We start from the raw sequence: 288,358 nt of genomic DNA on the forward strand, positions 1-288,358 counted from the left end.
CTTTTGTATTAGAGAAATTAAAACCCTTTAAAAAACGGTTCAGGTTTCTTGCTAGAAACAAATATCCTAACTTGTGAAATAACACCAGTTCTGTAGTCAGAATCATCAGAAGGGTAAACGTTTCTTACATGCTGATTGAGAAGGACCTGCCACTCATTTGGATCTTGCTCCAGATTCCACTGAAGCAGATAATGGTCTTTCAATTAACCTCCACAATGTGAACACCTGACTCAAATGCAGGTAACAGTAGAGACTGCAGGAGGTAATATCACTGCTGAATGACTTTCACCAGGATCAGAAGCAGAGCTGTATCTCTTAGCAAAAAGAAAGCTCTGTGTGAGCAGAACAATACTCTGAACCTGACCCTATACTCTTCACAAAGCCAAGTTTCCCACTCTGATCCAGTAAAGAACAGGGCAGACATGATCAGTTATTTCCTTTAAAAATGCCTACCTCTTCACAGTACAGCTGACTTTCAGAAATATGATGATTTTTATTTCCCTATGGAATAGCAAAGTCTTCATATATCATTGTAGTTGGAGCATGGACTCACTACTTCTTTCCCAGGACTCTGAAAATATTAAGGATCTATAGTAAAACAAGCAAACAAACCAAACTGTTGTTGGCACCCCACCTTGAACTGCTTTTCTGTGAGTTACAGGAATGGAGGCAGAGAGCGTTCCATGTCTTTGCTGCAACTGCTACTATGCATGGATTTCTCCACTGCTGAATAATAAATACATAGCAGAAAAATAGCATGCAATAATGATACCATAACAGAGGCCTTTTCATGTAAAAATGTGTAAAAGAAAGCAGCGCTGCTTACAAATGAAAGAATATCTTAAAGTTCTGGCTGTCAGGAGAAGACCCTGTTGACTGGAAAAAAGGAAACATCACTGCAATTTTTAAGAAAGATAGGAAGGAAGACCTGCAAAACTATGGGCCAGTGAACCTCAGGTCTGTGCCTGAGAAGATCATGGAACAGATTCTCCTGTAACTTATGCCAAGGCACATGTGAGATGAGGAGGTGATCCAAAACAGCCAGCACGGCTTCACTGTAGGCAGACTGTGCCTAATCAGTCTGGTAGCTTTCTACGATGGAGTGATGGCATCAAGTAGATAAAATAAGACTAACTGATGTCATCTACCTGGACTTCGGCAAGGTTTTTCATATGGTTCCACACCACATTCTTATCTCTAAATTTTCAGGCTTGTCCAGGTCTCTTTGGGTGCTATCCCTTTCTTCTCTTGCATCAAATGTACTGGTCAACTTGTCAGCAGCAAACTTGCTGAGAATGCAGTAAATCACAGAATTGCTGAGGTTGAAAGGCACCTCAGGAAGTCCTTCAGTCTAATCCCCCTGCTAAAGGAGGTCCCCCAGAACAGGTTGCACAGGAAAGTGTCCAGGAGAGTTCTGAGTATCTCCAGAGAAGGAGACTCACAACCTCTCTAGGCAGCTTTTTCCAGTGTTCGGTCACCTAAAAGTAAACTTATTTCTAATGCTCAGATGGAACTTCCAGTCTTCTAGTTTGTGTCCCCTTGTCCAGTATCCGGGCACCACCAATAAGAGTCTGGAACCATCCACTTGATACCTGCCCTTCAGACATTTTTAAGTCTTGCTAAGATCCCCCTCTCAGCCTTCTCCGCAGCAGAGTCACAGGCCTTTCAGCCGTTTACGAAGGTGCTCTGGGCACTGATCATTTTGTAGCCTTCAGCTGTGCTGTCCCTAATGCTTCACTAACTTACTTGAAATGGGGAGCACAAAACTGGAGACAGTACTCCAGATGAGGCCTCACCAGAGCAGAGTTGGTGGGTGGGATAATCTCAGAGAAATCTCCATTGGTTTTTAATGACAATTTTGGTTAACTTAATTTCCTGTGAAGAGGGAGTTTGTGTTTATATAAGCAGCAACTTTTGGACAACCTCTTAGAGAACTTAAACGCTTTGGGTTTCAGATGGCAACCTCCAGCTTCCCTCATATATTCTCACAACCAGACATTTATCTTTAATTACAGAGTCATAAAAAATTGTTGCACAGTTATAGCATCATAGTATCACCAGGGTTGGAAAAGACCTCCAAGATCATTTAATCCAACTGTCCGCATACCACCAATATTTCCCACTAAACCGTTTCTCTTAGTTTCACATCTACATGGTTGTTGAACACCTCCAGGGGTGGTGACTCAGCCACCTCCCATAGCAGCCCAGTTATAATCCTTGTTATGGCCTTTCCCCAGAAACAAGGTGAAGTCTGATAGCATTTATGCTTGAAGCTGATATGCTGCAATTCCTGAAGCATTCTTTGCAGCATCTACTTAAATCCAATTTTAAATTTATAGTGGGAGAACATCTGCAGCAGTGTTGTTTGTAGATCTTACTCTTATTTTAACTGTACTTCTCTGTTCTAAGACAGGAGGAGAAAAGGGTTGGCAACCTGCATTTTAAAGGTTTTAAATTCACAAAAGAAAAACTGGAATGACATCATCATTTACTTGTGGGTATTCCAGAAATAAGAAAGATGCCAAATGAATTTATAAGTCATTAACCATGGAATACACAGTCCATATAGACAAAATAAAGTTCACTCACTCATCCACGACCTAGCCTTGATGATTTCAGCTGTTGCTTTCTCAGTGAAATGATATTTCATTAACAAAAGCAAATGAGAAGATATTAGGTGAATTCTTACTGTCTGTATGAACTGGAGCAATGCCATCTGTTTAGATCAAACACTAGGAGGTAAACAAGAACCTCAAACATAGGCTAGGGAAGTTCGCAGTACTGAGGCAGGGATTCAACTGTAAAAAAATACTGCTTTTTTGCCAATACTACAGGATGGGTAGCAAGATTAGTATAGAATTATTGGGACTTCTAATAGATCGTTCTGTTCCCAGGATGTTCATTCTGTAGGATGCAGATTATTAATGTTCCAGTTAAAACAGTCATACTTCATTCACAAACAGATCATACTAACCTCACTTCACCTGATCACTATCTAAGCTCACTTGTGGATTAAAATAGGTTTCCAGTAGGGTGAGTTGATGGTGTAAATTATTTTGGAAAGAGCACTATGAAATAACTAAAACAGTAGGATATTAATGCCTGCAGATACAGAGCTTGGGATTTGGCCAGAATTCTTTCACACTTGATGCACATTAACTTGCACACTTAAGGGTACAAGATCCGTTCCTGAAGTATACCTGTACTCGGAATTTACAGAGGATGTGTTTTCATTAAAGATGGCTGGGTATTATGATGAAGACAAAGGCAATGATGGTGAACAAAAAAAGTATACAACCAGTGACTGCTGACTGTATATTTGTCAAAAGGTTTGGCATAAATATGGTTCTGGTGGAGGCTTTCAGCTGTTTTATGTCTCAGCAACAGTTTAAACAATAACATTCATATCACATAATGGTGCAGATAATATCTGCAATAAAACTGGGTCTTTCATGTTCAGAAGCAGACAAAGCCAGGAAACCGTACTGATAAATGAAGCTGAACCTTTTTATTTCGTTGTGGTGGAGCTCCCTCTAGCTCACGGCATTAATCCTGTATCTGTAAATCATATTTCCTTAAACTATCCTTCCATTTTCAAGCAGGAAAAACTTCCAATTATGCATTCTTGGGAGCATTTATGACATTTATGATCCGTCCAGAAAAAAAAGAAAAGTCCTAGAAGCTGTTGGCTAGTTGAATGGCATTAAGAGGTTTGAAGACAATAAATTTCATACTTTTAAAAACAAAAGTATAGGGAAACATTTTCTGACATCAAGGGATCTGACTGTCTTTCGTAGCACTCTCTCCCTCTTTTAACTTTGCTCTCTTCTATTAATATTTAAAAAATAACATATGTTTGCCCAATTTGCTGAATTACCCATTCCGAAATGTGAATGAGCACATTAAATAGAATCTGCAAGGTACATTTATTTGCTAAATGCACAATACTGAATTAAATGTTAGTCTGAATGATTTCAATTCATTCAAAAACTTGCTAATCACCTTAATTTATTGAGTGAAACAGTTAAAATGCATAAAAGATATAAAATAAAAATAAACAAATCTGTAAAATGTTACAAAAAAGGATCTTTGTCTGATTAAAGATGGAAAAGTAATCACAGTGAATTCTCTGGTTCAGAATATTTATTTGTTTTGGTTGCAGAATTCATATAAGTTCCCCTTTTTAAGATTTCTCTAATATTGAAGGCTTTATTAATGGCTGTAAATACAAACTGTACCTTTAAAAAAAAAAGTGGAAAAAATGGTGCTCTATGGAAACCTTATTTTGCTGAAATGCTAATTTGGAGAGATAAAAAGGCATTTCTGAGGAACAATATCCAAAAACTGATGTGAAGATTAAATACCTACTGAAATGATAAGCAGGCAGGGAGAAAAGTTAATTAAAAATCTCCAGGGCAACTTATATTCCTTTGTCACAGAAGAAATGCTTTACTACTGATATTGTACCTGCAAGCTGAAGAATCATCAGCTGCTGCAGCTAACCAGAGAAAAGAATCTACTGATTAGCAATGTCCTGAGTATGCTGCATTTTATGTGTGTTTGGCCGTTCTCTTGGTAAATATTACTCCCTGTGTGTCCTGTTTAACATCACCTCTACTTATAAGTTTCTTTGTACACTGAAAAATTAAGTTTGCCATTGTTAAAATTAACATTAAAAAATCAGCTCAACATAGACTTTGAAGAATTTAATTCAATGGGAATAAATATTCAGACTGAAGAATGAGAGACAAAAGCAGCACTTTACATGTCACATTTGAGAAAATAAAGCACGGTGAAAAATGTAGCTGCAAAATCCTTGAAGCAGAAATTTCAGCTGATTGTGGGTTTTTTCCACCAGTAATTTAACATATGAGCTTCTTCCTAACTTTGGAAATGAAATATGCCATTTAGATGTTTCAGAATGCTGAGATTTTAGAAACTGAGCGCTCTGAAGATTGTATAATCAGAATGGTAATTTGCCTACTTTTAGGAGTTAAGCTACACATTAATAAGGAGATGACATTTCAAAAGTACATTATCTGCCAAAGTTCACTTTACTGTTAGATAATCAGGAATAGTAAGCAATAATCAACAACAGAACCTACTTTAATTCAAATTACATTTGATTGTATCTTAAAGAGATGATTCAGTATTGAAGGGGAAAACATTTTGAACATAAAAATAGCGTATTTCATTCAACTGTATTTCAACTGTTACTGCTCTTCTGATCATGTTTTTCATTTGTACAGTATTTCAGAATGCGTGTGATTTAATCAAATGAATATTCTCAGAGCTTATAGTCTATGGATAAATGCAGTGCAACTCAAGGCGAGTCATCCAGCCAGAAGCATACAGTCCCAGCAGTGTGCTGATGGAAAGCTAAAAGGAAGTGTTTTTTAAAATGCTGTACACTACAATGTATACAGTTCTGTCCCCTGCAGTGAGAGTTTTCCTGTTTGGAGTATTAGCATGACAAGAACTCATGACAAAATTCCTTGATTTATTGCTCTAATATTATGTTAGGGATTCTTGCTCTTGAATTACTTTGGTGTCAAAATTATATATCTAGTTTCATAGGTTATTGGAATTAATTTTCCCAGCTGCATTCCTGTTACATTCTGAAGTCAGACTCTATCACCTAAAGGCAGGACAGGGAGAGCCCTACATCTCCAAAAATTTAGGGGAATTATTCTGCATTTGATCTAAAAAAAGATTCTTGCCACCTCTTTGCTATAAAATGTGTCATACAATAAGCAAAACTTAGAGCTGAGTACCAAAATCTTTTGAAATTCTTCAGTATTAAACTTGAAAGTAGAATCTTAACTGCAAATTTTTTGAGTCACGCGGTAAGAATCCAGAGGCTATTTTTATTAAGCATGTTAATAATAGGACTTACGTTCCTTAAATCACATTCAATGCAATTAGTAGGGAATAAATTCCTAACTACTAAACTTTTTAAAATTCTTCATTAGAACAGACATTTCTTAAATGATTTAAAGTTTGAAAATTTGTTGGTCTTTTTTTTTTTTTATTGAATATAAATGTCACTGTACAAGAAGTACTGTCAGGGTATGATATCTCATACCTTTGTCAGACTGCAGCAATACGACGTACTATGATGCTTTGCTTCTATGAAAATAAAGTACTTTCTAATTAGCACTGCAATAAGAATGTTTTGCTGTGAGATAATAGTGGCATGAACATCAGAAGATAAACAGAAATCATGAAAATGTTGCAGCTTAACAGACTTGAATTGGAACACTATAATGCCATCCAAGTTTTTTCCAGTGAATATTCTCAGACTGTAAACAAATTTCATTCTTTAAGCTTTGGTATATATTTTAGGTGTGCAAATGTCATTATGTACAAAACTCATGAAGGTCTTCCAAATTTAAATTTTAAGAGACGGTTGCCATTAATCTTATTGTTTTATTTAGAATATTCATGGTAAGGGTTTTGGTTTTTTTATTTTCTATTTTTTTTAATATTCTATCTTTTTAATATTCTGTTAACACTAGACCTGCAACTTTATGTTTTTTGCAATGTATTTCAGTACTAGAAGTAAGGTGTTCCTTTGGGTAAGAAACTTCAGAGACATGATCACTTTCTCCTATATGGCGTATTTCACTTATTTGCTACAATTACTTTGTATCTTCCATAGTGAATTTCTGAGCTGTCCATAACACTGAGAAATTTGCCCAGGAGAAGACACAAATCAGGCCAGGATGCCTCTGAGGAAAGAGAATGCACACACGCCCACCAAGGATATCATTCATTAATCAAGATACAGTAAACCTGTATACAAATAAATGTGAAAATGTGGAAGGAGGGTGGGGAGAAAGAAGCAGCAGAAAAGACAGACCCAAGACTCCATGGGCAGGCAGGGCTTTGGGTTATTGATCACAAGTACTTTTCATATTGTCTGTTGAAAATAAGGTTGCCTTGTAACAGGAGAATGTAACTAACACAAATTGTTCCTTAGTGCCACAAGTAATAGGAAGGTGTTTTTATCCGTGGCAAACCTGCGAGGTAAGATGGGATCGGAGCCATCTTCCTTCCAGTCTGGACATCACAGCCAGTAAGATGACTCTCCCTGATCACTGTTTCACAGAGAAGCCCTGCTCACGTCCTAGTTCTGCCCTAGGGAGGTCTGTATTTCATCCTACATTCTGAATGTTCTGGTTATCCACATACATTTTAGATGTCCTTCTGATTCCCAAAACATTTCCTGCCCCAGCGTCTTCCAGTAAATGGGTTCACAGGCTATTGGCGTATCTGAATTAAAGAGATTACATTTTATTTGAATGTTTCTTTTTGATGCAGACATGCAGCTGCTGCATTTTAACTTTCAATGGCATTCTGTGTGTTATAATATTCAGAAGAATTCTTTAAAGACAATTGTCAAAACCATATCCTTCACTACTTTGCTTACAGTGATTTACCTGTGACCCACAGAGAGATTAGAGAGATCTTACAGCTGTAAACCACTTCATAGCAGCACACCTCCAGTGACTCTCTGAATGGGAGAGCACAGGGTAAGCGGAACTTTCTCCACTTTTATTCTGTAAGATCACATGCAATCCATTTTGTGGCTTAGGTGCAGGTGTGGTAATTGCTCAACTGAAAGATTACTTCTGGATCAAGATAGGGACTGTCATTTTCCTAACAACTCTGATATTTTTGAAGTTTATTAGCAGGTATAATAGCATCACTGTCAGGTATTCTTCTTTTGCTACTGTAATGCTATGGAAACCTATCAGTGACAGCAGAGTAGCAAAGTGCTAGGCTGCAGCAAGTGAGAATATGCTCAAATGTAACTGCCGTGGGCACAGAAACAAATGAAAGACTCTGCTTACCCTTAGAAAGCCTCAGGTACACAAGGATCTCCAGTGAGAGCCCCTCGCCTCCACCACCAACACTTAAATGAGGTCTGGGCAGGGGTGGATCCTGGCTCCATCCCTTCCAGTCACTCAAGTACATTGCACACACCTGAGCTCCCCTGGGCTGGCCCTGCCTTCAGGTGCTTAGTCACTGTTTCTAAGCCGTGATTTAGCATTTCTGCTTCATTTATTAAACTTGATATTAAATGAATGAAATGAAAATTAATTTATGCTGCAAATTTGGCTTTGGCTGTAACAGACTGTTTTACACTCAGTTACAAAGAGTGCACTGATGCTTTACTCAGTGAGAGAATGAACTTTATAGCAGGAGTGCTAATCAAAGTAATTGCCCCATTTAAAGCAAACCGATGTTCTTTTTGCTGTGTGTCTAACTACAACAAGGTGACAAGCAGTTGGAATTCTTCTGTGCTGGGTGCCATAATGAGCCCTAACATTGTGTCTTTTACTATATGAGAAAAAAGTGGATTTACGAAATCAAATGTGGGAAACAAGTGTATGGAAAGTGGTTTTTCCAGTAACATGTAGATTGGTCCAAATCTACTATTAAACAGCATGACGGTGAAGCCACGTGGAACAGCAGGAAATTGTCTCTCTGGAAAATGGTGAATTAGCAAGGAGCATAAGGGAAAATGCTCCAGTTTTCATAAAGCTATGCTTTCCCTTAGGAAAATGATCAACAACTTACTTCTCAAGAATATCACTAAAATAAATAATTTCTATTTCAAAATGTGGTTTGAAATTGAGGAGAAGGTTTAATACCAACTATAATATATTCTGTCCTTTATACTCAAGGACATTTTTTGTTAAAAATGTCCTTGAGTATAAAGTTGGAAGGTCTTGTTATTATAAAGAGTACAGATTTAATTAATGTGCAAGCTATAGTATTAGTAAATTTTGATATATCTTTAATAAATAAGTTGCCAGCACACTGGATTAAACCTCCTGAAAAACAAGAGTCAAAACCCAAGATAAAAAACACTGACACTGAGTTGGAAAGCTTGGAAAGGGTTTACCTCTTTTCCCCAGCAATTCTATTTAAGCTGATGAACAGGAAAGAGAAACCTTTGAGTACTCTCTCTCTGTGCCTTGCTGGGAGTTTGACACACTGGAAAAGAAAGTTGACCTGAGCTGCAAAGTGTTGTAGCTTTGCAGAAAGATCAGAATTCTTTGGTACATCCTTAAAGTCATACCTCAATGTTAAATTTTAAAGAATAAAGTCAAGAAGAATCAGCACAAATTCAGAGTTTAGTATGACTGAAGCTGAGATACTGCGATGTGTGATTTAAAGAGCTCATAAAAGCAGACAGCTGGCTTTAGAATCTATGGAAAGCAATAAAACAGCTGAAAATTCTCCCAGTTGCAAGATCTATAGATTTCCTTATCTTAAATTCTTTGCCTAAACCCCTGGAGCAAATCACAGGGTGCATGACAGGAGTTTTGTCTTTCAGCCTGAGAGCTCCGGGGGCAGTTTCCTGGCCCCTCTCTCTGACCCCCTTCAGTGCTCACTGTCTCCACCATAGGGGAGCTTGTCTTGGCTGCTGAGTCTAGACATTCCCAGCTACTATCCCTCCTGATGGTCTCATGCCAGTGGTAATTTAAAAATTGTTTTGGATAGGCTGTGCCTCATAGACACAGGGAGCCAATAACAACCCCCAGTTCACTGACCCTGGTCAGAGCATCAAAAAGACAGTACAGGCAGCCTCAGTTCAGCACTGGGTCAGGAATCGTAACCTCCTCCGACCTTTCTTGTAGATTTAAAATTGTTTTGAGAAAGGGAAGAATAAAAAAGATACAACTCCAAGCGGTTCTGAAAAGCACTCCAGCTTCCTGTATGGTGTACACGCATATAAGTAATATGTTTAAACAGATGTAGCCTTGGCTGGCCTGAAAAATTAGGATTTACATACTTTTTGTGGGATGCACATTGGTCCTACTTAAATCTGACAACTTTGAATTTGAAAGTGCATGAAAACATCATCTTCAATGTATTTAATAGCAAAGACAAAAAAGAAGAGCAGGTGAGTTTGTTTACTAAATGGAGACTGACCTCAGTCAAAAGAAAACAAACAAATATAAACAAACAACAAAAAAAAGGAGAAAATGCCACCACTGCCACTTACATGAATTTTTAGGTGTAATACCAAAACCACAGTCTATTGGATCAGCTGTGAATACCAGATGAAAAATGTTAACACTGAGATTACTAGACAAATTACCTTGTAAGAGTGAAATGCACACAATTGTAGGCTGGTTGGTTTTCAAAGGTTTCCTTTGTGTACAAAGTATTTGCAGTCACAGCCAATAAAAGAAAGTATACTAGTACTTTAATTGTGGTTTTGGTTTCGGAATCGCATAATGATGACTAACATTTTCTCAAAACCTACTTTGCAGTGTTTACACAGCAGAATTTTCGTGCACTATACCTGGAAAGTATGAAATGTACTTTGTGTGCTTACGCAGGGTTGTGAAGTCTCAGGAAAAGGTTTAGCAGCTTATGGAAAGAGAGTGGAGAGAGTTTCTCCTCTCTGAGTTTTTACATAGGCTGGTACAGATCAGAAACACATTAGTCAGGAGAAGGAAGGAAAGAGTAAAGTAACACGAACTCTCAAAAAAAACCCCATAAAGGTACAGAGCAGGCAGATGAACTGCAAATTCCAGAAGAACTACATACAAATTTTACAGAGTAAGCTCAATTTGACAAGTCCAAGGAAATCAATCCTGTTTCTGTTTACAGAAGAAAAACATAAATTTCTGTTATAGAAATTAGACTGTTGGCAGTGCTCAGTGCTCATCCCAAGTTCTGTGCAATTCCCAGGTGCAGAAGAATGGTTCAGCACTCCCACTAAGGAGGCAACTGCTTTCTGATGACAACTATGCCATCAGCTATTTTCTGATCATGAGGAAGCCATCAGCACCCTTTCCAATGGACATGCACAGCTTCATCCTAGAGAGATGCTGGTTTTCAACAGTTGTCTTTCAACTAAACACTTACTGGAAATACGTCAGGTGTCCTTGCTATGTCAAAGTCATTGCTTATGGTTCTCCTCCAACAGAGGCATCTGTTTCTACACTTTGAGGCAACTGATTATGTTCCATTTATATTCAAAAACTGTCTCCTAAATCTTTAGAGATACATATTTTTTTTATTGAAAGGCTACAGCCTGATCTCATCATGGGAGCAGAGGAGATGGGCCCTACAGTTACGTCTGTAATTTCCTAATCCAATCTTGGCAAGACTATGCTTTTGCAGCCTAAACCATTATTAGAGGGATATTCTTTCCTGAATTGAATTTATTTAACTGGATATATGTTTGTCAGTGTTCTCACTGCAAGGAACTACTGCTCTGGAGTTAAAGAAAATTCTTTAAAAGCCAACTCTCAGGTAAAATTCCTGAAGACTTCCTATTTCCATAGACCAGGACACGAGAGGGATTGGAAGGTTTAACGTCATCTCTGAGTGAGTTGAAATACCATCTTTTCTTGACAGAAGATATCATATTGCAAATGCTGAATTTTTTTTTCCTTAAGCTTTCCCAGGCAGCAACATTTACAGTATAACCAATGGAAGCTAGCAACTCTGATGTACTACCTTTGTTAGTACAGAAGTTGCCATGGACTGTATCTATCTGCTCACATCATAATGATGCATCAAGCAGAGATCTTTGTTTTTCCTTTGTAACTAGTAATGGAAATTTAAAGCAATAGCTGTATGGGTTTTTTTCTGCCCTGTTCTGAGATATCCCAGCACCAGCCTGCTCTTTAATGCCAGAGTAAAAAAGATTCAAACATCACCGCTCGCAAGGACTGAACATAACAGAAAACTCTGGTTCCCATGGATTCCTTGAAACTGCTAATTATTAGATTACCTGAAATTGCACTTCTCTAAGTACTAAATTATAAAGTCACGTTCCTGAGACAAGAGCCATTAGAACAGCACTCCCCAGCACTTTTATCATAAAGATCCTTTCTTTCACTGATGACCTGTAGATGTTGCCGTGGTTAAATGGGATTAAGTGAATAAAATAACAGAATAATGCAGACTAAAGTGATCATTAAATTGTGGCAAGGAGCTGGTGAAGGGCCTGCATCAGACTGCAGTCCTTGGCATAGTGAGAACTCACCCAGAAAGTTTCCAAAATTGTTAGTAATTAGGGGAAAAACAGCCCCTCCATAGAAAAGGCCATAGTACTGTGTGCTAAACGAAGGTTGTAGGGGGCTGGGAAGCAATTACGACTAGCATCTGCAAAAGCAAGAAATGTGATTCAGTGTAATAGAGTCAAGTAGGCACTACTGAGCTGGGCCCCTGGCTGAGGCACATTCCTGTGCAGGATTCATGAGCCTCTCAGTCACTGAAGGCCTCGCTCAGGTTTCTCCGGATTCATATCTCCCATATTATGCTGCAAGTTTCCCTCCATGGCTACAGAATTAGGTGGCTGAAATAAGAATACCATTAGTCTTTGAAGCAAACAAACAAGAAAAAATAATAATAGGGGTAGTACTAGGAGTAATGATGGCTCTGGTAACTACCGGGTTATTGGTGTTAAGAGTTAGTTGCTGTAATTCTAATATTTTATTAGTAGTGTAAATAATTAAATCAGCATGAGAATATCCAGCAGGAAACCCAGGCAACCAAAAGAAAAAGTTTACATCACATTGATTAATTTTTAAGGCGTGAATTTCTTCTTCCCATGGGGGCTGAAATGGGAGAGAGAGAGGTTAGACCCAACTAGATGCTATTGTGTTTCTATGGCAACGTGGTGCTTCAAGTGGCCTCTGCCATTACCTATGATTGGTAAAATCACCAGACAGCGTACAAAGTGGCCAAGAGAAGCAGCAAACAATAAATGCAGAAAATCCTTAAATCAAAGAGACACAGAAATAAGAGATGGAAGCAACCTGTTAGATCATCTTACTCATTCCCCAAGGCTCTGTGCAATACTATTAACAATCTCAAGAACATTGAAAAATCCTAAAAATTCTATCCTAGGTACTTGTAAAAGCTTACTGAAGGGGAGAGAATTTTCTCAGGAAGTTATAAAAAACTTCCAAATCTGCTTTCTGTAAGTCTGAACTTGCTGCACATGCGTAATCTGTCATCATAAGTCTGAACTGGCACATGCATAAGCATCATGTTTTCCAGCATATGAAAAATGGGTTGCAAGAGAGCAATTTCAGGGATTTACCCTAACACTTGTGCTTTCCCCAATGATAACACCTTCTACATTGTCAACTATGTTCCATAGAATTCTTCCAGCAGGAACAGCTTTCTGTACCCTGAAAATAGAAAAACATTTGAAAGATCCTACAAGAACTTCTGGTAATTGATGTCCATTTAACCTGGAATGTTTCCAGATGTCACACTGAGGAGTTGCAGAACAAATTTCAGAGAGAAAGATGATGTTTTAGACAGGTATTTGTTTCACAATTATAACTCCATGTCTGTTTCCTTAGTAAAAGGGAAGAGAGGGATTAGACTACCTCAAAAATTGAGAGGCACGTGCTTGTCCTTCCTTAGAGCAAATGAAGGCTATGTCTGATAGATTTTGATTGCCTCAGTAGTACTGATAGAGAATACAGAAACTATATTGATTTCTAAAAGGAAGTGTGAAGTACAAGGTATCCATTTAAGTCTTTAATTTTTGGGATCATCTTACACATAAATGGGGATGGAAAAAAACCTTGGGGTCATGTCTTCCACTAAACACATGTAAGCAAGCAGGCAAAGACAGAAGGATAAATTCTGCTCTTAGATAAAACTGCTGCTACAGAAGAATTCACTAAGCCTACAGGATTCATGTACATTGGCTCAGGTTAAGGGAAGATATGTCTTCTCCAAAGGTATTACTCTCTTAATACACAGCTATAATAATAAGTATGATTTCATCACTGGCACATACATATCCTAAATGAGTGCTGCCTTTATCTTCGTATCAAGTTATCATCGTTTTACACAGTTACACAGATAGCCACATTTACGGTATCTACAGCTATATACCTACAGCAGCAGAGTAGCTTTCACAGAACATTTGAGAACGGGCTGCATATTGGCAACATGAGGTAGGAGGAAGATGATGTCTGCTTCTCATGCTCATATGCTTCTCCCTCACCCTCCATGGATGTGAGAGCTCAGTGATATGCCAGAGCAGTGCAAGACTCTTCAGTTTCCAGTAGTCTGCGCCTCATCAGTTATGCTGCCTGGGTACAATTCATTCCTTCCTAGTGGGGCTAGCAAGGAAGAGGCCACTCTTCTCTGCATAGAAAGCTGCCAGGATAGTTCTCTTGTAGCTGATGATCCAAGCTATTAAATCCATTCACAATTCTTACTTGGAATAGTGGCAAAGGAATAATGCTCATCCTCTGACACAGAAGTGCTGGCATCTCTGAAAGCACTTTGTTTTTCTTGAAACCACCTATTGATCACACTTGGCCTCTCAAGAAAAGAAAATATTACACTTCATCCCCTATTTTTATTCCAGTGTTTTATCCCATGGGCTTCTCTTTCCAAGTGTGGGACTCTGATCAGGTTTATATTCAGAACTGACTCTCTTCTGATAAACAAATGTGAACTTTGAAGCCAGCCCAGGATGGGATCTCACTACCAAGACAGTTGCATTTCCAGTGGAAAAAAGCCTTATTTTATTTACAGATAAAAAAATAAAAAAGTAGTATCATCTATTATCCCAAGGGCATTGTTTACATTAATTTAGCAACTGCTTCCAAGGAGCTACAGAGTTCAAGAGCATTGCTAAACAGTGACAGCCTATCCTGGATTGAGTTACTGACAGAATTACAGCTGACACTAAGAACTGCCTGAAATGTCTTTAGGCGAACTGCAGACAATGGGCTGCATTATTAAGCAGAATAAAGGTGAAGTTAGGGAGGATACTTGACACTAAGAAAGGCAGAGTCAGTGAGTCTGCCATAAGCACTGGCTGTGGTTGTATCAGCAGCTAGCAGGGATCCCAGTCCAAAGAAGGGAGGAGTTGTGCAGAAAAGTCAAGTAAACTGATCTGCTGGAACTTCAGTAATTCCTATTCTTCTTCCAATGTGGATCCTCACATTGGACCATCAGACATACTCTTTCCATATTGTTCTTTTCTATCAGTACTTTCCTTTTGCATGAAGTTTCCTTTGAAGAGAATCTCCTCCATTCCAAAGCTGAATAACTTTCCCCAGTCTGTGTGGCTCAGAAGTGGTCTACAACTTTTTTCATTCTTATATTCACTGTGTAAGGCATTGAAAAGAACAACGCTGTCAAGAATTGGTGTCAAAATGAATAAAAGGATTTATCTGTACATATACTTCAGGCTGTTGCTTAAGGAGTGAAAAAGCACTGAATTCATGAAAATATTGTTTGGACAATTTTTGTAACCTCAACACTACTTTTTCAAAATGCAGACAATAAAAAAAAAGACTATTTTAGACTGCATTTTCATCTCTGCACTCAAGACAACTCCTTCACAAAAAATGAGAGTTTGCCTGGGACTACAGTGTGAGCAGAGACCTTTCTACCATAACAAAGAGGTAGCTGGGAAATGCCTTGTCATCAGACACGGAGCTGCTTCTGCTGGCATCTTGTCCAGATCATGCTTTAACCTCATGGTGATTAAATCACACACAAGTATTATCCTCACTTAGAAATGTGAAGGATGTTTTACCTGGTGATGCACTAAGTATGACAGTGTAAAGGACTAGAGGGTGTGAGTGTCACCACGACATGAGTGTGGCAGACCCATCATGCTGCACTAGCATCTGGGGTTGGTTGGCAGCTAACAAGATCTTAGCACTCCAAGGTCAGATAGCACTGAACCAGGTTTTGTCAGGAGGAGTATTGTGAACACCACCACTCTCACAAGCCTGATGTGGTCCATTATGCAGTGCCGAACTGCAAGGCTGCTGACACTTCTTGTGCTCAAGAAGGCAGAGAACTCATTGCAAAGCCATTCTTCCATCTTCTAAGCCTATGTGCCATAAGCATATGTGTTCATGTTCAATGAACAGTTAAACAAGCACAAATATTTCTGATAAAGGAACTCCAAACTACACACAAGTGAACTTCACTGCTCATATGCTATAAGCCTTTGCACAAGATTTCTTAACTTGACCTGTGTGAGGAAAAAAGAATAAAATAAAGCACCACAGAAGCTGTCTGACCATTCTCTGGAAAGCAGGATAGCTTGAATTCTGAGTTTTAGTAACAGTGTAAAAATGGAACAGCATTACAGTTATTCTTTAAAAAACCATGATATATTCATGGTATTTCACAGACAGAAAACAAGAATAAATTTGTCAAATAACTATTTGCTGCAAATTACTCTCTAGAGTTCTCATATTAGCTAAAGAAACCAGACACAAAATGAAAATATTTAGTTTAGGTTCTGATATCAAAGCCTCTTTATCATGGGGATACTTCACAATTCTCTCATTTCAGTGGATGTGGTAAAATTCCTTTCCAAGTCAGGTGTGATATTTTCATGACAAGTACCAAGTGAAGGTAGCAGTGTGTTATCACTAGTGTTGAATGAATCTCCTGTCAGTAATTAGCTATTAAAGCATGAAGGTCTTGTGCTTTGCTAGTGGGAGAGGTTTATTGCATTGTGGGTAGAGACAGTGGTCAGATTTTTCCCATTTCACACATACATGTGTAGCTCTCAACTACACATGGCCATTTTGTGGAGCTCTATATGAAATCTAGTCAGATGAGTTTCTTCTACTGCCCCCATGTCAGGGCAGTTTTCAGCATCTTTAGAAAAATCTGCAGAGTAGTAAAGCCCAGTTGTCCAACCAAGCTCAGCAACTGTGTCAAAGCACTATCAGGGGGTTCAAAACAATTTCTCACTTTGTGTTTCTCTTAATTGCTTCTCTCTACTTTAAAATTCTTCCCCTTTACTGGAAAAGTGCATCATCCTTTTTCTAGAGCTGTTCAAGAATCCTGAGAAGACAAAAAACACCTCAATGATTATTCAATTGCTTACTTCAGCTGGGGCATGAACTACAAATAATTAACAAGAAATAGCAACCAGTCAGAAGTAAGTACCTGTCCCACAACACTTTTCAGCCATAGCAGGTAATGCTATCCCATTACAAATTACTTCATTCTAACTTCCAACAAGGAAGCCATTAAAAAGTCTTAATACTGCATCCTTTTTCTTCTGCATGAGAGAGCATTAAAAAAAAATGCATAGAGAGAGTTAAGATTGAATTGCAGAGGTGTCAGAATCAAATAGCAAGCTGTCTACTGTGGCAGCATTGCTCTATGAACAGGTCTGTCACATAACAGCTTCTTACAGTAATCCACAAAGGAATAAATTTGTACTAACAACCTTAAGGGTTCACATTCCACCCACATAAGTCATAATGCTTATAGCTAACACTGCAGGTTTCTTTAGAATTCTTGGCCCTAAACTTCTTATCTGTAATTGAAGCAAAATCCAAGCCAAACAGAGCAGTCTAGGGATAGATAGGGCTGAAGGAATCTCCAAATCTATGCTGTTTGCCCCAGGTCTGGCTTTTCTCCTTACTGAAATATCTTTGTCAACAGTGGCTTCCGTATTAAAGACAGCAGAATAGCAATCTTCAGTCTCGTATTTGCAAACACAAACCATAGCTGCTCTTCTGTACTGCGCCTTCACCTGCTTTAGCAGTACCTCAGCCTCAATTGTCAGGTGGACAGATACGAAGGAGATTTTTTGAGTTTACTCTGTGGTATCTGAAATTCAGAGATTGTGCTTCAGAAGTTGTACACCGGTGAATGCAAAATCTGCATTTTTGAGGTGACATTTCAATATGAAACTTCAGTCCTGGGTTGTTCTGCACTATGTTTTTTTGTCACTGTAAACATCCCAAAATCCATGAGAAGCAAGTAAAAGCATCCCTGCCCCTGCCCAGCAGTACCTTGCCAACCAGCAGTGCACTGTGCTTGTGCTTTGCACAGCTGCTGGGCCTGGAGGTGAGACCCATCTTCCTTGGTGGCATACAAGAGGTATGGGTGTCCCCACTCTGAGCTGGTGACATATGTTTCTAGTGGTCTTTCCTAGGAAACTTGGGCTGAATTTCATCTCTTTTTAGAAGCCATGAGAACTGTGGGCCAATCTCCTCCTGTTTGCTGCACTAAACACTTGTAGGAGATCGAAACAGGGACAAGTTGCCCAGATGACACCTGACTGCATCCACTGTAGCCTCTGGCAATTGGATTGGGTTGTGATCATGGATCATCTGCTACTAGTATGGTACAGACATAGAGGCACAGAGCCACCTGGCTTAAATCCTCTGCCTGCTTCACCTGCCAGTGTCTGCAAATAGGCAAAAAACTGCACTTTCAAGCATTCAGATTGCAGTCGGAAAGTCCATCCTCACCCACTTCAGCAGCGCAGATAATTGCAAGTAGTCACTAAAGTGTTATCCTTCTAACTACTGAAACGTCGGGTTCCATAATGTGGGAATGGGCCACTCCCTTCAGAAATAGTTTTCTGCAGTTGCACTGAACATTTCTTTTTGTAGATCACCACCCCTCAATTGGATTCCCCCCCTTCCTTTCTCCTCTCTCCTTCCTTTTTCTTTCTGGGCTTCCTATGGCAGGAGTCACCCCTGACAGGTCTCTGCAGGAAGGCACGAAGGAATCCCTCCCCCACTCCATCAGCTATGAGAGATCATTCCTCACATATTTTATTCCATGTTATTTTGACATTCTTAAGTTAAAACAAGATCTCTTGGCACTTGGGCCAGCGGAGGAACTTCTCCCTTTGATTCCAGGTCACCGCACAGCCCCTGCTGTTTTGCCTCACAGTTTGTGTTCAGTAGCTGTATAGGGAGTGCTTTGAAAACAACTTTGATTCCAGGCAGCACATGATACAGAAGGGTCCTTTGTGGAAAACATGCACAGCAATGAAAATCAAAGAGAAAGAACAGAAACAACCACAAAAAATCTCAGAGCCACACAGAGTGAAAGACTGTTGAGACTGACTTTATATTTCTGCAATAAAACAAAAAGTCGCAGAATGTTTTGCCTCTCTGAGAACTCCCAGACCCAGGCCATGCCAAGCGTAGCACTGTCCAATTGTAACAGTCTTACATAGAAACTGGCAAAACGGAAACTGATGTGAACGTATGCACATCACATCAGTTACAAAACTCTGTGAGTTACACTGAAGAGCTTTCCCTCTGCTTTCAGGTAATTAATAGAATCATAGAACAGCCAGGGTTGAAAAGGACCACGGTGATGATCTAGTTTCAATCCCCTCACTATGTGCAGGGTTGCCAACTGCCAGACCAGGCTGCCCCATTCGAAGTAGGATTTTACATTTTTATATGGAAATAATGTTCTGGATGTTCAGCAAGTTTCAGAATTGGGGGAAATATTTTTGAGAGCTCAGAAGCACCGTGAGCTGCAGTCCTGGCAGGGCAGGCAGAGGCTCCTCTGCATTGATGCAGATTATGTCTATGCACACTTTTGGCAACTGTGATCAGGTCTGGGCACAAGTCCTGAGGGCCAGGTAGCCTCAGTCCTTGGAGAGCATCGTGAAAATTCAGACTCCCTCAGCCTTCCTGCCAGATTGCAGTCAGTACAACCAGTGAGAAGAACTCAAGACCTGAGCTTCCATGGCCAATGGAGCAAAAGGTTTTGGGGACATGTGTTGGAAAACGCTCAGAAGACCATGATGTTGAAAAACAGGTGCAGAAGGCCAACTTCCTGAGATCAGTCTCTCATTTACTGGGATGACCTGCCTATTCAATTCATCTCACTGAAGTGAGTGGGCTGGTTACTGCCAATCTGCTGCTATTGTGGTATACACTACCCCTTCCACACCAGCAAAGAAACCTTCCCAGTTTAGCACGTGTTCTGGCATGCCATCTGATCTAAATTAGAGCAAATCTTTGCTGGGTTCCCTTGCTCAGCACTGAATTCCAGCTGTGGTAAGCCACTAACGCTGTCACACCTACTTTCTAATTTGAATGCATTTTACATTTCAATATATTGTCTGAATGTTTAAAAATTCCACAAGAGGTGGATTTGTTCCTATTCTGTCACTTTTTATATATCTCATGGAACGGTCTTACTGCCCACCAGCACCAAAATGCCTGAGTACACAGTGGATGTACGCAGGCCATCTTTCCTGGAACCCTGAGGCCCCAGGGGACACCACTGGCAGAAAGCCTTCTCAGTTCCTGCACCTCCAAACCACCAAGACACAGTGGATCACAAGTCAGAGTCTCTGCAGTGTGTACCAACCCTTTGAATAGTGAAAGGCTGAAAGCTTTGAGGCTAGACAAGGTTGATTCATGGATGCTTCCATCATATTCTATGTACCAGTACATACGCTTGGTATGACAGTCATAGCTTAGATTTTAATAACTAAATACTGAAGAAGTGCTCCAGGCAAAACTCTGGACACCAAGGTGAGATGCTCAGAGCTTAACTAACATGGTAGGAGAGGTATCACCAGCATTCTCCTTTGCAAGGCTCTCTTTGTCCAAGTCGCAACAGCTGATATAGTGCAGATTAGTGTCTGCTTAAATAACTCCACAATATGCCTTCACAAGATGAAATAAGGATGAAAAGGCAATCTCTGCGTGTTCAGTTTTTTTCACACACACCAAGGAAATATTAATGAGGAAGAAAGGTTAAGAATAAAAAATTAAAAATTATGAATGGGAGAAATAAATGCCACCTTCACAGAAGGTCAGTGCAACTTTTGCTTACAAAATTAAGAATCTGCCTTTCATGGCAGTTAGGCTTAACAAAATGAAACAGTGAACTTGAAAGGAACTTTCTTGATGTTAGTTGTACCATACGTATCAAAAAGTTTTTTGTTTTCCTTTCAGACATCTCCTGCACACTTCTTTATTCCAGAAAAGGAAAATACCTCTTGAGTTGTATCTTTCCCCATCCGCAGCAAGGAACTCTATTCTGGCTGCAGTTAGATATGAAGCTGAGAGTCACACTGATGTTAAATTCACAGAGTTCTCCTGTCCTGGGACCTTCCTCATCTCACTCAGCCTCAGGGTGGATTGACATCCTCCTGGTAAGGACGTGCAGTAACAACACAACTTCTTCTGTCTTCAGAACATGCTTTTGCCTCAGAGAATGTTCTTGTTCACCTGCAGATGGAGTAACACACAGATAGCAATTTTGGAAAAAGTTCAAGAAACTAAATCCTACACCAGTGACTAGAGCTTCTGTTCTTTTTTCTTTTAATTTTTCTTTTTTTTTGGATGTTTGACACAGCCTAAAAGTTCATCTCCAAATACAACATGCAAGAAAGGAAGCAGGTGCAAACCACATTTCTTATGATTGTTTCCAAAATAATCAAGGAACAAAGAAGCAGTCTTAGCAGGCTACTGAGGCACAGTCAGCCACCCACCATCGCATAGGCACAGCAACTTTCCTGAGGCAAAAAGCTGCATTAGGATCACCAAGAATCTCCCCCCAAAAAGGAGAAAGTGTCACCTGAAAATATCAAATTTAGTTTCTAGAAGTGAAGAGGAGCTTGTTTAAAAATAACCTTGCACATTTAGGAGATAGAGAGAATATCAGCAGTGGAGTACAAAGCAAGCATATTTTGGAGAGAACACAACATGAACTGGAAAAGTAGCAAGTATGAATGGAGGCAAAGGGCAACTGCTCGCCCAGTGACAGAGCTGAGCATGATGACACAGCTGGCACTGAGACTCCCAGTCAGCCAGGGATCCATCAGGACCCACATGAGGCAAGGCAGTAGGATAAGACAGACATGACAGCCAGTGTCAGCTGAGAGTCCAGGTCATCAGATAAGTCTTACATGGTGAGGCAGGTCTGTGGTCAGGCCCAGAAGTTAATCTACAGGTCAGGGTCAGGTCTAAACATAGAAGTAATGACATCTCGGAGTGGGTAAATCTTCCATCTTGCCCTCATAGGTGTTTGCAAACATCAGCTTTACTGGAATTTGGGAGTACTGAAATGATGCGTTTCCACTGTGACTTAACTGAGCACTGTATCTCAGCATTCTGCTGCAGTGACTGGATGCAAGCCATGCTCATCTGGTCTTTCTGATCCTCAGACTACCACAACTCAGACCACCTACAGTGTGCCCCAAGCAGTCGCACAAAGACTAGGTGCTCCATCTCCCTGCCCAGTTCCCTTCACAAAGCCAGTGCAAAAGCCCCTGGACCTGCTGACCAAGAAGGTTCAAGGCACACAGATGCTGCCCATTCCCACAGGTAACTGTCTCCAACAAACTGCTAAGTGGAGAAAGCACTAATTTGCAATGATGGCTTCCTCAAGTCAGCACACGATAGGATCTCACTTCCTAAAAGGGAAACGATACTTGTTTTGTTCCCTCATTGCACTCAAATACTACAGCTTTATGCTCAGCAGGCACGCAAAATGAAGAGAAGGATAGTAGATTCTGTTGTAGTTTTTAAAATCATTTTTTATTTTTTAAATGAAAGACAGGGGCACCACCTAATGGTGAGTTGGAGCGCTTGGCTTTTTCTTTCTGCAGGAAAGTACAGACAGCAGAGAAAGTTTTGAAATGTTTTGAAAGTTTGAAATGTCAGTTACTAACATGAATCATCATATCAGTAAATTTGATTAGGGTACTTAACATTATACTTGGATATGCAACCCAATGCCCTCAGCTTCTGCACATACCTATCTTAAGAAAGAAAATAAAGCAAAGAGGATTCTGGGCAAACTGTATGTTAAATTAAACGTATTTAGTTATTTAGTTACTAAGAAACTAAATTATTCAAGTGAAGGAGAAGAAAGAGCCCCAATTATAGATCAGAATTTGTAGTGACATTCCATCCTCTCTCTTCTGAGCAATATTTCAGCTGGAAATCTGCGAAGGGAACAGATGTTGTGTCACTTTAAAATTTTCAAATTAATTTTGAAACGGTTGTTTAGTAGACAGTTCTCTGTTATTTTTTTGTATTGATGATATTATGTTCCTATTGCTACTACAGAACAGTGGAATCTAGAGGAAACTAATACATCCACTTTTTTAATCTAAAAAACTGATGAGCAGATTATCCAAGGTTACTGTACCTGCTTCAGAGATTAAACATCATTTGGAAGTCAAAGGGCAAGTATTTATTGGCTGCAATGTATTTGATTCACAGCCTTGAGAAGGATTGTATTTCTCATGGGTATTTGTGTTAATTTCAAAAGCTAGACTGACAGATAGCGTCTGAAAACAAAAATATAGAGGAATGGATTTAAGCTGAATGCTTTTCTTTCCAGAATCGAAAGTGGCCTTGTTTCTCAATTGTTGGACCAAAAAATACTTCCATGTCCTTGAAGGAACGAGGGCTATCAAAACAGACAAAAGGAAGATCTGTGGTTTAATGTCATCACAGTTCACATGGTTCATATTTCTACTAAGCTCACTGTGCTGTTTCACAGACTGTGTGGCTTGGGATTGCTTTCAGACACACAAATATGCACGGAAGTACAGATTTAGATACAACCCAAGATACATCCACAGACACTTGGTGCTTCTGAACAATCTGTATTGAATCAAACCCACTTATATTAAAGTATTAAGCACATGTTGTTGTTAGAATTTTTCAAAGGCATCTTAGGGAAGTTGTTATGTGGAAAATTTGAGTAATAGATTTCAACCAAAAGGACAGCGTGCCATCTGAACAAACAAAGTCTGTACAGTACTTTTAAGGTGAAGGACTACTTCATTTGTTAATACCATAATGATATCATCGTATTCTAGCACATTCTGTAAATTAAACACATTTTTTTCAGTCTCTTTTTCATTAAAACAAATACTTTTGCATTAATTCAGAGCTCCTGATGCAGTGTTGGGGTCTGAGATGACTTCAGAAACTAGAAAGGGTCTAAAATCTTGAAAGAGATCTGCAGTTTTTAACTCAACAAATTATATGAGCTGAGTTGGTCTCAATCACTATGGCATGTAAAGTAGTTGTAAAACTTTTTGGCTGATCATATGCAGTCATTCACGCAGATGAGTACAGACAAGGCAGTGACCGGAATGGACTAGAAGAAAATCCTGAACACAATGGACAAATAGTAACTTAGAGGTTAAACTATCAATGTCAGCAGAGGACAGTAGCAAAGAGAACTACTGTTGCACTGCAGCAGCTCTGGCAAATTATAGCACGTCCTCTGGGAAGATGGACAGGTGGGCTAAAATGTATCTCCTTGTGGGTCTTGCTTTAGGTGATGGCTCTTGTACAATGCAAAGTACTGAATTTGTATTGCAAAGGATTGCACTAATAATCAGTGTTGTGGGCACTGCTTGCAAATCAATGATTAGGTAAAAAGTCCGCTTGGAACATGTATTGCAGCAAGTTCTTAAATCCCTAAATCCTTGAGTCAAGGCAATACTTTCAAGATTTCCATTATGTTTAAAAATAAAGCTTGTACCGCTCTTCCACAGTGTCCCCTGACAACAAAGGCGGAGCTAATAGATACATGTGTTACTGACACAGGTCTCCTTCCCAGTTAATTACTCAGGTCATGCCATTTCCAAAAGCTCTCATGGACAATGTCTGACTTGCTCCACTGCCAAAATCCTGGCCAGAAAGAGCTTGTCATTCCTTCTTTCAGCACTCATTACCTACAAAGAAGTCACATGATAGCACTGGATCAAATGGATAGTAAGCACATTGCTCTAGCACCTTGCTGCCTCTCAATATGCTTCATACAATTTTTATCTAGACTGGGACAAATCTGGAGTTGCAACTTCTGCACAAGTGGAGGAGGCTGGATTCAAGCACGAGAGTTATTAAGATTTTAACTCCACACTTTAAAAATTTTCAGTGTTTTCCAGTCTCTTGCAGATTGCAGGATTCTCAAATCTGAGTCAATAACTCATTCTTCTTAAAGCAGAAAATGGAGTATGGACTTCATCTGTTTTGCACAGGAATCTCCAAATGTGATTAGTCAAAGCCAAGAGCACATCTATGCGAATCCCAGTTCAGGGTGCTGGGATGGAAGGTATTTACTTCCAAACTGCTACTGCCTGATCACAGTTCCAGCATTAAAATATCTTGGAGGATGCTAGCCCACAGACTATTTACATTTGGAATGCTATCAGCATCACTCTGGATCTGTTCTTTGTTCTCCACAGGAGGCTGTTAGCTACCCTGAGAGTGTGCCAAGTACAGCCATACACCTATGACCTGTACAAAATCAAGTCAAAGCAACAGGGAATGGAATTAGTGAAAAACAAGGAACAGCACTTTTCAAGGAAAAGGTTATCCTAGAATTCATTGGCATTACCTGTAGGGCCTCCGTTTTCTGTTTCCTTAACTATAGTGTCACCCATCTCAAGAGAATTCTCTGCAATGCATTCTTCCAGTACTTCTGAAGTGATGGCCCTGGAGAACTGCAAAATGATTCAGATCACTCTAAAGCCCACTCAGTGGTTAATGCTGTGGGACATTAGTTCTGGGTGACTAATTATTTGGTTTAAAAACAGGTCTTTTGTTTCTTGGGCTATAAAGACAACATGACCACTTTCTGTACTTTTGACCCCAGGGAAAGAAAAGCCACAGATAATAGAATTAAACCCTCATTTCACTTGAGATAATATTTGTGTAAGCTCCCTTAGTAAAATGTCATGTACACTGCCAAGTCTGCAGGTTATCACTTCCACAGTTTGAGTGTTTGGAGACAGAGCTTGAAAGTAGGAGGTATTTGGGAGAAAGCTCTCAGAATTATAAGAACTGTAACCGTAGAACCTTTTTCCTACTCAGTCCAATGTCCCCTTCAAGACTTGAGCTCAGACAAAATAACAGTTAGGATATATCTTATTGTCCCAACACAGAAGCATTATATAAGGTTTCAAGGCCACACAGATGATTTCCCCCCTTTTATAAAGTTTCTCTGTAGAATTTGCAGGGAGAAAAATCAACAATTTCAACTCTGATTCCAATTGTGCTCTTTTTCAAGGGATTATTTTTAAATTCTAAGCACCATGAAGCAAGAGTGCAAGTCCTCCCCATCAGCACTTAGAGCCCTTTCCTTATAACTCTGAAATCACACCAACAATAATAAAGCTTCTTGGCCAAATGTTAGTCTGAGACATCATTCCACTCCAGGGAAGAAATGAACACTCCCTCCCTTTTCCTGCTGCAGTCCTGTTGTGTTTGGTTTCAGGTAACTGAGATCAGACTCTTCCATAACTTGGGAGCCAATCTTTCCATTGTCTTCCCCCTTTCACACCATGAAATTCCTCAAAACAGTATTGCTCTGTAAATTGCAGTGCATATTTGGGAAAAACAAAACAGAACAAAAACACCAGTAAAGAGACAATTTCAAACTCTCTTGGACACAGGTAGTACTCTCTAAGCAAGTTGTGTGATCTGGTAACATACAGATTTTAAGAATGGTTTGACTACTCCACAAGGAAATGGAGATCAAGAAACTTCGCTTCAAAAATACAATCCCATTCTTTAAAAACTCGCATAGTTAGTATTTAATAAATGCAGAACACTGCTCCAGATTTTTCTGCAAAGGTATGTAAGCTACCAGTTATATATATAGATTCAACATCACTTCTGTTAATCCAGTTTATACCTCACACACAGTCTTGCACTGCACTCCAGAAGTCCTCAGTAGATAATAGAGGCTGCAATTTGAAATGGCAAATATAGAGTTTGGACATAAGAATGCTTCTAAGGACATAAGAAGACTTCTGTTCTTACTTAGTGTACTGTGCTGTAACACCAAGCAAAACAAAAATATCTTAATGAAATGATAAGCACTGAGGATTGTTTTATAAGATATCTTTAAAAAAAATCTTAAAAAATACTTTCTATAGCAACTTAGGTATATTATTTTAAAAATCATACTGTTAGTAAAGCCTTTAAAGTTCTGTATGAAGAGGAATACAAAGTCAAATCCCAGAGAACAGTTGCAAATAATTTCTAGATTTCTTACTGTATGATTGGGTTTCCAAGTATTTCCACTACCAATCATTTGTTCCCTCCCAAGCACTACCTCACAGAAATAAAGGAATAATAGGTCTTCAGTTTTCCTAATATGCCAGGAACCTCATCTTGAGCAATACACAGGATCCAAAAAAAAAAAAAAAAAAAAGAAAGAAATCTTCTAAATCATTTTTTCTGTCTGTAAAAATGCTACAAAGGATACAAACACTATTTCCTCTCCTTTGTAGGCCACTTACAATAGACAAGTTGCTTCTGATGCATCCCATGCTGGGATCAGTTGTAAGCCATACATCTGCCGATTTTAAGAATAAAAGATCTAGTCTAGAAAACGTGGAATCAGAGGAGCAGTCTCAGGGGCATATTGATGCCCCTTACATCTATGATACAGTGTTTCACTAAAAGATATATATTGTTATAGGAAAAAGGGCTTCCATACTTCTTGATTCTATCATTATTTATTGTTTGCATTGTTCACCCTGTTATTCTTGACACACAACGGGGGTTAACCTGAAATAAGGACGTGCATCTTGCTATGGAACTTGTATAATTTGCCACTGTAAAAGAAACTTTTTCTATTCGGTAACTTGTGTGAAAAAAAACTTTTCAGTTGCTGCTTATCCAAGAATGTTCGGCCTCCCATCAAGTGATAAAAACACTCAGCTTAGGAATAACCTTTCCCACAGTAATATTTTCCTCTGCATCCTTTTCTCTCCTTTTCTCTAGAAAGTCTCAAGAAAGATTCACAGAAAACAAAGTGTCTACAAGCACCACAGTTGTTAATTATCCTAGAAAATGTATCTTACAAAGAAAAAGATTAAAATATCTTTTCTTCCACAGCAGCTACCATGACCATAATCTGTAATTAATTATTTGAATCACTACTTTTCTAACTGAAGAATTGTTTAAAGCAAATGCCAAAACAACTTGCTTTGCATGGTCAAGAGAGGATAGCTGCAAGAGACAAAGGAAAATGAGGAATATCCAAGAAGTCCCCTGTTTAGCCTCTTACAAGTATTATGTTCAGTTGAAAAATATCAGGGAAGTTCTCTTCATTGTTGAAGTAGCTGCAGTGAGATTCTACTTCTGTGGAGCTCAGCGGAAGGATTGGCCCTGAGGCTACAGGAGCCTGCCAGGAGAGAAGCACACCTGCTGGGCAGCTGTGGCACTGAGAGCACTGCTATTTTGACAGAAATTTAAAACATTTATCAGAATATTTTCACACTTTCTATGCCTCAGTTATTTTCTCTGACACTCTTTTGCTGTATCCACTCCTTGAGCTTAGACACAAGAATAAAGTATCCAGCCTAAGCTACAATGCCAAGCACAGAGGAAAAAAAATTACTGATTTCCACTCCAGATGATGTTTGAGATCTCTCAGATTGGGCATGTTTATCACATTCTGTTTTCCTGAAAAAAATGACAGATGGTACCAAACCAAACAACACACCTAAGTGTTCTGCCCAACTCGTTACCTTATTCACACAGAATATAGTAACCATTATAGCAGAACAATAAGGCTCCTCCTGCTCTAGTATCTCCTGCCTTGCCCTTAGCAACTGGTTAAGGTTAACATACAGACTAGACTTCCCCAGAATAAAAACCCATTTCACACTAACCATCAGGAATACCCACATTTTCTCATAAAGAAATCTGAGATAGTTGACAGCGCGTTTCTTGTAATCCAGGGGATCAGCATTAATAACAAATTTGCCCTTTACCTTATCACTGACTGTATCTCATATTAGTTTGTTGTGGTTATCTCTAGATCTATCTGACAGGGACATCAGGCCCACCAGCCCATAAACATTGGGGGGAAAGAGAATAGAGGGAGAAATTATTTAAAAAAAAAGAAAACAAAACAACAAACAACCACAATGGCAATGATCTGAAGAGGAAAATTAATTTACTAGTTGTAACAGCAAAACACAAGTTAATTGGGATTAAAACTTTTAAATCAAATAAACGAGAGTTTCTGAAAACTGAGTTTCTTTGATCTACGAGGGAGCAAAAAGAGATTGTCTCATGACATCCAGTCTGTTTTATCCTTCCCACCAACCAGAAAATGGAAACCAAATAACAAAGCTTTTTGGAAGCTGTATACATCTCTTCTGAGACTCCCTGTGCACTACATGACGTGATGATGTAGAATACCAATAACAAAAATCATAAAACCATGATCTGGTTACTGTAATTCATTCATGTGAGCAGTACCAGGATACTCTCATTTGTTCCTCTCTTCCCATACTAGTGTAGTACTTGTTTCTCCTTACTTGCAGGTTTTTCCCTACAGTGCTTACTCAGCTGTTCAGTCAACACTACTTCTTTGCTTAGCATTTACGTTGAGTATTTAATGCACAATCTTCCTGGTAAATCCACAGAGAGATCTCCTTCTTTCCAGCTCTTTGTTAAATGGCTTGATGGAAACAGCCAGGAAGAAGAGGATGGAATGATGACTAGAACACAAAGTCACTTTGCCATACACACAACCTAATTTAGCCTTACATCCAGATGCAATTTCAGATCTCATCCCACTTAATATCAACCATGCTCAGATCTTAAATACTGGAACTTGGGCTCTGGGGGAACTATTAATCATCGGACATTTATCATCCTTAATTATTTACTAGATACACCTGAAAACTTAGATATTTATAAAGCAATAGCCAATGACTACTTCTCTTTTCCTATGTGATTAACTGTGGATGAGTTTCTTAACTTTTAATTCTGTAAACTTCTCTCTGTTGCATAATCTTACAAGCATATTGTTCCTTAGTTTTGTCAGATTAAAAAATATAAATTAGAAGAAACTTGTATTAATTATTAATTTAAGCATCTCATGGGATTTATGTCAAGGAGTAGAAATATGTCTCTAGACTGAGGTATCTGTATATATTCCTGCAGCCTGATTTGCAGATTGCTGCTAAGTGCCATTTAGTCTTTTGCATGCTCTTTGAATTGGTGTAATACCTGCCTTTCTGAAGCTGGCTCTAATCATCAGGCTTGGCAATATGTTTTTGCTTAATAACTTCACACATACAAGCAGCCTTGTCCAAAAGGCAGAGTAGCACTGAGTGACAAGCAGAGATGGATTCCACATGTTTGAGGGTGTCCCTTTTACTAGGCAAATCAATACCACATTTCTCTTCTTATCTTGAAAGCTATAGGAGGACAAATTACATTAGCATGGATCTCTGCTTTGGCTCCTGCCATACTCCTGCAGAACTGCAGGCTACAGTTTTATGAACCTTCACCCTTGTATGCTGTCGGTCATCTATAGAAAAGCCTGTGGCAGGCTTGAACATGCTTAGCTAGAACAGGTTTAGGGTGTTTTTTATGGCTGTAACACGGAGGTAGTGGCTGCATGCGCAACTGCGTGAGGAGCAACTGGGAATCTTAAGACTGGTGCCTGATCTCTGTTGGTTTTAGCTGGCTAATGGCAGATGGCAATAGTGTCATCTGCAGATGATATGACTAGATACACTAGCTCTGTTGTATCTCTGCTATTTTTTGATCCTCACAAAGTCCATTCATAGGTCAAGGTGGAATTTCTGAATATAAATTCATCATTTTTCTCATTGTTGAACTGGCAGAAAATGCATGGAATGAGACTACAAGAAAATAGCTAAATCTAATCTTCTTTTTCTTTTTTTTTCTTTAGTTGGAGGAGGATATACCAGATAAATCTGTCAGCTTTAGCTAGAATATGTGTGACAAGATGATTCTGAGAGTAAACTTGGTTTTTCAAGATGATTTCACCAGAAAATGCAGAACAGACAAAGATTGTTCTTGGGGGATCAATTAGCCAGTTATATAGGAAACAAAGGTCCTAAATGGTCAGCTATCACAAAGATGTGGGGAAGGAGCAGTGCTGCTGAATATACCTGTAACTGATCAGAATACTGGGAAAAGTGACCATCATCTGTTGAGAATGCCTGCTGTGAGAGCCCTGCCTGAGCAGGTGTTGGATAAATGGCCCCACAGTTCCCTTCCAATCTCAACCGTCCTGTGATTCTGAATCAAATTATTGTAGAGCATGCTAATGCTTTCCCAGCCTGGTACCTGGCCTGTGACAATACACCAAGCCAGACAGACTTCTGTTCTTGCACACTTCTGGCAATACTTGGAATTTTCATAGTAAATTTGGTTGATCATGTGCTTTCTGGTGGTGCCTGACATGAAATCAACTGAACAAGGGCCCATGTGAGCTGGAGTAAATATGCTAGACAGGAAAATCATTCATGCATCAGCAAAACAACAGTGACACTGGTGCTGAGGACAGCTGGCACAGTGTGTTTTTTCATACTAGGCTGCAGAAATGTTGGCCACATGGAAAATACATAGTGGGAAAGGTTCCCAATCAGATGAAGTCTGGGAATTAGATGGAGAATGCTATCTGTCCTAAGACAGAATTGGGTTTAGGACTATGCTAATTATTCAACAGTAGACACAAATGAATTTCAGTGCACAGAAGTGTTTAATTACCAGTAAAAATGTGACATATATAAAGACTTTCAATCTCCTGTTATTTCTCTTGGAAACCGGGACCCTGATGCATCAGGCTGCTCAGCAGTGACCTCCCTCCAGAGGCAGCTGTAGTACCTCCTGCAAGCACTGCTTTCTGTCATTGACATTACTCTCAGCCACATCACAGCTGATGTAGTTGTGGCCAGTAATATCTTCCATGAAGTAAGTTTGCCTTTAGTAAGTCTAAAAGATGAGTGTGATTCTTGGTATCTGTGGATGTGTCGTGGAGTGGAACTGTTTCAGGTTGAAAATTATTGTTGAAGACAGCATGTGGAGTTAGAGGTTGAATAAAAGTTTAAATTTTATAGAACAGCTTCTGCTGCACTAACTTGTTAAATGTTGACCTCTGGGTCCTATATTACCCATATTCAATTGACAATCTCATATATTCTGCAAAATTTATGGATTTTCAATGCTGGTTTAAGTGGCTGTGATATCACTAAGAAAATTACAGGAAATACTAACCTGAAGTCCTGGCAAAAAGATAATGGTATTTAAATCTGTGTTTTATCTTAAATGACTGATAGGTAAAAAAACACCCGAGATCTTCTACTGGATTTTTTGTGTGATTATTCTAGAATTTTATAAGCCACATTTGAAGGCATTAGTTTTTCCCAGAACAAAGTTGGATGCATGAATATATAACTATGGATTTCATTGAGGTAATTTATTAATATTCTGTAAAGACAGTAGGTTAATCTTAATAGGTAAGTTGTCTTTTTTAATACAAATGCTGTGTAAGATTTAAAGACTGCATATATATGCTTGATATTATGTTGGACACTCAAGAAACTAGTGCAAAATTATAATTGTCTGTACATCACCCATTGGGACATATCATATCTAGCAGCCCTAATCCATTCCAGAAATCATTGCTGAAAAAGCCAAATCCCTTCTGGGATTTAAATAAAGAAATTAGATGGAGAAATAGAACTACATCCATTTTGCAAGAGTGAGTATCAGCTCATTGGTCTTTATACTTTTGTAAAGAAAATCTTCCAGCAATGGTTATTCTCATGAGCAGCCAAAACAGACGTCCTTTGGACAATATAATTTGAAACTCCAGAAATGTAGTTCAGAACCAATCCCCTGTTCACATGCAATCTTTATTTACTTTGGTTTGAGGGTTGGGGGGCAAGGTTTGTTTTCTGCTGTTTTTTCTTAGATCGAATTTTACAGTACTACTAGAAAAAAAAAAAAGACTCAGTATTGATCCTTAAAGGTTAAGAACTTGGTGCACTTAAATTATTCTAACCCAGAGAGTTTGAAATTTATAGTCCCTCTTGAACCTCACTGCCTCACCAGCTTCCTTGGGAGGACCCTGCTGCAGGCTGCACGCCAACTGCAGTAAAATTTAAAGAGGTGAGAGAGAAACTTCCCAGAAAATATAAACATTTCATGGAAATGAAATAAGTCTTCCCTTATAGGAACTCACCTCAGCAAGCTTTAGATAAATGGAAAGGTATTCAGAATTGTAAGTGGATATAAACTGTGGTGTTTCAGATACGTTTGTTTATGAGTAATGTAGAAATGAGTATTGTCTAAAGACAACAGTCACAGAGTGAAGGGCTGTCAGTCCCCTTCCCCCTCCTTGTCCAGAGGTCAGCTGTGAGCACTAAAGCACACACTGCAGAGTGAACCCGCTCTGGTTTATGCCTCCCTCTAGGATGGATGGCAGCCGCACACACCTCTGCCCCCCCCACCCCCCCCACCCACAGGAACAAATCCCCACTTGCTGCAGTCACAGCACTTGAACTCATGACATCAGTACACCCTGTAAGGGATCTGAAATATTCCCCAAGTTCAGAGATAGGAAATTCTGAATAATAGCAATGAACAAGGCACTGGCAAGTATTTTCCTCTGTGTCCAAAGTATCTGGTTAACACAACACAGAAGGCTCACATGACTGCACAGCAACAGCAACAACGGAGAGAAATAAAGTGTGAGCAATCCAAAGGCTGTAAATTCCTCAGCCTCGCTAGCTGGGTACTGAGCATGGAGGCCTGCTCATCTTTCAACTTCCCGTGACCCACATTTCCTCAGAAATCTCTGTGTTCATGGAGGGTCTGGGACACTGCTAGGAAAACAATTGGCTGAAAGCAGGAATGGGATTTCAGATGTTTTTTTTTGCTTGGGATGATACTTAAAAATTCGAGGCCAGCAGGGCTCAGAAATTCAAGGGTGAGGGTTGATGTACATCTTGTGCTGCTCTCTTTCTGAAAACTGAAGCAGACTGCTAGACAGAAGTAAACATGTTTTATTTTGGCCATCCTTCTCACATGGCCTATTATTCATTCAACAGACATTTATGCAAAGATGATGGGTAAATATAACACAGGTGTGTCCAGCCTGGCCTTGTGGACTTGTTGCCCAGTGGTGGGGTGTTTGCTCACATGGAATTCTACAACAATCAGCAAAATTTCCTTGTAATGGTTAACTGACTGCTAAGTGTACCCACAAGAAACCATATGTTCACTTCTGATATATACAGAATAAATCATAGACAAGATTATACCTTTATCAGACTTGTCACATTCTGTGGCTTCATAGGAAACAAAGGAAGGGAAAGCTGATGCACAGGATAAATCATGTAATTTTTACCAACTGTTCCCAAGTTCTTCAAAAGATTTAGCAAACCCTCTGTGGTTTAATCCTTCTGAGGTTTACTTTGTTAACCAGTAAATTTAAACTTTATGCTGCTGCTGCAGACAGACACATCTTCTGTGGATATATTTCTGTGGGAATGAACATCAGCAGAGGCAGAGAAGTGACAGTGCACTGCCAGACGCTGTGGATGTCGGGGAACAGGTGCTAGGCATGTTTCTAACTCATAAAGCAAGGTAATTGCTGTCCTTCAGATACCAAACAGGGATATCAAATAAGGAAGAAAGAAGGAAGAGGCATCTGAAATATAGATCAAGCCAATGAGCCAATTTGGAGATGCCTACTACTGAGATTTTGGAAGATTCTCTCAAGGAGGGCGGCATGTGAGAGTCTGTCTTTGAAATCAAGATGGAAATAGTCTCCTTATTTCTTCTCTGGTTGGGAAAGCTCTAACTGCTATCCAGTGAACATATATACAACATGTACAGACTGTGGTTGAAGCTCTGTGGCTAAAGCTCTGAACTAGGGAGATAATCGTAAATTTTGCTGCAGGACACTCTCATAGATCCCAGTTAAGTACTTGGATCCTTACCCATATTTGAAAGAAGTTATTTGGATTGATCTAGGTTTCAGCTGACTTTGGCTCAATCCTACTGTTTCTCTGATCCTTGATTCCTGTTCAGTCCAGCTCCACCTGCTGCACTTTAACTCCTCATCTCATGCATTTTGTTGTACACCTCAGAACAAGGGACCTCCTTTTATTCCTGTGTGACAAATATCCAAGGATCCCTTCATCTTGGCTGGGTTTTGAACTCCATATCTACTACCTTTTCCACTTGAACATCATGAGAGGCGATTAGATCACAAACACTATGGTAACTATGTGAAATAAAAAGAAGCAAAAAGTCAAAAAGACCAGCATTTCCACAGGCTGCCACTGGAATGGTTTCCGAGGTTAGAGTTGTTTCTACCAAGGCATAAAAACCCAATTCATATCATAATTCATATAATTCAAGCACAGATCTGTGCACAGGCTCATAACATTTTCTTGGCATTCATTTTGTTTCCTTTCTATTTGTTTCTTACAAACCAGCCAACCTCAGGTGAGTCCTTGATCAGCCATTGAAAGCTGGCTTCATGTTTGCTGATACCACAAAGAGTTTTAAGAAAGTTATTTTTAAAGGTATTTTAAGAGACAATAAGTAGCAGGGTTAATGTAAAGTTGTCAGAATATGTATATGGAGAGTAGACAGTGTCACTCCACAGTGTCACTCCACTCTTCCTGAATGACCCAAGGAGAAGCATCATAGGCTATAAATCTTTACTGTAGTTTTATAGCTAAAAGATATACCTTTCTAGTCAGTTAAAAGCATTTTGATGGGATTTGGAGAAGAACGATGAAAGTAAGAGATAATGCAGGAAGATTCAGCAGTTTAGAGGCAAAATTGTTGACACCAATGACTTTGAAATGCGATCACGGGCAGCGTACACTGCTGTCTCAGAAGATCTTCCTTGCTCAAAATTCCTTTTAGAAATGTTATGAGTGAAGTTACAGATCAAAGATGTCCTTTACTCAGAAGCATACAGGGTACAGACACAGGTGTTTGTGAAGTCCCCATGCCCTACTCCTTTCCTAGCACTTTAAGAAATCAGTCTTCAGTGTTCTTGTATCCACATTGCTGTTTCTCACCTTCAGCACTTTTTCACAGTCACTCCCACCAGCACTCACCTCCCATTAGTTTTTAACCTGACCCACCTCCAGCTCTGCCATTCCCTGCACCCCAGTGGCACAGCCAGCCTCCCTGCAGTAGCACGGCCCACACCTACAGATCTACATAAGATAAGGCACCCGATTTCCTTACTTCTCTGGCTTGAATACCTGTGCAAGTATTGGTACAGTTCAGCTGAGACTGGTGTTGGATGTCTCCTCAGCCCTGCTGGTGTCACCTTCCCAAACAAAGGCACTCTTCAGCTCCAGAAGTTGCAGGGAAGGGGATGTTGATACCCAAATAAACAGCCATCTAGGGTTTATTAAAGAATAGTCTTAGCACTGCACAGATTCATGGATGGAGCAATACTTTTTCTCAAAGCCAGTCAGACTTCTGTTTCTCTAAGATTCAGTCCATACACATCAAAAAAGCCTTGTGCTTGGTCATTCTCTTCACATCTCTGCTAATGAGAGGGAATAACTAGCTACCTTTGTGGGTCTTGCCATACTCCTGGAGGAGTTTCCTGTGAGCACAGAAGACTAGACATGTTTGGGTCTTCAGAAACATGTTTCAGCATTTCTGAGAAGTCATTGCTTACAGATTCTACCGTGAAGACTCTGACAACCTGAATCTGAGCACTGAACAGGAGGGGGAAGAAGCCAGAGCTTGCTGTCACTGCTTAATGTATCTGCAGTATCCTGAAGGCATGCATGGAAGAGGAAAAGTGATAGGAGCAATGTTGTATCCTCACTTGTTTGTGACTTATTACATCCAGGAGAGTAAGAATTGCCTTTTAGGGAGCATAAATCAGGGGCTGCTTTCAACTTTTAAAAGAAGTTAAAGTTTGTATGATTATAATTATACCCTCTGATGCAAGTAAAACAAGATGTGACAGATAGAGAAAGCTGCCACTACTAAGCTAATGCTATAAAACTTCAGGAAGTGACTAGCAGTTGGCAGAAAGTTCAAAGATGATTTTACTCTCCCCTAGCACTGATACTGTGTCAAAGATATCTCTTTTTAAAGCTGAATTTCATATACTTAAAAAACCAGAGTTGATTCAAACAACATCATTTAAACCACATTTTTTGGTATGAGACCATGCAAATATTATGCAGTTCAGCATAATGCCAAGTGCAGTGTCCTGCAGCAAGGCTTGGGCAATCCCAAACAGGAACGCAGTCTGGGCAATGAGTGTATATAGAAAAGCACTGTGGAGAAGGACCTGGTGGTACTGGTGGATGAAAAGCTGAACGTGAGACATCAGTTGGTGCTTACAGCCTAGAAAGTGTGGGGAAAACATCTTTATTTGAAAGGCTTTTTGAATATTGGGTAAGCATGGATAGTGACTGAAGGTAGCTTTGGAACCCAAATAATGAGGTATGGCAATAAGGTGCTACAAACTGTGAAAAAGACACAAAATGCTTGCATTTTAGGCAGAAAAGTCAGCCAGCAGGATGAATAGGGATCTCAGATGTAAATGATCTTTAATGTTCTGACAGGGGGAGGAAGTCTAGAAAAGCAGACTGCAGTATTGGAGCAGAAAATTATGAGAGCTTTAGAGGGAATTTTTAAATAATACCTCAAACTGAATCTAATTGAAATGATAAGAGAATTCCTATCTTTCCACGTACTTGGAAATACAACTGTTAGGGCAACACCTTGTGTCTGCTTTTTACAGTACAAAGTAAATGCTTTTCTATCAAAATATTCATCAGTATCAGGGCTATAAACTGGGTGCAGGAGGAAAACAAACTGGATGTTGTGGGACTGTTCTCATTCCACAAATATTCTATATACCATACGCATCTGCTGTGTTTTCAAGTGGTGATAGTAAAGTTCACTGCTGCCAAATTTTGGTTGGATAACCACAAACTTGTTAAATTAACCTTATTCCACTTCCACTTCTTTTCTCTTCTCAAGATATTCATATAATTTCAGATCAAATAGATTATCTTGATATTTGATCCAAAGCTTTAGGGAAAGCACCTGGCTCTGGTCTTCCTGACATTTTATAACAAGCAAGACCTTAGAGATCACTGAAGGTTGATAAAAAGCTAAATCTCAGAGTTAGTCCAGATCTTAAAGGGCATTTACCAGCAAATTCATAGAACGGAGAATAAGTACTAGCTGAACGTCCAAGGCATAAGAAAGGCTCTCCCATCAGTGCTAACAGAGACACACACAAAATAGAGAAAGAAATGAGGCATTTGTCACCTGCTGATTTTTCACCATTATGTTTATGGGAATAGGAATGTCCTGCTTTGCTCCATTGGCCTTGATCTGCAGTCTCCTGATTGCTTGTCTGAAGTTGATTAGAAACATGGAGAAATGCTGCTCTAGAACAAATGAGCACAGCTCTTCATGATCCTTGGATCAGAAAAATACGTTTGCACAGGACCTGTGGGGATGCTGATGAAACACCAGAAACTCGAAAGTGAACAGTGTTGCCAGACTTGTACCAGTCAAGGAGCATGTCCACACTGCAATGAGCAGCACACGATGTTGCAAATGTTAGGAAGGGGCAGGGACTGGAAGACCTGTATGTCCACAATAGTAAGAGTCAGATTAAAAATCAAGCAAAGTTGACTCCTCATAAAATCCCTTTGGTGGAAAATCGCTTTTTAAACAATTAATGTCATGAAAAAACATAAATTATTCATAGTTCTTTACCTTTCTTACTGCAGAAAAGATTTCAGGTAATGCTGATGTTGTGAGAATGTAAAAATAGAGGTATGTATCCAACATACATCTAAAATAGCATATTTTTCCTCACAAGTATGAAGGGTGCATTGAGTGACCTTCCTTTCCAATAGGATAAGAAATCTAATGTTGGCTTAAGAAACTTAAAAGTTTTTAGTATTTATATATTACTGGTAACATATTTTACACTAGTCAGCTATGAAAAAAAGTAATAAAAAATGCAATTACATGTCTGAACTGTTGCTATTTTGGAGATTAAACCAACACAGAGCATCCTTGCTGCAGCTTATATTACTTACTTATAACTTGTGCACAGTTATTTTCACCAGTTTAACCATGCTTCTTTCCATAAAAGTCTGCTGTTAATAGGTCCTTTGGGAACCTTGAAAATAACAAGATCTGTAATAAAAAAATTAATAACACTGGGAGAAAACTCACATTAGGAAGGCTTTTTAGAGCATATTAAAGGATGTATAAAAAAAAAAGAAAAAAAAAAGAAGGAAGAAAGAAAAGAAAGGGATAAAAAGAAAGAAAAAAGGAAGAAAAGAAAAAATAAAAAGAAATATTTGCAGAGAAATTCCCCAGTGCTCTGTAGCAGGTAAATCTGCACTACCTACCATTGCTGAGAATGAAAAGAAGTCCAGTCTCCAAGCAATGATGCACAACTTCATTACATACATGATTTCACAGTTATTAAGAATATTACTAGACTGTCTGATGTTGCACTAAGTAGTTTTATTCTTTTGATAAAATCAAACACAGTAGTAGATATTATGTGCCCTTACTAAGATGAACTCTAATTCCGATGTAATGACTTTCAGGATGTCCCATGTTTTGTGTTATATGGGAGGTTGGAGCGGCTGATAACTGTGTTTCCCTATCACTGTTGTAAATCAGTGACCAAGACAGACAACTCACTTAACCAGCATCATCACTGCCAGCCACGTTCTTTTTGCTTCACTGTTATGGCTGTGGACAGACATTTGATTGTACAGTGGCCCTTATTCACTGTAGAGCAAGTATCAAGGGTGTGTTCACATCTGAGGTTCGTGCATTGGAGTTCAGAACATTCCCACAATGGTGCTGTCCAATTACTAGCATCTGAAGATAAACTCGCAAACTGCAGCTTCCTCGCTATCGGCTGTGCTTGAGAAGTTTCTCATATGCTCTCTGTCATGCTCTGTCATTGCTTCATCCTCGTTTGTTCCCATATAACTGTCTCTGAAACTGCACTATAACCTGAATTTTTTGAGTGATCTGGGTTAAAAAATCACTCTTCAAAAAACATCAATGAAACAAACACACCATCAGTAAACAGAGCTAAATTAAGACTGCAACTGAACTGAGTAATTCCAACCTGTGTACTTCCCAAGGGCTACCCAAAAGATGCTATCCAAAAGGTGGATTACTTCCACCACTTCTACCTTGACAAAAACTGCTCCTATAACTGGTAGGTAGGGGCTACCTAAGGACTAAAAATCTAAAAACAGTTGTATTTGAGAAAAAAAAACCAAACAACCAAACACACAGGTGAACAGATGTTTTAATTTCACATTACTAATAAGCTTGACCGACATTTATTTGGGAAACTATGATGGCTCTGGTGTATCAACAATGGCTTTCTCACAGACTACTGCTGCTTAGCTCTTCTTCCTACTTGCTGCTGATTCTAACCTAAGATTTTTGGATCTTACTGAGGTGACGTCAAGGGTCAGTGGAAGCAAGTTGAATTATTTTGGCTGTAAATAAAATTTATGACAGTAGGCATTCTGAATTCTTATGAAATATTAATTGTATATGATGTGCCTAGGAAAACACTTGGTTTTATGGTTTTAAACCAAACATTATTGCCAATGTTTATATAGTCCTTCAGCAGCAGCATCCAAGATCTGGGTCTCTAACAGCTGTCATTTTGTGTGGATTCAGAACAGAATGCTGGTATAAAATTAAAAGATTAAATGATCAAAATTCATTGAAATATTCTCTTGCTCATTCTCTCTGAAGAATGTTTGTATGGTTGAAAACAGTCTTATTACGTGAAGAAGCAAAATGGTTAACTAGTGAACTAACACCTGCTGCTCTGATAGAGCCGAGAATGTTACTGCAGAGATCACCAGGTGAGTGGCATTGTCCCCAAATGAAATGAATCAGAAGATTCCACATACAGAGTATCACATTTCGAAGCATATTCTTGACATATAACCACATATGGATATGAATGTTTAACTTTAGATGTAAAAAATTGTTGATACACATGGCATTCTGGGGTGCATTAAAAAGAGCATGGCCAGCAGGTTCAAGGAAGGTGATCCTCCCCCTTTGCTCTGCCCTGGTAAGGCCTCATCTGGAGCACTGCGTCCAGATCTGGGCTCCCCAGTACAAAAAAAGACAGGGATCTCTTGGAAAGAGTCCAGCGGAGGGCCACGAAGATGGTGAAGGGCCTGGAGCATCTCTCTATGAAGAAAGGCTGATTGACCTGGGTCTGTTTAGCCTTGAAGAAAGGAGACTGAGAGGGGACCTGATCCAGGTCTATAAATGTCTGAGGTGTGGGGAGCAGAGTGGTGAGGCCAGATTCTTTTCAGCAGTGTGTGGAGACAGGACAAGGGGAAACGGCCGGAAACTCGGATAGGAAGTTCCTCACCAATGTGCGCAAGAACTTCTTTACGGTGAGGTGACGGAGCACTGGAACAGGCTGCCCAGGGAGGTTGTGGAGTCTCCTTTTCTGGAGATGTTCAAGACCCACCTGGACACCAACTTGAGTGAGCTGGTGTAGGAAACTGCTTTGGCAGGGGGGCTGGACTCCATGATCTCTGGAGGTCCCTTCCAACCCCTACTATTCTGTGATTCTGTGATTCTGTCATTCTCCCACCTGGCAAAACTGGCAGTAAGAGGAAAACATCATGGAAATTATTTTTTAAATGATCAAGATGCAAGATTTTGTTAGAGCTCTTAATGGTGTCTAAATAAGAGAAATATACTCAGTGTGCTGCAAAGCTGCAGCAAGCAAAGAGAGAACAGGCATGGCTTGGTCTGAAGAGCTTGGCTGACATGAGCAGCTGACAATGATGCTGCTCCTTCCCCTACCCTGCACCTTCCTGTGCTCCACAGCTGTCTCACTTTGTCCAAAAGCAATGTCTGTGCCTCCATTAATAACAGCCCAGGTAGTGAAGTACGACCAGCACTAATGGCACAAATACAATGTGATATGTATTATGTTTTTTCTCATAGGGGAAATTAAAATTAATGTCTTTGTTCTTGCATTTGCAATGCATTGAGCGTGAAGAGTTAGTTCTGCTAGTTCTGTTGTTACACAGTAATTACTTCAACTTTGATAACAACTATGACTTAGCAGTTTGTCTTACTCAGTACAGCTATACAGATGCTAAGCTATTTATAAACTAACTGCTGAAGGCAATAATCAAAAATCATCCAATGTCACCTTTTATTTTATGACTAATTCCTGTGCAATCACAGCTGACATTCATGAAGAAATGCTAAAAATATAAATAAACCTTTTATACCCTGCTGATGAGATGACTGAAAAACTTTCATTGTGTGAAAAGGAGGAAGAGAAGAGAGCATTTTTCTCTGGACAGAACAATGAAATCAAAAACAAATCTTGTATTGAGAAATTATCTACTTTACTATACAATGCATGATACAATAGGAACAGACAAGATTTAGGGGATACAGGCCTTCTTCATGTCTGAAATAGCAGCATGTGACAGACTGTGATACAAGAGAGAAATTCAGATTAGAGAGGAGAGTCGAAGCAAGGCCCAATCTGCACCTCTGCACCCTTCCAACAGCAGCGCATTCCACGTGTCTAACCTACTCTCCTTTGCAATGCCAGTTTCCCACTAAACACACTGCTTAGTGCTTGTATTACCAGAAGCAACAATATTTAATACCTCTATAAAGATGTAGAAGAATCGGTGGCTGTTATTTCTTTCACTTCTTTAACTTGCTAAGCATCTATTTCAGTGATGCCCTGTGACTGTGAAATCCACAAGATGATTGTGAGAGAAGTGTTTCTGGCCCTCAGCTGTATTTGTTCTTACATTATTTGGAAGGATAAATTTGAGAGCATGATTTTCTGTTGACTTTTTTGAGATGTCATTTTTATGTTCTTTCTTTTTCCATCTCCTCTTTCAACAGAATTAAGTTATCTACAGTAAAATCAAATTCTTTTGTTTCCTGCCTCTGGAATCACTGCACTTTCCTATTGTATCATTTTAAGATTGAGGAGAGAAGTTGAAACAGTAGTCCTATATCTTGTATCTAAGTAATGAAATTATAACAGTTTTTGTTTGGTGTACCTAATTTTTGTACATAACATACACATAAAACATTTTTGCTCCAACTAATGGCTCCAGTGTCTCCCTAGAGACAAAAAATGCTGAGGAGGAGCATCACAGTTATAAGCATCTATCACAGAGGTAGGTTGGTGTACTGGTTGACAATGGCTGTGGCTCGGCAGCTACTTGTTTGCTTAATGCAGAAACTATCCTGATGGCAGAATAAACACAGCAAAATGTGACAGGACCATATAGTGCCAAGAATAAGCTTTAAATTGGAAAATGACTATTTTGCAGGCTTATGACAAGGGAGGCAAGTTAGAATTTTATTCTGCTAACCCTGACTTTCTTCCCTGTGATGCCAGCAATGAATCACTGAAGTTAAACTACACAGGGCAGCCTCCAAACCACAGGTATGAGGAAAATGTAATCGAGACACCATTGAGGATTATAGATCTGACTCTTCCACAGTGCATCCCCTATTACTGGCATATCCAATGTTAAGCAAGAGCTTTATTTTTCAAGCTTACCAGCTGTCTCATTATTGCAAAATCATTTCCAACAGTCTACACAGAAAATTTATGTTGCTCAGTAGAAACAAGAGCCAGGAAAGAAAACTGTGTTTCTAAACATAATGCAACAGAAATCCTTTTGTTTGTATCTGTAATTTTAGCCAAGGTGAAATGTTTAGTTAAGGAGGATGTGTGCCTGTTTTTTCACCACAGTACAATTTGTTTCCAATCCTCTTGTTCTAAAATCTAAGAGTCCTAAGATCTCTGCCAGTGTTTTGGGTTTGTATTGGGATCTGGATTTTCATCACTACTGCCTTTTGAGTATCTATTGTCAACGTTAACAAATGTGTAGATCTGCCTTCAAACAAGTACTGGAAATATTACCAGGATTATTCTTCATGTCAGTGTCACTAGCCATTCACTTAACAATCACTCAAAGAAATGATATAAAATATCACTTTTTTACATAGATGAATAATAGAGTGTTTGTCAGTCACTTCTAGGCTGACTAAGCCCCTTTAACTCTCTGAAATTAGAGTCCTTTTTTTTTTTTATAAACCTCCCTAGAAAATGTTGACAAAACAGGCAATTTTCTACAATTTCTTTGTGAGCTTCTGTCAGCACGAGAGGTAGTAAGAGCCCACTCATTTCAGATAACACCACTGGGTAACCTTTGACATCCACCCCCTCGCTGACTTCGGAGGCTCCTCTAAGTGTAACAGTTGTGTCTTTCAGGTTGCAGGATGCAGGACCACAATTTGGGCTCTTGTTCACTGAAGGCAGCCTTTGTTTCCCAGCTGACTAAGAAGCTCTTATAAAAAGGGATAAGAAATGTAGTTAATAGCTCAAGAGTGGTCTAATCATCGGCTGCTATTACCCATCCAATATTAGGGAGGATGACAGACCTATCAATAACAGAGCCCCAGGTGAGGTACAGGAGCTGATAATGTGAACTTTGGCTTGATCTTTGCTCTACAGAGCGTAGCACTTATTCGAAAGAGGAGCCAGCATCTGATTTATTCTTCATTTTGTGCCAAATATAATTCAGCTGAGCAGCTTTTGTGTTTCTGACTTAAGCTATAATAATTTGACCAATTTCACTTATAAGCAGAGATGAAAATTTAAGAATTCTCCTATCAGACCATGTAGCTGGAAATACACATCTATGTACTTGTGTCCCCTTACTTGATACTAAAATGTGGCAAAATGAGAAAGTAGGTGTTCACATGCTGCTTGTCTTTATACCTGTAAATGAAGTCTCTTGTGTACACAGCTTTGTACACATGTGCATAATCTGTACTGCTTTTCAAGTATTTAGTGTTTCCTTGAGGAAACAAGATACAGAAGTTAAACAGATAGCAAAGGCATCACTATCTTATGGCTACAATAAACTAAATTGGAGTAAAAAGCTACAGGATAGGGCAATTGGATATATTTGTATCATATAAGCTCTGTGGCTTGCACTGCCTTACTTTGGAGGAAGTACAAAAGCTCTGTTTTAAAAGAGAGCAGAGACATCATTTTTGTCTTGATCCATATTAAGTCTCCTGTAGCTAAAGGCATGATTTCCACAAACATTTTTATAAAGAATGTACACATTCTTTAAAATGTACACATTGTTAAAATCCTGATATCTGTACGTGTTTTCATTCATGGTGAGACTTCCCGTTTTGCTGTAACAGCACAACCAAACCATGTTCTCATAGAGATATTACCTCACCTGCATGTTCTTATTCTTGGAAAGTCTAGATCACAGCACTATGTAGTCTGTAAGTAATCCTCAAAACAGAGCTCTGAATAGTGCTCGGAGTACACTGCACTAAAGCTGGAACTGAGACTTCCTGAGGAAATCATTCAGAGTCTTCAGACTGACTGCAGTGTCTGTGGTCTGCAGCTGCACACAGCTGCCCTTCATGTAGTTGGTATGAAGACTGATTCCTTTTTTGCATGGCACTGAGAAACCCAGAATGCCACCCGCAAAGTCCTTAGCAGGCAGCTGCACGCTCCCATTACAATACACTGAAGGAAGCCTAGTATTTAAACAGATTTTCTTCTTTGTCAGACTATGTTTAATTTGGTTTGTGTTTTGGTGACTTTTTTAATAGATTTTTTGTTTAATCCTTTTATTTTGAAAAAAGGGAACCCTTAATACAGCCAAAGTAATGCTGTTTTTAATCTGAACTATCCTTTTAAGAATGTCTCTGTTTACTTCAGGTATTTAACTGGAATTTTGTTACTAGTGATAGAATTACAGTAGTTAAAGCCTTTCCCAAAATACTGCCCTGAACTGCTTAGACTAATATTTCCAAAGCTAGAATTTTTTGAAAAGCTCACAGTCATAAATGGCTTGGAGCCACATACCACTGTCTGACACTAAAGCTTTTCTCATTCTAGGTAGGCTCTATATTGTTAAGCTTTTACAGCACTTACTGCATCAAATTCTGCAATAGCAGCCTTTTCATCAGCATTGGCCCTGTCAGTTTGAAAAGCATATGTAATCCTAAAACTCCTAAGAGGATGCAGTGATCAGATTGGGATCTAAGCCCAGGGAAAGGTGAGCCCAAGAAGAAGTAATCCCCTTGACTGCTAGCTGCATCCAAGGCAAAGGAACCACCTGCACTTGAGAGGCTCTCCGTTGTTTCCTGATTCAGTGGATTAAGCAGTTCTCTGTGAAGAGACTAATTCATCCACCTACTGCTGCTTTTGTCCAAGAGCACAGGGAAGAGCAGTTTTGATTCAGACGCAGCAGCAGTTCTAGATGTTAAAGTGCTTTAGTCTCCACCCCTTTGCACAGAGCAAGCGTGAAGTCCCACCAACAGAACCAGCCCTGCCTCCAGTCCTCTGAACCAGCACTTGAGCAGGGTGTATAAAGCAGGCATTCTTTCTCTTCTTAAACAGGTCAAAATCCTGACAGCTCCAGAAAGACCAAGTATGTGTTCCTACTGCACTGCAGCAGCTGTGCATCCCAGCCCCCTGCTGTTGCCCTTACAAATGCAGAAGGATTGTAGTGGTGTCAGGTACATGGCATAGCAATACATCAACAAGGTCTGGAGGAATGCACTGGTGTTCATGAGCCAAGGAGAACCAAGATTCTGGCTTGGCTGCACTTTTCACACACTGTCCAATCAACATTCATCCTGCCTGCTGCCTCATTTTGTCTTATGTAGACTGTGCATTTGGACCATTCTCCTTTGACGGCTGAACTCAATCTGTTTTCTAGGCACGAGGCAGGTTTAATGTTTCCATTGTGCTGCAGTGATACCACTCATTATACTAACTAGCCTCCACTCAGAAATGACAATGTAGCATATCTCCAAATTAGCATTTTTATTGAAATCAATAAAGAAGAAAACACGTAACACTAAACTGTTTAGTGGCAGCTTTGTTAGAAACTCATTACTGGAAAAACAGACCTTTAAACACCGTCATTGATTCCAGCACAGGAAGAGTGATCTATTGAGTTAATTTAGCAGTTAGCAGTGCCTATAAGCTGCCCTGCTTAGAACTCAATCAGATGCTCAGAATTCTGTATGTGCAGGCTACTTATGGTCTATGTACAAGATCTGCTCCCTGCCCCCAGAGTGATTTTAAAGGAGTACTTCATATTGTAGGACCAAAATTAAATTAATAACTGGTTTTAATGCCCGTGTCTGAGTGGCTGGCAACACTCATTTTGGGCTTCTCCAGCAGTTCAGCCCCACAGACAACCTCCTTGTGTCTTGGCCTAGCACCACCAGAAGGCAACCCATACCACTCATGCCTGGGCATACAGCTGATGTCCATGAGGCTCAGGAAGACAGCAAATGAGTGCAAAGAGCAGGCCCTGCATAAGCATTTCCCAGCATACTTCGCAGTCTATGCAGCTCTGCAGAGAAGTGCTTTTTTTTTCACCTCCAGAGAAGCTGGACATGAGCCAGCAGTGTGCGCTTGCAGCCTGGAAAACCAGCTATATCCTGGGCTGCATCAAAAAAGGGGTGGAGCACCTCCTCTATGAAGAAAAGTTGAGGGAACTGGGCTTTTTTTTTATCTTGGAGAAGAGAAGACTCCAGAGATACCTCATTGTGGCCTTCTAATACTTGAAGGGTGCATATAAACAGGAGGGAGAATAGCTGTTTATGAGAGTGGGTAGGACAAGGACAAGGGGAATGGTTTTGAACTGTGACAGGGGAGGCTTAGCTTGGATATTAGGAGGAAGTTTTCCACTCAGAGGGTGGTGATGCACTGGAACAAGTTGCCCAAGGAGGCTGTGGACGCCCCATCCCTGGAGGCATTCAAGGCCAGGCTGGATGCGGCTCTGGGCAGCCTGGGTCTGGTGGTTAACAACCCTGCACATAGCAGAGGGTTGAAACTAGATGATCATTTTTGTCCTTTTGCAAACCAGGCCATTCTATGGTTCTATGATTTTACAAACGGGGCAGAAGTTCCAGAGGATGCACTATTATAGACAATTCTTGCTGCCAGTGCCATCAAAAGTTTCAACCCCCGGAACAGTGGTAACTCTCAAGGCTGGGTATGTAAGGAAAAATTGACGTTACATTTCTCCCCACAATGACTGGAGTTTTAAATTCTCTCCGTGTTCCTCTGAATTCATTTTTCATCAAAGTTGCTGAAAGAAAAGAGACGGCATCAGTGTTAATACAATGCTCTATTCTCATTCCTGGCTTCATGTTGGAATTTAGACAGTAGGACACTTAAAATGAGATTTGTTTGACATGAAAGAATTAATTGAATTTTTGCAGGTATCATGTATCTAAGAGCTTTAAAGACCCAGTATCTGATAAATTATTCTTGTAGGATCCTGGCATCAGTTTATCCCTAAATACATATTTACTTGCAGACTTTTGGCTTCAAGCTGTGCCTTGATGATACCAGGATACAGTATGCTATGCAAAATCATTTTTAGCATTCTTTTTGGCCATGGTGCCCCCAGATAAGTGACTTCTCACAAGCATCCATGCAGTTTGAAAAACACAACAAAAGAAATTCAGATAGGATGCAAATCTTTTGAGTAAAGAACTGTCAGAATAAGACACATTTTTTGATGTATGACACAGAACTCTACTTTTTTTCCTATATAATAACAACCACAGCTTAGAACTGAATTTCAAAGTATTTCCAGGCAATGACAGTTTGTACACAGCTGTCTTGCATGTGCTGTAAGAACAGAGTGGAACGGCAAAGTCTATCTATCCCCAGTTTCTCAGCGCAGCCTTGGCCACCTTGCTAGTTCCCATTGCTGCCCTACAGGATGCAAGTTCTATTCACCACCGCTGACAGGAATGACAGTGATATATTTGCCAAAGACAATGTCTTGACAATAAGGATGCATGCTTCCCCTCAACTGATGTACTAAAGCAGAACTAAGATGTTTTTTGTTTTATAGAATCTTTTTAATGGGATTTTCCCATACAGACACTTACCTCTTCTGACAGGTTTTTGTGAGAATGCTCAAATTCACTCTAGGGAGAATTTATCCCATTCTTTTTACTGAAATGAAAAGCTATTATTTTCTAAGGGAAAAAAAATCACTTTTTTTTTTTTTTTTTTTTTTTTTTTTAACATGAAAGTATAGTTAACTTGGTTGCCAAGTTGCTGCTTTTGTTGTATGTGTGTGTATTTTTTTAAAACAAAGCCAAAAAAAAAACAAAAAACCTACAGCAGTCAAAGTGAAGTAAATGTGAAAATATGTATAAAATTTTCTGTTGACCCAAACATGTCAACTTTCTTTTAGAGTAATAGATATAACCACAGAATCTTCCTCTGATTGAGGAGCCCCTTTGCAAAGACATAGAAATCAAAGCAAGACAATGAATTAGATCAAAATTCTCCAGAAAGATTTTATCTACTTCACAGCCTAACAAAGCAAAAACTAACTTCTTAATAATACCACTTTTCCTCTCCGTAGACAAAAAAAGTGCCAATAGCCTCCAAAGGAAGACAAAAATACTTTAACAGAATTCTCATTACTTTTCCATACCTGAAATTTCTCACTTAATTGAAAAGACACATCCCTACATTAGTTGTTACGGCAAACCAGCACACGGTTATCTTTATGCTGCCATAAAAAAGTACCTCCAAAAAGAAACAAAAGTTGACACAGGTAGTAAAACACACAATTCTGAAAGCACAGCAATTTTCAACTTTAGTTATTTAGGTAAGTAGAAGTTCATGCAAAAGAACCTGACTAATGATCATCCCTTGCTTATCAAGACCCACTGCCAAACTCAGGTAAATTTGATAAGCTCAGCAGTGCCACAGCCAGCCTGCACACCTGTGGAAGAGCAACAGTAATTTCACCTACAAACAGGCAAAACTCATGAGATTTGCAAATTGTTCTGGTACATACTTCTTGTTAGATATCAAATAAACTTATTCAGAACAACCACCATTTATGAGAGGGCTTTGTAGACTCATTCTGTAGACCATTTGAGCTGCCTTAACTTCCCTGCAGTAGGACACAGTAACAGGAGCCCATCACAAAAACTGAACTAGTTTTCAGCTCTTCAGAACCATTTCAGAAGCCAATCTTTCAGCATCAGTAATTCAGTCCAAAGCACAGAGTGTTGGTCTTCAAGTGCTCCACTAAAATCTGTTCACAATCACCACATAATGTAAAATCTGTAGATGGACAATGACAGCTCATACAAATGGAAAGGGAGCTGCTTTTTTTAAAGTGCATTTTAGCACACTCATTCGTCTGCTCCATTTTAACAAGAGCACATGCCAGTTGTCAGGAGAAAGCTTCAAACTGCTAAGAGAAAACTGTCCAGCTACCCTGGCCATGTGCATTCCCTACAACTTTAACAAACTCTCTGCGGAAGACACAAAGTTTACTAGATCCTATTCCAAAATACAGAACAAGTGCTGACCTGGAAGTACATTAAAATTCTGTTTCACTGGTTAAATTAATCTGATTTTTTTCAATGTTTCAGATTGCAAACATTTAGATTTGAAAGGCTTCCCTTTATCTTATAGAGCAGCATCTTTCTGCCATGTGAGATTTCTATGATATTATTCCTCTGTAAAATTCAAATTTCAATGGCATTTGCAAACAGGTCAGGTCTTATTATGACTGGAAGACTTTACAGTTTACAACGCAGAAATCGTACAGTAATTGCTCCAGTGCCATTCTGTACTTCATTGCAACCTGGAGAGATGCAGTTATTTTCAGGTAGTGACAGCATGGAGGAGACAGTCTCTTACTCATATGTTCTGTGCTAAGCAGATCTATCTTTTTCTTAGTTATCTGTGTCTCATACTGCTTTCTTCATTGTTCAGTGGGATTATTGTTTCTTCTTCACTCCCCATCATGAAAATTTGATAATTTAACAATTTGATTGTGTGCATCCTCATTTCTCAGGGATCAACTTAGGACTGATCTATATCAAATGCTTAAACTGTGAATTTTTGGGGGAACTTCCAGAATGGGAGCCAATAGTACAAATATAATAGTATCAACTACATATATAATAGCATCAACTTCAGAATATTTTTTCCCTACTGAAACTCAGAAACCATACAATGGAAAACGAATGTTTTCTTCCATGTTTTCCCTCACACTGTTAAACTGATTGCATTTCTGAGCTTTGTTGTATTTGGAGAATAGGAGGAGAAATATTTTTTTTCTTTGACTTTTGTTTCACTTGTGAAAGGATGTGACAAAAAACATAATGGTCCAGCAATCTTCTCTTGATATTCAGGAAATTTTTGAAAGACTCAGAGGGTTCCCAAGATTGGAAACAAAGACAACAGTAGCATACTGTACATCTTGTCAGAAGGTTTGTAAGCTATTCATTTTACTTTAGAATTATAGACTGGTTTTCAAGTTCCAGGCTACTGGCTTCATTGGGGAGAGTTTGGGGGTTTTATCCTCTGATTCTTCACTTGGGTTAGAGGAAACAAAAGAGAGAGAAAGTATCTTGTTAAATGGCCAAGTCCTACTAATTCCCATCATATTAAAGAGCCAACTATATCCCATTTCAAAGTAAACAGATGTAAAGTGCACAGAATGAAACCCTGATTTAATAATGGAACAGGTTAATGTGCTTATCATGAGAAACATGTAAATAGAAAGCTTAAAATAGTTCAATGTGTAATACACTGAAATGAGAAATATGCTCAGATATAAATATATATTAAAAAAAAAAGAAGATATTTTGAAAATACTGATGAGAAGAACACATACACAGGCACTGTGTATTCCAAAACTTCTAAATTTTGGTCATCACAGGATTCTTTATTATCAATCCTATATCCAGTAATTTTAGATTTACTGTCCTTGCTTCTTATAAAATTACACAGAGACTGCTGCTTTATTCCTCTCCAGGACAGTAAAAAGCAATAAAATTCTTGCAGATTTCAACAGCAGGCAATTCAATAAAAGGCTATGTATATTTTATAAGTACAATAAAGACAGGTCTATAGCTGAATCATAAATGTTTTTTTTTTTGTTTGGTTGGTTGTTTTCTGCAAGCATCTTTTTTGGAGTCTGTTTTCAACACATGGTCTTCCCAATATACAGTTTTCCTTTTTCGGAGAAGCAGAACAAAATTTATATATCTGCAATGCATAATTTAAGTTTTGCTCAAGGGATTTTGCAGCATGCATGTATTTAAAATTTAAAGGTGTATTGGAACTCAATACTTTCCTATTCTTGGTTAGCACTATAAAGCTGCATGTCATTTTTTCTTGCGTTGTAAAGCATACCTATCTCAACTATCTCTACCATGTGGCATTCTCATCCTTCTGAGCAAACAATAAATATTTGATACAGTCATAATTATTTTCTGGAATATCAATGCTCAGATTTTTTTTAATTCTGCAGTAATGTCAGATAACATGGACATAAATGGGTTGGTGTGTTTCTGAACAATAGTGCTATCACGGATTCAGTGACAGTGCCTGTCTGCTAAAATATACAGCTTTATACAAATGTGAAACACAAATTTAGTGATGTGTAAATCAGCTATCCTTTACAATTACAGATGTGTAATTTTTTGTTCAAACTTGAAGGAAACATTGAAAAACTATGAACTGGAGTCAGATTAAAGAAAAATTGAGCACCCTTCTTGCAATATCTGAGGCAAGTTCTGCAGCACGGAAAATCAGAATTTTATCTGAGCAGGGAGTGTGACATCAGAAATCAAGCTTTCTAAACCAGAAAACTTTACTGTGTGACTAAGAAGAGTTCCAGGTACCAGAGGTTGCCCATTAGTTTGATAGGTAAGCCTGGCTTTGCACGTCAAGGTACTGTTGTCATCATATTAGATCAAATGAAGATAACAACTTTCAGGGTATCTGAACACTATGGGACAGACATGAATACACTTTTTGTCTGTCTGTGCAGGTAAAGCTGTTATAAGAATTATAAGATTTTATTTTTTTTACCAACAGAAATATCTGAAGTATCTCTGTCACAAAATCAAAATAAGCATGCTTTGAAAAGACACCTATGTCAGCCCATTGAACATCAAGAAAGAACTTCCTTTCAGTTGACTTATTAGAATATTAACTTCATAACAGGAAAAATGTAAATCCATCCACCTTAAAAACAAATCATTTAAATGAATCACAGCAGGGACTACAGAGGAAAAAAAAAAAACACAACACTGATATGAAAAAAAGCACTAAAGTCAAGGGAGAACAATGATGATCAGCAAGCTTAGAAGGATTAGGGCATGAACAGAAAACAAGCAAAATGAGAGTTAAGAACCATCTCAGCTTTCAGTTTCTACATTGTTACTGATTTGACGCCTTAGATACCATCCATTTTTAGTCCTCATCTGGCATTGTCATTTTGCTATTTGAAGATGTCTAATATGGTGACCATAGATTTCTGTACTTTGGTGGTTAAATATTAATGGGAATTACATCAGGCACATTAGTCCTAATTGCTTTTCTCCTTTTCAAAGCATTTTTTTTCAAAGCACAAATTTCTGGGACAGTGCAGTTAAAACTCCAGGAACTGCACCATCTGTGTCTTATAGCTGACCATGAGAGACCAAGCATTCTTTAAAACAAATGAAAATAAACAAATAAACAAACAAACGAAAAACCTGAAGAGAGATAAACTAATGAAGCTCCTGCAGCCTCCATGCATTCGGTATACAAGCGTTAATCAAGGACATGCTGTTGGCCTAGCCTTCAGCACCATCTGCTGGGTCAGAAAGAGATCGAACATTCTTGAGGCTTGCTGAGCTCTTTCCTTTGCACTGTGCCGTCTCACCCGTCTCACGCAGCCCGGGATCTTTAATCAAAGTTAAGTATAAAACATTCAAACAGCAATCAAGCGTATTTGTATTTTATTTATGCCAGAATTAACAGAAAGAGTCTAGAAACAATGCCTTCTGCATAACCTCCTGATTATTGCCTTTCCCTCCTTAGTGAAACACTACTATCTAAAGGGTAGTTGGTGGACAGACAGAAATTTCAGTAAACAAAGTTCACTGACACATAGCTTTAATAGATAAATATAATCATCTATTTTTCTTGAAAACCATTTCATAACGAGAGCCAAGGATTATGCATCCAGCTAACATTGAATTCATCACTATTTCTAGGTAAATTCAGAAAATCTAAACAGGGAAAGACTAAGAAAAGTATACCAGTTACTGCTTATGCCAGATAGCTCCAATTATTTTGCTGGACTTTCATACATACAGATATCTCAGTCGGGTTTTCTTTCTAACAAAACTGAACTGAATGAAAAACTTCCGAAACAAAATTAAATAGGCACTACTCTTGCTTACATCAAAAGTGTCTTTTAGAGAAAAAAAAAAAAAAAAAAAAAACAACAACAAAAAACACACACAAAAAACCCCACAAGTACTGCTGCTTCTTTAACAACTGTGGGAAAATGATATGGCACCTAACAGTAACACAGGCTTAATTTGAACTCCCTTTCCTTTTTTTAGAAAAGAGTCCCAAAGTTTCAGAAGTTAATCTTCCCCAGAAATAGAAATGCCTAGTAATCTGTTGTCTTAGCTACAGTACTGTCAAAAACTTACCAACTTTTTGTTTGGAGGCTCAATGTCTTACAGAAATAGAACTAGCTGTAGACTTATGAACTCCATTAGTCTTGTGGCACAATAACACTATCATGAATGCCACTGGTTTGTTTGGAGAGTTCAGAGTAACTTTTGATCTATTTTTATGCTGGAAGTTGTCCTTACTTGGAAACTTTGTGTATGTACTTGTTGCACAGCCAATTGAGTGGTCCAACTGTAGAGTAATTCTTGTTATGTAGCAGGGCTGCTACATCTGCTGGTAGCATGTGTAGAGCACGACTAAGCAGCCAGAAAACTGCTGGTTTGGTTCAATCACATGTTGGTCTCTGGTTGTCTCCTCCTGGAATTGTCTACATTAGAGATGAGCAGCAATTACAATTGCAAGGGAGAGTAGCGATGAAATAAAGAAAAATGAGGACTCTTTGGGGAAACCTTGTGGTGACAATACTACACATCCATTTCAAAATCAAACCACAGAAAGAAAGTAATATTTAAAGCAATTGTGCATTATCACAAAACCCTTAAGATAAGCGACAAACTAATCTTTTTAAAGATAGTGCCTTGATGTTGGTGACTTTCCAGTTGTTCACCTGCAGACATGACATAACATATTAGTAATTCTGTCTTGTCATTTATTTGCCTCTGCAGGGGATTCAAGAATGCCCAGTCCCTCCTGGATTTCTCAGCAGCATACAGGTTCCCAACGACTGGCATTTTTTCTCCCTTTTTATTGCTACTTATAACAATACCCATTTTTGCCACTTGACTAATTTTTTAGGCAAGTTCAAATTTCACTAAAAAAATTCCAACAGAGCTCACTGTTTCAGAGGTCTGCCTTGCTGAGACGCCCCTCGGGTTGGCGATCACCACCTTTCATTTTCAAAGACTTGGGAAAAAACCAGGGAAGAAGTACTGAGGAGATCCTAAGGAGGTGCACACAAAGCGACCGAGGAATTTCGCGGAGCGGAGCAGAGGGTCCTTTAATCAGATACCACCGCGGCCCAGCGGCGCGCACCACACTCGAGCCACACACTGCCGGCATTCGGCCGCCCGCGGCGCTCAGTCGGGCGGGACCGAAACGGATCGGATCGGATCGGATCCGCCCCGCCCCGCCCCGCCCCGCCCCGCCCCGCCCCGCCCCGCCCCGCCCCGCCCCGCCCCGCCCCGCCCCGCCCCGCCCCGCCGCCTTGCGGGCCGGAAGCGGAAGAGCCGTTCTCGGGCCGTCAGGTGACCGGGATGCGGAAGTCTTTCACGGGGAAGCGTTGTTTCCGGGGCTGTCCAGGCTGGTTGAGCTGTGTCGGCCGCATTGAGCGCTGAAGCTGAGGTCGTGGCCCACTATGAGAGAGACTCTGCGGCCCGCAGGTGAGAGGCTGCCCGAGCATAGGCCGCAGGAAGCCGCGAGGCTGAGGGCTCAGGCGGTGCGTGAGGCCTTCTCCGCCCTGCGGCCCCCCCCCCTCCGCCTCCCGCCGCTGCTGCCGCCTCGCGCGGCTTCTGCGTTTCTTTCTGCCGGGGGGCGCTCCCTCAGAGAGCCATGAGGCGGCTCCTGAGCCCGCCCCGCTCCCGGCCCTTTTCTCGGCGGCGATGAGCTGCCGTTGGGTTGTGGCTGTGTCGTGACGCCTCCGCGTGGCTCCCCGCGGCGTCCCTGCGGGGTCCCTGCGGGTGCTTCGGTGGGCGTAGGGAACGAAAGGGATTCCTTCGAAAGCTTGACGGAGGGCTGAAGTTGCCGTACGCTAGTTGTTTACGAAATTACTTTTAAGCAGATAATACGTGCCCTGTGTTTCAGTATCGCAGCGTGGAAGTGAAGCGTTTTCTGTGAGCTGCGCTAGAAAAACTTTTTTTTAATGAGCAAGAATAAAGAAAAAATGCAGCAATAGAGCAGGCTGTAGAAGAAGAAATTGAAACTTCTGGGGAAAAGAAAAGCATTTTTGAATGGCTTTACTAACAAAAAATTTCACTTATCTTTTGATAGCTTTGGTATTGTTTTTTTTTTTTTTTTTTAATGAAAATTTAAAACTTATAAAAGAAAGGCTGCTCCCACCCATAACTGTTTCTCTGGTGAATAACTATGCTAGGTACTTGCTGATATCTGGCAGCTTAGACAAGCAGGAATTATAGCAATTGCTCTTAAAGAGCAATTGAGGCGATATATTTCCTAAATAGTTAATTTTGCTTTTTTTTTTTTTTTTTTAGGTGAGTAGGAAAAAATAGAATCTTAAATCTGAGAATACTTTGAAAAGATGTGAATAAATAATGTGCCTACATTTTTTAAAAGTAATTTTAAAAATATGCATTTCATGACATGCACTGTATATAAGTGTCTGAAGTACTGCCGTAATGTTGTCAAGTGTTTTAAGCAAAGTTGAAGCACAGTTGAACTTGCAGACATTATCATTTGCATGTTTTAGGCTTCTTTTCACTTAATACGACATGGTAATTGTCTCAGAAGAGTGTTTATGTGAGGCAGTCACTGCAGGAAAGGAGCTCTCTAAACTAATTTTCATATTTTAGCTGAGAATTTTGAGATAGTGGGTAAACAACTCTTCAGCTGAATCATTGCTTCAACCGGTAAAGCAGTGACAATTCATGAAGATGTTAATGTTGCTGAATACAGGCAGTTTCAGTGCTGAGTTACAGAATTCTTACTCATTTGGTTGTCTTTCTTCTTAGTGGAAGCTCGTTTTTTTTCAGTCTTTACTGTCCCTCCTGCTATCCAGCAGGGGGAAATTTGTGTAAGGTTTTGAGAAAGAAGGAAACTGGTTAAAAACAGTGCCTTTTTACTTTTGAATGTATTGCTATCATTATTTACTGTTACAAGTGATTTCCATAATAAGAAGCTATTCCTTCCAATCTGTTTTCTTCAGAGATTCTACGTGAGGGAATCACATTGGTGCCGTACTTCTAATTTAAAAAAAAAAAAAAAAAAAAAAAAAAAAAGGCATTTGAAAGTATAATCTTTACTGTTCTGTAGGCAATGCTCACCTCAGTGTTTGAGGAGTTTCAGCATGTATTTCTTGAAAGTTTTGGTATCTTTCTGAGCCCGTGCTCTCTCTTCTATGTTAATCTTATTCATCTTGATCTAAGTTAATGGGAAATTATCTGTTTTCACCTGTGCTCTGTATGTTGTCATCCTTTTCTAGCTTTGGAACTTTAAAGAACGAACAGTGTGGCTTTGGGAGAGTGGAGGAAAGATGTCAACAGTATGAGCTGGAAACCATCTGATCAGTCAGGAAGGAATTATGTAACGATTGACTGTTGATTAAATGTTGTTGATTTACATAATCACTCCTGTGTAGACAGTATTTTGTAAGTACGCACTGCTGTTTTTCTTCCACTCAGTAGTCATACCATTGTGCCAATGAGCCAGCACTTGAATGCAGTGCATCTATTGAATTTTTCTATAGCTTGTTGCGCAGATATATACATTATACATTTATTATATACAAATTATATGAATTATTATATACAGTATATAATTATAGGTACTACAGTTACTTTACCGACTCTGTAGCAGAGTTTTATAATCGCGTCCTCTCAATTCCATGTTTCCATGGAATCAGTTAATTTCAGAGTACTGCTTGTAATGCGTGTTCTATTTTTGTACCAAGTACATGCACTTTTAAATCCTGTATATGTGTGCTCTTTGCTTATTAATTAGTATTCTTTCTATCTGTTAAAACTTTCTCCTACTTACCAGAAGCATCTTTATGGGAAAAACTGCTTTCTACTTCATAGCTCTTTTGGAATTTTGTTATGTTCAATTTACACCTCAAATTGAAAAGTTGCATGAACTTAGTTTATTCAGATAGTTAATGTTGGTCTTTCATTGTTACACTTCAATTTCTGGTTATTATTTCTGGTGATAACAATATGCACATTCGTATTAAACTTCAACATAAGATGTAACGCAGGTATTTTAATGAATGTTACTATTAAATAATTGTCAACTTTGTGATTGACATCTGAGTCATGGAAGCGTAAACATTAATATCTGAATTGCTAGCTGAGCTTCTGGTGTACGGTTGCTGAATTATTACAGGTATACAAGGTGTATCTCTCTGTAGCTCCTGCTGTAGTGGGCAAGTCTTCTTAAATAGAAGCAGCACAGCTAAATATGCTGGCATAGCAATTTGTTCCTCAGTACTACTTTCCGGAAAGAGAAAGTTGAAATCAAGGAGGAAGGGGAGGGGGGGGGGAGGGGGGGGCAGGGATAGAAATATAGCAGTGACGCAGGTTCTGGAAAATGTTGGAGTGACTTTCATATGAGTTTATAAGGAAACTGAGAGATTAATACTTTACTAAGCAGAATTTCTGATCTTTTGTCGTTTGCTTTCTTTCAGCACAACACTAAATTTGTAATGAAATGGAGTCTGGATCAAGCTCTTTCCGAGTGGAATTTCCAGATTTTTCAAGCACCATTTTGCAGAAGTTAAATCAGCAGCGCCAGCAAGGACAATTATGTGATGTGTCCATTGTAGTTCAGGGCCATCTCTTCAGAGCCCATAAAGCTGTTCTTGCAGCTAGCTCACCTTACTTCTGTGATCAGGTTCTCCTAAAAAATAGTAGGCGAATAGTCCTACCTGATGTGATGAATCCAAGAGTATTTGAAAACATTCTTCTGTCTACCTACACAGGTCGACTGGTAATGCCTGCTCCAGAGATTGTTAGTTACTTGACAGCAGCAAGTTTCCTTCAGATGTGGCATGTAGTAGATAAATGCACTGAAGTGCTAGAGGGAAACCCAACAGTTCTTTGTCAGAAGATGAATCATAGCAGTGACCATCAGTCCCCAAGCAGTAGTAGTTACAATGGCCTTGCTGAAACCTTTGAACTTGGATCTGGAGGGCAGACAGAATTCCACAAAGTGCAGGAACTGAGGGATGGTGAAAATGAAGAAGAGAGTTCTAAAGATGAGCTATCGTGTCAACTGACAGAACATGAGTACCTCCCCAGTAATTCTTCAACAGAGCACGACAGACTTAGTACAGGAATGACAAGTCAGGATGGTGAAGAAGGAACCAGTGATAGTGCTGAATATCAATATACCAGACCTATATATAGCAAACCCAGCATCATGTCTCACAAGCGGTGGATCCATGTGAAACCAGAAAGATTTGAACAAGACTGTGAAGGTGTTGATAATCCTTATGATGAACATCAGGTTTCTGAATCCATGAATGCCATTCAGGCAGATCATTCAATCCAGTCTTCAGGTGTTGAAGACTTTCATATAGCTGACAAAAAGATGGAAGCAGAATTTGATGAACAGGCAGATGAAAGTAATTATGATGAGCAAGTTGACTTCTATGGCTCTTCTATGGAAGAATTTTCTGGTGAAAGGGCAGATGGAAATTTAAGTGCTCACAGACAAGATCTTATGATAGCAACAGGCTACGGTGAAGGCATTGAAATGGCTGCAGGAATTAAAGAAGAAACGTCCCTCACTGGATTCTCGCATGCTGATAAGCTTTATCCTTGTCAGTGTGGTAAGAGCTTTACACACAAAAGTCAGAGAGATCGACATATGAGTATGCACCTTGGTCTTCGACCTTATGGGTGTGGTGTCTGTGGTAAGAAATTCAAAATGAAACACCATCTTGTTGGCCATATGAAAATTCATACAGGCATAAAACCATATGAATGTAACATCTGTGGGAAAAGATTTATGTGGCGGGACAGTTTTCATCGGCATGTGACGTCTTGTACCAAGTCATATCAAGCTTCTAAAGCTGAACAGAGTACTACTGAGATGAACTGAGACATTAGAGCTTACATTTGTTCAGTACAGTAATAAAAATAAACGAATTATTCAAATAGTGTCTGGTACTTGCTATTGTGAAACTCAAATTCTCAAAAAACAAGTTTTAATGATTACGGTGGTGTGAGCAGACCAAATGTTTTATTTTCCACAATACTATTCCAGGCGGTGGATGTGCAGTGGAAGTGGTTAATCTGAAAGGTGCTTACAAAATGTGTTCTGTAAGGTCGTCGTGACGTTAATTGCTATTACAACAGTATTTAGAAGCCCTGTTGTTTTCTGAGTCTTATAAATTGACAGTAAAACCTAGCTCTAAATTGACCCAAATTGTACAAGTATTTACATGAAGCAGGAATTCAAATAGCCTTATGGGGGAGGGAAGGGGGAAATAATATTAAAGAGAACTAGGATAAATGTACTAGGCTATGTGGATTGTCTGTTAATAAAATTTCTGTGATTCATGTTTTAAGGGAAAAAAAGTAGAATTTTACTTAAGGCCAGAGACTGCCAACGTAATCAATGTGCATCATTAAATAGCCTGCATTATTAACTATCCCTTATTGCAGTGCTTAATGAAAGACTGTGTTAAAGGTGGTTTGGCTTTCCTTTATCTGTCTTCCACTTTTTTTTTTAAATCTGTCTCCAGTAAGACAAGTTGCTTAATTTTGTGCTGGTTTCTCTTTAAAGAGTCTGCAAAGCACTTAAGTATAGTTGAGCACTATATGAACTTTAAATTATATTTAATGCAAATTTGTTTGTTCTTCCAGGGCCTAATGCTATATGAGTCTTGGCTTGATTTTAATTGTTACATAATGAGGGCTATTGAAGTGTGTATAATAAGTATATCTTATTTTTTTTAAAAGTAATATTTGGAACTTACCCAAAATGCGAAAAAATCTAAGATCTAACTGTATATTCACCTTTTTTGTGACTTACTACAGTAGCAAGTACCAAACTCTGTAGTTTCATAAATTGACTTGACGTTTATTGGTACAAAATCTTGTTTGAGAACTTTTATTTAGTTTTAGAAACATGCTTTAGGAAAATGATTTAGGCATTGATGATTCTTAGTTCTTTACTTGTTGAATAGTAAGAAGTAAGAACTATGATACAGATTCTTGGTACTGAACTACTGTGACTGGTTACATATGATCCTAAGTAGCCAGATCTGTTTACCTCTTCAAGTGAGGTTGCTTGTGGGGGGAGAAGGGAAGATGTAGAAATACAGTGTTTGGATCTGGTAATCGTGCTGCAGATCATGGTACCGTGCCCATGTCCAAGGTCTGGATTTTCACAGGGAAAGTGACACTTTTTCATTAGGATGAGGATCTCATTCTTGGAGCTAGATGGAGGAATGTTTGTAGTTTTGAGAGATGCTGCCAGCTCTGCAGGTAGAGTGAGTGCATCACTTACAAAGGTGGCAACAGGATTTTAGGGTTGAAAGCATAGTGCATTCCTATGCAAAAGCAATAACCCTTCTCTGTACTTTACTAAAATATAAAAAGAGTCTTTAGAGTATGCCTAGAATAGAAAGAAGTGATATCCAAGCATGGTGTTTGTGACGTGAGGAAAAAAGTTAACAAGTATCAAAAGCCTTCTAAACCTGTCTGGCCCCAGTTAATTCATTAAATCTGCAATGTGCAGGATAAAATACTTAAACAGGTGACCCTGTATGCTGAAGCAAAATCATGAAGGTAATGCCAATTTGGATTCTTTTTTAAACTCCTAATTACAACTTGTCTTGAGATGCAACCAAACAGTATCCTGAACATCAGTGTCTTGTGCAAGCTGGGATTTATTACTTGGCAGGTTGTAATTGCTGTCACTTCTTTTCTGGCATTCTACTTACAAACTTCAGTTTTTTTAAAGAGGCTCTAAATCTTCTAACAATTCAGATATTTTTTCACACAGAATGTTCTTAAAACAGATACTCCCAAATATCATGAATCCATTGCTGGCAATGGGCATGAGTGGTCAGCATCAAGGAGTTCCTATTCTTAGCACTTAATTGAACTCTAATATACCATGGTGGCCATATATATAACCCTTGTAATCAAGGTAACTAAACAGGGATTTGCTCATTAACACTGTAACCTGCTTTACGTATAGAAGCACTTTGTATTTAAAAAGTATAAAAAATATATATATAAAATTATGTTTTTTAAACTTTTAAATGACATTCCCTTTATGATTTATTTCCACACTGCTAACACTGTCTTTTTTTAATACTAAGAAAATTATGATGCTTGCCTGTTTACATAAGTATAGAGGAAAGGGTTCTTGCAGTCACTGGCCCGATTTTTCCATTCTTCAAGGCCTTACTCTGCATCCAGGGCGTCATTTCTGCAAGTACCATCATCACATTTTTGAGGAAGTCATATTCATGCTCATTTGAAGAATGATCTTATATATTGCATTGGTTTTCATACCCTTTCAAATTGTTATTTCAGCGTTGCATAAAAAGATGAAGGATGTCACTTCCCACTTAACCAATAAAAGGCTGGTCAGAAGCACCAGGATGAGAACCATGGTCAAGCAAAAAATTATAACCATTAAATCCAGACCACCTTACAGAGCTGCCAGCAAAACTGTTTCTTTTTACCAGTTTGGAATGACTTTTATATGGAATGTTTTGAAGTTGAAATTTGCTCCTATTTGCAGTTAGATTACTTTAAAATAAAGCTTTAAAATGTACCGAGAGAGACACTTTAAATGTTTTTATAACAGGTCCAGTAGATCATATTATAGAACCATATCCTCCTTTAGTGATTCAGCATGAATACTATTTTTTAAATATTTGCCTGTTACTGTTTTACTCTATAATATGACATCATCTGGAACTCCAGCAAAAGTTGCTGCACTGATTTTTTTTTTTTTTATTTTTTTGTTAACACTTGACTTTCTGATGTTAATTCACATGAAACCATCTGATGGAAGGAAAATATTGATAAGGTTATTACGAGAGTTAATTGAGAGTGTTGAGTGTTTAAGTGAAGCTTGAGGTACTTTTGTAAAAATGTTACTTTTGTCTACCACAGGCAAAAAGTTGACTTGGAATGCTTTTACAGAGCTTAACTTACTGTGTTTCAACAGACTTCTAAACACTGATGGAGGTATTGAGAAAAGAAAAACAAAAAATTAAACGCTTTCCCTTCCTTAGCTCACCTTAACTGATGCCTCTCTTCCTCTGGCTCTCTGGCTTCCTAATCTTATTTCTGCTTGTTTTCACTGGGAGTTCCTCTAAATCACTTCATTTCAATTCTCTTGGTGAGGTGAAAGTTTGCATAGGAGGTTGGGGTTATATATATCCTTGTTTCTTAGTGGGTGGCCCCTCCTGTGCCAGGCTTGTTAGTGTCACTGACCCTTGGTGTGGTTTATCCATGGGCTGTCGTTGTTCCTGGAGTATGCTTGTTCTTGGTTGGGTCACCCCTGGGGCTCATTTATTGCAGAGGTGTACCCGCTCTAGCAGAGCTTATCCATTGGTTGAAGTCCCATGGAACTTATCTAGCAGTTTTTCCTAGAGCACCATATGAACTTCTGAGGGTGGATCTTCACATGTGTCCTCAGTATCTCCTTTGCACATCTTCCCATGAGCATCTCCTCAGTTTCTCCTCATGTGTTTCTAGCTTTGTTTCCTCAAGAGTATCTCCTTTTTTAATTCTCTGCACCTCTTGCTAGCATTTATTGCTTGTTCTTAAATGCATTTCAGCAGAGGTGCTGTGCTGGTTCAAGATTTGGCATATAATGGACTGTTTATATCAGTTTCAGTGCTAGCTAGTAACTGTTTTGACAGGCACAGGGCAGTTTGTGACTATTGCCGTGTGTGCCACCTTTGCAGCCCACTGAAACCCAGCAGTTTAGGCCCAGGACAGCTTTACACAGTAAAGAAAGGAATGCAAATGCAGCTTCTCCTGAGCTGTTAGTCACTGCTGGGGCAGTGGCTTTGTTCAAGAGACTTTTTTTTTCCTGTCTGTGAGCAGGAGGGAAGTGATCAATGAGTATCCAAACGCATATCTGGTAAATTTCGTTCATCTGCCCATAAGCTTCTTTAATGATACAATCTTGAAACTTCTGGGTATTTTTATATTGCTCACTTCTGCCGTTGACAGAAGTAATGTGAATATCTTCTGAAAACCAGAATTATTGTACACACAGGAGGCTATCAAAATTTTCTATTATTGTGAAGCAATTCATTGTCCTGTCAGTGGAAGAACATCATCTGCTATGACAGCTGCATTCATTTGTATTTCATTCCAGTACTAAGCTGTTAATTACCATGTAATCTATGTAACTGACATTCCAAAAAAATATACAAAAACTCTTGGCAGGGTTAGGATGTCCTTTACGTATATATCTGACCCTTTTGAGGGAGAAGTTTTAATATTTCACACACCACTGTTGTAGATTTGTTGCTGTTTTTTAAGTTCACCTTCAAAGTTGCATGCAGCAACTATCTTCATTTAATGGATGAGCAGGTAGACTCTAGAAGGTACTGTCCATTACATTTTTGCTTTTACCTTTTCTTCATCTGAGATGTTTGTGTTTAAGAAACTTTGTCGTGTATCAAAAGCAAGGGAGGGTGATCAAAGCTAATAACACTGAAGTCCCTGTGCTGTTGAGTCTGAAAGAATGGAGTCACTTCTTGTAATTTCAGCACTTTTGTGCTGAAAGGTGAGGTGACCTTTCGCTGAATCCTGAGAGCCCCTAGCAGTATACTGAGTATTTTGCTTTAATAGAATTAGAACATTTCTCAAAACAGATGAAAGTTGCTTTTATTTTTTATCATTTACATGCTTCATTGGATAGCTAGAGCTCTTCAGCTATAAGCTGTAAGCTGACAATGCCCTAGGGGAAGATGCTGGAAAACAAAATGGTGTATTTTTAATGTGATTAAATGGTAAGTTCTAATTTTGCTTGAAGCCTGTGTCTGTTGATTGCTGCTTTTTTTTTTTTTGTTGTTGTTGTTGTTTTGCTTTGTTCTTCATGGGATTCCATATTTCTTCCAGAAATATAAGCGCTTATGCAAGTCAAGTGAATCTTCCTTAATGAGCTATATGTTTTTATTCTAAAAAGTCATTTATAATAGTAAAACTGCATATCTTGATATTTTGTGAGATGTTACGCTTGTATTGCAGAGGTTGGATAGATTTGTCTATAAATATTGCTGTCTTAATTGTACAGCATGGTTTTAATTTAATGTTACTGTTCAATATTTTCTTCTTATAGAAGAGTCTCATGCCCCCTTTTTGTATAACGTTTTAATAAATGTTATCTGTCAACTTTGTAATGTTTTCTTAAGCCTGAATGAAAGGAATGCATGTCTAGTACTAGTACTTAATATTTCACTTTTACCAAATTAAGTACTCAAACAATACTTCAGATCCAAAATTTGTTCATATATAACTTTATTAAATATGTGAAGAAAAAGTTGTAATGTGTTTTCTTGAAATACCGAGCATGCCACCCTAGCCTAAGAAAACAATAAAGAAAAAAACTGATTTTAAAAACTGTTTTTTAAAACAAAGGTAGTTGATAACTTTCTGGAATTGATGCCAGTTTTATTTGCAGCTTAGATAATTAGTTGTCACGTGAGTCTGAATTATAATAAGTACAAACTTACAAAAACTCCAAAACACTCACCTAACAGTAGCAGCAAGCGCGCATTTAGTTACACTTTCTGTATACACAAAAGAAAAAGCCCAGAGTATTGTGCCTGTTCAGCAGTAGTTATTTGATTTTCAGTAATAGGTGTTTTATTTAAGTTTGCTGTTTATGTCCTGGTCAGCTTACTCAAGCAACTTTGCCACGTTACAGTGGAGCACCTGATTTCTGAAGATCATCTTCCACATGCTTTACAGGGAGAGAAAGGCTTGCCTTCAGAAGATAAATTGTGATGTCTGAGTTGCAGGTGATTATCATAGCAGTAGTTGTCCTCCATGCAGTGTTATGGCAAGCCATGAGTTTAGAAGTGAACTGTTGCCTTATGTATGCTATGAGCATGTGCAGGGGTGTGAGGGAAAAGGACAGCGTACCGCAGGTGATCTTAATTCCTAATTTATGACGCTGAATAGAGGCAGTTCACACCTGGGGTACGGAGGAGTCCCCACCCAACCTGTCCCAAAGATTTGCTTGCTGCCTCTCCGTGTGCTGGAAATGGATTTGTCATCGACATTGTGCCTGGCAGCCAGGGTGGTTGTTTTTTGGGTTTTGGTTGGTTTTTTGTTTTCTAAGAAGCTCTCAAAATACATCCGATCATATATTTCCAAAAATAAGTATTTTTGGAGCGATGCTAAGCCGTTCATAGTTTTTGTTTTCTCTTTTCCAAATTCCTCGCCGCTGTTAATTTTTGAAGGCGTGTTATGAAGCCAAAGACAGACTTTTAGGACTGTACGTGCTCGTGTTACCCAGAGGCTTCGACCACGGCTTTGCTCCTTCCTATGGCAATTTTACTGCGCAGCACCCTGCGCACCTTCCAAGCTCCGCCAGCCGCGCTCCGCCCGCGCTCAGCGGCGCCCTCGGGGGGAGCGGGGCGGTGCCGGCGCACGTCACCAGGAAGCGGAAGCAACGCCAGCGGAATAATTTCCGGGTGCGAAGAGCTGTGGGAGCGGGCGGGAAGCGACGGTGGGAGCGGGCAGGAGAGGGGCCGGGGACCCGCCATGTGAGACACCCTGACAGCCCCAGGTGAGCGGCGAGCGGGCCGGGCCCCGGGGCTGCGGCGGTTCTCCCGTGGGGGCGGAGGCCGCTCTCGGAGCGGGGGGTTCCGGCCCCTGACAGGCCCCGTAGGGGCGGCGGCCCCGCGGGACAGCCGCGCGGAGCTCCCGGTTTGCCGCCTCGCGGCTGCCGCTATCGCTGCCCCGCGCTGGGCCGTGCGGGCGGCGGCTGCGCTGCCGCTACCGACCCCTGCGCCGCCGAGTTCGCTCTCCTCTCAGCTGCATCTCACAGGGAAACTGTCGCCGCGTAACCTGAGTCTGTGACTTACGTGGTTCCGATTTGCAATTAGACAGGACGAATGCGAGTGCGCCTGGGCCTTTTCTTAGTCTGAACGGGGCATGGCATAACGGGCGCCCCGGGCCCGGCTGGCTGCAGTGCTCCTGGACCGGCATCGTCTGAGCAGCTGCTGCCAGAAGTTGGTACGCCTTTCGACTGCCGCCGCTCCACTTGAGGAGTTGGAAGTTCTTGATAGGACTCGGTCTGTGCAGTTATAAGGGCCACGCAGAAGCTTTGAGGTGCATGGCATGCACGATTAGGTTCATTTCAAAATAAAGCAGAGTTTAAGGTGAACCTGGAATAAATTGAAACTGCCCCATAAACATGGATGTGGGAAATTCCAGACGCAAGGAGGGAGAGGAGGAAAAAGTGGTATAGATACATGCACAGTATGTACACACTATGTTAGCCAATTATGTCTGTGATAATTAATGATTTTTCATTATAATATATAAAAGCTCAGTCTTTTTGCATTTCATAAAGCCCTGGATGTGCATATATTGCACATCTGATCATGCAATCAGTTGTTCATTTGATTTTAATAATAACTTCTCAGGATGTATCTGAGAGTTGTCAGACATTTAGGAAATAATAGGAAGTGTGGGATATAACTATTCAGGATTAAATTAACAGTATTCTGATGCTTCCATATTAGGAAGTTGGTGCACAGAAGAAAAGTTTGTGGTTCTTACTTTTAAGTTCTTACAGATTTGAGGCATATTATCATGAATGTGCCTTTGTTTTACTTATCTGACAATACTTATGCTGATTTTTACTTATAGTTTGCCTTCTGGTATTTTTTCCCCATTTTTAGGATTTGTAATCGCTCCTATAGTTTAAAAAACAAAACAAAACAAACAAACAAAAAAAAAAAAAACAAAAAAAAAAAGAGAGAGAGAACTAATTGCTTTCATAGCCATTTATTTTTGTGAGACTGTAGCAGAAATGCTAAGTCATTGCCTGAAACAGTGATTGAGCACCTGGTGGGAAGGCAGGGCCTAGGGGAGCTCAGGTGCATGCAGTGCACTGAGTGACCAGAAGGGATGGAGCCAGGATCCACCCCTGCACCTCATTTAAAGGTTGGCAGAAGAGGCCTGACTGTCTCCATGATCATAGCTGATACGGATTCATGGATTAAAAATACTTTTGAATGATAATGTGTTTCTGCAATAATGTCTTAAGTTCTCACAGATGGTGTAGTAGATACTGAAATCTACAAAGTATAAGGAAGGATAATTTGAATCATTCACCTCTCAAAGAGAAAGCGAATTGTATATCAGGGCATGAATGATGTTAAACAGGTGCAGACTTAGAAGCAGAAATTAATACCATACTGGCAAATGCACAGCTTCATGTTGTTACAGGATGTTTCACTGATGTTACTGTATGATGTCAGTAAAATGAAATACCGACTGTGTTTTGTCACTATCTATTCTTGCTGGCTTTTTGAAAGCGTAATTAGAGCTTCTGTAGAACATAGTTTTAAAAGTAAGTTGTGTTTTTGAAATCTAATGAGGAATGTTTAATGCATATCATTCTCATGTTCACAGGTTACTTCGATCAACACTTAAGACGTAGGGCAGCGATCCACTGCTAGCAATTCATACTATGACTTCTGTTCACTGTATAAAACTCCAATGAATAAATATAATGCCAATGCAAAGAGATTTATATTCTTTTGTGTGTGACTGGATGATCTCTCACAGAAATAAGCAGAGAATTCAACATAGCACTGCTGAAACTTAGTCAACTCAGTGTGCAAATCTGAGTTGCACTCTGATGAAATGTGAAAGCCCTCAGATAATTTGTTGTACGTGTGCCTATGAAAATGTTAAACAGTTTGATCCGTTTATACAGGTTAGCAAAAGATGTAGACAGGTGCCTAGAGCGTGACTGAATTTTTACAGCACTTTATCTGGTGTTAAACTGTCGAATAGTCAGAGATGGAAACTGTCCAGACTGGTGTTTGTCATGACTGTATTTTAATGTTCTTTTCAACCAAGCTCTTTTCAGTTTTACCAAATAAGAATCTTTAAGGAAGTATGAGATAAGGAGGAATGCCGCTGGCATTCCCATATGACAAATTATTTCTGCACAGTCTACATAAATAATGAGTATCTTCTGATAGAGTTAGGCTAAAGCTTGACCAGGTTCTTGAGATGAAGTATCTGCAAAGATGCAGGATTGCGAAGTGTTGGTGGAGACTGATCTTAGGGTTTGTACATAGTCCTCAATCCAGGTAACACATCTGCCCATGTCACTTCAGGTCATCAAAAGCCCTTCAGTTTAGCTAAGAAGTGTTCAGTCAGGAATGTTGCATTTGCTTGTAGTACTTAAGCCCCACAAATAAAGATAGAACCAATGTTTGGTTAGTAAGTAAACCTAATGCCTTGCCAAATGAGAGTGGTGTTGATGGGTATGCATCCTAACTCATGAAAATTCAATCTTCCCCATGGTGTGGGCAAGCTAGAGACTTGAATGATGATTCTCTGCACAGTATTGAGGGATGCTTAGAATACCTAGGTTTATCTTCCTGTTTAACCATTCACTTGTGTTTTATGTTTGTTTTTATGTTTGTTTTCTGCTCTGTCTGGCTTACTCTCAAGCACAGAATCTGTGAAAGTGATTCAGTGACTGAAAGAATTGTCCTGCCAAAGCTGTCTTTGCATGGATGGCTGTGGTCATATAATTTCTGGAAACCTAATCCTTATTTCTATCAAATGTAAAATCATGTAAAACATCTCTTGTCCTGGTTTTAAATACCAGTTACTAAAACTCCAATGAAGCACAGTTTACTGAAGTTTTCTCAGTAATGCTCATCAGGTCAGGAAGGTGGCTATCTTGTTTCTTGCCTATTTGTAAAGACAGCGAACCTTAGTTTTAGTGACAGTGATACAGCTCCAGTTCTTACTTGTAAGCTTTTTATAATATTCATATTGATTTTTGCTTTTAGAATGCGTGAATTTTCATAATTCAAGTTGTTCATGTGCCTTATTACAGCATGTAACATAAGACAAAAATGGGAAAAAAAAATCCACTAGTATGCTGTGATACATTGACCGTGCTTCCTGCATCAGGAGTCAGTGAGTGACATTGAAATCAGATTAGATGTTGGTCCAATTGAAAGAGCAGATATGGTGGCTCTATTGTGTGTTTATACTACTGTATTAGTAGGAACAAGAATGACAATGAAAGTCTGAAGATTCTTGGGTACTTAATTAAGGGCATATAATGTAAAGTGATATCTGCTACTTACACTCTCAAGGGAAAAATGTTTTTTAATTCTTTTACAATAATACAGAGTGTCTTTCTTTAGATTTTATTTTGAAATTTATACGTTTATTTAAAACCTCTCGGAATGCCCTTTCCTGTTGCATCAGGAAAATGAGTACTAATGCGATTAAGTATGTGTGAGACTTTAAATTGTAAATTATCCTAGCTAGGAAGTGATTGCTGTGTTAGATAAGCTTCAGAGACCTGATCACGGTTTATTTAGTGAGAGGAAAGGAGGAATAAATGAAAATCACAAAAAGAGGCTTAAAAAAATCGAATGTTCACTGGTGATTCCCTCACTTTTCCTTCAAATAGTGCTTTGCATATTGACTCATTCTTTATCAGGAAACCTGACACAGTGAGTAAACAGTTTAGAATTGAGTCCACCTTAACTGTTTCCTTCAGATAGGATTTCTTTATTTGGGATGTAAATATTGAATGATGGATTTAATTAATAATTATTGAGATTATTTTATAAGGAGGTAGATGATTTTTCTAGACAGAAATGCAACTGATGACAAATTTATTTCAGAGATGAATACGCTACATATCTAGACCTAAGGAGTATAGTCTTTAAAAATATCTGTGTATGTGTGTGTATACATCCAGACATGCTTCTCTTACTTTTCCTTAGTAAGTTTTCAAAATTGCATGAAATACCTTCCAAAAGTAATTCCTGGACAATTTAGATGTACAGTTCCCTGCAAGTAGCAGTGTAGTCTCCTGCTTCAAGACAGAGTGAATACTGTGATGTTTTTGACCTGCTTGGTGACTGATATTCTTTTGCGAGTGTGGGATGATTATTCTGTAGTCTTTACCAGGGAGTGAAATTATCAAGTTCCTTTTAGCTTTGATATAGACTGTCCAATGGACCCTGTCATGTGTTGTAAGCAGTTGAGTTCTGAATCCTACGTAGGGATAATCTGAGTGAAAGCAGTGCAAGAAATTGGTAGATTGAGACTCTACTTCTCATGTTACATCAAATTTTAATACTGACAGTTTTGTTGTAACACGCCTTGAACAGATCAAAGTGGTAATTTAACTTCAACATGCAGAAGTGTTTATTTTTAAAATGGAAAACTGTATTCATTCTCAGTTTTAAATGTTATTGTTTTTCTTTCAGATTCCTCTTTACATCAGTAGAAATGGACAGCAGCAGTTTCATTCAGTTTGATGTGCCTGAGTACAGCAACACTGTTCTGAGCCAGTTAAATGAACTCCGCTTGCAAGGAAAGCTGTGTGACATAATTGTGCATATTCAGGGTCAGCCATTTCGAGCCCATAAAGCTGTCTTAGCGGCCAGTTCGCCATATTTTCGTGACCATTCAGCATTAAGCACCATGAGTGGCTTATCAATATCAGTTATTAAAAATCCCAATGTTTTTGAACAGTTGCTTTCATTCTGTTACACTGGAAGGATGTCCTTACAACTGAAGGATGTTGTTAGTTTTCTAACTGCAGCTAGCTTTCTACAGATGCAGTGTGTCATTGATAAATGCACACAGATACTGGAGAGTATTCATTCAAAGATTAATGTTGGTGATGTTGACTCTGTTACTGTCGGTGCTGAAGAAAATTCAGAAAATCGCAATGGAGTTAAAGACAGCAGCTACTTTGCCAACCCTATTGAGATATCTCCCCCCTATTGCTCTCAGGTGCGACAGTCAACAACAAGCAGTGATCTTAGGATGGAAGCTACTCCAGGTAAAAGTCTACGTAGTCGACTGCAAGAAGAAGGGCATTCAGATCGAGGAAGCAGTGGGAGTATCTCTGAATATGAGGTTCAAATTGAGGGTGATCATGAGCAAGGAGACTTGATAGTAAGAGAAAGTCAGATTGCAGAGGTGAAAGTTAAAATGGAGAAGTCTGACAGGCCAAGTTGTTCTGATAGCTCTTCCCTTGGTGATGATGGATATCATACTGAAATGGTGGATGGAGAGCAAGTAGTAGCAGTGAATGTTGGCTCCTATGGGTCTGTTCTACAACATGTTTATTCATTTACGCATGCCTCATCACAGGCTACGGGTGTGTCTGAAACTTTTGGAAACCTTAGCAATTCAAGTCCTTCAAGGTCAATGCTGAGCTGTTTCAGAGGGGGTCGTGCACGCCAAAAGCGGATATCCACTGGTCATTTACACAGTGATGTTCAAGGCTTGCTGCAAGGGACTGATGGTGATTCCATGGTGAGTAATACAGGATATGAAAATAATCCACGGGAAAGAAATGCAAGAAGTCACTGGTATCCATACAATGAGAGGCTGATTTGTATTTACTGCGGGAAGTCTTTCAACCAGAAAGGGAGCCTCGATCGACACATGCGGTTGCATATGGGAATAACTCCTTTTGTGTGCAAATTCTGTGGGAAGAAATATACCCGCAAGGACCAACTTGAGTATCATATTCGCGGTCACACAGATGATAAGCCCTTCCGCTGTGAGATCTGTGGCAAATGTTTTCCTTTCCAGGGTACACTAAACCAGCACTTGCGAAAAAATCACCCTGGGGTAACAGAAGTGAGAAGCAGGATGGAGTCTCCAGACAGAACAGAAGCGTTTGTGGAGCAGAAAGTAGATAATGATGCTTCAGCTTCTGAAGCCATGGATTCTAGTATGGAAGTTCATGCAATGTCTAACACATCAGATTAAAATATTACACTGTAAAGTGCAAAACAAACAAGCACATTAATGATGTATTTTAAAAATCTCTTATTCTTTTTAGTAGTCTTCATTACAAATATAAGAGCCTTTTAATTTTCCTGACCTTCTGGAACTTTTTTTGAAATTGTTTCTGGAAAAGACTACATAAATATTCTTTGTTTCTATAGGAGGCTGGGTTGATGGGTTTTTTTCCACTTTTGAAAATGCTTAAAATATAAAAGACTGTGCTAGGGAACAGATGGGAAGAGTCTGATAAAGTGTCCCTGCTGGTTGATCTGGTAAGACATAAATTCCAGTGGAGAAAGATATTAGAATATGATTTACCTCTCTGCTGGGTACACAAAGAAGCTGTAGTCTTTATTTTATTTTATTTTACTTAATTTCATAAATCCTATTGCTGATAATGAGGGTTACATAGCAGTGGGGAAAGAGAATATTACATATTTGATTTCTTCATTTGTACCATTGATTTTTTTTTTTCTCTCTAACTGTTTTTGATAGTCTGTTTATATATATAAATCTACTTTATATATATAAAATGCTTTCACTTTTCCTATTCTGGTTAAAGTGAATGTAAAAAATATGTGAAGGTTTATATCATGTACCATTCTTTCAACTGCTAGATCTCCTCTGTTGAGGATTTAGGACTTCAGATTTTGGGAGAATCTTTTTGGTTTTAGAAGAATGTTTGGTTTTCCTTTTATTAAACTATTACTTTGTGTGCAAATGAGAGCAAAGAGTTTTACCTTGTTTTAATAGCTTTGCTCTGTAACATTTGTAAACCAAATGCCATAAATCTATTAAATTATGGTTAAATTGTTTAGGGGTTTTGTTAGTTGTCTAGAACATGAACTGGACAACCTGTGGTGCTGACCTTTTTATATATATAGAGATAGATATATATCTATATATATATATATATATATATTTAAAAAAAAAAAAAAAAGAAAAAGAAAAAAAGAAAACTAATAGCAAACCCAAAAGTAGCATTGTGGTTTTTACTGGCCTCAGAATCTACCTTCATTTCGTACTGTAAAAGCATACCAGGTAATTAAATTTAACTTCATCGTTCTTCTTGGTTGGTTAATGCTAACCTGAGAGATATTTTGTAGTTTAAACTATAGTATTTCCAAGCAGTATTTAATAGGTCTCTTCATAGAGAGCTGTTTTCAGGTGCACAATGACTTCCTACTTGCAGCTCCGAGTGACGTCAGCACTTGGAATTTGTACTTTTTTGTATTAAAAAAATAAAACAACAAACAAATACGCTATGGGAACTTCAAGCAATATGTCTGTTATTTCACATGCAAGTATTACAGAGTTGCTGTGGCTTCCCTCATATCTTCAGTGGTTGTTTGCTGCATAAATGAATTACCAACAACTTTTAAAATACTCTTTGTTTCACCAAATGTTTTTGTTGTGTTGTTTTTTTTAATATGGTGCTAACTTTGTCGTTTAGGTCAGTATGATATATTAAAATGTGAAATGTAATGGTAACAATTAAGGAAAATTAAAAAAAATAAATCACAAAATAGTGCTGAAGAGACCTCAAAAGCATGAGCTGGCAAACACTACTGTGGAGATTCTACCTTATAAGCAAAATGAAATGAATCACATACTTCTTTGAAATACATGTTTTATATGGCTGGGCCTTATTGTTTAGCAAATAATGAAAAGATAGCTGTGAACTATGTCTATCTGTTGTCTAAGTCCTGAAATTTAGAAAATACAGGCTCATTCATAAATTGGAGAAAAGCAAAGAGGTAGGTTTGCTATCTTGTGATGCTTTTTGGGCTCCTCTGAAGTTGGGGCATATTTGTGCAGTAGCTTTATTGAATACACTAGTTCTTAATATTGTGACAGTCTGCAATAAGAATTCTGTTAAATACCTATTTTCAGTATAAATCCACTGGCTCCCTGGGGGTAGTGTTAATTAAATGCAGTACTTAATTTGCCTGTTTGTCCTGAAACTGCCTAAAAAAAAGAGGTACAGGGAGATGGGACATTGTTTCTCTCCCTGAATCAACAATAGAACTATTGTTTCCAGTAAGGGAAATTGTATGTCTGTGTCTAGGGGAGGGGAGGTAGTCTGTATGTCTACCCACTTTAAAACATGTTCGTGTTTCTGATACTGTTTTTTTTCTTACATGCTTATGTAATTAAATGGAGAAAAAAAAAAAAAACACAAAAAAACACAAAAAAAAAAAAAACAAAAAACAAAAAACCCAACAACCTGATAAATTAAGTTTGAGACATGCAAAATTTAAGAAATGTACAGTTATTCTTAACCCTTATCTTGGATCTGTGCTGTGGTGCCTTTGGTGTGACTTTTTCCATGGAAGTATGAGTTGAGGATAGCAGGATATGGGTATTGATTTTATATTTCTTGAATTTCTCTGTGTCGCAATCTTAAAGCTATTTAAATCTAGTTCTTTGTATTTGTAAATTTATTGAACTGGTTTGAGTTTACCAAAGAGTGACTTATCCAAAATTGTCTCTGACAAAAGCAAACAAACAAACAAACAAAGCATAAACACAAAATCACTTTGATTGTACAGGTTCAGGTTCAAAACATTGTAACAAGACTGTTAAGAAGCAGGAAGTGATCTCTCTCTTTCTACAAAATCATGATTCAGCAATTTGCAAGTTTTACTTGCTCCTATTCATGTTGATACGCCATTTACCTTTTCCACTGCTAGCAGTGTTAAGAATTACCAAGCCATAACACAGTACTGTAAATTTCAACAGTGCTTCAAAAGATGCATACATAGGCAAGTATAAAATATCACTCAGCATTACGTTTACACTTGCACAGTGTGTGACTCTGGTAGAAAACAAACTTCAAACCTGGCAGCAGCAAATAAATTGTGCCTTGTCACATAATGGTATGCCAGGATTACATTGTCATGAAACATGAAGCATTGTCTAATTGAAGTTAATTTCACTAGTTCGCCAAAAAAGAAAATGCTGTGTTATTTTAAGCAGATGATGGAAGTACTGTACAGCGTCTCATTTCTGTACAGATTTAATTTAGCACGGAACTGTTACACATTTCATTTACAATAAATGCAGAAGTCAAAATCTGTGAATGAGTATTTGACAGCAAAATAAATCATGAAATTATGTAGGCTGGTTCATAATTGAGTCTCTTCTTAATCTACCTTTTTAAATATAGACAAATGTGAAAGCAGCGGCAGTGTCCTTTCCTCTATATGTTTAAACAACTATGTCAAACTGTGAAAATAAAGGATTTTATATCTTTGCTAATGTTTGTGGTTTTAAACAGTTATTTTAGTTTACTTAATCAGTTATCTTCCATATTATTTTCAAACTTGTAAATACATTTAGAAAATAGCTTTGTGAATACAGTATATTAGCAGTTCAGTATGGTCAATAAGTCTCCAAGATTGGCTCTGCTCTTTTTAGTGTGAAATCTTTCAGTAGCACAAAGGATGCTGTCGATTCACTGTTCAGCAGAATATACTGTAGGCGTAAAATGATAGTTTTTAATGCAGTCTTCCCAAGTATAAATCAATGTTTTATGCTCAAGTCTTTGGTTTACCTTTAGACAAAACAATGGGGCCTCTTATATATTAAGTTTGAATTTTGGGAAGAACAGCAGGAATAAAATCAAGGGCTGGGAAATGATTGAATGAGCTTTACCTTTAAAAATATATTATTTGAATTTTTGTATTAGTTTACTGTGATTCTTTTATTGTCATTTTTCTAAACAGGTTTCAGATGAAACTATTGAAAGGGACTCAAATATGCAACACCTAATCTATTTTCCAAGGGAGTTTAACCCTTGAATGGTGCTTTTTGACTGGTCAGGGTTATTTATTAAATTTTATATTTGAAAGTATTTGCGTAACTGTGTAAATTCTTTATACGGATCTGTTTAGTTCATTAATTGTAAACCTCATAATACTCAGTGATTGAATCTGAAATTTAGTAAAGTCATTCAAAATGTTCAAAGTTTAAACTGTGTGCATTTCACATATCTTTTAACAAGTGCCAGAGTAGTTGTATTAAATATTGTAGTTTCAGTATATTTGCAAAACCCTGTGACAGCATGAATTTAGTTGTATAAGTTTACATTTAAAAAGAAAAAAGAAAAAGAAAAAAAAAAAAAGGCGAAAGAAACCTGGAATATGTTCCTGTATTTATTTCTTCAGGGGATGTGAAGCTAATTATCAGTAACTGAACAGGTTTGCTTCTAGTTTACATAAGTAATTCCTACTATGGTAGATACAATGCACTGCTGTCTCTCCAATTTATGTATGCTATGAATTCAGCCTTTGGACTTGTATTGCAAGCCTCTGGTTGTGTATCTGATTAGAGGTAGAGCTCTTGCACGATTTTAACAGTGTTTCTGACAAAAAAAATTGTATTTTTAAGTAACTTTTTATTTGTATGGTTATTTTTCAAGATTAATATTTGAACAGTTTGAATGACTTGACTGGGTGTCATGATCTTGCAATATAAACTGGTAACCTCACAACTGCACACTTCATCACCACATGAAGTAAATGAAGCTAGCTAAGCTGATGCTGTAACAATAACTTGCCGTTAAGAATTATTTTATAGCATGAATTTTAAAATATTTATTCAAATGATATTTTACTCTTGTATTCACTTTGGTTTTAGATTTGTGACATGAATATTTCAGTGCTGCTTTATTTTGTTCTGATGAATTTGTTTCTTGCTTGTAAATCGCCTTTTTTTATGGTATAAAGTCAATGGGAATTGCTGTTTGTAAATTAAAATGCTTCTAGAGCAAACCTCTGTGGTGTTGGTGTCTACATTTAGATATTAGTAGTGGGCTTCAGGAAAAGGAGCTACAAAAAGTTGCAGCTTTATACATGTGCATCTACTAGGAATCAAAAAGCTTTAGAGACAAAGCATTCTTGAAGTTTCTGTCTTTTTGCCAGCCTACCTTATTCAGTTCTGAACAGACTCCAGTGTTGCGCTTCAAAAGCTTGTCCAGCAGAACAGTGAAAAAAAAACAGCCTTGCAAACGGTCTGACGGCAAGCCAGAGGTAACGCGTTTGGGCAGGGAGGTGTATTTCCTTTCTAGAGCAATATTTTGCTGTGCCATATACAACAGTAGAGCTAATACTGTTCACATGTAGGGTACAGCTCCTAACACACAAGCTTGAATTTAACACGAGTAGCCAACAACTGATAGCTATTTTCTGCTGGTAGCCAAGCCTTAGCTTCTTTCATGGTAGCTGACTCTTTCAGTACCTTTCTAACAGGAAACTTCCAGGAGTAATTAATACATCCAAAACCAAGTGTATGCTATCACTGATTTGCTGAGAAAGATAAAGATAGCTGATGCTATTAAATTTTGTTTTAAATTTCCTAGCACTGTTCCCAATTTTCCATTGTATGTGAGGTGTTTGATAGTAAAGACTTTTGTTCTATAATTAAAGCTGAATTAAATTTTTACAAGCTACAAAGTTAGCAGGCACCAAAGAGTGCATCTGTATCAGTGGAAGGATCTTGACTGGTTCAGGGGTTGGAGGAGGGCAGGGTTTTATTTCCTTTTATCCTCTAAAGACAGTCAGAATAAAGCATTTGTTCCATTGCCTTTGCTTATAGGTTCTGAAAACTCAAGTAGTGTGGAGTAGGGTAAGCAGGGACTGAAGAATGAAATAAAGGTAACATTGCTTCTGCCTGAGGAAGGAGAGCAGAGAAACAATGTAGCATACTGGAGTTTGGTTTCTTTAAGAAGGTAAATCGTTTCTTCTTTTCAGGTGGCTGTAGGGTTGGCAGGACTGTGTGGGTGCAACTCGATGCAGCTCACTTCTGCAGCCAAGCCGCTCAGAAGTTCCCTCAGAAAATAGTTGCTGTTTTCCTCGTTATAAATGTAAGCAGCTTTGGCTGTTTCCTGTGCACACTTTCCTGTCATACTACAGTACCTGTCTGTACTGTCATACTGCTATAAGTCAGGTTCATATTTAAGACAGACATGATCCCATCTTGCTTCCCTGGGAAGCTCATGCTATATAAAACAAAAAAAAAATAATAATAATAAATAAACAATTAATTGTAGGCATGAAATAAGAAAACAAGGATTTTGGTCAGAGAGGCAAGTTGCAGTCACCCACACTCCACATTTGCTACTCTTGAAACAGAAGGCTTTTGACACAGTTTTCTGGTAAATTTGCAAGGTTGATAGAGAATTCTGCAGTATGAAGCAGAAGTGTTGGAGAAAGTATAAAGGTGCTTGTTTGAAAACAAGAAGGCAAAGGACAGTGATGCTAAGTATAAGTAAAACATGATAAAAGTAAAATAGATAATATAATTTGTGGATTTTTAGAGTGAAAATTTAAAAGTGAAGAAATACAATTGTTTTTGGAGGAGAAAACTCAAGAAAATAGTGAGGGCAAGGATCTAAAATGGGAGATGACAAAAAAAAAAAAAAAATAGAAAACTATAGGTTAAAACTATAGGTTTAAAAAACTTACTGAGTTATTCAAAGCTGAAATGATAAGGTCAGTCAAACTTTCACACCATGTAAAACAGTGTCTATCAATTCCAGGGCTGTTCATAATATATCAGAAGTCTGAAAACGTCCTGAGACAAAGGTGAGGTGTTCTGCTGAGCTGTATGTGAGGTGATATGGGTAAATTGTGTAATATGGCTGGTAGCTGAAGTTTGTTAATAGCACATGAAGATGTGAAATTAGGAGGAATTATTGCAGTGCGTCAGATTATTTTAAGATTTTAAAAATATCTCTAGGTTTAACAGAATTATTCAGATATTCTTTGGCTTCAACACTTGGAAATTATTCAGCTTTTTCTCTAATTCCATTTTTCTCTAGCTATGTTTTTGCTACATAGGATCCTAATTTCATCCAGTTTTATCTAGGGATACACCAGTGACCTTGAATAGTTGAGATTTGTTTGAAGCTGCAATCCATGGCAATAATTACAGTACCATAGTACAGTATGTATGGTTAAACTTCAACTTGCTTGTTTAAAATTTGCTCCTAATAACTTGGAGAATAGACTATTTCAGCTGAAATATCTGGTAAAATAATTGTATTGTATAGGGCGAAGTGACTTATTTCAATTGCACTAATTTTGTATAGACTGAAAAAAGTATTTTCTAAAACAATTTCAATTAATGCTGACAGACAAACACACAGCAAAAAGGCTGCTGAAACTACTTAACATTTCCTCATTTCAGTAGCAAACAGCACTTGATCCAAATAATGCAGCCTGCCTGAACTGCTTATCAGAACTACGTTTGATTCTTTTTTTTCCTGAAAAATGGAAATTTCAGTAGAATAAATACTGAACACACTTATCATTAGTTATGTGTTTATTTTTGTGGGTACCCACCATCATTTACTTTAGATTTTACGTACAGATGTGCTTGTAACACAGAGTTACAGGATGTTGACTGGCACTGCTGTACATCTCTTGCTGGAAGTTATCATTTGTGTAACTTAATCAGCAGAAGGAAAGATGTGACCATTTCCATGTGCAGCCGGAGTGAGGGTAGGATAATCAGCAGAGTTGGGTAACAGGAGGTAGCAACAGTAAAAATATTCAGATATTTTCTCAAAACCTTTTAAGAGACGCAAATTTCTGTTACCCTAAATGGAATGTTAACTCTGAAATTAATTAGTGCTAATTTCAGTCAATTCATACTTGACTGCCCAGTGCAAGTATTTATTTGATGCATTTTTAGAGTTTGGTATTTATAATATTCTGAAATACTTCAACTTTTCTCAGCTGGCACATCTGAATTCAGTAATATGAAAAACAGACTCTGAGATGGAATACTCATTGAAAGGGAGCTGTAAAAGCACTTAGCAAGTCAGGAGTCAGACGACAAATATCATGTAAAGAAGTTAAATTAAGAAGGAGAAGGAGAGAATTTGATTTAGGTTACAAAAAAGTTACATTCTTACATTTAAAAAAAAGTGATGACCTTTATGTACATGCAGACATACTATTTAAACTTCTGTCATGCAAACTTCCTAAAAACAGCCTGAGGGGGAGCTAAAATAGCCAATGACCATGACAGTTCACAGAGTTTATTGCAATAATCATGCATGGAAAATGCAGCCTGATCCCATGGACTGTGCATTTTGTTACATTCATGAAGCAGCACAGTCCAATCGTGTTGTGCACAGATTTAGGAAAAATTTAAATCAAATATTCAATGTATTGAAATGTAGACAGTAACTTTTTATGAAAACTTTGGGAAATTATGTGACTAATGACACATTGCAGTGATGTTTTTATAGTAATATTCTTCCTAGCAATTGGCCAATCTTTCAAAAAAAAAACAAAAACAAAAAACAAAAAACCCGACTCAGTACAGCACAGCCCTCAATCTTATCTCAGTTTGTTTGGTGTTGTTTTTTTTTTAATTTCTCCCTCCCCCACCAGATGATGCTGGCTAATTGTTTAAAATATGTGCTATTATAGAAGGACAATTTAGGGAGCAATACATCGTGGCAACTTGAAGTGGGAACTAAAAAAAATTTTCAGCCTTTGCTTATGATATATGTCCTCTATGTAGGCAGCTGCTGAGTAATTCCATCCTTAGCAAGGTAATATTTCTATTCAGGATTTCAGAGAGTGTTGCAATGCCCAAGGTTGTCCAGGCGATGGATATTATTTCTTTACAGTTCTTCAAGAATCACTTTGAAAACGCTGACCTAGAATGCTATAATTAGGATAAGAACTACCTTGCAGGGTTTTGTTGTTGGTGTTTTTCTATCAGGTGATGGAGCACTGGAACAGGTTGCCCAGAGAGGCTGTGGAGTCTCCTGTCTTGGAGATGTTTGAAACCCATCTGGACATGGTTGTGGGCAACCTTCTCTTAGTGGCCCATGTTTGAGCAGGGGTTGGACCATTCTGTGATTCTATATGTTTGGGAAAAGCTGTCCTTAATGTCCTGGTATAATGAGATAGGACAGATATCAGGAGGTGATGCCAAAAGTTTTAGAGGAAACTATGAGTAGCTAGGAGTAAAGAATAGCCTCCTAAAGAACCCTAGGAATGACTGGAGGTGCATATGAAATAACTTTTAATTCTTCAGCAGCTCTTAAGAAAGAAAAAAAAAAAAAAAAAAAAAAAAAAAAGGTATAGGGAAATCCCTTTGTGCATTTGGCTTTGATCTGTATTTTGGAGTTGCAAGCATCAGCATTTCCAGGCAGATCCTAAATCTGTGGTTTGGATTTGGTTGTTTTAATTTAGCTTCATAATTTGTTTTAATTTAGTTTGATTTACTTTGGAAAGAAAGTTCATTCGTATTTAACCGGGATGTCTGAAGATCTTCAAACTGCTCTGGATTTAATAGTTGTACATTAGTTGTTCACCCTATGATAAACAATTGTTGGAGACATAATGCAGTCTCTCAAAACTTCCACCTAAGTAATCTCATTTAGTTTGTGTTCTCTCATGCTCTATACAAAACTTGTCTGATGCACTAGACAGCAATTCTGTATGTACAGAGAGCAGAACAGAATATCCCGAGTTGGAAAGGACCCATAAGAATCAATGAGCCCAACTGCTGCTTCTACGCAGCACCACCTCAAACCCAAATCCTATGGATGACAGCAGTGTCCAAATGCAACTGAGCTCTGGCAGCTCTGGGCTGCGCTCACTGCCATGGGGAGCCTGTGCCATGCCCACTGCCTTGTATTGCAGAACCTTTTCTAGCCCCCAGCATGACCCTCCCTGACACAGCTCCATGCTGTTCCTCAGGCCCTGTTGCTGTCACCAGAGAGCAGAGCTATCAGTGAGGAGCTGTAGACCACCATGACGCAGAGCAAACCCAAAGACCTCAGCTTGATGTCAGACCCTGCCATATCTCCATAGCCCTCCTTTGGACACTTGCTAATAGTTTTATGTCCTTCTCAGATTGTGGCACCCACTCTTGCACTCAATGCTCAAGGTGAGGCCACACCATGCAGAGCACAGTGGGACAGTACATGTTCTCACCCAGTGACAGTACTGTGTCTGGATCTCCCCAGGGGATTGGGGCCCTGTGGGTTCCAGGGCACTGCAAGTTTACTTACTGTGCATTCACTTGTGTCCAAATTATTTATAAAAATGTAAAAAGAAGTGGCCCTAAAACAGAGCCTAGCAGAACTCCACAATAACTATCTGCCAGCCTGATGAGATCCCACCTACTAATCCCTTTGAACTCAACCTATCAGTCAATTAATTATTAATTGCTCACCCATCATACTGTGTACTTGTCTACCTGTGCTGGACATTTTGTCCAGAAGGACAATGTGAGAAACAATATTGATTGCTTTGTTAAAATTTAAAACAACAACAACAACAAAAAAAAAAACAACAAAAAAACAAAAAAAAAAAAAAAACAAAAAAAAAACAAAAAAAAAAACAAAACCAAAAACCCACCACATCTACTGGCCTTCCTATCCCATCTTCTATCAAAATGGATAACCTTATTACAAAAGACATGTGACTACCAGGATCTTCTTTCTCGCCCTTTATGGAAACTGGGACATTTGCCATCTTCCAGTCAACTGGGACCCTTCCAGATTCCTGAGGCCATTGCAAAATAATTGAAACCAGTCTCTCAGTGATAACAGCCAGCTCTTCCAGTAACCTGGGATGGATCCCAACAGCCCGCTGCGGACTTAGCCGCATCCATTTGGAGCACCAAATCTCTACCACATTCAGTCAGTTGAGAGCTCATACATGGGTATGTAGCTACCAATCAAAAAAGCAGGTGCTTTCCTTACAGTGATGTCTGCAGATTGATCACCTGCTGGATATTGCTTTTGGAGAAACTGAATTAGAGAAAGATGCATTTTTATTTTTCTGACTCATAGCCTGAATGACTGAAGGTTTCTGTACCATTTTTAAAGGAAGCATTCAGCACTGCAGGTTCTCCTTCAAATATGACAATATTCCAATAAGTATAATAAGCCCTAGTTGGCTCCCTTAGAAGAAGTATTATCCGCTGTATTTTATCAGATGTCTCCAGAGCCATTTCTTAAACATGAAAACAAAGTTTGACTTGTGGCTTCTAAAGGCCGCAGTGCAGCGGACGACAGGCGAAGAGCGGCTCTCTTCGAGGCAGAGGCTCCGCTTCCAGGCGTCCTTCGGCTGCTCGGCGGGGTGGGCCTTCCCAGGAACCCCAGCAGCGGCACACAAGGCCTGTCCGACCGAGTAGCCCGGACTCCCCCTCGCCGCAGCCCTGAGGCTCGACTCGTCCCAGGGATCCGCCCAACCCGACACCGCTCTCGTCAGCCAGAACAAACCGGGCCGAGCACCGCGCAGCAGCCGCGCCCTCCGACGGACAGCGCAGCACCGCGCACCTGCGGGCAGCGGCGGCTCCTGCGCACTCGATCGCTCGCTGGCGCGGCCCCGCCCCGCGGCACACGGGTTGGTGAGCGCTGCCGTGAGGAGCGGCGGTTGGTTGGCGCGCCCGTCAGTCCGGCGCGCCCCGTCCCCTCCCTTGGATTCCCCCCTCGCCGGCGCGGGCCTCGTTGTCAGTGGCTGTAAGCGGGTGGGCTGCGGCTCTCTCCTGCTGCCGGGCCGCCGATATCGAGAAGGTTCGCGGGCGTCGCCAGGGGCCGCGGGCTCTGGGACAGGTGAGACGCGGCCGGGCCCCGCGTCCTGTACGGGACGGGTGTTGCGCGGCCGGGCCCCGCGTCCTGTACGGGACGGGTGTTGCGCGGCCGGGCCCCGCGTCCTGTACGGGACGGGTGTTGCGCGGCCAGGCTGCGCCCCCTCCGTCGGAGCGCACCTTTGGGCCCGTCCCTGCCGCCGTCGTTCCTGTCCCCGCCTCGGGCGCGTGTAGCGGGCGGAGCTCTGCGGCCGCGGGCCCGGCCGGAGCCCGAGCGCCGAGGGGAAACGCGCGGCTCTCCGGCGTTCCGTAGGGGCGCGGCGCGGTCCCCGAGCAGGTGTGAGACGCGGGGTCCCGGAGCTGCCCACCTCCGTCGCCGGGGGACCTCTCCTCTAGGAGCGTCCCCGGGCTCCACTGGAGTCGCCCTCGGGTTCGGAGGAGCCGCCGCTGTCCTCTGCGTTCCCGCCGGAGCAGCACCTCGGCGCCGGGCCGCGCACCTCCATGGCGCGTCCCGTCATTGCCGCTTTACGTTGCCGCCCCTTTTCGGCCCTTCCCTTCCAAGCACCGGGCGCAGCCGGCCTGTTGCAAGCCGTATCTACCTCGGGAGCGGCCGCTGCGCAGACGGTTTACTGACCGGTTGGGTTTCCAGGGCGTGAAAGGTGCGATGGAATGAGGTTGTTGCTTTGGGACCGGGGGTTCGGGAGGTGCTGTGCTTTTCGGGACTCAGTATCTGTTAGCTGGATAATGCAAAGTGCAGACGTAAACCTTTTGGATTTGATTATGCCCTCCGCTGAGTTTCGGGGCTAAATTTGAATAACTGTTTTCATGTAGTATGGGTTATATTGTTCAAGTGCTTCTAAGGAGCCTTTATTGCCTGAGATCTGTCTGTTGTCACATCACTTGAAGTTATTTTTTGTTCAAACTTGAGCCATGCCGCAACAGGCTGCAGGGTGTCAAGGCGTTGGCATTTGGTGGAGGAAGAGCTGCTGAGATGCTTGCCTACAGAACTGCAGCATATCCCCGTCGGTAGTTCTGTGTGTGTGAAAATGGAGCCTAGTTACTCTCATCTTTTTTTTGACAAAGCATTAAATCTGGATTTGTCTGTGTTGGCATCTGGAAAGATATTCCCTCCTTTAAGGACTTCTAGAGTTGGTTGTAGCAATCTGTACCTAAACAGGTGCCTTTAAATTCAGATTTGTTTTTCTGTTGGGATTCTCATGTTACTCCTCATAATGATTTATTGTATAATTTGTACTTCTTTGTCAGTTTTCTTTGTTTTCTATCCTGCGTGATAGCATCAGTTTAGAAGAGAAATATTAGAAAACTGTATTTTTATGAAATTGTTCACTAAACCAAAGAAACTGAAAAAATGAAGGGGGACAATCTACTACTCATCTAGATAGTCTTCTGTATGTACTTTCCTTCTGTCTGTATAAACTTCGTTTCTAGGTCCTCAGTGCTCTTTGTAATCAATGTTGTATGTGTGTACAAAAGTGTATTTAAAAGCATTAATTTAGAAAGTGGAAGAGAGTTTCAGTTGTCATGCATACAAATATAAACAAGTTTAAAACGAGCTTGCGTAGGAAGCACAGCTTTTGTCAATCTAATAGTCTAAGAAACTTATTTTAAAAAATATATTTCTGAAGTTTTTAGAAAGTTTTTTTTAATTTTTTTTTATTTTATTTTATTTTTTTAAAGTCCATTAGTGACCACGTCAGTTATATTTTTTGTTCTGTCATTGTTTTCTGAAGTGTCCAATGCCAAAGGCAAACAAGAGGGCAGAGCACTGGAGCTAAAGCTCTTCTTTTTCAACGACTACAAAACGTATTTAGCTTTTCTTTCAATTAAAACTTCAGTTTTCAACAACATTTGTCTGTGTAAAACTCTCACTCAACAGATTTTATCTCTTGTTTAAGCAGGGGTTGTCTGAGTTCACATGGGCCTACTGCGAACTTTGCCCATGTCCCTGGGCCAGGATGGCATCTCTTCCTTCTCTTCTATCAGCTGCACCGCTTGCTTTTCTGCTGTCAGCAAACTTGCTGATGGTGCACTTAATTCCACTATTATTATGCCTAACAAACCTAGTTCTCTCATCTTGTCCTCTTGCATCTGAACTGTCTTATTTTCTGTAATCACTAAGGCCTAATTTTAATTTGGTCTTTAGGTCATGTTTATTCATCATAAATATTCAGTTTTCTGAGTGATACACTAGATGTGCTCTTCTATCCAAGTGAGAATGGCTTTTCAGAAAGTTCTTTTATTTCAATAAACTAAGGTTTGGTTTAACATTACTGTATTATCTTTAGGCTTATCTTATAAAATGTCATCTTCAAGTGGTGGAAAATGAGTAACAGGTTTAGGTGTTTTGTACGCTGACTCGTGTTTCCAGATATTTAAATGTTGAATTAGAAAACCCTGCAACTGATATGTGAATGTAGACTTCATTCTTGCGCTTAGCAAAGCATAGTTGATCCTTCATCAAAGCAACAAAGACACCACAGTTCAAACATGCTGTTTCCAATTATTTTCTTTTATGACTAACATCTTTTTATTCAGTAGGCAGTCAGAAATTCAGTATCCCATCTCTTAAGTAAGAATAAGTATATTTAACTGAGAAAATAAACTCCTTTAAGTACTAAAAATCTGTATTTTTCTCATGTTTGGATAAGTGAGCTTTTTCCTATCTTGCAGAAATTTCTCCAAAATAAATATTTAGATACTTTCTGAAGGAACATGTTAAACCAAAGAAATTGAGAAGATGGAAACTTTGTGGAAGCTTTCCTAGTTCCTTTAGCAGATGGTAGAAAATGTAAGGATTTTGATATGTTCTACAGTTGTTTATGGCATGATTTGAGGTGAGTTAATTTTTATAGTTTTGGTGGTGGTGGTTGTTTTTTGTCACTCTTTCATGTGTGTAGTGCTGAATGTTTCTTTTGTCAACAAGCTTTTCATCAAGTCTAATAAATACCTGGATTATTTTTTTAAATGATTTTTGTTGGGTTTTTTTGTGTGAAATGTGCTTTATTGTGAACAAATATTGGTGTCAAGATGAAAATATTACATTGAGGTCTCCTTTAGTATTCTGAATATCGATAATAATTTTCAACAATAAATTATTTTCTTCCCTGCATTTGTTTGCTGACCTGTGTGTCACGTATGTCTGTTCGTGATAAACTCTGTCTGCCTAACTGGTGTCTGTACCTTCAATAGCAAATGACTTTTGACTATTAACAGTGTGAATGTGGAGAAACAATTATTTCTGCCCAACTGAAGTGTTCTATCACGCTAGCATTTGTGGAGAGCACGGTGTTTGCAAAAACAATTTTTTCAGATGTATCAAAATTTTATTTGGAAAGTTAGTATTTGGAGACATTCAGAGTGAAAGAAACAAATTGAATAGACTGTGTCCCCAAAAAGCAAGTAAACAAAACTGTCAAGGGTCTAACTTGGTTGGCAAAGTTGAGATGGAATGAGAGTGTGCGTTCCGTTTCTTTTTGGTTGAAATACTTCAGTGGATACTGACTCATTTGTAACTTGGCATTTTGATTCTTCTGTGATTCAGGGTATTTAGCTTATGCACAGAGTTCTTGCTCTTGTTTATTAGAAGCTCAGATAAGTACTGTGTAAGTGTTAAGAAAAGTACTTTCAAGCAAAGGATTGTTTTCTGTGATGCTGGTACGAACTGCATGTGTTCAGTGTCATCAAGGCGAGTTACCAGAACAGTGTTATCAGGTTTGCTGCTGGTCTTGTTTGCTAAAAGGGCTGTTCTTAATTTGCCAATATAAAAAATAAGAATGATTGATTGTATTTTGTTCTTTGTCCATTCTGCTATGTTTAGTTAAGTCTTGAAGAAACCAAAACGAGATGGTGTTTACCGATAACCACAGCCATATCTGACTGGGAGTTTTACTGACTGTGTGAGCGAGAGATGCAGGTATTTATTTGGAGAATAATTAGTTATGAAATCCTTATTGTTGCTTCTCATAGTGATGTTACCTTCATTTTTGAGTTTTGGAATTTGTCACGCGTTAGGCTGTGGAATCAGCCACCGAAGCAATTTGAAGCTGGGAGGATGTTTCCTGTAAAATCCAATGAAAATACCTTGAACACGTTTCAGAATGGAAACGTTCATTTTGAAAAGAAGTGAGTTATATAATAAATATTTGCCATAATTCTGTTTTCAGGTAATTTGCAGGAATGTCATGCTTGTAAACAAGGTAAAAACTACTCTATGGTCAGAGGTGTTGAGTCTGAACAATGGCCTACTGAAGATGTGCGGCAAAATGGGTTGAATGAGTGCAGAACTACTTTATTCTGTAAGTATTCATCTGTGATTGAAGTGTGTATTTTACTGTTTTTATTTGTTTGAATTATCTTTCAGTGCTCTTCTGCTGAAGGAACGTAGAGTTGTGACGATAATTATTACAGTAATATTGCAGATGTTTATTTTTCTGTGACTGCTTTTTTGAGATTTACATGAATTTGTAGCTCTCTCAAACATATAACTTGTTGTAAGTCAGCAGACTTGTTTGAGTAGGATGGCTTTTGTGAGAAGACTTACTTTTCCCACAGAGGAAACTGCAGCTTAATTTTGATGTGTATCATTATGGTATCAGATTCTCAGGACTGACGTTTATTATTCATTCTTTGTTGAGGATGTGTATTATTTTTGTAGCAAGCATTGTTAAGCTGTTAAATATTTTTCCACTTTTTTTACCTTCAGTGTTACACAGCAGTGCTTATTCTCTTTTTTTTTTTTTTTTTTTCCCCCTTTTTCTATCTGATAATTTTCATTTGCTTACCATTTGTTAAGACTGGTGGTCTTTTTTTTTTTAATTCAAGTAATTATCAGTTAACCACAACAAACAGTTGTTCTATGTTATAAATGTTTATTTTATTATTTTCAGATGTCAGTAGACAACTTCTGTGAGCTGCATTTGTAAGGATGACTCCTGCAGAATATCAACTGCATGTTGTTTGTATTAAGATAAAGCAATTTAATTCCACATAGTAATGCACCAGCTGCATTTCTGGAAGTAGCCAGAATATATGTAGGAGTGTAGTGTTCTTTCACTGTTCTGGGAAAGTGGGACCAGCAGTTCACAGTCATTCATTATTGAGTGTCGATAGGAGGCTGAACTGGAGATTCTGATTTGATGGCCTGCTTGGTCTGATGTATGTATTACAGTCAAGTTGCCTTCACACAGTCATCTGTGGGAATGAGTATTGCTTCCAGACTCATCAGTTTTAAGCCAGTCATTTGAGAGGCAGAAGGTAGCTTTCTCTGCTGGTGTTAGCATCTATGTCTAGAGGAAGCCTAAGACAACTGGAGTGAGTAATGTTCTTGAGCATTGTCTTGGCTGATTGAAATATCGCCCTCAGTGAATCTGTCAGCTTTTTTTGGTACAGATTTTGTCTGTTACGCCTTGTTGGAAGCAGAACCCACACTCACTGTGACCCTATGCACTGTGACCAATAGTAATCTCTGAATTCCTCCTGTGTGTATATCTTTTCTTGAGTTCTTTGTTTCAGGAACATCATAGTTAGGTTGCCTTCTGGATCGCATTAGCTGAAATAAGTAGACATTTACACTGTCTAAGGTTTTTTTTTTTTTTTTAATACTTGAATGGTCCCAAAATGATGAACATCTCTATCCCTCAGTTTTGACTAAGGCACAGAAGTCTTCTCTAGATTTACATTGGTATTTCTAACAAATAAATTGACTCTAAGGCATCTGTATGGGAACTGCTGAGTCGCGGCCTGAACCTCTGATTGATCACCTGAGGCGAGCCATGAGTCGGCCAGAGGAGCACAGGTGAAGGCAATTCAATTCACCTGTGGTGCTGGAAGGGGTGGAGCCAGGCTGCACCCCTCCTAGACCTATTGAAGAGCTGGCTGCCAGAGGGGAAGGATCTCGTCTGGAGATCTCCTCTGCTGGTGTTTTGTGGGTGAGCCCAGGATTAGGGTAAGCCTTCCATTTATTCTCTTTTGTTATTATAATCAACTTTGCCTAACTCTTGTTTATTTTGTGATTATAATATCCTACTATTCTTTGATTATACAGGCATCTAATTTAATTCTTGTGCAATGAGTTTGCTGATTCTGTTCACTTCTTGCTTCTTTCTCCCACTGAGAGAGTGAAAGTTTCTCTAATTAAACTGTAGTCACTTTTGTCCATATATTCACAACAGGCATCACTGAGCAGTCAAAAGTTAATTGCTCAGCAGTTTCTAGTTATCACCCTAAAGGATTCAAATCTAAAATTCTGGTTAATTCCATATAGCGATCGTTGTCTTTTCCGTTGAGTGAAGAATCATCAAAGCATTTGCTTCATTTCCCTCAATTTCCTTCTCCCTGTTTTTCTTGAGAAATGAAGTTGTGGTATTTTTCAGGAGTTGGAAGTGCTTGTGCCACACTGTAATCCTCATGAATTCTGTGATTTCCATGTAGTCTTTCTGTCAGTCAGTTTATTGATTTGTACAGTTAGCTATTCCATGATGGTTATGGGTTTTGTTTGTTGTTGTACTGTGCTTTCACACAAGCACACTTGTTACTTTGTCAGTGTTGAAGGCTCTTCAGTAGCAGAAGTTGTTTTACCAAAGTTATAAGCATTCATCATTAGTTCACTAGAAAAAAATGGGTGGGATAGAAAAGGGAATTTGTTTCAGCCGTTTGTTGTTGGTGGTTTTTTTTTTTTTTTTCTGGTCATTACAGTTTTTTGTTGACTGCTCTGTTACTGTGAAAGTGCTGGGCTGCACTAAGAAGAACAAGGCCAGCAGGCTGTAGGATATGATCCATCCGTTCGATTCAGCACCTGGTTATATAATATCTGGAGTGCTAAGTTCAGTACTGGGCTTCCTAGTTCAAGAAAGTTATGGACATACTGGAATGAGTCCAACAAGGGGCCACGAGGATGGTTAAGGGTACTGAAATATCATTCATGTAATGAGAGACTGAAAGCTGCCTATTGTGGAAGAGAGCAGGCTCATGGGAAATGCTACCAATGTATAGAGGCACCTGATGAGAAGATGCGAAGAGGATAGAGGCAAACTTTTCAGTGCTACTCAGTGAATGGAAAAGAGAGGCAATGACCACAGAACAAAACCAGGAAATTTCATCTAAGCATGAAATTTACTTTGAGAACATTCAAGCACTGGAAGAGATTGCCCAGAAATACTGCAGGATGGTGGCAATCAAAACTCATCTGAACTTTCTTGAGCAGATGGATTGAACAGTTTCAGCCTCTGATTCTGTGAAAAGATGGGTGTTAAAGTTATGAATGTTACAGAGTCTCTGAGAGGCAGTAGGATTTCTGAATTAACTTTCTGCTGGTGAAGCAGTGAACAAACATGACAACAGTTGTGGTAAATAACTCTTAATGCTAACTAGGGAATATTTATCCATTTCTTTGTGGATGTCTTGATTACTGGAGTATAGATTACCATTACTGCTTTGCCTGATTAAGTCAGTAGTTTCTATTTACAAATCTCTTTCAAAATGATTGCTCTTTCAGTCAAAACAGTACTGCGATATTAACTCTTATGATGTTAGTTTCGAATGTTGGAAAATGTGAGCAATTAAAATGTTGTCCAGTCCTGGGGACATTAACTGGGACAAAGCATGGTTAAGCGCTGCCTAGCATTGTCCTTTTACTGATTTTGCATCGATCAAGTTATGACACTTTTTCTCCATTTTTCCAAAGAACTCTAAAAAATAGATTTTCTGAGTAATTGTGTATAAGAGAAGAACCTAAAAGTACTCATTTCCATTTTAATTTCTTAAGAATATGCATTTGTCTTTAGTAGATTTTCTGAGTTGTGATTCTACACTAAAACAAAAAAAAAAAAAGACAACATTTTGAAAATAGACCTTTTAGTAAGTTAAGAATCACTGCTGCCTAATGGAACATTGCAAGCACTGAAGTGTTCTAAAACAAATCAGTTTTGGAGAGGATAAGTCTGTTTTATGGTTGACACAGAATGAGACATTGTAAGTAGTCGCAAAGGATGCTGTTTTCTTTTTTCGCAGGGGGGTGGGAGAGGGGGTACGGGGTGTGGGAGTAGCTTGGAGTTGTTTTCTTAATTTAAGAAATGCAACTTCTTGTTTCCAATGGGAGCAGAACATGTGAGATACTCCTGCTGTCTTCTAACATTTCAACACAAAACCATCTTATTATTTATAGAGCACTTGGAAACTGCAAAGGCTGTTCTGCTTTTGTGGCAAATACTGCAACTACTAGTCCTTGCTCTAATATAGTGTTTACTGCTTCACAGTATGTTAATGCTGGTTAGTGTGGCAGGCTAGATGTTAACTAGTTTTGTTAGGAAATTTAAGCATAATGCTATGTTTAACTAGAAATTACTGCTTGAGAGTTTTTCAGTGACAATGAAAAGGGTTTTACAGAGCATGTTGTAAAAACAAACTGAGCTTTGAATATTGTTTCTAACCTACTGTTAGATATAATTTAAATCAATTGTGTACATTCATAAAACCCAAGTAGTTTGGGACCTGGATTTTGAGGTTGTTTCTTAAAACTCACTACAGCAGCTACTGACATTTGGAGTATTCGTCCTTCTTTCTTCATGATAGAACTGAAAGTATGCATGCACCAGAGAAGTGGAAATAGGAGAAATCAAATAATTTTAGTAGGAGAAATCTGTCTCTTCATGAGTTAGACTTGATTCTTTGGCAACTTTCATCAGTTGATGCTTTTCAGTTTGCTTGCTTAGGGAAAGTGCATGTTATTGAAAACTGTTCATTTACCTTTCAGTTTGCAGTTTCCTCAGTGACAGGATTAACACACAGTTAATCCAGAGAACGTTAAAAATGTTTATATGTTTTTGTTTGTTTTGTTTCCTATTTCAATTTGTTGTAGATTGACAAGGCTAATGAGATGCAATTTTTTTGTTAATCCTGCTCACTCTTTGTATTTGTGCTGGAAGTATAACAGTGAATGCTTTAAATTCCTGTACTGAACTTTGGAATACTGTTTTTCTTCTAAGGACATAGCTTCGCAGACCAGTATGGGATTTCTTATGTTTAATTTCCACTAGGTTTTCATTGTTTATCATTAACTATAATAGAATCCTCAGAAAAGAATGTGCATGAAACTACTAGCTTGTTCGTGACCTGTTTTATCTATAGGTGGTACTGTTGCCTAAAGTACCGTGGAACTTATTTTAGGAACTTCTTGGTGAGATGGATATGAAATACTCACACAAGACAATTGTTCCTTAAAAGGATTTTGGTCACAGAAGTGTGAAGGCTCTTTAAATCTTGTATAGCCTAATTACTTTTTTTTCTTAACTGTTAGTAGGCAGTTATTCTTTCTATTTGTTTTGAATACATCAGAGTTTTTGTCTTGTACAAAATGGCCAAAAATATTCAGTGCTGAATTATTTCAGGACAAGAGCTTGTTCATATGAAACATTGTGACTAGACAATTCAACTGTCTAGATGCTCTTAGGTATGTTTATGTGTACGTTGTATGTCATGAAAGAATAGTGTATAAAATGATGCTCTTTTCCAAAGGAAGAAGTTGACCACTTCTGCCTTTATAATTGGAAACACGATCCTTTTCCTTTCCACTTTGTAAAAAACACGTGGGAAGGAATGAGAAGTGGAGTTTGAGAATTGGTATGTGACTGGATGGAGGTACTTGGGAAAATAAAGACAGGATCTGGTGTCTGAAAGTACTAAACTCTTCAGAGGCAATTCTGTCAGTCAGGAGTGAAGTGATTTTACAGTGCTGTTGCTCAGTGCTCCTGAAATTTGCGCATTACTTTTTTCCAGGTTAAAGGGTATCCTGTTATAGCATTCAGTAGTTGCTTTTTGAAAAAAATTGAGGAAATTCTCCTTTGAAAGTGCTTCTGAGTTGGTGTTCTCTGTCACTACAATGACAAAGCAGCTGTAAATTGTTCAGATTCAGAATAATCTTGAGAATTCATTTTTATTTTTAAGACAGTGACAGTAAGCAAAAGAAATTTCAAGACAAACAAAGCTGCACAACTACTTAGAAGTGGAGAAGCAGCAAAACATGGTTCTAGATTACCTTGGTATTACTTCCCTTTCAATTTGTATTTATTAAAAATGCAAAACAGTGGGGTTCTTTTTCCTCTTTTGAGCCTCTAGGCTGCAGCTGTATGTAGTGTAAGTGGTGATATATGTTTCACATCAGTGGCTGAATGCAAGCTCGGAGGTGCAATTATAACCACATTCTTGTTTCATCCTGTTTTCTTAATACCGTCCCACTTTCCTCTTCAAATACACTAACTGTACTAACATATTTTCATTTGCACTCTACGCCTACAGCATCTGAATATGATTTTGTTCATGGTTCGCGAAGTAAAGAAACATTCTAACGTTGAACATCTGCAGGAATAGTTGTGGAATGAAGAAACAGGAAAATGAGTGCAGTGATCATAAACCAAAGCTGAACATAGAGCTCAGCACAGCTTATTGTAAAGGCGTCCTTAGGTTGTGACAGCTGCCTAAAAAAATGTTGAAAGTGGAATAACATTTTTATTTTTATTTTTAAATCTTACTGGAGATAAATCTTGAAAACAACATCCTTTCAGTGTTACTCATTCACTTGCCTTGGTCAATGAAAGCTAATCGTTCTGATGTTTGGTACCATTTTATTTTTTTAATAAACCAATCTGTTAAATTCCAGTTATTTCAACCAAGTTTATCAGTGTTCGTACAGGGCCCTAGCATTTTTCAGTTGTCTTCACTGAGCAGGTAAGCAGCTAATTTGACCATAGGAAAAAACTGTTAGCTCTTGGTAATATACTAAAGTATGTTTGTTGTTTTCTTTTTTTTAAAGGCATGGTATACTTATTTCATGATTCAGAGATACTAGGAAAACCATAACGAATTAAAAAAGGTAGGAAGTAAGGTTTGAAATTGGCGAAGACATTTGTAGTTTAGAGCACAGAATGGCTCTACTAGGTCTGATCAGATGTCTGTATATCCTGGTATTCTTTCCTCTGTCAAGAAAACTAATGAGGAATGATCACTAGTGCTTGTTTAGATTATTACTCTCATATTTTTTAAGATGTTTTCCTGAATGCTCTGCTAGCATTCAGAATTTATGACATGGGAACTTTCTTGGACAGAGCTGATATCTGTGCTTCAGAGTTCTTCACAACTTTTTTTACATAATGAATTTGTGGTCCTTGTCAAATAAATACGCATCACTAAAAATGTAAAATTAACTCCGTAAAGTCCCACTTTGATGCCACAGAGACAAAATTTGACAAATGTGGGTAGAATAGTGGCATACTTGCTTTAGGAATTACTCTTGTAGGGGTTTTTGTTTTGATTTTATTTTTTCAATTTTACTTGATTACTACATGGGGAATAAATGCTTATGTTAAATGTATTTGTTAAGTTGGCAACAGAGAACCAGCAACCTCTGTTTGGTGTGTGTATTTGCATCCTGATTCATCCATTTTGTTTGCTACCGGCAAAATGTCAGTGCTTTTGGTCTCAGGTATTAAAGCGCTTTTGTCTCTCCTGTAATGAATATTAAAATTATCAGTAAAACTGACCTTGGGCAGCTTACAAGATCACATGCAGGATTTTCTCTTCCCCAGTGATAGCATTTTTTAGTCCCTGCACACTGGAAAGCCTATTCAAGAATCTGGAGAAAGAAGAGATGAGAGTTTTTATGGCCATGCTGTAGGTGCCACATTTGAAAGAAATTCCATGATTAAAAAATTGCTTTCCACTTGAGTATCTCTAAGGATTTTTAACAGGAACAATTCCAGACCCACAAATAATTTGCAATCTCTTACTGCTCAGAGCACAAATTTGTTTGTATGTGAGATGAAGGAAACTGTTTCTTGACCAGTTTGAGATGATTCTAGCATCATTTGCAATAGAGATACTGATTAATTTCACATGTCTGTGAGATTATGTGAAGGGTTGCTGCTGTTTGTCCTGTAAGACTTTGTGGGGTGTTAAGTGAAGTGAAAATATCACCTTTCCTAAATAAGCTAAAATAGAAGGTGTTTTTTATTTTGAATTAGAAATGCTGTAGTCAGGTTCTATGGTTGTTTGTTTGTTTTCTTGGTTTTTTTTTCAATATAGATTTGAAAATAAAGTTGCTCAGGATTTCTTTTATTTACTTAAAATTTTACCCATTTTACTTCCATAAAATTTTGAACAAAATGAATGCTGTGGAAGCACAAGTTGTTGTATTTGTATAATTGATTTTATTTTGAAAATTTTTGTGGGGTTATTATGACAATCCTTGTATCCTTGAATTCCTGTAGTTGAATCAGCTGTTGTTTCAGTTGTGCCTGTTTGTATAGAACTTGTTTCTTCTGGTTGAGAGAGTTTGATTACTGATGATTTGCATCTACCTCTGTCCATGTGATACTTATCCTTTAATGCGTGATTACTAAAATACATGCAAGGAAATGCAGTCAGATTTTATGATATAAGGAAAATGATTCTTGGCTGAATTCTTAGGAATACAGTGTCTTGTATTTGTACTTAAAGATTTGGTGGTTCTTTTGTATAAGAGTATTACTGTTGTGCTCAACATCTGTAAAGCCAGTGCTGCAATACATTAGTGGGTTTTCTTGTTGCTTGGTTTATGGTTTGGTTTTTTCATTTTTCATTTGACTTTTTGTGTTTCTGCAGCAGTATAGCTGGAATGAAGTATTTCAACCAACTAGACAGAGGTAGTGTCTTTGTTGTATCACTTACTTGAGGTTTTTTTGGCCATTCTGTCTCTGGATTCTGAAGGAAGCTTAATGTGGTATATTATGTGCGTGAAGTCCCAGGCCAATTTGGAATTGCATCTCTGCTTGAAGACCATCTGAAAATTTTTCCTTGAGACCGTGCTGGATTATCCAGAATCCCTGAGATTCTCCCTTCCTACAGCGGAGAGTGATGTTGGCTGGTTCTCTGCTCTGGAAAATATCTATTCTTTGTGGCTTGACATAAAATCCTTTCAGACACACTTGTGTGAACAGCTAATCTAACTAATTTAACTTCTGTCTTACAAAGATACAGTCAGATTTCAATTACCATTTATAAGAGTAATTAATGCACTCAGAAGTGATGAGCAGGGAATCGTGAGGAAAAACACCTTTTCTTCATTCAGTTGTTTCAGTTTCTTGTCTGTAAACATGTTCTGTTATCCTGCAGTTTCTGGATGAATGAATGCAGTTTTCACATAAAATCTAATTCAACTTAAATGCCAACCCTTTTATTTTTTTAAAGCAAACAAACAGAACACTTACTGAGTTAATTGAAAGTGGAGATAAAGACTTGGCAGAGCTCTAATGATACTTGCTTACAGTCTTTTAGAGCTGGTACCTGAAAGGCAAAAAAGGATCTAGCCTTTACAATTATATTATTTCTAAAATTGTCTTCACAGAGAAAAGAACAGTGGAATTTCTTGTGTTTATTTTCATGAATGCATTTGCTTTACAGGAATTCTGTTTTTGTCATGTATTTCCAGTGCTGGTGGAGCTGAAAATTGTTGCTTCTTGGTGCGAGCATGTATAAAAGGAATGACTTCATGGCCAATGTGATGGTCGCCTCTGCCACTCCAGAGGTACAGTTCACTGTTATTTTTTGTTTTGTTTTGATTTTTGTTTTAATTGTATTGTTTCATCTCCATTATCAAAACGAAAGGTTTGGTTTGTTTCAAAACTCAGAGAAGCCCTTTTACACTGTAGGTCATGTCAATTGCGTTTCTTACGAATGGTGTAAAATCCCTGGTGGTGTTCAAGAGGCATCTGGATGAGCTGCTGCAAGATAGTAGCGTTAGTAGCTTAGTGGGTAGTAATGATGGTAGAGGAGGATGGTTGGCCTAGATGATTATGTAGGTGCTTTCCAACTATGTGATTCTGTGATTCGTTGATTCTGTGATAAATATTTGACAAGATGGTAATTTAAGCTCCATGGTTCTGAGCCTATTCTTTTGTTGTTGTTGTTGATAATGACAATAACTGATTTAGATTAGTTTTAAATAGTATTTTTGACCAGTTACTGCATAATGTACATTTCTGAAAATGCCAGTATTTGTTAACAAGATAAGAACAATGTAGCAGACCACCCAGATAGAGCCAGTCAGATATATTCCATCTAGTTGGTTTTCTTTTTTGGGGGAAATTTACTAGTCTAGTAGTAGTCTGTAAGATGGTGTTCATTTTAATCCTCTGTATCCTTTGAAAACCAGGCAACAAAGTGCTCTGTTTGATCTGTGTACAGATGTGTTTGTTAGTCCAAGACAGCCAACTGAAGACTGCTTAGAAATTAGCTATCCCCCTGAATTTTTCTTTTTTTACCCAGTAAAGCACATTTTAAATGTATGATTGGGATTGCATTTGCTTTTTGAATCAGGTAATGTTTTGATGACATTCTTCTCTACTTGAGAAATTCTACTTCTTGTTCCCTTAAGAAACCTAAAAACTGTGTGAAGCAACTTTTTCCATAGTAGCACCTTCTGTGCACAAAATTTGATCCTGTCAAAGTGGTTCTCCTGATTTTCATGATGTCAATCAGTTGTTTCAGTAGTGAACTTCAAAAGCTTTTTAACAAATCGAAAATACATGACACAGCTGTGGTCTGCAGATTTTTCTCAAATGTGATATAAATGCCTTCTTCTCTCAAGATGGGAATAGTTTCAAACTGGATGTGTAAACACAATTCTGGTTTCCACTTAAATTCCTGTTTAAAATGGTACGAAGAAGCCATTTCTCAGGAAAGAAATATCTGTGATAGCTCAGAGCATAAGTAGTCTCCATGGTCAAACCAAAGATTCTTCTAATCCATTACTCTGCTTTTGAAAGTGATCAACTGCAAATGCATGAAGAGGGGCACAGGGGCAGAACAAGCACATAGGAAACATCCCCCCCACTGCCATATGTTTGCACCCTAAGGGTTTCCTGAGGAGAATGTTCTGGTTAGTACTACCAGAAATCAATCTTGTCCTGTCTTTGAATCAGAGTAATCTTTTGACTTGCACAAAATCCCGTAATAGGGTGTTCGTCAGCTTCTCTGTATGTTTTGTGGAGTCTGAACTTCAGCTACATTTCAGAACATGTCAGTTTTCCTTTTTTTCTTTTTTCCTTCCCTTCTTTGTGTGCATGATTCAAATCTGCCTATTATTCCTACTCTTTGCTTGGCATATTTAATTGAAACATTTCTTCTGAATATGAATTTTCAACATCCCAAGTTTGCTTTTATGTGACAGCACTTTTGTCTGTATTTCAGACACAGCTTTCAAAAACTGGAAAATCAATACAGGTAGAATTATATGTTGCTTAAGTTCTTACAGAAGGAAGATTTCTGAAATAAACTGGCAGCATTCACAAACCACATGAATTTAAAGATTCATACTTTTAAATTATTTAGAAGTCCGTGCTTTTTTGAATAATTGATTTATTTTTTTAACCAGTCTGCAGATAAGTGTACTTTTTTTTTTTTTCTTTTTTCTTTGTAGGGTAGTAGCAGCTCAGATTCTCTGGAAGGCCGAAGTTCAGATTATGCCAATAAGAGTTATGATGCTGTTGTATTTGATGTATTAAAAGTAACTCCTGAGGAGTTTGCTGTAAGTAGAAATATTTATTTTTGCATTTATGCATGTATACTTTTTGCGGCTTGCAGCATATAATAAACAAATCTATTAGATGAACTATGTTTCAGAGTCTAATATTTCAGTGCTGAATTGACATAGTATATTTGCTTTCTACTTAAAGCTATTTGATTTTTCTCCCAGTGTTTCAGAAAACAGTACACTTGATAATGATAGTGCTAGGTATGTTTAGTTCTGTTGGTTTTTGTTTGCTTGTTTGTTTGTTTTAATTGAAACCACAAATACTCATATTTTCCAGTGAAACATCAGTTTCTCAGAAAAATCTGCTTCTTAAAAACAGTAATGAAACTTTGTAGTCATTAATGCTAAGTTTTCAGTACTAAACAGAAAGCAGAGCTGCTGATTTGTTGTGAGTCTATGTAGTTTTCATGGTTTGTCTCTTACTGTGTAATTTACATGTTACCCTTTCTGGCTCCCCAGCAAGTTGAGGATGACAGTAATTGAACCTAGTTCAATGTTTTGTGAATATTCTGATCATCAAAACTGTGTTCCATTCACTTGTCTTAAGATCATACCTGTAATGCCACCTGCACAAAAAAGATGTGGGGCTGTTAAAGCCAGGTTGGATGAGGCCCTGGGCAGCCTGGTCTAGAATTACATGTGGAGGTTGATGACCCTGCCTGGCGGTGGGGGTGGAGCTTGATGATGCCTGAGGTTCCTTCCGATCCAAGCTATTCTAGTGTTCTATGATGATATGGCTGCATTACTCCTGTACGTTTGTCAGTTTGGAAAAAAAAATTGTGTTGAATCTTTTTTCAAACACTAATCCAGAATATGCAGGTGAAAACTGTTGTCAGGTAGAAATGTAAAAATACTTGGATGGCAAATCTGCACCAACTCAGCTTGAAAAAGAAATGGCCTGCCATTTTGGCTCCTTTTTGGCGAAGTTTTACAATTTTGTGTAAAATCAGAAAAAAAAACGTTCACTAAAAATAAGTTGACTAATCTTATCAGAGGAGACAATGTGAAGTCTGAAGATAGCTCAGAACACTGTATGTACTCAACAGAAGCAAAATGCATTTGTAGTGATTTCTAAAATGCATTTATAAAATTATCTGATTCATTTAAGGTTGCATGTAATTCACAACTCTGCAGTTTTTGTTATGTTCAGAATTTTTACTGCTGTTGGTTTGAGACAGAAGCTTGTTGGTGAAGGTCTTTATTTAATGGTACGCTTTCAGAACACACACGTATGTTATGTCATTTAAGACATCTTTTAGCTCCCAAGTCCAAACATTTCTAATCCTTTTTTCTTTCTCTAGTTCTAATGTAATCAAAAGCCATGGTAACTTTCCCTTTACATTATGATGATTATGGTTATCAGCCATGACCAAGAAGCCTGCTGATAAAGCTGTTTGTTTCTTTGTAGTTGTTAGTGTTGATTTCAGTATGATCTTGCAGTCTTTTAACATGAAAATTTCCTTAGCCTGAGAAGTTGTTGTTCTTGTCCCAGGTTAAAAACTTTTCATGATTTACCTGATCTTTTCTTTTAGTGACAGCTAAGAGTAGTCAGCTAGGAATTTGTAGCAACATCTTTGTTAAAAATAAATAACAATTTATGGAAGTTTTTTCTCATTAGGCTCATGTCTAAGGATTTATACTAATAGTAGAAACTTTTAATATCTGAATTAAATGGAAAGTTACTATTCTTAATTGGTGTAATCAGTTGAGCATTCTGAGAGTTGGTTTGGAAGTTATTGCATTGTTTTAGAGAAACAGAGCAGCTGACAAAGAAGCTTTCCTGGGGAAAGATCCAAAGAAGCATTCATTGGAGACACTCTTCTAAATATTGAATCATGGGAATTACAAAGTTAAAAGCACAGTAAGTTTAGATACTTACAGTACAATTGACAAACCTATTGTTCAAATATATTTTACAGGATTTCAATGTATGCAGTGTAATTAGGGAACAACAGAAGTTTCTGATAGCCAGCATGCTGAGTGGTCTGCAAGTACTTTTAAAAAGAATTGTTGGCTTCGTAACGGCATTATGATGTCTTATCAGGAGGCATTCATGAGTAATTAAAATGTGTGAGCTCTTTAAAGCATGTTCCAGTTATACCTAGTTAATATCATAGTGCATTATTGCATTTCAAGACAGCGATAGTCTGCTTTCTGTGTGACGGGCAAATAATTTTTCCTGCTATTTCTGTCATGTCAGTAAGTGCACAAACCCTTCAGACTCCGAGAAACCTAGATTTAGCTCTCGCTACGTGAACTGAAAGCCATCACCTAGTTGCAGCAATTAAATGTAAAAGTGCAAAACGACTTGTTTCCACGCAGGTGGCATTCTTGTGGTATGACAGTCTCTGTGGGGTGCCCTAATTCTGGGCTGATCATTTCTGGTCTGTGGAGAAAATACTGCTGTATGTTTGAAGGGCCATATCAAGCATATGTAAACATGTAATTGTTAACTCTTCATATAGGATAAATTAAAATTCTATCTTTATTGCAGAGCCAAATTACATTAATGGATATACCAGTATTTAAAGCTATACAGCCTGAGGTAGGTTTTTTTTTTTTTTTTACATCTTTGGGTGCTGTGGAAATGTAACCATTTAAGTAAATCTGTTTCATTTTGAAACACTCAACTTCTTGCACTCTGCTAGCACTGTATCTAATATCTAATAATCCAGCCTGGTTTACTTTGATTTGTCATCTATCTTCAAAGGAGACAGCTATGCTTTTTTACAAGCGCTACTATATGTGGATGTTTATTTAAATGAAAAAAAAAAAAAAGTCAAAATGGACTACTCTCCTTTTTGAATTTGTCAGTTCATGTTTCACCTGTGGCTTAAACCTGAAGGCTTACATGGTGAAAGATAGAGATTGGAAATATGTTAGAACTTGAAATGCTTTTTCTGGTGCTTGTGCAGTAATGTGTAACCATCTGTATCTGGACAGGTCACTCAGTGCGTACAAAGTAGTTTTTGGAGATGGAGTGTTTGTTGACTCTCTGCCTTTTGGTGTGGAGGCCTCTAAATTAATAGCACATGTTTGGAAAGTTGAGTAACTGTGATTTAAACTGAAATTTGTGACTCCAAAAACAAAAGAAATCATTTAGATCCGGTGTTAGGCAGAACTCATCTTACAGTATGTACATGTAGATGCTTGTCAGATCTGTGTTAAGACTGTATAGATAGATATGTGGTAACTTGAGTCCATAGTTAAAAAGTGGCAGACTCTCTAAGTATATCTGAAATTGCCAGAAGTAACTACAGGAAAATTAACACTTTCTGGCAAAATCTAATATGTAGTTATCACTACAAGTTTCTTCCGATGCATAATAGTTTATTGAGAAAATCATTCCTTGTATTGTTTGTTAGATCTTCTGTTAACTTTATACTTCTAAGAAGAATTTCGGCAATCTGTTTAGCTATTTGCATGGTATATTTTGTTGTACAGCAATTGATTTTTCTTTCTATTTTGAACTTGGGTTGACTTTGAATTAATCTCTGTGATAATTTTAAAATTTAAAAATGTTTTTAAAAATTTAAAAATGCTTCTTTGACTGCGATTAAACTATGTGCCATGCTGGCAATCTCTTGCTTTATTAGCACCAAAGTGCAATTTTTAAGTGCTTACCACACTTCAGTCGAGTCTGGCTAAACTCTTTTGTCTTTAAAAAAAAAACAAAAAAAAAAAAAAAAAAAAAAAAAGGGAAAAAAAAAATGACAAAAAAAAACCACACCTATAATCCAAACCTTTAAAGACTGTTACTTGTGCATCATTCAAATTATTGATTCTTTGGGTCTGAATATCACTTACAGAGATTTCATTATTCATCTTTTATTTTGTAACAGTTGTAAACATTTCTATTACAGTTGCAGATTTTGTGTTCTTTAAATGGTTTAGATTGTCATATTTTAATAAAACAAATTAGAGAGTGAGCATGCTAAACTGTGATATATTCATGAAAGTTTTACTAACTGTAGTAATGAGGATGACAATCGGGAATAGCTGTTAACCATCTCATGTTGCACAATTCTACTGTGTCTCTTAAAAAACACCAAAACCAAAACAACAACATAATTCTTCAATAATAATATTGCTTACTGATATGTTTAGCCTTAACTTCCAGTTTGAAGTAATTAAAATTAGAAATTAACGATGTCTTTTACTCCTTTGTCCCCTGATTATCTTCTATGGGGTAACCCTGGGTTAAATCAAGTGCAGAATTAAATTTCAGAAACAACAGTTGTGACTACCTGCTTAGTGTCCCTTTATATGAATATTAATAATTATGTTTTTTCTCAGTAGCAGGAGTACATATGAATCGTTTCAAGTATGTATATCAGGAAAAGACAGAAGTGTTTGGTTAGGCTAGTTTTCTTGAGTGATGCCTTGGATTGGTTTCAGCAGTACATGATAGATCTCGTGTCAGTTTTCTATACTTCTTAACATTTTCAAACATTACTTACTTTGAGCGCTTTTTGTTTCCTAGGAACTAGCCAGCTGTGGGTGGAATAAGAAGGAAAAGCATATCCTTGCTCCAAATATTGTTGCCTTCACTAGGAGGTTTAACCAGGTAAATAATTTGGTGAATGTGATGAAGTACTGTTTGCCACCTGTCTTTAAGTACAAAGAGAAATAGATCTACTTCTATGAATTAAAATGTAAGAATATTTTTATAAATGAAGATTAAGATTTTTGAATGACAGTTCTCAGTTACACTGTCCATATTTCTGTTGTTCCTGTAGACTTGGTTCCTAATTATTTTTGTCCATGTGTTGTAAAATATTAGCAATTCTTTTCCTTCTTTTTCTGTAGCTTACCAATTCCTTTAGCGTCACTTCACTTATCTACCTACTTATTATGTCCAATGGTCATGCTTTTGGGTAATGCATAGATGAGAGCTCTTTTTATCCTACCATGTTTTCTTCATAGAGCCTCAAGGTAGTTTACAAATGTCTTAGGCAGTAAAGTCCTGTACTGTAAATAAATTCAGTTGTATGTGTTTATAGGTCAGTTTCTGGGTTGTACGAGAAATATTAACAGCACAGACATTAAAAATAAGGGCAGAAATACTGAGCCATTTTGTGAAAACTGCTAAAGTAAGTGCATGTTTATTGTACTATAATCTGAAATTTTATTTGTGACCCTGTCATAATTAATATGATCAAAATCTTTGGTTGACGTTTTTGGCCTGCTTAAGTATTTAATTTCCAGAAGTATACTGATACATTAATGTTCACTTTCAAGAACAATAAACCAAGTAATTATTTTGTATTTCATATTTTCCTGTAACTTGGTGTCGCTTCATCTCTCTGCCTTCTTCTTATGTCCACTGGCTTTTGGTAATATACTGACAGGAACTTTTAAATTTTCCTAACATGTTTTCTTCATGGAGCATCATGAGAATCATACATACAAATTAGATGAAGTTATTGTATTGGGAGATATATTTGAAAAAATGCAACTTGTAAAGAAGTCTTTACGTTTCCATACATTGATAACATTGCATGACTTTTTTGTTTGTTCAAAGACATTGATGAAAACTCTATTTTATAAAGGCAACTTTGAGATTAAATTAATCCTGCTTTGCTTTTGTACATACTAAAATTTATTACTTTCCATTCTTTCTTTTTCTATAACAGAAGCTTCTAGAGCTGAATAATCTCCATTCTCTTATGTCTGTGGTGTCAGCACTGCAAAGTGCACCCATCTTCAGACTGACCAAAACCTGGGCTGTGAGTTATCCCTTGACGGTTGTCTTTTCTTTCTTGTTTGAATGCTGAATTTTTCTGAATTCTATGAATTATTTTGTGCTTTGGGAGAAGACATTCAGTGTTCTTAGTCTTCTGGGTTTGTGGCAAGTTTGTTTTTAGTTTGTTTGAAAGCAGCGCTGCCTTATGTGGATTTCTGTTCTGTACCTCTGTGTTGGTTTGTTAACTGTGTTAGTTACTTAAATGTCTGGCCTGTGTTGTTCCAAAATTGCAGAAGTCCTCAGGGCTTCTGCCAATAGTGTTGTACAGCAGCAAGTGCATGTACACTGTAGTGTGACAATTCTCCATTCATTCTAACACAGTTGACTTTTAAAGTATCTTAAAAATACTGCTGGCAGATATAAAAACAAATGAAATTGAGAATGTATTTTTATAGCTACAATTGTATATGTTATGTTTATGGTTTAATCTTTTGCATTAGTATACTTGGCATTACTGCGTAGTTTTCAAATTGGCTGTAGTAAGTCCAGTAATATGAAACAGAAGTGTAAGCATCATGGTAATTTACTTTTCTTACCGTTTTTTTTCTCCAGAAAATGTTATTGTACTTCTAATATGACTCTGAAATGGCACTACTCATTGCTGGTTTTATGCTAAAATTCAAAAGATTTTTAGCAATTCTAATAAAGTAAGAAAATTTTGAAGACTGTAAATAATGTACATTTTTTCCTCTAAAATTTTACTACTGCTGAGATGATTCAAAACTCCATAGTAATGTATATATTATTGATAATAATGAGAAATAATAATGGTATTTTTCATAGCTTAAAATTTAAGATTAGTTTTTTAATAAGCAGCAACACTTTTTCAAACATGCTACTGTGGGTGAAAATTGAATTTTAATATGACTGTATTGTGGGTTATTCAGTATTTGTCTTTGTACAGATTCTTTGTTTTAAATCTGCATGATCTTCATATTTTTCTATGTAGCTTTTGAATCGCAAAGATAAGGCCACTTTTGAGAAGTTAGACTACTTACTTTCTAAAGAGGACAATTATAAAAGAACACGGGAGTACATCAGAAGCTTAAAAATGGTTCCAAGTATTCCATATTTAGGTGAGTGTGAAAATTTAGGTTGCTCATTTTCTAAAAAATCAATGTACAGTGCTATTTACGTGAAGGATACTGCATATAGTTGGTACCCCTTCCTTCATTTCATGAGATTTTGTGAGACCTGATGGAGTTTTTAAACTATATTCTGACTAACGCACTCTGTGTGCATTACCAACGTCTGGAACTCTAAATATGTCTTTGTTTAAATGTGCATTTGAGGTCATCAGAATATACAAGAGCACTGTTTCAGAAATGCCTTCTGAGTACAACATGATCTAATACCTCATTCATGTAGCTTTTTATTTTTTGCTGGGCTATTTTCTTTTAGATACACTGCAATTTGGTACCTCTAAGTTGTAGTTGCTTTGTGTCAGTTTCTTGTAAATATGTTGAAATGGGGAGCAAACTGCAGTGCAAGTTTACATGATTGACTTGTTTTTTCAGTAACTCCCTTTTTGTCTTCATGTAGACATTACTTCCCTTACTACTCTTTTGACTTGAAGTTCTTGCATAGTACTGAAGTGTACTATTGCCAGCATTCTTGTAGAGCACTCCAAAAGTATGGATTCCTGTTAAACAAAGCCATTCTTTGTGCTGGAATGTCTTCAAACTGCTGTTGTGCTTTATTTTGTTTGTTTCTGAAGAAAGAAATCAATCTCTGAAATACTTAATCTTGTATTTTGAGAGCAATTATGTATTGTAACTGAAACAGTAAGATTATTTACTGTAATTATTTTCTAGCCCAAGAAAAGACAAATACAATGCTTTTTTTGCAGAAGTGTGCATATAAAAAGCTGAATATTGCAGCCTTTCAGTATTTAAAGGGAGATTATAAACAGGAAGGAGACCAACTTCTACATGGTCAGATAGTGGTGGGACTTTAAGAGAGGGAAGATTTAATTACATAGTAAGTGAAAATCTTTTACTGGGAGGATGGAACAAGCTGCCTGGAGTTGTGGATGCCCTGTTCATGGAGGTGCCCAACACCAGGCTGGATGAGACCTTTGGCAGCCTGATCTGATGGGTGGCACCCACTCCACAGCAGGAGTGGGGTGCTAAAAGAATCGGATGGTTTTTTTAAATTTATTATTTTGGTATTAGTTCCAAATCACACTTCTATTTTTTCACCTCTGCTATCAAGAAGTGTACATTATCTCTTTGATCAAGAAAGTGTGCAAATAATATTTTAAAATAACACCTTCAACAAACCGAGATGTTCTGTCATTTGCATATGCATATGCAAATTTGGAAAAATGTGTCCAGTTTGCATTATTATTATTCTTATGAATTCATCTGAGAGTGCTGAAAGTGCTGGGGGGAGAGTGAAGTTTCTTTAGCTAGACAATTGTTTAAAAGACTTTTTCTTCCTCATATTCTTTTCCAGGGAGGAAAAGTATAGCATAGCTAAGTGCTATTTTAGAACTTAGCTTGCCAAAGTTTATTTTTTTTTCTCAGACTTTGTATCTCCAAAGTTAAATCACACCTTCCCACACTGACTTCTGTGTTTTATCTAGACAAAACTCTAGGCTTAATTACTCAGATTTTAAGTAACGTGGTTAGGGAATATGGTCATTTTAACAGAAGACTGTCAGCCTAGACATAGGTTTAAAGCTTGTCTTGAGTGTATACTATGGAGATGCATCTGTAGCAGTATTTACTTCTACAGAAAAGTGCCTGTAATAGTAAACTCGTGTTTTAAAAGTTGACAAGCATTTACCAGCAAGAAGTTCTTCCAGACTAACAGATACATGGCTAATATACCTGTTATGTGTATAAGAGGTGTGTTGTGCTCCTACTGTGTATGTGTTATGGTAGCATGTTACCAAAGGAGGACAAGAGAAGCATGGAATGTGAATGTGATCTCAGGATATTGCAAAGCTAAAATATTTTTAGGAAACTGATTGTTTAGTCATAGACATATGAAGAATTTAACATACATACAAACCATGCATATTAAAGAAGTTTAAAGTAGCTCTTCAAAGGTCGGTGTCAACCTATTTCATGCATTTGTTCTGACAAAAATACTGGTTATTGCAGACATCAGTAGGAATTTCACTGTGGTCAAGCTGTTTAGCCCGTAGGTGTGTATAGTGTTTCTTTTCAGAAGGTTAATTGTTTTCCAGAGTACCAGTGGAAGATAAAGCCTGAGTGGTATTTGAAGCTTGTAATTTGTGGCCTACCAAAAGCTTCTATTCTCTGGGATGTATGGAAATTCAGCATTTTTTTCTCAGCTAGAAATCACTTTATTTTTTGCCATATTTAGGCATTTCATGCATGAATAGTTGTATTGCAGAGTTTATGTGAATCATGAGGCAGAATTGTGTGAAATTAATTTGACTTTTTTGTGAGTAACCTGAACTAGAACAAGATGAAATCTGAGCATGTCAAAAAAACATTTTTTTGCTTTTTTAAAGGATTACAATATTATAGTTGTAATCTTATTTATTAAAAACCCTGCTTTCACTTATATACAGCATATGTTACTTCACACATCAGTTTAATGCACATCATAACTTTGTAAAGAAGTGATGAGGTAAAGAGAGAAAAGATATGTGAGCAAAAATACCTAGTGTCTTGCAGACTTACTAAAAGATGTACTGTGTTTCCAGGAGCTTTTGCTTTCCCTTGTACATGCATTCGTTAGCCTACATTTTTCATGATTGTCTCTGTTTTGAAGGGCTTGTTGTAACAATCTTTTAGAAATTTATCACAGAAGAATATTAGAATTATACCAGTCCATGTATCATAGTTGTTACGAAACTCGAAATATAGATTAATAAATCTGTATAATGATTTGACATCAATATTATTGTGAAATATGGCAAATAACTGTTTGTGGCTACGGATAACTTCTTTATGTAACTTTTATCTAATGGTTAAGAATATTAAATAGCTTATATATTGGTATCCCTCATTTGCCTGCAAAGTTGGGTAGTCAGTTTATATCCAGCCGTTTCTGATCACAGAGCCTATACAGCAGGTAATGACTGCATCTGGTGCAAAATATTGTCACAGTTATAGAGAGCAGTATAACACATTGGCTATACAGCATGTTATATCCATAGAAAATCTAGATTAGTTTACTTATGCAGCTACTTCATTTTAGTTAAAAAAAACAACAGAAAACATCTAAAATGCTTGAATCAGATATGAATTCTGATTTATAGGAACGGATTGTTAAAATGCTCAGAGTGAAGAGGAAAGACTGGACTTATCACAACAGTAAATTCAAGTTATACATACTAATTTTATTAATGTAAATTAACAAAGATTAAATTAGAATAATCACACTACTGTACATGTACCAGCTACCTAGTTCAAAGGATATGATTTCCTGCGTCAAGTAATTGCTCATAATAATAATAAACCTCTTGCTGTACAGTTTGTAAATTGAGAATATTTATACATAATATAACATTTAAAAATATTTAAGTGTTGTGGCAGTATTTTTAGCATCCAAATTTAATTTACAGGGCATAAAAACCAGAAAATCTCTCTACAGTCTATCTCGCACGTCAATTCTAACAGGCAAAATATAACAGCTTTTAGTATAAAGAGGGGTTCTGAATTTTATGTCACTTTCCTTTTTCTTCAGCTTTTATTTTCCTGGAATGATTCTTAGAAACACAATATACAAGCCCTCACATTTTAGCAATAAATGTACAATATCTTACATTCCTTATTATTTCTGAAAAGATAATTCCAGGTAATAAAAGTATAGCTTTACGTATTTTTTAGAACAGAACGAGAAAGCTAGCCAAAGGAAAAATTATTTCAGTGGAATGTGTTGGGGTTAGGTCTTATCATCATAACAACTTTCTTCAGTGAGTATGATCCCCCCCGGAATTCAGCCCAGTAAACGCCATCCTGATAACGACTGCGGTAGTGTCCGCCGCGATACCAAACTCCATTGAGATTTGAATGAGCACATGCGTTGTACCACCATCCTCCCTTTTGGTAATGAGCACAATTACCTGTAAAAGAGAGCTCCATTTCAGTCTCAGAAACAAAAATCTTATAGCAAGCAAAAAAGCTCAACGAAAATTGCATTTTTTTAAAACTATGTATTTACTAATGTGTAAACTGTGCGGTGTGTGCAAGGTGAACTGAGCCTTCGTCAAGAAGGGTCCATGTTCTGCAGACAGACTCACTAGTCTTGCTCTCCTTCACTGGAAAATCTGTTGCATTATTGTCTCAAATAACCCTCATAGTATTTTTTACAGACCCTTGTTTAATGTAATTTAATGCATATACAATGATGTTTCTGTGAGAATTTTTAATTAAATCAGTATGTATAGGAGTTGGTTAACACATCAGTTTGTCAGTTTCTGCTTCGTAAGTTAAATTCTCATTTTAAAAGTTGCCAGTTAAGTTTTATCTTTTGTGTACAGCCACAATATATTATACAAGAGACCAAAAAAGGCCTTGTTACCTGTGTATACATCATGGTCCCGGTCCAATGTGGTGAACTGTTTACCATTGTGCCAAGTGAAAGAGTCTCCTGCATTGCCATTGTAGCGTCCCAGTCTCAGCTTGTAATACTCACTTTCTGGCTCCAGTCTGAAGCTAGCATACTCAGCAAATACTTTTCGACCTGACCAGTCTTCCATTGTTATGAGCAGTTTGTAGTTGCCTTGATTTGTTAACCAATAAATATTTTCTAGGCCAAGCCAATATTCTCCATCTATATTACCAAATCCTTGCTACAAAGGAAGCAAGAGAAGCATGTTAGTACTGTGTCTGCTTTATTGGTAAATCTGAATGTATTCTTAAGTAGATAGCAAGCTCCTTTTTAAGTAAGCTGTCAGCCAGACTTTAAACCCATCTGTTAAGTTACTTTACCAGTAACTTTTAGAGGGTAGAAGACATTAAACTTCTCACTTGTCCTAACCTTGTATGTCTCCCAGTTTCTGAAAAAGTTGACAGAACCATCCAGCCGTCTTTGAATGACTGTCCAGCCACCGGGGTCATGCCGTTGATCACACCAGACCTGCATGAGTCGGTTTGTGTTTTCTGGTTTTACAAGGTAGATGGAGCTTGTGTCATGGCCATCTTCTAATGCTTGTAGACAGTCTCTCCAGGGTCCTGTATCAAAACAGTAAGAGTGCAGTCACAATGTAATTGAGCATAACTTAAATACAGAGCAGTGTTTGAATTGTTAGCGTTTTTCTGTGCTTTTTAGAGTGTATTTCCACATTTGTTGTTTGTGGCTTTTTTTTTGTCTTATTGAGGCCATGGTGAACACTAAGTCTTTTGAGGCAGATTACTTCATTGTAATGTTATTGCTGGAACGTTTCACGATGAATTACTGATACAGGTAGATTCTTAAGGCAGCGGAATTCTAATAACATTGGTTATATTTTCCAAGAAACCAAATAGGAATTACTCTAGATGAATGCTAATATTTTAGGAAAGAGAATGATAAGAAGGAAGGATTGTCAGATTTCTCTTCTGAGCAGTCACTGTGAAGCATATGTTGCTGCTTAAAGTATCTTCCTTTTAAAATTATTTCAGTTGATCTACTCTTTTTTTTTTTTTTTTTTTTCATAATTCATTGTCTAACACTGAAAGTGGAAGTGCTGCTGTTGCAGTTAGTAAATGAAGTAGTAATAAATTAGTTTCATGGAATGGTCTGTGTTTTCTGTTGTTGTTGTTTTGTCTTTTTAACAGTATCAGAAGTTAGTGTACCAGGAGACAATCCAATTTTTTTATCTGTGGCAGTAGTGTGTTCTTGTTTCCTCTGTCATGCTCACAGATTGCAATTTTGTATTCCTGCTAGGCTACTTCTCTATTTTTGTTGTGGCTAACTGTTCAGATTTCGGGAAACACTTATGCAGATGCAGTGTTCTGGGACACAGAGGTAGAAGGAGATAGGTGTAATGAGTGCTGGCATCACAGAATCACAGAATTGTAGGGGTTGGAAGGGACCTCCAGAGATCATTGAGTTTTTTAATTTTTTTTTTTTTAGTTTAATAACTAGTTTAATTTATTTAAAGTTTTTATGGTTTTATGTATTTGTAGATTTTTTTTTTTTATGTTATGCTTATCCATGGAGTTGAGTAAATTTCAGTTGTATTTTGAATGCTGGAGCTGTGTACTTATCTATGTACTTTATCAATTATTTTCTTATGGAAGGTACTGAGCCAGCAGTAACAGATATTGCCGTTATATGGAAGACAAATAAAAGGAATTGTGTAAATTTCTTCACACTACATACATGCTATACGCTTGCTTTTCCTGAAAAGCAAGAATGGTCCTCACTTGAACTACTGAGAGAATCCTGGTTTTTCAGATCAGTAGTTTTGGAGAAGTCACTTCAAGGGAGTAAAGCAGGCCTTTGAGATGTAGTACCTTTGTAATCAATATGTCTTTCAACAGAGAACACACATTTAACATCAGAAATATTTTTGAGTGGTTTTGTAGGATGGAGATGCGTAATGTGACTGTGCATTTATATTACATGAAGACCGTAGTAGTTTTTGATAACTAATAGTCTGACATCTTCAGTATGGCTTTGGACTTGCATCCATCTGTGCCCACAGAAATAAAATCTGTCCTAAGATAAGTTGAGGAACACGAAGTATATTCAACATATGTTTGTAAGTAACTTTGCTAACTCAGCATAATTACTTTTTCCAGCCATGTTGTTTTGTTTTGCATCTGCTTAATTTCTCTCTTCTGTAGCCATTAATTGTTTGGATTGTATTCATTTGGATGAATGTACTTTTGGCAGTTAAACTGCTTGTTATTTTGTATTATTTAATTATTTGAGACCCATACAATTTAATTATTAATGAGAAAGAGGATAAATCTTGCTGTATGTAAGCATTAACTCCCAGATAATTCCAACCCAACAATGAAAAGTGGTTTCTGAAGACAGAACTTGTGTTCTTAAAAGAATTTTATATTAAAGTGGACAGAAAAGTTTCTCTAATCATATTCTATTCCTCGATTTTTAACTGGAATAATTAAACGGTGCCAAACAGTATATTTTTATATGCTTTTCTAATATTTGTTTTAAAAATAAAAAGCAGAGTTGTATGACTTAATTGTATTTTGTCCTTTAAATTTTTCTATTTTTGGCCCAGTATTCATGAACTGAAAGTGTTCTTCAGATTCACATAATTCTGCTTTGCACCATCTTCAGTCTGCAAAATGTTTCACTAAAATGAGTTAGGTTTCAAGCTTTTACAAATATCTGCCTTTGTTAGAACACAGTAGTCATATGTCATGCTTAATAGGTAACTGGAAGCTTGGATTTGTGTAGCTTTTAGTTAATTTAAAATCATTAATAGGAATGAAAGAATGTGAGGTGTTTAAAAACAGAGAATTAACTCAGGAATACAAATCTGACTTTCTATGCAGGTTGCGTGCATAATTAACTTAAATGTTGCTTATTGTTCGATATTTATTGCCCATCTCTTCCTAGGGGTTCCAGGATATTACATTTTTTTCATTATATTTTTAGGAACATTTGACATGGGTACATGTTTAAATGCTTGTTATCTAAAATGTACTGAATACTTAAAATACTCTACAAAGTGAAGTCACTTACAAAAATGGGACATCTACAGTATTTGAAACTGTATTTCTTGTCTTGATAGAAGAACATCTTCAGCCTGTTTTTTTTTTTTCCCCGATTTGTTACATAATCCCAACTGAATTCAGAAAAAATTTAACATATGCTACCATCCATCTCTTCATTCTTCTATCTGTGCTGTATAGATTACACTTATGCATACTGAAATTGTAAAATTACTGTTATGGCTTCTAACTTTGTTGCATCTATCATTTTCTATGTTTTCTGCATACTGGATATGTTTTTTTGTCAAATACTGTACTTTTTTTTCTTTCAAATTAACCCTTTGCCTTACTTTTTTTTTTTCTGTTAAGTAGTCATAGTACTAAAAGCAGTTCAGATAGACAAAATAATGAATGTCAGTGGATTTATTATGGGAATGATTAACAGAGATATTACAGTACATAGCTGTTTATAGGAATTCTCAAATCTTATGTTCCACTTAAGTTTGTTCCACTAATGTTCTACTAAGTTTGAACCCAGCAAGCAGGGATGGACTGATTGAAAATTTGAAATGGAAAACAGTGAAAGCAATCTTTGATCATGAAATAAGGAAGTCTGTAATTCTTAATAAGGAATAGTAGGAAACTAAAGAAAATGAGTTCAAATGCATCAAACTTCAGCAAATTCAGAAGAGTGTGCAGAGAAAATTATCTAGACAATGCAAAGTGTTTAGAAGTTCATTAAGAAGTATCTGTTGAGGACACTGCAGTGGATTTTTTTCTGTTGTAGAAGGCTAAGGAAAACTGATGTGGCTAGATCATAACTTTCTAGTAGCACTGAAAACATGAAGAAAGCTTAAACAGAGCAGATGCTAGGATGATTGCTGATGCACAGTAATAAGTTTAAGATCAAGGGAAAATATTGATGTGCTTCTTTTTGATGAAGACTGTTAACGGATTAAAATTAAGTGGCACCTAATACCTTTCTTCCATTTTGATTTAGTTTTTGTTGAGAAGGTCATGTAGCTTTAGATGTTTGATGGAACTAAGTAGCTTTAGCAACAGTTGAGAACTTGAGAAGTACAAAAAGGACTGGACAAAAATGTATATGTTCTGGTTTTTTTGAGTGACTGGACAGTCGTGGTGGGTTTTTTGCTTGCGTGGTGGTGTTCATGGCTTGGTGCTGCTTTCTTTCCCATTTGTTTTTCCTATTTCGTTCCAGTTGCCTATAGTGGACTGGATGAAGTATCCTTCTGGGCATTAATAGTGGGTAGGGGCTTTGAGATATGTTTGGAAAGTAGAGAACATTCTGGATGTTGAGCAAGTTTTAAAATGTTCCTTGCCCACCAAAAAGCTTGGGAAAAGGGGAATTGGGAAATGAAAGGCTAGATAACTTAGCTTCACTTCTTGGCATTTCCTTGAACAAATCAAACTAGATTCTAGCTACAAACTAGGAAATAGAGAGATTAATAGCAGAGTGGATTTGTACAGAGCAAGTGTGAAACTTCTTTTTCTAGTAATTATGTCAGTGAAGAGAAAAATAACAGATGTCAAATCAAATTGGGATTTGACTTCTGAAGGTCAACATGATAGTCAACTAGATAAACAGCATTTCTCAGGCAAGTATCATGGACTTCTACCATACTGCAAAGTGACCCATGACTCAAAATATTTGTTTGCAAAAAATGAAGATGCTGTATGAAGATAAATCAGCAAAGGTACTATGCATGTGAAATCTGTTCTGTTCTGCTGTGTGATAGTACAGCCTCAAGTTTGTTGATGTTCTCCTGAACGTGATTCTTCATTCAGACTGTTAGAACATAGGTGTTGATGTGGATAGTTTTTTGTGGAAGGCGGTTGGTTATTACCATAACATCCTTTGGTTAAGTAATCTTAGTTGACTTTTTTTCCTGGCCTTTAGAAAGGTATTGAGATTTCTTTCTATTGAAAACAATAGTAATAGAAAAATAGAATCTCTAGGACTTTATTTTCCTTTTTATTTGCTATTCATCTAAAGTAAACTGGCTCCATAACCAGCATCAACAAAAATGTATTTGTAAAATCACAGAATCTCAAAATAGTTGTGACTCAAAAAGGACTTAAAAACTTGAGAGCAAAAGCAAACATAACTTCTTCCTTTTTTAAGAAAGAATTAAAAATTGAAGTTTCAGGACAGTGAATTTATCTGCATTAGGAATAAATAAAATACTTTTAAAATTCTTTTTAAAATATTTTTAAATTCTACTCTTGTCAGTTTTATTAATTCCTACGCTAAAAAATGTTTTAGCTGGAACTGAGGTTTATGAGATAGTTGTAAACGCTGCAAATAAAGACTTAACAATGAAGACTGAAGGAAGCATAAAATCGCTGTTTAAAATGAAGCCACCTGTTACCATTTTGTGTTCTTGAGGAAAAAAGCACAATGAGGTAGAAAAATAAAAACTCTATTAGAACATCAGTTAAATAGGTTCTTAAGTTGTTCATTCTGAAGTCTCATTTGCTTCACTGGGAGTGTCTTCATCGATTTTGATTAGCTTTTTATTAACTCAAATGGAATACTGTATCTAGATCTAAGGGCAACTATTCTAAGGAATCTGAATACCAAATGTTACTTGAATTCAGACTGAAGTCTAAAACTTTTGTTTAACTCTCCAAATTTACTGTAATCTCTTAGTCTGTTCCATTGTCTCATCCACCTACTCATATTTTCCACTTTCTGTTCCCTAATAAAAGGTTTGGAAATAAATCAAACTGATACTGTTAGCATAAGTTTAGGAAAGTCAGGCTTTAGCAATCTGAAATATGAAAGCTGTTATATCATGCAGATTGAACTCTGCCCAAAGAATCTTGTGCTAAAAGAAACAGTAAACAGTATTTTAGATACTCCAGATGATTATCAGTTTATCAGTTACATTTACTTTTTCATATATTGTCAGTTTCTGAGGTATCCTGTCTCATACTGCAGATTTTTTTAATATCATGTTTAATAATTTGTACCAGTAACAAATTTGAAAGTGGTTTAACTTTTTTTTTTTCTCACAAGAGATGGCCTTACATCTTTCTATAATCTTAACTGACGTAATATAGTACTAACATAATGACTAAAGAAGTTCTGAGTGATTGTACTGAACTTTTTTTATGCTTAAAAGGAGCAGATTAGAACTTTGTTGCAAAATGTGTTAAAGTATTTTCATTATGTAGTAGCAGCCACAGTTCTGGTGGTCCAAGAAATTGAAAGTCCAGTCATACTGCTACGTCTCAGGCTGTAAGCTCTCCCAAAGAGTTTTTGTCATTTCTGCAGCTGGTACAGTCAGCTCAATTTATGCAGACAGTGTCAGGTCTTAGAATCTCAATCAATTCAAAATCATTTATTTTGCTAAATGTTTCCTACTCCTTATTCTTATAAATTAATAAAGACATATCAGTAACATTACTTACCAGATGGTTTATCAGTTGAAGTGGGAATACTAGTAACTGCAGGCATGGTTGGTAAGGTAGGTGGCAGAACCTTTAAGTTCTGATCACTCTGAATCTCATTAGTAGATATCTGATTAATCATACGATTGTAAGTAGGAGGCTGGTACACTTTGCTTGGCGGCTGTGGAGTTTGTGGCAGAGGCTTTATGGATGGCATTCTTTGACAGTATTCTTCTAGCTGGTTAATTATTATTGACTGATTATTTGCAATTGTCATCAAATGTTGATACTTGTACTCTAAGTCTTTGTATTTGTTTGCAAGCTGCAGCATGTCTGCAGTTTGATTCAAAATCTTATTCTCAAGTTGGGAAAGTTCCAAGGCATTGTCCCGTTTTCGGATAATTTCATGTAATAACTGCATATAGAGTTGTGTGACACGAGAGTTCATATTTCTGCTCTCTTTTCTTAAGAGCTTGACCTCATTAACAATCCCACCATCTACCTCTACCAGTTGCTGGAGAGTTTCTATTTGTCTCTTTTGTTTAAGGAGTTCATTGTTAAGTAACTGTAATTCTTGTTTATTTACCCTGTTTTCAAGGAGAACCTCAGGTTCCTTAGAATTCACACAAATGGCACCTGTCACTCTCTGTTGAGGTACAATAAAGGTATAGGTACACTTGTCCTGTGGATCACTGGAACGCTTGTATCTGTTCATATAAATGAATTCTTGTTCTCTTTCCTCATCATTGTCTTCAAATTCTTGTGTTTTGCTAGCAGCAGTTCCTACAGCAGCTATAAGCATGAAACAGATGAATTTTGTTGTCATCATGATCCTCTATTTCTGGTCAAATATTCTTCTGCAAAGAACTTCATAAAATCTGTTTTAAAATAAATTTAATGTAAGTAACAAATTGGAAATTCAGTCCATGCTTAAAAAAAGAAAAAATAATTTGTTCTATAACTTAACATACAGTATAATATTGCATCATAATTAGTTTGACTATGAACAGATGAGGTAATTTTCTTGTACAAGTACAAGTTCATGTCAGCTAGTGGGGATGTCATCAGAAATGAGATATTTTGCTATTATCACGACTACAGCAGTTAAGAGTTGCCAGTTTATCTAGAGCCTGTGAAGAATCACAAAAAATTAAGTTTGAAATACCAGTCTTTGAAGAGTCCTTACTTCCAAGCAAGTACCACAAAAGTTTCCAAGATTGGTGTGTATGTTTGGTGGCCCTGCTAGGCAGGGGGGTTGGAACTACATGATCCTTGAGGTCCCTTCCAACCCGGGTGACTGATTGTGTGATTGTGTGATTGTGTGATTGTGTGATTGTGTGATTGTGTGATTGTGTGATTGTGTGATTGTGTGATTGTGTGATTGTGTGATTGTGTGATTGTGTGATTGTGTGATTGTGTGATTGTGTGATTGTGTGATTGTGTGATTGTGTGATTGTGTGATTGTGTGATTGTGTGATTGTGTGATTGTGTGATTGTGTGATTGTGTGATTCGCATTTTCATTTTAAATATATACATATATTAAATACATAATAAAATACATTTTAATTTCCTAGACGTACAAATATAATCCTTAAATGTAAACAAAAGGTAGATAAATCTGTGCTGTTTGAAGTTGTAAAAATATTAATTAGCTCATTTGAAATATTTTATGGCTGCAGAAATTATTGCTAAGGTGAAATAATACAATTTTAGTTTGGTCTGCTGTATTGAACCTTATAATAAAAATTGGGGGGGAAAAAAGTGGAGAAAATTGCACTTGTCCTTAATTAAAACCTCTACTGCCCAAATACCATGGGCAATAGAATCTCTTGTTTTTCCAAACTAGTGTGATTGATAACTAAAATTTGTGTTTGTGTTTTGCATAAATTTACGTTTATTCTGGCTCACTGGAATTACAGTCTTTGCACTCAGCCTGATTTTAATGATCTCTCCTTTGGAAGGGGAGAAATGCATTTAGATGCACATGGGGGACAAAGATGACCCACAGCTAATTAAATCAGCTGCTAGTGTTTACTGACATGCTGCTATAGGTCTATTACGATGAAATTACACTAACTTCTTTTCTATGAGGAACTTAATACTTGAGGTGAAAATCTGAGGCCATCACAATCTTTCAAAAATATAACTAAATACTGCAGGTTCATAGGCACCAGTCTTCCAGGAAGTGTGAAGTTGGCACTAGTGCTACTGCCACGAGTGAGAACATTCTCTTATCAGCTGCATGAATAAGTATCATATACTTCTTTGATATCATATATTTCTAATAGCGTGGTTAATTTTAACATTTGTGTGTGTGTGTATATATACATATATTCTATTTTATACATATATATATATATATATATATACATCATAGGAACCGCAAGGTGGTAAAAGACTTCCAAAATTATCTACTCCAACTGTCCATCTCTCACCAATATTTCTCCACTAAACCATGTTCTTCAGTACCACATTTAGATGTTTCTTCAGCACCTCCAGAGACAATGACTCCAGAGAACCTCACCTTCATTGGTATCTCATTTCAGTGCCTGACCACACTTCTGGAGATGTTTTTCCTAATATCCAACTTGAACTTCTCTTTGTGCAACTTGAGACCGTTCCGTCTGATCCTTTTGGTGTTATCTGGGATAAGAGGTCAGCCCCACACCTTGCTGCAACCTCCTCTCAAGGAGCTGTAGAGGGCAATAAGGTCTCCCCTGAGCCCTCCCTTCTCCAGCTAAACAATCCCAGCTCCCTCAGCCACTCCTCATAAGACCTGTGCGGAGTCTGGAGCACAGCTTTGTTTCCCTTCTCTGGATATGCTTCAGAGCCTTGAGATCTTATAGTGAGGGGCCCAAGACTGAATACAGTACTTGAGATGCAGCCTCACCAGACCTCAGTACAGAGGGATGATCACCTACCGACCTGCTCTTAGTGGCAGCACTATTTCTGATACAAGCTAGGATGCCATTGGTCTTCTTGGCCATCTGGGCATGCTGCTGTCTCATGTTTAGCTGAGTGTTGACCAACATTCCCACATCCATTTCTTCCACAGTCTTCCAGCAGGCTCTAAGCCTGCAGCATTGCCTGGAATATTTCTTGTATTTCTATACAGATGGGCTGTTACTGCAAATGTCTCTGGCATAGTGAGTGTAAAATGGGCTTTGTTTCAGTGTTTGAATTGAAATACCTTTCTTTCCCTCAAAAAATGCAACTATTCTGACCTGCTGAAAGGATTTTTTTTTTTTTAAGAATGGTTTAAGAAAAAAATGGAATAGAGTTAATTTGCCTCATCTTAACATTTCAAAGTCATTCAAAATGAAGATAACCATCAGTAAATGACATCAGCATGATCATAGCAAGCTAAAATGCTTCTCTCTCTCATCACAGAATTGTAGGGGTTGGAAGGGACCTCTAGAGATCATCGAGACCAACCCCCCTGCCAAAGCAGGTTCCCTAAACCAGGTCGCACAGGTAGGCGTCCATGTGAGACTTGAATATCTCCAGAGAAGGAGACTCCACAACCTCCCTGGGCAGCCTGTTCCAGTTCTCCATCACCCTCACCGTAAAGAAGTTCTTGCAAAACATCCTATGCTGCAGCTTATGTCCGTTTATTCTTGACCTGTCTCCATGTACCACTGAAAAGAGACTGGCCTCACCACTATGGCCCTCACACCTCAGATATTTATGAACCTGGATTAGATCACCTCTCAGTTGTCTTTTCTCAAGGCTAAATAGACCCAGTTCACTCAGCCTTTCTTCATAGAGAAATGCTCCAGGACCTTCACCATCTTCGTGGCCCTCCGCTGGACTCTTTCCAAGAGATCCCTGTCTTTTTTGTACTGGGGAGCCCAGATCTGCACGCAGTGCTCCAGATGAGGCCTTACCAGGGCAGAGCAAAGGGGGAGGATCACCTCCCTCGACCTGCTGGCCACGTTCTTTTTAATGCACCCCAGGATGCCATTGGCCTTTTTGGCCACAAGGGCACACTGCTGGCTCATGGCTGATCTGTCGTCCACCAGGACGCCCAGGTCCCTCTCCACAGAGCTCCTCTCCAGCAGCTTATCCCCCAACCTGTATTGGTGCATGCAATTATTCCTCCCTATGTGTAAGACTCTACACTTGCTTTTGTTGAACCTCATCCGGTTTCTTACTGCTTAGCTCTCCAGCCTGTCCAGGTCTCGCTTAATGGCAGCACAGCCTTCAGGCGTGTCAGCCAATCCTCTCAACTTTGTATCATCAGCAAGCTTGCTCATGATCTTGTCTGTATGTCATCTTTTTCTAAGGTGCTCTTCCTATAAAAGGAAATGTTGGAAATAAAAGTACATTTGTAAAAGAATGCTTTACAAACAGAACAAACAGAAATGTTCTGGTTTCATGTCTTCCTGCCAGCAGACTGTTTATGAAACAGTGCTGTGTCTTTCATTCTTTCTACTTGTTGATTTGAGGGGAAAAAAAAAGTTCAGAATGAAGACTATTTGTTCCATATTATGATAGGCTATATCAGATAAATAGCGTTTCTTCATAGTTAGATTCAAACAAACTTGTTAATTAATGTGCTTGTTTGCAAAATTCTGAATGATGAGTCTTTTAGGGAGGAAAAAAGCTTGCTAGGGTTAGTGGGGAGGGTAGTGAGATAAGCACTTCTGAGAAATGTTTTAATGTTTTTGAGTTGCTTCCTCTTTTTTGAGACTATGAAATTCATAGGACATCAGGATTTCCTTCTCACGAGAGACAATGGTCTTACCTATTAGATATTAGATTAGTACACTGGCTTTCTATTTTCTTCTGTTGTATTGTGCGAAGTAATTGCCTGTACTCTTTTGTCCTTAACTAGTGCTGCTTCTTGCTGATAATTCATTTCTTCCTGTTTTTCTGGCTAAGCCCCGCTCTTTCTCTCTCCCCTTCCTATCAACTCTTCTGCACTGGACTAGGAGGAAACTGTATTGTAATCAAGTTCATCACCATTGCAAAATCCCTCTTAGTTATTTGCAGATTTTCAACTTCGCTATTTGCACAAGAGGGCATCATATAAAGGCATGTTTAGAGGTTTGGTGCGAATTTTCTTTGCTGGAAATGTCTTTCTCCTATCAGAACTTCTCCAGCAAACAACCATGCAAATGAAAACAGAAGTGAAAGAATCTTAAGAAAGAGAAGTGCAATTCTAATTAATAATACAATAGAACTTCTGATTAGAAAAGGTAAGAGAATTGTAAGCAGTTTTACATTTAGATTCTGGCAGTTCAATAGTTGTGTCCTCCTCACAACATTGTTTTACAAGAGCTGAGTTGGTACACTGCCAAGCGCATACTAGTGCAGATGCAACTAAAGTTAGTTCTGTTGATGCTTACCACACTTGGTAGTATTTATTACTCAGATGAAAACTTGGTTTGTTTTTACCTGAATAACTGCATCTGTACAAAAACATCTGGCAGCACCACTGTGTTTTATGTTAACTTAGAGCTAAGTGTTTTGGTGATATTTCAAGTTGTAGACCAAATGTTGGTCTATTTATGTATACAGCTGAAAGAAGGTAACAGTGAGTTGGTTTGTTTTCTCATTCATTGTTCGCTCAACTGAGGATGTTTCATGACCTGCTGAAAAAAGGAAACAAATTTTCTGAAATGGTTATTGAATGCTACAGCTTTTAATTGTTTTTTTTTCCTGTCTTTTAAATGGAAAAAGCAAATAAAATCATTATTTGGCTTTGCTTGGAAATGATCGCCTATTCTGTACTCTATCATACTTGAAGAAATTTTGGTTAGTCAAAGTATATATTACTTTCTGATTGCTATGAATATATTGAAACTTACAGATGATATTTCAATGAGAGTTAAGTATTTTACCATCTGAAATTAACAGCTGCTTCTCATCTTGGACTTCATTACTGCCGCAGTCCTGAAATGGTGAAGTTAAAAATATTTCTGTTTGCAAAGTATTACTGTTTGACAAATGTTCAGAGTTGTTTTTCTTTTTTAAATTGGCTTACCTTAAGAGAAAGTGTGAAAGGTAGTAATGTCAACAGTGTGAGTTTTTACACTAGTGCAGAATGTGCACTTAATTGTAGACATTCCAGCATGTGTACCTTTTTTTCCGTTGTTTATTCTGATTTCATTTTTCCAAAGTAGACACACACATATTTTATTCAATAATTTCTGTAAGTTTTTCTGAAGTATTTTACCTATGCATTTGAGTTTCATGTGAAAATGAGAGTGAGTGTATATATGTATGAGATGAAAAGTATAACTTGGAATAATATAATAAGGTATAACCATTTTTAAAAATTCCATCAATAACCCATCAGTGCTATAGCTGTTCTCTCTTGATGTATTTTTTTAAATAAAATGGACATTTGCAATATAACTCTAGAAAGAAAAGGTTTTATGAAAGCCTCTGTATGTATGATCAGTACTTCTGCGCATAGATCTCAAGTAGTTTTGTAATGTTATTTCAGCTATTGAGAGATTCACCTCTTATATCAGAGAGTCTGTAGCCTTTTTTTAATACCTACACACTGTGATCCACAAAAAAACAGAGAAAACAGGGAAACCAGTGAATGGTGACTAAGCAGTGAAATCAGTTTTCCTTTATTTTGTATTATGAGTCAGTTCAAGGAGGAAATGTTTTGACATTTAAGGAAGACATCACCTGTAATATAGCGTTTTAAAGACATACTATAGCAAAATAATGAGCTCTGTAAATCCTGTGTTGAAGACCTTCCCTTAGACAAATATGGAAAAGACTTGACTGAATTTCATATCAAAATACAGTTTTAATCAGTATGAATTCCTTCTACAGATAGAGTACTTAGAGGAAGCAGTAGGCTAAAAGCACTTCACGTGCTTCTTGCTGCTGTTCTTGTTTTTCTATATATAGTAAACTGTCATTAAGCTAGAGGACTGTAGGTATGCAAATATCAGGCGCTGAGATATATAAACGTAGCTTCTGTCCAAATGATAAATGGCACTGTATCTACTCTTGGAGACTGCTTTACACAAAGGGATTTCTAGGGACTTCATTAACCATTGTTATATGGTTATTCAATACTGTGTAGTTAACCTTACTGCAAAGATAATCTGATCGAAATACTTAACCAATTTGGTTTGAGGAGCAAAACTTAAGATTTTGTCATATGATGAAGATAGCAATTTAAAAAAAAATATTTTTAAAGGTTTGTATATTGCAAGGACCCAAGGATACCGTTTTTGTCTATCAGGCTTCAGTTATCATAGTCATTATAAAGAAAGTAGTTTTCCACCTGACTTTTTACACTTAAGCAGGAGTGTTTGTAACTGTCAAAGCAAAATAAAATTCCCTATTTAACTTACGACTTATAATAACAACTGTTCTTAAAAACTAGTTGCTACCATCTTTCCTCATTGCTATTCAATTTCCTTAAAAAGGCACCCAGAGTACACACGTCACACCTAAAAAATTAGTTTCGTTATTATTTTTATTACTTTTATTATTTCTTGTCACCTTTTCTTTTTGGGGGGCTGGCAGAGTTCAACATGGCTTTAGTTTCCTTAAAGAATTAGAGACAGATGAGATTTGACACTGTAAATTTATTCCTGCCCTTGTGAGTCAGAGCAGGATGAACAATTCACAGGACTTACAGTGCAGACTGAACTTCTGAGTTTACGTGCAGGTCTAACATGTCAGAGCTGAAAGTACTGATACCTCCAAGCTTTTTAGAAATACTCAGATAGATAGAAAAAAATATATATATACATATACAGGATATATATATATATATCCTGTATATATATATATCCTGTGTGTGTGAAAGATGACATGCTTGCTATTTGCACACTGCTAGTATTTTCTGAGATTTCCCTGTATGATTGTTTTGACTTAGAGGAAAAAGAAAAGTTGCATACAGATGAGTTTGATTTGCTGCATTAGTACACACTGTGACAAAATTCAGTTCTGTTGGCTAATCAGTATTTTTTTTTTGTATATCAGTCATATTTAGTGTGCTGGGGTTAGCAGTCATTTGGAGGGCTGGCTTTCCCTATACGCACTCCATGCTGTGGGATATTGTGTGTGGTTTCCTCAAGAATTTAGATGCATGAATGAATGCATAGTTACAAAAGATGCAGTATTAGATCTTACAGCAGTTTTGCTTGAAAACATAAGCTATCTGACTTGATTGTGTGTTGACACATAATTTGGGATGTTTATTGTAGAGAAGAAACTGTTTTCTTCACTGTTTCTTTAATGCTTTTGTGTTCTATGGTGAAAGGGTGTGAAGGATTGAATTATATTAATCTATTAATTTTTCAGGTAGTCTTCATTTTCGGTGTGATTACTTCATTTTTGCTTGTATTGTATTTGAAGGGGAAGGAACTTCCATCAATACTGCTTTTAGTTCAGAATTAACTCCTGCAGTTGATTTTTTTCAATGAAAATTACTGCTGTACAAAAACCAGAACACCACATTTTTCAGCTTGGTAAAAGCACAGCAGTATGTGCATGCCACGTGTATTAGGAAAAGTTTTAAGGTTTTGATGGAAGTATAATAGGGATAGGAAAGGGCTGACACGTAATGGCATGCAGTTTCAGTTACAGAAGGGTGATGTAAAAGGAAGTTTAACTCCAAGTTTATTGGGCGGAGTGATTTTTGTTCGTTTTGTCACTAGTTACTTGCTTCCATTCTAAGCCATGCCAGGCTTCTGACGGAAACCTATTAATTGCTTTGGAAGCTTTGACTGTAATGCATTCTGTACTTTCTATACTTCGCTTTTTTTGTCCATTTAAATTTGTGTTAAAATCTTGGTTGAAAAAACTAGTTCATTATTCTTAAAAGAAGGATTTTTGTCACTGAGGGGAATGGATTAGTAACGAAATGCTTTAGAATGACAGTGCCTTCCTTCCTGCAGAACTTTTGTTTTGAAATAGTGCCAGCTGCTGCAGGAAACTTCATAAAATTATGTATCCTTTGCTGCCATGTAACTTTTTAAAGTTTTTTTGCAAAAGTATAAGGCTTTTTTTAGTTACAAGATTACCCAAAAGGAATTTTAGTCATTGTTAGTGGATTGTTCTTTGTGCTTTACTAGAGTTCTGTTCTAGACTCAGAATGGAGTTACTGAGAGCACTGCTTTTGTTATTACTTCCTTTAGCAGCGGCCTCACCTTATTTTCACTTAATCCGATCACCAGCAAAAAGTATTCATAGTGTGTGCACTTAGATGTACACTTAGTACATAATAGCCCTTAAACAGATTCATATTTTTGTAAATGTGAACCTTTTTGCTCACGAAAAGTAGTTGGATTACACAGTAAATTTTTACATAAAAATACAGATGCTATGTTGGGTTTTTTTTTTTTTTTTTTTTTTTTTTGTAATTAAACTTTACTTTGTAGACTCTTCAAAGTTCCAGGAACTGTTGTGTCCCTTTGATCAGGCGTAAGTGTGTGAAAGAATGCAGATTTCATTATTTTTAATACTAGCAGTCCGTTACAAAAGTTACTATTAGAAATCAGAATGTCCTAAAAAGTTTCCTGAGAAACATGCAGCATTCAAAAGCTTTTGCAGCCAGTTTGAAGCACTAAGCCCAAAGTTACATGCAGAATTAAATAAGGTAAGATAAATGTCATATTCGAGAAAATAATGGCAATGTTGCTTTTCAGTGCTTAGTTTCATAAAATCTCTCAATTATTTCCACAACAAAATCTGTATGTGCTCATTCTTATTTTGTGAAAATGGAAGAAAAGAGGTCTGTTGCTAGTACTAGAAAGCAGTAGTGTAATGTCTTTGAAAAGCCTTCATTTGCTCACATGCAAACAAATCAGTCTTTGGACACTCAGCATACAAAAAACTGCATATTTTAGATTTAATCCATTGGTACTATGCATTCTTACCCTGCCTCCTTAGTCTTCTTTCTTCTGTCCTTAGCGAGCTTTCATCAAAGCTGGTCAGTACCGTTGGTCCACAGGAGCCGTGACATCTCACTTGGCTGTTGGTATCATACACACAACTCTTCTGTGACGGTAGCCTGAAGTCTATAGCCAAAAAGCTTTATATGCTGCACTGAAGTTGAATAAGCAAATATCTAGATGTTCTACAAAAATATTCCCTTTCTTTTTTTTTTTTTTTTTTTTTAAAGATTTTTCACAGCTTGGCCATGTGTCTGTACAGTATTACTGTTGAGACACAGGCTTCCTTTTGGTAGGAGAGAACTCGGCATTCTGGTTTTAAAATCGTGATTTCATCATTTCTTGCAAGGCTGAAGCAGCCTTATTTGAACTTCAGTTCCTTTGTGGGAGACTTACATCTGGGGAGGGGGAAGCACGCAGCAGGCCGATAGGCTCTGGTTGGCTGGATGAGCCTTTCCTCCTCCCCCTGGCGCTGGGGATCCACAGGCGAAAGGCGCGCGCGGGGCCTCCCCTCCCGCCAGCGGCGCAGCAGAGGCGGGCCGGACCCGGCGGCGCTCTGACCTCAGCGCCCGCCCAGCGCGCTGCGCGGGGCTGCCCCGGGGCCGGGCCAGGCGCTGCGGGCCGGCTGCAAGATGGCAGGGCTGTGCCAGTGTCCTGCTCGAGCAAACGAGCGTTTTGCTTTACTCCTGGTGCTGCGTAACCTATTGCATTTGTGTGCATTTTTCTACACTCTTTTTTTGTAGCTGAGACGTCTTAACCACAAGTCATGACCATTTGTTCCATAGCATTAAAAACGGGAGAAAATTCGAGCCAGGCAAATTGCCCCTTATGTTGTTGCTGTTGATTAAATAATCAGTGATAATCTCAAGGAAAGTTATTTTTTCCTGTGGTAGTTCCAGAGTGTTAGGAAGAAATCCCAGAGATGGTGTGAGTCTGGGTTGGACTTTTAGGTGAAATAAGATGTTAAAATGTGTAACTGCAAAGGATTTGTCTCCAAAATGTTGGAGTGTGGCGGAATGCTTCCTGCTTTTTGCAAAACGTTATGAGTAGAGAGAAGGAACGTATGTAGGTAGTTTCAAAAGTAATGCTTCCAGTTTATTTTCTTGAAAACTTCAACAGATACAAAGAGCATGATAGCATTACTTGATAGAGCAAATTCTCAGCTACAAAATGGTCCTTTTCAACAGTCACTGCCATTAGCCTTGCATTTTCACCTGCAGTGAACAAGAGCGCGCATGCTGTGCTCTTAAAAAAACAAACAAACAAACAAACAAAAACCCTGCACCACAAGATGTGATCCACCTGTCACTGTCACTACTGCTGATACCACCACCCACCTCTTACTGTGCTTACATCCACTGTTTGATCTCCATAAAAGTTCAGCAAGTGCCAATGGATGTCAATGGGTGCAATTATTTTCCTCATGGAGAAATTCAGTGGCACACCTTTGCTCCATCCACACTTCCATTTCAGATTCAATTCTATCAGACAACAACAAAATTTAACAAAATATTAGCTCTTCTGCCATCCCACCAACATCCACCTCTGACGTCATGGGCCAACATAATGAAACAGTATGTGTTACTTTTGGAGCAGTCCTCATATTCCATCTGGACTGTGATGTAGTCCCTGCTGATTTTTTTAATTATTATTACTTTTTATAAACTGATCCTTCTGAACGTCGGCAAAAGAGTGAGCAGCAGTGCTGTGTTATTTGGAATAGCACTGGTGTTCTTGTTTCTGTCTCTTCCTAGGTCAGGAAATAGCCTGTTCCTATGAAGGAAAATAAAATTATCCAACTTAAAGCAAGCTCTTACAATTTAGTGCACACTGATAATCCATGATTTTACATGATCTCCAGTGTATGTTATGTAATGTTTACCTTCTTGTGATATTAGTAGTCTGAAAGATTTTCATTTGGCTACTATGGAAGAATATACTATTACAGAACTCAGTGTAGAACACTTCTGCTCTTTTCAGCTTTTTGGAATGATCTTTTGAGTTAATGTGATATTTATCGTGTATTGAAAACTTCCTGGGAATCTTGAAAGGAAATTATTGGAATTAAAATTTACACTTAACAGTGTAAAGAAGTTCATTTTTAAACACCTTTTATCAACAACTTAGCAAACCAAACTTACCTTGCTGTAATTCTGTGTCATGGTCATCTTTTAAAAGCTGTATCCAAATTATTTCTTTGTTCATAGTTTTTCAGACAGTTTTGAAGATCTTTGTAATTTGAAGAAACTGAGGAAGGCAATATGACCACGTTTAGATTAGTCAAACAATGAGCAAGGAGATTTAGATCCATTATGCTACTAATTCTTTATGCTTTAGTAATATGAATTCCTTGTATGTTCAATGTGAGACCTTGGTTGTTGTTGGCCTTGGATGCTGAAGGTCTTCAATGTGTGGTGGGGAACATTAGCACCTCTCACTTGCTATTTACATTATAGTGTCATTATTCTGTAATTTAAGTTGAAAGCTTACTTCTTTCTCTAGACAAAGAGAACACAAAGAAGGCACTGGAGTGGCCATGGTAGTGCTTTTAGTTAGGGGCATTTGGACACTTAAGATTAAAGAATTTCGGAGCTTTCTAGATGCACTAATTTTGTACTGTAAGAAAAAAAGAAAAAAGCTTATTTGAACTGCACTGTGGTAATTCTCTTCATTTGACAGATTTACCAAAAGATCCAATGAGTTTTCTTCAGCTTTATCTGTGATTCCCCCTCCCTCATCTCCAGGGTGCCATTTCAACCTACAGATGTGTAGCACTTCTTGAGAGAGGGAAGTAGGGAGTGGGAAAAGTGAGGAGAGGTGGCTTCCGTGGGTATTTGCCAAGATAAGAAAGTAATGAACTGCTGTGCAGATCAGTCTCTCTGAATCCTGGCTCTTTATAGAGCTGGGAAAGTAAGCGCCTACTGCACTTACATTTGAGTCGAATATTTCATTTTCATCTAAAAATGAGTGTTTCCAGTTCTTTGCTTTCATAGAAAAATACATGTTTCTAATTTGATGTTACACCTCAGAGTAGTAAGGTTCTCATAAGTAAGAGATTTCCAAGAAGAGGGTTCAGAATTACTGAAGAAATTTATTTAGGACCAAATTTATATATCACTGGTGGGCAACTTTTAAGTTTATTAGCATGCACTTAAGTTCATTGATTTTAGTACAATTACATAAGCGCAATTAAATGCCTGGGAATTTAACCCCATGAAGAAGGCTAAAGATTTCTGTTGCATGTTTTTAAATTGATGGTGTTCTCTTATAGAAAAAATTATAAGTAAAAGGATCCATAATAAATGAATTAGTCAGACCTTGTTTATTTGGTCATTCTCATTTCTGAGTAATCTAAAGTGCAATATTACCTAGATCACCTTTTTGATTAAGTGGTGCTGAGTGCTTTTTCTTAGTTTAAGGTCTGAATAGCCTGTTTCCAGAAATTTTTCTGTGTGAATCGTTCAAAATTGTTGTGACAAAGCAGTTTCAGTTACAGTTTGTCTGTTGCAAAGAATAAAGATGTGCCTCTTCACTAGGTGGTAGGGAGTTTTTATTTGTGCCAGGTGTTTATAGATTATCTGAGCTGACTGGTGTGGAACTGGATAAACTGGATATTTGTAAAAGTGAAGAACAGAATTAGCTTTGCGCGGGCATTCTGTTTGGACCAAATGGGAATGCGTTTTTCTCAGATTTGTAATAGAGTGAAGTTTGTTGCTTTTATTGAACTCTATATGCTTAGTGACGTTTTTCAAGGCATTTCATAGCTGTTGCATTTCTTTTCTGTCCTGAGAATCTTCAGAAATCAACTTCCATTCAAATCCCAGGTTGGAGAATAGCAGATTTTAGGAATAGTGAAAGATCACAGCTCGTTTTGGCTTTGAAAGCTGACAGTTTTCTTCACCAGAGTAATTCGGACAGCAAGGGAGTGGCATAGTGCTAAACTTGGCCTTGAGAACTTAATAGAAATACTGTAAAACATTTGGTCATGTAAATTAATTTTGAGTCGGTGATTAGAAGCTCTAGTTAAGCAAAATAGTTGAGAATGTGGCAGTCTTAAACAGATGAACTTTGGGAAATCAGACAAACACATTACTTTGTGAAGTGTGTGTAGCTGAATTGCTGAATTCATTTGACGCAAGATCTATCGAATCCAAAAACAGAACAGCAAAAAGTGCATAGAGAGGAATAGAAATTCAACTGACAGATTCAGAGAAGAAATGCTGTAAAGAAGAAATGCCACCCAGACTTAAACACACAAATATTTATACAAGATCTATATCAGGAAGTTTCTAAACCACAGCTTTCTGGTGAAAGGAAGCTGAGTCTCACAAACAGCTATTGTATTTGCCTTTTCCTACATCTCTTTTTGTAGCATTCTCTTCTTTCTGCTGCTGGGTAACATCAGAATGATTAAATAATCACTATTACAATATTATTTTTTTAAATAAATTATTCTCCTGGTTCATGAAAAGAGCAAAAGGAAATGGTTGGGTTCTAGGGGGGAAAATGATAAAATTTGGTAGTACTCTGTGATTGTGCTCTGGTGGAAGACTGTGCTGGGAAGTTTCGATCAACTTTGGAATTTTTTCCTGCTTCAGTGGGTGCAGGAATGATTTTCATCAGACAGAGGCTTTTTTGGACATAAATTCCTAAACATAATTCCACTCTAACTTCTGGTAACATTTTCTTTCATACACTGGTATCTTGAAAGTTGTTTGATTTCTGATATGCTTATTTTTCTGTTTTGCTATGTTAGGCTCTGTTGCTACCGTAACAAATGTGGAATGTTTAACTCCAGTGATCTCTTAGGTTGAGGTTATTCAGGAGCAGTGTGAACTCATATCCTTTTTTTAGTCTTGGAATTGCTAAGCATGATGTAATAATAATATTCCTTTTATTAAATACAGAAAATAAGTTCCTTGAGGTTCTTTTAGTATTCCAGGTGAGACTTCTCAGAAAGTCAGTATTAGAAATTTACAGGCACTTTTCAGTGGCCTTTGGAGTAGCAGCCCTGCTTCAGATATTTTTTTTTCCCTATGAAGTTGTCAATATATTAAAGAAGAGTAAGACTTTATGTAGGTCAGAAACAATTTGTGTTTGCATGATATTCACTGTGTCATTAGACTGCTCAGTTGAGGATGCAATGCATGAAAGAGTGAATGTCTTTCAGGAACGTTCAGTTTTCTCTAATGCACTTTAAATCAGCTGTCAAACTGAAAAGACAATCACCAAAATTTTATTACTTTCATTTCCTTTAAAGCCTATAACCATTTGTAACTGTGCTGAAATGTTGTGTCTCTTTAAGAGCACTAATATTTCCAGCTGCCCCTGCCAGGCATTAACAGAAAATGCTTATGATATTGAGTCACTGTTATTTTCTTTGAATTCCTGAAAGGATAGATGTTGTCTATTTGCTTAATGTCTCTGCAAAAAAAGAACTGAATACAAATAAATGCTTCCATGACAGATCTGAGCAGCCATTGTAGTGGGAAAGTTAATGAAGTTTGAAAAGGTCAGTCTCAATCTGTAACACCAAGGGAAGTAGCAACACAACAATTAAAACCATTGGCAGTTTTGTTAGGCATGTATCTTCTTCCACAGAAAGACTATTCCTTTTTCTTCCAAAGCAGCATTACACAATTTTAAACATAAAAAATGAATTTCACTTTAATGGTTTAACTTAGCAGTTGCTCTGTCTGAACAAAACGTTTCAGAATTGAGCTTTTGGGGGGTGGGGGGGGGGGGGGAAATGACAACTATTCTTTTGATTAGGAAATCAAGCTTAGCAGAAGAAAATTTCACCCAAAATTATTCAGGGAATTACACTCAATTCACAAACAGCCTTAGAAGAGTAAAACTGCAATTTTTAAAATAATTAATTATTTAGTGAAAAAATAATATTTCCATTCAAGTTTATTCTTTGCTATTTAATACTTAATGTTTTAAAAGAATTGAAGAATTACATTGAGCAACTTAAGGCACACATACTTCTGTTGTGCTTTGGGTTTGCTCTTGATCCTCTTCTTATGACTTAGAGGACACAAAAGAGACATGACTGAGAAAAAAATGTAAGCATTATAAAATCACATTTATCGATAGAGCAAAATAAGGAAGAAGCCATTGACGCATTCTTGGACCAGAGCAAAGACTGATTGTTTATAAATTCATTCAAGAGCTAAAAAGCTTTCAACTTCCAATTAATCAACTTTTTCTGGGAAAAGTCCAGTGGAAAAAAAGTCATTTTTTTATACTTTCAGTGGATCTGTTAGTAGAGTTTGATTCAGAAAGAGACATAAAGTCCCCCTAGCTATAATCGGAGTTGTCACGTAAGTAAAGACAAATATTGAAGACCAGATAGATGCATCTCTTTTAGCAAGGTATATTATATCACAGAATCACTGATGGCTTGAGGTGGGAATGGATCTCTGGAGGCCATCTAGTCCAACCCCTGCTCAGGCAGCAACACCTGGAGCAGGGTGCTGAGAACCATGTCCACATTGCTTTTGAAGATCTGCAGGAAGAAGACTCCACACTTAGCAACCTGTGCCAGTGCTCCATTACCCACGTAGCACAGAAGTGCATCCTTATGTTTAGATGAAACCTCTTGTATACCAGTGTGTGCCCAACGCTTCTTGTCCTGTTAGCAGGCACCTCTGAAATGAGCTGTCCTTAGTGCACTTTCCCTTCAGGTATTTCTTCAGGCATTGTTAAGATACCCCAGAGCCTTGTCTTTGCTAGGCTAAGCTCTCCCAGTTCTCTCAGCCTCTCCTTATAGGACAGATACTCCAGTTCCTTTATCAGTTTTATAGCCCTTTGACTCTATCCATTATGTCCACATCTCTGGTACTGGAGAGCCCAGAATTGGGCACAGTGTTTCAGGTGCTGTCTCACCAGTGCTGACTTGGAGAGAAAGGATCGCCCCTCTTAACTTTCTGGCAGTATTTTTGCTCGAGGCAGCCAAAAATCTGTAGCTGTCTTAGCCCACGTTCAACCAATAAGACCTGCAGGTCTTATTTTGTCAAGCTGCTTTCCCCTAGCAAGCCCTGGTGCCTAGTGTTATTTCTCCATAGGTAGAGGAACGCTGTTCCTTGTTGTACTGCGTGAAAAGTTTGTCAGCCCATTTCTCTGGCCTGTCAGTGTCACTCTGGGTGACACTTGTGTACTTGCCATCTCCTCAATTCTGTATCATCAACAAACTTTCTGAGGGTCACTATTGCCCATATAATTAATGGCAGCGTTAATTAAGGTTGGGTTCAGTACTCAGACATTGGCTACGTCACTCATTACTGCTCTCCAGCGAGGTTGCACAGTTGTGATCATATGTGAGCATTGCTTGATGAGCAGTGATCTCAAAATGTGGTAATGAATTTAAAATAATAAACACAGATATTTTAGGAAGAACATTATTTGCTAGAATATCCATCACAATTGCTATTCTCTAGGCAGATTTATGTCAGAATGCATATAGGTGCAAATACTCAGGCCAGTGCCATAGCCATATCAGTAAATTACCACAGGAAGGGAAAGACACGCACAGAAAAAAGGATCTCTAGAGGTTAACTGTTCAACCTCCTGCTCAAAACAGGGCTTACTTAAAAATTAAGTTAGGGTACTCAGGAACTTGTCCATCTGAGTTTTGAAAATATCCAGAAATGGAAGTTCACCAGCTTTCTGGGAGATGTTACAGTGCTTGACCCCTCTAACAGCAATTGATTTTTCTTAACCGCTATGCTAAGTGGGTTTTCCATTGCTACAAGTTATGTCAGTTGCTTAGTGCATCTCTGAGAAGAATCTGGCTCTGATCTGTACAACTCCCACGCAGTCTTTTCTTTGTTAGAGAAATGACCACAGTTATGTTCTGCACTTCTAGCCCCTTCTATCCAGGCTAAACAAGCCCAGTTCCTTAGGCCTTCCCTCATGTGTCATCTGTTTCTGCTTGTCCGGACATCCCAGTAGTCTTAGATTGGCCTTTGTCCAATTTGATGTCTGTGTTGTACTGCAGTATTCCAGATGTGGCCTCACTAGTGCCAAGCAGATACAAAAAGCTTACATCTAAAACATTTGTAAAACTGTATTGTATTCTTTTTGGTTGCCACTTCTGTGCAAACAGAAGCAGCATTTTATAACAAGGCACTCTCCGAAGCCTGCAAACTGCTTGTTTGTTTTATAATCTATGTTATATATAAAGTGATTTGTAATATTGCTTTCTTAAAATCTACAGATAATTAGAGCATGACTTATGTGCGCCATATCAGGGATATCTAAGTAGTTGATGTATTCAAGTCTTTAAGTCATCTTAAAGAGATGTTACAGCTTCTGAGAAGATGGTATGATCAAAAGCTTCTCTCTTTTTCTTAGATTTATTTTTCCATTCATAGAGGGAGCCAGAAGAAACTGGATAACACAGATGCTCTTGGCAGATGAGGGAATTAAAAGTTGTACCAGTCCTGGAATTTAGTTTTGAATTTTATTGAATGAATGCTTGATGTTAAAGTTGCTCAGCCTTTCAAAGGACTAAGAATGATGTAGTTGCTTTTTTTATCCAGTTGTTGAAGCTATTGCTTTTGAGTGGAACTGTTTTTAGTACTTGTGCATGTGCTGTAGTGCTGTAGATTCTATTACTTTTGTTATCCAGTTCTTAAAAATGTAGTATTTGGAAATACTGTGAGTACCAGTTGAGTCAGATCTCTCAGTACTTTCTGGAAACATTGCATTTTTAAAATATAAACTGGTTTTATTTTGTGTTCTGATAGAGGTAGCAATGACAACAAATATTCATGCTTTTTGTTTCTCCTAAGTGTACGTACTACCACTTGTACCTTGTAACGTTAGCTTCTTGTTTTTCATGACGTAAAATAGTTTTCAGAATATTCACTGAATTATTTGTTTGTGAAGTGATTTATTTGTGATTTTGTGTTTATTTGATGGAGGTAGGGTTCTATATCAGAGCAATGCTTTGTATGGGTGATATGTTGACACTGGTTTTTAACCTATGAAGTGCATTTGCCAAATGATCCCTAAGTTCTATTCTGATAAATTATTTCTCCACTGTAAACTTACTGAACTTGTGAAACAAGTTTCCAGTGAAACTTTCAATTTGGATGTCATCATTTTTGAGGAATGCTGGGCCTGTAATATTATCTATTCCAGAGTAAATATTCCTAAGCAGTTTTTCTATGCTTTCCAGGTATAAAAAAGCCCAGGGTGGGAAGGTGGCCCTCCTGCAATGCTTTCTGGTTTCTGAAACCAAAAAAGAGAGAATTTGATGTTTTGCATAATAAGCATATGCATGAGAAGTTAGTTTGATTCAGTCAAGAAATGTCATATGATCAAGAAAACAGTCCAATAGAAAACATCTTTGTTTTTTATTATATATTTCTCTTTCAAGTAAAAAATAATAATAATAAATAGGCAGACTTACAGCCATGCGCTGTGCTTTTTTGCTTGGAATATGTAACACTGTTTCAGATACAATGATGGTGTTGATTACTTCAGAGTACTTACTAACATGTTCTTGTTTATTCGCTAGACCAGCCTTATAGCATATTTAAATGTGTATTTTACCAATGTGCAATCTTAGTTAAGCCAAAATAAGATGTTCTCTTTAGTTATGTATTCTCTCGATGTCAGATTTTCTTACTTCTCATGATTAAAGCAACTGCTACAAGCAGTCTGTTTTTTTTCAGTTAAAATCATTGACAATTGTCTGAATAGACACATAACCTTGTAACAACAAATTAGTCAGTGTAATTTCTGTACTCTACCCTCTCCTATAATAACAGAGATGGAGGCTAGGCTAGCATATTTATCGAAGAGTGTTAGAGAAACTGTGGCTGGAAGGCCCCTGGAGTTCATCTGGTCCACCTTGCTGCTGGTAGCAGGGGCCATGGATTAGATTATCCAGGGCCTTATCAAGCAGAATCTTGAATATTTTCAGCAAGGAAAATTGCCCTCTTTCTCTGAGTGTCCTGGTTTTATCAGTATTGCATATCATAACAACATGCAACAGGCTGCTGGGTGCAGAGGTGCTGCACTGCGGAGCTGCATTTCCTGCTTCTCTCTCTAGCAGTACTATGTGAGCTCTGACTCTCCGAGAGGGAGATGAATTGGGATGTACTACATTTCCCAGGAGCCTCCACATGACTTCTGATACTGGGGGATGAGTCAAGAGCTCTCTTGTCTTTTCTGGGAGATGAGTAGTGAAGGGTCTGCCAGTAAAGATTCAGACCAACTTTTCAGTTTTATTTTTGGTTCATTTTATTATTCTTAATTATTCTGTATTGTCTGACATCCCTTTTAATAAATTAGTTTCTCCTGTCTCAGTCTAGTTTTTCCCCTCTTCCTAATTCCCCCGCCTTTTTCTCCTGGGGAGAGGGAGGAGTGTCACATGATTAACTCTTCGAACCGCAACACTGGGGAACTGATTCTAATATTTGTTCTCACAGTGAAGAATTAATAGGCAGACAGAATTTCACAGTATTATCTGTGTTCAAAATGACCTTCAAGTCCTTCAACCTGATCTACTGAGTCCTGTTATCAAACTATATCATACAGGCAGATTCTGCTGCTAACCTGAATTTCTCCCATCAGCTCATATTCTGTTGCTGTGTATCTGAATAGAGTATTTCCATATGTCTTATAACCTCCTTTTGAATTTAGAAGGCTGGTTAATATTTGCCTCTGCACCTTCACTTCTCTAGGCTGAACAAACCCAGTTCCTTTAACCTTTCTTCCTTGAACAAGTTTTCTAACCTTGTAGCCATTTTGATGGTCATCTATTGGGACCACCTCTGATTTTTTTTCAAGTCTGACTTGAAATATTATCATGAATATATTTCTTTTCTTGTAACAAAAAAGAATAAGGTACTTACTTGAGAAATTACCTGGATTTAGTTCAATCCTTGTTTTAGTGTTTGTAGTATTAGTGTGAATTTTGCAAGTAGATATTTTTCCTTTTCCTTTTGTTTACATAATTTTTTTTCTGAAACAGGACATGGTGTTGTTTTCTACTGAGAATATCTTCAAGATATGTCCCTGAGTTGTACTTAACTGCAACAGTATATGTTGCAGTTCCTCTTATTTATGTTTATTCCTTCAAAGGTATTTGTCAAAATGGAAGAGATTTAAGACTCCCCATTCTTCTGCTAATTATTAGAGTTTCAGAAAATCTGTATGAGTACGTTGCCTAAAATATTAAAATATCTTCTGAATTTTCTCCACAACCCAGGGTGTAGTTTGATCTGTTCCAAACACTGGCTTGCTGTGTTAATATACCAAGAATGGAAGGTATTTGTATACTTATGGTGTGTAGTATGTTGGAAAAATCACAATGAGAATAAATTTAATCTGCATATATTTAATACTTTACTGTTGTTATTGATTTCTAGCATAGTTTATAAAAGATTATAAAATGTTCCCCATTCTTCAGATTGAGCATTGCATTAGTGGATAAGTAAAATTGATGATAGGGAGTTTTCAGGTGTTCTAGATATGCTTGCTCAGACTTGTTCTGTACTGGTTTATCCAGGAGAATGTCACTAACACTTACAAGCTTTTTGTTAATCTTGCTTGCATAACTTCTCAGTGACCCACAAATTGTAAGAGATATTTACAGCTCATTTTGAGTCTGCATCTCTCTTGTCTTATTGTTTGTTTTGTTTCTGTATGTCATTTAAACCATTATCTATACTGAGTGTGAGATTTTTTTTAGATATTCTGGTACTCTGTTAACTTTAGTTAAATATTACTGTGAATTCTATTTAGCATCAATGATATTAAAAACAAAACACAACAAAACAACAACTATGGTTTTCCTTGTTTAATTCTACTTGCTAGTTATCCTGAAGCTTGAGCAGAAAAGGGATATATTAATAAGTTGAAGTTTTGAGATGCTTCTTTTAAGGTGCTTCTCTAATTGAGTATTAGGTCACAATAACAGGGATACTCTACAAAGAGGAAAAAAAATCAAACATTCTGAGGCTAATTAAAAAAAAAAGCTATGGTTACAATGTACAGGTAAAATGAGAAGGTTGAGTAAGAATGCAAACATAGTGGCAAACATGTACGTGGGGTCAAAAGTGGAATGTGTCATAGGTGAGTCAAGTGTGCAGTGCTGCTTCATGTGGATCTGAACCCCATTTGGGTTGTAGAGGTTTGTCAACAAGAGATCGAAGCAGGAAAACCAGTTGGGCAGGGGTCTGTACTTGTAGTAAAAGCATGTGATACACTGTAAGAAGTACCAAAAGTCAGTATTTCTTGGGAATGTTTCAGAATTTGAAACTGTTAGAGGTAAAAATAACATAAATATTTTCTCTGATAAAGCTTTTTGTCCTTTTGACAACCTTGTAGTATGCATTGGTATATGTGAGTGTTCTGGCTAACTGGCATCAGATAGAAATAAATGAAACTGGTCTTAATCCTGCCCTTACTTTCCTCTAAGCGACTGCATTCATTTGGCCGCTAGGCTGGCAGTATCTATTACAAAGTGCATGTTGTTGCCTTGGAAAAGATGCATGTTCAATTTCTTAGAGTATTCCAAGTCCTAACAAGACTAACCAGTATATAACTTTGGTTATATAGAAAAATATTCCAGCCCATAGTCAATGGAAAATGTCCAAATTTTGTGAAACCAATGATACCACAAAACTGTAGTCTTTTCTCTGACTATGAGCTAATCTGCTAAGAATGGCATCTTTGGTTTTACAGACTGCTGACTATAGTGACTTTGACTTTCAACTAGTTACTCAATTGATAAGTAGCTTTCTCTCTGTCCTCTGCTTTACGTAGTATGGTAGAACTTCAATACTATATGTGGGAAAAGGCTTTTCAAAAAAAACTTAATTTGTTGCTCTCTAGTAGATGGAATGCTCAAAATGCATGATCTGGCTGTACTGACTCCTACATTTGAAGTTCAGTTTTCTGTTTTGTGTTATATTTCAATTTCCCTATCTCTAAACTGTTGGTAATATTACTGCTTTGATTGAGCTCTAGAGTAAAAATTTAAGAGCAAGGTATTATAGTTCTTTTTTTTGTCATTTAAAAATAATCTCTCTTCTTTACATGCTGTAATTTCCATTGATGAATTTAACCATAGATTATTCAGCCATGCTTTTCCTGTGTTGTTATTTCCTTGATGCCATAAACTAATGAATATGGTATTCTCCACATGCAATAACCAGCTGCAAAATTGATTTTAATGACAATGGAAAAATGTCAATCTCACTGGAAAATGTTTTGCCTGCAGAAGCAGCTGCCCATGAGCTCACCCTCTGGAAAATATCCCGATGGTTTCACATCTTTGAAAGCCTTTTCTGTGCACAGTAGCACAAATGTAAGCCAACATTTGAAAAGCTAGTGGTTTGTGTTTTCTTTGGCATAGTGCAAATCTGAGTCTTTCTTTTCAGAGGCAGGTCTTGAAGTCTTTTGCTGAGAGGAATGATTTTGTATTTTCTCTGAGCAAAATAAATTGATTCTTATCTATCCCTATCATCACATGATGTATATAGGAAGTTCACAATGAAGGCATACAGAAGTGGGACAGGCTGTAGTCAGACCACACTAGAGAGAACACACACTGCCTGGTGGAGAGGTGATTTATTCTAGGTTGTTTTTTTTTTTTTAAACAGTCAAGTTCAAGTCATTTAATAGGATATTTAATAGGATATTCAGTTCACTGACAGACTTAGCAGAGACTGCTAGTTTTCCTGCAAAGCTGGAGAGATAGAGAGATGTGGAAATTAGGTAATGCTTCAGGAATGCTAAATGGAAAGAGCAAGACTATTTGTTTCTAATGTCGTGTTAAGATGGCAGCAAGCACCACTTGCCAGCAGCAATAATACCTTTATAGTTACCAGTAGATAGTATACTGGGGAATTAACTGTGATCTTATAGGTATAAATTATTACCCACAGTGAAGATACAGAAGTAACTATGTTGGCCTACTCACCTAATTTTCTTAAATGAAAATTTTATTTTTCAGTTTGCAGGTGTGTAGACACAGATGAAATATGCTGCTGTAAGTTAATTAATAGGACAATACTTCAGGTGTAAAGACCAAACTCAGTCACTCCCTCTTCCACTGAGTGTCATTTAATAGTCAGATACATTTTCAATAATGGTACTGAATTCTGTCATTCTAGAGGTAGAAGTACATAGAAATGAAAACTGACAACAAATTCAGAATGTTTTTTAGGAAGCAGTAAATCCCCCAGATTTCTTATAAGCTTAAAGTGTTAAGGTAGTCCGAGTCATATGAGTCTCCACCTTATAAACTGCAAGTGTATCTGTAAGAATTATTATCTCCTCAGGAGAGAGCAGTTTTAACGTGGGAAGAAATATTTTTAGATTTTTCTGAGCCAGTGAAGGAGGGAGGCTAAACTAGACTGTAAAACTTGACCTGATTTCTAAGCATTTTTTTTTTTTCTATTCCAGAGAGGTAAAGCCAGTTGGTTTATGTGTTGTTAATCCAACTATATTCCACTCATTTATAAGGATTAAATATATATATTTTTTCTGGTGAGATTCTGAAATTAAGTGTCCATTGGAGCACTCTTTACTGATTCACGGACAGAATAGATGATGATGCAGTCTTCTGTAGCCCATGCTGGATGGTCTGTGTAAGATCGGGAGACAGCTTAGTTATAACCTTATGTTTTCTCAGCAAAACATTAACAGTTCAGAATGAATTGACTTTGTTATTGCTTTTCACTGCTTCTGTGTCTGTTTCTTCATTTTTCTGTGATAGTTTGTATAATTTGTTTATCTACTACTCCCTAAGCAATTGAAGGATTTTTCAGAATGCATGCACAGATAGGCTTAAATGAAGGAAGTAAGGTAGGTGCTTACAACCTGGCTGATGCTGGACGTAATCCGATGTGTGCCCCAATTAACTTTTTACTTATCAGCTTGTCAGATATCTGCAAAATCAGATAAAGAGCAAGCTAGTGAGAAAAATTCTTGCAAGAGACCTCCATAAAGACACTGGAACAGATTGCCCAGAGAGGCTGTAGATGCTTTCTCCCTGGAAGCGTTCAAGGCCAGGCTTGATGAGGCTGAAGGCAGCCTGGTCTAGAGGAAGGTGTCCCTGCCTATAGCAGGGGGGCTGGAACTAGATCTTAAAGATCTCTTCCAACTCGAACCACTCTGTGATTTTGTTCCTAATTGACAGAGAAAAGTTAGTGCAGATCCAGCAGATAGTTCTTGAGATTTGTAGAATTGCACAGCAAGTCTGAGTCTGAACTATAAGACTACATATTAATGAAGTGTCAGGTGAACTCAACATGTGAAGGAGATTGCACTTGTGCAGATACTTACTATTTGTGTAAATCTGACAAAATTGCCTGAGCTGTTTTTCATAAACTGTGAAGGAGCAAACTTCAGTAAGCCACGTGGCTTTTCTTGAATTCCATTGACTCTTGTTGCTGATTTGTAACTTACTGCTGTAGATGATAGTAGTATCTAACTGAAGGCTAGAGAACACATGTAATTATGTTTTGATTTCAGGTAAGAATTTATATTTTCCCAAATGGAAATCTTACTTTTTTTTTTTTTTTTTGAATGAGTAAGTTTGAGGCGTACTTATTACCAGGAGATAACATGAAAAATAATTTGTTTTCACTGCATGAACTTAATACGCTTCCAAAGATTATTAGTAATTAATGCAAGCATACTAAAGTTGTTTCAGAGTGGAGTGTGTGTTGCTTAGAGGTGCTCCATTCAATTTATTGTAGTGGCTTTCCCTCATTTTGAAAAAATTCTGCTTGACTAGCACAATTGCATTTCCTGTTGCTTTAATAGTTGGAATTTATTGAGAGAATGTAATGTGCTGAAGCTGGAAGAGTAACTGAGCCAGCTAGCTCTTTTCCTGAAACACTAAGAGTGCTTTTTTTGAAGCAGGGCAAGAAAACATGAGAGGGAAAAAAAAGTCATTAATTATATACATGCTCAAAAAAAATTATATACCTGCTCAAAAAAGAATGTGGAAAATCTGATATGGAAAATGTGATATGGAAATACGGCAGATTTTTATGCTGCACAAATTATTTTCCTGTTGAGAAGAATATTGCTTTCTTTGTTACGCAAAAAAGAGGCACGAACTTCTCTATTCATCTTATACAATAGTTTAGGAATATATTAGTTTAAGTTTTTACTTTTAGCTGACCCTAAATGTCAGCATAATTCTTTAAAGAAAAGTCAGACTGAGGTAATGTTTTTGATACTGCAGTGATAGCTGCAGTGATCACTGAATAAAGTGCATGTGGTGATTTCTGAAAAACTTTGTTGTGGAAGGGATAAGATGCTTGTCCTACTCACCCTGCAAGGCTGCAGGTTCTGTGTCTGAGACAGCCCTGTATGTGTGAGTTGCAGCACATTTCAGTGCTTTTCTTACAGATTGCAACACAGTTCTCCCACGGAGCTATGATTTTATCATGCATTCCAGAGGAAGTTCTTAGCTGAATTTGAAAGATGGAATGGAAACTAACTGTAAACAAACGAGAAGATGATAACTAGTAGTGCTCTTACTTACCCCAGAGAATGTTGGCAGTAGATTGTTTTCACGTGATAAGGGATCTTCTGAAAAGCGAAAAATGCCAAGTTAAGTTCTCATATTCATTGGTTACGGCTCTGCAAATTTTTCGTAGTAGACATCAGTCTGCAGAAGCGCACAAAGCAAAACCTGTTCTGTCCCTGTTCTAAAGACATACCATAGAATTATAACACAAGCGGTGACGTTTGAACAGATGAATCCTTTTTTTAATGAACCTAGAAGATGGTGGTGGTCAATAGTTGCTGGCCATTTTGCTCATTAACAATTGTGCAACTTTTTCAGTGTGAAACACCAGATTGATTTATTTGTTTGTTTCAGGAATTTATCTCTTCGACTTAATCTACATTGATTCTGCATATCCTGCTTCAGGCAGCATTATGGAAAATGAACAAAGATCCAATCAAATGAACAATATTCTCCGAATAATAGCTGATCTGCAAGTCTCCTGTAACTATGGTTGGTAATACTTTATTTTTTACTCCTAATAAGTCTTAACTGAAGTGTCTTTAATAACATAAGAAGTTTCTAACCTATGTAAAGGCAACACAAGAGGATAAGAATGGTAGAGTTGAACATTGGACACAGGCAAATGAGCATATATTCTGAACTGTAAGAACTGTAACAGAATTGTGTGGCATTTACTGCTGTGTATGGGCTACAAATGATGTATTTCCAAATACAGCTGACAGTACAAGCAGTAAGTGGGAAATACATCTTCATCTTTCCTTTCTAGTAGATATGTTGTTTTTGGAGTGTGCAATATGTCGATTTTGTTATCATTTTGTTGTTCGTGTCATGATGAAAAGTTTACAGAATTAAATACAAATATTTCCAAATACAACAGCTGTGAAATTATCTATTAAGTTTTTGTTATACCTCACTTAGTGAGGATGATGATGTTACTTCTGTTTGTTAACAGAATTGTGCTCTGAAATTCATTTCTGCAATTCTAGCCTGTTATGCAAAGCCTCATGTCAAGAAACGTGCTGCTTTGGGGATCTTGACAATACAGAGCATACTGCTGATGATTTAGCATGGACTTTCATTGCTTAAACATGGAACAAGCTAAAAACCTTGAAGTAGCTGTACAACTAAATGAATTTTAAATGCTCCAGTTTGGGAATGTTTTTAATTAAAAAAAAATAAAATTAAATTTAAAAAAAAGGTTAAATCTTAGATTATGAGAAAGTTAGGTGAGATATTGTGTATGTTTAAGTACCCAGCCCTTGTTCTTTGTTGTAGATTTTGATAGAAGATATTTAAAGCTATGGATTAGGCATAATAGTGTATGATTCTGAAGAGGTAGGGTATTTACCTTTCATATTCTTATTGTGACTTCCAATTTGTCTCCGAATACTTTGATAAAAGAAATCTTATCTCACTGACCCCTTCCTTTTGGCAGTGGGGCAACTTCCTACATTGCATTAATTTTAACTGGTTTTGTTAAAATCAGAATGAAAATTAAAACGTGGCCTTGAAGAACCAATCTTATGGAATAATAGATACCTTTATGACACTTGTATTTATGAGAGTGTTAGAGTTCATTCAGATACTACAAGATGTGTTCCTGTTCATGCACCATACACTCAAAGGATTTTTCTGTCTTTCTGAATTTAGCATATTTTTATCTTGATATGCAGCATCATAATTTTTTTTTTCTTGCCTCATGCATATGAGAATAATAGCCATTGCTGCAGGCTTCAATTTCTCCCAAAACAATCAGTACAAAATCTAGGCAGGGCTTACGTAAAAGGAACTCCTTTTCCACTTATGAGATAGCATATGATAAAATCCTCTAGATGCTATGATGATGGCATGCATCTGTTCTGTTTTCTTTAACAACTGAGCATCACTTCTGCTCAATCAAATCTTTAAAATCCTCATAGAGTCAAAGTAATAATTCTGCCTTATTTATTCTATACGGAAGTTCAGATCCTCTCTTTCCGTTAAGATAATCATGAGAATCAGGAAAAAAAAAAAAAGAATCATTTATTGTGGATTATGTGAATATTCATCTTGTTTTAACACTTTATAGAACATCTTACGACACTACCCCATGTACAGAAGTATTTGAAGTCTGTCCGTTACATCGAGGAACTTCAGAAATTTGTGGAAGATGACAATTACAAGTGAGTACTATTCTTTCATTTAGTTTTGGAAAATTTAAAGGAAACAGCATACAAATGTTAGTTTGATTTGTGTTTGAACAAGAAGCTGTTGACGGAAGATGCTGTGGGGTTCGTCTGCAGTAGTTCATATTGTGCTATTAGAGTTGATAATACCAAGATGCCTAATTAATATTCAGAATGATTTTTGCCCTTAATGTAGCTAGTTTTCCAAAATGAAATAGTTTTTTAAAAGCAGATGAAGGTTTAGTCCTCATTCCACTACATAATGATTATATTCTGGGAATTTTGTTCAGGAACACCGAAGCCATCTCTTAAGATGTCCAGGATTTACTTTATGCTGTTGTAAGTATTACATAAAAGACATCTCCCAAATTCAAATTACTCTTTTTATTAAGCTAGTACTTCAGATATTAACCTGGAAGTTTATGGCGTTTGTGAGAAAGACAACTAATGCAGTGATTAAAAGTAGACAATATAAAGGGTGCTGGTTTTAAAACCTTACAGCTAAGGTTTTAAGTAACTCAATCAAGACAGCTACAATGCTATATGATTACCTATTGATAAATAGAGTACCTCTGTTTAGTTGAGAATTAAGTGCTTGAAGTGACCGGATGTTTGGTAATGTAACAGTGGTGTATGGATAAGCAGTAGCAGATATGGCTACTTTAAACCACTTTCAGATCACCCGAGAAAGGTAGAGGTCACAATCTGGTAATAAAGAAGGAAACACTTACCCCTCCTCCACCTGAGGATCAGGGCTCACCAAATAATCCAAAGGAGATGATCTCTGAGTAGAGATGCTGCTCTTTAATGTGGTTTAGGGAGGGATGGATCCAGGGCCTGCTACACAGGTTAATTGCTTCACCTGTGTTCCCAGGGCTGGGTACATCCCTTCACCAGGTTCTCATTCACTGGTTCAGGCTGTGACCTAATGGTTCTCATACAGTTGGTACGGAAGATTGTAAAATATGTTTTAGAGAGAAGGTTATGTTTTTTGAAACTGGTCTTGTTACCAAAGTTATTAAGTAATGCAGCTGATACCTTGACTCAAAATGTGTGTGTACTTAGACCATATGGTAATAAAAGTATTGGAAGGGTTCATTGAGGTAGAAGTTGACTGGAACATCACTAAGGAAGAATAATTTAGTCTGATGACTGTAACAGCAGTGACACAAAAATCCTGTAATACTGCTGTGAAAATACAAATGATGTTTACTCTCTATCAAATAGACTATTTCTAGGAAAAATTAAATTGTTAATGCGGTTTCACAAGGAAGCCAGTGATACATTACATGGTGTTCTCTATGAATTTCTGGACATCTGCGCAGAATCGATTGTAACAAAAATACCGTCATGTTGAGGAGAATAAAGAACAACAGATTTAAGGAAAGCCTGGAAAAACAGAACTTCAGTTAATAGAATCACAGTATCTAAATACAGTAGGGTGAAAGGTATCACAAGGATGAATTAATAAAAAAAATTGTAAATGTTGAAGTGTGGTATCACTATCAGAGTAATGGAATTCTGGAATGGCTTCTTATGTGGAGGAAAGAGACAAATAACTAAATAAGTTTAAGTTGAAACCTGATCAGTTAATGCAGTGAATATGACCAGTTGGCATCTGTGAAGGCAGAAGGGCAGACTAATTATCCTGTCACCAGTGAGAAGAGACCAACCCCACTGTCACTGCAATCACCTTTCAGGTACTTGAACAGAGCAATAAGGTCTCCCCTTAGCCTCCTTTTCCACAGACTAAACGGCCCCAGTTCCTTCAGTCGCTCCTCATAGGCCATATTCTCCAAGCCATTCTCCAAGCCCTTCCCCAGCCTTGTTGCCCTTCTTTGGACCTGCTACAGACCTCAGTGTCCCTTCTGTACTGAGGTGCCCGAAACTGAGCGCAGTATTCAAGGGGGAGCCTCACCAGTGCCGAGTACAGGGGCAGGATGACTACCGTAGTCCTGCTCACTTTTTTGAAGTTCTTCTATGTTTTTATGGAGTTCTCGGTGTCAGGCATGTACCAGCATAAAGAATGACCTACTCTAGCCATTCTGCTCCTGTGCAGTCATAGCTAACATTGCTGTCTTACAAATATAACATCCAACTGAGGTAGTTCAGGTTGAAAATGTTGTTGCCATACTAGAGACCAAAAAAACTTCATAATACTTGTGTATAGCAAGAGACAAGTTATTTCCCTTCCTGTTTGTTCTTGAACAATATTATATTTGTTGATAAGTCCAGTTGCTCTTCTACTTAGCTCTGGTTCAGACCATTGCAAATACAGTACTATTCCTCAGACAATTCTGTAGATTCCTGGGATAAATGTTTGCAGGACTTTGCTTTTCCTGAGAGAATAATTCTAACAGTGAAACTGTTTAGATAATGCAATTTTTTTGAAGTGGTACAAAGCTTCTCTGAGTATTATCAGGGCATAAATTAAATGGAGTGAAAATGTTCCAAAATTTGTCCCCTTGCTTAGGGGGCAAACTCCAGCAAATTTCAGTAAAAGAATCCGTACTAGCATTGGGTAGTTCACTGCAAAATACATGCTTGGCTGTACTTTTCAGTGTAGGTTTCATGGGTGTATGCTTTTGTGTTCAATTAATCACAATTACAAAGAATAAAAACGTTTCTGTAGCAAAATGACTTGAAACAAAAGTAGTATGATGTTTTCAAAGTAAACATTATTGGCTTCGCGGAGTTAGAATCCTATCAGAGTACTGATGTTAGAAAGCAAACGTTCTCCCCTTTCTTCACTGTCATGATACAGTGTATGTGTTGTGAATAAAAATGCATTATACAGCAGAGGCATACTGAACATTTGCACTGTGCACAGCTTTGTGTAAAGGTCAGGCAGTCCAAGATGTGTATTAACTGTAGGCTATGATCTAAATCTTCTGGACTGTATGCAAGAAACTGGTTACGTTGCTTACTTGATTTTTTAAATGGACTTTCTTCATGGTGTATCAGAGTTAACACTGTGTATACAATGACTTTCATTAACTTTAACATCTTGGTAAAAATTGATTAATCAAGTGGTTTCTATGTGCTGATTGTTCCATAACATAATATTTGTAGACACTACAAGTCATGAGAATTCCAGTTTAAATTTGAAAATAATTGTAATATTAGTAGCAGTCTTGCTGATAACGCTGGAACATGTCTGACATAACTGACGTATCTTTCAGGTTACTAAGTACTTTTGTTTGTACATTTTTAAGTTCAAGAAAATATTTCAATCCTATTTAGTAGTTTTCTTTCTAGGCTTGACTAGGAAAAACTGGATTGATTTCATGAGGTATTAAAAAGAAGGAAAGATTTGATACTTAGTATAAATGCTGTTGCAGTTGGTATGCGTTTCTTTGTATTGGAGGACCTTTACCTTATTCTGCCATGTTGTTTCATCTAAATAAAGTTTTAAATTAGTGTCTGCGTTTGTCAAAAGTCATCACATCTGTCCTTAAAGGGATCTCCTATTCCTCTTCTGCCTGTGTATTTTGGTAAGAATTTTCTGGATTTTCTTGAGTATTTGATTTCATATTTCCTCTCAATTGTCCCTAGAAACATTTTCTCTCTTCATAGCATTTTCTGGTCTCATGCCAGAAGAAACTGAAGGCCTTAAAAAGGCCGAGACAAAGTTTTTATAATGGAAAAGAATTTTCTACCTCCTCTTTTTTTGTGAGATCTCATTTTGAGCTAGAGACAGCATTTGTGTACTCTAAAGAGGTCTGTGCTTGATTTTTGGCAGGAAGAACATAACTGTCTCACAACCAGGCTGTCCTGGAGAGAAGCTTAGATAGTTGCCCTAAAATGTATTGGCAGGATCCCAACACACGTTTCACCAAATGGGAACTTCAGTTACACTGAGAAGAATTTGGCAGCCACTTTATATAAACAAAGCTTTTCTCTATGATTTTTGTGCCAGTCCAATTGCTTGCTTTAGGTTTGTGCTTGTCAGCAAGTAAAATTACTCCAGAAAACCCCTAACAGTGATGTCATATCCTATAAATAAGAGATTATTTTTTTTTTTTGCTTAGCTCATGTACAGTTCTCCACAGAAGATAAGAAATCGACAGTATTTGCTGGTTGCATGGCTGAGGGGGCAAAAATAGGAACCAAAGCATCAGGATTCCTTTCAGTTATATTCATATATGTCAGTTATATATTGATAATCATAGTTTTCTCAGGAAATCACCAAAAATCAGCAGGCTTGAAAAACGCTGTGATGCAACTGCTGCAGAATCTTCTTCCTTCTGTAAGAGCATTAGAAGTTATGTGAGGAGACTGCTTGTCCTCAGGTATGCGCTTTTTCCCTGAGCTAGACAGCAGTATTCAAACAAGCTTGCAGTGATTCCAGAACAATTCTTTTTGCTGAACTTTCATTATGGCAGGCCCGGTATTCTTTGTGGTTATCCTTGGTCCTTGATTGGACAAATAGGCAAGTTTTCTCCTTTCACCTCATTACTTAATCTTCCAGCCCTGTTCTTCCCTCAGACTTACTTTACTGTAATCAAGGATGTCTAGAAAAAGGAGTCATAACTAAGTCTCTGCCTTATTGACAGCCATAAAGAAATCCAGGCCCAGAATTCAAGTGCTATTCAGGACATGTTTTAATTCCAAAAGAGTTTGCATGTATAAGCGTTTCAGGATTTGTCCCTTCTAGCTGAAATGAGACATTAAAGCTTCTGCCATTTCTCTCAGTAGTAAAGCAGTGCATTTATGGCATCAGCTTTAATATATGAATTTTTAAAGTGGCAAGTTTAAGTGGCAGAGCTGGCAGCATGTGTATTGGGGCTAGACATATGTTTGTTAGTATATGTCTTTCTGAATGTGTTATTGTTAATATACACTATTGATTAAACAGAGTGAAGACTTGTTTGTATTGCAGTGTCACCAGGACATGACAGACAGGATTGAAACGTACTGTAGGATGTTGTCTGTAAAAATAATTTAATTATTTAGAGCATATTTACAAGACATCGATATTCCAATATACTAAGTGAGACAGTTTCCATAAAAAGCAGTTCAAGCTTTAGTTCAGATAGGCAGCATCTATAAAAAGTATCCAAGAGGATTCCCCCTTCCTGGAGGTTTTTAAGATGAGATGGAACAGAGTGCTAGATAATCTCTTCTAGTCACCCTTTTCCATGAAATGTTAGACCAGATGATCTTCTGAGGTCTTTTCCAACCTGGGCAGTTCTATCAATCTGTGACTAGGAGCAGTAAACTGGAAGAATATAATTTGGTCTGTGATGGATATGAGTGTTGTTTGTTGGTAAATACATCAGTTGTAAAGTTTGTATTGACCTATTGGTAGTATAACACTAAGCATGTGAGGTGCCAAAGATTCTGTCTCTGTGAGTACTATTTGGAAGAGATGGCTTACACTGCTGGCATAACTGTATATATACATATCCAGATGAGAGCAGTTGAATACATACGTGTATATAGATAACCAGTGCCTCTCTGTGGAAAATGCAGTGTCAGAGGAAAACCAGAAATTAATTTGGATGGTGACAAGTAAGTCAAGGCTGTTGGAAGTTGTCCTGACTGTCAGTATGTCTCCTATGAAATAAAAATCTTAGGTTGTTTTCATCCTTGTAGGGGAGAGAGGGAACAGGGGAGAAGACCAGGAGTGATAACTTATTGTCAGAATGTATCCTCTTTTTAAAAATAATTTATGTTAAACATCTAAATATCAGTATTTTGTATTTACCAAAGCTCAAATTTAGGTTTTTATTATTGCTATTCTAACACATACTCATTTTTCATATTATGAATAGCTAAATTCCATTCTTTGTTATTGTGAAAAAATTGCAGAACTCTGTCATTAATGAAGTTAATGACCAAACAGTCAAACTTCTCAAGGTCTGAAGATTTCAGAGTGTACTTTAGCTTAACTAAACGGATAAACAAAATCATCAATTTTTATGTTTTCTGAGGATATAACAAGTAGGGAGTCATGTAATCTCATTTGGTAGCACTGAAAACCGTTGCTATTTCAGGGAACTTTTAAGCTAAGTACACTCCACTGATGCTTTCTAGATTGTATAAAGATACATACCTCTTTCTAGAACGTTGTTAAAAACTTAGGTCTTCCTTTCTGCTTTGTCTTCCTCCTTTTTTTCTCCTCAAGAAAAACAGGTAATTGTGTGGAAGTAGATCTTTTTTGGTTTTGTCAAATATTGTGGTCACTGAAAGAAATATGAGAATGTCCGTGCCTAAGTTTCACAAGGAATGCATGGAAAATTGCATCATTCTATCAAGGAAATGCTGAATGCTTACATGGGCATGACCAGTCAGACCATTTTGTGGTGGGTTTATTAAATAAATGTTTCCATGGTTTCCAAATTAATTACATTTCCAGCAAGGTAAAATTGCTGCTTACTAGTGCCAAAATAATTGCTTCGATAAGTTTATTTCAGCTTTTATTACAAATAGTATTGTTAATTTGTCTAAAAAATTTGTTTTTCCAGATTATCATTAAGAATTGAGCCAGGTAACAGCTCTCCTCGACTGGTTTCCTCCAAAGAAGATCTGACAGGTATAGAAGTTTATCTCTAAATGTAAGGAAATAATTTTAATTACAGAAGCCCTGTAATGAAGTGTATGGGAAAGACCACTGATCAGCTTCAAATACGGATTTTTGTTGCAAATACAGAATTATCTTGTAGGGACTGCTAGAAAATTGATCTCGTTCCATGCATTTGACAAGTTTCAGAATATCGTCAGACCAGAACACCATTCCTCTTATAATAGTTAAGGATCTGATTTTCACTGCAAGTTTTTACACGGCCAGCCTGTACTTGAGTAGGAATTGTCCTTTGTCTTAAATAATTGTCCTCTGTTTGTTATATTTGCTCTTGGATGTTCTTACAGTGACAAATGTTACCCTACATGTTGGGATTGATTTTGCGCATATCAACTTTCCTATGACTGGACAAAACAAATTCGTTGATCTTGAATGAGTGAAAAATGTTTGATTTCAGAAGTAAGATTTAACAGCAAATGAGGAGCATTCTTAAGGGTTATTTGCATTTCTGCAAATAGAAATGGCAGAGAAGCAGCATTTTTGAGATTATTTTTAAATAAGCATCACATTTTTTAATAGGAAACATAAAATCTTACAGATTTTTTTTTACTTTGATAAAAGCCCTATTACATCACAGCACACGTAGAATTAATCCCTAGAGCTGACCTGTGCAAGTGACCAAGGTGGCCCATATTCATACTGAGGTTTCCCACTAACCTTGTTACCATAGAGGAGTCTACTGCAGGACAATCATTCCCAGTAATATTACTCTGAGATAGGGATTCTTAACTTGTATATTAACAACTGGCATCTGAGGGGAACTCAGAGTGCTTGTTAGCACTGGAACAGAGGTTAGATTGGTTGTTTGGCTGGTTTTCTTTTGTTTGTTTTTTAAAATGTTTGCATTTTCATTAGTATTTAATAAGTGAAGAAGGAAGAAGTCTCTTTCAGTAGAGACAAGTGTAGTGAATAACATAGGAAATTCTTTCTGATTTCTGTATAAAATGACACATCAATCTGAAACAATTACATTGTGTAAATGGGGAAGACACACAGTTGAAAGATTTATATGAATAATATGATCAGTTGAATAGGTTACTTTAGCTCTTAACTGAAAAAGTAAATCATGATGAGAAATGCATCTCTAAGAAAGATTTCTTCTAGTGGCTGTGTGTACAACTCTGGTGTCTTTTTGAAAAATTTAGACAGTAGTCAGTAATGCTTTGGCTGTGGACATCCTCTCTACTCAGAATATAGGGAAGTAGAAGTATAAAATTAGGTATTTCCATAATCTGAACTCTTGCTCCTAAACATTTATGCAAGGCTCCTTTTCATACTTATTACTGCTGTGTGCATCCACGCACATACAATTCTTAGAATTTCCAATTGGATGGAACATTGAATAAATAATGCTGGGACTAGTTCTCATAGAATCGTAGAATGGCCTGGGTTGAAAAGGACCTCAAAGATCATCGAGTTTCAATCCCCTTGCCATGGGCAGGGTCACCAACCACTAGACCAGCCTGCCCAGATCCACATCTAGCCTTGCCTTGAATGCCTCCAGGGATGGGGCATCCACAGCCTCCTTGAGCAACCTGTTCTAGTGGGTCATCATCTTCTGAATTTTTTATAAACTGTTAGAAAAATTAATGTACAGATGAAGAGGAGCATAAATTTCTGAGAGTTAAACAAACATGAAAATATGTAAAATATAGTTATTACTATGGGAACCAGTATCACAAAAGCTGTTCAGTTTTAATCCCTTAACCCGAGAGGCCTGTTTTCTGCCTCACTGTGCTAAACCATGTGTGAATGTATTTAAAAAAAAAAAAAAAAAAAAGAGAGAGAGAGGGAAGACTATACTACATCTGACAAGCAATTTAATTTTGCATTCCAAACGTCATTTTTCATAGCAGATGAGAGGGGAGAGAAGAGCAGAGGGGCAGGGAAGAGAGAGTTTGGCTGAGGAAGAGTTTATATGAGGGAGAGAATTGGATTGAATAGGTAATCATATCTGTCTAGGAGTATTAGAGAGAGTTAACTTTTTCTTCTCAATCTACATTGCCCCTTCATGCCCTGTTGCTCTGTTCAGAGTAGTGACTAGAAACCAAATTTTGAATGATTCCTGTTGGTTACTTCTTCTGTTAGTGTTTCCTTCGAAAGCTTGACATGCTTATGCACTTCTGTTTCTTGCTTAGCTAGAGAGTTCTCATTTACTGTCATTTAGACAATGAGTGCCACCAATATTTTGTAATACTTAAATGTTTTTTTTCACCTGAGAGCAAAGATGCTAAAATCCAATGCACTTGAAAAGAAGAAATCAAGCTGATTTCCAAGGAAGATTACCTCAGTGAAATAAGATGAATTCAAATTGAAATGTAATTAAGCATTAAGACAGGGGTGTATTTTTTACTTCACAACATTAATAATTAGATAGCTAAATGTTAATCTTGTTAATCGTATAAAATATGGAAATGTTTGTAATGAGTTATTTGACTACATAGAATTAGAAATAGCACATTCTAAGATATTCAAATCAACATTATTTGGATTTGAATTTTGTTCAAGTTATAGTTTATTTCCACTTCAACTATTGTACATGAACAGTAAACTCTTTCCAATCAACAAGTTATAATTGTGGGAGATGATCTGAAAAAAGTTCATGCAGTAGTCCAATGTGCTAATCAAAAGCATAGGACTCTGAATGTAGTCATTTTAAGGTAAAATAAAGATTCATGACCTTTGAAGTTCAGTCATTAGTTCAGTCTTTCTGATAGTGGAAAAAGTTAACACACTATTAATACTCCAATTCTGTGGTTGAGTTCTATGTGTGAAATACTTCATACAGGCTGCCGTATATTTCCAAGGAAGGAGAAAAGCTCAGTACTGTAGTAACGAGTACTAAGTTTATAATGAATTAAGTGGCAGGAAGTAGTATCTTCTTCATGTCCTGAAGCATAACTTGTATGGATTTCAGAAGTGTTTTCCTTCTCAGCACTGTGTCTTCATCTTTTACCTAACCTCTCTTTCAAAAGAAGATTAGGAGTTTATTCTATCCAGAAACATTGTGGGTTTCTTTCTTCCTGTTGAAGTATCTAAAGGAGTGTGAAGCTCAGTAAAAGCAGTTATATCCATCTGTATTTCTGTTTGCAAAGTACTGGAGAAAACCATGTGTTCCTTTTCCATGTTGGTTGCCAACTGGTTTTCCAGTAAATTTTGAACAGGAGGCAAACATCTGATTAAAATGAATGTCTCACAACAGGCTATGTTTTGTGTATTAGTGGCTACGATGGTCTCACTTAATTGCCAAATGTATGTGTAACTGTGAATAGCGCTTTCACAGAATGATTTCATGCCTACCATAACACTGTAGAGATTCTTGTTACTTGCAAGTAGCATTTTAAAAGGAGCTTTAAACAGTTCAATTGTATATTTTGAGGAACAGTGTGATTCACACAACTTCCTTGGCAGTGACTTAAGTCTGTTCGTTCGGCCTTGCTGTGGAGAGAGGCAGTGGGGAGAAGGAGAGAGAGAGGGAGGCAGGAGGGAACAGGGGGAGAGAAGGTGGGGAGGAAGGGGGGAAGGAGGAGGGCTACAGCATGCAAACTGTTCAAAGTTTCCAGTTGAATTAGCTGTAAAAGACATCTGTGTTCCTGCAGTGTTGGCTAGGACTTGCTAAGCATTTATGGTACAACTATTAAACAGATTATTTTAGACAGTATAACTCAATATATTTTCCTAGAACTGAAGAAAGGATCTAATGAAATACAAATAAGCTATCTTTCTAAGCAACTGATGTTTCTTAGAATGTGTATATTGAAGAGTAGATGAGTATAGAAAGCTTTATTTATGTTCTTTATCAACTTAATTGAAGGGCTGAGAAGGACTTAGGGGTCCTGGTTGATGGAAAACTTAATATGAGCCAGCAGTGTGTGGTTGCAGCCTGGAAGCCAATAGTATTCTGGGTTCTATCAGAAGAGGGGTGACCAGCGGGGCAAGGGAGGTGATTGTCCCACTCTGCTCTGCCCTCATGAGACACAGCTGGAGTATGGTGTCCAAGTCTGGGTCCCCCAACACAGGAAAGATGTGGAACTTTTGGAGAGGGTCCAGCAGATGGCCACAAAGATGATCAAAGAGCTGGAGCACCCCTGTCCAATATTTAAAGGGAGTTTATAAACGTGAGGGTAGATAGTGATAGGACAAGGGGGAGTGGTTTTAAACAAAGGAGGGAAGATTTGGATTAGACATTAGGTGGTAGTTTTTTACTGTGAAAGTGGTGAAGGACTGGAACAGGTTGCTCAGAGAGGCCGTGGGTGCCCCATCCCTGTAGATGTTTAAGGCCAGATTGGATGGGGCCCTGGACAATCGGATCTAGTACTTAATCTAGCTGTTGGCAACCCTGGATTGGAACTTGATGATTCTTGGTTCCAACCCAAGCCATTCTATGATTTCTATGATTAATGTTATTTTGAAAAGCTCAGAGCTCACGTAGTAATCAGAATATAGAAAGTGGTTACTTGCTGTCTGAAATAAACCACATTATCCTGTCCTGGAATACAACTATGGAAAGATAAAATAATGTTAATTACCATGTCCAGGAAATTATCTCTCAAATATTAAGTGAGTGACTTGATATTTCCGTGTGCTTTAACTAACTGCTTCATTAATGTTAGCATATAGAAGGCAACAGCTAGGCCTCAGCAGTGGGCATCTTTATTTTTTTTGTTATGTCTCAGTCAGGTCCAGCTTCTCACCCCTTCCTTTTTCTTTTTTTTTTTTTTTTTTTTTTTTTCCTTCTTTGTGTGTGTGTGTTTTAGTTTGATTTCTTTTTTTTTTTGTTATTTTTTCCTAAGGATACCACAGTATAATTCTTTAGAGGAGATTAAGCAGACCAGAGGTTTTACCTTACTGCCCTAGCAGAATATGGAGCAATTAATCTGAAACCACTGTATTTTAATTTTTTGTTTTTGGAGTGGAATTCAGCCCATTGCATTGAGTTCATTCATCTTTGAGAGTTGTTGAAGAACTTCTTATGTATATCTAATAAATAATTAGAAGCAGCAAATTCATCAAATGTAAACTTTATGATATGCAGGAGTTAAGTGTAGAACAAAGAAAGACTGGAATGTTTGCACATTTGTAATCGTCTGGAAGTAGGTGTACTACACTAGTGATGTCTCTACAGCACTCCAGGCATTTAGAATTATAAAAACAAAAAGAAAAAAAGAAAAAAAACAAAACACAGAAAAAAAACCAAGATTTTCCATGTAAACACTGAGTCTGACGTTTAGTTTTGCCATTTGTTTTACTAGTTGCTTTGGTAACTAATAAATAGTTTGTGCTAAATGCTTTAGCAGCCAGTCATTCTGTGGAAATTAGATTTGTCTAATCCTCACACAACTGCTTGATTACTGCTTCATATGCATAACATCTGCTTTTTTTAAACTAGAAATGGCAAACATTACTTTCTTTACAAAAGTTTACTGGCCATCCAGAAAGCTTTTCTCCTTAGTTTTAAACCTATGCTCATTTCCAACTCTTCCTCTGTGATACTTTCCCTACACGTTTTTAAAAGTCATTTGGGTATTTGTGAAAGAAATTAATACCAAACAAATTGTGTGATTCACATGTAATTATCTAAAATTATCCACCAAATTGAGACAGAAGTAGTGTATATTTTTTCTTAACAGACCAATTCCAAAAATTATAGAATAATATGTCAGAGTCATCAAGAGAATATGATCACATTCAGATTTTAATTATATGACTTATTACTTCTCTGTGTCTTCCTTACCAAACAAGTCTCTTTGCTATCCTAGTTTATTTCATATTCATATAAAATAATATTATTTATTTATTTATTATCATTTTTTATAAAATGATATTTATTTTAACTGTCATGCTGTTAGTTCATAGGAATCTTAGGAACACATAAAATAGAAAGAAGAAAAGGGATTTTTCTACTGTTTTTTGTATCTTTCTTCACAACCACAGGAATTAATTTCTACAAAAAGTTTTTTTGATGAACTGTTTACTGTATTTTTTGGAACTCAGATTTCAGAGTTTCTCTGTATCTATGCCCTCACAGTGGATATGTTTCCACTATAGATGTCAGCTAGGCTCGTGTACTACCTTACTAATGCAGCTGCAAGATATTCAGTAGGTTGGGGTTCTGTACCTTCTATTGTTGCACTGTAAATAACACAAGTGCTTGTCTGCTGGTTGGCGACCCTGCACACAGCAGGGTGGTTGAAACTAGATGATCATTGTGGTCCTTTTCAACTCAGGCCTTTCTATGATTCTATGAAATTAGTGAATCTATAGAAGTAGCAGTTGAAATTGAGGGGGGGAGTTGAGAAAGCACAAAGAAGTGCTGCCAGAATCTTGTCCTTACCTTGTTCTTGTCTGAGAAGCGGGTGTAACATATGTGTTTCTATGTGCTGTATGCATTGAGTCTTGCTGGATTTTGAAGCAATGTTTTGAAAGTGTAAACTATGCTTTAACAATAGCTATCATTCTAGATTTATTTATTTTTACATCTTGATTCTGTGCATGACATTGTTCTTAAGTTCCTTATTGTGTGTTTTGTAAGTAGCCCTTGATATTTGAAAGTTTTAATTGTCATCCACTGACTTCAGTTAACAGTGGCAGCAAAAGCGTAAAAATTCGCCTCAAAGATTGAACTAGGGAGTCTGTGTCTTGGAGTGTCTATTAAATTTTGGAAACAGCGCTGATCAATTTTATTTTCTAGCTTCTCAACAAAAAAATACTTAGTAATTGAAGATATTTTACATTATAGAAGAATCCTATCACTATTTTTCAGCGTATAATACAGAACTCATTTTCAGTTTTCTGTTTAGTTGTCTGGTATTGGTTTATTGATAGATGTTTAGCAGGGAAAAATTGTGAACTATAACTTCTTCACCCTGTTACTTTTTTAAGAGTTCTGGAGACTGTAAATGTTCACATGTTCTACTGAAAGATTGCGAAAGTAACATTCATTTATAACATTTGAAGGATTATTCATGGAAAAATTATGCAAAGGAAAAAAACAGTGAGATCCTCTGGGATATGTGTAAACTTTTCCAAATGTTCTTGCCACAGACCACTAAACAGCACTCAGCTCATTCTGATGAAGTTGTCTTATGTTCTCTAATGCAAACAATTTTTAATAATGTTTTAATATTTTTATACAATATTTTTTGTGCATGTCAGCATAACCTTGAAAATGATTCTGAGAAATAATGAGAACCAAACTAACCCCTGTTTATGCCAGCTGACTGGAAAATCCTACTAAGAGTGCTTTGTCTCCATGAAAGGCAAAATAACAGAATAGCAATCATGGTAACAGTATGCACTAGGAGTGGAGCCAGGAGAGTAAGGAGAGTTAGCAGTAGCAGATGACTTCAGTTACTGGGGGAAAAAAATGGGCAACATAATCTCAAATGAATTGAAGTTTTGGAATTTTGTTATAAGCACTATCAGGCATAGGTTGCCGAGATAATTCCTCAGCAGTCTGGTATGTCCATAAACATCCCTTGGCTGTGCAGCATTCATCAATATCTCACCATTTACCCTCTTTGGCATCCTTCTTGGCACAATCTCACTTGTCTTTTACTCCTTAACAGAAATGAGGTCATCTCTCTTGTGCTTTATAACTCGTACGACACTCTTTACACCCCTGACTTCTTACTGAACTGAGTGTACCCTGCAACAGAATTCCAGCCTAATGAGAGCTCCAAACTTTGCAGTTCTTTTTTGTAGACATTTGACAGAAGAGCAGATGTAAGATTTTGTAAAAGATTCTTTTTGCCTTAACACAAACTCAGTAGATCCAGATGATGTTTGTTTCTTTCTCTTGACTTGGGGATGAGGAAGAAGCAGAAATACACAGAAAATAACTTCTTCAGGCAGTGCTATATCAGCACAGCCGATATTTCTTTCTGCACTTTTTCCCCACAGATCATTCTTTTCTCTATTATCAGGATCTTCCCTAAAGACATCTAACCAGGAATTCAAGTCCTTTGTCTCTTTTCTCAGGACTGGTCAAAGAGATTGTGATTACCTTATTGAATAGCAAGGAAGCCAGACTGGAACTGTTGGCTTAAATTGTAAGGTTCCTACACCTGTTCTGACAAATTCTGTCACCATTGGGGCATCTCACCATAGTTAGGCAGTATTTTAACCTGAAAACGGATAGAGTAGTTTTTGTCAGTCTTCAATCTGAAATAAACAATCCCTAATCATATTACGTGATTTGTTTCGGTTCATTTTAATAAACTTTTTTCTGTTCTGAAATTGTCCAAGTAATAAAAGCTCTTGTTATAATTAAGTTATAATGATCACTCAAATATTTTTCTTTTTATTAAATTCACATTAATGTAAATTTCACCCCAAGTTTTCTAAAGGGGGATTTTTTTTTTAAATTAAAGTAGACTTGTAAAGTGAAAATTCAGAAAGAGCTGTTTTTGTTGGTAGACATCATCTCTTTATTTTTTTGGAGGCCTGGGTAGAGATAATATTTAGATATATAAATACTTAAAATACTAGGAGACAAATCCATCTGACTTTGATTTTGTTATGGCTTGACTGTGTTAGCACAATACCTGGTACTTTGCTGTTCTTTCTCTGGACAAAATTTTTGATACTTTGTGCCAATGACCACTGTCTTACAACCAAATTAATCAAGTAGTCTTACTGCTTTGAACTCAGTGGCTCTTCACAGTGAGATACTTAATCTGTTAGACTGTCATGTATTATGTCTAAGCAACTTTATTAATTTTTTTGATGGTGCAGCGTCTGTGGAAATCATGCTGAAACACACTTAAGGGTTTGCCCTTAAGACTGCAGCTCTTTCACAGACTGAATTTGCAACAAATTATTGAATGGTGTGTTTCAAATTATTGAACGGTGTGTCACTGAACTATGTCATCTGCTTGCAAGGATTTACTGTAAATTGTGATTTAGAACTGACAGTAGCACCAGAAAGATCTGAACAACACAACAGAAGGCGAGGCAGAACTACTTACGTAGCCAGATTAAGGAGTGGCACAGTTAATATCTTACAAGGTATTAATAGCAACAGTAACCCCTGAGTGGCTACATTAACACTGAAGTTTTAGCTGAATTTTGTACTGCACTCTTGCTTAATATATATCCTCCTAATTTTCAGGAAAATTTTCCTCTGTCACAATCTTCATGCTGGATCTCAGCTCTCAAATATTTTGAGCTTCTAACCAGGTAGTAAACACGACAGTATTTCTAAGTATGGTAATGTTTCACAAGTTGAAAATACCTGATGGAAAGACACTATAAACTGAGCTTGCTGAACTCTGTTTCTTCTGAACTCAGTTTGTCAGAAGAGCTGGAAATTTTCAGACAAAAAGTTTCAGACAAAAAAAGTTTTGCTGAATCTTCTGCATGCATTTAAATGGTCTTCATTCGTATGTTAAGAATTCATGATGAAATGTAGTTAAGGACAACAGAGAAATGTACATTCTTGCTAGTAAGACTCTGGGTCTGAAATTCCTACCTGTTGGTGAAATATTAATTCAAAGAGTTTTTACAATCTATTAGTCACCAACTAATCATGCTCAGATTAATTATTTTTATATTCAAATTTTTGCTCAGCCTCCATGGCAGAAGAGGAGGGTTAATCCTATTCACCCTGGGGAAAAAGCCTCCACTGTCTTCTTACAACCCAGACACAACATTTTAATTAAAAATACAGCAGAACATTGTACTAAGTCTTTCTCTTCCCACCTCCCAGGCATATGGTTCTTGTTGAATTTCTGGATCAAGAAATGATTTAAAATGCATTTTTTTGGAATTACGTGTGACCTTTAAGCATAAGACCTTCTCTGAAGCCACATATGCTAATGACTCATGCTACAATAGTGTCATGCTTCACAAATTCTCAATTGCAATAAACAAATGATAGCAAAGCCAAGTGGGCAGAAGTCTGTTTGCATGTATGATGGTATGCAGAAAGAAAGCAGAAAACAGCATTACAAAGTGTTTTCCTTTTCTTCTCCTACTAAATTATGATCTGATGAATAGTATTAATGAAGATTCTTGCAATGAACTTGTTTCCCCTCTGTCAGATGCTGGAAATTGTCTCCTCTTTCTCCTTTTTTTGAGGATCCGTTAATTGTTACTTAAACTGCATAACAAACATTTTGCTCAAATATTGCAGAACACTGTTTGGGTGAAGATTTCCCCTTTTCTGCTCTTGAAGACTCTTTGTAATTCTTCGTAATGATAACCCAGTTCAAAGTGAAATTCCAGAGCCTAAGCTATGTGGAAATAAAAATACAAGTAATTTGGAATTAATTCCTTTATTTCATGCATCTGCATTCAAACCTATACTGCAGAGTGGATAAAGACAGTAAAAGATCTTTGCATCTGTTCATATTATTTTTTTGCCCATTATTAGGACAAACTCATTACTTGTTGTCCTGTTCCTTTTTCCATCCCATGCATTTTCACTTCTCCCTTGAAGAAACTGATGAATTACTTCTATGCTTGGGAGGTGTTGAAGTAGGCTATAGGGCAAATGCAGAATCATTTCTGTTACTAGCATGTCTTCACATCTCATTTTTAGTCTGTGCCCTAGAATGGTGGTTATTTCCTATTTCTCTTTATCTGTAATTTGAGTTCAGACACTTTTGTAAGGATTCTAATGACAGCTGTCTGTGTTTTTCACATCAAAAAGTTTGTGTCTCTACTGAACTCTTAACAGGTGATTAGAGGTTAGAATAAGAACTGAATAAGCTGCAGACACTGGAGTGTACAAGAAGTAATTTCTGTAAATGCAGGAGGTCTCTCTTGCTATTACTTAAGCTGTACCAAGTCTGGAGATAAGTAGGTGTGGGACAGACAGCCACATTCATGACCACTATTTCAATTTCTGTCAAGAGTACTAACATCACAACTAAATATTTAACAGTGAAATCTTAACTGTTTATTGTGAAGCCAAGAGAAGCCATATATTCACTGAAGATAATAGGCCTTGTTCTCCACTGTATTGCAGAATTCACTGCCAGTCTTTTGTAGACTGCATCAAGGAACTGAAGCTAGAACAGCTTGTCCGTGTTTTCTATGGGGCCTCGTAAAATCTGTAAAATGAGAGGAAGAATAATTGTAGTGAGACATCCCTAAGCCTCATAGTGAGAAGCAGTACATCTGTCTGGCTGTAAGACAAATGAAAAACCCTTGCTTTCTCTTACATGCTCAAATTGTGAGTCAGTATGAGCAGACTGTTTACAGTTTATTCACAACATGGAGTTGTAAGAGAAACTCTAAACATGTGTGAACATTCCTACTCACACCCGAGATACAGACTGACTTTATGGCTCTGCATGTTGCACTTTGGCACATACAACTATTGTAAGGGTGCCAAGACTTTTTGTAGGAGTTCACTGTTGAAAGTATGTACAAAGATGTTTTAAAGATTACTTCCAGGCACTTCAAGTATATAGAGACTAATTCATAGCAGAAATGAATGCTATGGATGCTATACTCATTAGAAATCATGTCTTCAGGATATCTGTAAGAATTAATTTTAATCAGCTGCTAAACACACAAGCCCATTAATTTCTGGGCTTTACCACAGTTCAGTGTTAAATAATCTTTGTCTTTTAGGTCCAGCTGAAGTGTCAGCAGTTATGAAATTCAGCAGGAGACCAACATGTCCCGATACCTCAGTAGCAGCAAGTCTGTCTACACCTCCTATACCAAGGCATAGGAAGAGTCACAGCCTGGGAAACAAGTGGGTACTGCAGGTTCCCTCACTCAGGCAGTTTCATGCATCACCGAGGTTTAATCTGGCAGCAGAACACTTCGGTATTTGCTTCTTCCCTTTCCTGTACTGCCAGAGTGCTTCAGGCTTTGCTATGTATTCTCTAAGTTTTCTTTTGACATTTGTGTTTTTGCTGGCAGTATTTGCTCGTCATTCTTGAAAGCTGTGACCTTTTGCACTGTTCTACAAATGAGACACTTTGCTAGCTAAGTACGAGCACCTGCTCTCCAGTTAAGGCGAGCATATACCGAATTTCACATTTAATGGGTTAAGGAAACCCATCATAGTTCATGATTGATCTGTTTGTTCAACTTAGTGCCCAGTTATCTGCTTGCTACCTAATAACCTATAGACTATATTTTGTGTTCATGGTATGATAATGTAGAGCCTGAGTAGAAATATCAGATGGAAATGGTTGTTATCAGATGACATAAGAGGGTTCATGCATTTTTCTCTTTCCAAATTTCTAGCATGATGTGTCAGTTCAGTGTGGTGGAGAGCAAAAGCGCCACTTTCCCGACAGAGAGGCCGCGCCACCTTCTGGATGACAGCGTCCTGGAGTCACAGAGCCCAACCCGCAGCCACATACTGAACTCGCTTTTCACCAATGGCATTTCCATAGGTAGAGACTGAGTGGAGGACTGACTTACCTGGTTTTCCCTCGCAGTTCTCTTGTGAAGTCATAGAGCAATACAAAATCAAGGAATTAGGAAGCTTAGTAGCTCCTGGGCAAAGACTGTGCTACTGTATAGAAGAAAGGAGATCGGTGTTACTTCTCACTTACTTAATTGACTGTATTTCAACTTTCTTTTATCACTCTTGGGCAAATGAAAATGGAGTTAAATAGCTATGCCAGGGAAGGACAGACAGATGGGTCAAGGGCTTGGATGAGAAATAGGGGCTACCAGTGTGAATTCCATTTTACTGATTTGTTATGACTCCTAGCAGCAGCTGGCATACCATCTGTTGCAGGTGTGCGTGCTTGCAACAAACAAACAGTCATATCATGTCTAATAATTTTAATTGACTTGCAGATGTTATACTAGAAATATTGTCTTACAGAGTAATTTGATTTTGTGTTTCTGAAGTATTCAGCTTTTAACTGAAAGACAGCGTAATGAAAATAAAAGCAGTGTGCAGATTTCTGGTATTTAAATACAACAGCAACAGTGACTTCATTCATCAATGATACATTACAAAAGAGAGGGGCTGATATAAGCCTCCTCTGATTTTAGATGGTTTTCTTACTCCTTCTCTGTTCACCATTTTTTCTAGATAGCAGTGAAAGCTCAGAATTTAGTGAGGAGCTGCCGTCAGGGCTTGAAAGGTGAGTTAATTTTCATTTCCGCTCACTGAGCACTAACCTGATTTAATACTAACAGATTTAGAGAAATTCCTGAATGATCTGTACCATAGATAAGTCCTAAAACAGTGGTTATTTTTATGTTTTTGTTATTATCACTTAAATTTTAAAAATGGAGAACTCCAGAATAAAACGCTGTAATGTTGTGTTTTCTTTTCATGGACGTGAAAAGATCTCTTTCATGTTTACCAGACCCTAATTGTTGAAATCTCAGACTAGATTTTCATTCACTGAATATCTACATGTGCAAATAGGGGCCGTTTATATGCCACACTGGGGCCGAATTGGAGGGTGCCAATCCGGAATTCTCCCAGGAGTCGAAGCTGTATCTACAGGTACAGTTCAGGCCTCTCTTGCTCAGTTTACGGTGATAAACTTTCACTTGGGCATCTACATTTTCCTAGCCTAAGGTATTTGTGTCCAAGGGTATCCTTGCATGACTATACTTTAGCGTTTTTGATAAACTTGTTTTTAATAAAACTATCTGTGACAAGTAATGTTATTAGGAAGATGCCTTTTTAACTCTTTCTCAGAATTTATTTCCTGAGTTATAGGATAGCTACCCATAGCATCTGCTTGTGTCAGAAAGCATATAGGATATGTTATTTTTGTACAGCATAGAGGTGTGGCATTGGACGCTGAGTAGGAGAGGGAACATCTGCACTGCTTATGTAGCAGGTACTTCCAATGTTGCTTGCTGCTAAAACATGCACTTTTTATTAACGGATAATTAGTTTACAGCCCAAAGAGAGGTGATGTGGAAAACTGTGTATAGTTAAAGTGATAAAAAACATTCACTGTATCCACGCCTGACTAAAATTCCAGATAAATTCTGTGATAGTTGCAAGTGAGGTATGTGTAAGTAGTAAGTATATATAAGAAGTATATATAAACAACAGGCCCCAAACATGGTATTCTGCAAATACTGACATTTAATTGGAGTTTAAATCCAGTCAGTTTTGTTTTGTCTAAATTAGATTGCTCTGTCAAAATGTAAATGTAAGAATAGTCATTTTGGCTGAGCTAGTGACATTTGACAGCAGCCCAAGTTAGAAATTATGCAGGAATGTAGATGTATACATTAAAAATAAGTAAAAGAATACATATTTTAACAATATTTCAACTAAACCTGCTTCTGGAAAATATTCTCTTATACATGCCTATGGCAGATTTGTTTCAAAATTTTATGGACACAATAAATGTAAAATGTAAGAAGATAAAAATGAGATATACATATTAAATCCACAAAGAACTGTTCCCTAAAATACATTTCTTACATTTATCCACGGTCAAGTGTTTCTATTGCTTGTATTCATTCTTCGTTTTCTGGAGTCTTCTATTTATTATATTAGAAAATTAGAACTGGAAAGAATATGCATTAGCATAGATAGGGCAATCTATTTGATTATAGAAGTCACAGTTGCCACTTTGAAGTGAAGGTCTTGTATAGGTGTCGTTGCTTTGTATATCACGTTCACCAGCCTGTTCTTTGTAATACCATCATAGTTGTTCTTAAACAGACTCATTCTCCTTTTGCAGATGATGGGTAGGTCATATGCATGTCCTTTTTCTTGTATTCGTTATCAGACATGATTTAATTGTCTCAGGTGAACTGTAGTATCCCTTATCTTTATAGAACTATCAGAGCTGTGATCACAGGACAATTAGAAGAGGTTAGCAGCAGGTAGTTCTAGAAGATATCACTTATGAATCGATCTTTGGTTGTCATGTTCTTAGTGACGGTGTACATTTCTAACTATAAATAAGTTCTTTCAGTTGTAGCACTTTTTCACTGTAATATATGGGAAGTTCTGTGGTTGTATTGGGCAAGGAAAAAAATATCTTAATCACTGTACATCAAGTAACTTGGCATTGTTATTTAGTTATCCCAACTTTTTTCCAAATAGCCCAGGTAGCATTCCTTTTTTGATAGCTAAATTACAGGCCCCAATTGCTAAAATTTTAAGCTACTTTCATACATTTAGATAATTTCTTGAATTTACCCAAATAAAATAGAAAATTGCTGATTTTTCCTTTGACTTCAGGTCTCTGTATTTCTTTTGTTTTGATTTTAATGTCTGAGTTCTGAGAATAGAATCTTTTCTTAATGTACTGTGTTTAAAAAGCCCTGATTCTTTTTTGGTGTATAGGTCTGAAAAATAGATATTTGCAGAGTTGTGTCTAATGCTACACTATATTCAAGGCAATGCAGGAAAAATAGATTTAAATTATATTATTTGTTTCTTGCTTGTATTTTTTTCAAAGCATATGATAATGTTATGATTCTGTAGCCCAACAGGAGCCTGCAGCTGCACATTAGGTAGTTCCATGGGAGTAGTTACCATGGAAGGCCCCTTAAGAAGGAAAACATTGCTCAAAGAAGGCAAGAGACCTACTGTAAGTGATTCTAATTCTCCTTGGGATTCTAATTCAATAGCAATTGTTTTAAATTTTCAGGATTAGATTCAGTTTTAACTGTTTTATAACAAGTTTGTAATCCTTGCATATCATTTGATCTGCAGCAGCTTTACTTCTCCCTTCACTTGAAACTAATTTCTCTAGGTTGTGGCAGCAAAGCAAGACATAAGCATCTCTCTCACTTGACATGCCTTTATGTCAGGGCAGAAATTTAGTATCATGGTGAACTGAGAAGGCTGCAGGGCATCCACCTTTAGCACCAAAGCCATGGATATTCATAATTACCCTATATTCGCAGGTTTCCAGTGAATTGGTATTTTTTTTGTTTTCTTCTGAGTTCACTTGAAAGCTTTTATGTAGATCCCTACTGTTCAATCCTAGAAGATTTGAAGAACACAGGAGTGTCATCTCAATAAATGTTGTTGATCAGAGGCAGAAGTCTAAGTAGAAGGCAGCACACTGTACAAATCAGTCCTGATGTTTTTGTGGGATACAAAGTAAGATGGCTTGCATTCACAGCCAGCCACCCAAGTTTAGATATCTGGAATGATTTATGCTAGAAAACACTCTATTCAGATCCTCATTCTTTGCATCTGAATTTAACTTTTTTAGCACTTGGACTTGCTAGTGAATAGTTGTTTTTTTTTAATGTCCAAAATATTAAATTTCCATTATCTTTTTCCCTTCTGATTTAGCTTTCTTCATGGACTAGATACTGGATTATGCTTTCAGGATCAAATCTTCTGTACTTTGGAGCAAAATCTTTAAGAGGCAATGAAAGAAAACATGTAAGATTTAAATTTGTTCTAAAACCACAATCTGCATATTCGTAGACAGATCTGAAAAGTGCATTTTTAGTGTACTTGCTATTTTTCTAGGGTAAGCAATATGTCTGCACAACTTCTACAACAAAAAATTGATCTCCAAAATGTTCTTAGGTATGACATACTTTTCTGTCTCTTGCAGTATAAATCTACACCTAGTAAAAAGATATCCATTGTGGGCTGGATGGTGGCACTGCCTGATGACCCTGAACATCCTGATATTTTTCAGCTAAATAACCCTGACAAAGGTAAATTTTGCAGGATGGACATTCCCTGAATTTCTGTGATAGAAAGTAGAGCTATAGCTATTTGATGAGTTTGTCAATTATAGGACTTACAGTGATACTCATTTGAAAGCATGAAGAGATATTTTCAAGGGAGGATACAAATTAAGTTGAACATCTGTGATATTCTGCACTGCCTACCTCTCTGGTGCCCACACACGTATTTCTGCATCTTGACAGTTACTGTAAGATTTGTGGATATTGCCTGACTAATGAGACCCTAATCTCTGAGTTTCTGAATAGCTTTCTTTGAATTGGACAATACCAAATCTTGACTTACAGTGGGGAAAATTACAATATTATGAAAATTCTTCAAACATCAAGCCATTTACCTAAAAAGCCTTTTATTCTTCATTACTTTTTAAAAATTAATTTTGAAGTGCCATAATTCTTCCAACTTGACCAAACTTTAAAAAAAAAATCAGAAAGATGCAAAATATTTTGTTTTTTGAAAAGTTATATAAAGATTTTTGAGCCTTCTTTCACTTCTCATGTGATCAACTTCAGTACTGGACAAGTGCATCTCTTGGTTGTTGAATGAAATGCATGGCATATTTGATAGCAAGAAGCAATTTACAAGATGTCAAAGCATGGAGGAGGCACACAGTAAGACACTGAAGAAAACTTTGATCACAAATATCAAAATAAGAAGTTTGGCAGTTACTACGACAGTCTTAATGAGAATAGACACAGAAATAAATCAGATCCACTCACTGGTCCTAACTGGTCTTTTCTGTAGCTGCAGTTTTTCCTCTTTTCCTATACACTGCTCTTAGCTTTGCAGAACACGTATGTTCTCATGCTGCCTTCACCCAGGGATTATTAAATAACATGGCTCACATGGGCTTTTTTATATGAGCACCATACTCCTCAAATGTGAATTCAACAATTTGCTTCAGGACTTCTGCTTCTGTATAGGAATCAGAACCCACTGAAGCAGTATGTCTGTTTGCAAATTGAGAGCCCTTGATCCTCTTATTTTTATAGGTAATGTTTACAAGTTCCAGACTGGTTCAAGGTTTCATGCAATATTATGGCATAAGCATTTGGATGATGCATGCAAAAGCAACAAGCCTCAGGTAAGACTGGGAAACCGCCTCTACCTGCTTTTACATGTTTTGCAGAAAACCCTTAATAGGAGACACTTCTTTTAAATCTGCATGCAAATACAGTCCTGTGTGGACAAGTCATTGCACGCTGATCCAGTTTTTCAATAGGAGGAATAAAAAGTGTTTAAAACTGCAGAGTACCCACCTGAAATTAAGATTAGTACCAGTCTACCTATAAGTTTGGTGACATCAACAGCATACAACCTCTGTAATTGCATCTTCAAGTAGTAATATAACCCTGTCTTTACTTCGGAAGGGACTTAGTCATGAATGAAGAAAGTAGCCAACATACTAGCAATTAAACTGATGACTGGGTTTATAACTACCATTGAAGAGAGTGTCCTATAAAATGCTTCATAATGTCCTTTATATAGCAGCTTCATTTTTCAGGGGAAAAAAAAAAAAAAAGTTAATTCTTGAAAAGTTTCCAGGGGCTTATATTGATAGGATGCTCAACTACTCAGGACACGTAACAGGGCACAGCTCAAGAATCTTATTTACACATACCTGCACATCCCATGCATACTAGTAACTTCTTGGACTGGATTTGGTCCACAAGGATAAAAATCATTTGAAGTTTTTATGTTTTCTTTCAGTTACGGTGTTAGCTGTCTTTTGTACCTTTTTGAGACTGATGACACTTTCTCATTGAATAACGTGTTGTTGGCCCACTGGATTTTTATTATATAGCAGGGAAAATTTTCACTCAGAGGGTGGTGATGCACAGGAACAGGCTGCCCAGAGAGGTTGTGGATGCCCCATCCCTGGAGGTGTTCAAGGCCAGGTTGTATGTAGCCCTGGACAACGTGACCTGGTGCCTGATTTAGTGTTTGGCAACTCTCTCCCCACGGCAGGAGTGTTGGAACTAGATAATCTTTGAGGTCGCTTGCAATCCAAGCCATTCTATTATTCTATGATTTTGTAACTTTGCAGCTTCCCAATGCTGTAATATGCTGAGGAGCAATATGCTGCTGAATAATGTACATTCTCTTCCAGGCACCTGCTAATCTAATGTCATTTGAATAATTTGCTCTTACCTGATGTGACTTCAAGTGCCAAACTGAAGAAACAAGCTATTGTTCTCTGAGGAAGAGGAGAAAATAATAGTTTTCCTGATGTAAGCCAGCCACAACTACTTCAGCACTTTCGTGTGCTACTTGAAAGTGATTCTGACACAGCTTTTAAAAGCAGAAAGTGAATGTTGTCCTCAGAACCAGATATAGTCTCATGCACTGAGTGGAAGTAGACCAGTTAGATGGACAGAAGATTAATCCTGACTCCTGCAGGATTCTAGAGTTTTCAACTTTCTGTGGTCGCAGACTGCCTGTGAACTGATGTTTGACCACAAAGTGAGCATCATATCTTCTGCCTATCCTTTTTTAAATTGCTCTTTTTATTGTTAAGCTGCTTTATGTGACTGAAGAACATTTGGCCCATGTTGGGTTTCAGTTCTTTCTAATGCACAAAATAATTGACAGTGTTAACTTGCTGCAAAGTGTCAGTTAAGATAGAAAATTGTGGGACAACTTTTTTATAACATAAGTGCACTGAGTTGCTTTGCAATGTGGCTGCCTCAGATTTTATATAAAATCTCTGGACAATTCTTTTGTTCAAATTTGAGCTATGTGGTAAAAATGTATTTTGGCACAGAGCAGTCATTTTTATTTGCTTACATTATTCTGAAATACCTTGACGATGAAGTGAATGAATTTAAGGTGTATAGTTTTAAATTTAATGTTGTGTTAAATGTCTTTTTTTGTTTTCTTACTAGCCATATAACTGTTACAGTTTGGTTTTTGTTTGTTTGTCTGTTTGTTTTTTAAATCTGAATATTGTTCATCGTAAAGGGAACTGCTATTCCTTGATACAGGGTAGCAGATAATCAGGTTGTATGATACACATTGTGCTGACTCCTCAGAATGACTCCATAACATTATTTGCTGTTCTGTCTTTCTGTTGGTGACTCAGTCTCACTTAATTCCAGTACGTGATGAACTTTTGTGGCATGCAGTCATGGTACTGCATTTCTAAAATCATGATGGCAATGAAAGCTAGGCAAGACTGTCTGTTAGTGCTGCAGTTATGCAGAAGCCTCTACATTTACACCCACAGAATTTAAAAGGTAAAAACAGCAACAACCAGCCTTCTCATTATCTGAGCCTGTTCCTGTAAAGGAACTCTTCCAACACCCATAGCTGTATCCTTGCTGTGCCGTAGCACCAGTGTAGTCACAGCTCTTTTCTATTCCCACGATAAGTTCAGTGCTTTTTTGGTTAAAAACTCTTCTGCTGTAAGGCATTACTAATTAAACCTTGTTAATTGTAGGAAGAGGAAAATCTCGTCTGTGTTTCCTAAGACTGCATGGAGGAGAGATTTGCAAGCCAAGATCTAGATTACAGACCATGAAAAACTGAAAGTCAATTTCAATAAACAGAGCCTATATTAGATCAGTTTTGCTCATATTAGTGGTATTTGTTCTGTGGCCTTTTGTAATTTTCTGAATTTTGATTTTGAAACTTCTCTAACAACAATCTGTACTGTTGTATGTAGATTGACTGTAATTTTTGAGTTATTTTGAGTGGTCCTGACAGCTCCTGTGTGTAGGTCCTGAGACATGAAAATTTATGTGGAGTTGACAGGTATTCTTTGATGACACAAGTTGTGTGGGAAAAAAAAAAAAAAGCAAAATATATTTATACTTTTTTTCTCCTTGCAAAGGCAGAACATCCAGGACTATTAATGTAAAATATAAAGCTTTTGAATGAGTGAATCAGTAAATCAATTAAAACTGTTAGAATACATCATTGGAATTATTCTGCACTTGTTACTTCAGTGATTAGTTATCAGCAAGATTATTCGTAAGGACACAGATTACATGGATCGCCATTTTACTGAGTATACCCCTATAGCCATGTGTATTCTGTGTTTTTGGCATCAATATGGTTTGAACCATATGCAGTTTTGTCACTACTTTAGATTACACTTAAACCCTTAAGGCTAGGGAAAACTTCTAAATCCTTCTGTGGAAACATAATTTGTGTTAAAAGGGCTACTGGAACACTGCGATAGCAGAAACATCCCTGCATTACTGCTTTAAATGTGAGCTACCAAAAACTACCCCAGAGGAAATTGGTTCTTTCTTTTAAATCATTTTTAAATGAATTATCTCTTCTTGTTGCAAAGTAAGACTTATTTATTTCCTTAACTAAGGAAAACTCTAAAATTCTTGTAAAATAGCAAAATAAACAAATGTTTCTGTTCTGCATCAGTATGCATTTGGCCATCATGAGCAAAGAAGAACTTGTCTGAGATCATGTCAAAAAAGTCACAGAAAGTTTCTGAAAGAACAGTTAAAATACTGCCCATTATACTTTCTGGTGGTCTAACAAATAAATACCTAGTAAAGAAGATACTGTCTACCCAAATGAAATCTTAGCTGCAAACTTCAAGAACGGTGACCAAAAAACAACTGTGCGTGTAAAGTTTTATTAAGTTACTTTATTGGTAAACCTTTCTCCTTAAAAGGGAATAACCTGATCTGTCTTAAATGTATGTTAAATTCCAAATGGAACACTTACTGGCATAATGAATATGCATTAGAAGCATGTCAACAACCACTCATTTCTGATGTGATGTTGTGGAAGACAACACCACTGACATTGTACAGTGTACTGGAGTGAGATAAACTACTAAACTTCACAACTTGCAATTACATCTGACACGCCTTCCCTTGGAAAGAGGAATGATTGCCTGTACATATTCAGAACTTAATAGTGTTTTAGGTTTTAAGTGTCTCAAAAGTGTTGTATATGTTACTGTAAAATTCCTCAAAAATATGCTTTTACTCAAAATTATGTGCCATAGAGCCTTTTGGACAATTTAGAAAAGGATCAATTTTCATTTCTTTTAAAGCAGATTCCTAAATAAAAACATTGTGCCTTTGACAGAAAGGTTCAAAAATAGTGTGCCATGAATGGATGGAAACACTTATGAATTATTATTACACCCATTTATTTATCAGAGAAATATATGTGGAGAAACATAACCCTTCAAATAATACTACTCAAAACTTTGGAATTTGGAAGTGTGTCAGAAGAGTGTGAACTCCTTCACGTTATTATCATTTGAAAGTAAAAAAGCTTATAGAAGGGAGGTGAACATAATAGATAATACATGATAGTCACCTTTTCAGTATAGCACAGTTATGAAATGGCCCTACAATATAAATAAATGAGAATAATGAAGCAGTATAATAGTATTGTTAAAATATCTTGATCCAATATTAGATGAGTTTATGAGTATTAAATAGCTTGTAGCTACTGGATAAGGGTACTCTGTTGTCATTTGATACCATTTCATCTCATCGGCCACTTTTAATGTTAATTGAAAGCTGCTGTTGGCACACAATGTATTGCAAATAAGTACTGATTAATACAGCATTTTCTCAGAAATATCGCAAACCGTGCAAGTTTCCATCCAAAGAAAAACTGCAACATTTGTAGAGAAATACATATTATCTCAGATTGACTGTTCCCAAACTTGTGAAGATATAAAATGTGTTTAGGCAATATTATTCCCTTACTTATCTACAATTTCAATGTTAGTAAGTGCCAAAATACGTTTGTCCAAATAGCACTAAAGTGAGGCAAAGGCAGTAGTTTTCAAATTGCAACTTACTCGTCATATTATAGTCTAAACAAATTTCAACATTTTAGTTTGTTTTGTGTGAAAACTGTTGCACTATTTTTGGCCGTATTTTCCAGCAGTCCACTGCATGCTGTTTGTGTAAGAATTATTTCTATAATTCTTGTGAAATGTCTCACCTGCAATAACCACTAAACTCTAGCATTGGAATCTAGGTTTTTGGCAAAGTATTTTGTTACCTCAGTCTTGTATCAATATGCTGTATTTTTCAGCTTGTTACATTGATAATGTTTGTTTCATTAATTACATAATGTTAAAAAAAAAAAAAAAAAAAAAAAGATTGTTTACTTTGAAAGCAATTGCAATTGGTTGTAAATTTAAAGATGTGCAAAGTATGTATGCCATTACCAATAAAATATTTTGAAAAAGAACAGTGGAGGTACAGAAGGAACTTTTCAGTTCAACGGCAGCAAGCACATTTTATAATACAGTAATACAGTCAAACAGACTGTAGTGCGCAGTATGTCGCCATTCAATATATATAAATTCGGATACTTCTGACAGAAAATTGAAAATTCCTCCAAGTTTACATCTGTTTTAAGTAAGTAAGATTTGGAAAGTCCAAAGTAGAGGCCAACCTACTGTGTTGGTTTTTTTTTTCAAAGAAAAGCATTTAATCACAACCAAATATGCATATTGATTTGGATAGCAAAATAAATTCCTTTGCATCTAAATTTAAATGATATTTGGACTCTTGGTTTCTTTTCTCCTGCCTGCCAATGGGGAAATACATTTCATTCACTGATAAAACTATCTGCTCTACATTACACTGTATCAGCTTAGATATACTAATAAACATAATAATATCTTCTGATCTTAAATCTGTTTGTTCCTTTCTCAGTGATGAAAGCAATGCCCTCTCAGAACCTTTACACACAGAGCTCTAATAAGGAAAGCCAAGCAATAAAATATTCCACAGAACTTTCTCTTGGAAGAAAAGATTAAAATGGAAATGGTTGGCAATACCCATTCTTTTTCAATAATGTATCTTATTACAAAGCACCATTTTTACCCATTTGAGGTTAATAAGCTTCACATTAAAACTGACAAGTAGGGGGGCTTTATCTTCTGCAGAATAATGGTTTTATTGCCTGAGAAATTGAGAGATAAATGACATTACCAAATGAAGGTGAGAGCAAAACAAAATGCAAAATGCAAAAAAGAAAGCACACATCCCTTTCCTGAGGCTGACTCATTTTCCTGTTCTCTCCCAGAAACAGGAAGACTTTTTCAAGACTTCACTACATTGCAGTTCTCAAAATCACTTGGATCTGTGCAATTTTCCTCCAGGCCATTATCCATATTATAAATGTTTTATAAAGTAAGCGCGGATTACTCTTTTTACATCTACCAAATGGTCAATTCACTGATTGCATTGGTTAAAATGGTAAAAGGAAATTGGTTGGAATTCTCCTCCTAATAGACAACAGGATGGAGAATGAATGATCACACTGGGAAGAAAGAGCAACACTCATTACATTCCAGAAGGTCATTATTATTGTTACAGAGGCAGATTTCAGGGTGAGGACTGCATTCTGTGTTGGAGTATTTCACTATAATGCTACGTACTTCTGCCCTAGAAAAAAACAAAGATGAGTACTGATGTGCTCATAAAATGCTCATCATTTCCAAGCCTCTTATTTTGTAGACTGAGAGAAAAAGCAAAGTGGTCATTAGTAAATTTGTTACTACTGCAAATGTCTGGTATCAAAAGGTGGTGCGTAAGTGTTAAATTGTGTTTTTTGTTTTTTTGAAGTCAGTAACATGGTATTTCTATAGCTGTGATCTATTAATAACATCTGTTCATCAAATTCTGAAAGTATGTTGGACATTTCCTTAGAATGCAAAGAAAAATGAAAGTTAGTTAAAGTTTCATGTCTCAGCAGACCTCAGATGTGAAAGAAAGCCAGATAAGCATATTAGGAAGGATGAAAATTATTTTACATCAACCAAAACATAGTTGTGCAAGAGGAAAGTGCATATAGTAATGAATTGGAGGAAGTAGCCTTGCTCTTACTGCCAGAAATCAGTTTTTCAGCTTTAAGGAAGAGTAGACATTGTTCTGAGTGGTTACTTACTTCCAGTGATTCATGCCTCAGGTTTGAAAGTATACTGTAGCTGAACATGAAGCAAACAAGGTCAGGAAACAAACAAATGAATTCTAGTGTTTGTATAGATAAAAGTCTGTGCAATTTTGCAGAAGAAGAAGAAAGCAGACAATGGCTAGAAATGTTATTTTACCCATGTTTTATTAATCAACATTACTTTAATAAAATGATCATCTTAATTCTTGATACATGGGAACACACTAGAGCTCTGGAAACACTAGCATCTAGCTGTAGTGAGATGAATTTTCCTGAAATAATACAAAATACTTATGTGAACTTGTCTGACACAAATTAATACAATGAATGGATGCTTTGTGATGTCTGTGATCGTGCTACCTGCCACCTTTGCCACCTTTCTATTGCTTTACTCAGGCTGAACAGTGCACCCAAGGCCTTGCTCTGGAGCATAATGACGGTAGTATTGATTCACCTCAGGCCTTGCTCAGGCAGATGGTGACTGCAGTACTGGATAAAAAAGTGGTTGCTGGAGGAACTGATGGACAGACATCTTGTTCAACAGCTGAGGGACAATGGGTTATGTGCCGGAAATCATGACTACGGGTCAATTATCTTACCCTATGAATTGCAAGCAGCTCAGGAGCTTCTTAAGCTCTCCTGCACATCAGCCAGCACAATAGGATCTCCCCTAGAGAAAGGATGTCTCTCCAAGGTTACGCTTGCACAGAGATCCCTCACATATTGACATCGAGACACCTTACCGATACACATCCTCAGTGACTCTTTGTTAAGCTTTGTGAGCTTCACTAGGGTTCTATCTTAGGTTGACTGTACACGTATGGTCGCTTAGACATAAACCATTGACCAGCGTCTGAGACTAGGAATGGATCCAGTCACACCTAGGCTCCTTACGTCCATGGTTTAAGGAGTTTAGAAAAGAAGAGGGTACCTCATGAATCAGCAGGAGGATCTCAATAAGTGTATTCAGCCTTATCCTCTATACAGTAAATGATCAACTGTATCCAGTCATCTCAAATCTTGTTAAGTTACTATCTAATTAATGTTGTTAAATCACTATTTTATATCAATAAATATATTGCTGCTTCTCTTTTAGGAGTGACATGTGATGCCATCAGCCACAACTTCATAGTCTTTCATAGGGCAAAGGAAGACTAAAAATGGAAAGCAAGAGAAAGGACAGCCAGCCTATTTAGAAAATGTAGCCACCAAGGAAAGCTGTGCCAGGGAAGAGGAACACATTTGTACCAAAGTCTAGTTCACAATGAGCTCATTCCTTCTGCCATTTACACAAAGCCTCAGCTGATCAAAATGAAATATTCCTCTGCTGGCTCCTGTTCTTCCTTCATGTTATTAATAACCTGGCAACAGGATAGGGGCCAGGAAAAAAGACCTCCTAGAATGGAGAATTTACTGAAGAAACCAGAAGTGAAAGGTAGGTGTGGGAGTTTGGAGTCACTTGTATTAGGTGACATAGTTCCTTTAGAGAAGGAGAAAAGGACTTTAGGCTTGAGCACAAGCTATCAGGAAAATCCATGGTGACCTGGGCAAATTCATGCAGGGCTGATGTTGTAGTTCAGTTTTATGAAAGCGTGGTATCTTAAAGGCAAAATATAGATTTCTGCAATTTTTTTTTTTTTTTTTTTTTTTTTTTTTTTTTTTGTGTGTTGGTGGGGGTTTGTTTGTTTGTTTGTTTGGCATTGTTGCTGATTTTTAAGTATCTGGCCTACATAATGAGGTCTTGCAGCTCAGTTAAAAAGGAAATAGTTATTTAAAGCATTCTGTCAAGGCCCTGAAAACTCTAATAGGCCTTCATGGCCTTGATCAGTCCCACTTGAGGACAATCCTAAACTCTTGTCCAGGGCACCAGAGAACATTTAATTACAGTTCTGCACCTTCAGTCTCTGCCACAGCTCTGCTGTAGCATGTACGTGCTCTGCTTTCTCTCCAGTTCACATGTACTGGTTGTGGTCACTAAAGGAGAATGTGTTGCTATTGTTACACATTCTAATATCATTCTTGAAAGATGTTTCATTGACATAAGTACTTTTTACTTAAAGAACTTAGTACAGTTAAATAAAATACACAAGAAGTGAAGGATGATCTAAACCAAAACAGAATGGATAAGATAACACAGAGTGTTCTATTTCCCTTTGAATTATGGAAATGCAAATTGGAGTAGGGAAAATTACTAAAACTTAATTATCAGTAGAACAGAATTTGCAGCTAAATTTAACTGATAGTTCTTTTAAATACAAGTCCTATGCACAGGAAATTTGCAGACATCTAGTTAAAATTAGTTTAGTCCAGATTTTTTCCAGTTCTCGAGTGAAAACAAAGGGAACTGTTGAGATTTTAAGACTTCCAGTGAAGTGGCTAGAGTGTTTGCCTAAATGTTCTCCAGAAATGAGTGAATATACACTACAACCCTTGGTGCCCAGCTGCTTTGGAAACTGAATCTACTCCAAAAGGAAAAAACAAGGCTACAGCACTTCTAGGGTGAAGTCCCTTATGAATTAATCTACTGAATATTACAGATAGCTGTAGTATGAGTCACTCTTAACCTAAACAGCATGATCTAGGATATTTTTAAAATTGCCTTCTGAGAAGTGTCAGCTGGCAATCACTTTTCATTTTTTTTAGCTCACATCATTATAGAGAGCATTGGTAAGGAGAAAGAAGCAAGTCAGAAACACCTGTTTGTTACTCCCCTCCGTTCAGTGACTTCTTTTGAAGTGGAAGGTAATTGCAAATTCAGGGACTCCTTTTGGAAATATCTCCAATAACAAATTAATAAATAAGATTGATAAGAAGTCAAGGAACTTTAACATACATTTTCAAAAATTTGACCTAGCAGTTTAGCTGACAAAATGTGCTGATCAAGCGTAACAAAGTTTCTAATATTGAACTGAGTTAAGTGACAAATGGAAATGGATATTAGCTAGTCAGTTTGGCTTAGTATCAGTTGATACTAATTGATACTGATGACTGATGGAGTTCTGGGTTAGCTTAGTTCTTCCTGATTTACCTTGTTTTACTTTGGGAGGGGGTGAGGGGGCAAGTGTGTAAAAAGATTTTGTTAGCATTACTGTTTGACAGAGACTAATTACAAAAAAGGTACAACTGTATAACACAAGATTTGCTTAGAACAGAAATAGCAGTGGGTGTTTCTGGTTGTTTTACTTCTGGACAGTGCTGAAGAAATTATCAGGTAGATGAAAGCTGTGTAGATTTTCTGTTGATCTTACTTTGTCAGGCGTGTGAGGGTACAAGTATAAATAATAGTAAAAATATTTCAGATGCAATCAAACCCCTCCTGCAGGTTTTTCCAGTAAAGTGAGAAGACCTGTATTTTCATAGAAATAAATGTATTTAAAATAAAAATTGCAAGCAATACATTCCTAAAAAGTGAAAATGAGATCTTTTATCTCACAATAGTTAGTAAAGTAGGCTAATCCATTTTGTTCTAAACTCACATTATCCCACCTAGACTACTCCTCCCACTGAAATAAGTATTTATGTTAGCTGGTAATGTAGCTCCATTTGGCAATCAAGTGTTCATTCAAAGTTACATCCACCCTCTCTTTCAGACACCTATAATAGTTTGAAGTATGGTATGATTAAATACTAAGAAGTTTTATTTCCTGGTCTAGCAACTATGCACACAATTGCTATGCTTGATTTTATGTCATTATTAAGTGTTGAAGATCATTATTAACAGAAAACTAAGTTTACCTGGAAGTTCTCTGTGAAGTGCAATAGATTATTTAAGATTAACTGCTGAAACGCTCTAGATTATGTTTGATGTCGTGGAAACCATTTAAATCCTGATCTAGATAAATGTACAAGAATATATACATAAATATTGGAAATCGAAAAAAAATATCATCTTTCATTTTTCCAGTTAATATGACTGTTTGGGAGGCTAAGAGCTACAAGCATTAGCTGAAGAACACATCAAAGTCAAAGCTGTTAAACTGAGAAAATAACAGAGCAGAAAGCAAACTATTTTGCAGCACAGGAAGTTGCCAAGTCATGGGACTTCCTACAGACTATCAGAAGCATAATTGCAGAGGAAGCAGATGTTAAGTGACAAGCAAGTTGTAAGGTCTCTCATTTCAAAGGGATCATGAGGCAGAAATTAGGCTGGAGCGCTGGAAAGTGTGAGATGCCAGACAAAGAGGCATGAAATTGTAAGTACCCTATTATTGTCTGATTTCTCATATGTTCAGGAGGGCAATTTTGTGCTGGCGAAGTACCACCAAGACTGCACCTGACAACCATAGATTCCATTAACAATTCTCCTACTTACGTAACAACTAAAAAATGCTGAGGCTTATTCTAATTATTTCAGGGCAAATAAGTGTTTGTGTTTTAGGAAGCTTAAGTAAAACAGCTTTAAAATCAAGGATCATACTGTTCTGTTTAAAGTTGACTTGATGATCTCTTGAGGTCCTTTCGAAACCCTGCAATTCTGTGAAATGTTGTAATTAAATGTTGCCCTTCAGTTTCATTTTAGCACCACAGCTGGTATTAATCAAAACAGGCAGAGAGGATTTAGAGTTGATAATGTATTTAAAACTCATCTTTTAAGCAGGTGGGATATTCTTCAGCTTCCGAACAAACAATATTTTTTTCGGTAACTAAAGGAGACTGCAGTGAAATCAGATGCAAAGAAATAGTGACCATTTTTTCAACACTGGAATGTAATCTTATATGAACTCTCATGAACTGAGACTTTAGCAACAAATACTCATTCGAAAGAAAAGATAGTACAAAGCGCAACAGCAAGTATATCTTAAAAGCTTTGTGTGTTGAGTCTTTTTTCAGAATGACAGAGGCTGTTCCTGTTCAGAAATGATTGCTCTGGCAACAGCTGAGAAAAAAAAAGTAGAATTAATTATCATTAGTTAGAAAACCTGTGGATTCCAAAAAAGCTGGCAAATGTTTGAACCCAAACCCATATTTCATACTCAAAGAATTGATACTTTCCCCTTCTTGGAGAATTTGTGTAATAGTTAATCTTTCTGAGAACAGAACAAAATTAAAGACAAATATAAACAGTATTGGCAATCACTGGCAATTTCCAGACACAAAAGAATTATTTGAGCAGGTTGCAACAGGTTGTTTATACAGTTCTTTAATATATCTGATCCCTTCATGTAAGAGAAGGAACTTATATGTTTCTTTATATTCCCTATCTGTTACATTTTATTCAGTCACTATTCATGCCCTAGTAGTTTCTAGTAGGAGGTCTGTGCCCTGTGGTTTCTAGTAGGAGGACTAGTTTTGAATTGTTTAGTTTTGTTTTCTGAAATAAGTGGATGGTAATACTCTTGATATGCTAGAACTACTAATTCGAAGTGGAGACTGACTTCTGCTGTTTCTTGTAGGCTCCTTGTTCTAAAAATAGGCTGTTGGGATGAATTTTAACTTGCTCAAATTAGTGATACATGCATACAAATTATGTAAAGAGAAAGCATATCAAAATTTTGATTGTGTGGAGTTGAAAATGCACAAAAGATCACCTTGCCAAGAAGACATGAGGTGCAGGGGAATGTATGTTTTCTGTAATTTCCTGTTTTGTGTAACTTGCATGTAAAAACTAAAGTGGCAACTTTTGTGCAGTCGTACAGGAGATGTACAGGAATTATTCTATTTTTACTGGAATTACGTATTTTTAATAGAATGATGATTAGACTACTAACCACTAGAAAGTAGCAGCATTCCAAATGTAAGAGAGAGTAAATGAGAGTGCTTGCCTGTAGTAGATTTTAACATTTGGGTATTGCAGGAAGATACTAGTAATTCATTTATTTATTTATCTATTTATTTATTAATGAAATTTCTGTGTAAATTTCCCAAGACTGACTAAACAGGAAATTTTTAAGGCATGGATCTGCCTGACGTGAGAATAACAGTTGAAAATATGTCACCAGAACAATGTATGATTTTTGTACTGAACATCTGTGGCCAAAAAAATATATACATAAATAAATCTTGACACTATTTCTATAAATAAACATGACAGACATTAAAGGTGAGGAATGTTATCAGGCTTTTGTTTCATCTCATCTCATAGTAAGTAAATTGTCTCCCCAGAAGAGTAATGAAATCCAGATCTGTGTTCTCTGATTTTTACTTTCCTTGATCACTTTATCACTTTATCATTCTCTTGGATGGAAAGAAAAGTTTGGAATCATAACCTGCTCTACTTTTAGAGTTTAATTGAAGTTCCTGTCCTTTATTGTTGTTACATGCATCTCAGCCTTCAGACTAACTCCATTGTCTGCAAAAAGCTCTGTTGATTGCTTCCAAGAGAACACTAACAGCTAAATCCCACCTCCAAAGTGTAGAAACCAAGAAATGCTCCAAGGACCAGAACTTGGACAGACTTTTTTTCCATATCACTGTTGGCTTATTTTTCTTTAGAGTTTTCTTATTTTTTTGAAATTTTCTGTGACCATTTTTTTTCAATCTCACTTCACATTTATGGAAAAAAGCTTTGATCCAAATATTCTCATTGTTTTTTAATAGACAGCATGTTAGTAATTATATATGGTTTACAGTAAAACAGTAGCGTTATTTGAAGAACTTTGACACAAATTCATTAGCAATTGATGCAGCCCTACTTTCCTATATGTTGTCATCTTCTTAATGCAAATTACAGCAGACTAAGAAAAAATTGCGCATAACCAAGTAATTTTAATTTAGTATATTAGAAAAATGTATTCTGTATTTGTAATAAAATCTTAAAATTGAAAAAATACCATTGCATGAAAGGAGAAACAGAGATTAATTGTAACTTTAGAGAATAGGTTTATTGTATGTATTTTAAAATAATTCTTACTTTTGGGGAGGAAAATTAAAGCAAACAAATGAAAAATAGCAGGTGAACAGCATCTTGGATTTGCAAATTCCACCAGACAGCAATGCTTTCATCATATTCTTCAAAGAATTCTGAAGTTAGAATAGAGTTGCAAGTAAAGTGGCAATACTGTGAGTTCATTGGAAAGTAGTCATTTATATATTCATTTGAAATTGAATGTGTACAAGAGGACAGAATACATACAAATTACAGGCCTTTGATAACTGTACTGATGTGTTCTTGTGATGTGTCACATTATCACTCTCTCACGGCCACTCAGAATAAGTCAGGGTTTTGTTTTCTTTCAGTTTGCTTTCCATCTGCATGATGGTATAAGCAGGTATGAATGCCAAGCTGTGAACATATACTGGAAAATCTCTACTCTGTAGTGTGACTTTGGAATACTGTAGAGAACTTTTGTTTCAATGGCAAGGTTAAAAAGTTCTGTACCGTGTGCAGTCCCAGCAAAGGTCACAAAATCCAGTCAAAGTCCTTTTGAAATCAGCTACCAATTCAGAATTGCAATCTGAGTTTTCGTCTTTAGTGATAAAAGGAATTTACCTTTAATGTAATCATGGCCTACGGAATAACGGTAAAGGTCATTCTTTTTGAAGCTCTTTTCCTAGATAATGTTAAATACCATCCCACAAGATTTTGAACACAGGGCTCTAAAAATATTTTATTTTTGATTTGGGAATCAGGACCCAAACAGAGCAAGATTATCCTTAATCAATTCAAAAGAATTCAGTTGGATTTTGTGTTTCACAGCATTGCTTTTAAGGAAAGGCGAAGAAACGGTTTTACATCTCTAAATACCAAAAGATAGAGGATACTAGTCTTCACTAATGCAAAACTTTTTCCTCAAAATAATGCAAATTACAGTCAATTCATTATCTTGTATAGCAAAACAGCCAAAACTGTCTGTGGGACCAATTCTGACTAAAACAGAATGTAGATTGCTTCATTTTTTCAAAATGCAAAGCCAGCATGAAAAGTCAGGTCTTCATATTGAGGTATCAAAAAACATAACTATTGTGTTTAGGAGAATACAGTTAATGAAAGTCTGATTTTGTTTTGTTTTAGAGAATGTGAATAGAAGATTGAGTTGTAAAGGTCTGAGTCCCAAATTGTGAAATTCAGCAATGATACACTGTGGAAAAAGGCACGTGTATGCTATTGTTGCGTGTATTGTAATTTTTGGAAGTATTTTAATCTGCTCCTGGAAAGGTCCTCAGCTACAAGATAATATAAAAAGAAAAATCTTCCCCCAGGGAAAAAATGTCATTCCAGTTGGTCAATTCTGCAGGGGAAAAGCTGCAAAAAATGTAATAACACCATTAAAAGATAACAGAACTTTTATTATCTCCCCATACTTTGATGATAGAGAAGGCAAAGTCACACGTGTGATTGGGATTGTTCACCATGAAGATGTCAAAGAACTATACTGCTGGTTTTGTTGTCAGCCCCTTGGAAAGATATACGTATCAAAGGCAGAAATAGATGTTCACTCGGACAGATTTGGATTCCCCTATGGTGCTGCAGATATAGTTTGCTTGGAACCCGGAAACTGTGATCCAACACACGTATCAATTCATCAGTCTCCACATGGAGATATTGACCAGCTATCGAGGTTTGAAATAAAAAACCGCAAAGCAGAGCCCTTCTCTGCTGACTTTACAGTATGCATCTCTGCCATGTTTGGAAATTACAACAATGTCTTACAGTTTATACAGAGTATGGAAATGTACAAGATTCTTGGGGCACAGAAAGTGGTGATCTACAAGAACAACTGCAGCCAGATGATGGAGAAAGTCCTGAAGTTTTATTTGGAAGAAGGAACAGTAGAGGTAATTCCGTGGCCAATAAACTCATATCTCAAGGTTTCTCCTAAATGGCACTTTTCTATGGATGCAAAAGACATTGGCTACTATGGACAAATCACAGCTCTAAATGACTGTATATACCGCAACATGCAGAGGAGCAGGTTTGTGGTTCTTAATGATGCTGATGAAATAATTCTTCCCCTTAAGCACCCAGACTGGAAAACAATGATGAGCAGTCTTCAGGAGCAAAATCCAGGAACTGGTGTTTTTCTCTTTGAGAACCATATCTTTCCAGAAACAATTACCACTCCCATGTTCAACATTTCATCTTGGAACACTGTGCCAGGTATTAACATACTACAGCATGTTCACAGAGAGCCTGACAGGAAAGAGGTTTTCAATCCTAAGAAAATGATAGTTGATCCAAGAAAGGTGATTCAGACTTCAGTCCACTCTGTCCTACATGCTTATGGGATGAGTGTGAATGTTCCAATGGATGTTGCCCTTGTTTATCACTGTCGCGTGCCCCTTCAAAGTAACCTTCCCAGAGAATCTCTCATCAGGGATACGACATTGTGGATATATAACTCATCATTAATCATGAATGTTAACAAAGTTCTCTATCAAACAGTACTGTAAGCTCAAAAGTGAAACTTTGTCCACAAAGATCAAAGGTGGGGAGTTGCCTTTGCCCCAGGGAGGCATAGGATGTCATTCAAAGATCACATTAAAATCTCTTCACATGAGAATTTCACCGTACAGAGATTTGGGAGAATAACCCCTTTATGTACAGACCAAATGTACATGCATTCTGTCTGTGAATTGTAGGAAGGTATCAGGATCATAGAATCATAGAGTGGCTTCAGCTGTAAGGGATTCCAAGGGTCAAGTTCCAACCCTCCTGCCGCAGGCTGTGCTAACAACTTCTATATCTGGTAGTAGACCAGGTTGCCTGGAGCCCCATCCAACCTGGTCTTGAACACTTCCAGGGACTGAGCATTCAAAGCCTCTTTTGGCAGCCTGTTCCAGTACGTCACCACTCTTGGTAAAGAACTTACCCCTACATCCAATCTATAACTTTCCTCTTTGAGCTTAAAAGCGTTCCCCCTTGTCCTATCACTATTTACCCAAGTAAAAACTTGATCCCCCTCATTTTTTATAATCCCCTTTTAAATGCTGGAAGTCTGCAACAATGTCTCCTTGCAGCCTTCTCCAGGCTGAACGAGCCCAGCTTTCTCAGTATGTCTTCATATGGGAAGTGCTCCATTTCTCCAGTCATCTTCATGACCCTCCTCTGGACCCTCTCCAACAGCTCCACATCTTCCCTGTACTGGAGGCCTGTATGGGAACTACTGAATCATGGCCTGAACCTCTGATTGACCACCTGAGGCGAGCAATGAGTCATCCCCGGGAGCACAGGTGAAGGCAATTCACCTGTGCTATGGGAAGGGGAGCCTTGCTCCACCTCTTCTAGATCCCATTTAAATGCTGACTATCACTGGGGAAGGATCTCTTTTGGAGATTGTTTCTTTTGGAGTCTTCTCAGCAAGCCCAGGATAAGGGTAAGCTTTCCATCCATTCTTCTTTAGCATGGTCACCTGTTTAGCCTAACTTTTTTGTATGTTTCTTAATTATAATGTCAGTATATTGATTGATTATACAGGGCCCCACCTGGTTGCAATATTCCAGATGGAGCATCATGAGGGCAGAGTACAGAGGGACAGTCACCTCCCCATCCCTGCCTGCCACCCCTCTTCTGAAGGATCTCAGGATACTATTGGCCTTCTGTGCTGCAAGAGCACACCTCTGGTTCATGATCAGTTTTTCATCCACCAGGATCCCGAAGTCCTTCTCTGCAGGGCTACCCTCAGGGAGTTCTTCTCCCGGTCTGTATACGTATCTGGGACTACTCCAACCCAAGTGTGAAACTTTGCACTTTGCTACGTTGAACCTCATTAAGTTCACACAGGCTCACCTTTGAAGTTTGTCGAGGTCCTGGATGGTGTCCCTTCCATCTGTGTCAACCACAGCACTTGGCTTGATGCCCAAGGGAGCAATTTTCAAAATTGAAAAAAAAATTATAATTGATCCAAGAAGGGTGATTGAAGGCTCCATCCACTGTATTCTAGAGATGTTTGCATGTGGCTGGGAAGAGCCCAATGGTATTGTTATATAACATTGCGAAAAAGCTTACAAATCAAATTCATAATATAGTTCTCAACAGGGATGTATCATTTTGGTGATGTAATATACATCTTTGGCTGTGAAAGTGAAACTTACTTAGTAAGTTAAGAGTTTTAAGTGCAGCAATGAAATTTAGAGTTCTTGCAAGAGACATTTAATTCTGTGTTCTCCCTAACATGCAATCATGAAGGTAATCTGTCTACCAGAAGAAGAAAACTAAAATGCATGGAACTCAACATTACAAGTTAGTGTTGCAGATCCAGCATGAATGTAAGAATACCAGCACAGTTTTACTACAGGAATGATTCAGCTAGCAACTGCTGTGTAATTTACTGGTGCAAATTACTAGACTTCATCATTATGTAATGATCAAATTTCCCTTCACTTAAAATTTATTAGTGTTTGTTTTGGCAGTTTGGGGTTTTTTTTTTTGTTTGTTGTTGTTGTTTTTTATATTTCTCTATTTTACACAAGATAATTACATATCTGACTGTCTCTGGGGTGAAGTCCGCAGTTTCCTCCGACACAACTTGGCTCCACTGTGATCTCTACAGTACTTCGTGTGCTATTTGCTCGTCATCTCTGTATGCGGATGAGTGAGCATGTCCCCTTGCACGGCTGCTGGATCGATGTGAGCGGGCTCGTGCTTTGCACGAAGGGCTCTGCCGTACGGCAGTTGTCCCGTTCTGCTTCTGGATCGGTTTTGGGCCGAGACATGAGAGACGTCACTCCGCCTCGCGCTCCTGCCTAGGATCTCCCCGACGGCGGCATCGGGAACCTGCGCGGGCGGCTCAGCGAAGACGCTTCGCTTTGCGGCGTCCCAGAGGCGCGAGCGAGTTCCTCGCCGCGGCCCGGCTGGCTCTCGCGGGGGGCTACGCCAGGCCGCGCCGTCACGCTATGACTCAGCCCCGGGCGAGGGGTGCGTGAGTACGGGAGAACGGCTCCACCCGGACCGGCGGGGGTGAGCGCGCAGGAGCGCGAGCAGCGCGGGTCCTTCTGGGCCCCGCAGGGCGGAGCACGTGGTTCCGCAGCCGCTCGCAGGGCGTCCCGCGGCCGTAGCGCTGCCCAAGGCACTCGAGTCCCAACTACGGCCGCCACCGCCTTCCCCAGCGGCAGGTGGCAGGAGCGGGCAGCCCCGACTTTCCTCCCTCTGCGGCAGCGGAGGCCGTGGCGGAGCCGGCACAGAGGTTCTCGGAGTAGCTGCTGCTGTTGGTGATGCAGAGTTAGCTCGGGAGGGGCGCGAGGGCTCCCCTACTGCTCTCGTATCCGCACGAGGCTCCGACGGCAGCAGCGCCGCTGCAGTGGGAAAGGCGAAGTCGCGGAGCGGTGAACGTGGGGCGCGGAGAAGGGTGCGCTGCTGCCGAGACGTTCGTCAGTTGGTTCTGCCGCGCGGTAAGTAAGGGCTTCTGTCTTTAGGTTCCTGTACGGGATTCTATAATGTGCACCACTTGGAAAAGGGACTCGTTCACCAGGAGCAAGGCTATTGTTTTCGTTAAAGAAACAGCAAATAAGAAAGATGATAGTCCTGTTTTGGGGATACTGTTGCTAACATCTGAACGGTATGTTTTAAATATTTGATAATCATAAAAGACAAATTTTTAATATATATATCTCTGTTCGGAGAAACTCCAAATGTGGGAGTGTAATTTTACATTTAGAGAATGCATAACTTATTGAGAGAACAGTTTCAGTGTGTTGTGGTTAACCCTGATAGGCAGAAAAGCCCCCCGCAGATGCACTGTTACCACATCTCCACCCTCCCCCGGCAGAGGATGCAGAAGTAAAGTGGAAAAGTAAAAATGAGAAAACATGGGCTTAGCCATGTTAAAGGCAGTGTTACGGATAAAGCAAAACTTCCTGAATAACCAACAAGGAATTCATTTGCTACTTCCCATCATAAAGCTACTGTTTAGCCATTTGCAGGAAAGCAGGGCTTCATCATGAGTAACAGTTACTTGGGAAAACAAACGCTATAACTGTGTTCTCCCCTCTGGTCTGCTTTGGGGCAGCCATCCCAGCTGTCTTTACTCCACATTTCTTGTACACCTCCAACTGACTGCTCACAGATGCCCAAGGTGAGAACCAGGAAAGGCCTCAGCTCTGTGTCAGCGCTGTTCATGAGTAACTAAAACATTTTGTTACCAACACTGTTCCAGTCACAAATCTTATTTGCTACGATGAAGAAAATTAAATCTCTCCCAGCCAATACTGATACAGATTATAAGTTGAAGTGACAATATTAAGTGTTGTTGTGAAACTTTTGCTGGTCTGTTTCTGTCCAAGATTGCAAAGCCTATTTGTTTACAAAATGAGAAACTGGTGTTTTTTTGTTTTACAGCAGAGTGTTTATGTGTGTTCCAAGAAAGGTGTGGCTAGGGAAAGGTCATGTTGCAAACTAAGTAGATGATATTGGCTTCTTTGTATTTAGAAAAGAAATAACTGGTTTAATTGTTATAGAACAATATTTTACCAGCAATTAAACACCAGTAATTAAATAATTTAAACCTTCAAAAATTATGCTTCTGCCTTTGATTCATGTAAAAGAGGGAGAACACTGGCATTTCAAAGAGAAGAATTTAAACTATCATGAAAATCTTGTTCAAGATGATGAAATGTTTGTCAATCTTTGAAACTTATTTCAATTTAAGCACCAGTGTTTTGTGCCATTGCTTTTGGCAAAGCTATAAAGCAGAGAAGAGAGAATGCTATTTATGACAAATAATAAATTAATAAGGCTTTTCACTAATGGTGGACTTGTTTTAGGTAGATCCCAGATAAACCAAATGTTAGCATGTGTAGTGTTGCTGTTCTGTTAATTCTACTGCTACTTTTTGGAGTCTGAAGTTTTGTAATCACCTCTATCAACTGACCCTTTGGAATGCATTTGTTTTGCCCTTACCCACCCTAAGGCTGGAAGGTAGAGGAATAAGGTGAAATTTATTAGAATATGTATATAAACATGTATATAGCATGTATAAATTAGTGTGTGTGTATATATATATATATATATAAACAAACAATGTAGACGTTGTGAAAATACTGGGATGAGCAGCATAAACTGTCTTCAGCTGTCTCAACACTGTATTGAACAAACTACAATGGAAAGATACAATGCCAAGGAGATGTGGAGAAAAATGAATAATGACCTGTGAATGAATGGCTCTTGAACTAAATTAGCACTTTGCTTTGCTTGTTAATTGTGGGATGTATAGGAAAGATGATGGAAGAGTAGATCTGAAAATAGAAGTTGTACTGCAAAGGTAAAAACAGCACTCCACTGGAAGGCCAATGCTGAATAATTCCCATCCCAAAATTTTAAGATGAGATAGTGAAGGACCAATGACAGATGTTTAATAAGTGTGTTGTGATAGTAGTGGTACAGCGTGTGATAGAAAGCATATGAGTAATTCATTTGCTTATGAAAGGAAAAAAAAAAAGATTGAGATGTATGGGAATTCTGAAGCCACATACAGGGCTTTAGAAATTTTTAGAAGGACGGCAAAAAAACAAAACAAAACAAAAAAAAAACAAAAACAAACAAACAAAACCATTAACTCAATTGACAAGAAATCTTTATTATGAGCTTGCAACAAAGGACGAGCTCAAATGCATCTGACCATTGTTATGCATATGCAAAAAGTATAAATCTTAGCATATATTTAAAAAGAACATTTCCAGTAACTGTAAAGTTTTTTCACTGTCATTTGCAAACATTTCTGATCACCTGTGCTAGAGACTAACTGAAACTTGGCCATTTGCACAAAAGCAATTGGTCAGGAGTGTTTCTTTTAAGATATTGGAACATCCTGTATTGCTTGATGGAAAAAGTAATGAAAATGAAGACCAAAAGGAGATATGACTGCAGTCCATTAATGCAGGAGGGAGGAAGAAAGGCTTTTTACTCTTAGTAGCAATACTGAAGAAGAACTAACTGGTGCAAAGCTGTTATAATGATATCATTAGATTGATTTAGTATTAAAGCAAATCTGAATCATATTCTATTTGAATTGTAACTGGAATTGAAGCACTAAGCCTGAATGAATTATTAAAACAAAATAAACTCTTTCAAATATGCTGGCAGCATATTTTTGAGGTTTTGAGGTACCAAGTACTCTCTATACTGAGGAAGCATAAATGTACTGTTCCTTGTTAATCTGACATTATATATTTCCTGACTAGATTTCTCTGCTGTTAATCTCAGGAGACACAAATTCATGAATCGTGTGTCAGGAGGACTATTAATGTCATTTACAAAATAGCTAGGTATTTATTTTCTTCAGCATTCAGTTTTCTGGGGTGTCTTGAGTTCTTTGTTCAGTTCTTTGTCTTTGCTTTTGGAATCTGTTGTTGTTTTGAGGTGTCTCTCACACTTCCTCATCAGAACATGTAATTACCTACCTTAATTGAGCTGATAGAATGTTACAGAAAGAGAAACGTGCATTACTGAAAACAAACAAACAAAAAAGCACAAACATATATTTAAAAGTTATTTTCAAATATGCATGTGAACTGCAGGATTAAATTTCCAGAAGAAAACTTACCAAAGTAGCACTAAAATACCCCACCCAAGTGCCTAGTTTGATTTGCTTGAACAACTCCATATTCAAGTTTGCAATGTAAATGAAATTCTTGGGAGGCAGCTGTGTTCTTTGCGTAAGAGAAGTAAAACTTGTTTCTCAGGTAGGTGCGGTTACTATTACTTGCATTACAGAACACCAACCATTTGAAATAGAAGGTACTGGCAAGTGTCTTAGCTATTGTACTAGGATTGTTTTTCCCTCAATATTGTACTATTTTGAACAATTCTTGCTCTTTATCTGAGAGGGGAAAAAAAAAAAACAAACCTTGTCTGTCTGCTTTAAAAGATGCTTTCTCTTTCACATGTTCACTTTTCGAAGCACAGTTGAAAAGATGCCTTTCTGTTGTTCATTATTTATAGCCACCGAATGCAAGAGAAATAACAGATAATAAATTAGTTGTGTATTTTTATTGGTGATATGTTGTGATATTTATTTAGTAAAAACTAATTAGTATGTAAGACTGATCAGTATGTTAAGTAATGACATAGTCAAGAAAAATGGTAAAAGTTAAGTATGATTTCTGATGCTTCTGACAGTTCTTATCTGAACTTTCTCTGAATATATTAAAGGATGCTAGAAATGATATCATCCTTGGCAAATGAGGCTTTTAAAGTGTTACATTGTAAGCATAGTTCTCTTTGCTTTGATTTTTGAGGAAAGAACAACTGGGCAAATATTTGACCAAGTCTTTAGAATGATGTGAAATATTGTTTTCCTATTTAGGAAATTCAGAATCTAGATTGCAATATTTAGAAGTGAGATTATTATTATTTTTTTTTTTTCTGGTTGAAAACTACTGAAGCAGGAAACCAGACTCTATGAGATTTTTTTTCAAGCCAAACAGTTAAGTTGCCAGTGATTGCAGGCACTTCCAAAGGTGTGAAGCTGCTGAGTATGATAACTTAATCAAAACTATGGATTAAGGTGTTTAGGTACTTTATTGTTCTTTTTCTTGCTTTTCTTTAAATGTGTTAGTATTCTGTTCCATTACAAAGCAGTATTGAGATAGATGCTCTCAAAACAGCATTAGGCGATGTGTGGAATGTGGGGGGGGAAAGATATGAATTATTAGGTTTAATTATTATTTTACAATTGCCAGAGCAATGTGTTTTGGAAAAAAAAGTACTGTTAGAGATCTAACGTACATACAGTCAGAAAGTACAGGAGTGCAAAAAATGTAAGTGGTTTTTATTATGATGCCTTGGAAAAGAATGGAGGAGAGATTAAAAAAAATAAGAGAATCTTCCAAAATCTACTATACCTGTGGCAATGCTACTTTTTTTTCCCCATGGAAATCTGGGTCTTTTAATGGTGCATTTTGTTGTTTGTTTTTCTCAGCAGCTGTTTCTTTTTCATGCCCGTTAGAAACATTCTCTTCATCTTGTGCAACAGAATCAATTTATTCCATCTTCGTAATTTACCCTAATCTTCCTGCTGGAAGTCAGGGATAACTTTCTTCCACCTGTTTTCTGATCTAACTTCAGTTTGAATTAATATGGGGCATGCTTCTTCCAAGAATCATTGTGGTACATGCAGGTCTTTAAAGAGACTGCTGCCACCTTAACTTTTATGGATCACATCTGAATTACTAATGATGAATTTGTAAAGGAAACTTTTGTTTCAGCTTCTTTGGCAGAAATTACAAGTTGATAGTGCTATGGGCTACCTGTCAGATGTTAACAGCTGTTAACAAATGAGTGCTGCCAAGAACTTTGGCCTTACAGGTGCTCAGAAATGCCTCTGTTCCCATAGCAGTGGAAGTCCAAAAGCTGATGAACTAATTCTGCATGCATTCCATTTATTTGTCTGCCCCACGTTTGTAGGTAAGTCTGGTTCACTTTTGTTTGTATATAATTTACATAAACTCTATTTGAAAAAAAAACATTATTAATTTTGGTTTAAAAATTGCTCCCTGATTATTTGATTGAATGTCCTAAAATATTTGTTATAAAACACACACACATATATATATATATATATATATATATATATATATATATGTATTCTTATTCTATTTGATATCAATCTCTGTAATATTCTCTTACAGTACTTAAAGAACCCTCAAGTTGCAGAAATTATTACACACATCTGGCATATTCAGTGTCACAGACAGTGTCATCCATCCCATTACAAACACTATGTACATCATTATTATTTTCTCATGAAAGCACAGTAGCTGGATCTTTGATTAAGTCACTTCAGAGTGACAGAGATGTTTCCCATAGCCTTTTTTCAAGTCTATAATATCTCTTATTTAACATGTTCTTTATTACAGATGCAGCAGCGCAAACTGCAAGGACAAAGACATTTGCATCCATATTTAGATACATTCAAAATGTTGTGTGGCAGAAAAAAATCCTACTTTGCTGGTGCTGTGTGCATTATAACATTAACATCAATGGTCACGTTTTCTTATCTTAGATTACAGAGACTTATTCACCTGCCAAAAATAGTACAAGAAGGTAGTAGGTGTAGAGGGGAAACTGCAAATAGCACAATAACACCATTAAAAGATAACAGAACTTTTATTATCTCCCCATACTTTGATGATAGAGAAGGCAAAGTCACACGTGTGATTGGGATTGTTCACCATGAAGATGTCAAAGAACTATACTGCTGGTTTTGTTGTCAGCCCCTTGGAAAGATATACGTATCAAAGGCAGAAATAGATGTTCACTCGGACAGATTTGGATTCCCCTATGGTGCTGCAGATATAGTTTGCTTGGAACCCGGAAACTGTGATCCAACACACGTATCAATTCATCAGTCTCCACATGGAGATATTGACCAGCTATCGAGGTTTGAAATAAAAAACCGCAAAGCAGAGCCCTTCTCTGCTGACTTTACAGTATGCATCTCTGCCATGTTTGGAAATTACAACAATGTCTTACAGTTTATACAGAGTATGGAAATGTACAAGATTCTTGGGGCACAGAAAGTGGTGATCTACAAGAACAACTGCAGCCAGATGATGGAGAAAGTCCTGAAGTTTTATTTGGAAGAAGGAACAGTAGAGGTAATTCCGTGGCCAATAAACTCATATCTCAAGGTTTCTCCTAAATGGCGCTTCATGCAAGATGAAACGCACATTGGCTACTATGGACAAATCACAGCTCTAAATGACTGTATATACCGCAACATGCAGAGGAGCAGGTTTGTGGTTCTTAATGATGCTGATGAAATAATTCTTCCCCTTAAGCACCCAGACTGGAAAACAATGATGAGCAGTCTTCAGGAGCAAAATCCAGGAACTGGTGTTTTTCTCTTTGAGAACCATATCTTTCCAGAAACAATTACCACTCCCATGTTCAACATTTCATCTTGGAACACTGTGCCAGGTATTAACATACTACAGCATGTTCACAGAGAGCCTGACAGGAAAGAGGTAATCAATCCTAAGAAAATGATAGTTGATCCAAGAAAGGTGATTCAGACTTCAGTCCACTCTGTCCTACATGCTTATGGGATGAGTGTGAATGTTCCAATGGATGTTGCCCTTGTTTATCACTGTCGCGTGCCCCTTCAAAGTAACCTTCCCAGAGAATCTCTCATCAGGGATACGACATTGTGGATATATAACTCATCATTAATCATGAATGTTAACAAAGTTCTCTATCAAACAGTACTGTAAGCTCAAAAGTGAAACTTTGTCCACAAAGATCAAAGGTGGGGAGTTGCCTTTGCCCCAGGGAGGCATAGGATGTCATTCAAAGATCACATTAAAATCTCTTGTATGTGAGTTTTGGGAGAACAATCCCTTTATGTACAGACCAAATGTTAAATACATTCTGTCTGTGAACTATGGTACCATTTAGCAATCTGTACTGAAATAGAGGCTGTGATGGAGGTGCGTGCCTCTGATAAACGCTTGTGCAACTTTTTTTATGTGGAAGAGTTAAGGCATGGTGGGGAGGTCAAACTTTTACCTTTCTCTAGATAAGAAAATGCATTATTAAACACACAGGAAGCGACCATGCACTGATTAGAATTTCTTAGAACTTACAGCTTTCTTTTTATTTTCCTACGTTCTTATTTGCTTTACTTTGTGTAACAAACCTGTAAACTGCCTGAAGAAGAAATGAATCTATTTTTGTGTATATAGAAATACAGCTGTGTTTAGCGTTGTCATTGACAGATGGCTTGTGATAATATGTGCTAGATGAAGAGCTACTTTGGAATTAACATGGCAATTCATTATAATCACAGAGACAACATAAGAAAACAGACCAGACATCACTAGAACTGTCCCTTACTGAAGATACTGCTTTGTAAGAGAAACTGGAGTTAATGGCAGAGCCATTAGCCAATTAATGATAGCAAAGTTCAATGTAGATGATTTTGCCTCTTCAGTGAGTTTGAAATTAAATTTTGTATTTTAACTGATTTATGTAATGCTGTGATCTATATGCATTTTTTGAATCTATTTATTAAAAAAACATACAATGAATAGTGGTAAAATTAATGCTCCTCAATGATTGCTGTTCATATGTCGTGATTTGGGTACAAATTTTTCACGTAACTATTTCAATAAACAAACAAATGCACTCTGAAAATATCTGAGGAAAAATGTACCAGTTTCAACTGAAAAAAAAAATAAATATCCCAGGTATTATTGGAAATAGTTTTTAAAATGTTAATATATTGTAACAGCTGCTGTATTTATGCTAATATAAAGAACTCTTTGACTGTGTTTTTGAGTCCTGTACCTTTAAGAAATGTGGTGCATTTTTGCTACTCACAGCTCTTGTTTATTAGATAATTGAAAATGCTGCCTTTTGGTAGGAAGCTTTAAAACAAAGGCATGGGTTACAGACTGATGTTGAAGTATATAGATTACTGGACTGAAGATTATTTTGAGGTGGAAAAGCTGAAGAATGACTCTGTGATACATAAACATAGTAAATTTTTGTTTTTCTAGAACCATATGGCCTGATAACAAAATGTTTTTTTGTTCATCAAAATAAGCCATTTTTACTATTTTGTATGGTACGTTATATTGTATTCCTTTCCTTAGGTAGGTGTAGAAATACAGAAGAGAAACAACCCTCCTGCAATGTATTTATTGATTTTCTTTTGAATGGTTATGTGGGAATAAAAAAAGCAAAAAAACCCTGGAGTTTTACAGTTTCAGTCATTTTTAATGCCTTCTGCACTCCCACAATGGGGAGGGACAGGGCTGATGTAGCAACATAGTGTAACCTTCCAATGAAGTGATAGCTGGGGCAGTAGTAGTAATCTGATGTGGAATGGAGATGCTTGTGGGAGTAGGCTTTCATTTATTTAACTTCTATGTTAATGTAATGTTTTAATTCTTTCATCCGTTTTGTGTTTGAAAGGCATTGCTATGTTCCAGCTCTATTATGAGTAGCTTCGAATTAGTTAGCAAATGCATTTTGTAATTGCTTGTTATTGGCATTCAAAATAATAATTAGCTGTTATGGAAAGTGTTGAACTTCATTTTTTATGAAAGTGTAGAAGAGCAGTACAGTATGTATTGGATGATTCACATCATGCTTTGGCATAATGCCAAAAGAGGAGAATTCAGAGCTTGGCCAGAGGTCCATTTAAGATTACAGGCTTATGAATTTTGAAGAAATAGCTGGAAGTCCCCAGTCTAACTTTCTGCTCAAAGCAGTGTAAGGTAGCATAGCTTGATCAGTTCTATGCCTAGCTTAGCTGAACACGCAACCCCTTTGGGCAACCTGCTGCAGTATTGTACTGCTCTCACACTGGACAGCTTGCTTTCATTAGTTAGCCTTTACTGTAGTATGCTGGGTTGAGTGACTTTGTTTCCCCTTTACATTCTTTATAGGTAGCTGGTGACTGCAGTAATGTATATCACTGTTTCCACTCCTGTTAGTCTCTGTGGAAGACTGAATTGAACTTTCACATCTTTTGAGACATCCTGTGCTTCAGCCACCTGTTCACATCTGCAATCTGTCATTAGACTTGCTTCAAGTGTTTCAGGGTTTGCTTTGTGCTGAGTAACTCAATGCTGGATGTGGTTGCAAGCGTGGCCTTGAGTGCTGAACAAAGGTTAAGAATCCTTCCCTTGAACCACCAGCTATGTATTTGTAAGAACAGCTCAGTAAACAGTTGGCTACTACATGAGGAACTAGGTTTCCACAAGTGTTGGGAGCCACAAAAACCATGACAAAAATCACAAATAAAATTCTGCAGCACTAGCATTTATCTGCTCAAGGACAACAGCCAATCCTTCTGAAAAATCTAATTTTCAAGGTGTGTACGAAGGGGAGATTTTATTGTAAAGAAAAAGTAAAACAAAACTCCTAAATATTTCTAAAGCATAGAAGTTGAAATTTTATAGATACATCTTTTAAGTACATGTCAAAAACCATGGAAGTATGTGGAGTATTGCTACTCAATAGTTAATTCATCTATACGTCTTATCTCTTACAGCTGATCAAAATAAAAGATGTTTTCCTATTCTTGTCTTTTCTTCAAATTTTTGATTTTATTTCTTATTCTTTATTTTTAAAGATGTGCCATTCACATTTGCCCATTTTTCAAATCTAGCTGTAGCAATTAATATAATAATGCACTTAAAGTAATTTTAACTTTTTTGAAGAAGTGTATGGCTGGCAGGCATCATTTAATGTAATTATTTTTGCTGTAGGGATTGAACATCACCCAATTCATTTCATTTCTATCTAGCTGTGAATGAAGTCACATAATCAGAAATGTGGACTATAAAAATATCGATCAAACCATTCTGAGTGGGGTAACCATCAGAAAATATGACGGAATACCATCAGAGGACCTCCAAGGTTAATTGCTTTGGCAAGCTCTGTAAGATAGATGAAAAGTTGGCTCACTGACTGAGGAGAGCCTGTATTGGCACATTCCTGAGCTTAAACAAATCATTTTTGTTAGCATCCAATCCTAGTTTTTTGTTGATTGCTCAGTTTCAAAGGTTAAGTATTTAAAGCTATCATAAAGAAAAAAACTTTTTTAGAAGATCAGCACTGGGGAGAGAAAAGATCAACTATGTTCTCATTCAAGTTGAGCAAGGAGTCATGCACTGTAACCGGTATTTGGTATTGTACGTACAAAAGCACAAAAGCCTATTCTAAAACAGTAGCTCCACCTTCTGTTTCAACAACAACAACAACAACAAAAAAAAAAAAAAAAAAAAAGGCAGAAATGTGGTCAAGCACTACTTCATTTTAGACTTAATGGTGGATCTGAATAGTTTTAACTTCACAAGCTATGCTTCAGAGCCCAAACAGGTACACTTAAACATGAATAAAGACAAATTTAATGGTGAATACTGTTAGCATGCTCTGTTGCATTATGTCAAAAACAATCCTTTCCCAAATGCCCAAATAAAATCAAATGATTGTGCATTGCATGATGATACCATTAGATGTGCAACTTTGGTTCATGCAAAGTTTCATTTGATAGACACATTGCTGATAGTCTATATAATCCTGAAGATTCTGCATATGTAATCTTTTCATCCATGTTCTTTCCATAACACCAAATGGATACTGTGGTCTGGCATACTGGTGGCAAAAACCAAGCCTGTATCATTTTGACCATTCAGTCCATTTAACCAAGACATTTCACCAGCCAAAAAACTTGAGCCTCTCTTTGATTTTCTATACTCTGGTAGAGGCCAGCGGCTTATCAGTTCTTCTGTCCTCAAGTCTATTATATACAGGTATCTATTATCAAACAGTAGAGCAAATATCTCTCCAAAGCCCAGCAAGGACACATTTGAGAAGTCAGGAGTCTTGATAACCCTAGAAGATAAGGCAGTATTGTTAGAAACTGATAGATTTCACTAACATTCCACCCAGTTACTGAGAATGACAGATCTCAGTTCAGCAGTGCTATAAGGAAATGGTCTTTTAAATATCGTTTCCCATCAAATGACTCCCAGAAAAGGTCTTCTGCTTCACTGCAGAGCAATTCCCATAGCAACATTAGCTTCTTGTCACTACAGCTTTGTGTTCAAAACTATAGCAATGCAGCCTGATTTAAGTCTATTTAAAAAAATCTAAAACTCACATATTGAAAATATGAAAGAGGTTTGGCTTGTGACCAGAAATCAAAACAGCAATCAAATGGTTGGTACAATTAGAGATAAATTAGAGTGAAATCTGGCAATATTTGTGAAGAATGATGTTTAAAGATTTTTTAATCGAGATCCTTTTGAATGACATTTAAAGCATTAAAGCTAACATGCTACAGTTCTTATTTTTTTAAAAAGCATGCCTTGAGAATAAATTCTGCACATCTTAAGCTGAAACACTTACCTGACAATATCATAGCTGGCAAAATCCCACTGGTATAATCCTAGTGCTGAACTGCACACTATGTATTTACCATCAAAGTGCAATCTGGGCTGTAGAGAGATGCTGCGATCTTCAGAAACAGACAGTGTTTTTAAACACTTGCAGTTTATTTCCCTTCCAATAGGCCAAATCTAGAGTTAGAAAACAGTTTAAGACCATAAAACATTCAAATTATAAACTTTTACACAAATTAAACAAGGCTTACAGTCTCATGTAAAGCAGGAGGTAAATGTGTGCCTGTTTTTCAAAAATATTTATCTTCTTTAATGGGAACATCAGCTCTATGACTGACTTGTAACACATAGCCATGAACTATTTACATACAGCATCCTCCAACCCAATAGTTTGCAACAATAGCAGTATTTGCAGTAAGTGTCTCACTGACAAGTTAGTGTACTAGGCATACAGTAAAAAACACTTATATTTTGACTTTTATTATATGTATTGATCTACTATTTGTTTGTAAGCATGAAGGAAATCAGTGAATAGTTAGCTTCCAAAGAGTTTTTTTGTCTTGTACATGTCTTCAAAAGCGAGGACTATGAGAGAAAAAAACCCCGTATTATGTTTGAATCACAGAAGCACTCAAGTATTCTGCTTCCTTGGATATTGCAATGATACATGTACAATATATGGTACATACCTTGATTTCATACTTATCTGCACTTAAAAGAATATAATCCCCAGGACTATGCATAAGAGATTTGACTTTGCACTTCTGCAAAACTACCTGTAATTGAAGGATTTAATGACTTATTTTGATGCTGTTAACTAACCAAGCATTCATTTGCATTGTCCATTTTGTTACAAAACAATACACCACACACATGGTCAAAAGACATACAGATGCTTATAGCACGTAAAGGGAAACTACCATTTACACTTGCTTGCTCCTAATAGTAAGAACTTTTTGTATATATAAGCTAACACATGTACTTCTCCACAATTCTGCTCTCAATGCACATTCCAATTTCTGAAATGCTTGTAAGTGAAATACCTTTTCTAAACCTCAGAACATTTTATGCTTAGATTTTGGTTATCACATTCATTAGTTTTCTATATAATTTTAAAAGTAGCTTTCTTTCTGAACCACTGCATTCATTTGATCTTTCAAATGCTGATTCCTAACATTATTCCAGCTACTTCAGAACAGAAATCTCTTCAATCCCCTGAAAAGTTTAGTTACATCTATTCTTTCTGTTTAAACATTATTTTGCAATATCTACATGTCCTGATCTTTTTCATATTCTATACCTAGGGGGAAGACAGGTATTAGAAATAGAAAGTTAGAACAACTTGCAAACTTCATGCAAATATTCACCAAGATTAATACAAAAACAATATTCCCACCTTAGTGACCCATTCTGTATGTCCAGTAAGGGTATTCAGGCACGTTCCTGTTGATAAGGCCCACACTTTCACAGTGAAGTCTGCAGAGCCACTGACAAGAACATCAAGTTCATCGTTGTAGTCCACACTAAAAACTACAAGCAAAGAGGGTTCTCAAAAGCAGCAACAGTCTCCATGTATGCTTTTTCCTGTGATACTGTAACTAGGTCAAAATTGACTATTACAGCTTTAACTGTTGCTCTTGAACTGTACACATAAATTATTACTCTATTCCTGAGTTTACACTGCAAAATTACCAGCTGATTGTTCAAATTAAAAGCATGAAGATCATTGGTTCCATTAAGGTTGGATTATGTTGAGGTTCCTATCCTAATAGTTCCAAGAAATCAACTCCAGCAGAATTATTAAATTGATACATCTCATTTCTCATGGAGAACAGACCTACAGTTGAGTGGAGGATATTCTCTGGTAGAGGACAGAATTAAGATAGAAATGCAAACACAGATCCCCAGGCTTGATTGTGCTCTTTCCTATAAGACTATCTCCAGTGTGGGAATTTAAAGAACTCCCACTGTCATGTGCTCCCTGCTAACAGGTGATAAACAAGGCTTGCATCTTTTACTCTAGACTCTAAAGCACTAAATCACCATGACAGTTAGTACTGTTTCTACACCTATAAAACAATATATGACTACACTTTGGTGTTATTCAAGGGCAGACAGATCTAGATCTATTCTGGCCACTTCCCTCCCACAATGTGATTTGAGACAGAGCCTTAAAAAACTGTAGACAAAGCTAACTTAAATTATAATCTGTTCTATGATGACATATGTTACTTGACTGACGAAAATAAAATCTGAGATGTTCAACATACCTGCGCCAGTGTGTCCTCTGAAATGCTGTGTTTTTGCCCCAGAGCTCCATTCCCAGCAGGCTACCGTGTTATCAAAAGAGCCCGTTACAAGTTTCTGTTCATCAAACTTCACTGTGGCACAAGTGTGTGTCTGGATACCATAGATGCATTGACCTGTGCTTACATCCCACAGTTTTGCAGACAAGTCATCTGATCCTGGAATATAAAACAATAGGATAATTGGAAACAAATACTAAATAAAATTACTAGTCTTCCATGTATGTCTTAGTTATGGAATTTTCACCAAATCTCTGAAGAGATAAACTCACAACCTCTCTGAGCAACCTGTGCCAGTGCTCCATCTAATGCTTTCACCTGCATTTCCTTTCTCCACCAAATCTTATAACAGTACTCAAGTTTGCTGGTTTTGGAGACTGGACAAAAATCCTAGATACTTCCACCTCCTTTTTCCCTTTTGGTTTCAGCACAGAAGTATGCAGCTTCCCAGTAAGGTCTGAGCTATTCCTTTGTATTCTCCTTCCCTGGTTACTAGTAAAGTGAAAAGACTGTCTACAGTCTAGTCACAGGTTTCTAGTAACCACACTAGTGTACCTGAAGATGTGGAGGGATGTTCACACTGAAATCTTGAAATCTGCAGTCTTCAGGAGAAACCATCACTGCAATATGCATATCGGATTAGTAGCAAGGTTAAATCTAGTTAAAGGTATTCATACAAGAAACTAGTCATGTTAAGAACTGAAAGTGCTTAAGGATGTAAAAGAGAAATAATCTTATTGCCAGGAAGCCAGACGTTTCCTGACACACCTTGAGACTACAGTGACCACATTGTGAGACCAAACTCCATTTAACCTGAATGAGATCGCAGATAACCCCTAAGAGGATACCTAACACAAATGTACTTCTCCAGTGAGACTGCTAATCTGAAACCGAAAATCTGAAAAAAAACCGAACTGTAACCATTTCTCTTTTTAACAAATAAATAAATTGGTCTCCTGGTTTTGTTTTTTTTTGTTTGTTTTGTTTTTCCTATTAAATGTTTAGTGAGCTTGATAGCATACCAGATATTTCAGAAATTGGAGGGAAAAAAAAAAAAAAAAAAGTGAATTGCCCTAAACTGAGTTTACCCTGTATAACATATAAGAAATATATAAGAAAATAATCTGTCTCCTCAAGAAAAATCAACTTATCATTAATCAAGTGGGGGAGCTGGGTGGTACAGATAACAAAGAAGAGTAAGACTCCAAGTTTTCTGAATTTCCTACCTGTGCACAGAAGACCATCTTTATAGTAAAGTGCATACACTCTGGCACTGTGTCCAATTAAAGAGGATGTCTCAAAGGCTTCGTGGTCCTTCAGTTGCTTCATCCTTAAAATAGCCTTTAGGTAAACCTTCTTCCAATGCAGAGGATCCTGAACAGAGTCATCTATTTGCCAACCCAAATTCTTACATGCGGTTTGCCACACCTCTGTACAGGCACTTATAACCTTATTCCACTGCTTAGAGACGAGGCAACATGTGAGTAAGGTGTGAGGATCAAGCCATTTTAACAGATAAAAACTAAGTTCCAATGGAAGAAGTTTGAGGAAGTCCCTCTTGAGAAGAATCTCTAGATTATTGGAGAGGTGCCTGAGCTGGACTGCTCCACTCAAGCTAATCAGGTGATCCAGAGTTTCATTTTTCTGCAAGTCCGTCAGAGAAAGAAATGTAATAGAAATGTTATCAAGCCATGCTTCAAAGTCCTTTTTCTCCATAAGGTTATGGAAAAAATTTACCTGTGGTACATCAAAACACTGTATTAGTTCTGTTCAGAAAACAAGGTAAGCATCACATCATTATTACTGGTACATCAGTACTCCAAGTGGCATGTTAAAGCACAGACTGAAGTAACCAATCACAGCACAAAATATTCATTAGGTTAGTATGAAGCATTTGCACATACTTCGACCTACTGTCTTACTTAAGACTTAGAAGTGAGTTGTACAAGACAATGCATGCTAGCATTCACTATGAATGTTTACATATTTCATGTAATGAGTTAACATTTTCACATTCTGAATCTAGTAAGAGTTGATCAAGTTTTAAATCTACTTTAGTGAATAAATGCCGTTTTACAGTTTACTTATCATTTAGTTGAAAAAAGGAAGAAAACAAAGCATAAAAACAGAATAATAAGAGGCTAATTACTGACTGAATTAACTCAGACTCTTGTCATAACTACTTCATAAAAAATTACCTGGTTTGCACTTAAAGAAGATACAAAGAGATGTCTGGAGAATTGTGTTGAAGGACATGTAACCTCTTTTGTACCTCCTTGATGTCTTTTTTTTTTTTCCTTATAAAACAAACTTCCCCTCCTTCTCACCCACCTTGTTTTCTCAGTTTATTTCCAATAAACAGGCCTGTGAAACTGACAGCTCGAAATGCTAATTCTCAATCTATGTGATCTGTATTTATTTTTGTATGCTGTGGCATTTCAAGTTCCTACAATAGATTTGAGCAAATGATTAAAAAGATGAGCATGGGGCAAACAACTAAAAAGCTAGATTTATTTTCTGTGGGAGATCTCATTCAATGCATTAGATATCTAATTGAATTTAATTCATAGAAGCTCCCAAACCAAATGATTTGAGGAATGTAAATGGCAGCTCCCAATACATATGCTTATACCTTTGTAGAATAAAACCTTGAAGTGCATCTCTAAATGTGACACAGAAAAGTATAGAAAAGTAGAGTCTTCACTATGAAAGGCTACAAACGTAAAGACATATTACTTCTTGATAATTTTGTAAGGATTATATCTTAAAGATAATAATCTTAAGGCCTTCTTAATTACACAGAAATAGCTGCTCCTATCGAGTTAGAAGTTCATAAGTAACTTTTACTACTGACAAAACTTAAGGGCTTTCTTCAGCACATTCGGCAAACTCTGTTTGCCACTCTAATAGGCACGTGTTTTCTTAAGAACCAGCAATCTCTAACTGCAGCCAGTGCCGCGTGCACACTGCTCTACGCATTATCCGTAAGCGCTCCACTCACAGCCACTCCCTCCCTGCTCCGCTCGCACAGAGCACGGCGCAGCCCGGACACTTTCAGCGCCTTCCGCCCACGCACAGTAGAACCATCGGCACCGCCCCCGCACTGCTTCAGTGGGCCGCGGCGCTCACCTCAGGTAACGGCAGGGCGCGCAGCGTCCCTCAGCAGGCAGCCGCCACACCTCGAACGGTCCTCCGTGGCCCGGCAGGGGCTGAGGCTTCCCCGCGGCCATCGCTCCCACAGCAGGACAGTCTCCCGCTACTTCCGCGGTCCGCGCCGCGGCTTGTGGACACCCATGGAAGGCTGCCGCCCTCGGACAGCGATGGAAGCCTCGGTCACCTCCAGTCCCGGAGGAGGGGCGGGGCCCCTGCACCGAGTGAACCAGCCGTCACCCCGGGGTGAGGCACTCCACCAAAGCCCACGGCGCTCCGTACTCAGGCAGCTTCCGGCGCATCCTCTAAACGTCACTACGCCCCGCTGTCTCACTTTAGCCGTTTCCGTCTGAACTGGAGCCGTAAAGCGCTGCGTTACTTCTCTGCGTTCGGCGCCGTGCGCGAGTTGGAGCCTGCCCTTTGGGGTGGCTGCCGCCGGCCGTGCAGAAGCTGCTGAGATTATTGGCGCCGAGGCGCCCTCCCGCGGCTGGGACATGGCGGCAGAGGAGTCTCAGTACCTGCTGGCTCATCCTACTACGGACGCTTACCTGAGGTGAGGATTGGTGCTGCGTCTCTTCCTCTGGCGGGCTTAGGGGCCGCCCCGCTGCGCTGGAGCTCGGCTGCTGCGGATTTCGATGGCGCGGGGGGGGAACGCGGAAAATGTGACGTCTGGGTCAGAGCCTTCGTCGGGTCCATCCGCGCGTTAACGGCCCCATGAGGGGCCGGAGCCGCGAGGGGGCGGCGGCACGATCCTTGTCGGTATCTTCCGCCTCAGAGTGCAAAACAAGAAGCTGTACCTGGCCACGTTCGCTGCTGTCCTGGGACCGCTTAGCTTTGGCTTCGTGCTAGGCTATAGCTCACCTGCTATTCCAGAGCTGAGGAAAATTGGCAATCCGAAATTACGGTTGGACAGCAATCAGGCATCATGGTTTGGGGTAAGTTTCTGTATGATACATTACTCTCTTGTGATTTTCCGTCGTGGTGTAAAGAAGATGCTGTTTACATAAAATCATTAAGTTTGGAAAAGACTGCAGAGATCATCAAGTCCGTCACCCTCATGCATGTTCCTCAGTGCTGCATCTTAAGGCAGTCTAACTCCTCTTAAGAATGAATATAAATGAGGATTTTGATAATGATTTTTTGTTGTGACCTCAGTAATTGATTCTGTTTTTTCCTAAGTAATACTACTGTTATACTCTGCTAACTTCGCATATATAAATAAATGCCGTTATATTTGTAACTTTTTTGATACTATAATAGTTTATGTCAACTTCTAATCTCCTTAATTGAACCTGTCAAGGGACCACAGAAAATCAACTTGTGAATAAATTGGGTGCAATCCATTGACATAGGGAATATCAACTTTTGGGGTACAGGCTGGACTTCAGTTTATTCATGATAATCTTTTAGTCTTCAGGGCTTTAAAACAGATTGGAAAGCCAGTTTGTGAATGAACAGATAAAAAATACATACTGTTGCATTTCTTTCTCCACTGAAAGGGCTTTGTATGTGACCTGAGAATTGCTAGGTGTCCAATTGTGGTGGATTGTACTTCTTGACTGTGATTTGATAAGAAGTTAATATTTTGTTTTTTCAAAAGAACTGCATGCATATATTTTTTGGAAGCTATTTATTTAAAAGAGTTTTTAGTGTGTTATTTATATATCTATATAGATAGATGTGTATGTATATATATCCACGGAATCATAGAATCATGGAATCCTTGGATTTGGAAGGGACCTCTAAAGGCCATCTATTCCAACTCTTCTAAAGTGAACAGGAACATCACAGCTAGTCTCCAGGGATGGGGCATCGTCCATTCCAGATGGAATGCTGCATCCAGATTCCTGTGTCCAGATGTGGAGTCCTCAGTACAGGAGAGATGTAGATCTGTTGGACTGTCTGCAGAGAAGGGCCACAAAAATGATCCATGGAATTGAACACCTTTATCTCTGAGAACAGGCTGAGAAAGCTGATGCTCTTCAGCCTGGAGAAGAGAAGGCTGCGAGGTGACCTGATGGTGGCCTGTCAGTATACAAAAGGGAGCTACAGGAGGGAAGGGGACAGATTCTTTAACAGGGTCTGTGGTGACAGAACAAGGGGAAATTTAGGTTAGATATAAGGAAAAGATATTTTGCAGTGAGGGTGGTGGAGCAGCGGAACAGGTTGCCTAGTGTTGTAATTGATGCCCTATCCCTAGAGATTTCAAGGCGAGGCTGGATAAAGCCCTGGGCAACCTGATCTAGCTGGGTGTCTCTGTTCATTGCAGGGGAGTTGGACTGGATGGCCTTCAGAGGTCCCTTCCAAATCTAAGCATTCCATGATTCTATGATATGTATTTTTTAACTTGTTTTTTGAAGTCTCTAGTGACATTAGGAGCTGCTGCTGGAGGAATACTGGGAGGCTACCTTGTGGATAAAATTGGAAGAAAGCTGAGTCTGATGCTGTGTTCAATACCATACGTCTGTGGATATATTGTCATTATTTCCGCTCAGAACATATGGATGCTTTATTTTGGACGAATAGTAACTGGCTTAGCCAGTGGAATTACTTCGCTTGTTGTTCCAGTAAGTAAAGCATCATTTCTGGTCGCGAGGTGGCTTGGGTGTAGTAACTCAGTAATTCTAGCAAAGGAAGCAGATTTAGAATAAACTGATTGTTATAGACTCATATTTTGCATGCTTTTAATGATGATGAAAATCTAAGTAAAAAAAAAGCTTTGCTTATTCTAGTAGCGCTTCTGTATTATGCATTATTACAGTGATATGCTTGTTCCAATTTTTCTTTTGTCTATTCATTGATAGAGGAGGGCCACAAAGATGATCAGAGGGCTGGAGAACCTCCCCTAAGGAGCCAGGCTGAGAGATCTGGGGCTGTTCTGCCTGGAGAACAGAAGGCTCCAAGGAGACCTTACAGTGGCCTTCCAGTACCTGAAGGGGGCCTACAGGAAAGCTGTGGGAGGGACTTTTCTGTAACAGCCAGTAGCAAGAGGACAAGGGGAAATAGTTGGAAGAGGGTAGATTTAGACTACATATCAGGAAGAAACTCTTCATGTGTGGTGGTGAGACACTGGAACAGGTTGCCTAGTGAGGTTGTGGATGCCCCTTCCCAGGAAGTATTCAAGGCCAGGCTGGATGGGATTGTGAGCAACCTGGTCTAGAGGGAGGTGTCCCTGCCTATAGCAAGGGGGTTGGAACTAGATGATCTTAAAGATCCCTTCCAACCCAAACCTTTCTGTGATTCTGTGATTACTTCTGCTTATATTCTGCAATGGTCAAATCATATTTATCTCTTTACGTTTTATATAAATAATGGTAAAGGCTTAAGGTTTGCAATTAAACTATTATCACTTATAAATCCTAGTGCAATGCCAAGTAGAATCATAGAACAGAATCGCTTGAGTTGGATCTTTAAAGGTCATCTAACCCAGTTCTCCTGCAGTGAACCAGGACACCTACTGCTAGATCAGGGTACTCAGAGCGTGCTCTAACCTGACTTTGAATGTCTCCAGGGACAGAGCATCCACTAATTCTTATGAGCAACCTCTGAGCAGTGTCTGTGCTTCACTGCCCTTAAAAATTTTTTTTCTTATATCTAGTTTAAATCTCTCCTCTTTTAGTTTGAAACCATTTCTCCTTGTCCTGTCACAGCAGACCCTGCTGAAGAATCTGTCCCATTCTTTCTTACAGCCCTCCTTTCGATAGTGAAAGGTTGCTATCTGGTCTCCCTGGTGTCTACTCTGTAGTGACTTCTGCTTCCATTGAACTGTTATCTTCAGAATATTAACTTTTCTCATGTATTCAGAAATATCCTTGCAGCAGTATAACCGAAATAATTTGTGCTTGTCTTTCTTTTCTGGTATTATTTGACCTATTAGGTGATTTGACCTATGTGATGCCTGCTGTTCATACATGTTAAGATAAGAACCATTAATTTTGGATTTTCTGGAGAATGAAATAAAACCCAGTCTTTACAGTGAATTAAAAAGTTACAACTTAAGATTTGCAAAGACTTTTACGTGTGGCTTGGAGTTTGCGTTCCTGCAGACTATCCCAAGCACCAGAGTGTTCTGCAGTGATGCATTTGTTGTTGAATATGGCTAGCAAAGGAAGCCCTTACTAACACAAGTTTATTTATCTGTCAGATCCTTAACTGACAGCATAAACATTCTTCTTAGGGTCTCCCTTTTTCTGTTTTTTTTTTGTAATGCTAATATGTATTTATGAGATGATACTGTTCTACCCTCTCCATTTTGCTGTGGCTTTTTTTGAGGAGGGTTTCTAGGAAATACATCCGGTTTTCAGAAACAAATTATTTCTCTATTTCTTGATCCTATGTTGGATTGAGGTAATTATTAGACATTTTCTCCCTGTTTTAGGTATATATATCGGAAATATCTCATACAAATGTTCGTGGTATGCTTGGCTCTTTTGTCCAGTTGATGGTGGTGACTGGCATACTTGGAGCCTACACTGCAGGTATTGGGGTTAGGTCTCTATAAAAAAGAATTAGTACACGTAATGAAAGAACTACACTAAGGAATTGAAAGCAAATGTCAATTCATTTCTACAACCATTAATTTTGTTGTACAAATGTTAATTCTTCTGGAACTGATTTTTTTTTTTTCCTTTTTGTTGTGCAGGAATGATACTAAAATGGCACTGGCTGGCAGTATTATGTTCTTTTCCACCATGCGTAATGCTTTTGTTTATGTTGTTCATGCCTGAAACACCAAGATTTCTGCTGCATCAGAAGAAACACACAGAAGCGATAGCTGCTTTACAGTTTCTGCGAGGACCATTTGTGGACCATGAGTGGGAATGCAGGCAAATTGAAGCTAATGTTGAGGAGGAGGTGATGAGAATCTGATTTACACTAAAGACAAAAAGTCTGAAAGTATACAGTGTAGTTTAAGGATTTTTATCATAGGTTAGTTAATAGCCTTTTCTACAGTGTGAACCTGTTCAATCACAAATGAACTTAAAAAAGCAGTGACATTCAAATAATCTTTTTTCTTCTGCTTTCCAACTGCAACTGCCAGCAGCGTTGGATGCCACTGGTATGCATGAGTAGCAGTTGGGCTCATGATCTTACTGTGATGATAGATAGCTATGTTTTCTTATTGTAACTGGCAGTTTTATAGGATTGTTCAGCACCTCAAAAACTTATTTGCTATTGCACCACTTCAAAAGCAATCTTTAACCTCTTGTAATGAGATACTAGCTTAGACAGACATGTCCAGTAATTGAAGTCTTATTTCTGCAAACTATTGATTCTTTCATGTTAACTTTCTCTGCGAAGTACTGTTGATTTTTGTCTCTAGAAACTGAGGAAATGCTAAAAATATTTTCCTGGATTTCTCGTACTTCAAATGTAAACACTTTTACTACTAAGAAATTTAATTTTGCTGACGAGGAGTGGAAAACTTACTCTTTGAACATAGTGAAATGTTCTGAGGATTTTTTTTTTCTTCTTCATTTAAAATACCGTTTTTTCATGGAACTGTTGCATCATCTTTTTTAACAGGGACTAAGCCTCTTTGAATTTAAGAATCCTTCAATCTACAGGCCACTTCTTATTGGTGTGATTCTGATGTTTCTCCAGCAAGTAACAGGCATTAATGCAGTTATGTTTTATGCAGAAACAATCTTTGAAGATGCAAACTTCCAGGTAATCAGAGTGTGCTGTCAAATGCTTATAGTTTCAGCTTGGTGCTGAATAAGTATAGAACATGTAACTGACTTGATATTTATCTTATCTGCATCATAAGTAACAGAGTTTGAGTGTTAACGGTCACCTTTTATTTTAAATTACAGATACCCTCTTAACTGTGTTACTCTGGCATAACTGGATGTTACTGGTTTTTTTTTTTGTGGGGAAGCATGTTTTGTCTAAAACTTTGATATGGATAGAAATCTTTATTATAGTCATCTCATCCACATAACATAACTTTTTTAAAAAATGCAGTTACAAATTTAGTGCTTCAGAAAAAGTCAGATGCTAGGGGGAAGTTGTGACTTATTAAATAACTTACTAAGAGATCAATATGTTATGTTAATTAATGTGGATGTCTTTATTTTATTTTTATGTATTTCTTCTCCTAGTTAATTTACTTTGTACAGTTTTCCTTGTTCCAGAGTTAAGAAACAAATGCATCTTTAATGCCTGACAAGTGATCCTGTTATCAGCCTGAAATAGCAAATTCTTCTCCCTGTTTCCTATTTTATTTCAGGACAGCAGAATGGCTTCTGTTGTTGTGGGTTCCATACAAGTATGTTTCACTGCTGTGGCTGCACTTATCATAGATAAAACCGGAAGAAAAGTGCTGCTTTATGTGTCTGGTAAATTAACTTAGTGACTTTTGTTCCCTGAGAAGAAACATGTAGAGTACCAGAAAGTGTTAGAACTACTGGGGGAATTGAGTGTTACAATTTATTTATTTCAAGTGCTTTGTTTTATAAGTGGATTACAACTGATGTAATAAGCGCTGCTTCATAAGAGGAAATTGTCATGATATATATACTTTGTTGGCTGAACTCCTTGAAATTACTTATAGCTATCTTTTTGTCTTTACCAGGCCTATTTTTACTTTGGACAAATTGTTGACAGTTGTCACACTGCACACTCAATAGTAATGACTGCTGTAAAGACTGGTCTAATTTGTGTGTGCAATGATTGACATTTTTTCATTCTTGTTTAGGCTGTTTATTTCCAATAGCGTTATCTTTTCAGAAACACTTCTGCTAGAGCTAGAGCCAACATATCTTGCATTTAGCTCTCAGAAAGAAGAGTACCTAAGCAACTATCATTGCCAACTTAGTTATTGCTTACTTTTCAGGGATAATCATGGCTCTCAGTACTGCATTGTTTGGGTTTTACTTTAAAATGGTCCTTCCAAATGGGAACAACTCATCAAATGCTGATCTGTTGTTCACTTTCAACTCAGTATCTCCAGGAACAGAAACTAGACTATCCTGGCTTGCAGTAGTAAGCTTAGGACTCTTTGTTGCTGGTAAGTAGAATTGGCTTCTAAATAAATATTACATGAAATTTGAACTTTCTGGTGAACGTGACAGACTTCTTCCATTTTCTTCACATTGTTGAAAAATGGAGCTGTGTTTGACACAGTTTTTTAGTGTATTAGACAAAGCGATGCTGATTAATTCACAACCTCTGTGATCAAGCTAGAAGCTAAACAGTTAAGCCAGTGTTCTGCAAAATAAATCTGCACCTCCTTGTGCTGATACTAAATAGTAATTGCTCAGGCTCAATAACTTGCAGCCATTAATGGGGGAAAAAGGTCCCTGGTAGTATCTGAGCCAAAATGAATTCTGTGATAGATCAAGACAGCAGCAAGTTAAAAATTAATTTTGTTTCTATGTTGACCACTTCTGAAGCTTTTTAAGATGTTTTGCTTGTTAAGAATCCTTGTACTTAATTTGATTTAAAGCGTGCTAGTGTTTAGCATGCTCCCCTAAAATAACATACTCTCATAGCATTATTTGCCTGACACTCTCTCCTTTAAAATATACCTAACTTGCATTTATCTACTTTTTTTTTTTTTGTATTTACAGGTTTTGCCCTTGGCTGGGGTCCAGTTCCATGGCTGGTAATGTCTGAAATCTTCCCCCTTAAAGCAAGGGGCATATCAAGTGGTACCTGTGTGTTAACAAACTGGGCTATGGCCTTTTTGGTGACCAAGGAATTTCACGATTTTATAGTAAGCACCATAAATCAAAATTCAACTTTTTTTTTTTTTTAATATAAAAAAAACTATTAAAGATGCTCCCGATAAAGCCTTGGGCCAGTCTTCTTCAGCAGTATATATGGTTGTGGTTGTATAGTTAATGACTTACACTTTTTTTGTTGTTTTCTCACTGCCTTAGGGTTTCTTAACATCCTATGGGACATTCTGGCTCTTCTCTGCCTTCTGCTGCCTCAGTGTGATATTTGCAGCCTTTTATGTTCCTGAAACAAAAGGACGGACCCTGGAACAGATTGAGGCCTACTTCAGAAAATCTTAAATCTCAGGCTTTTGCTGATGTGAATCCTTTACATCATTATTTGTGGTGCTGTTGCTAAAACTAACTGTGTCACATGGTAGACAGTCACACAACTTCCTCTACAATTGTTTTAACTAATTTTGTAAAATCTACTTTTTTTTTTTTTTTTTACCCCCCCCATCCAGAAATCTATAGGTATTTGCATACACTTGATTATCACTGTATACTCATTGTACTGTAACTTAGTTGTGTAGGTCTTGGACATGCAAGTTTTTTTTAATTACTGTTCATTGGGTTTGTTTGTTTTTCCTGACCTGGTGCAGACGGACAGCAGTGACCAGGAAAAAATGTTAAATGTATTGTCTACTGTCTTTTTTGCTAATAGGTAAATTAAGATATAATTTTAAAAATAATGAAAAAATTTATTGTCCCCCTTCGCATTTCCCTACATATGTTACAATGAAGAAATTTATGCTACAGTCAGGACTTTAATTTTGGATTGCTGTAACTTTTCCTTTACGTGTGTTACTGCTTCTGCATCTGGGAAACCTGCCAATAGAATAAGTCTTGATCCAAAGTGTAAATAGACAAAGGCTAGGTGCTAGTGTTAAGATGGCATTATTTCTCCTACAGAGGTCAAGTATCTAGGACTGCATTTAAATCACAGGACAGGTTATTGCTCTCAGCAGGATGTATTTTAGCATTTCATTTTCAGAAGGAAAGAACAGATCGCGTAGACTGAGAAACTATACCCTTTGCCACAAAAAAAGAGGAAATTCTCTTTTATAGTGTTAACTTGAGGGGTAAAAATCAACCACTGGAGAAGGTCTGAGTCTTAACAACACCCAGAAACAAACCAATCCTAGACTGTTCTTGGCAAAGAGGAATAGAGCTTATGGCCAATCTCATGAGTCTAAGAGTCCTTAAATGAACAACAGGTTTAAAACATTTCTAGAGAACTATAGTAATCCCTGAACCAAATTTAGAAAAGCCCTGCAAGTTTGAAAGAAAGAACTGATGTAAAATTTATTACATATGAAGAAGTAAATCACTTCTTCCTCCTCCACAATAACAATAAATTGCACTTAAAACATTTCCAGCTGTGACAGGAATGTTTCTATTTAGATGCTACATCTAAAACACAAAGCATATGCACTATCACATGACATTAAACACAATGGTAATACACTGGCATTTAAGACAAGTGGTAGTAAAGAGGTTTTGATCACAGACTCAGCATCTGTCTTAACACGGCAGTTACTAAATTACAAAACAGCCCACTAACATTCAAAGTCTCTGTTAAAACTGACATTGAACGTTGATTACAATTTCTTGCAAAAACCTTTAGAGACATTTCCATCCAACCAGTTAAATATGTAATAGAGCTATAAATAAATAAGAGAAAAATAATCTCAGTTTTTTCCGTCAGATCATTAATCTAATATAATTTTCAATAGCAAAGAAGTAGTCAGTCAGTTGCAGGTGTGCAACAACAAAGTGAAGCATCTAGACATTAAGCAGACTGGTGAAATGGCTGTGATCAATTGTAGTAACAGTATCCGTACTTTTTATCCTGTGTGCTTGCTGCATACTGTCACAGAAGCTTCCTCATATTGTTAATGCAGTGTATTTAGTTCTCAGAGTATAACCCGTTTCCCCACAAAATCAGGCTGTGCTTGGATTTCTGAGAAAAGTGCTTTTAGAGAATTAGCAAGCACTGGGCACATGACATCAAAGTTGTTAATAATGACACTATTCAGTATGACACACACATGTATATACACATGTTAAAACATCCAAACTGAAAAGACTATGTCTCAAACGCAGACTAAGCCAAAAGCTCTGGGGAAGCTCTTGCATCTGCAAATGCAAGTCATAAATGCACATTTTTAGAAAGGCCTGCAGGAGTTTGTGGCTTATCTAAAGACACCTACAACAACAGAGAGGAAAGGGCAGGCACAGCAACCTTAGGTGTACATAACAGTGCTATGCTTCTTGTGGGTGCAATCTAACCTGTTATTTGCCTTACTAAGAACTGTTTTAACATTTATTCAGTTGACCATCCAAAAATACTTTGAATCAAGAAATACTTTGAAATTTGAATCTATCAGTCAATCACAAATGCTTGCATACTTGCATATGTATAGAAAGTCACATGAAAGCAGACAGCAGAATTGCGACTCATTCTGGGTGCCAGCTGACATCCAGTCATGCATTTCAAAAACAAACGTAACAAACAAACAACCAACACAAGAAAGCCAGAACAAATTAAAAAAAAATAGCTCCAAACTAGGAAACAATTGTAACCAGGACAGGTCAACCTGTCCTTTGCAAACCAAGCAACTGAAGTTATTAATCATATTTGTTCATTCAATCTAGAATCTATCTTTTACCATCTTGGGAGCACTTAGCCCTTAGCCCTTCCTCATCGTACACTTCAGTCTTTCCCTCTCCTCAGAAGGAAACATTTCATTACTTCCCATTTCTGAGACTAGAAAGAAAGGACAGTTAGTCTGGATCCCAAGTAGGTTTAATCTCTGTTCTGGAGTTCCTAAATGCCAAGCTGTAAAGACCTTGGGAAGGACTCATCAAGCTTCAGCCTTAAGAGCCACATATTATGCATGTGGGAAGGAATAAACTAATGCATCCCAGGGCTCTTGACTCCTATTCAAAGTTGTGATGTTCATAGGCATGTTATAAAGTAAATGTAATAAAAGGACGATGAGTTGTTGAAAATGCTGCTTATTCATTCTTGAACTGAATCAAAATTCAATAACATGATACTGAACAAGCTGCTCTAGTTTATGTAGTTTTGAATGGAGATATGTGGGGGTGAGTTTTGGGCTAGATGATCTCCTCTGGTCTCTTCCAACTTTATCCATCCTGTGATTGTATATGTATCACTGATGCTATTGAGAAGGCACAAGTCCATTCTAAATTAGCTGTCTGTTCAGTCCTGCTTCTTGAACCAGAGTAAACTAAATTCCTGTAATTTAGTCAGACTAAGGTACTGTGCAGAAGTGATGATAATTCCATTATCCAGGAGAAGTTAAAAGCCCTCCTCCTCCAACAAATCCAGCAAACTAGGACACAAAACACTTCTAGCAGCACCTTATCTGTGTTAAGAGTCCAGAATTGACTTTTAGTTTAACTTAGTTTGATAGCAAGCATTCAAGCTGGTAACAGCTCATCCTTCACAGAAGGACTTTTCCACACTTCTACTGGATGTGGTGGTAGCAAGCTTATTTTCCAGCGTTCTCCATTAGATGAAGCTGCTACCCATCCTTGCTTGCTCCTTGTTCCAAATATTTTCTCTCAAATATATGTTGGTCAGCCAACACCAAGAACACTGGTAAATGGCAGTTTTAACACAAGATGTGAAAATCAGAACGGCTGTACTTGAGATAGAAAGGGCTATGCTTTTTGTGCCCAAGGCTACTTTCCAAGCTAATTGAATAGAAGCATGCACATTGCAGACAGGAGAGGAAATAACATGTCTTCAAGGGACTGGAGTGAACAACAGCATAGCAGTCCATCCAAGTAGCCTTCCAGGAAGCCATTTCATTTTCCCTGGTCACTTGACATTGGTCTGAAGAAGAGATTACGCAGATGTATTAAAACTTTGTCCTATTTTGAGACTGCTAGTTCTGAGGACAACATTTCATCACACAAAGATGCACATAGTATGTGAGAGTCTGATGACAACAGAAACCACATCCTTGTACAGCGGCTATTTGTCAGTTGTCCTAGCAGCTTCACATTTTGTGTTACTTTGTCTTTTAGGTAAGACAAATGTCATAAAGAATTTCACAGTTTGGTTCTTGTGGCTTGCATCAAACAAAATCCAAGCAAAACTACCACATTCCCTGTCTTCTACCCACGCTCCAGGATATTCTCTGACAGTAAGTAGATAATAAATGACATGAATGTGACCATAAAGCCTTAGTTACCACATCTAGAAGTAATATTAAAAATCAGCATTGCCTGACTTCTTCATCTCCTTTTACTAGGTCTAATATTATTGTTGCATGCCTATATGGCATACTGATTAATTACAGAAGGAAAAATGTTATTGTTAAGGCACTACATAAATTAGGAATGGAGACAGGTAATTTTTCCACTGTTCAGATCTTGCCTGTCCTATGTGAGTATTAATTCTTTTAGGTCTGGTAGTTTCCAATGTGACTAACATAACAGTTGACCCATTAAGTCAAGCTATATCATAAAATTCAGCTGGTGGGTCAGAAGAGGCAGGGTTAAGACAAGTGAGTTGACACAGCAACTATGTTTCCATCTTCAAACTATTCCAATGTTTTGTTCCAGATAAATACCATGAAGCTAGTCTTTATTTTTTTTGTCTCACATAAAGTGTAAATGCTGTATTCCTTACAATCCTTTTGCCACTTTTAGTATTGGTTAGATGTCATCAATGTTGCTATTACGGGTGGAACTACAAAGCTTCTCTCTGTTGGCAGTGTTGTGGTTCTGCTTAAACAAAGTAATTCTTGCCTTATACCCCATCTATGTATTGTCACATATTGGTTTGACACAAATACCAATCTTTTATCATTCTGCCTACCACCATAGGCAGGGGTCAGGTACTGTCAGACTTTCTCTATTCTTCTACAGTGCTCCATCTATAAGGGTCTTTCCATGTCTTTTAACACATTTGTTCAGGTTCTTCACTTATGTTAAATTATGCTAGAATAACAGAAGTGAACTTCTGCAGTACATTTACGATGTGATATTCCAAAATCACTAAGCAAAGTTTCCAGTTAAAATATTATTTTAAATCAAGCCTGAGTTTTGCAGCAAAACAAACTGGTACAGACTTCAAAAACATACACACAAAAGAAATTAAGTACTACGCTCTGAAATTTGTGTACTGAAAACGGCGATGCTTCTGCTTTCTAAAAATATTTAAGTGCCAACAGTGCTTCCTAAAGTGGATTCATTAAGTCCACGAAAGTGTTCACAACTTCCAGCAGGATAAGGACCATATGATACTTCCAGACCAATTCTTCTCAAACCTCAACTGACAAGACAGATAGGTTGGGATAAATGACTATGGCCTCTGAAAACATTCTGAACAGAATTACAAGCTCCTGCAAAGACTTTAAGGTGGCACTTCCTTTCAGAAGTTTATTAAGGCTTACCCCACACATCCATGGTTGCCCAAAGAATTTGAAAAAAAAAAAAAAAAAAAAAGCAGTCACTGGTTAATACTGCTTCTGCTCCTGAACAAAGTACTGCTTAAATTATTGCTTCTTTTCTTGCTCAAGAAAAAGAAGTTATTCTTTTAAGTTATGGCCTTGCGTATTTTCTTAGGTGGAGATATTAATCTATCATAATACAATAAACAGGGCATGAAAAATTTTCCAAAATGTTTCACATTCAGACAGCCAGAAGCAAAAGGCAGAAATCATCACATGGTCATGCTTACATATACTACATATTAAAAAAAAACAAAACAAGGATACAGAACTATGTCTACATAAGCAGCAAGAAATACCTGCTAATAAAGCCCACATCTTTCTATATAAAAAGCCTGGAAGCATCACATTTTCATGAAAGACAGCAACCTCTTTCAAAATATTGTTTAAAATTGACTTTTTGGCATAGATAGAAGGGTTAAAAAAAATAATCAAGCTTAATGATGAAATTTTGTCCTTTAACAAGACAAAAGATTTTCTATGGCTATTTCATCATAGAAAACTAGCTTCCTAGCAGTAAAATTTTAGTCTGGTCCACTTAGAAAAATGTTTATCTGAAGCAGTGACTTCTATTGTTGATACAAGAGCAAACAACAAATTTTGATGCCTGCACAGGAATCTTTCCATAATCAGAATTAGGGGGTGGCTTCTGCCTGTAATGAGGAAATCTCAAGGTGCATTACAGAAAAGTTGTTCCACTAGATGGAGAAATATTTTGACTTTAAATTTTTAAGGAAGATATGTGTGGGGTTTTTTTGTTTGTTTGTTTGTTTTTTTGTTTGTTTGTTTGTTTGTTTGTTTTTAAATAAAACTCCCTCTACTCAAAGATTCTTAATGCCAAAACAATTTTCAAGTTCCTCTAAAAATATGTACACAGACAGGTCAGAGAAAAAAGCATGTTCATATGTCACCTGATCTTTATAGAATATTCTTGATTCTACAGTGAACAAAAAACAGCAGCATCATTTCCAGGACAGACTGCACTGTTTGAGAAGATCTTGCCTAGAAGCTTTTTTTTTTTTTTTTTTTTTTAAGATTAAAAAAAAACAACAAAAGGAGTGATTTTCATTACAAAATTCTTCTTCCTACATCGCACACACTGCTGTAAAACAACTCACAACATTAGTAACAGCAATTAACTTTACAGAATGCTACTTCAGGTAGCTCAGAATAAGAAATACTTTTTATTTACTTCAATTTCAGCCTGAAGCTCTCATTGATAACCTACCTTTAAAATACTACAGAAAAGTAATAGTTCATTAACTAAAATAAGAAAACAAACAGACATCAAAGATGCAAGCATCACCAAACCAGGCTAAGCAAGCCAGAACAACATGAGACCTATAAAGATTAATCACCAATACTTCCAGCCACATTTTACCACTAGAAGCACTGTTTGTGACATTCCTACAGAGCTCACAGAGTTGTAAGAAAAGGTGAAGTAAGGAACAGTCTTGTCTGTCTTCACTTCAAGTCAATGATGTCTTCATCAGATAAAGAAGTCAGATGAAATGGATAGCTAAATGGTGAGCTCTCCTCCCTGTTTGCTACAGAATCAGGATCTGAACTAGTGGAAAGATGACGACCCTCAGAATAGCTTTCGAAAGAGGCTGAGATTATTCTGCAAAGATGAAGACAAAGGTCACTAAAAAAAAAAAAAAAAAAAATACACAGAAAAGGGGCAGGTAGGGTCAGTGGCTATTTCTACATACAATCAAGTCATCCTAAAGACAGATCATTAAAACTGAGTTTCTCTCTGTTTAACTCTGCTTCCATAACAATTCTTATTAAAACAAAGATTACAAATATCAAATTATTGCCAAAAGGTAATCCTAATGAATTGTCCCCCTCATTATAACTTCCAAATAGCAAAATAGTTTATACTGCAGCAGATTAACAAAAAATAGTCTCAGTCTATTGTATCTTGGCTGAATTCTGCTGCTACTCATCACAAATGCATGTTATAAAAACAGAGAAAACAACATAATGGCAGTAGGGTCTGGTAAGCAGAGCCAAACAGACAAATGCAATAATGTTTATTTGCAAAATTTATTTTGGAAATAGCAAGACAAGAAGGTACGAAGAAAACAATAATTCAGTCTGCAGTGTGAATTTAGTAGTTCAAGTCCTAGTGACAGGCCCAATTGCAGTAGGTCCTCCACAAAATCCCACTTAGCTTTTCTTCGCTTATAACATGTCTTTTAGCAATATGCATAACCCATCTCAGTGCTGTTATTAGATATTAAACCACACATTAGCATGAAATTCACAAAGGCCTCAGTCAATCCCTACCTAACTGGGAAAACCATAAACCGGTTGAAAAGCAATCAATTCTCAAAACATTTATGGTCTAACTTAGGCTCCTTCCTAAAGCCCATACATTTATTTACCTGTCACTACTAGTTGATCTTACTGCTCCCTGCTTGGGGTCTGACTGTCTTCGAGGAATCTTTTTTTGCTTCTGTGAACCTTCTGTCTTGGGAATAGGCTCATCCAAGAGGCCTCAATAAAGGAATAAAAGTCTTAATATTCTCATCAGAAAATAAAGCATTCACAAAAATGTTTTTTTTTTTTTAATTTTCATTTTTTCACTTATTTTCATTTTTAATTAAACAGCTTTCAGCTGACTTAGAATATGGTCACCTTATATATGACCAGACACTACCTAAACTACTTGCAAACAACATTTTCTTACTGTTTTGTTTGTACTAATTTATGAACACTGGTTGTCTGTCACTAATCTGACTATAATGAGATTAGTCCAAAGATGCTCCAAAAATTAGAAATTATATTAGTGGTAACTGATATATATACACTGAAGAACAAGGGGAGTTTACCCAGCAATTCTTTACGTGTTCTGTTTGCAATTTCTTTGATTTCCATGCGAGATAAGGATAGTGAGTGAGTAACAGGAAGAGAGGTAATGCCACCGGATGTTGGAGTAGTGACGACTTTAGGAGTCAAAGGTGACTTCAGAGGTCGTTCAATGCTTCGCCCTACCAGATTACTAAGAGGAATTTTATACAAGTTTTTACATGTAACTTCACCTGAAACTCAAAAGGAAAAAAAAAGAACGTTACTCTTTCACAACCGTATCAGTTCATAATACTTCAAAATGAAAAATCATACAGAAAAGTTATAATCATTGTGTGGGTTTTTTGTTTGTTTGTTTTTAAACTCAAATAACATTTCTTGCTTTCTTCTTCAAGACCTTTCTTGCTTTGCACCTTACAATATAAGTAGGCTAGGAGAAGGAAGAAATAGAACTACATTTTGCACTGACTTTTCGGCTTACAGAGGAAAAAATTTTTGACTCTCAGCAAGGTGATGAATCAGCAATGGAAAAAGGAGGTAAATTTATATGTCCTAAGGCTGATATCCCAACTGTAAGACCATGACTCACTATTCTGTTCAAAATTCCCCAGATATTTTAATATGTTGCCAGAATATTGGAGTCTGGATCCCAAATAGTTCAAATTATGGCTTTTCCTCTTAAGTGACATAAAAGACTCTGCATTTTCTTAATTTTTGGGGGAAAAAAAAAACCCAATCACCTAACAACTTACCATCAAACAGCACTACCTTTTAAAAATTGAAATTCCAACTCCTTCCTCTTCTCCCTTTCTGCCAACAGTACCAGATTTAAAAGTCCAAGGCATACATACATAATGCATTATCTAGTCGATACTCCCATGTTTCTCCATTATTGTTCCCTTACAGATCAACTGTTCACAGATTACCTTACAGTAAGGTGATTGTGACTAGATACACTTCTTATTCTGAATTTGAAAAGAACTCTAATCATTGAGGGATGGTTTAGCTGTTTTTAAGTGAAAGGAAAGGTGTATGTGAAGTCTGAAATTTTTCTCATAATTTTACGCCATTTTTTCTTTAATCTTGGACATATTGACAAAGATTCATCTAGCTAGTAAAACTTAATTCTTCCTCCTCTGTATAAATGATTTCTTGAAAATAATGCTGCTATTCATTCAAAAGATATACACTTGGGCAAAAGCTAAGCCAGGTGATTCAGAATTTTGGGTAATAAGATTTCTATCCTCCACACTCTCAACTATTAACTCAAAATCTTTTATCTGATCAATTTCTTCTTACTAAAGATCAGCTACACTGAGATATGGAAGCTGCTGGAACAATCAGAGATGATTATTCAAGCTGTCTAGAAACCATATTACCTTCTGAAGAAGAAAGAGAACATTCTGGCATGTCATAAGCTGCAGGTGTTTGAGGTGAACTTCTTGAACTCATTTCCTTAGAACTGCTATGAGATGATCCGCTTACTGCAGCAGTAGCTTTAAAATAAATATCTGACTGAAATGACAAAGAACTCACCATTAGTACTACAAGACTTTCTTAATCACTTGCTGAGTAAAAGCTCAAATGTTTATCCACTCTATTTCATTGCCACTGTAGCTGCATTGCTGCTGATTTGATTAGGGCTGATCAGGGAAAGGCTATCTCACTGTATCTTGGGGAAACTTCTGTGATGTTCAGAATAGCATGTGCCCCATAAACAATCAAATACCTCAAGTATGCATTACTGCAGGCAATAAAGGACAGTGAGCTCAATTCTGATCCTAACTGTACTTAATACTAAGAGCACAAAGATGAATATTTTTCACAAATGAAATCACGCTTGTGAGCTTTGGTTTGTATTTGGCTTAGACAACATTTCATGTTAAACAGATCTCAACAACATCTCACAAATAGTCAAAAATACTTTTCTTGTGTCTTACCCTTGATGCTACAAGTTGAAGCTCAGGCACAACTGCTGTGTGGACTAAGTTTCCATTCACCACTAAACGTATTTCAATGGAATCAGTAGTGAAGGCAAGTATGTAAGGGAAAGCACAGACTGCAAAGGAACAAAAAATTATTTGGCACAAAAGAATGATTAATGTATGTGTTTCTTGGTTGCTCAGTGCAGACTGTTCCTGAGTATCTGATCTACTTCAGCATCTCCCTTTCCTACGACAAAGTTTGCCTAATAAACTGATGAACATTCAGATACATCAAGCCTGAACAAGATTTCATTCTCCATGTCTGGCAGAATGCAGACTGAACGGGAAATAAAAAAATAGAAAAAAGAGAAAGGAAAAATAGTTCAGCAAAGGAAAAAAACTTCGCACCAAGGCTCCACTTTTCAAAATACACTAAAAACAGCCACTTAGCAGAAGTGGCATCATTAATGCAACATGCTTATAGAATCACAGAATTATCTATTTTGGAAAAGACCTTCAAAGATCATGAAGTCCAACCATCAATCTGACCTACCAAGTTCCATCACTAAACCATATCCCTTAGTGTCTTGTCCACATGTTTGCTAAGTACCTATAGGAATGGAGTGACTCTACCATATCCCTGGGCAGTGCATTTCAATCATTAACTATCATCTCCATGAATAAATTCTTAAGAATTTATTAATTTATGTTTATCAAAATTTATTAAATACAATTTTTTATATACAATGTTATTAATTTTGCTTTTGTATGTATTTCTAGCACACGTGCTGTAATTCCAGAAACAGCCAAGTGCAGGTCTAAGAGATATTGATAAAAGAGTAAAAATAAATGTTTTCTTACCAACAGCATAAGGAACTTGATTCCAGCAAAAGTGAAAATCATAAGCTGATGGCTGAATCAGTGGAGAACCACCATTAAACGGATACACTTTTCTATACTGGCAAACATCTGTTACAAAAAAAAACAACAAAAAAAAGCACCCATCACTTTACACTGTAAATTAAAAATGTCAACTTTATAGGTAGATTTTACTTAAGTTTGGATGATAGATAGATACAACTCAAACATCTGTGTAGAAGCCTCTTTGTATCTAAACAAATAATAAGGAAAACGAGCTTTCGTTTGAACATTTAGAAGATAAATATAAAGAGCTACATTTTAATAAGTTACCATGTTTCACAAAGTAAGTGGTATTCTGTTTCAACAATCATCAGCTCCTTATTTTGTTTACAGTAGAGAAATAGGCAACAACATTTCTGAAAACCATGTCTTCTCTGTCTGTAAGAACTGCCATGCAAGCAGCCATATGCTACTTCATGTATTCTAAGGACTGTAAAACACATAGGATACTACAGATACCAATTTCATTAATCATGTTACTTGTGAGCCTCTTAGCTACCATACATGCACTGAAACTGTCTTCTTATGAGTCAGACATGAATTGGCTACTTGGAATGAAATTCTAAATTTAATTTGGAAGATCTAGATCATGAGGAATTTAACCTTCCACTACCCAATTTTATTCTCTAAATACTCTCACTAGTGCTGATAAAACATCCTTTAAAATGAGAAGTTATGTCAACAAATTAAAAGAAGGCTTAAAGAGGAGAAAGAATTGCAATCATCTTTTTATTTTTACTACTTCATATGACTGCACTGGAGGCTCCAGAAAAACATCTGTGAGCACCTCATACACCTGCTCCTATCAGTTCTTTTCAATGTTTTTAGGTAAAATTCTATTTTAAGAGTTGATTTGATGACTCCTGTGGGTCCCTTCCAACGCAGGACATCCTATGATTTGATTTTTTTCTATTATTTATGTCCTTAGACTGAATCAAAGTTTATAACCCAAAAAGTATTAAAACCCTTTTTCTAAATACAAACTCAGAACTGTCAAATCATGTGTTTTCATATTTGTTCTACGATGATCTTTTCTTAATTGTAAACTCTCTAAAGACCAGAAGTAGGTTTCTCTGTGATAATGTCCTAGAAATAGGAATTCAAGTAGCTGCAAGACTGAGCATTAGGCTTTAAGATCCTATTAGGATCCTGTAGTGTACCTTTAGCACCAACTAAGTTTATTAGCTTTGGATCAGCAGTAAGTCTATTAGAATGGAACTGATTCTGCGCAGAAGTACAGGTATGGGAATTCACCATGCACTGTCACAGCATACTTGAGAACTAAAAAGCTCTAAGTGAACTAGAATCAGATAGGATACGGCAAAATAGGAGAACCAGTGAGGCCTCACAGTATTACAGAGGAAGTTAACACTTAAGAAATACTTTCCCGTAGTACCAAACTAACAGCCAGTACTAGAATTTAGGTGTATTTATTATGTTTCTATTGATGATCACTTTGAGAAGGACGACAGGACACATAGCCTGAAACAGAGAAGGCTGTGCTTTGTCTTTCTGTGTATTGCTTCATAAAGGCTGTTACATATCTGTAAGTTATATTTTTAAGAGGATTAGAAGCAAAAAAGAAAGGAACATGTATTATATCGGAGACCATGTGTCCATATCGCAGAGAATTATAATGAAAGAATGTGACAGTGCAAAGAAGTGTGCAGAAGAAAAAAGCACAATAACAGAATGCAAAAGTACAAAGAAGAAAGCAGGTGGAATGCTATACACATCCTGGAAACATCCAGTGTTTAATTAGGTAAAGAATGAAGAAATCGGAAGGCATAGGACTTTTGCGAGTAACAAAGTAATATCTATTGTATGTCTAATTCAAAATACCCAATAAAATAGTACTTCAATTTCTAGTCTGCCTAATGTGTATTTAAGTCAAAAAGAATGTATTATGAAATACTATCTGTGAAACTCTGAAATTTACTTTAAAACACAGATCTAGACTCCAATGAAAAAATAATTCCATGTGCAGATAGAGATCCTACCATTTTCAGTCTTCCCTGGATACTTACAGTTATAACATAATAGTAGACCAGCTTCACCATCTTCGTATACATCAATAGCTGCAACAAAATTAACCTGCAATGGAAATGGGAAATGATAATGAATATTCAGATGGGATACTGCAGTTATTACATCCAGTTTTTGACTCTGAAGCAATACAGTCAGTTGGTGTTGTTCCACAATTACAGATTTTAAAAAAAAAAAAAAAGTGATTTTCACATTCGGCCTGTTTTGTGATTCATTTTCAGAGTGCTCTTAGAATGGAAATCAATTTATTTTGTATTTAATGCTGTACCTCAGTAATGAATATTCAGTACTATGCCTATAGCATAAAAACTTACCTAATTTATTTGGCCATATAAATTTTGAGTTAGTACAGCTGTGTATCGCAGAATCACATGGGTTGGAAGGGAGCTCCAGAGATCATGGAGGCCAACCCCCCTGCCAAAGCAGTTTCCTACACCAGCTCACTCAAGTTGGTGTCCAGGCGGGTCTTGAACATCTCCAGAGAAGGAGACTCCACAACCTCCCTGGGCAGCCTGTTCCAGTGCTCCGTCACCTCACCGTAAAGAAGTTCTTGCGCACATTGGTGAGGAACTTCCTATCCGAGTTTCCGGCCGTTTCCCCTTGTCCTGTCTCCACACACTGCTGAAAAGAGTCTGGCCTCACCACTCTGCTCCCCACACCTCAGACATTTATAGACCTGGATCAGGTCCCCTCTCAGTCTCCTTTTCTCAAGGCTAAACAGACCCAGATCAATCAGCCTTTCTTCATAGAGAGATGCTCCAGGACCTTCACCATCTTCGTGGCCCTTTATCTTCCCCGCAGCAGGAAACATTTGAACTTCCCCCCCTGCCCTCCCCCAAAACTCAGGACGTTTACTTAAATCGCAACACTTTGTCTTAGTTAGACAGATATAGTTAATTTAAGATTTGGCTGTGCAGAAGTTTCTTAAAAAAAACCTAAAAGATATAAGCATATCTGAATGAGTTACTGGTGGCCAAAAACTGAAGTTATTTTGCTGAAATCTTGACAATAAAACATTGAGAACACAAAGAAAAGGCAAAGCACAAACTACTGACTAAAAGGACAATAATGGCTTTGTATTTACGCTGACAGCAATATTTCAGAGAAATGAAACACAGGTTCTTTGTTCACGTGTCATGCCCTGTAAATACCTCTCTCGGAAGTAATTATCATCACACATTCCAAAAGAGACAAGTATCTCAGACAGCCCCTACGGCAGAAGTTGGACTGGACTGAAAAGTAAAGGAGACATAGGATCTCTGTAAACAGTGCTCCCAGCAGGTCAGCACAGCAAGCACTAATTCTGCAAGAAATAATGTTCAGTGTGGTTCTGCAAGAAAATAGGTTCCATGCTTAAACTTACCTTGTTTGCTTCAATATGATGCAGTCTGTAGGACTCCCCAGTACTTTCGTTAACTAAATCAAACTGATGCCGATAAGCTACACAAATCATATTGTCACTGTCTTCAGTAGGTCCATCAACTAGCGTCATAATCACTGGAGGGTCAGAAAGGCATATTTCCTGTATGGTAAACAGAATCATAGAATCACTCAGGTTGAAGAAGACCTTTAAGATCATCAAATCCAATCACGATCTAAGCATACAATGCCAACAACCCCCCGCTAAATCACGTCCCTGAGCACCACATCCAAATGGTTTTTAAATACATCCAGGGATGGTGACTCAACCACCTCTCTGATGTGCCTATTCCAGTGCTCAACAGCCCTTTCTGTAAAGAAGTGTTTCCTAATATCCAACCTAAACTTACCCTGGCGCAACTAGAGGCCATTTCACTTTGTCCTGTCACCAGTGAGAATAAACCAACACCACTCTTGCTGCAAGCATATTTCAGATACTGGAAGACAGCAACAAGGTCTCCCCTCAGCCTCCTTTTCCTCAGACCAAACAGCCCGAGTTCCTTCAGTCACTCTTCATAGTCCATATTCTCTGGGCCCTTCTTCACCCTTGTTGCCCTTCTTGGACCTGCTCCAGCACCTCAATGTCCTTTCTGTACTGAGGTGCCCAAAACTGAACACAGTACTTGAGGTGAGGCCTCACCAGTGCCGAGTACAGGGGCAGGATGACTTCCCTAGTCCTGCTCACCACATCATTCCTGATACAAGCCAGGATGCCACTGGCCTTTTTGGCCAACTGGGCACACTGCTGGCTCATATTCAGCCAACTTTCCATCAGTGCACCAAGTCCTTTTCCATCAGGCAGCTTTCTAGCCACTCTTCTCCAAGCCTGTAGGATTGCCTGGAGTTGTGACCAAAATGCAGGACCCAACACCTGACCCTACTGAAACTCATACAGTTAACCTTAGCCCATCGATCCAGTCTATCCAGGTCCCTCTTTAGTGCCTTTCTCCCCTCAGACAGATCAACACTGCCTCCCAGCTTGGTGTCATCTGCAAACTTAGAGGGTTGTTAATAAAGATCTTAAATAGAAGCAGCCCCAGCAACGAGCCCTGGGAACTCAGTAAATAAAACTATTCTCTTTTTCAGACTCTTAGTCTGAAAGCACATCTTCCTAAGCACAGAAACATGACATAGAGCAAACAAATTCACTTAAATAAATCTGAAAGATTTCTTTGGCCCTTGAACAACGGAGCTCCATCATACTGCTTCTTGCTTATATCTATCTGGAAGTTCAGAAAGACAAAATGCATGCTCTTTACCTTTCTGCCCCACTAGCTGAGTGCTGCTCAGTCTGTAAAGGCAATTAGTGACCAGTTTACACGTACCCGGATATACTGGAACTCCTCTAATGGAGATTCAGATAATGATGGAGAGCTGCCTGTTAAACTGTTGCACGGATTGTATTTCTTTATGATGAGAAGTAGTTTGTTCCGAATAGCCACAACAATCCTGAGTTCACCGCCATGGTGAGTATTAATAGCATATAAATGGCAGCCTAAGGAAACAATATTCCAGATTGTAATTATTCGGGGTAATGACTGCTTTTTTGTTCTGTATTTGAACGATAGTACAAGAGTGCAACAGAACTGCAATAGGATACCACTAACATCTAGAAAAAGACAAAACGATGTGATTCTTAAATTGTATTTAAGAATAAATACAAGGGTTAAATTGTATTTTTCCTTTCAACGAGGGTTAAATCATGTTAACCCTTTCCAGCTTGCTGCTGAAGATCAGAAAATGTTTACATCCATTAAAATAATCAATACTCAAACTATTCTGAGTGCTACTATTCAAAATAGATTTGTCAGTGTTTCTCCAATTTACAGTGATCTTAATACATGAATGTGAGACATACAGTTCTTATTATATCCCCCAATTCTGAAAGCAACATACATGCTTTTCTCTAGAGCTTTTCATCAGCAGTGATTATCAAGTAACATGGTAATTTTACCAAGCTCTCAACAGGCACGTTGGACTACACCCAATCTTATTTTCAGAAAATCTTAAAGTTTGAATTAACTGTTCAGAGTTAAAGGAAACAACCAAACAAAAAAACTAAAGGTGAAAATCTGCAACAGGAAGCTAATAAGCCATAACAGTATGGTGGGATACTTTTAACATAAGATAGTAAAATCACCTTTTGTTCTCTCCAATTTATTTTCTCTGCAGTCATATTTGCTTCTTATCACCTGCTTTGTTTCTATATCTTTTTGGACTGAACTCAATCTGAAGACAAGGAGACGGGAGTCTTTCCCTGAAGGATGGAAAAAGCCAAAAAATACTTAGAAAAAGATGATGGTGTTCTGAAATTAATACTTCCGAAGAGGTGCAGTTCCTAACAAACAGGGCAGTGTCATAAAAGCAAAAGATAAATAATTTTGCTTCTCTGGGTGTAAGTAGGAATGCGACAACAAGGAAAGACTGCTTGTGAACACACTCTACTCTTTACAATCCTAGAAACCAGTGCCTTCAGTTCAGTAGAAGTTTCCCCTCAGTCTGTGTTGAAAACAAACAAACAAACAAGAAAACTCAACAAATTATATAAGATCTTTAGAACAGTGAGATGTACGCTACTGGAAAACAGTGAAAATACAGCAGAGGCAAACTAAAGGCAAGAGTAGAAGGGTTAACTATAAATGTCTAGCAGCTGATAACTGGACTCTTAACAGAGTTTGAAAACCTGCCCCTGGAGGCAGACTGGTTTTGCCGTTCTTCAAAGAACACATTCAAGATACTTTCCAATTGCAAAAATAACACCGCACCCACTACCACAGTTAAATCTATTTTCCATGATGACAGATGTGAGTAGAATACACTCCTAAATTTAAATAAATAAATAATGGTGCACGACTATTAACAGTTGAAAATAAGCTACTCTTTAAGAACCTTACATAAGAAAGCAAACTTCTTAAAATGCAAACAAAGCAAGATTTTCTGACACAGGTATACTCTTTCAATAGAGCAGCTGGTATAACTGGAAAAAATTAAGCACATTTTCTAAATATGTAGCCAGTGTAGCTCCTGCTATCAATATCAAAGCAAGATCACAGGTGCTGCCTTCAGTGCTGATAGAAGAGCAACACGAATTAGGATGACCTTTGGCGCATACATGACTTTCTTCTCCCACAGAAAGTATTAGAGTAAGAAGGCATAATGCTTCCGTAAGTCCACCATAACTTCAAACATTGACTCAGAGCAAATTCTTACTGTCAACACTGAGAAAATGAAAACAAAATGGATGAAGTCCTTCTCTTTTCAAAAATATGTACACTCAAGAATGTGTGCTTCTATGAATGAGTTGCTTAAATACGAAGGGGGTAAGGTGCTGGAACAGGCTGCCTAGAGAAGCTGTGGTTGCCTGATCTCTGGAAGAATCAGGCTGAACAAGGCTCTGAGCAATCTCATATACTGAAAGACGGCTGTGACCATGATGGGGGATGGAAAGCTGTACTAGATGACCTAAAAAGGTCCCTTCCAACCCAAAAAATTCTATGATTCAGTGTGACCAGCTTAAGGTTTGCACTGAAGCACCATTCTGAACATATCTAGGGATTTCTTTTTTCCCCACACCTTTTAGAAGACAACAACAACAACAAAAAAAATCAGAAGTTGTTGTACCTTTTATTCTAAATGAGACATTTAATATATGCCACTACTAGTATGATGCAACTGCCCGTGCCCATGAGTCATGCAAATCCTAAAGCATTCTAAAGCATTGAGACAAAGGAAATAGCATGTGAGCAACCCAGAAGAAGTCAGCAAAGAGAAAGAGGTGAAAGGATGTCAAAAGAGCAACAATAAAAGTTCTAAGACCTAACAAAAGCAATTTAAAAATGGCTAGGTGATGTGAGAAAAGGTGATAATACATATCTAGCGCTGCAGGAATTAAAATGTAGAGCATTTTTTTCCAGTAAAGTAATCTCTTAAAGAAAAAGAGTTAAAATATTCCTTCCTATTGATGTGCCTGCCAAATAAGAAGTTAACCAGATATATTCATAAGAGAACCGATTAACAGGGACCTCTCCTACCTTTATCTGTTCGGGCAATCAAATAATCCAGAGCTTCCAACACATGCATCTGCTTTATTTGCAGAGTTTTATCAAATACTTGAACAGCAGTTTGACCATCTAAAAAGGAAGCACACAAATTTCTTTACAATTCTGCTAAAATTTGGTAGTTAGTGGTTTTGAACTTCTTCTTGCAATAAAAGCCTTTTTTTTTCCCTCACTAAAATAAAGCATCCTGTAAGAAACTGCTTAATATACTGTAGCATCATAGCCTATACTTCCTTATGGCAGTCTTTTATCATTGCCATGGATCAGATAATGCAAATGAAGCAGAAAAGGGACCATCCTTTAGAAAATTTGAGAATATTCACTGAGAATTAGCTTAATTCCCTCAAGCCTGACAGTCTTTTGTGGCACACAGAAGATAAGGGTCAAACTAGCAAACGCACTGCTATTGAAGAAGCAGGCTTCCATTGCTGCATAAGCTTTGGGCTTCATGCTCACTAGTATCACAAAGGGCTAACAAGTGCAGACAGACCACTTGACTCCTTAAGCTTGAATTTAACTTAGAGTCTTTTCAGATGGTCAAATAACAGCATCTGAAATAATAAAACATTCAGAAATCTGCATTAAAATGGGCCATCAAATATGGCTTGATTCTGATGCAGAGAAAAATTCTGCAAATAGGTGACATAAACGTAATAAATTTACTTGGATTGGTAAATATCAATGGAGGTGAGAACTAACCAATACCTGAGCAGAGCTTATGAACATATGTTTTCAAGACCATGTTCAGATACAAAAATAGTTAACACGAAAACACATGATCATTTACTAACCATCTATTAACAAGACGCCAGCATCTGTAGAAACCAGCAAGGACTGGCCCCAAGAATCTGCACAGATGACATCATGAGGAAAATTACTGCAGAAAGACTGGGACTCCCAAGGCTATGAATTAACATAAGGGATACACAATAAGTACACTAAGAAATACAGATCAGACAGACACAGAACATGATGGACAATGGCAAGCAGTAACATGTAAACACATCTGGGAGAATACATTTCCTAAGAGTATATTTTTTAAAATTTGAAATATCACAATCTATTTAATTTTCTTGCAGAGAAAATACTCCCGCTATCAATTGGATTTGGAGACTAATACAATAATAAGGCATGTTCTTGAAACACTGTAACTAAAACCAAAGTTTTAGTGCAATTCAGTGGATATTCACTGCAACACTGGAAGTGCTTAATATTATTTTCTTATTTTTTAAATACCACAGACTTAAAATGTATGCACTACCATGCACATACAATTTGCTTATATTTTGTAGTTCAGATTGTATTTAGAAATGGTACTGTTACAGCTGTCTTTCCTCCAAACTCTGCTTCTGTCATGTGTTCTTCATATCTGTCTCCCGAAATCTGGCTCCCTCCATCCCCAATATTAAACAGTAAACTGAAGTCTGAAACTCTACAAGCACCTTTGAAGCTCCTTTGTATAAGATGCATGCAGAAAAGCGTAGATTACATTTTCCAATCCCCGGAAAAAAAATCTCGTAGTTACAGAAAATAAAAACACAACTGAATTTTGTTTTAAACTTGATAAAGAAGTAAAAATAATTTAAGGTGATTGTCTATGGAAAACACGTGTCTTTTTCATCAAATAACCTCATGACATAAAGATATCCCAATTTGCTTTAACTTGAGAAATGCTTCTACATCCAGGCTCATCCTTTAATTGCTACTGTCTGCAGAATCACTTTAGTATTATGCAATACTATTGCATATACTCCGTTGCTACAGCGCCTAATTATGTAAGTAAATAAATACTATACAGAACTGATATACAATGCCATGTACATCATATGGCATATACGTACGCCATATTCACTAGCATTCCATTTTCTAGTAACTCTCCTTAAACAGACAGGTTCACTCACCTCCTTTTTACAAAAGCTTGTATTTGCCAAGGTAGCTGGTGTATCCCCTTTCACACCAGTTTTCAGTTTGAGCGCCTAAAATAAAAGAAAATAAAATAAAAGAAATACTTTAATTAAATGAAGTTTTTATCACTAGTATGTAAGTTAAAGACTATATAGAACAGATAATTTAGGACAAGAAAGTAACTTACTTAGTTTGTATTTTCTGTTACGCTTTCAGTAATTCAGAAAGAAAACATAATTATCTATGTCAACATGCACACTAACCACTATGGACTATCTTCCCAGACAAAAGATACACAGCTTTTAAAAAAATGGACAATCACATGAACTATCCAACTTAGTAATAGACAGAAGGCCCTATTCCAATGATGTCAGCTGGCCATTTACACAATTCAAGCAGTAGGCGCTGGTTAGCAGATCCTTCTATCTGTTAACAAGCTGGCGTTACACTTGCAAAACTACATAACAAGCCACTCCAACTGCACATATGCACTACCTGGGGGGTGGTGCTTAAGGCACAGTCACAGCAACACAAATTCTTCAGTCACAAATAACTAGAAGTATGCTGATTCTAAAAGGTCTAAAAACTCTAGAGAAATACTGTATGAATATATTTTCATTGCGACAGATAATAAGTCAATTTAAGGTATCTTATATATCTTCCTTGTTTATATTTACAGCATACAAAAATCCAGTGTTTCTATAACATTAAGACACAGTCTTGTAAACATAAATGCATACTTCTGAAATTCATCCTACCTGACCAAGTCGGACAAATTCTGCTTGCCGAGCTTCCTCCTTCTTCCGTGTTGATTTTGGAGACTCTGGTAACACATCACTGAAGGACCTCCTGTTCAGCATGTTCTAAAAAAAGAAAAAAACAGCTTTTTTTTTTTTTGCTTTTTTTTTTTTTTCCAGTTGAGTCAAAGTTTTCATAATATTTTAACTTTATTTTATTTGCTGTGGTATCATTTACATTTTCTGCCTTTCTTTTTAATATATTTTCTTATCATCAACTAACTGGATCAATTAATTGGAAGGTTTCTCTGAGAACAGAAGCTGCTATTATTCCAATCCTTGACTGCTCTATTTTTCTGCTTGTCATCATTTATCACTCACACGGTACAATTCAAGCAAGGTTGCAGACATGAATACATGAACAAGAAAGCTTAAGCAGACCAATTTAGCTAAGAGAAATAAACAGTGAGAAAAAACATCTTTCCAATTTTGGAAGTATTCAACTTCTTTTTAGTTAAGAATCACATTAAGACTGAGTCTTCATCATCTAAAATGAAGATATCTCATGCTTAATCACAGTAATCCAAAGTTGCACATAATGCGATAAGAGCTGCTTTTATGATAACAAGACAAATTCAAATACCTGTTTTGAATACTCAGTTCCTAACTATTCTATACTCTTGTTGCAGGTAAGCTTATACAAAGTGCAAGATTGCTATGCTTCTCCTCAGATCTGTTATTAAGTGCATGAAAAGTCCAATCCTGAAAGGATTGTCTGTCTACTTTCATATAACCGTAAAACAAATTATGTGACAATTAGTATTTAGCCTAGTATATGTAATCCAGTTTTCTCATCAGAATTTCAGTCTTTCAATGCAGCAGAGCTTTTCACGTACTAAAATAAGAACATACGCAAAGCACAGAGATCACTACTGACTAGCATTTACCTTGTGTAGATCAGGCATCAGGTCCTGGTATAAAGAGCGGATCAGCATGTCTAGAGTGCGCTGACGTTTCTGAGAAAACGTTGGTGTTTCCAAGGTGGCTTTTTCCCCATTTATTACTAAAAATTGTAGAAAAGAAGGTATATTACTTCAATTGCTTTGCTACCTTCCACCAACTGCAGTTTGCTTCTATACCAGTATACCCAGTTTTCTCGCAGTTACTTAGTTTTGCCTCCTTTTTACATGTTTTTAGTAAATAACAATCCTTCAAGCTTAAGAGGGAAGAAGGAATAATGGCAGAATTCAACAAAGCACCCCAATAACTACCTAACCCATATAAAAAATAAAATATAAAAAAGAATCAATGTAAGTATGAAACCAATTTAAATATTTTTGAGTAATATGTGAGATAAGTTAACAGTTAATTTCCTGTCAGGTAAGAGAGCAAAATCATGATTATTACGCTAGGTATCTGTTATTGATCTACCGGTCACAATGACAAGACCAACAAAACCTTATTTAAGCTTTTTAAAGAAGTCTCTGGCCAACAAAACCTAGTCTTCAAGGGTAACCTCAATTATCTGGGTATTTTTGGGGAATATAACACAGTGGCAAAAGTCCTCCATCAGGTTCCTGGAATGCATTAAGGACTGCTTCCTGTAACAAGCACTGGACAAGTAATTACTAAAAAAGTATTTCTAGCAAAAGGAAACTGACTTACATTTAACCAAAACAAAATCCCTGAATTCCTGGTGATTTGTAAACACAGGTGGGGATGGAAGTGGAGGCCCAAAGAGAGGAACGCTTTCTTCTGAAAATATTTTTAGCCTGTTGAAAGAACAAGTATTTATCTATATTGGAAGCCACTTTCAAAGTCTGTCATTTTTACAGATAGAAAAAAAGAATCAGAAATGGTTATCTGGGAATGTCTGGGAGAAAAATTTCCATGAGCTGAATGAAAAAAACCTCATAAATGGGCACTCAATTGGAATTATTCACTTGAACCAAAACCATGAATTATTTACAAAAATAATGAGACACTAAAATTATGATAGAACTTTGTAATTCGACTTACAGATTAATGCTGTTAACGGTGCTAGTAAAATCTAGTCCTTTCCAAAAAGAACAGCTGTTCCCCTGCAAGATGTTCTCATTACAGGTAAAGCTTTCTCTCTCACCTGTGCATTCACCACACGCACGAGAATCTTTCTGAGTAACAGTGCGAATACAACTGAATTTATATTGGGAACAGCAAATTCACTTTTGTTGAGGAAGCAAGACTGAGAACTGCTCCCATGAAAGCTGTACCTGCTGATTACTACTGATCAGCAAAGGATCCAGTATCTCAAGAATGACAGGTAACAAAACTGTGCATACAATATTCTCCAGGTACTAGAAACAAACTGTTCAAAGAACAAATTCAGAAGTCCCCTATATCTATCCTATTCAGTCTAGGTAAAAATTAGTCATTTATCCTGATACACGGTATGAAACGTTCTTTAGCTTGAGCAGAACAAGTAAAAAAAAATCTATGAAGTAGAAAACAAACAAAAAATGAAATATCATGCTGCTTGATTTTTTCTTGAGCTAGTTTTAGCAGTATGCCAGACAAACACAGTGATACAGAGTTCTACAGATATTTATAGCATTAATATTTAAATTTATTATCTGTATAAAATAAGAAAGCTATTTCTATCAAAAAAATCCTTTGAGCTGTACATATCCGTACATATAAAAAACTTCCAAATCAATCCAGGAATTACTGTATGTTGGAATCATGTGATCAGATCTGAGGAGCAGTTTCTGAAATCACAGGTTGTGGTTGGTACAAGTGGCCCAGATTGTGTGTTGAAAGAAAAAGATTAAAATAAACATTCCTTCATGAAGACAGGTGTAGGGAGATGGACTTGTTCAGCCTGGAGAAGAGAAGGCTGCACGGTGACCTCACTGCACCCTTCGAGTACCTAAAGGGAGCCTACAAACAGGAGGGGAGCCAACTTTCTACAAGCGTAGATAAAGGCAGGAAAAAGGGAAATGGTTTTAAGTTGAAGGAGGGAAGATTTAGGTTGAATGTCAGGGGGAAGTTCTTCACCAACAAAATGCTGAGGTACTGGTGCAGAGTTGTGGATGCCCTGTCCCTGGAGGTGTTCAAAGCCAGGTTGGATGGGGCCCCTGAACAGCCTTGTCTAGTATTACATATGGAGGTTGGCAGCCCTGCCTGTGGCAGCAGGGTTGGAGCTTGATGATCCTTGAGATCCCTTCTAACCCAAACCTTTCTATGATTCTATAAAAGTATGCCCTCAACATTTTTACTGTATTTTACTGCATTAATCTCTAGACAATAGCTAGGATCAACTACACGGCAAAAGTCATTTTGTTTATTAAAGCCTACGCACAAGGCTGCAAAAAAGATTGCTGTTCAGATTCTGTTGAGACCTGACAGACTCAGCCTTGGACAGCCTTCATGTCTTACAGCTAACTGCAAAATACACTGGTGAAGAATACATTATTTACCAACAAAATTTCACCATGTTTTAAGAATGTGATTGTATAATCAATAGATATCAAGATGTTATAATCACAATTGTATAATCAATAGATAAAGATGTTATAATCACAATATAATCAAGAGAGTTAGGCAAAGTAGATAACGATAACAAAAAGAGAATAAGTGGAAGAGCTCACCCTTCGGCTGAGCTCACCACAAAACACCAAGAGAGGTGATCTCCAGACGAGATCCTTCCCCTCTGGCAGCCAGCTCTTCAATAGGTCTAGGAGGGGTGCAGCCTGGCTCCACCCCTTCCCGCAGCACAGGTGAATTGAATTGCCTTCACCTGTGCTCCTCTGGCTGACTCACGGCTCGCCTCAGGTGATCAATCAGAGGTTCAGGCCGTGACTCAGCAGTTCCCATACAGTGATGTACAACTGTACTTCTCTTAAGTCGACTCAAGATTCCTAAAAGTGATCTGGTTTGCCTATCTACAACCAAACTCAGACTTGTAAAGAGACAATCCACAACCATCATATCACCACAGTTAATTAATGTTACTGATCTCTGCAGTCAGAATCTTGAAGACAAATCTTCCATCATTTTGTTTTGCTGTGCACACCTTAGCTTCCAGGATGTCATTATTCTAATGATTAGATAGGAATAACTTATAGCCAACTTACAGCTACCTGCATCCACGTCCATACTTCGATTCTAAAAGTTCATTTGCCTTCCTGACTTGCAGGCAGGTGTTCAACACAAAATGTTTTCCCATTACGTCTAATCCATCAGAAATTCAGAATAAAGTTATTAGTTACAATCAGCACCTACCTGTAACTATCATTCTCCTTATTATATCTCACTAAGGCAAAAATATCTGTCATCCAGTTAAGGAAATGAATCCATTACTAATGAAGTTCACATATATTTTAATCACTTTTTTCCGTGCAGCAGATAGCAGATTTAATAACAGTCAAGTATAATTCAATGTAAAGACAAAATATTCTAGACTACGTACATTCTATTTTTATAAAGGGAGTTTCATACAAAATTATTGCATTTGAACCATTTTAAAAAATAGAGCTACTACTATTAACACAAACTTCTTGCTGCTTCATGAAGCCAAAAGGGTGCTACATTGTTTTGTGTTTGTGAGTTTGACAGACTTCAGATTAAAAATTCAGAATAAAAATTTAGATGATAAAAAACACCATCACCACACTGATTCCCACAGTCACTCGTGCTGAAACTCCCACTGAGAAAAAAAGAATCCCACAAAATAGTTCTGCTAGAAGGGTTCTAAGAAAACAGAGAGGAAGATATAAACCGAGAATACTCAAATATGCATTTAAGATGTTTAACAGTGTATTGGCTAGTCTTCAGCTGCCACTACAAAAGGGTAAAGATCTTCCCAAATGACCTAATCAAGTTCATATAGACATAAAGCACATCTGCCCCTCTGACTCATTATGAAAGCAGTTAATTCAAATAACAGAAAAACAACTCCCTGAAATAGCAGACAGTAGGTACATTTTTCAGTAAAGCGTCTCAATGAGAAGTTCATGTACCTCAGGTAAATAGAAATCCCTCAGAAGCCAGACTTTCATGAAGTTTTCAAGGATCAGTTTTCTGGTATTATGAGGATAGTACCTCATATCTTTAATATTCTGCTCAATGTTTTCCATTCATCAACCCATTTATTTGGCACCATCTTTAAGCTGTTTTCCTCAACAACAAAGAGGCAGGCAAGCAGATCTTTCTGTTGCAGGTTCTACCCTAACCTACTTTCCAGTTATGTGTGTATGGCAATCATGCAAGTCTTCATGCTTCCTCAAAAACATTTCCAAGCTATATAATGATACAAGAACATCTATAAGCATCCTCACAGGCCTTCCCCACCCAGTAATCACTCTAAAAAACAAACAAATTCATACGAAGTAAAGCCATGATGAACTGATCCTCTGTGGGGAGAGGCTCCAAGAGGCTCCACGTCAACAACCAAGAATATCTCTCTCATGAAAATAGTCATAAGTGAAGACAAGTTTACTACTTGAGCATGCAGTAAGCCTGGTACCCAGCCTGGTATCCAAATCACTAAGGAACAAGAGAAAATGGAAAACAGGAATGCTAGTCTGGCGTAAGAGGTTCTGGCAACACGTGCCCCATGGCCAGGAGGCTATTGAACCTTGCAATGTTTGTTAGAAATTAAAAAGAGCAGGGTTAATTAATTACATAATATGTCTTCTTAACATCAATAAAGGAAGAATTACATCTCTGTTTATGAACGCTGACACGGATAAAGAGTTATACTGACTTGATAAACTTTTACTGTTTGGTAATATTTGGGTTGCTCTGCTAACTAAAGGATTTTGTTTGTTTTCGTTTTAAGTGTGGAATTTCTTTTGCTCTAGATGCTTCTTCCCTGTAGAGCAAATTAGATTATTATCAATCTAAAAAGAAAGATTAGCAAGAAAATTCCAACAGTGAGCAGTCAATGTGACAACTAGGTTTAGAAGTTGAAGCAGTGATCACTTTTAAAGACTTTTCAACAGAGCACATGTATAAACTTTTTCTTCTTTAATTACATGTGCCATTCAATCTGGTCAAAGAGATGCCAGAATGGGATATATAGATCACCTGGTATGATCCCCATGACAGTCTGATGCAATTGACAGCAGCTTTTTGGAACTACATTGTCTTCACAATGTTTTCAAACAGAAGTTTGAAAAATACATGCTGCAACAAATCTGGAAGACAGGTGGTTTAAGGTCTGAAAGTCTTCAGATACAGTGAACCAAAATACATAAATACCCAAAATAAACATCATCTGAACATGGTAAGATAATATTCAGTAATACATGCAATCTTACTTAACATCAATAACAGAAATATTATTGTGAATTTATACTTTATGAAAATTTACAAAGTTTCATGAAATTGAGTTTGTGGAATAATGAAAATATACGCTTTTAATAAAAAGTAATCTGACATAGAAGCAGTCTTTTAAGCAGTCTGACACAAAAAAAATTATGCGGGAGACTTAAAGCTACTAGTCAAGTAGTTGAAAGTAAAGAACGCACCCTGTAAACAGCAAATAGGAGGAAGTTAGGGTAAAATTAGAAGCAATATTAAAAATAAAGACAATTAAAAAAGTAGAAAATATAAAGAAAAAGATACGTGTAAAATGAGAGCGAATCATGGATGGCTTGAATGCTGGAGCAGTCTCTTCCCCTTCCTGAAATACGATAGTGACAATGTCATTTCCAATATGCCGCTTCCTTTCTACCTGAAAGAAAAAAAAAAGGGGAAAGAGAAAGACAGAGAGGGGAAAAGGAGGGGAAGAGAATGACTTAAAGGAGATCAATGCCTTAAAAATTCTGTGACAGAACTCTGAAACAATGCTCTTAAACTGGATGCGGCTTACAAAACGTCAAGCATTAATAAAGAGTATCACAAATATCTTTAAATAATTAATACTATCTCCAATCATAAGCAACTCAGCTTAGCAATGTCATGTACTGCTTTCTTTTTTTTTTTTTTTTTTAAATGAGCAGAGCTGTCAGAATTTACAAGCATTAATATTCACAAGCAGGAAATGGAACAACTAGGATTCCATAAAAGAAAATTCATTACTTGAAATAAAAGGAGAAAAACCCCAATTCTGCATTACTCTTTTATAATAATTGAAGTCCTCTGGTTTATTCTGTGATCTTGTTACTCAAGGCAGAAGTATGAGAAGATTGACACTTCAGAAAGGGTCAAGTGATGAATGCAAGACAGCATATCTGAAAAGTACCCACGAACCTACCTGGTTTTCCTATGAAGAGAACAATGGCATTGCCTCACAGCAAATGCACAAAGCTCACCATTAGCGCACTAACAAGCAGACTTTCTTTCAAACTACATTAATTATTACCTGAGTATGAGCTGTATGAATTATCAAAACACTTTCATGCATACCATACATGTCTAATTTTCAGCCTTCATAAAATCTTTGAAAGCAATGGCAACTGCAGCAGTGAAGCTCTACAAATCATCTGACTGTCAGAATACTTCATTATTTTTTAATTAATCAGTATTGATATTCTTTGCAAAACTCTTCATTTCTAAACTATGAACAGGAAAAAATATCCCTATCTTATTTTAAGAAGTTTTGGAGTCTTTGATTACTGGGAAAGGAGGTGGGGGGGGGGGAATAAGGAAAAAAAGGGAGGATGAGAGAAATATGTACCTGCTGTTTGTTCTCTCTAGAATATGGTAGCATTGTTGAAACATGGAACATAATTTCATGCCCTTGGTAAACTGTATAGATGGAAAAGGTTCCTGTGGTATCATCTGCAAAGAAAGACAACGTTCTTAGCAGAAATATGCCCTTTAAGTTTCCAAAAGATTCAAAAATATTTCAGGTCATTCTTTCAAATTTTCTTTAGTCATCCCTTTTTCTGACCCATTTTAGATTTATACTTTTGCACAGATGTCTGAATTTGAGTTTGCAGTCTGATCTGTGTATTTAAACAGCTAAAACCTATGACATCCTTTACCAAGCCTCCTGAAATCACATATAGGTCTTAACACAGCCATAATGCCCTATCGTTATAAAGTATGTCAGGTTATTCCTTCATTCCCTTCACTTTAAAATACAAGTCGTATAAATACTTCTCTTTCCCCAGTGATTTAAGCTAACCTGATTTACTGTTTTCTGGTGAAGCAGAACATTTAGCAAGCATATAAGAAGCCTGTTTTGAAATCATATTATTTCTAAAGTACACATATTATATCCATGCAATAAGCAAAAACAATTTAAATTGCAGCCTCTGCTTCTTTTCTTCTTACTTTTTGTGTCCAGTCCCCCTCTGTAGCCTGTCCAGCCTTTCAAAGTAATCGTGTCACCCAAGAGATGCAAAAATCTTTGAAAGCTTTCACTTCCAGTTTCTACACATGGAAAGGGGAACAGTTACAGTAGAAAAGCACGTGCATAACACCTATCAAAGATTAATCAAAATACAGGAACAAGTCCTGTATGCAGGACATAAGGACCAGAGTTAGTTTCTCCTAGTGTCATCCAAGCCTTCTACCCTGACAGAAACAGCCTCTCAGTCTTGCAGAATTATAGGAAAAGGATAATCATGCAACACTACAGAATCATCTCTTCAGCTAATGCCATAACACTATTTAAGCACATGCAAGAATGTAATAATGATGTGAAAGTATAAGAATGAGAAGTAGAAACAACAGGACCTTTCTCAGGTAACATGAGTCGCCTCCTTCAATTGCTTCTTTTTTCAAACCTTACTTTGTATAGTCTATTTCTAGGGAGAAAATTTCAGCACAGTCCAAGCTGTAGTAGTAGGGTTCTTGTGGCAACCTTTCGTAGAAACAGAAGAGTCTATGCTACATTTTTCCCACCAAACACTAGCATGAAAACCTAACAAAATTACTGTTAAAATTATCATTATCTGTCATCTGGGCACTACCCTATGGTTTTCAATTGTATGAATAGAACAATTAAGGAAAAGGGGAAAGACTCACCATTGCTGAACATTTCATCATCTGTAAGCTGCCCATCCTTAGCATAAAGGACTCCAAATTTAAAATTCACAGATCCCTAAAAAATTAAACAAAAAATGATTAGCTAAATCAATCAATCTAAAGGCCTAAAATAAATGTTCACAAATCTAAGGTTTTTTAAAAATATGTAGCTTTGTGTATATCTTGCACATGTGAGTACTCACCTCATATCAGTTCCATTACATGTAGAAATAACAGACATCTAATAATTTACCTCTGACTATAGACTATGAATTACATAACATACTTTTCATAATGGTGCTTAAAGTGATTTTCAATTTCATATTGAAAACTAATACTACATTTTTTACTGCAATAAGCATCAACTTGAAATTTGTCACAAATATGTTAGGACAAATATTTCAAATACAATGCTCAATTCATTGAATAGATCTACGAACTAAGAGTGTAAGCTTACATTTACCTCTTGCTCTTCAAGAACCAATAAATCCTGTAAATAAAACACTATGTTTAGCACTCTCATATTAAAGACAACACAAATCATTACATTATTGCATATTTGTTTTGTTTTGAAATGGCCAGTTCAACTGATAAAAAAAAATTTAGTTGTAAATACCAAAACCCCTTCTCTCATTTATCCTGCTATTGTAACAAAGCAGAAAAAAATATTCGCAATGTTTTATTTTCCAGAAAATAATAAAAAAAGCAAAGAAACACGGGAAGTCACAATCTACCTTCTGTATATCAGGATGAAAAATTTCCCTTGGCCCCTTCTCAAATTTCTCAAGACTCATTGCGCTGAAATGCAAATGAAATGTTGTTTAATAGAAAGAACACATTTTCAACATTAAAGTATTATTAATTGCAGTTATGCCACCTATTGAAAGGAATTGTTCAACGAGTCTGCCTAATATGGAATATTTTGCGGAACTGTTATTTCTTTTTCACAATGCTAATCTCTAAGATTTCCTAAATTTCTTTCGGATTTTAAGAACAGAAATTACTAAGGCCTTGGATGGAAGTGAGGATTATGTTTACAGCATTTAACACGTATTCGAAATCCATTATCCTTCACTTCTGCTTTATATATACCTACTAAAAGCATTCTATATTACTCAGTAACTGTACAATCAATAGATATCAAGATATTATAATCACAATATAATTGTGTATAATCAATAGATATCAAAATATTATAATCACAATATAATCAAGAGAGTTAGGCAAAGTAGACAACGATAACAAAAAGAGAATAAGTGGAAGAGCTCACCCTTCGGCTGAGCTCACTAGAAAACACCAAGAGAGGTGATCTCCAGAAGAGATCCTTCCCCTCTGGCAGCCAGCTCTTCAATAGGTCTAGGAGGGGTGCAGCCTGGCTCCACCCCTTCCCGCAGCACAGGTGAATTGAATTGCCTTCACCTGTGCTCCTCTGGCTGACTCACGGCTCGCCTCAGGTGATCAATCAGAGGTTCAGGCCGCGACTCAGCAGTTCCCATACAATAACCTACTCTGGTTTGTAAGCTTTTCTTCTGTCTTTTCTAAAACAATACAAAAATCACAGAATGGATTGGGTTGGCAGGAGCCTTGGAGATCATCTACTTCCAACCCCTCTGCCACCAGCAGAAACACCATCCACTAGCAAATGTTGCTCAAATTCCCGTTCAACCAGACACTGAACATTTCCAGGCATGTGGATAAGCAGCAATTAAAATAAAAAACTGTCAGTTTAGCATAAAATTGAAGTAACAAAGATACAAAAACAGAACAGAAAAACAGAAGAAAGGGTATTTAAATGAGAAGCATGATCAACTGCCTCAATAAACAGAAATATTCAATACGCTCCTGCATTTATTATGGCTTTGTCCATTTATTTCAGTACAGAACACAATCTGTCTAGAATGCAGCAAACTAACATGTATGTCAAGTTTGGTGCACCTTTCCATTTTTATTTAAGCTGGATCACAATGTAGATGAGATTTGCTCCATTTCCTTTTCAAAGTGATTACAATGTCCCCATTCATTCACAACAAATGGGCTTATTAATATATTGATAACTCTTTGGAACAGTTCCTACCAAGATTCACACTTGGTGGAAACAGGGTAAGGTGCCAAAGGAATATTAATCAGCTCTGAGGGAAGGCTCAAGGAACCTTCTTAGGGGCAATGGAGTATTCAGATTTATTTCATGCCTCAGTGGGCAAAAGGAGGCAACATTCATCCAACTGATCCCAAGCAGCAAACACGCTAGGGAAAACAAGGAACAGGGGTCTAAAACAAGCTTCCATTTTCCTTCAAAATCTGGAGGATGGAACACCCACATGAAGGTGTTCCAATAAATGAGTAACAGCGTACCTAACAGAAGCCAAAATTTCTTGCATCTGGGATGTCTGAATTAGACTGTGCATCTTGGTGAGAGGATGGGAGAGGCTGTGTTACTAAGTGATGTTAGGAAGTGATGTTTCAGCAACTGGTGAACAGACATGGAAAATCAGGTGTTTACACAGGTACAGAACACAGTGCTGACAACTAGGGACAGTGTTCACTCCAGACCTGCAGAAGCTGTGAGGGGACTCAGTTCATCTTAATGAGGAAGGTAGCAGATGTCTGAAGTGTTCTCAACTCATCATCTTGACATCAAACCAAAGCCACAGGTCAAGAGATAAAAAATTTCAATAAGTGAGCCCCAATGTTCTGACTAGCCTCTCTGGCAAAATCAGTGGACTGGGGCTTCTCATAAAACTTGGAGAGTTGTGGAAAAACCAGATCTGGTGCTTGTGACTTCACAGTATATGCTCTACTCCCATAATGTTTCTCTTACATCAGCATTAGCAGTCTTATCCAGTGAACCAGCCTCTGAGCAAGAGACATTTGCCTTCACCCTGTTACGTATCAAAGGTTTTGGAGATCCAATGACTGCCCATTCATCTGACACATACTACCTGCTCAGCAAAATGAATACAATTGTTACGAGTTTCTAGAGGAAGTACAATCTTTGCATAAGTCGAAGGCTGAATTTGAAGTTTTCAGAGAGGACCTTGAGAAAATATGCCACATAACTAGATTATAAAAAGTGCAGGTGAAATCTGAATAAACACTTTGCAGAAAGGGGTTCTGATGTTTCAGTTGATAATATAGTTAAAAGAAACAGAAAAGGTATTGGGCTGCTCACTTTATATTCTCTTCTGTCAGAAAAGTGGAAGAACAGTATAAGTGTGCTCATACTGACTGGCTGGGAGAAAGAATCTTTTAATCTCACTGACAGAGTGCATAAAGCACACAAAGTGTGGATTTGCAAGGAAACAATCACTTGCAGATAAAATTCTTGGTTTCTCCCTTGTTTGCTTCCTCTTGTCAGTGCCACATAATCTGCTCTCTAGTCAAAATCTGCTGCTCTTTACTCCTGCTCCTGTCTAATTTAAGTAGGTCGTTCTTCTCAACCAGTGAAGTGTTGAGAATCAATCTATTGTAAGTTATCACTTTGTCTACTATAGGGCAGGTATTAAAAGTACGTTTTGCTGTCCTCGGTGATGAAGATTTGCAAGCCTATTATTCCTGCTTTTTAAAATCTATCATGAAAATAATGAAACAAGTTCTGATTTACAGTAAAAGACAAATATCAGATAATTTACTTGTTAATACATACCTTAATATAGATTTCACTGATAATGTTTTTGTGGGACTGTAAGGGAGACATATTTTCTGAGTACCCTACAAAGTGGAAAAACAAAAAACCAACCAAACAAAAAACAACAACAACAACAAAAAACAAACAAAACAAACAAACAAAAAAAACAAACAAACAAAGCAAGGAGGCATTAGAGGTTATACCGATTTTTCCATATATTAAAATAGGAATACTGATAAAAAAACAATTAAGTAAAATGCAAAGATCAAGATCATACTAGCTTTACTTAGTTGTATTTCCTACTGAAATAAGCTGAATGTGAAAAGGCATGGATGATGCAAAATTTTTTTTTCTCAGTTCTGACTATGCTGGCACGGAGGAACTTCAAAAGGAAAGTCACAGTGCAACGCAGTACTGAAAGGTATTAAATCAATTGTTTAGATATAGGTCATTATGAAGAGGTCCATGGGAAAAAAATCCTCAAGATATCAATGAAACCAGTATCACATTTAGCTATGTTCTTATTATCATATAAAAATATCAGTATATCTGTGCTATGAAGTCACTATATAAATTCATCACAAAACATAAATCAAAAACAATTTAGGCAACATTTCTAAAAATAATGCAGAACTCCACGTAAGAAAAATTACAAAATAACTACTGTCATAAATCTCTGTCAGAAAATTTAGTGTAAGTTACCCACTAAGCTAGCTTAGTGCTATCTACTAGGGTAAAATTTTACATTCTCCTACAAAATAAAAACTATATACTAAATACTGAAATTCTGAAGAAAGCAGAAAAGTCTATGATCAATGCATCTAAAACAAACAAGAATACAAATGAACAAAAAAGGCAAAGCAACAATTAAGTATTTATTTCTTACCGTTTTTCTCCAAAGAATTGAATGGTATTGAGGAACACGCTGATTATTTTGGTCAGAAAGTACAACAGACAGAAAGAAAGGGTTCTTCTCTGAGTCTGTACCTACATAATTTTGATGAACTATTGGAAGAAAAGTAGTATTACCCACTGTCAAGAAAACACACATACTCATAAAATACACAAAACATAGAAAATAAACGATTATTTATGTAAATATTTATTTATACAAGATATGCATTAAAACACAAGAGAGGTATAGATTTTAAGGCCTAGAAGGGCTTAAAAATCTTCCTGTTCATTAGCAGGATTTCTTCTGCTTACAGAACCACATCCTCTGTCTTCAAGTTAAAAATACACGAAATAAGAACTTGCTTTCAATACAGGACAGAAAACACATTAAGTTAATACCATCCTTGTTCAATATATAAATAACAGGAATTCCAAGATTTTTTTTTTTTTTTTGCACAGAACAAAAATTCAGGCAATTCACAAAAACACTAATACCTTTTCCTAAAAAATATTTGAAATACCATCTTGTATAATACTCTGGATTTTCCAAATGCACATCTGTCCTGTGCCATGTACCTGGAGCGTAGCCTGTATTCTGAAAAAGAATTGGAAGACAGTTCAGTCAAATGCTGCACTAAAAAAATTGAGAACGTAACAGTTGAAGAAGCCACCAAGCATGGTCAATTCACTGGAAGAATTCTAGTTGTACACTTTTTTTCTTTTTTTCCAAAAGCCAAGAATTATTCTGAAGTGAGTTGTTGTATAGTTGAAATTAAAGCATTTTTCTTCTGTTTTTTAAATAACTGCAGTCTTCTCCCTTCATATCACTATTACAGGTAATACCTTAGCATCCCACTGAAAAGTAGATCTTTAAATATTTAATTTGAAGACCTATGTTTTTAAAATTTAAGAGTAAATGAATAAATAAACAGATTTCTCTCCTCACAAGTTTCATTTTCTCCTTTCTTCCCAAAATATTTCTCAAGGACTCCTAACTGGAGCAGATAATGCTGTAGAAATTCAGCATGCCTCACTCCTTTTCCACTACGAGAATTCATAAGGAATAGGCCATGTCTATTTATCATGTGGTATTTCACCAGTCACTCAGAGAATCTATCTATAATAAAAGATTAAGAGCTTTTGAACTGCATGAAACTTAACTGAAAATCCAATCTACAGAACACAACCCAAGAGGGAATCAATGCAGAATATCTAATTTAATGCTGCACCCAATGCTGATGCAAACTAATAACTTATGATTCATATCAGTTCATCATAAGTTTACCAAGACCTTACATACTCTTCAAGACTATGAAGTTTTCTTTCTTCAAATATTATGGTGCTATTTACAGCCAAAAATGATTTTCAAAGGAAGACAGCCTTCCCCTCCCAATTATTTAAGGAGAAATCTAAGTGTTGCTGGAGAACTTAAGGTGAATGACTCTTTCAGACTCCACTCAGCTTCTTCGTCTCATATTTAAAAATAAACATAACTGCCTAAACACATCTAGGAGAAAAAGATGCTATACCTTCATCACACCAAGGAAAAACTTACAAAAAAAAAACCAACAAAACAAGCACAAAGGGGACACTGGTGTAACATGGTGAATTAGGGACTGCAGAGGATAAAATGAATATTTTTCTTCTAATTTCATAAGCTGAGCAAAGTATTACAAAAAAAAGGAAATATCTCTTTCCTTAAAAATTAAATTGTTGAGATTGTGTACTCCTAAACAAATACTTAAGCTAATCTTGGGGGGTAACAAACACCATTTCCCTCCTCTTAGATTCTTACATTTTCTTATTTTTTAACATCCTTCAAGATCACTCTCCTAGTAATTGACTGTAACTACTTCTTCCGGTTGAGAAACTGAAACTGAATTATTTTTTCAGCTTTACATATGTTTAACCACTTACCTCATCAGCGGAGCCATTTTCCACACGGAATCGTCCAGCTCTCTGAATAGCTCCATCAGCATCACTAGATATAAGCTATGAGAGAGTTTAAGATAGAGTTTCTAGTTCCAAAAATATCCATATGATCAGCAACCGAATCTTACTGGGTTTCTTTTTCTTCCAGGTGTCCTATCAAAACTCACAGAGGAATCAGCACAGCTGCTACCCATCTGACTACAGATTTGCAATGATCCAAATATAACTCTAAGGACACACGAATGGGAGAGCTATACACTCATCTAGCAGATCCTAACCTAGTTCTTTTAGTTCTTTCCTTCCCAGTACACAGAGGCAAGTACACATAAAATCAGACACATGCATGCTCACGTTAACACACAGGCAAGCACACAGTTTTTAGCTCGAATAATTGCACATGCCTTATCAAATAGAAACATAATATTTGGCAGTTTTCAACTTACAGGAGGAACCATAGATCAATTTCAATGTTTCTGAATTTTTTTTTTTGGGGGGGGGGGAAGGGGTGGGAGAAGGTTTGAGGGGTAGTGGTGTAAACAGGATATTTACATAATATTTTGTGCCCCATTAAAATGAAAGCTTCCCAAGTAAGGTTGTAAAAAGATTACATAGCACACACCTCACACAGCTGTTCTGAAGTCTCTTTTTACTACCCTTTAATTTTTCTAGTCCAGCTTAGAATAAGCATTTTCCAAAACAGATGCAATTTTTTACCTGGAAATGAAAAGGATTTGAATTCCACATTAAAAGCTGTTTAAATTAAAGGATGGGCAAACAAACTTACAAGCTCCACGGATCCATAGTGCTTCCTGCTGAACTCTCCACGTCTGCAACCAAGATCTTCAGAGACTGAGCTGGAACAGAAATGCTTCATCAGTATACACATTCAACAAGCCCTAGATTTCATGCAACCCTACACACTACCATCAACAAAAGCCATCCCTGCGGAACAAGGTTTCCAGTGCGAAAGCTTGTTATTGCAGGGAAAACTCCTTACAATGTGCACAGTGTAGCAGCCATTGCAGTCTGGCTTTCATACTACTGCCAAAAGAACAGAAATCTCTGTGTCTTGACTGTAAGCAAAATCTACTATTAAATTAAATATCTAGTCATGATGTGACCAATTTGGAATTCCAAAGTGGTTTATAAATGCAAAACTTTGCGCTTCAAACAGGACAACTGCACTATGTTCAATAAGCTATGCTCAGCATGCTGCTAAATATTTTTTTTTCCAGAAATTCTTTTTTTTTTTAGACTATATACAGCAATTAAACAATTGTTTTAATTCAAAAGCGTAACAAAGGAACAGCATTGACAGGTTTTCTCCACCTATAACGAAGATAAAACTGTCATGCAAGCAAAAGGAGACACTGAATTTCACATTCACAGTCTACATGCACTAGCATTTACCATCTTACAACATTACATCTCATTAAGCAAATCAGCATGTATTTCGCAAGCTCAAAACAGAGGGCAAACACCTCCTCTAACTATAGACACTAATCCTCCCATATTTGTAAATGTTAAAGCAAAATAAATATTTAGATGCAAGTACAACAGGAATTTTGACTAATTAGTCAGTGCCAAAGCTAGCAACTCAGTCACACCATCATATTTCCAAACTTACTTTCAATTCACTCTACTGTCAGCTTTAATGGAGATCCTTTTTTTTTCCAATTAAAATGACTCTATTGCCTCTGAAGGCAATGAAGCCACAGTTCTGATGTCTAAGGTACACATACATTCCACAATAGCAATAAAACCAGTCGCCTATATGAACTGAGGATAATCCACATTAGATTCGATTTTAAAAAGCTCCAAAACAATCACTCAGTTGGAAACATAATTATGTTGAAGTACTAACAGCTGAACACTAGTCCTGGAATCAAAGTTGACCTCAGATGAATCCCACAACCCAGCGTTACATATCATCAGTATCTGAACATTAGTAAAATACGTGCGATCATTAGTGAAATATGTATCTTGAACAAAACATCTCATTAGCAAGAGATGTAGCTTAGCTAAAGCACTACTAGAACATACTAACCTTTCCTTGTTTAGAAGCATTGTTTCAAGGCCTATGAGTACACAAACGTACTTGACTCCTCCTTGAGCCCTGGCCAGGCTTTAGGTGAAATCCAAAGGGAGAATGAAACCAGATGTTTCCACCTAATTGTCAGGTAAACTTGGTTATTCAACAGTTTAAAAGCTGGACTCCCTTGCAGCAAATCTGGAGACCTCACCTACGAGTGGGTGCACTGCACAGAACCTCCCAGTTGCTGAAAAAGGCTCTAAATCCTGGCTGTAACCGGGGCTCCCCAGCAGCTGGGGATCTGAATAATGGTAAAGTATTAGGGCAATTGGAAATGTGTATTTCTTAATCACTACCCTCATGTAGTAACAGTTAGTTGCACTGCCTTGTTCTGTTTTATTCTTGCTGCATAATTTATTAACTCACTGTTTTAAACTTAAGTAAACAACTTCTTTAACTTGGTGTCTGAGACCTTTGTGCTTACCTCGTCCACTGGCAAAACATACATAAACACAAATATAATAACTTAAGCTTTCAGCTTTTGATGACCTGCACAACAAACTTATTTCGAACGTGAACAGTCAATAATCTTAAGTTTCCCGAGGATCACAATGAAACACCTTCCAAGAAAACAGTACAATCTCATACTGGAAATATGCACAGTAGAGAAAAGTCCGCAACAGAAAAAAAAAAAGAAAAAAAGAGCTTGGATCCTTGCCCTAGCCACCAAACCAACTACAATTTGACCTTACCTATGATGCACTTTTTCATAGACACAAATATTAAGGAATCTTATCTGACAGAAAATAAACATTGAAGCCTGTGGTCCAAAAAGCTTGCGCTGTAACAAAAAACAAAAACTCCTCCTTTTTCCCCACTGCAAAAAAAGAAGCAGACAAAAAGGAGAGAAAGAACTCTTTGGGCAGCTTGTACCAGTGCTCTATTATCCATACACAAAAAATGCTTCCTGATCTTTAAACAAAAGCAGCTCTCGCACTCTAAGGGGTCAAATACATCTTGTCTTGTCATGAGATGTTTGTTAGTCCACTTTTCCAACTTGTTGAAGTCTCTGGATGGCAGCACAACCCTGTGGTTTATCTGCCACTGCACAGTTGTTTGGTTTTTTTTTTGTCACCTGCAAACTCATTGAAGGTACATTTTGCCCAGACATCCAAACCATTAATGAAGATGTCAAACACAGTTGGATTGATTCCTAGAGTACTCAACTAGTCACTTGTCTCCAACTAGACTTTGCACCACTGACCACAACACTCTGGGCCCTGCCATTCAGCCAGTTTTGGTCAACATTATTGTGCACCCATCCAGCTCGCACATCAAGACAGATGAAACAATCTTAAATGGAAATCAAAAAAACACCAGCTTTTTTTAGATCACAAAGCATGAACATACATAATTAAGTTCTAGTTACAGTGATCACGCGCTGTAAGAACTTCACATGCAATACTTTTTTTTCTTTTCCTAGACTTACTACTGTTGCTACTGGACCTGTGAATTAAACTTCTCCTGTAATAGCCCCACACTATTGCACAGAAGTTACAGCAAACAGCAGCCCTTACACCCCTCAGTCTGCAACACAGAGAAGACGGCCCAGAGCACTGCAAATCCTGAATACACCTGTGCATGAACCACCACCTATTACAGTTAACTTTCACTTGTTGTTTTGTAGCAATAATTTACATATTTGAACCATCAAAACTGTTTCAGATGCTCTCATTTTACTCTCATTTTACACATAGGTGTGTGCTTTACAGTGTTTCACACATGCATAGTCTTTCCATCATCTGAAGGGAAGAATGAAACAAACTTTACTTCAGTATGATTTGCAGTAAAGAAAAAAATTGTAACTATTACTCCAGAGTTTTCATCTTTTCTTACAGAAGGTAACATACAAGAAATTAATTTCAAGATTAGCATCTATGCAGACAAAAATAGGGACATCCGATTTTTTTTTTTTTCTTCCACGTAGAACAAGGAGTTCTCAAGTTTAATTTCATACAGGATTAAGCTTCTTCTCACATCTTGGGGAGAATTTGGAAAGCACGGATCAGAAATTGTACTCCATGCATTAGGTTTTAAGTTCCTGCATTCTGCAACTCATGTGAAACTTGGCATATACTTCATGAAGGAAACTGAATACCTCAATTGCAATGTATTTTAAGACACTAAGTATTTCACATAATACATTGACTTTTACAGAAAAGTTGGATAAATGTAGTGCTAGGATTTTCTCTGTGTACTGCTTTTGTTCTGTACAATTCATTTTTGTGGCTAAGTGTGCTTGGAAATTACTGTAAAAGCAATTTTAATCAACAAGCATTTGCCGCTGTCAGTAATGGTGGTTGATGAGCAGACTTTGCTGTTGCTGACCTTTGAAATTCTAAGTTCAGTCTCTGACTAAGTGAAGAAATACACAGATTCATAGAATGGTTTGGGTTGGAATGGACCTTCAACATCATCTAATTCCTACAGCAGAGGGGTTGGCAGGGATACCTTCCGCTAGACCAAGTTGCTCAGAGCCCCATCCAGCCTGGCCTTGAATGCTTCCAGGGTGCGGGCACCTACATCTCTGGGCAACCTGTTCCAGTGTCTCACCACCCTCATGGTAAAGAATTTCTAACCAACATCTCACTCAAGTCTACCCTCTGCCAGTTTAAAATCATTTCCCCTCATCCTGTCACCAAGCGAAAAAAGAAAAACAGTAAGAGTCACTAACACAATAAATCTTGTCAAGTTTTGGGGAAGCCTAGCAGTGAGGAAACTGTTTTATGGGGCTGACCTGATTCCAGACACAACACAAATTCCGAAGTCACCACAAAGGGAATCACCAGTCTACTGTGCTTTCAATAACATCATCCACACCCGAGTAATTTTCAGAGAGTTACATAAATTGTGATAGGTCCACAAAACAGAAAAAAAAAGTAAGCTGAGTTTATAAAATTGAACTCCTTCCTGCCTTAGTAAAAGCTAATCTCAAAGTGGATGAAAGTAGAGAAAAGTGTCATCGTATGAATTATCTGAAGAATAAAATTGGAGAATTATGATGGCATTTTACAGCTATCTGCATACCCACAAACTAAATCCTATACTTCAGCATACTTAAAGTTGAACTCCTCTCACAGCATATTAATTCTGTGAAGATAATATGGTCAGATGCTAATTAAAAGCTTCAGAAGTAAAACACAAAGTGTTATTCAAAAATAAATATTGTACAACAAGAAAATTGTTACAGGTATATAACAGAGGAGTACACTAAGGTAACAAAAGCATAGGTCATCAAAGCAAAGGAGGGCATGACTTCAAAACAATTAATTTAGAAATACAAAAATGTAAAATAGATATTAACATATATGCCTGGTAGCCCATAATAAAGAGCCTGGGAAGGAACAGTCTGAGTATGGTTATTGGAATTTTTTATTTTTAATTTTTTTTGCATTTCCACAATAACAAAAAGTTGATTGTATTATTAAGGGTACTATCCAAGTGCCTCTTGAACACCAACAGACATGGAACATTAATGACCTCACTAAGAAGCCCGTTACAGTGCCTGATCACTCTCACAGTAAAGAGATTTATTCAAGTATCCAGTCTAAACCTCTAATGGCAGTTTTGTGCCACTGCCATGGTTACCAGGAAGAACAGATCGTCACCTCACTCTCCGCTTCCACTCCTCAGGATGTTTTTAAAGAGCAATGGAAGTAACTTCTTAGTTCTTAGTAGCCTTCTTTTCTCCAGACTAGACAACCTGAGTGTTCTCTGTCAGTCCTCACAGCACACAACTTCCAGCCCTTTTATCAGCTTTGTTGCCCTTCTCTAGATGCATTCAATTATCTTAACAGTCTATTTTCTACTTTGTGGAGCCCAGAACTGAACTCCATGTTCAAGGTGAAGCTGCACCAATATTAAAATACAGTGGGAGAATCATCCCTTTTCACCAGCTGTCTCTGCTGCATTTAATCTTAAAATGCAGTTTGCTCTTTTGGCTCCCAGTGTACATCACTGACTCATGTTGTGCCCACTGACAATCAGCAACCCCAGATCTCTTTTGCAGAGCTGCTCTCTAGCCACCCATTTCCCAGTCTGCGACTGGCATTACTTCACCCAGCATTTATCTTTGTTGAATATCGTGCCAGTGCTGATTGCCAATGCTCCAACATACCTAGAACCCAAGAAGGCCTCCCATACTTCTAGGGAGTAAACAGCACCTTTCAGTTTAATATCATCACTAACTAACTAACTAAGGGTGCATTCAACTCCTGTTTGCTCAATATACTTATTTTAAGGGTTGCAAATAAATTCTGTAACAGTCTGAGGAAACAAAAGATGCACTTTTTTTCAAACAGCTTTCAGACAGGATCAAAAAGAACTCTTCATGCTCACCACCACATACACTGTCATGCAAGTCAGTAACAGTTATCCATCAGTGCTTTTGCAATAATAGTCGTATCCTTCTGCATCCTGATTCAAAATGGCTAAAACATGTATAACTTTCACATACTATCCTTTTCACATCAGAATTATACTTGAAAGGTAGTCTTTGGTACTCATCAACCCAACTGCTTCCTACCATACTTCATATTAAGCAATTAGAAGCAGAATCTTGCACTAACATAAATGCTAAATAGACAACCTTGGCAAAGCTAAGCACCTTACTTTATGAAAAGACAAAATATAGATTATCATGTTATTTGCATAACTGCACATATTCCACAGTGAATTCCAGTGTGCACGTTCTTCAGCTTTCCATTCTTGGTTACTAGAGATTTTTCTCATCAACTCTCCGACTTCTCATATCATCTCAGTTAAAAAATATGCTGTAGTTACTATTAGCTTTTCTTACTAATTTTCTTCAGTATAGATTACATCCTTCCTCTGTCTCGACCTGATCTATGCTAGAAAAATACTTTGTTCCAGTTATGCCAGTTTCAAATATAGTAATTGTTGTATTAGGGCAAATACAGCCAGCACTGTAATATATGCTAGCTTCCCTGTGGCTCAGACTTATTTGCCTTAATAAGTTAGTTTACTTATATCGCCATGCGTTTTAATATATATGAGAAACAAGAAATCAAACAAAATAGTTTAAACACATTTGTGCAGTGCATACAGCAAACTCTATTTCCCTCTCTCACTTGTTTATAAACAAAGGCTTTGTATCCTAACAGATGAGGAAGAGGAAAGAGGACAAGCTTTCCCCTCATTTCATCAGAAATTCCTACAAACTTTAACAGTCTGAAAGCCAAATGGCAAAGCAAGTTTTCATATATTCTGCAACCCACACTTAAAAGGCATGTATTTTTACCACTCAAGCATCAAGTGCCTTGCATCTTAGGACTTTGACACCTGAAAGCACTTTACATGGAGGAGGTTTGGGGGGAGGAGATGCGACAGAAAAAGGTGAGCTTGCATGCTACAACTACTTGATAACAAAGTCACAGCTTGCATGTCCTCTTTGACTCTCCTGTCTCCTTACTTACACGTCTTTACCTCCCAGCCCTTCGACATATCGTATTGGTTAATCCATTTTCATTGAAGAGGCGGGCACAGACATAAGCACGCGAAATAACCGGCCCGCGGGCGCCCCGTCCGGCTCCGCTCACGCCACCAGCAGCAACCCCAGAGGAAGTGGCCGAGTCCCAGGGCTCGCAGCGCTCCGCTGAATGCCAGCCGGGAGCCTGCAGCACTATTCCTCGAAAGCCCGTCAGCCCCCATCCCCAGGCCCCCCGCACAGTACGAACACAACACCGCCTCTCCGTCATCGGCAGCGCGGGCCCTCGGAACGCCGCGCCCCGCCCGAGCCGCCTCTTTGGCTCCAGTACCGCTGAGTAAGGCCGAGGAACCGGGTGGACACCGCCTCTGCGCTGCTCAGCTCCATGCAGGCGGCGAGGCCGGGACCTCACCGCTCCAGCGTCGCGTCTCGCTCGAGAGAGACGACTCCTCTCACACATCCCGCTGCCCGGACGCACAGGCGCCTCGCGCGCGCGCCCGCTATGCTGCGCGAGCTGCTCGGACTCCGCGCTGCTGGTCGCGCTGCCGCGAAGACCGCCGGGAGCTGTAGTCCTAATCGGAGGCGAGCGGCCCGCCCTTCGCAGCGAGAGGTGCGGTGCGAGAAACACGGGCCCTGCTGTCGGCCAAGCACTGGCAGCCCGGCAGCTGCCGTCTCAGGTCCACACAGGAGAAGCTTTATCTATTCGCTCAGCCTCTCACATAGAAATGTCTGCTGTTATAGAGAAGCATATCGCTGTCCTCAAGTAATACCCAATGTCTGAAAGTCAGAGGAAGAATCGTAAGCTGCAGGCATCCAACGACTGCGTCTAAGTGATACGATATGAATATGATGCTCAATGAACAAAATTTAAATAATTGTTTTCATTTTACTCCAGGGCCAAAAAAGAGTAAGAATGCCCTGTGTGGGATACTTCTGGAGTAACATCTCTTCATGCTTTCTCCTGCACACTGCTTTTTCCTTCATTTATGTAGATAATGGTAGCATGTCATAGTTCTTTCAGACAGAAATAATGACATCAAATTTAAAATAATAACATTTACCAACTTAGGAAATAATCTCACGTCATTAGATACACTATTCTGATTTTACTATTCATGTTTGGACAGGAGAGTCACCACCCAAACCAATCTTCAAAGCCAGCAAGAATCTGCACTTTAGTGGCTACAACTTTCTTTTTAAAAATTAAAACTTATGTCTACAAGCAAGACATTACAGGAAGATAAATGGCTAAGTACTGTAAACAATGCTTTGCATTTAGTTGTTAACTAAAGTATCACTAAATGCTGCTTTTGTTATTGAAGGATGATCTCCTGTGTATGGGAAAGATCTTTCAGTTTTAGAAGTCAATGGAAAAAATTGTTTTTAGCCTTATACAATAATGCCTTGTAAAGAATACCTTAATTTTTTTGCAGACTACATGTACGGAAGTTAGTTACATCATAACTTAAATTTCATAACACAAATCCAAACAGTAACCACAAACAGGTTTATTGCAAACCAGTATTTATGTATTCTACATGCCAACAGAAATTAATTTTCACCAAATAACACTTGAAACTCAAGGCTGACTGCTGGTATATCAAAGCATCCTAATGAACAAGAATATACACTGCCAGTAAAACAGCTTCAAGATAGCTTCTATACTAGAGAAACAAAACTCTGTACTTAAAAAAATAACATCAACCCTACTCAACATTTTGTACTAAACCACAATTTTCCTTCTTCCTGAGCATCTCCATTGCTTTACAAGTTGCCATAAACAAGATTTCACATCTCGTGCTCCTTCAGAAGAATGTACTTCTATAGAAATAATGACACACAACATTACTTAAATTATTTTACTTTCACTGCAAAGAAGTTGTCATTTACCCTATTCCTCTTTCCTTCTGCACAACACATATAAAATAGTTAAAATGAACGCATGCATTCACTCAAATATTTGCTCTGTGGTACCTCCCTGTCATCCTAAAATGAAAATATCAACATTTTAAACACAATCACCTCTGTTTTAAACAGAATAGAAAGGAATCTTGCCTCTGCATGGACTCTAGAAATTACAACACTATGGAAGATTCTCCCTTTAACTCTTCAAACTAGTTTTTTTTTTTGTTAATCAATACCTTTCTAAGTAGTCCCTTGAAAGCCTGAGTCTGTGAAATGTGCATGAAATTCAACAGCTCTTAAAAATTCCAGCTAGGATAGAATCCAAACACAGACGCTCTGAATGAAAAAGATCAGCACATCAGATTTCTGTATTATGCCATCACTTCAATGATTTTTTGACTCAAAGTATAATAAATCTTAAACATCAAAAAAACTCATTACTTTCTGTTTAATTTCCATAGTTTCCTTAATCTAATTCTGCCTTTGTAATAGCTTTCCATTTTGTATGATTTACATAAAGACCAATAAAGGGCTTAATTCACCAGATTCGTGACACCTGTAGTCTCAGCAACTTCAAATTGTGCTATACTTCTCTTAAAATAAAGACTCCTCATTATTTTTATTAAGGCCATGTGAAACAAGTCTTCCTAACAAAATTCTGACTAGCAGAGATTCTCAGAATCTTGCAGACAGGGAATATACTTTGGAAGTTATCACAGACTCTTAGAAATGAATATGGGAGATGCTCCAGGCCCTTAATAAATAAATATTAAAATTTCTACTTAGAAGTAAGGAAAGAGAACTACTGTAATGACATCCTCTGAAGTGTAGCCTTCACTTTCAACACCAAACAGAAAGGCACATTCTCTGTAGCTGACAGAGAGTTTAGTATTCTAGACCAGAAAGCTCTTTTAGGAAAAAAAAAAAAAAAAAAGAAAGTGCTTTTGCAATTGCACAGCTGATGCAATAAGGGATGCAGATCCAAACAAAACCCAGTAAATCAAAGAAATCCTAATCCATGATAATTGTTTTTTAAATAGATAATTAAATTTCAACACGTGGGTAAGCTTTGATTCATTTTTTTAAGAAGGCTAATAAACAAAGTGTGTAGCTTATGGAAGGGAAAAATAAACTGTATTTTCTTCTGGGGGGGGGAAAAAAAAACAAAGAACACATTATCTTACATAAGTAGAACAAAAGTAATTATCTTCTCAAATGCATTGGAAAATTCACATAATAAACTCCATTTTTAAGAAAATAGTGATTTTAAGAAAACAATGAAATATATTCATTTTAAAAACATCCTAAATTTTCCAAATGGAAAAAGTCATCTATGCATTTCAAATGATACTTTTGCAATATGTAAAGAAAAATAAAAAGACTCTCTTTTCCTGCAGGCAAGCGTTTCTTATGTCTCTGAGAATATGTACGCAACTGAATATATTTTGTATATATATACATATATTCATGTTATCAGTTGGAAGCACAGCTTAATCAAAGCCTCTCCGGTTCACCCACAGACCTCATTCGGGTTAGATCTTCTCTTTGTTGGTTTATTTTAAACCCATACCCGAAGCCACTTTTTCTCTCGTCTCACGCTTCAGGGTCATCACCAAGTCGGGAAGGCCGCTGCCGATTACCAGTGAGCACGCGCAGCTCGTCTGCCCCTTTCAGGCAAGAACTGCCGTCACCCGCCTGCCTGGCCGCCCTCAGGCAGCTCCATCACAGGGTCGCCCGGCCGCGCCGCGCCCGCGGCCCGCCCACAGCCCGCGCTACCGGAATGGCAGCCGCTGACAGGTAGTTACCAGAGGACTCTGAGAGGCGCCGGGCACCAGCAGCAACTGGCGGTGAAGTTGCCCTGCGCATCTGACAACGGCATCAGGACAAACTTGCGCCGCGGAGCCCCAGCGCTCCCTGCTCGGGCGGGCCAGGCGAGCGCGCGGCCACGGAGACCAGGGGCGGAGGCCGCGCGGCGGTGTGGCGCTCGGCAGCCCAGGGCCTTTCCGCCGCGCACCATGGCGCAGGCTGCCGAGCCCAGGTCCTAGAGCCCGCGGGTCTCTAGCGCCGGCCACAAAGGGAGCTGGCGTTGTATGAATGGAATCCCAGCGAAGACCTGCAAACCCCGGCGGCCTTTGGTTTACTCAGGTTTGGGCTCTGGCCCCACCTCTCAGACTCCACCAAGGGAATTGCCTCCCTCCCAGTCTGACCCGCCCTACAATCTGCTTCTATGCTCCCGTATCCCAGTGAGAGATCAAAGGCATGAGGAGATGCATTACAGCCCGACTGGATAGCCCTCCTGTAGGCAGTATTTTCTTCATGAGTACTGAAATCCTGATGAGCAACGTTTGAGAAACATTAAGGAAGATAAAAAATAGGCCAAAGCAAGGAAAACAATCGGGGAAAGCAAGGGTAGTGCAATGGACAAATCCATGCCAAGCCAGTGGGATACCATAAAGTAATGAGCTCTGGGGAAAGCAGAGCACGCCACACTACATAATGAATGTGCACTTGAGTTTATGTTTTGCTGTTACCTATCTGAGCTACTAGCAGGCAGCAAAGTTGAGTTTCAGGGCATTCTAGGAAATTCAGCCTTCCTGCTGTTTTCAAGGCAAGACGGAAAACTGTTCTTGCGGTCCTTCTGCCGCCCAGGAGCAACGTGCTACTCCAGTGCCACCTGCATTTAATAGGCAATGCAATACTGAAGGGACTGTGCAGCATGCACAGGGTAGCACTGCATTTACTCTACCCTAACTCTACATTACAATTATGATTAGCATTACATTAGCACTGAGGTTAGAGTTACCCTTAGGATTGCAATTACTACCAGTGTTATTTCTACAGTGACTTTTCTGGATAATTTTCAGGGATTTTTTAGGGTAAGGCTTACTAGAATTACTGTTAGGGTCATTAGGGCTGTGATTAATGTTACTTTTAGGGTTAAGATTACAGTTATGTTAATGATTGTTTTTTGAATTATGATTAGGGTTAAGGTTACTTTTACTGTAAACTTTTGGCATGATTTTTATTGTTACACTTGGAGTTAAATATTATTTTAGTGTCAGGGTAAAGGTTAGGATTAGAGTTACACTGGGTATTAATACCCAGTTATCTTTACAGCTCCTATGGGGGTTGAGGTCTGGGCCAAGTGTTGGATCTGAGAGACAGGATGTCTCAGGAAGAGAGACAAACAAATATGCACTCAGAGCAGCACAGAGGTTTATGAGTGCTATTCAGTACACACACCCTCACACACACAAAAGTAATCCATTTTAGATAATCCCAGTAAGCGGCAAGCAGGCCAAGCAACTGCACTACAACTTACCGACCCTTTAGAGACAGCAAACCACTGAAAAGGAGAAGGAACATACCAGCAGTGGATGCAATAGGCAGAGCCAGCAAGGCCTCCCCTGCTTCACAGTGCATTTCTCCTCTCTACCCCTCTGCAACTGCTCTCCTACTTCAATTCTCCTTAGAGTCTGCAGGGTTTATTCCACTTGCACTCTGTACCTGTGTGGCCAGCGCATGAAACAGAAGCAAAAATGAGATACCCTCACCTCCACTGCCAACCCTTAAGTGAGGGATCCACTTCTTCTGGTCTCTCAGTCCATTGCATTGCATACACCTGAGCTCACCTGGGCTGGCCCTGCCTTCCCACCAGGTGCTCAATCACTGTTTCAGTCTGTGACTTAGCACTTTCACTATATGGAAGAAGAAGATGTAAAGACAGAATATGCTTTTTAAAAATTTATTATTATTATTATTTTATTTTTTTTTAACCGAAGTCACCTATCTTGAAACTTAAAATGTTGAAATCCTTCAGGAGATTGCTCACAAATCACAACACAAATGGAGACAACAAAAGAAAAACATAGTTCTGCTGCTACCCATATTTCTTAACTTTAACTTAGGCTTCCAGAAGAAATTATATCTGAAGTTCATCCAAAGATGATTTCTGAATTTAATTAAGAAAATAATCCTTATGATACACAATGTTCATATACTAGACAAAAAAAAAAAGCCATATCTACTGATAGAAAAGTTCAGCTGCAAATCAAACTACAAGACCACATGCACATCTTACATCACTTAATTTGCATTAAACTAATACATGTAGTCATCTGATGTCACCCTAACTTTCCGCTTGTCACATGATCTTAACAAAATGCCTTATTTATTGATGAATTTTAATAGAAGGTGTGAAGTACTTATTGATATTCCAGTAAGCTGGATGTTTAAGTATATGAAGAGGCAAGAATCTGTGGTTCAAATAAAAGGCACTCAGATGTATTTTGATACTGCACAAACAGGCACAAAGTAGGTGGATGCAAGTTGTCCAAGGAAAAACATATCCCAACTTGGATGAATTAGAAATTGATTTAGAAAGAACACTTCTTACACATCATGCACAAGGCCAAATAAAATGCAGATTTTAGTGATTTACAGCATTCAACAACTATCTCAAGAGGTATTAACTGCTAAACTGCTAAAATACAATGATGCGGCAACAGACCGACCGGCAAAACTCAACATCCAGTAACTACTCCCTCGCAATGCATCTTTGCCAGCAACCCTTGCTTTCACAAGCCGAGGGCTCTGCCGGCCACGAGGGCCCCACGGGCGAGGAAAGCACACTTTCTATCCGCACCTCTTCCCCGGGAAGGAGGGTCGTCCCAGGACACGCCCCGCTCAGCGACGGGCGATGGACGGTGGCTGGGGCGCTGCTTCGCGGCGGGTTATGCCGCTTCCCCTGGCACTTAGCACAGGTTTCCTGGATTTGGATAAGTTTTCCTTGATTTTCATCACCTTTTTTTTTTCTTTTTTTTTTTCCCCCACGCTTCCTCTTCTAACTTTGTGTTTTTCCCGTGAAGGAGAACGGACCGCCAAGGAGTGCCGCAGGTTTGCGTCAATCCCGTCGGAGAAATAGTTTCCGCGGTCTCTGCTGCCACCGTGTGACCATTCCGCGGAACTGCGGCCGTCTCTGATGCCTCAACCATGCGGAAATGGCTTAAGTAAGTTCTCGTCGCTCTACGCAGCTAATCCGCCAATCGTTACTATGCTTAGTCCTCCAGGCAAGAGTGCGCATGCGCCCTGAAACATATAGCGGACACCCGTGTATACAAGCCATTGAGATGCGGGCGAACACTGAGTTACTGGACTGCCGACACAGCGATATTCTCCTTGCTTCCAAGTCAGAATGCCCATTGTCTCTTTCCTTGAGGAGTTTTGCAGCCGTGCCCATCCCGGGAACAAAACGGTTTTGCTCCCAGTGGCCCCTGCGCCCTTCATGGAACTACATTGGCTCACCATTGCGTATGACCATCAGATGCCCGCCAGCAGCAGGGAATACAGCACGTGTAGTGAAGTGCTGGGAATAGCGCATGCGTAGTCATGAGATAGGAGAAGACCATGGGTAGTGCTATAACAGAAGGGTGCACGCGTAGTGCTGTTACAGATATAAAGTGCATGCATACAGCTGCTCCAGGCACTTTGAATGCATAGCTCTGTGTAAAACATCAAGTGCATGCATAGTAAACTACTATGGTAATAGCACATGCATCCTGCAGTGATGTGCACTGAAACTGGCACGTGCATACTGATGAGCCCAGACTAGTGCATACATAGTGCTGTGTCCCTCTCACACATGAGTATTGACAACATAAACGCATACATACAATTATGCTGGCAGAAGCACATGCGTAGAAAGTGTGAGTCAGTAACGGCATGTGTGGTAACATGACAGAATAAGCGCATGCGTCCTGTGGTGCATAGACATGCACATGCGTAATCGTGTATCCATAAATACGCATGCATAGTCAAATGTCCATACTAGCACATGTGTAGTACTGTGCCAAAAATGGCACATGTGTAGTGATGTATACCGTCTAGCGCATGCATAGTTATGCCTTGCCGGGAGTGGTGCATGCGCAGTACATTGCCGAGTCAGGTGCATGCATAGTGCTGTGCTGGAAGCTGCACATGCGTGCTACAATGCCCAGACAAGCGCATGAGTACTTCTGTGCCAACACTAGTGCATGTGTAGTGGAGCATAGCGTGAGGCAGATGCGCAATGTCATGCAGGGACAAGCACAAGCGTAGTGATATGATGAAACTAGCACATACGTACTGCTGTCTCGAAAAAGGCACATGCGTAATGCTTTCTCAAGTCTGGTGCACGCATAGTGGGGTGTCGGAAAAGGCGCATGCAGTTGTGTTCTGAGACTGGTGCATGTGTAGGACTGTTATGACACTGGCACATGCATATAACCTTGTCAAGACCTGCGCATGCATAGTGGTGTATCAAGACTGGAGCATGCATAGTAAGGCGCCAAGATTTGTGCACGTGTAAGTGCGGTGCGCACACTGGCACATGAGTATTAACTTGGCAAGATGAACGCATGGGTAGTGCTGTTCCGGAACGGGCACATGCATAATGGAGTGATGGATCTGGCGCAAACATAGTACTGTGCATGAATTGGCGCATGCTGGAGCTGGCGTATGTGCAGTGATGTGCCAAAATTGGCACATGTGTAATGCTATGTCAGCACTGGTACGTGCGTAGCGCAGTGATGGATGCAAGCGTCATGCTTTGCTGGAACTCGAACATGTGCAGTGAGCAGTTTAATTGACGCATGTGTACTGATGCAGCAACTGGCGCATACGTAGTGATGTGTCAGATCTGGCGCATGCGTAGAGCACTGCCGGAATTGGCGCATGCGTCGTACCGTGGCTGAAATGGCGCATGCGTAGTGAAGTGCTTGAATTGCCGCATGTGTAGTGATGTGCCAGAACACGCGCATGCGTAGTGCAGCCCTTAGAACGGCGCACGCGTAGTGCACTGGCTGAACTAGCGCATGCGTAGTGCGGTGCTTGAAATAGCGCAAGCGTAATGCAGCATTTGAGTTGGCGCATGCGTTATGCGGTGGCTGAAATGGCGCATGCGTAGTGAAGTGCTTGAATTGGCACATGCGTGGTGGTGAGCCAGAACTGGTGTATGCGTTGTGCTGTGCTTGAACTGCCGCACGCGTAATGCAGCATTTGAATTGGTGCATGTGTTGTGCAGCGGCTGAAGTGGCACATACGTAGTGCGGTGCTAGAATTGCTCATGTGTAGTGGCGTACCTGAAATGGTGCATGCGTGGTGGTGTGCCATAACTGGCGCATGCATAGTGAGTTGCCTGAATTGTCGCATGTGTACCAGTGTGCCTGAAATGCGACATGCGTCTGCACTGGCTGAAATGGCGCATGCATATTGCAGTGTTAGAACTGGCACATGCACAGAGGCGTGTCTGAATTGGCACATGCGTAGTGATGATGTGTCAGATCTTGCGCATGCGTAGTGCTGTGCCTGAATTGGCACATGTGTAGTGGTGTGTCTGAATTGGTGCATGTGTAGAGCAATGCGATAAGTGACGCATGCGTGGGGCAGTGCAGGAATTGGCACATGCGTAGTGATGTGCCTCAATTGGCGCATGCATAGTGCCGTGTCGAAACTGGTGCATGCGTAGTGCAGTGCCAAAACTGCTGCATGCAAAGTGCTGGTCCGTAACTGGCGTATGCATAATGCAGTGCCTGAACTGGCACATGTGTAATGCTTTGTCAACAGTAGTGCATACTTTGTACTTTGGGCATAGGCTTTTTGGCTGTTTTGGGGATATGGGGCTGGTCCATGAAGCTTACACTGAGGTATGGTGCGATGGATCATACTGTTCTGGGTCTGAATTTGGGGCATTTGGGCTTTTTGTTATCATAGTTGAGGGGTCTGCTTATGTGGTTTGCAGTGTGGGTTCCTGGTTACAGCCCACATCCAGATGGGATGTGACTCAGACTTCACATCTGGTACCCAAAACACCCCCCATTCCACAAACCCCATGCCTGTCCCCCCCCCCATCCCATCCCATTTCTGGGCCCCAACCACCAAATCCAGACCCTACACCTACACCTTTCCCCCTGCCCCACCCCTGTCCTGAAACATTAATCTGAAAGCGGAGATGGAATTGGGGTTCAGGAAAGGATGTGGAGTGCAAGTTTGTGGTGTGAAGCCCAGGGTCTAGAACGCATGGTTTGGGGCATGGGGCCCAGATGTCAAATTATAGGGTAGGGGATCCATTTGGTGCCTCGATTTGAAGTTTGGAGACAGGTTTGGGTCTGAGATGGGGGGTTTGGGGCCAGGTGCAGGGATTGGGGCAGAGGTGTGGAGACAATTGTGGGGATTGGGGTGACCAGATTCTCAGCTGTTCCACACATTTTGGCAGGAGGTGGAGGATACAACAGCATTGTTTCCACACCATCATGGTGATGGCAGTGTTCCATGGGCAGGGGCTGCTGCAGCAGCACTGGTGAGTGTGAACTGCAGCCCATAGCACCCTATGCCCTACATCGACTCCCACACTCCATAGTGACCCCTAGCCCCACCTCAGCCACCACGGCCAACAGCCCCTCCCCAGCCCAGCTTCACCGCATGGGAGTGGGCAACAGCGAGCTGTGGGGCTCACCCTACAAATGTCAGGCAACTAGGCTAGTGGGCAGTGTGTGGGGCAGGACAATGAAGGCAGTGAGGTTGTGGTGGAGGACAGTGTACAGTGGAGAGCAAAACTGTCTGCACCTGGAAGAGAATTTGGGGCGAGGGAACAGTGAGGGGGGAATCAGTGGGGTAAATCAAATAAGAGCTGAGGTCAACTGAGTTAAATCCAGTTGGCATCCAGTCACGGGTGGTGTCTGGGCACTGGGGCCACTCCTATTTAACATCTTTATTAATGATTTTGATGAGGGGATTGAGTGCAACCTCACTAAGTTCACAGATGATGCCAAGTTGTGAGGGAGTGTTGATCTGTTAGAGGGTAAAAAAGCACTACAGCGGGAGCTGAACAGACTGGATCAATGGGCTGAGGCAAACTGCTTGAGTTTCAGTAGGGCCAAATGTCAGGTTCTGCATTTTGATCACAGCAACCACAGGCAACCCTACACCCTTGGCTGGAAAGCTGCCTAATGGAAAGGGACCTTGGTGTACTGGTGGACAGCCAGCTGAATATGAGCCAGCAGCATACCCAGGTGGTCAAAAAGGCCAATGGCATCATGGCTTGGATCAGGAACAGTGTGTTGAGCAGCACTAGGGAAAGTTATCCTGTTTCTGTACTCAATCCTGGTGAGGCCCCACCTAGAGAACTGTGTTCAGTTTTGGGCACCTCAGAGGGATTTTGAGGTGCTGGAGCAAAAAGAAGGGCAACAAGTCTTGCTTCACAAGACCTTCAGGCTTGGAGAATATGCCCTATGATTCTAAGTGAAGGAACTGGGGCTGTTTGGTCTGAGGAAGAAGAGACTGAGGGGAGATCTGATTGCTCTCTTCTATGAAAGGTGATTGCAGTGAGAGCAGAGTTGCTCTATTCTCACTGGTGACAGGACAAGGGTCTTTTCCAACTTGTGCAGTTCTATGATTTTAAGTGGGATCAGCGGCGCTAGGGATCAGTGAGGGAAGTCTGTGAGATCAGTGAGGCAGGGGGCCATGGGGGCTGCACCTGGTAGTGGTGCCCCAGCAATGCAGGACTGTCTTGAGGTGAAGTTAAGGCATGAGGTGGAGACTTCGATCTTGGAGGGATGGGGGGGTCCATGTGGGCCACAGGGGTGTTCCCATTCCAGGGACCCCTTTGGGGACTGTGGTGTGCAGGGAAATCCAGGAGTGTTCTCACACCTCATCAGGTGGCCACCATCCTCACCCTGTAGTGCATGGGGATGCTCTGTGTCACCGTGTTGTCACCCAGCATCTCTGGAGCTTCACTGGGGCTGTGGGGACAAGCAGCCAGGTCACCTCCAGCATCACCCCAGCAATGACACCCCCCAGCAATATCCCCAACATCACCCCAGCATCGCTCCTTGATATCAACCCCAGTGATCCCCCATCATCACCCAACAATGACACCCCCCCAATGTCAGCCCCACAACCTGACCCCAGTGTCACCCTGAAGGAAGGTACACCCCAACATCTTTCCCCACAGTCACGCCTCATATCAGCCCAGTGTCACTCCACACCACCTGCCCACAATGTCCCCCCTAAGTGATACCCAATACCACCCACCAACATCACTCATGACAACCCGAAAATTTCCCCCCCATGTCACGGTTGTATCACCTTTCAGCATCCTCCGAACAATGTCATTCCATGATGTCATCCCCTAGAGATACCCCAACAATAAATATCCCCCCTAATGTCACTCTAGCATCACTCTGCAGCATCACTGCCAAATATTAATCCAGTGTCACCTCAACATCATTCCTGCGTGCCTCCTGCAGCATCACTCCGAGGTCACCCCCAGTAATAGCCTGACATCACTCCAGAATCACTCCCCAATATCATTCCCTGTTGAAAGCCCCAAGTGACACCAACGTCACCCCCCCAACTTTGCTCCCTATTATCATCCAAGGTCATCCCAACGTCACCCCAGTGCAACCCCCCAACATCACCACCCAGCATCACTCCCTGAGGTCACCCCAGTGATACCCCATCGCTCCTAACATCACCCTAGTGCCACCCCAACATTAGCACCTCCTAACAATTGTTACTGCTTAATATCACCAGTATCACCTCCAACATCCCTCCAGCACCACTGTCACTCCAGTATCTCCCCTCAAGCATCACTCCTTGATATTAAATCCCACCAATACCCAACATCATTCCCGGCGTCATCACCTCTCAGCGTCACTCCCTGATGTTACCCCTCAGTAATACCCCAACATCACCCTCCAACATCCCTTCCCAATGTCACCACTGCAACGGCATCACCCCTTGATGTTAAACCCCAGTGAACCCCCATCAGCCCCCCCCACCACTCCCCAGTATCACCATAATCCCTGTAAACAGGAAGCAGAACCCCTAGAAGTGCACTATTACTATCTGACCCCAGAGAGACAGCAAACTGCCGAAAAGACAGAGAAGGAACATGCCAGCGGAGGATGCAGTAGGCAGCACCAGCAGGGCATCCCCTGCTTCAAAGGGCACTTTGTCTTTCATCCCCACTGCAATTTCTCTCCTTCTTTGGTTTTCCCCTAGGTCTGCAGGGTTTGTTCCATTGCACGCTGTACCAGCGTGGCCAGTACATGGTACAGAGCCCAAATAGAAGAGAACCTCTGACAACCTTTCCTCCAACAACCAACCTCAGCCCCAGCAAACAACTTTGCCCCCCAACACCCCCTCACCTCCTTGTCACTCCCTAATATTCCCCTCAATATCTTCCCAACAACGTCACAGCCCAGCATCACTCCCCAATGTGATCCCAGCATCCCCACCCCCCATCACCCCAACAGTGTCCCCCCCCAGTGATACCCCACCATCACCACAGTGCTATCCCCACAGCATCACCTCTACAGTGAGCTGGAAAACACAGCAGCAATAGTAGAGCAGCTAAGCCCTAGGTTGCATCAAATGAAGGTCAGCTCTAGCGCAGCATCAGTAAGCACACTCCCAAAGGAAACAAAACTGCTCTATATTGGAAAGCCTCAAGTTGACAGAAACTCACAGTAAAAGCCCTGTTCTTCCACTGCCAGCCCTTAAATGGGGGCTGGGAAGGAGTGGATCCTGGTTCCACCCCTTCATCACTCAGCAACATTGCGTGCACCTGAGCTCCTCTGGATCAGCCCTGCCTTCCCACCAGGTTCTCCATCTCTGCTTCAAGCCATGACTTAGCATTGCCACTACACCCTCACCGTCACTCTGACAGTGTCACCCCAGTGTTACCCCCCAACAATGTCACGCCAGCATCACTCCCTGCTGTCACCCGTCTTCACCCCCCACTGTCACTCTCTGTTATCACCTCAACTTCACCCCTGGTGTCACCCCATAGGATAACTCCAAAATCACTCCTGCTCTCCCCCCACACTGTCCCTCTGACCCTTCATCCCTTGCTGTACACCCCCCTGTCCCACCATGTCCCCTTGTGCCCAGCTGCTGGCATTGGCCCCCAGCTGCAGCGTAGTGCCCTGTAAGTGGTTTTGTGTCACCTCCACTGTCACCTCCACCAGCACGTATGGGGAAAGCTCAGCCCCGTGTCCCCCACGTCACCCTCAGTGTCCCTTCTGTGTCCCCTCTGCATTCCCGTGTCCCCTCCATGTTCTCATGTACCCTCTGTGTGCCCATATCCCACCCATTTCTCTGTGTCCTCCCTGTGTCTCCTCCACATCTCCATATCCCCTTCACGTCTCCCTGTCCCAGTGCCCCCCATCTCCTTGTCCCATCTGTGTCCCTATGTCCCCTCTGTGTCCCCATGTCCCCCCCATGTCTCTATGTCCCCGTGTCCCCCCATGTCCCCATGCTTTCAATGTGGTGCAGCACAGGGTGGCTCACGTGACACAACAGTGTCCCTGCCACTGTCACCATTGCTATTCCTGCCACTGTTCCCACTGTCACCAGTGCTGCCGCTGCCTCCCGGCAGCTGATGGGCACCAGGGATGTGCTCTGGGGGGATGTGGGGACACCAGGGATATTGTGGGGACATTGTAAGGAGATTGGGGGATTGGGGGACAGTGGGGGGACACTAGGGATGTTGGGGGCACTGAGGCGTCTTTGAGGACTGGGGACATTGTGTGGACATGGGGACTGGTGCCCCCACTGCGATGGCCCTGGCTCTGCGGAACACCATCTCCAGGCAGTGCCAGATGGTGATGATGGCATTGTGCGTGACCTCACCGTGGTTGTGCACTACCAGCACTGCGGTCATGTTGGCCACATGGCTGCCCAGCAGTGTGGCACTGGGCATCACCGTGTCAACGGTTTATGGGCTGGTCCGGCCCAGTTCTGTGACCAGCAGGGCGGAGGGATCTGCGGATCCGCGCCTCTGGGAAAGGGGAAGCAGGGGACCCCAAAATACTTGAAAAACAACAGCACTGATCTGAGGTGGAACAAATGATTTTACTAAATATAGTATTAGTAAAATACAAAGAGAGAGAGAGAGTCTGTTTGAATTGTATAGACCTCACCACAATGCTGGGGTGAGAAGTGCAGTCCAGTTGAGTGACTGAAGTGCAGGCAGCGAAGCGCAGGTGAAGAAGAGCTCAGGTGACCTTGCTTGGAGTTATATCCCCTTGCTGACCGCAAAGCCTCCTGGGGAAATGTAGTTCTTCTCCGACGGACGAACATTCGGCAGATATCAAACCCCACCCCCAGTGCATTACATGATGTTATGGTGTGGAATACTGATGACCAAAAATCATAAAACCATGACAGGACCTCATGCCTCCAGTCACATCATTGAGCACTGGCCCATAGAAGAATATGGACATCCACGGATCATCACTCATCTTGAATTGTACCAACACACGTCGCGATAAAATTGTATAAGCGTCGTGATATACCGGATCTCTGTATTAGGAAAAGCTTACCCTTTAGTTAACCTGATCATTGGTTCACGCCGCGAAGGGGTGGAGTGTATGGGAACTGCTGAGTCACGGCCTGAACCTCTGATTGATCACCTGAGGCGAGCCATGAGTCAGCCAGAGGAGCACAGGTGAAGGCAATTCAATTCACCCGTGCTGCTGGAAGGGGTGGAGCCTGGCTCCACCTAGACCTAGACCTATTGAAGAGCTGGCTTCCAGTAGGGAAGCATCTTGTCTTGAGATCTCTCCTTCTGATGTTTTGTGGTGAGTCCAGAATAAGGGTAAGCCTTCCATTTATTCTCTTGTCATAGTCCACTTTGCTTAACTCTCTTGTTTATTTTGTGATTGTAACATCTTGATATCCATTGATTATACAGGCAGCAAGTAAACAAATACACTGCATTTATATGTTGCCTCATACTGAACCAAAAACAAACTCATGTGCTGCCACAACACATCAGCAGCTCACCTATTGGAATCAAAATGACTGTATTTCACAGACTACAGCATTCATTTTCTAAGTGAAATAATGATAGAAGGAAGGCTGGCATCAAGCTTACTAGAAGGCCGTAGGGTCCAAGTGAGAGCAGTATTTCTCAGATCTAGTAATTAGCAAACAAGGCAGGAAAAAAAAAAGAAAAAAGAAACAATCACGTGGACATAACCATCCAGATACAAACATAAGACCATATTTCAATTCAGTAGAACTGATGTTATGTGAGAAACAGACTCCCTTATACCTGGACATGGAAAGAGGTAGGGGACAAAGTTGCTGCTCTTTAACTCAGACCTGTTAGTTACTCAATGCTTGACCATTGCCAGGCTCATAAGTATCAACTCATTCAACCACAGGAACTTGGAGCCATCTGCCCGTCCCCTTGGTTTAAACGTCTTTGATATATGTCACTTGAATTGTGTGTATTAGCTAACGTACTGAAATAACCTTTAAACTAATGTGAGAGAGGTGCTTGAAGAAAGTTGTGTAGACAGCCCCTAATGTGATGCTGGCTGAGGAGAAACAACAACAAAAAAGGGTTAGCTGCTTATTTGAAAGGACTGTAGTAGAAGCCTGCTGGTTCTGTACAGGGGTTCTGGCTTGTAAACAGCTTGTTGAAAATTTTGCAGGAAACTGACTTTTTTTGTTTTCCTCCAAAAGAGGGACAAAAAAGCCTGTATTTGTCAGCATCACTTCAAGCTTACCTTCTGCTTCTCCAGAATATATCTGGCTGAGTTAACCTATAGTGTGCTCATTGTGCTGAGCCTACCTCCACCCATCTGATTCTAATTAGCTACCAGCCAGGGCTTTCCTGTGCTGACTGGGAAACCTTTATGGGAGTTAGCAGCCCTCCTGCGCTCTCCCCCATCCCCCAAGAAGCAAAGAAATTGTGTTGAAAACATATTTTAACTCAGTAGGGATTTCTCCTCAGAGATGTTATTATGACAAGGTGAAATAAAATTAATGATTTTACCCAAACTATGCAAGGCTATGACTTTCTGAGAATTTATCTGACGCTTTTATCGTTCAGCTCAGAATGCGATGTGTTGTGTTTCATGTTATTTACTGGAGAAAAGCAGCCAGAACGTTTGGCATGTGGGAAGCACCAATGTTTGATCCAGCACACTGCTCTTCGATTGGCATAGAGGTTTCATAAGCCCAACACTTTCTCCTCCAAAATTTTTATCACAGTATCACTGAGAACATGTACCTAATCAAGTCTGCACTTAATTCTAAAACCAATCCGTGTTTGACTCAAAACACGAGGAAAAGATGTGGAAAAATAAAAGTAATCTGGAATCTTCCTACCGGTGCTTTAAGACATAACAAACTACAGCAATTATTTCACCGTATCCAGTTGTAATGTTAAACCATGGATAAACATTACCAATGTAGCAAAGAATGTGTTTCTTTCTCCTGATGGAGGTCCAAGATTGCCCTCTTGAGTATGCCAGACAGCATGGGGTACTTCATTCACCACGTGATTGGCACACGCTTTAGTTTTGAATCACTTTGGAGATGAAATTGTTGGCTAAAGCTCTGGAAATTCTGACTGCGCTGTTATCAGGCAGGCTGCTTTTACTTTGAGAGAAAATAATTCCTTTTAATAGCACTATGTTACTTGGCTTTTTATCTGTTTTTACATTGTTCAATGAGGTTTTGTACCTCTGCATGTTTTGCTGCACTCCAAGAACTTTAGTAAAGAGAACTTCATTTAAAAAAAGTTTGTTGTTTCTTCACAAGCATCAAAAATTGGAGAGCAGCAGGACTTTGACTATCCCAAGTTATAACCGTGTAACAGCAAAATACGTTCCTTCCTCAGCACAGCTGGCCATCATCACGCTCCATCGTCAGGCTGCCCAGGACTCCATCCAACCTGGCCTTGATCACCTCCAGGGATGGATGGGGCTGCTTCAAGACAGCTTTGTGCACAGGTGCAACTCAGCACCAGGCAGCGCTTCTCACTTGCAAGCAGTGCCTGTGGGTTGGGCAGCGTTCCCCCAGCAGCACTGGGCTGCTTGGAAAGGAAGCAAACCTTTTCTTTTGGTCACTCAACCATGAATGATTTAGCTGCTATTAAGAGCACAAAGCCAGAAATCGCCTTCTGCAGTCCTGCTGCAGCTTGTTGGGGAACAGTGGAGCTCCAGTAAAAAAAAAAAGCAAAAATAAAAGACAAGTCTGGCCTAGCAGGGCTGCTGGTGCCACTGTGTACAGGCCACGGACCGACTGTTGGAAGGAGAACTTGCAAGTGCCCAGTGCCCCAACCTGCTCTTTCTGCAGTGACTGTGTGAAGGAAGGTGAATTCAGGGAGCAGTTCTGTAATGTTCCTCATACTGAATGGGAAGACATCTGGGGCAGCAGTTACACTGTTACAGCCCGTAGAACTTGATCTCAAGTATTCTTGCTCACAAGGGCTCCCAGGCAGTAAATGCCACCCGGTGCCGTGACTGCTGGGGACCCACTGGGCTGCAACTGCCAGTCCTCAACTGCCATCTGTAACATGGATGGATGCTCTCTGTCATTAGAACTCATCTGCCATCCTCGGGGTCTGTGACACTGAGTTGCTGAGGCAACACAAAAAGCTAATAAAACCCTGAAATTGCGCAGGGCTCTTTGTTAATGTCTGAAGCCTAACATTTCTTTGTCAACTATAACTGATGTCTATTATTTTTTATGTATTACTGCCACATGCTGTCATACGGCTGTGCTCCTACCTGTCTGCAAAGCAGATGCACACGTGTGGTACACAACATGTGCACACAGAGATTTCTTGTGTCTTGCTCTATGTGGGCAGCAGCACACCGACCACTGGAAGGAAAACCCTTCCCATCAAGTTGGAACGTCCTTAAGAATCTTTTGGAATCTTTTGCAGCCAACTTCCAGGCACTTAGCAGTTTTTGCTCTGTGTGCAAACCCATTTAAGATCTTGATTGCAATGCTTTCAACGTTGGCACTCCATCACGTTGTGCAAAATGAAGCAATTACAGGGCACCTGAGCCACACGGAGTTCTGTCTCCTCTGGCTTCCAGAAGACAGAAGAGTTTTGCCATGACTGATGGCACGTTATCCACATAGTAGGCAACGACATTTCTCACACGCAGCCTACATAGTTCAGTGCAGCTGAACTGCTCGGAGCACTACAGTCTTCTTGCCTCCTTCACAAAAGTCCTAGGGAACTCTGTTTGTGTCACCAATAGTAATAAACTCACACCCACTGAGAAAGGAAAGATCTTCCCTTCGGCTTGCTCCCTCTATTTGTACAAGGGGGGCACATGTAGCTCCTCACGACTCCCAGCTTTCTTCCCTTTTGTCAGCAAATGGCAAGGTATTCTGAAGTGCCGGGCTGTTCAACAACAAGTGTGTGATACACGTTTTGGAGAGGGATTGCAGATGCCGGGAGAAATTAGCTCTGCCCCTTGTGCTGCACTGAATGACCAACAGTGGAGCTGCAGGCACAGCATGAGAGCAGCTCTGGAAGAATTTCCTTGGGCACCCCATCAGCAGTGTGCAGAGACACCATCGCTCAGGTTGGAAATACCTTAAGATCATGCAGTCCAACCACAGCCCAACCATCCCAGTCTAACTAACAGCCCTCTGCTAAATCCTGTCCCTGAGCACCACATCCAAATGGTTTTTAAACACGTCCAGGGATGGGGACTCAACCACCTCCCTGGGCAGCCTATTGCAGTGCTTAACGACCCTTTCTGTAAAGAAGAGTTTCCTGATATCCAACCTAAACCTCCCCTGGTGCTACTGGAACCCATTTCCCCTCGTCCTGTCACCAGTGACAAGGGACCAGCCCCGCTCTGCTGCAGTCACTTTTCAGAAGAGAGCAATAAGGTATAATAATAATAAATAATACCTCAGCTACCACCTCCCCAGACCAGACAGCCTCAGTTCCTTCAGTCCCTCCTTGTAGACCATGTTCTCCAAGGCCTTCACAGCCTTGCTGCCCTTCTTTGCACCTGCTGCAGCACCTCCATGTCCTTTCTGTACTGAGTGCCCAAAGCTGAACCCAGCACTGGAGGTGTCGCCTCACCAGTGCCGAGCACAGGGCAGGACAACTTCCAGTCCTGTTCCCCACTCCATTCCTGACCCAAGCCAGGGTGCCACTGGCCTTCTTGGCCACCTGGGCCACCTGGCCATATCTACATTCTGGCTCAGAAATCTTCATGGAACAAAAAGACAAACTTTTCCCACAAAATCTGCTTCTGCTTTACTTACGTATACCTTGCATTAAATACCAATTTGTACCTCCTTTAAATGCCAGAAGTGAGCATTAATAGCTGGGATGGGTGTGTTCTCCGCTCTCTGGGCTGCCCTCGTGTGGCCGATATGCGGAACTGCAACGAAATTTTTTCCGCTGTCTCTGCACTGCCCCCGTGTGGTCAAAAGGCGGAACTGCAACGAAGTGCTCTCCGCACTCTGTGCTGCCCTCGTGTAGCCGAAATGTGGAACTGCAACGAAGTGCTTTCCGCGCTCTGCGATGCCCTCGTGTGGCCGATATGCGTAACTGCAACGAAGTTTTTTCCACTCTCTGGGCTGCCCTCGTGTGGCCGATATGCGGAACTGCAACGAAGTTTTTTCCGCTGTCTCTGCACTGCCCCCGTGCGGCCGACATGGAGAACTGCAACGGGACTGGCGCGTGCGCAGTGCGCTGCGAATCGAGTGCTCGTGCGTCTGGACGAGTGCATTGCCGCTGCAAGAGCGGCGCAAGCGCCGCATTGCATGAAGTGAAGCGCACACGCAGTGCACCGACCAAGTCAAAACATGCGCAGTGCGGTGAAAGAGGCGCATGCGCCGTGCGAACTCGGCCGAAAACGCATGCGCCATGCAGGGCTGGGAATGGCTCTGGACGAGCGCATGCGCAATGCCGCTGCGAGAGCGGCGCATGCGTCGTAAGGAATGAAGAAAAAGCGCACGCGCAGTGCAGCGACCAAGTCGGCACATGCGCAGTGCGGTGAAATCAGCGCATGCGCCCTGCGAACTAGGACGAAAACGCATGCGCAATGCAGCGCCGCGAATAGCGCGTGCGCAGTCCGCTGTCAGTCGACTGCGCGTGCGTCTGGGCGAGCGCATGCGCATTGCCGCCGCGAGAGCGGCGCATGCGCCGTACTGCATGTAGAGAGGCGCACGCGCAGTGCGGCGACCCAGTCGGCACATGCGCAGTGCGGTGAAATCGGCGCATGCGCCCTGCGAACTAGGACGAAAACGCATGCGCAGTGCAGCGCCGCGAATAGCGCGTGCGCAGTCCGCTGTCAGTCGACTGCGCGTGCGTCTGGGCGCGCGCATGCGCAGTGCCGCCGCGAGAGCGGCGCATGCGCCGTACTGCATGTAGAGAGGCGCACGCGCAGTGCGGCGACCAAGTCGGCACATGCGCAGTGCGGTGAAATCGGCGCATGCGCCCTGCGAACTAGGACGAAAACGCATGCGCAGTGCAGCGCCGCGAATAGCGCGTGCGCAGTCCGCTGTCAGTCGACTGCGCGTGCGTCTGGGCGAGCGCACGCGCAGTGCCGCCGCGAGAGCGGCGCATCCGCAGTACTGCATGTAGAGAGGCGCACGCGCAGTGCGGCGACCCAGTCGGCACATGCGCAGTGCGATGAAATCGGCGCATGCGCCCTGCGAACTAGGACGAAAACGCATGCGCAGTGCAGCGCCGCGAATAGCGCGCGCGCAGTCCGCTGTCAGTCGACTGCGGGTGCGTCTGGGCGAGCGCACGCGCACTGCCGCCGCGAGAGCGGCGCATGCGCCATACTGCATGTAGAGAGGCGCACGCGCAGTGCAGCGACCAAGTCGGCACATGCGCAGTGCGGTGAAATCGGCGCATGCGCCCTGCGAACTAGGACGAAAACGCATGCGCAGTGCAGCGCCGCGAATAGCGCGTGCGCAGTCCGCTGTCAGTCGACTGCGCGTGGGTCTGGGAGCGCGCATGCGCACTGCCGCCGCGAGAGCGGCGCATGCGCCATACTGCATGTAGAGAGGCGCACGCGCAGTGCGGCGACCCAGTCGGCACATGCGCAGTGCGGTGAAATCGGCGCATGCGCCTTGCGAAGTAGGCCGAAAACGCATGCGCCATGCAGGGCTGGGAATAGGGCGTGCGCAGTGCGCAGCGAAGCGACTGCGCAGGCGTCTGGACGAGCGCATGCGCAATGCCCCTGCGTGAGGGGCGCATGCGTCGTAGGGAATGAAGAAAAAGCGCACGCGCAGTGCAGCGACCAATTTGGCACATGCGCAGTGCAGCGTGACGAAGTGTTCTCCGTTCTCTTGGCTGCCCTCGTGTGGCCGATATGCGGAACTGCAACGAAGTTTTTCCGCTCTCACTGCCCTCGTGTGGCCAATACGCGGAATTGCAACGAAGTGCTTTCCGCTCTCTGCGCTGCCCTCTTGTGGCCAACATGCGGAACTGCAACGAATTGCTTTCCGCTCTCTATGCTGCCCTCGTGTGGCCGCGATGCGGAACTGCAACCAAGTGCTTTCCGCTGTCTCTGCACTGCCTCCGTGTGACCAATAGGCGGAACTGCACTGATGTGCTTTCCACTCTCTGGGCTGCCCTCTTGTGGCCAATAGGCGGAACTACAACGAAGTGCTTTCCGCTCTCTGCGCTGCCCTCGTGTGGCCCATAGGCGGAACTACAACGAAGTTTTTCCGCTATCTCTGCACTGCCTCCGTGTGGCCAATAGGCGGAACTGCATCGAAATTTTTTCCGCTCTCTGTGCTGCCCTCGTGTGGCCGATATGCGGAACTGCAACGAAGTTTTTCCGCTGTCTCTGCAGTGCCCCCGTGTGGCCGATATGCGGAACTGCAACGAAGCGCTTTCCGCTCTCTGCGATGCCCTCGTGTGGCCGCCATGCGGAACTGCAGCGAAGTTTTTCCGCTGTCTCTGCACTGCCTCCGTGTGGCCAGTAGGCGGAACTGCAATGAAGTGCTTTCCGATCTCTTCACTGCCCTCGTGTGGCCGATGTGTGGAACTGCAACGAAATGCTTTCCGCTCTCTGCGATGCCCTCGTGTGGCCTATATGCGGAACTGCAACGAAGTGCTTTCCGCTCTCTTCACTGCCCCCGTGTGGCCGATAGGCGGAACTGCAACGAAGTGCTTTCCGCTCTCTGTGGTGCCCCCATGTGGCCGATTTGCGGAACTGCAACGAAGTGCTTTCCGCTCTCTGTGCTGCCCTCGTGTGGCCTATAGGCGGAACTGCAACGAAGTGCTTTCTGCTCTCTGAGCTGCCCTCGTGTGGCCAGTATGAGGAACTGCAACGAAGTTTTTTCCGCTGTCTCTGCAGTGCCTCCGTGCGGCCGACATGCAGAACTGCAAGGGGACTGTCGCGTGCGCAGTGCGATATGAATCGACTGCACATGCGTCTGGGCGAGCGCATGCGCAGTGCCGCTGCGAGAGCGGTGCATGCGCCGTACTGCATGAAGTGAGGCGCACGCACAGTGCAGCGATCAAGTTGGCACATGCGCAGTGCAGCGTGACAAAGTGTTCTCCATTCTCTGCACTGCCCTCGTGTGGCCAATAGGCGGAACTGCAACAAAGCGCTTTCCCCTCTCTCTCTCTGCTGCCCTTGTGTGTCCGATATGCGTAACTGCAACGAAGTTTTTCCGCTGTCTCTGCACTGCCCCCGTGTGGCCAAAAGGCGGAACTGCAACGAAGTTTTTTCCGCTCTCTGTTCTGCCCTCGTGTGGCCGATATTTGGAACTGCAGTGAAGTGTTTTCCGCCGTCTCTGCTTCCCCCGTGTGGCCGATATGCGGAACTGCAGCGAAGTGTTTTCCTCTCTCTGCGCTGCCCCTGTGTGGCCAGTATGCGGAACTGCGTCCAAATTTTTTCCGCGGTCTCTTATGTCCTCGTGTAACCAATCCGTGCCCAACAACGCGCATGGAAAAACAGATGTGAATTTTGCAAGAAAGAGTCCTGTCTGGACTTGCCTCATGCGCACTGCGAGGAGAATTGCGCATGCGCTCTGCGGTGAGGTAACTGACCTATGCGCAGTGCGATGTCCAGGAAGGCGCATGGGTTCTGCCTGCATGAAGTCGGCGTATGCGGGCTGCACGCAATGACCGACGCATGCGCAGTGCTGTGCCAAGAAGCCGCATACGCTGTTCGGTGCTCGGTGCTGAGCTGGCGCATGCGTATTACCATTCCACAACTGGCGTATGCGCCTCGCGTGGCAGAAACCGGCGATTATATATAGCGCGTTACAGAGCCCGGATTTGCTCAGATGTATTGCTTTCCCGAGACATGCTCGTGTCGGTGCTGCTGCACACCGGTAACGCGATCGAGAATCTCCGAGCCGCTGCGAGTCGCTCCGAGCCCCTCTGAGCAACTCCAAGCCGCTCCGAGTCTCTCCGAGCCCTTCCGAGCAGCTCCGAGCCGCTGCGAATTGCTCCAAGCAGCTCCGAGCCCCTCCGAGCCGCTCCGAGCCCGTCTGAGCCGCTGCAAGCCCCTCCGAGGAGCTCCGAGCCTCTCGGAGAAGCTCCGAGCAGCTTTCGCGCCGCTCCGAGCTGCTCCGAGTTCTTCCGAGCTGTTCCGAGTCCTTCCGAGTAGCTCCGAGCTGCTGCTAGTCGTTCTGAGCCCCTCGGAGAAGCTCCGAGCCGCTCCGAGCCGCTTTCGCGCCGCTCCGAGTCCGTCCGAGGAGCTCCGAGCCGCTGCGAGTCGTTCCGAGAACCTCGGAGAAGCTCCGCGCTGCTTTCGTGCCGCTCCGAGTCCTTCCGAGCAGCTCCGAGCCCCTCCAAGTCGTTCCGAGCCCTTCCGAGCAGCTCCGAGCCGGTCGCTCCGAGCCTCTTTCGTGCCGTTCCGAGCCGCTCCGAGTCTTTCCGAGCAGCTCGGAGCCGCTCGCTCCGAGTCCTTCCGAGCCGCTCCGTGCCGCTCCGAGTCCTTCCGAGCAGCTCCGAGCCCCTCCGAGTCGCTCCGAGCAGCGTTGCACTGCTGCTGCGGGGGCTTTTAAACGGCTGGGGGACGGTGCAGGGCTAGGGTTGGAAGGGGACGTTTGCTGGTTCACCGGGAGGCGAGCGAGTTGGATGCCACGAGGCGCTGAGGGGCAGCTGTGAGCCGAACCGGTCCGTTTCCGTTCCTGGGTGGGCTCGGGCATCAAACGGCGGAAATAGACGAGGGGCACCCCGGGCTAGCGGGGGAGAATCTATCGCTGAGCCGGCGGTCCGGAATCGGCTGCTTGCCCGTAGCCGTAGTGGTTTTTCGAGACAGCTGCTGTTTTGAAGGTGACGGGCGTATATTCGCTGTTAGCCGGAGGACTAATCACCATAGAGAGCGGCGGATGAGCTGCGCAGAGCGGTTAGATCGGCACTTCCGCATTTCTGGGCGCATGTGTTTTGCCGCTGGCGGGACTCGGCGGCAGGCAGCGGCAGTTCCGCGCATTGGGGGCTGCCCGTGGGGCGCGTGGAGTCCTGGGAGGAGCTGATGGCCGTGCGCGGTGGGGTGATGGTGCCCTCGGCGCACGGCTGTGACAGCGGGGTGGGGGTCGGTGCCCCCAAAATGAGGTGGTGGGCGAGTTGTATGGGGAGTGCATGTGAAGCAGTGCTGGAGCAGCTTGTGAAGGGTGCAGCCCTGTGAGCACAGGTGGAAGCAAGGCAGCCGTGGGAGCAGATGTGGGACCTGTGGGTCGCTTATGCGTCACTTTTGGGGCGCTGATGTGTCACTTTTGGGGCCCAGGTTGCTGTCAGTCATTTGTGGGTCCCTGCTGCCCCACTTGTGGGGGTACTTATGGGTCAATTCCTGGTCCCTTTGCCAGTTAACGGTCCCAGGCTGCTGTGGGGCACTTCTGGGGCCGTGTGTCTCACTTGTGGGTCCATGCTGTGCCACTTGTGAGTCACTTGTGGGGCACTGGGGGGCACTTGTTGGTGACAGGACACTCGTGGGGCACTTATGGGATGCTGATGGGTCAATTATGGGGGACTTATGGGGCACTTGTGGTTCAGTTGTTTGTCCCTTGCGGGTCACAGGCTGCTGTGGGTCATTTGTGGGTCCCTGCAGTGCCATCTGTGGGGCCCTTGTGGCTCCCAGGTCACTGAGGGGCTCTCTGGGTCCCTCCCTGTTTCTGTGGGGTTTGGATTGCTGTTGGAGCCAAAAGGCCACACGCTGCCATACAGGCAGGTGCCAGGGTCACCCCCTGAGGACACCAAACCCTCCAATAATGTCACAGCGGCCTTTAATTGATGTGTGAGGAGATGACGTGCATTTCTCCCTGGGGAGCCGTAAGCTGAGCCTGGCAGCTGGGCAGCCAGCACTCGCTCCATTGACGCCGCTCATCTCAGCCCTTGTGCTGCACATGCAGCTTCTCAGCACCTCGCTGTATCAGCACTGAAATCTGTGCTCCCCTATTTATTACAAATGTCACCAATTGCCATGGAGGACAGACTGGAAGCAAAGTACGTGGACCGTCCTCGCTCGTCCGTGGATAAACCTCCCCTTGCCACACAGGCAGACCCAATTGGCTGCCGGTCATGACTTGTTTTTTTTTTACTTGATTTTTTTCCTTCCTGCTTTTAGGGGAACTTTGAGATCACAGCCTGAAGCAGTGATGGAGCACCTGGTGAGGGGTGCAGCCCTGCCTGCACAGGTGGAAGCAATGCAGCCGTGGGGCAGATGGGGCTGAGCCTGGCTCCACCCCTCCCTCATATCATCTTAAGGGCTGGCAGCCCCACAGGCAGGGTTTCTTCCTGGAGATGCCTCCTGTGGATTGCTGGGTGAGCTCTGGTTCGTGGGAAGAGCTCAGTGATTCTTTCTTGATGGCTGTTGGGGTTTTGGTCTCTGCCTTTCTGTGGGGATTGTCAGCTGGTTTACAGTAGCTCTGTCAGCTCTGCCTCTGCTTCTGATGCCTTCCGCTTGTTCTCTGAGGGCAGTCAAGGGGTTCTCTGCCTTTGTCTGAACTGCTAACAGAGGGACTGATGGACGTTCCTTTCTTTTGCTCTCATCTGTTTTGGGAATGCTTCAGTCAGCCCCAAGGTGACGCTGGTTGGGTGACTGAGCGTTGCGACTCCAGAAATGCCTGGAGCTGATGCACTGTTCTGTAAAGGGGTTCTGTGTTCTGCAGAGTTCCTCTGCAACTCTTTCTAAGCTCAACACCTTCTTGTGACGTCTCTGTTCCCTCTTTCGTGATTCTCATTGTGGGATCTCCAACCTGGGCCTCCAAACTCACTCCGTCTGCTCCCACGTTGCCGCAGCCCATTTCATGACACGTTTCCTCTGTGTCCTCGTGTCCTCCCTGTGTCCTCTGCCTGTGTCCCCTCTGCGTCTCCTGTGCCACGCATTCATTCCACCTGTGCTGAGTGTTGTTTGAGGGCACGCATTTCAATTCCGTTCCGCGTCTCATTGGATCTCCTTCTGTTTTGCGGCTCAATGGGGTCGAAGGGTTTCTGGGGCTCCTCTGGTTAGTGGCTGCAGCGCTGTGCAATCTGTGGGGCGGACGCTGGAACGGCAGGAACCCCTTGTTCATGCGTTGCTTGTATGCAGGTGGGTTTTGGGCCGGCTATGGGCAGCTCCCTTGGAGAGGCAATGGGGGTTGGTCCCCAGGGCTCGCCCTGCTCCCTGCCCTTTGTCCTTGCAGCCCCATGAGCTCCGTGGCTGGCGATAGAGCAAGGTGCGTGGTTGCGGCTGGGAGCTGAGCTGCAGGAAACCCCCGGGCCCCAGCGGCTGTTTGCTTCATCCTCACCCAGCGCCGTCCGCTCTGCGCTGCTCGAGAATACTGAGCACAAGGATTCAGTTCCTGGTTGGCCTGGTTCTCTCCCAGATCTCCCTTAGGAATTGGTCGGCAGCAAAGGTGTCAGGGCTCGGCTCTGCGAGCACCTTGTGGCCGACCCCCCCAGGCTCTCAGGGCTCTTTCAGTCGTGCTGGCAGGTGTGGCTTTGTATTGATAGGAAACAAAGGGCCGTCCTCTGCTGGAGCGCTGTGTCTGGATCACCGCAGATATCTCCATTCCAGCCATCAGGGGATGCTGTCAGTTTCCCAGTCTGGACGCCACCCAACCTCCCAGCCCTCTTCTTTCCATCCCTGCCCCCCTGCAGCCGTGGCACCCAGCAGTGCGATGCAGCAATACCTCTGGTGTGCTGAATGCTGGGGCCGGCACTGAGAGTCTCTGTGGCCGACGTGGATCTTCCTGGTTGGACTGCTTGGTGAGTTTCCCTGGTGCTGTTGAGCACGCAGGCTTCCCCGCCTGCCCTGATTGCTCACCAGGCCATCGATGTCCTTTGTGTCGTCGTGCCTCACTGCTTCAGGTATCATGCCATAGACTCCTTAGAGTCGGAAGGGACTGTTTGTGATGATCTAGTCTGACTCCCCACAAGGAACAGGGACATCCACAGCTCGATCGGGCTGCCCAGGGCCTGATCCCGCCTCACCTTGGAAGGGACAGGGCATCCACCGCCTCTCTGGGCAGCCTGTTCCACTGCCCAGAATCACAGAATGTCCCGGGTTGGAAGGGACCTCGAGGCCCACAAGTCTCCAGCCCCCCGCCAACGCAGGGCCACCAACCTCCGTTTCACAGCAGCCCAGGCTGCCCAGGGCCCCATCCAACCTGGCCTTGAACACCTCCAGGGATGGACGGGGCATCACAGCCTCTCTGGGCAGCTGTTCCAGCACCTCACCGCTCTCACAGCACAGAACTTCCCCCTGACATCCAACCTCAATCTCCCCTCCATCAATTTAAAACCATTTCCCTTTGTCCCTTGCTATAAAAAGACATTTTCCTTACATCTAACCTAAGTTTTCCCTTCTTCTTTCCTTTAGCTCCCTTTAGGTATCAAAAGGCTGTTACCAGGTCGCCTCGGAGCCTTCACTTCTCTGGGCTGAACAGCCCCAGCTCTCTCAGCCTGTCTTTGGAGGAGAGCTGTTTGATCCCTTGGTTCTGTTTTTTTTTGTGGCCATCCTCTGATGTGATCCAACAGGTCCATGTCTCTTCTGCACTGAGGACTCTACATCCCGACACAATCTCTAGATGTGGGATTGTGCAGAATATGGACTCAGGTAAGGGAAGCCTCTTGACTTCACAAGTCCTACAGAAGCTGATGAGAACTTTAGAAATAGAGCGGGAGTTCCATACTCTGTGGCATCCTCCTTCTTCAGGGAAAGTAGAATGAATCAATCAGATGCTGAAGAAGCACTTGTCAAAATTGGTTTCAGAGACCAAATTACCATGGACAAAGTGTTTGCCTGTAGCCCTTGTCAGAACACGAACCACTCACAGAAAAGGCTTAGGAGTATCACCACACGAAGTGCTGTTTGGGTGGCCGTACTTGGGAATGGTGAGATGCCCGCTCTTGAAACCAAGGGTAAGTTTCTCCAGAACTGTGTACTCGGGTTGTCTGCTGCTCTGTTATTCCTTAAGGGATGTGGGCTGTTGGCTCAAACTCCACCTCTGGAATTTCCAGTGCGCTCATCCCGTGTTGGAGACTGGTCCTAATACGCGCCTGGCAGAAATCAAGGCTTCAGCCTGAGTGGGAGGGACTATTTCAGGTACTGCAGTGGATGTCGCCTACCTTGACTTCAGCAATGTTTTGTTACAGTCTCCCACAACATCCTGGTAATGAAGCTGAGAAAGTGTGGGATAGAGGAGTGGATGATGAGGTGGGCTGAGAACAGGTTTACTGGCTGAGCTCAGTGGTGGTGATCGGCGGCGCAGAGTGCGGCTGGAGAGCTGTGAGCGGCGGTGCTCCCGGGGGTTGGTGCTGGGTCTGGTTGTGAAAGGTAGATTGTGTTTGTGCTGTAGAAGCTTTGAGTATTTTCTGTCTGTAGTACTGGCTTTACTGAACTTACAGCCCTCTTGTGAAAGAGCTGTTTGCCTTCCACTAAGAAAGTTGCTGAGCAGAGTAGAAAGTTAAAGATTCGGGGTGTTCTGATTGGGGTGGAATTGAGCCAGGCACAAAATAAGGCAAATATGCAAGGTGGAGAGAGAGAGGGAGCTCGGCACAGGACAGAACAAATGTGCACACTCTTGGAAATATGGCCCTCGTATCTCCATAGAGAAGTACAAAACGTACCAAAAAGAGCAGGTTG

The 288,358-nt window shown here is 38.9% G+C and overlaps 9 protein-coding genes across 42 annotated transcripts; 6 read left to right on the top strand and 3 right to left on the bottom strand.

Annotated features, from left to right (window-relative positions):
- The first annotated feature begins 55,406 nt into the window (after positions 1-55,406).
- Positions 55,407-65,199, top strand: ZBTB43 (zinc finger and BTB domain containing 43). Of its 2 annotated transcripts, XM_052669344.1 has the most exons (3): positions 55,407-55,529; positions 57,305-57,470; positions 58,505-65,199. In XM_052669344.1, the coding sequence occupies exon 3, from the start codon at positions 58,528-58,530 to the stop codon at positions 59,920-59,922; it is 1,395 nt and encodes a 464-aa protein (XP_052525304.1). In that variant the 5' UTR covers positions 55,407-55,529; positions 57,305-57,470; positions 58,505-58,527; the 3' UTR covers positions 59,923-65,199. The 2 variants fall into 2 exon arrangements, with proteins under 2 accessions (XP_052525304.1, XP_052525303.1); XM_052669343.1 differs by lacking the exon at positions 57,305-57,470 and having other exon boundaries at positions 55,409-55,529.
- Positions 65,200-66,475: 1,276 nt separating this feature from the next.
- Positions 66,476-73,804, top strand: ZBTB34 (zinc finger and BTB domain containing 34). Its single transcript, XM_052669346.1, has 2 exons — positions 66,476-66,603; positions 71,306-73,804. The coding sequence occupies exon 2, from the start codon at positions 71,328-71,330 to the stop codon at positions 72,825-72,827; it is 1,500 nt and encodes a 499-aa protein (XP_052525306.1). The 5' UTR covers positions 66,476-66,603; positions 71,306-71,327; the 3' UTR covers positions 72,828-73,804.
- Positions 73,805-84,275: 10,471 nt separating this feature from the next.
- On the top strand, positions 84,276-173,357 carry RALGPS1 (Ral GEF with PH domain and SH3 binding motif 1). 14 transcript variants are annotated; one of them, XR_008202942.1, is made up of 23 exons: positions 84,315-84,438; positions 87,105-87,268; positions 88,252-88,347; positions 88,598-88,729; positions 97,891-97,986; positions 99,880-99,987; positions 102,488-102,538; positions 104,477-104,560; positions 104,997-105,086; positions 105,630-105,722; positions 106,689-106,815; positions 144,494-144,631; positions 146,211-146,304; positions 152,778-152,845; positions 164,477-164,603; positions 165,104-165,255; positions 165,909-165,960; positions 166,251-166,331; positions 168,288-168,393; positions 169,110-169,202; positions 169,381-169,486; positions 170,510-171,748; positions 172,957-173,357. XR_008202942.1 is itself a non-coding variant. In XM_052669331.1 (23 exons), the coding sequence occupies exons 6-23, from the start codon at positions 97,930-97,932 to the stop codon at positions 170,674-170,676; spliced, it is 1,794 nt and encodes a 597-aa protein (XP_052525291.1). In that variant the 5' UTR covers positions 84,315-84,438; positions 87,105-87,268; positions 88,252-88,347; positions 88,598-88,729; positions 95,086-95,153; positions 97,891-97,929; the 3' UTR covers positions 170,677-173,357. The 14 variants fall into 14 exon arrangements, 13 of the variants coding, with proteins under 13 accessions (XP_052525290.1, XP_052525291.1, XP_052525294.1 ...); XM_052669331.1 differs by adding an exon at positions 95,086-95,153 and having other exon boundaries at positions 170,510-173,357; XM_052669334.1 differs by having other exon boundaries at positions 170,510-170,601; positions 171,628-173,357.
- Positions 110,040-128,092, bottom strand: ANGPTL2 (angiopoietin like 2). Its single transcript, XM_052669342.1, has 5 exons — positions 127,615-128,092; positions 117,772-118,628; positions 111,704-111,897; positions 111,245-111,515; positions 110,040-110,786 (listed from the first exon to the last, which is right to left on the bottom strand). The coding sequence occupies exons 2-5, from the start codon at positions 118,577-118,579 to the stop codon at positions 110,587-110,589; spliced, it is 1,473 nt and encodes a 490-aa protein (XP_052525302.1). The 5' UTR covers positions 118,580-118,628; positions 127,615-128,092; the 3' UTR covers positions 110,040-110,586.
- A 7,978-nt stretch (positions 173,358-181,335) lies between the features above and the next one.
- On the top strand, positions 181,336-190,897 carry LOC128073986 (uncharacterized). The gene is made up of 2 exons (XM_052669434.1): positions 181,336-181,612; positions 185,371-190,897. The coding sequence occupies exon 2, from the start codon at positions 185,430-185,432 to the stop codon at positions 186,747-186,749; it is 1,320 nt and encodes a 439-aa protein (XP_052525394.1). The 5' UTR covers positions 181,336-181,612; positions 185,371-185,429; the 3' UTR covers positions 186,750-190,897.
- On the top strand, positions 189,572-197,986 carry LOC128073984 (uncharacterized). 4 transcript variants are annotated; one of them, XM_052669428.1, is made up of 4 exons: positions 189,604-189,686; positions 192,496-192,557; positions 194,627-194,697; positions 195,150-197,986. In XM_052669428.1, exon 4 carries the CDS (start codon positions 195,150-195,152, stop codon positions 196,503-196,505), a length of 1,356 nt encoding a protein of 451 aa, XP_052525388.1. In that variant the 5' UTR covers positions 189,604-189,686; positions 192,496-192,557; positions 194,627-194,697; the 3' UTR covers positions 196,506-197,986. The 4 variants fall into 4 exon arrangements, with proteins under 4 accessions (XP_052525389.1, XP_052525391.1, XP_052525388.1 ...); XM_052669429.1 differs by lacking the exon at positions 192,496-192,557 and having other exon boundaries at positions 189,572-189,686; XM_052669430.1 differs by lacking the exon at positions 194,627-194,697.
- Positions 197,987-200,135: 2,149 nt separating this feature from the next.
- On the bottom strand, positions 200,136-206,878 carry FBXW2 (F-box and WD repeat domain containing 2). The gene is made up of 7 exons (XM_052669432.1): positions 206,585-206,878; positions 204,682-205,901; positions 203,420-203,614; positions 202,546-202,679; positions 201,839-201,925; positions 201,157-201,326; positions 200,136-200,640 (listed from the first exon to the last, which is right to left on the bottom strand). Exons 2-7 carry the CDS (start codon positions 205,169-205,171, stop codon positions 200,352-200,354), a joined length of 1,365 nt encoding a protein of 454 aa, XP_052525392.1. The 5' UTR covers positions 205,172-205,901; positions 206,585-206,878; the 3' UTR covers positions 200,136-200,351.
- A 77-nt stretch (positions 206,879-206,955) lies between these two features.
- On the top strand, positions 206,956-216,853 carry SLC2A8 (solute carrier family 2 member 8). 3 transcript variants are annotated; one of them, XM_052669425.1, is made up of 10 exons: positions 206,959-207,158; positions 207,381-207,540; positions 208,966-209,172; positions 210,984-211,083; positions 211,248-211,459; positions 212,132-212,275; positions 212,838-212,946; positions 213,444-213,617; positions 214,180-214,325; positions 214,492-216,853. In XM_052669425.1, exons 1-10 carry the CDS (start codon positions 207,100-207,102, stop codon positions 214,627-214,629), a joined length of 1,449 nt encoding a protein of 482 aa, XP_052525385.1. In that variant the 5' UTR covers positions 206,959-207,099; the 3' UTR covers positions 214,630-216,853. The 3 variants fall into 3 exon arrangements, with proteins under 3 accessions (XP_052525386.1, XP_052525385.1, XP_052525387.1); XM_052669426.1 differs by lacking the exon at positions 214,180-214,325 and having other exon boundaries at positions 206,956-207,158; XM_052669427.1 differs by lacking the exon at positions 207,381-207,540 and having other exon boundaries at positions 206,960-207,158.
- A 4,133-nt stretch (positions 216,854-220,986) lies between these two features.
- GARNL3 (GTPase activating Rap/RanGAP domain like 3) lies at positions 220,987-262,395 on the bottom strand. Of its 15 annotated transcripts, none has more exons than XM_052669415.1 (29): positions 262,307-262,395; positions 251,843-251,912; positions 251,044-251,118; positions 249,622-249,721; positions 249,119-249,237; positions 248,251-248,315; positions 245,342-245,405; positions 245,071-245,097; positions 244,608-244,683; positions 243,912-244,010; positions 243,310-243,413; positions 242,256-242,364; positions 239,910-239,955; positions 237,312-237,418; positions 236,594-236,709; positions 235,668-235,772; positions 234,906-234,980; positions 233,796-233,907; positions 232,978-233,076; positions 231,087-231,203; positions 230,272-230,441; positions 228,891-229,049; positions 227,509-227,575; positions 225,422-225,529; positions 224,576-224,694; positions 224,015-224,150; positions 222,659-222,868; positions 222,212-222,323; positions 220,987-221,442 (listed from the first exon to the last, which is right to left on the bottom strand). In XM_052669415.1, the coding sequence occupies exons 1-29, from the start codon at positions 262,378-262,380 to the stop codon at positions 221,286-221,288; spliced, it is 2,997 nt and encodes a 998-aa protein (XP_052525375.1). In that variant the 5' UTR covers positions 262,381-262,395; the 3' UTR covers positions 220,987-221,285. The 15 variants fall into 15 exon arrangements, with proteins under 15 accessions (XP_052525375.1, XP_052525369.1, XP_052525370.1 ...); XM_052669409.1 differs by having other exon boundaries at positions 220,987-221,466; positions 222,659-222,874; XM_052669410.1 differs by having other exon boundaries at positions 220,987-221,466; positions 245,065-245,097.
- Positions 262,396-288,358: the final 25,963 nt, after the last annotated feature.

The sequence above is a fragment of the Tympanuchus pallidicinctus genome, unplaced genomic scaffold (genome assembly GCF_026119805.1).
Source record: "Tympanuchus pallidicinctus isolate F22 unplaced genomic scaffold, pur_lepc_1.0 scaffold8, whole genome shotgun sequence".
NCBI classification, from domain to species: Eukaryota; Metazoa; Chordata; class Aves; order Galliformes; family Phasianidae; genus Tympanuchus; species Tympanuchus pallidicinctus.

Excerpts from the sequence above, each read along its gene's own strand:
- ZBTB43 (XM_052669344.1), top strand. The coding sequence starts at position 58,528 with ATGGAGTCTGGATCAAGCTCTTTCCGAGTGGAATTTCCAGATTTTTCA.
- ZBTB34 (XM_052669346.1), top strand. The coding sequence starts at position 71,328 with ATGGACAGCAGCAGTTTCATTCAGTTTGATGTGCCTGAGTACAGCAAC.
- RALGPS1 (XM_052669330.1), top strand. The coding sequence starts at position 97,930 with ATGTATAAAAGGAATGACTTCATGGCCAATGTGATGGTCGCCTCTGCC. Across the intron at positions 105,087-105,629 it reads ATTTTGTGAAAACTGCTAAA|AAGCTTCTAGAGCTGAATAA; the intron begins GTAAGTGCATGT and ends TTTCTATAACAG. Across the intron at positions 164,604-165,103 it reads AGTCACAGCCTGGGAAACAA|CATGATGTGTCAGTTCAGTG; the intron begins GTGGGTACTGCA and ends CCAAATTTCTAG.
- ANGPTL2 (XM_052669342.1), bottom strand. The coding sequence starts at position 118,579 with ATGATGACAACAAAATTCATCTGTTTCATGCTTATAGCTGCTGTAGGA. Across the intron at positions 111,516-111,703 it reads GAAACTGGGAGACATACAAG|CAAGGATTTGGTAATATAGA; the intron begins GTTAGGACAAGT and ends CTTCCTTTGTAG. Across the intron at positions 110,787-111,244 it reads GGACCATGATGTATACACAG|GTAATTGTGCTCATTACCAA; the intron begins GTAACAAGGCCT and ends TCTCTTTTACAG.
- LOC128073986 (XM_052669434.1), top strand. The coding sequence starts at position 185,430 with ATGATACACTGTGGAAAAAGGCACGTGTATGCTATTGTTGCGTGTATT.
- LOC128073984 (XM_052669429.1), top strand. The coding sequence starts at position 195,150 with ATGCAGCAGCGCAAACTGCAAGGACAAAGACATTTGCATCCATATTTA.
- FBXW2 (XM_052669432.1), bottom strand. The coding sequence starts at position 205,171 with ATGGAGAAAAAGGACTTTGAAGCATGGCTTGATAACATTTCTATTACA. Across the intron at positions 203,615-204,681 it reads AGATGGTCTTCTGTGCACAG|GATCAGATGACTTGTCTGCA; the intron begins GTAGGAAATTCA and ends TTTATATTCCAG. Across the intron at positions 200,641-201,156 it reads GCCAGCTATGATATTGTCAG|GGTTATCAAGACTCCTGACT; the intron begins GTAAGTGTTTCA and ends CTTATCTTCTAG.
- SLC2A8 (XM_052669425.1), top strand. The coding sequence starts at position 207,100 with ATGGCGGCAGAGGAGTCTCAGTACCTGCTGGCTCATCCTACTACGGAC. Across the intron at positions 207,159-207,380 it reads ACTACGGACGCTTACCTGAG|AGTGCAAAACAAGAAGCTGT; the intron begins GTGAGGATTGGT and ends CTTCCGCCTCAG. Across the intron at positions 211,084-211,247 it reads ACTTGGAGCCTACACTGCAG|GAATGATACTAAAATGGCAC; the intron begins GTATTGGGGTTA and ends TTTGTTGTGCAG.
- GARNL3 (XM_052669408.1), bottom strand. The coding sequence starts at position 262,380 with ATGCCGTTGTCAGATGCGCAGGGCAACTTCACCGCCAGTTGCTGCTGG. Across the intron at positions 251,913-262,306 it reads GCGCCTCTCAGAGTCCTCTG|CTCAGTCTCTGAAGATCTTG; the intron begins GTAACTACCTGT and ends TTTCTGTTCCAG. Across the intron at positions 221,467-222,211 it reads AGATCAACTAGTAGTGACAG|TGACCTTTGTCTTCATCTTT; the intron begins GTAAATAAATGT and ends TTTTTTTTTTAG.